The 250,761-nt window shown below is 38.9% G+C and overlaps 12 protein-coding genes across 15 annotated transcripts; 5 read left to right on the forward strand and 7 right to left on the reverse strand.

Moving 5' to 3' along the window:
* Nucleotides 1-19,075: 19,075 nt before the first annotated feature.
* Nucleotides 19,076-203,193, forward strand: GV1. The gene is made up of 5 exons (XM_065228461.1): nucleotides 19,076-19,310; nucleotides 45,939-46,172; nucleotides 101,175-101,365; nucleotides 113,565-114,012; nucleotides 200,919-203,193. Exons 2-5 carry the CDS (start codon nucleotides 46,146-46,148, stop codon nucleotides 201,012-201,014), a joined length of 762 nt encoding a protein of 253 aa, XP_065084533.1. The 5' UTR covers nucleotides 19,076-19,310; nucleotides 45,939-46,145; the 3' UTR covers nucleotides 201,015-203,193.
* On the reverse strand, nucleotides 99,837-100,351 carry LOC135706814 (adult-specific cuticular protein ACP-20-like). The gene is made up of 2 exons (XM_065228482.1): nucleotides 100,343-100,351; nucleotides 99,837-100,277 (listed from the first exon to the last, which is right to left on the reverse strand). Exons 1-2 carry the CDS (start codon nucleotides 100,349-100,351, stop codon nucleotides 99,843-99,845), a joined length of 444 nt encoding a protein of 147 aa, XP_065084554.1. The 3' UTR covers nucleotides 99,837-99,842.
* On the reverse strand, nucleotides 135,766-136,251 carry LOC135706807 (cuticle protein 19-like). Its single transcript, XM_065228475.1, has 2 exons — nucleotides 136,190-136,251; nucleotides 135,766-136,119 (listed from the first exon to the last, which is right to left on the reverse strand). The coding sequence occupies exons 1-2, from the start codon at nucleotides 136,196-136,198 to the stop codon at nucleotides 135,784-135,786; spliced, it is 345 nt and encodes a 114-aa protein (XP_065084547.1). The 5' UTR covers nucleotides 136,199-136,251; the 3' UTR covers nucleotides 135,766-135,783.
* Nucleotides 148,392-148,970, reverse strand: LOC135706803 (cuticle protein 19-like). The gene is made up of 2 exons (XM_065228468.1): nucleotides 148,800-148,970; nucleotides 148,392-148,730 (listed from the first exon to the last, which is right to left on the reverse strand). The coding sequence occupies exons 1-2, from the start codon at nucleotides 148,806-148,808 to the stop codon at nucleotides 148,392-148,394; spliced, it is 348 nt and encodes a 115-aa protein (XP_065084540.1). The 5' UTR covers nucleotides 148,809-148,970.
* Nucleotides 149,350-192,062, forward strand: LOC135706805 (cuticle protein 19-like). Of its 4 annotated transcripts, none has more exons than XM_065228471.1 (2): nucleotides 149,350-149,412; nucleotides 191,727-192,062. In XM_065228471.1, exons 1-2 carry the CDS (start codon nucleotides 149,404-149,406, stop codon nucleotides 192,060-192,062), a joined length of 345 nt encoding a protein of 114 aa, XP_065084543.1. In that variant the 5' UTR covers nucleotides 149,350-149,403. The 4 variants fall into 4 exon arrangements, with proteins under 4 accessions (XP_065084543.1, XP_065084545.1, XP_065084544.1 ...); XM_065228473.1 differs by lacking the exons at nucleotides 149,350-149,412; nucleotides 191,727-192,062 and adding exons at nucleotides 181,340-181,490; nucleotides 181,553-181,894; XM_065228472.1 differs by lacking the exon at nucleotides 149,350-149,412 and adding an exon at nucleotides 181,343-181,490.
* LOC135706806 (cuticle protein 19-like) lies at nucleotides 162,189-162,560 on the reverse strand. The gene has a single exon (XM_065228474.1). The coding sequence runs from the start codon at nucleotides 162,531-162,533 to the stop codon at nucleotides 162,189-162,191; it is 345 nt and encodes a 114-aa protein (XP_065084546.1). The 5' UTR covers nucleotides 162,534-162,560.
* LOC135706811 (cuticle protein 19-like) lies at nucleotides 163,203-163,574 on the forward strand. The gene is made up of 2 exons (XM_065228480.1): nucleotides 163,203-163,211; nucleotides 163,269-163,574. Exons 1-2 carry the CDS (start codon nucleotides 163,203-163,205, stop codon nucleotides 163,572-163,574), a joined length of 315 nt encoding a protein of 104 aa, XP_065084552.1.
* On the reverse strand, nucleotides 171,596-172,010 carry LOC135706810 (cuticle protein 19-like). The gene is made up of 2 exons (XM_065228479.1): nucleotides 172,002-172,010; nucleotides 171,596-171,931 (listed from the first exon to the last, which is right to left on the reverse strand). Exons 1-2 carry the CDS (start codon nucleotides 172,008-172,010, stop codon nucleotides 171,596-171,598), a joined length of 345 nt encoding a protein of 114 aa, XP_065084551.1.
* LOC135706804 (cuticle protein 19-like) lies at nucleotides 176,941-177,408 on the forward strand. The gene is made up of 2 exons (XM_065228469.1): nucleotides 176,941-176,995; nucleotides 177,066-177,408. Exons 1-2 carry the CDS (start codon nucleotides 176,987-176,989, stop codon nucleotides 177,399-177,401), a joined length of 345 nt encoding a protein of 114 aa, XP_065084541.1. The 5' UTR covers nucleotides 176,941-176,986; the 3' UTR covers nucleotides 177,402-177,408.
* Nucleotides 180,115-180,529, reverse strand: LOC135706809 (cuticle protein 19-like). Its single transcript, XM_065228478.1, has 2 exons — nucleotides 180,521-180,529; nucleotides 180,115-180,450 (listed from the first exon to the last, which is right to left on the reverse strand). Exons 1-2 carry the CDS (start codon nucleotides 180,527-180,529, stop codon nucleotides 180,115-180,117), a joined length of 345 nt encoding a protein of 114 aa, XP_065084550.1.
* LOC135706808 (cuticle protein 19-like) lies at nucleotides 188,771-199,780 on the reverse strand. The gene is made up of 2 exons (XM_065228477.1): nucleotides 199,747-199,780; nucleotides 188,771-189,106 (listed from the first exon to the last, which is right to left on the reverse strand). The coding sequence occupies exons 1-2, from the start codon at nucleotides 199,753-199,755 to the stop codon at nucleotides 188,771-188,773; spliced, it is 345 nt and encodes a 114-aa protein (XP_065084549.1). The 5' UTR covers nucleotides 199,756-199,780.
* Nucleotides 203,194-218,331: 15,138 nt separating the features above from the next.
* On the forward strand, nucleotides 218,332-218,762 carry LOC135706802 (cuticle protein 19-like). The gene is made up of 2 exons (XM_065228466.1): nucleotides 218,332-218,357; nucleotides 218,420-218,762. The coding sequence occupies exons 1-2, from the start codon at nucleotides 218,349-218,351 to the stop codon at nucleotides 218,759-218,761; spliced, it is 351 nt and encodes a 116-aa protein (XP_065084538.1). The 5' UTR covers nucleotides 218,332-218,348; the 3' UTR covers nucleotide 218,762.
* The last annotated feature ends 31,999 nt before the right edge of the window (nucleotides 218,763-250,761 follow it).

Here is a 250,761-nt window from a genome sequence, read left to right on the forward strand (position 1 = left end):
AATAAACAAAGTAATCGATTGGTAAATAATCGATTAGTTGTGAAAATCGGACATCACTAGTAACGTTTAATCCAACCCGAAGGCAACATGACAAGTTCAATACATTTCCAGTGTACCCCAAAAATTTGGTGCTGGTGGTTCTGTCAAACTCACAAAATTCAGAAGTGTTATCTGAATAAGGCGAATGCGGAAATGATGTTCAGTAAATAAAATGAAATTTTAAAGTTAATCTTATTGCATATACAGAATCACTTTAGTTTGAGCAGAACAAAACCAAAACCTTAAACATATGATTTGTAAAACAAAAATATGTGATTGTCATCGAGTGAATCGAAACAAATGAGAATTGAGCGAGGATACTTTCGATGTTTTCGACACTATTGCTATAGTCGTCGATGATGAACAAAGAAAGAATGATTTTGCAGCCAGTAAGAGCGTACTAATTATATGCAGCTTGTACTGCAAAATATACAATTTGAGGTAATAGTCTAAAGAGTACAACGTTAGTACAATGGTACAATGGTGTACTTTGTATGTCTGTCGAAGGCCTTAAATGCATTTAAGCTAAATATGTGATATATTATTAATGTTGACTAAATTTTCAATTTCTTGCGACAACGGATCAACGATCATTAAACATGCAAAAATGTCAGAACTTAAATTAAGATGATATTATCGAAAATTGTGATTAACAACCAACCAACTTTTTATTATCACTATATTTTAAAGAGTTATTCGTGTTATTTGAGTTGAAATTGTCACAGTACCCAAAACTGTGCAACTAAATAACTGAACATAAAAAACTGATAGACTCATCTGTTTCTTGAAGCTTGAAGTTGGGTGATGACGTAATGATACGGCCGGGTAATCAAAAGACAATCACTAAAATTTATTCTTTTTAGAAGCTCATTATGAATATCGTTTTTTTGTGAGACGCTTATTTTAATTTATTTTAATTACATATTTCTTCGTTTTCAAATGGATATACGAAATTTTAGTGTTCACACAGCAAACCTTTTACTCACCGCGAATAAGAATCAATTTTGCATTTTTTTTTTACCCCGCAATAGAAAGATGATATTGATACGGATTTTTATTGCAAGTCTTCATCGCACAACTATGCTCAGAAACATTATTCTCAAGGCTGATAATATTCAAGAGCAAAATATAATAGAAGTAATTAAAGTATTTTTATTTCCATTCGATTATATAAGAAAGACCTCCATCAATCTGTTTCCATTTGATTGGATTTATTTCATTTCACCACGAAAATCATAAATTCGCTCTTTTCATATGGCATTCTTGTTTGATGTTTGACATCCACACATGGTGATACAAAAAGTTGGTTTCCCATAGAGAAATACCGTTGCGGCGGTGAAGGGCAGTCCCTTTGTTTACGTTCTGTGGCGACATTTACTATTTGCAAGTGGGTACGTGAAACTAAGGTTATCTGTCACCTTGCCGGGGACTTGATTTAATCACACAAATCACCGTTGATTGCACGATTCCAAGTTGCGTTCCGGTGTCGCGATGAGAGAGTGTAGGTTTTTCCAGGTACTTTCGTTTTATCAATTCGCGAAGGTGCTTTTCGGGTGACGCCATTTTTTACAACTTTCGAAAAACTGACAGCGATAAAAATACAGTGTAAACAATATACTCTCAACTACTTTTATCCAAATTTTCAAGAGGAAATACCCAATGGGTAAATTTCTACAGCGTTTTTTTCCGTGATGATATTTGATGTGGGACACCCTTTACTAGGATTTAAAAAGAAACCTCTAGGCTTATGTGGAAATATTATAATTTGAGTTTTGAGCAACCCTGAGGAAAATCAAGTAGGGCCGAACCGAAAACGTTGTACAATATAGACCCAAGAATGCTACACTGAGAAACTCTTGCTCTAATAGGTAGTAGATCAGATTTGAAATTTTGGTAATTTACCTGAAGAGTTCTGTCAGTTAAATAATTTTGATCTAATTTCATGATACAGAATGGAAAATTAAACTTTTTCAATTTGGCAACATGGCCGCCATGGAAAAATCGAGTTCGTATTGATGTAAGGCATGATTATATTCCGGCTCGAAGAACCATTTTATGTTGTCGTCTGTTGTAACTGACCGCTGGCATACTTCGACTGCTATCTGGTGCAACCTTCAGCGAAAACGTTCGGTCACGATAAGCTGTTTTCAGTTTCCCGGCAGGCAATGAATGAGGTGTGAGAGGATGTAGTAGTGCTTCCGTATGGTGTCATCTGATTACAGAGACCAGATAACTGCTGAAGCTATCAGTGAAAATGATCAGATACGAACGGGTGTACCACACAACAATACGTTCCTGCGCTGAGGTAGCTGAGCAACCTTGCGGTAGCTGGGAGTCACCCACTTGGTGATTATTTTATTTACAGTTATTTTTACCGAGTTTTTGAATTGCGGCACTCTTCGGTAAAATTTAAAGGGTCTGTGAAAAATTCAAAATTGAGAAAATGTGTAACAAAAATTTTACAGACTTACTTATGTTAACCCCGTGTAAGGATGAAAAATAAAATTTGTCGATTTTATTCAATCTTTACGACAAACGGTCATTTGAATTTTAACCAAATTTTTCAGTAATTCAAATACCCATTAAAAAATACTGACTCCTGTAAAAAATGAAGTGTGTAGCTGGACGCATAAGTTGGATTTTTAGCCGGATTCGAAATTGATACCACATTTGCAGTTTTCCATTTATCAGGAAAGTATACCAAATGGAAACATCTGTTATATAGTTTTGCCAAGAAAGACAAGCTACTCTCTGAGAGTTTTTTGATGAGGCTAATTATAAAATTCCATCACCACCTGGAGCTGTCATATTTTGAAACTCTTGCGTTATAGATCTTACTTCGTCTAAATCCTCAGGAATGATCAAACATATTTTCTCGAGATAAAATATTCAGATAATCCCGAGCAACCTGATTCTTAATAGGAATAGTACGACGCAAACTGAAATAAAGGGAATTCTCGAATTGCTTAGCAAGCTTCCCAGCATTTTCCGAATCTGTTATCAACATTATTCCACCTTCTTTAAGCGGACTTAATAGGTTTTGTCAACATTTTTGTGAGTTTACATAATGGTTTGGATTTCGGGTCAAATTTCGACACATTATTTAAAAAAAGTAGTTCCTCGTGGAAGAAAATTTGCTTTTTAATTTTGAAAATCCTGTCATACTTTCATACCAGGCTCATTTTTCAGATGGATAAGGAGCTCCATTATAATTTAATCGAACCTCGCATGTTGGTACTGCTGAGGCAGCTCTTGCTTCAACTATTTTTTTCCCTTGATTTGTTTTCCGTCGATCTTGTTTTCCGTGCTGAGCACCAATGCTACCGACGCCAGGGAGGTAGCTCCCACACCTGGACTGGACCTGGACCTATCGACCCATCAACTCGTGAACCGGGGACCGAAGGAAGGCGTGTTCAGAGATGTTATGCCTCAGAACCGGAGGCGTCAACTGGGATTGAACCCAGGCCTTCTGGGGTGAGAGGCAATCACGCTTACCACTACACCACCGGCGCCGCTCGGTTCAACTATAGAAGTAGTCAGAGGTTCAAGAGCATTAACATCACCTTTGGATGCAAAGAAACATCTTAATTGAAGTTGTATTACATAAATGTTCGATATTGCTCCCAATCAGCTCTATGGTAATTGAGAGTACAGCTATTGGGATTAGAAATTATTTCTTGGGATATTTCAAAAGTTACTGGAAGGTGATCAGAACCAAAGTCATCAAATCAATAGATGAGGGATTTCTTGCGGAAGAAATGCATGTTGGGCTGTTTGAATATTGAATAGAGTAGTAACCTGCAGATCAATCATCAAACAGAACATAGGAATTGAAAATATTTTAAACATTATTCCAAGAGCAGTGTTTTGCATTAAAATCACCAACAATGAAGAATTTAGATCTATGACAGGTAAGTTTCTGAAGGTCACCCTTGAGAAAATTATTCTGCATGCCTACGCATTGGAAAGGCAAATAAGGAGCTACAACGTAAGTTGTCCTTATTTTGTTTCGAAATGAAGAAAGAATTTGATGTTTGATATGTCTTGAACAATGATGGCAACGCCACCATCAGCCCCATCAAGACGATAATTTTGAGAAATGTAATAGGGGAAATCGCTCTAATGTTGGCCAATGGATCTAACATTGGGCCCATCGCTAAAAATTTGCTATTGATCAATTTTATCTAGATGAACGCGTCATTGGGACGGTACTAATGGATATTTTTGGTTGCTATTGAAAATTTAGTCGATTGCTGAATTTATGAATGGGCCCAAATTAGGGAAGCTTAGGCTGACATTACATACATTTCCCCTAATTTGCGTCCCTTTTAACCTTATGGTCAGGTTTAATGAACGTTTCAGTTATAACGACGATATGCACTTTATGAACTCTCAAAAATTTAAATAACTTGCCTCCATTATCTTCAAGAGATCAAGCAGTCCAATAAAAAAAAAATTAAAATCCATTACTGAATTTCTTATTAATGACGATTTTGTTCGCAAAATTACTTCAAATACATGGAGTTAGTTTTTAGCATATCAGTAATCATGTCGATTATTGATTTCTGCAATAATTCAATTTTAGGAGCAATTTTGCTAAGTAAGACAAAAACATCAAAATTTACGTTCCGACATTTCGAAAATGTCGTACCGCACGATCGTAGCATCCTTCTATTGAATCGGATTGGTACAGCTTCTTCGTCGAAAATCAACTTCCATTATCATCACTGAATCAACCCACACCCAAGATCAGCTAAACTTGAATACGCAGTAACTTTGTTAAAACGCGAAAATTTACTTATATATGCAGCTTCAGCTTGCTCTTTGACCAGCACACTCGGCATACCTGTGGCACACTTGCGGCACACTGACAAAAAAGATGACCCAAGATTGGTGTGCGGAGTGACGTGACCCTTGAGTGGAATTGTAAGTAAATTGCGTTGCAGTGAACACATGAAGTCTCACTCCTTTCAGCTGCTGGAAAATTGTAGAGTTTCGGAAGACAGCAGTTTGTTCCAGCCAGCGCTGATGCACAGTTAAGTTTTATTATCAAAAATAAACAAACAATTAATTGATGCTCATTAAATACGCTTGAATCAAGAATTTAGTTCTGCTTGATTGAAAGTTTAAATACATTATCAGTGGTTTATTAACATGGGAGAGGCTTATCAAAAATAGCTTCGTAATACTTGCAGTCACAAGACATGATTGCAGGGAGATTTTTTATCCAGACAGTGGAAGTAAGATTGTAAGTACATGCACACATATACATACAGTAATTGTTGTCGTCGTTGCAACCACAACTGATATTGAATTAAAGTAACATTATTTCAATCACAAGTCGAGCTTAATAGGTATGTATTTATAATATGGGACATTCAAGCTCAAGTGGGTACACCACCTGTGGTCGATATTACCTATTTGAGCCAAACTTCTGAAATATTATATACCTGCTAATCTATCTGATTTCATCGTTCCGTAAAACGGGGTAAAATTTAAGGTTTTTTTTTAAAGTATATTCTAAATATTTTTACAATTAATTTTTTTTTTTAATTTTTTAGACAAGTACTGATGATCCTTGAGTCAATTCCTTTGTAAAATGCTTGATGGAAATTAAATAATTCGTACTATTTTTTAAGCCTTGTGACTGAACATTAGTATTTTGATAATGTTCGTTGAATGTAGAAGAAAATGCGTGAAACTCAAATAATTTAGTTCTTGAATTATGCAACTTTCAATGACGTATCAGAAAGCATCATAAGTAATAAGAATAAAATATTTAATTTGTGATGACTATATTGGAAATACATTTCATAAGTAATGGTTTTAGTGCTTTTTCAAACAGGCTATAAACAAGAAAATTGAATTTTAATATATTTGTAAAATATGTAACGCATACAATATAAAAACTATATACCATATCAACGGAAATGCCCTAATCTACAAAATGGAACCAATGTTTTAAATTCGGAAAAAGGCGCAGAGAGTAAATTTAATCATTGTATTCTACTATCAAAGCTACCCGCATTATCAAAGATATCCCGTTTTACGGTACTTCTAAAGCACAACGTTTTGGCTGTATCCCATAGGAACGAATTTTTGACTTTTAAAACCACAATTAAATTAACAGAAGTAAATAAATGAGCTAGTTATGATTTCACATAATGAGAAACCAGCCCAGAACATGTAAAAAATAACATAAAAATATTATTGTGCCATCGGCGTGAAGGAATTCAACACAAAATAAAAAAAAATACTAAATAACATTGATTTTCTACCAGAAATGCTCAAAACTCCAACTCACTCATCTGGTCATATCTCGAAAACTATTTGTCCAAATCATTTGACCTTTGAAACACATCTAGTAGAAGAGTTTTCCAAAGTGTGGTGAAAATTTGAACCCAAAATATTGAGAAATAAAAAATCCCGCCCATGGTGGAAATAGGCCTTTTTTGTCAATTTGAATAACTGGCAGTAATCAGCCTGTTTACTGTGGGTACATCTATACGAATCTACATTTAAAAAAAAACCCCTTCAAATTGACGCTTATTTGGTTGTCTTCAAAACCCAGGGTTGTAGCCCAGAAGGATCTAGGCGTTTTAGAGCAAAATCTAAAAAGGCATTTGTTAAGAATGTCAAAATAAGCGTTTTGATAAGTTTGGCTCAAATCGGTGACATCGACCACATTTTTTTTTTTTTAATTCTGTACCCACTTGAGCTGGAATGACCCTTATGGAGCTCGGTGGTCCAGTGCTAACAATTTTGCTTGCATTGCAGAAGATCATGGGTTCAATTCCCAGCACCTTCGTTCTGCAGAGTTGCTAGGCTCGCAATGCAATCAAACGACCGTATTACATACCATGGTGAATCTGCGACTTTACCACTTGCATTACTCTCTTTCCCATGAATGATGTGAAGATGCAAAAGTGACCTCAGTCTTCAGCAGCAACGTCTGACATACTAACAATCCTTCATTTCCCATATGACCATGTTGCTTGCTTCAACAAATTCGTTTAAAAGGTTGACATAAGGCGATTGACTGGCTGTTAAGTATAAAACTTTCGTACTGGGCGTCGCTAGTACCGAAATATCCTTCATATCTTCATAAAGCTTCGCTAAAAATACAAACTGTTTCTATAAGGCCACATGATTAATGAAAGCATGATCGAACAGAGATCATATATTGCCCATTTCTGAACAATCAAGCATGTTGTGGTGGATCATAAACTTCTGACATAGGGGAATTTACGTATTCTCGTCAATCTAAGCAGCTGCTGCACTTCTACTAGCATTTTCTCAGCGTCACGCACATATATGATGTGTCTGTTTGTTTACATTCATCTGCTGCTTGCTTCTCTATCCATTCCAATCGACAGAATTTTTCAAAACGTTTTGAAAGCGTTTTTACAACGCTCCAAACTTCTCAGGTGAGTGTGACTATTGTCGGCAGCCTCTTTTTCTTCGGCAACCTTCCCATTAGAACTGCGTGTTAACCAGCTGTTCTATTATCGGCAACTCGAAATCAACCCCATTTTGTAGTGCGTATGCTTTATTTGAAGAAAAATGTAGCATTACTGGATTGCTCGATCGTTCAAATATAATCAGATTGAAGCTGAAAGGCTAAACAATCGTTTGAACACATTCAGGGAAGTGCGTTGATGGGAAAACATAGTGTAATTAACGTTTAAATTTAGGTTGCCGAAAACAGTCAATGGGTGCCGAAGCCAACATTTACCCTACCTACCTACTTCTAATTGTATTTTTACTAAGCTTAACAGCCATTCATCACCCTCTGAAGATGCATCTGCCCGGTGCTATTGCTTGTTGACGGACGGCGTTCTTCATGTCTTGTTTCACAAGCCGCAACAAATCTGTCCGGAGATGTCTTTTTACAAGCTTCTACCCAAAGTGCACTTCACTGAAGCACAACACAGCTGATTCTACACAACCGTGCAACAACAATCATCGTGGGACAAGTGGATATAGGAACGTGTGTGTTGCCCGTCGATATTATCACACGGTTGAGTGGGTTTTGCAAATTTGAATCGGCTCGTAAGCTTTTTAAGCGCAGGGATGATTTTTTCGCCACATTTGCCTTTCTCGTGGCTCCTTCAATGGCCTTTTGGAGTTTTGCTTTTTCGTACGTTTCATGAGCTTAAGCTTCCCAGTACGTATACTATGTACCGCCTTAATTGCAATGTATCAGAACCACAAGATCGGTTTCAAGCACGTTACTTTAAAAAAAATCGAAAAGACTTTCGAAGTGGATTAGCTTGAACGAAGAAGCCATAGCGCAATGATGAAGTCATAGGATGCAGCTATTGTAAACCGGTTCCTTTTACCGAGCCGGCAACCAGCACCACCGGGTATGAATGTAATAAAATATAGGTTTAGATTCACTCGTCTGCCATAATATGATTCGCTAGAAGTTCTTCTCACTTTCAAAATATGTAGGCATAACTACATTAAAGTGGCGCTGGCAGTGTCGGAGGAGGTGAATCCACGTCGCACTCGCTCTGTAATAAAGCTATCGGTAGATTAATCTTCTTTCTATTTCTATACCGTCACCAGGTAACGATGCTGCCAGGTGAGAAGGCCACGTGCCACTTTGCAAGGGGTTCTCTCTATGCCAATTGTCCCTCGGGTGTCACCTCTCATAAATTAGATTGATCGGCGTCGTCGGTCGTCGGTGTCTAATGTAGTTACTCTTCAATTTAACCTGGCTGTATGGTATTAGTTCTTGCCGCTGGCCGGTCGGATTGCTCAAAATAAGCCAAAACGGAGGAAATAGCCTGCTGATGAGTGACAATGTTGTGCTCTAGATTTGTACTTGAGCCTTCAGATTCGTTCAGCTCAGTGCCACTGCCAGGTATGTGAGTGTGAGCGGTTTTAATAAAGATTGTTATTAATTGCTGAGCCTCCGGATTGTAATGCGGTTGGAATGATCTTGATATGCAAAATCGCATTAGCACACTCGTCGTCACCAAGTGGACGTTTGCTGGTCATTAAGTATGGTACGGTGTTTGTTTGCTAACTTAGTAGAGCATTGAAAAAGGATCTTTGTCTGGTGTCAGGTTTATTTCAAATACTCGAAGGAGTTTGCAAAGAATCGCTTAGAATGTTTGGAGAAAAGTGTATCTTCTACATTGTTGTCATATGACCTGTTTGTTCTACAAAAATGACGATGATTTTGCCGTAACCTGCTTTTCAAACTAGAAATAAACTCCATAAATATCCTTAGTCAGAACATTTCTCTCCAGCCCATGCGGGTTTGAGAGTTCTTAGATAACTTCAAAGAGCTATCTACTTTAAAAGATTTCAATGAAATCAGGACGTCACCACCAATTTCAGGACATGATCCGAAGGTTCCATAGCACAATTGCAAAATCTGGTGGTGTATCAACTGACAAAACCCCAAGGCTGCAAGCAGCGCGTCGATGCATGGTTTACATGGCTGGTTATTGGCAATGCGATGATCAATTGTTATGATTCAGCTACTATTTAAAAGGTATGGCTATCTACTTTCATTTGAAACAGGTAGAATCCCCATGGTAATCCAGAACGGAAAAACCCGGAAAAGTCCCGAGCGAAATGCGTGTCGATCCATGTTGACATGACTAGTTCTTGGCAATTTGGTTACCAATTGTTAAGAAACAGCCGCTATATGAAAGGTATGACTGTCTACTTTCGAACGAAATAGACAGGGAACCGATTGGACTGGTGGTTGGACAATATGCTTACAATCATGCGCATAAAGGACCACTGCCACCGCCATAAGGATTCTGCTACTGGTATTATGCCTTTTTACAAGTATGCAGGCTCGCGGCATAATCGAGGAATGGATACGGTGTCCTCATCTGTTTATCCCAGAGGGCAGAAGAGGATCGCAGAACCTTGGGGAATTTCTTTTCCTTTTAGCGGTGTCCAAACCTGTGTATCCCAAGTTGGGCAGGAGAGGATCGCAATCCAAAGTGATTCTTTGATCGAAAGTATCTGTCTTTATTAATCAACTGTTATACGGAGTTATTGCCATAATACATTTTACAATTTGTTGCATTGGCAAGGTGTGATTTATATTTAATTACTGTAGGCAAAGTGAGATGTCTATAATGGTGTGACAATTCTATGTTTGTTTCATTGGAATCAATGTGCTTGCTAGGCTATTAGCGTATTGAAAGATGTAACATGATCCGCCCATTCGGGTTTGCTGTTCTGGGTGTAGGAAAGGTAAATGAATAATTCTGTTTGGCAAGGCTATGGTAGAAGTGAACGCTACTGACCAGGGATGGAACATCATTAACATTCATTTCGTGCATTCATTTACATTCATTTGCCTTTAACTTTTTTCATCAACAGAATTCCATAAAATAGTGTCTGAAGGTTTTGTAGGTTTTGATATAAGCTTCATGTTTTGGAAACAACTTAAATCTGTATCTCTTATGCATGATGAATCAGAGTGATAAGAACCCACCTTTGTTTTTCAGTAAATGTAAATTGCATTCACTAAAAATAAATAACATGTTCTACCAGCTCTATTTCGTCATGCATAAGAGATACAGATTTTAGTTATTAACAAAAGTTGTAGTTCATATCAAAAGCTTTAAAAGCTTCATGCAACATTTTACGGTATTATGTTTATAAAAAAAAGTTAGAGTCAAATGAATGTAACTGAATGCACGAAATGAATGTAATTTTTTTTTTAACTCTTTATTTGTTCCAAATTCAAAATAAATTACATTTCATTTTAACCTAGGTGCTCCAGTTACTGCAGTAACGTACCAGCCTTAATTGTTATGATATATAGCTAAGTGTTTTTACATTGTTCCTGTCTTGGCAATTCAGTATTTTAACAGGTTTTTATAAACCTGCATGTCAGTATAACAATTGATATCTTAAAACTAAAAACTAAAACTAAATCTTATCTAAGTATAAAGGGAATTAATCGTTGCAATTGAGGATTGCAACGATTTTTGCCTGAAATTATTAATTATTTTTTTGGACATTTGTTCTAAAGTCTCAATATTCGAAATTCTATGTACCTCGGTAGTACTGTACCAGGGAGGCAACTTCAAAATCATTTTCAGAATTTTGTTCTGAATCCTTTGAAGTGCTTTTTTCCTGGTAGTGCAGCAACTAGACCATATTGGCACAGCGTAAAGCATGGCCGGTCTAAAAACTTGTTTAAATATTAGAAGTTTATTCGTCAGGCAAAGTTTGGATTTCCTGTTTATAAGAGGATACAAACATTTAATATATTTGTTACATTTGGCTTGAATGCCCTCAATGTGATCTTTAAAAGTTAATTTTTGGTCAAGTATTAATCCAAGATATTTCACTTGGTTTGACCAGGAAATTGGAACTCCGTTCATAGTGACTATGTGACTACTACTAGGTTTCAAAAACGACGCTTTAGGCTTATGTGGAAATATTATAAGTTGGGTTTTGGAAGCGGAGAGAGAAATCTCCCATTTTTGTAAATAAGAAGAGAAAATGTCTAAACTTTTCTGCAGTCTGCTGCAAATAACACGAAGACTTCTTCCTTTAGCGGAAATGCCTGTGTCATCAGCGAACAAAGATTTGTGGCAACCCTGAGGCAAATCAGGGAGGTCCGAAGTGAAAATGTTATACAATACAGGCCCAAGAATGCTACCCTGAGGAACTCCTGCTCTAACAGGTAGTCCATTGGATTTGGAATTTTGGTAATTTACCTGCAGAGTTCTGTCAGTTAAATAATTTTGAACTAATTTCATAATGTAAAGTGGAAAATTAAACTTTTTCAATTTAGCAATCAAACCTTCATGCCAAACACTGTCGAATGCTTTTTCTATGTCTAGAAGAGCAACTCCAGTTGAGTGGCCTTGAGATTTGTTTGAACGAATTAAATTGGTAACTCTTAAGAGTTGATGAGTAGTTGAATGCCCATGGCGAAATCCAAACTGCTCATCTGCAAAAATTGAGTTCGTATTTATGAGAAGCATCATTCTTTTTAAAATTATCTTTTCAAAAAATTTACTTATTGAAGACAGCAAACTTATTGGGCAGTAGCTAGAAGCTTCAGCTGGATTTTTATCCGGCTTCAAAATTGGAACAACTTTTGCATTTTTCCATTTATCAGGAAAGTATGCCAAATGGAAACATCTGTTAAATAATTTTACCAAGAAAGACAAGGTACTCTCTGGGAGTTTTTTGATGAGGATATAGAAAATTCCATCATCACCTGGAGCTTTCATATTTTGAAACTTTTTAGTTATAGACCTTACTTCGTCCAAATCAGTCCCCCAGGAATCATCAAAAATATTTTCCAGAGAGAAAATATTCAGAAAATCCCGAGTAACCTGATTCTCAATAGGACTAGTAAGACCCAAACTGAAATTATGGGAACTCTCAAATTGCTTAGCAAGTTTCTGAGCTTTTTTCCAAATTTGTGATCAAAATTTTACCACCTTCTTTAAGCGCTGGAATTGGCTGTTGAGGTTTTTTCAAAATTTTTGTGAGTTTCCAAAAGGGTTTGGAACTCGGGTCTAATTTAGAAACATTATTTTCAAAAGTGTTGTTCCTCAGGGCAGAGAATCGCTTTTTAATTTGTTTTTGCAAATCCCGCCAGATAACTTTCATGGCAGGATCGCGTGTTTTTTGATATTGTCTCCTACGGACATTTTTAAGACGGATCAAGAGCTGAAGATCGTCGTCTATTATAATTGAATCGAATTTAACCTTGCATTTTGGTACTGAGGCAGCTCTTGCTTCAACTATAGAAGTAGTCAGAGATTCAAGAGCATAATTAATTTCATCTTTGGTTTGCAAAGGAATGTTTAGATCGAAGCTATATTCCATAAATGTTCGATATTGCTCCCAATCAGCTCTATGGTAATTGAAAATAGAACTGTTGGGATTACAAATTATTTCTTGGGATATTTCAAAAGTTACTGGAAGGTAATCAGAACCGAAGTCAGCATGGGTAACCAATTGGCTACAAAGATGACATGAATCAGTTAAGACCAAACCAATAGTTGAGGGATTTCTTGCAGATGAAAAGCATGTTGGGCTGTTTGGATATTGAATAGTGTAATAACCTGCAGAACAATCATCAAACAGAATATTACCATTGGAATTTCTTTGAGCATTATTCCATGAGCGGTGTTTTGCATTGAAATCACCAATAATGAAGAATTTAGACCTATGACGGGTAAGTTTCTGAAGGTCACTCTTAAGAAAATTCTTTTGCTGGTCTACGCATTGAAATGGCAAATAGGCAGCTATAAACGTAAGTTGTCCAAATTTTGTTTCAACAGAAACTCCCAAAGTTTCAAAAACTTTGGTTTCAAATGAAGAAAGAATTTTATGTCTGATTTGTCTATGAACAATGATGGCAACGCCACCACAGGGTCCATCAAGACGATCATGTCTATGATTTTTTAAATTTCAATGAAAATTGAATAAAATTTTTTAAATTTCAATATGCACGTTATGAACTCTCAAAAAGTTAAATAGCTCGTCTTCATTATCTTTAAGAGATCGAGCATTCCAATTTAAAATATTTAATGCTTTAAAAACCAATACTGAATTTTAAACTCATGACAATATTATTTGCAAATTTTACCCCAGTTTGAATAGCATCAAACATGAAGTTAGATTTAAGCAAATCAGAAATCATGTCAATTAATGATTTCTGTAAAAATTCCATTTTAGGGGCAGTAATGCTTCCTAAGTCAAAATTGTCAAAATTTCCGTTAGAATTACGTTGGTTAGTATTTTGATTTCTACCCGCTGCAATAGTAGCATAGGTAGCACCATTAACTCGCTGAACATTGTTAGCAGCGAGGGGAGTAGATATAGATACAGATGAAAAATTTGAAGCAGGGGTGATATTTGTACCTAAGGGTATGAATGTAGAATTTGTTCCTCCTGACCGTTGTTAACAGCAGAGGAATTTGTATCCGGTCGGAAACGTGGAGCGTTTCCTACCTGTCGGTTAGAACGAAATTGTAGGATCGCTTTGCGAGTCTTACATTCCCAAAAATTGGATTTGTGGTTTTCACCACAATTTGAACATTTAAATTTCTTAGGATCTTTCTTCAAATGACAGTCGTCCTTTGCGTGAGAGGAATCACCACAATTCATGCATTTAGCTGGCATGTAGCAATTTATAGATCCGTGACCCCATCCCTGGCACTTACGGCACTGAGTGAGGTTTTGGAAATTTCCTCCAGTCTTCCTGAAGTGTTCCCACTTCACTCGGACATGGAGCATAAGGCTAGCTTTTTCTAAGGCCTTAAGGTTGTTTAGTTCACTAGACTTGAAGTGAACTAAATAAAAATTATTAGAAATCCCGTTGTGTGAATCGCCAGGACGGGATTTCATTTTCATTTTGATTACTTGGAGTGGCACAACTCCAAGTAATTTTGCCAGTTCATCTTTGATCTGATCCAGGGATTCACCACTGGGAAGTCCTTTCATGACAACCTTGAACGCACGTTCAGTTTTAGTATCGTAAGTAAACAATTTATGCTGCTTCTCAGTAAGATATTTGAGAAGACATTTAAATCCGTCCAAGTTTTCAGCCCGACGTCCAATTTGCAGTGAAAACTTAACTTTCACGAAATTCAAAAGTTCCATGCGAAGAGCATGGAAATCGGAAGTGGTTATCACAATAGGGGGAATCTTTTCCTTCTTAGCATTAAGCCGGGAAAGTTTACTAGAATTTTTCTTGGATGATGGATCATTCTCATCATCTGTGAGCAAATCAAATTGATTACTCAAATTAATTTCATCAGAAGGGGGGTCAAGAGTTTGCCCCTTTCTTTTGCGTTTAGGTGCCATGGCGGCAGTAAATTTTAATCCAAATTGACTTCCAAGCAGATTACTATAAGAATCTGAAGGATCGAAGAGGAATTTTCCAAATCGATATCCAAGAAGGATTACCTCGGGTAGGGTTCAAACAAGGATCGAAGAGGAATAATAGTTGAACAAGGTAGATTTTTTTTTTACAGATTGAGCACTGAAAAGTGCTGTTTAAATTTGTTGTAGCTTTAGGTAGTAGTAACACTTCCTTCAGCAAAAAGCAAATAGATCCGTACGGCAAGAGAGCACGATGCGGACTGATTGAACAATACATGATAAGAATCATAACACGATCTCTCCTGTTCCGGGACCTTCCGACTTCTCAACTCCCATCTCCGGACTAGACCCAGTATGCTGATTCAAAATTGGATGCCGCGTTGTGAATTGGAACGCTGTAAACCAGAACGCACTGCCTAAGCACAGGGCTGTGCTGTGTGCACTGTCGCGCTAACTGTTTCCCGCCATAAAAGTCTTTCTATTTCCGTTGATCGTTCTGGACCTGCGGTCGAGTTCGGTGGTGGGGTCTCCCAACCATCGTTTTCAGGCAAGTATGCATACATTAGTTACAGTAATTTCCTTGATCAGCTTCCTTGTTCCAGTGCAATGACTTAAGCATCTGCCGGCTATTTCCAGTTAAGAAGCACTTCTGATACTGCTCATTCACAACATCCGCTTTACTGTTCGAACAATCCTAATTCATCTCCGGGACGCACAATAGACTGCTCTTTGGAAGCTTCTGGTTCCTCCAGCCCAGTCGTGCCGATTCCTGCCAGCGTTCAGCATAGTCGTCCTGGACCTGTGGCTGGATATTAATCAGGAGTCTTTCACCTTGCCTCTACAGGCAAGTACAATCAATATATTGACTATTAACTGCCTGATGCCGATCAAATTTTCAGCAATTCGAACTGTGTTAGTCATTGTGATGATGCCTCTAAAACTCTCAATCCTGGGAACCCGGAACGCGCCGTAGAAAGCCCCATGGAAGCCCCCAATCCCTCCGTCTCAGTCCTGCCATTAGCAGCCTTCGTTCATCATAGTCGTTCCGGACCTGTTGTCGGATGTGGAAAGGGGGTCTTCCAACGTACTCACTATGGCGAGTATCCAATGAGACTTGATGATGGTCAGTTATTGCCTGATGGATCTGTGATTTCCAGGGAAAGCAGTCGTTCGATTCTTTGCCGCAAGCAGGACGTCGTGATCTTCTACCAAAAGGCCGGGGGAATGAATTCTAATGATGAAGAGTACCGCCTAGCTGAATCGGATTGTTTCTATAATGTAATTGTCCTGTGCGAAACACGGCTCGATTATCGACCGCTTTCCAGTCAAGTCTTCGGTCCTGACTACGAGGTCTTTCGTTGCGATCGGAATCCTAACAACAGCCGTAAATCTACAGGTGGAGGTGTCCTTGTAGCTGTCCGTGGCGGGTTGGAGGCAAAGGCCATCGAGAACGACTCATGAAACTATGTGGAGCAGGTTTGGACAGCCATCAATCTGGGTGATCGCACACTATTTCTATGCGCTCTGTACATTCCACCTGATCGACTCCGGGATTCGATGAGTTCATTATCGATACTCACTGTCGGTCAGTTTTCACAGTTATAGAAAGTGCCACTCCAGTTGATGAGATATTCATTTTTTGTGACTTCAATCTGCCAGGCGTTTCGTGGAGTCCATCTCATAGCCGATTCCTCTACCCAGATTCTGATAGCTCTACATTTCACGCAGGAGCTATAAGCCTTCTCGACAACTACAGCGCTGCGACGTTTTCTCAAATTAACCATGTAGTTAACGAAAATGATCGTAGTTTGGACCTCTGCTTCGTGAGCACACAGGACAGGGCTCCATTAATTTCCTCGGCTCCTTGTGCACTAACTAAGCTAGTTCCACATCACCCTCCTCTAATTGTCTTTGTTGAGGACAAACTCCGTGATTTCGACAATTATCCTGCTACGGTTTCTTATGATTTCTTTAAAACTGACCACCGTAGCATCATAGATGTACTGTCTAGCATGGTATGGGAGAACATCCTTGATTCAGATGACGTCGAGGCTGCAGCGCAAACCTTTTCACATGTCCCGAAAAGAACTCACCACAAAGTGTCTCACCCTCCCTGGCAGACGAGAGAGCTACGTAGGCTGAAGTCAATCAAGAGAGCAGCATTGAGAAGATTTACGAAGTTTCGCACGTTTCCTCTGAACTACATTATGTGAGGCTGAATTACATGTACCAGTGAGTCAGTCGTGAATGCTTTTCAAGTTTCCAACAAGGCATCTAAAATGTTACTTGGGATATAACCGAAAGCATGTCGGATCGGGTTCAAACGGACGTTATTTATTCAGACCTATCCGCAGCATTCGACAAGTTGAACCATGCTATTGCAATTGCTAAACTCGGCAAGCTCGGTGTATGCGGTAATCTTCTGAGTTGGTTTCGATCATATCTTACCGATCGGCAACTAAAGGTTGCCATATGAGATTGCAGATCAGCTAGCTTCTTCGCCACATCAGGCATACCTCAGGGAAGCCACATGGGACCGTTAATTTTTATACTGTACTTCAACGACGTGCATCTGGTCATCGAAGCTCCTCGGTTATCATATGCAGATGACCTCAAAATCTGCACTTTCTTCAACGTCAGCTGAATGTTTTCGCTAGTTGGTGCAGGTTAAACAGAATGGTAGTGAACCCAGCCAAATTCTCCGCTATTACGTTCTCACGAAAACAACAACCGATAATATTTAGTTATGACCTGCTTGGCTTGCCAATCGAACGCGTGCATCAGGTGAAAGGCTTGGGTGTGATCTTAGATTCGCATATTTCACTCAAGCAACACATTGCACATGTTACAAATTTCACTGATATCTACTGTCTAAAATCTCTCTATTGTTTGCTTGTTCAAACGACGCTTGAGTATTGTTCAGCGGTTTGGAACCCAAACTACACCAACGGTGCCGAGAGAATTGAATCTGTTCAACATCGCTTTCTTCGTTTTGCGTTGCGTAGATTTCCTTGGAATGATCTCGATTACCTAGTTATGAAAGCCATTATCACTTCTTGGGACTAGAAGAGACGCAAGCAGAGTCCTAACCGTGGCCGATATCCTGCAAGGAAGGACAGATTGAGAGGCTATCCTGAGGCAAATTGACCTGAATGTTCAACCCCGGCCGCTTTGTAATAACCTTATACTAAGACTGCCTCTACGTCGCACAAAATATGGAGCATACGGTGCGATTTGCGGACTACAGAGTTGCATATGTTTTCGACTTTCATCTCTCCCGTGATGCGCTTCGTCGAAAGTTTTCTTCTGTTTTTCGCCGGCAGGAGTAACTGACTTTAAAATATATGTTTTTTAATGTTGTGACCATACTTGAATGTATTTTTTTTTTACTATAGTTGATAAAGTTAACATCATTGGGGCTTCATCCAGCCTGTTGATGTAAAACAACAATGAAACACGTTGATTCGGAGACGCATAGTAATTAAAACTTGCATACAAGTTAACCAACTGATCGTACCCCTCAACGGTCACTCAACAAGCAACGATCAACCGTGTGTGGCTCTGTAAGCTCAGGTTTCTCAGAGAGATCAAATTGCGTACATATCACCGACCCATCGTCATATGTGCTCTCTTCCAGTTCCTCGGCGTCAACATAATATTGCCGCGATATTACGTTTCCAGCAAAGGCGAACACCCGGTAGATACCAATAAAGTGACATAATATCACCGAGCACTCTCGCTCTCGTCGACGTCCATGCTCGCACATGGTCAACGATCTGTCCACGCGCTTCTCTGAAATACGCATTACGTGCAAACACGCGCTCCTGATTGAGAGTGAGTGACCGGTTGTGCTCGCTGGTCATCCACACTGAGCCGGTCCACCGTCAGCACGGCACCCACTCTGATATCAGCCAAAATCCAGCCAAACACGAGAGCTCCCCTAATTTTAAAAGAGAAAGAAGCGAACACGGCAAGCTCTCTATCTCCATCAAGGGGACCTTCTCCCGGCTGGCCGGGGACCTCCGACCCCATGTCTCTCTGTGATGATGGCTCTCGCTCTCGCGCGGTCGATCCCGAGGCTCCCCGCTGCAAGTGATCCGCCGCAGCGAGAAAAGCGAAGCTGCAAAATCACAACAAACTTTAATACGTTTCCTCTGTTTTGAAACTTTTAGTACGATTTTTGTCGTCACCGGGTTTATCACGCGCGCACATTTCGAGTGGCTCACGACGCCGTGTGGATTTTTGACTTAGGAGTTTTTTGGAGAAGAACGATAACGTCGGATTGGCTTGTCAACACTTGCTTGCATGCAGTCAGTGGTTCTCTCAGCTTAGTAAAGTGAATGCCAGTGAATTGAATAGTGGCAGTTTGCAGTTGATATATTAAAACAGAGAAAAAGTGAATCTTCGGAAGTTGCAGAAAATTATCAATTCTCGTAAGTTGCTGGAAGTGGCGAAGAATGTCATGGTTTGTTGAAGCTTTGATTGATAGCATCCCACCAGGGTCACAGTGAGTGTTAGCCAAAACCTGGTGCCGCCTGTCTACGCTTAAACATGTCAATTGTTTCGAGTAGTGTGTTATTGAAAATGGAAAAACTTCGCAATGGCGACAGCCAGCGGCTCAACGGTTTGATTATGCCGCCGCCGTCGCCGTGAGGTCATGTGTTCAGAAAAGTGCATAATCATTGAAAATCGCCGTTTGTCGCTTCGTCGTGCGCGCTTGTGTTTTGATGAGAATTCGCGCTTTGTTTGGCAGCTTGTTTCTTGGCAAACAATTAGCATTGACACTGTGCTGTCCGGGACCGTGTTACATCTGAGAAACATCATCACCACCGCGGGGCCAGCTGGTCATCTGGTTGGATGGTTGTGCGAATGAATGCCACACGTCGTCGGTGCCTGTCAATGATGCTGCCTGCATACAGAGAGTACCCACTTTTGAACAGCTGAGTAGCTGCTGATTGCGCGAATTGATGTATTGATGCAACACACTCGATGGGCCTTCGATTCTGTTGCAATCAAGGAATCTGCTGTGCTTAGAATAGCCTGAACGGTTGGGGAGCGCTTTATGTAATCATTAATTTACGGGCTTGACTTTTTTATCCATAGGCGTGCAAAGAGTGTCTCTAGCGATGCATGATGAAAAGTTTTACCAGTTGGGTTTTTGTCTTTCTTGTTCAAAATTTGTATTATTTTATAATGTGTTTTTGATTGTTTACCCGAATGTTCATAATAAAATTTGCTAAGAGTTGGTTGCTTCGACATGCAGTTCCCAACATTTCAATATCGAAACAAGTGAATTGCAGGTCGGGCTTTAATATCCGGAGCCTTATTATTTTACTGTAGTATTGGATTTGAGTAAGTTATAAACAAGAAGCATAGAGTAAATGCAATAACCAATGATGCATTTTAAACATTTTGAGCCAATTTGTGCTTGGTGGAGATAAACAAAGTGATATAGAAAGGTAAGATGACGAAGGCATCCTAAGGTAGGCTGTGAATAACCATACCAAGTGACTCATTGCTTAGTAGATTTGAATTCTGGCATAGTTGCAAATTTTCAGTACAAAATTGATCAACCAGAAGCCTAGAAAACATATATCTCTGATCTCACCTGATGGTCTTTGAAATATTTTCGGAGCCACCTAGCATCATGAGAGAATATCCGAGAAAATTGATTTGAATGGATGAATAGTTTGAGATCTTCAGAACAATAGTACCTGATCAACTATTAAGATGTCAAAAAAAATTCAGACGACTTAATGCAGATCTTAAAACACATGATGAGCTTTGGAATAATTTCTAAACTGCCGTGTTCTATATGGGAGAAAATTTGATAGATGCGATATGGATTATGGAATATTTGGATATCTTTAGAATGATACCTGATCAAGCTGAAATATTGAAAAAAAAAAACATTTTGAGGCTTTCAAAACCATATGAAAAAATCATTTAAATTTTGATATATAGCACACACATCATAAACGTTAGACTTGCGGCAATTTTACACGACTTTCATGTAAATTTAACCAAAATATCGCATAAATCGGTAATGTTTCTTTTATAATCTACTAGCTGATTGTGCCCGGCCTTGCTCGCGATTCAATATTAGCATGACTTTATGCGCCGATTTAAAAAAAGCATACAATATTGTACGTAGCCCCCCCCCCCCTCTTTTCTAAGGGGCTATCCCCTATTACCATCTCCTTATACCTCCACATACCAAATTTGGTTCCATTTGCTTGATCAATTATCTAGTTATGCAGAAATTTCTGTTTCATTTGTATGTGAGCCCCCCCCCCCCCCCCTACAGAAGGAGGAAAGGTCTCAAACCATCATAAGAACCTTTCCCGGCCCCAAAAACCCCTGCATACAAATGTTCACATCGATCGGTTAAGTAGTTTCCTAGTTTATAAGGGTCAGACAGACAGACAGAAATTCATTTTTATATATGTATATATAGATTTATTTGTCAAGGCTCAAATGTGGTAGCTTTGCGGAGCCAAATTACTTTACATGTTATTTTTGATAATATTTTTATACCACTAAAGTTAGTATAATTGGGGCCGAATACTCGCGGTTTACTCGAGATTAATAATTGCATTTATTTAGAGGATTGTAAGGGGATACCTGGATATTTTTCGAATAATTTCTGAGCAATCAGGTATATGAGAAAATAACTGGGAGATATGATTTTAATTTTTGGGCAGTTTGTGATCTTCAGAATGATCAAGTTGAAGTCTTATATAAATATCTTGAGGATATTTTGGAGATCTATGAATTTTGGAGGTCTTTTGAATAATTTCTGACCAACCTGGTATGATGAGAGAATAACTGGGAGATGCGATATAAATTGTTGAACAGTAAAAGATTTACAGAAATCATGAACAAATATTTGAGAACTTAGGAAGATGTCTGACCACCTGGAAGTCTTCTGAGAAATTGATGAGCAACCTGCCATTTGAAATGTTCGGCAGAAAAAGATCTTCAAAATCATACATGATCACTATGAAAATTTTAACAAACATCCTGAGAAATTTTATAAAATTTGCAATCACTTAAAGGTCTTCGAAATAATTTTCCAGAACCCTGGAATTTGAGAGAATATCTGGGAAATGTTTTTTTTTTTGAAAAAATATGATACGGTGATATGATTTGAATTGATGAGCAGTTGAAAATGTTCATAATGATACGTGATCAACCTGAAGTTCAAACCAAACATCTTGGGGATTTTTTGAGAACGATAATCAACTGGAAGAGAAACCCAAGTAACAATTTTGGTTTTATGAGGGTTCTGTAGACCATGATTTATACTTGTCGCATGCTTTAAAACCTCGATAAAACTTGCAATGTTACTTGGGAAACCTGCTATTTGAGAGAATATCGAAAAGAAGTGATTTGAAATGTTGGGCAGATGAAGATTATGATGTCTGATCAAGCTGAACTCTTATACAAATATTGTACGGACTTTTTGGAGATCTTTGATCAACTGAAGAATTTTTGATAATTAATAAAGGTATATGAGAAAATAACTAGGAGATGTGATTTGAATTGATTGGCGGTTGAAGATCTTTAGAATGATACCTGATCAAGCTGAAGTCTTAAGCAAATATCTTCAGAATTCAAAGTGTTTTTATGTTACTTCATACGCGAAGTTTTGCAATTTTCAGAGTTGGTTGGAAATGCTATCTAACATGAAGGTTTGGGGAGTTAATTTATTAGATAGATAATGATCTTAGAAGAGGGTAGGTGAATAGTTCCGTTAGAGTACGGCAGTATGAAAATTGAAAAGAAGTTGAAAATGACCGATGGGCCATTAATGCAACAGCACAAAGTCAAACGCACACCTTTTGCCTAACTCGTACGATGTACGCGGAGATTTGAATTATGCCTTCAAATCCACAGGCAAAAAGTGTGCGCCCACCTTTGGACTAGTTCTAGCGTCGTTTCATAACTACCTTTTCAACTTCTATTCAATTTTCATACTGCCGTACTCTAACGGAACTATCCACATACCCTCTTCTAAGATCATTGTCTAGCTAATAAATTATCACACTAAAGCTTCATGTTAGATAGCATTTTAACGGCGCCGGTGGTGTAGTGGTAAGCGTGATTACCTCTCACCCCAGCAGGCCTGGGTTCAATACCAGTCGGCGCCGCCGGGATGTTCTGAGGCATAACATCTCTGATCACGCCTTCCTTCGGATGGGAAGTAAAGCCGTTGGTCCCCGGTTCATGAGTCGATGGGTCGATAGGTAGGGTCCAGGTGTGGGAGCTGCCTTCCTGGCACGTCGGTAGCATTGGTGCTCAGCACGGAAAACAAGATCGACGGAAAAAACAAACCAAAGAAAAAAAAAAAAAAAAAGACAGCATTTCCAACCAACTCTGATCTTCAGAATATTTTGGAGATCTATGATCACTTGCAGGTCTTTTGAATAATTTCTGAGCAACCTAGTATCTTGAAAAATGCATGGGAGACATGATTTGAATTGTTGGGCAGTGGAATTTTGGATATCTTCGATCATCTGGAGGTCTTTGCAGTAATTTTTGACCAACCTGGTATGAGGAGAGAATAAGTGAGAGATGCGATTTGAATTGTTGGACAGATGAAGATTTTCAGAATGATACCTGATCAAGCTGAACTCATGAACAAATATTTGAGGACTTTTAGAGATATCTGATAATCTGTGGGTCTTCTGAATAAATTCTAAGCAACCTGATAATTGAGAGAATATGAGTTTTGAAATGAGAATTTCATCTCTTGATATGTTGGCCAGATGAAGATCTTCAAAATCATGTGATGTGAATTGCATTGATGAGGGGTGATGTGAATTGCATTGATGAGCAGTTGAAAATGTTCAGAATGATACTTGATCAGGCTAGAGTCTAAAACAAAACATCATGGGTAAATTTTGCAGATTTACGATAACCTGAAGGTCTATTGAGTAATTTGTGAGCAACCTGGTATCTTGAGAAATACCAGGTGTGTAGTAAACGGTCTTTATAATGGTGCCTGATCAAATTGAAATCTTGAACAAATAGCTATAAAATCCTCTTGATATTGCTGTTTTCAAGGCTTCAAGTGTATTGGGTATTATTCTGAAGATCTCCAACCATACAACAATTGAAATCTCGATGACCACATATTTTTACTTGTTACCAGACTTCTCATAATCTTTTCCAGGAAATCAATGATCTTCATAATGTTCTTTGGATTTTGGTTTTGCTTTTTTTCCTTGATTTGTTTTCTGTCGATCTTGTTTTCCGTGCTGAAAACCAATGCTACCGATGCTAGGGAGGCAGCTCCCACACCTGGAGCCTACCTATCGACCCATCAACTCATGAACTGGGGACCACCCGAGCAAAGCTAAAGATCAAATTGAAATCAAAATTTGCTGTTATGATGGAACTTATTTTGAATACTCCAGTTGATCTCATTTTGGTTGACTTAACGGTTAACACAGCAAAAATGAGAGCAAATTTTACACTGTTGAAGCAAACGGAAAACTAATACTGCTTTCAATGAAATCAATTTGGTTACTGATTTTGCATTCATAATGTTTAACTGAATACGGGCCTGGAGTAAATGGTTACCATTCATGTTTCTCAAGCTGAAAGACTTGGGCTCCAATCTCACCCCGGGAAAGTCACGAATGACCTAAAATGTGTCAAACAAATCAAATAAACAATCATCATTAGTTCAACGACAGATGAATTTCAATTAAATTTAAAACAAGACGTAAACAGCAGAACTTCAAGTTAAGTTGCTTTCATTTAAAAAGTCTTGACTGCATAATGAAAGCACAATATGATATCCGACTTATGTCGCAACATTTGAAATCAAAATGAGTTTTCATTATGATAAGGAACTGCACACTTTAATATCGATTTGCTTTCATTTTGTTAACCGACTTTGCTCGGGCAACGGCTTTACTTCCCTTCCGTGATCAGAGATGTTATGTCTCAGAACATCCGGCGGTGCCGACTGGGCCTGCTGAGGTGAGAGGCAATCATGGTTATCACCGGCGCCACTACATAATGTCCTTTGGATTTTGTTTTTACTATATAAGACTTCTGGTCCATCAGGATTTATTCTGAAGATAATAAATTCAACATCTCCATACAATCCTCTGGATGTACAATGATCTCTCCTTTACTCGATTTCTTCCTCGATTGTATCCCTAGCTCAATGAAAATTCAGGCTACTTGGACCACTTCTTCTTCTTATTCGCATCTCAAGCTTATTACGCAGCGCATATTAGCTTATTGCGTGCTATATGCCCAGGAAAGTCGAGAAAATTTCCAACCCGAAAGATTCCCTCGACCGGTACCGGGAATCGAACCCTCCACCTCCGGCTTGGTAATACCGTGCATTTACTGACTAGGATATGAGGCCCCCCTACTTGGAATACTTGGACCACTCTCCCCATAAACATTTCCCAAATAAACCCCCCTAATTCAATATCCTCCCTAACGCTAGCGTCCCTTCAATATCGAATTAGAAAGAAGTGACTATATAATCATTTGAATAAGATTTCCATTAAGCGCTCAAGATATTCGTTCAACACTTCTGAATTACCAGGCGTTTTTATTAAGATCGCGTTGTGTTCAGGAATCCGATTTCTGGCAGGTATTTTTTCAAGAAATAATTGCAGACTAATTATGCATTATTATGAAGTTCTTGAATTCAAATAATATGTTTTAAATATTCACCCTTAAAGTCATCTTCATTCCTTTATTTAACGTCGGTCTCTGTTCCGCAATCTAATGCCAATCACCGACGGACATCGATTGCCATCCATTGACGGCAACCGAATGTGCAGGAAGGCAACTTCCACACAGGATATCGCACCCATTCAAACACAAATGGGCCGGGACCAGCGGCTTTACTTCCCTTCCGAAGGAAGACGTGACCAGAGATTTTTATGCCTCAGAAAAATCCCACCGACCTCGGCTGGGATTGAACCCAGACCTATTGGGGTGTTAGAAAGCAGTCACGCTTACCACTACACCACCGACGCCGGCTCAGAAACCCTTAAAGTCATGTTGATCAGTGATATTCAAAATATTTTCAGGTGATAAAACATCTCCGTGAAGCCCTCTGGTTGTTAATTCGTGACTTCGGCAATACCTTAACCTATTATCGTCAGGGGGTAAACAACGTCCTTGAGAGCTCAATTTTGACATGTGGATACATTGGGTTTCAGAGCATCTATTGGCCAAATTTGAGTGCTCTAGGGCTTTGTTCACTCCCCTGACGATAATAGGTTAAGGTATTGCCGAGGCCGAAATTTGCCGTACTCATCTAAATGCTAATCCAACGCTAATCTTATTTAACATATCGCCATCTCTTCCCAGATCTTGGAAATGAGCTTCTTAAATTGGTCCATAGTGCTCACTTGATGTTCGCTGTGCTTAGCCAGCATGTACGACCATACAAAAAATTACAAGGGACAGGGGTTGTACGCAATGGTGATGTAGAACTACGTGGTCTTATATCTAGATAGAGCTGGAATTAGGGCGTAACAGCTTTTGTAAACAATGATATCTCTCGCATTTGGGCGGGGTTCTCTCTGTTTATACTCTTTAGTAAGACGGGCTTGGCATAGTTGGCCCACAGCAACTCACGAAGAACTACTGATTCCGATCAATAGCGGTGCGGCTTCTTCTTCTTTATTTGGATGCTCATGTGGGCTGCAGCTCGTATTTTCCAGACAGCCCTTCGTTGTATACTGGAGAACGCCACCACTCACCATGCTGTGATGGAATAAACACCGGATGGAATTCAACTTTGAAATCTGTGTCAGGGAAATCGCTTTTCACAGGCAATCGGTGCTCAAAACAACAGTTGCACATTCGTGAAATTTTCAATAGTGGCATTTTGAAAAATGATAACGTCTTAAATTTGACAAATGCGTAGAAATATATCTGATCGATTGGTGATAAAATTATTGAAATTGGTCCAGGGGCAGTTGAGTTATTAGCGTTCAAAACCTTTCATAATTTTGTTACATGTTCCATTTTCGGTTTTCACAAGATGTACCCCCATATAGAAATCACAAACGTAGTCCTACGTCAAAAGTCCAAGGGATTAAGGTTCGGGAGCTGGGAGGCCACAAAGTCTTATCGAGAAAATCAGTCAAATTCTCCCGAAACCACGCTTGGACGATATTCGCCGTGTAGGCCAGTGCTCCGTCCTGTTGAAAGACGTAATGATCCTTCCCGTAGAGGTCCCAAAGTGCCGGGGCCACAAACTTCTCTAGAACCTCGGTCTTATAGTACGCAGCATTGATTTTCACGTTTTTCTCGATAAACACCAGTGGGAGCTTCCCACGCCAAGATACGCCAACCCAAACCATCACCGACGCGGCGCTTTGGAATCGCGGGATGTTTATTTGTGATGGGGGGATGCTGGCCAATGTCGGCATCCACAGCCGATCATTTTGGACATTGTGCGAGACAAGTAGTTTCTCATCAGAAAGCACGAACTCCTGACATGCATGCCGCGAGAGTATCAGTTTGGCTCTGTTCAGCCTCCTCTTCGTTGTAGTCTTGTAGTTGTATCCCAGGTTCTTTGTCATGATGGTGTGGGCAGTCCCGATCGACACATCCAGGTCAGCAGCGGTCTTCCGAATCGAGCGGTTCATTTTTTCGACGAACCCGCTCGGACGGCTAATAAACAACAAATGACAGCAAGTTGACACTGTGCGCGTCGGTTAGCCTATATATAAGGCAAAAGTTAACACCAATACCAATACATAGACTGCACATTAGACTGGCCCACAAAATAAAAGTTCTAATTTTCCATGGGCCAACCCCTAAATTTGTGCCATTAGGTGAGACAACCACTCTCTGAAAATTTCAGCTCATTCGGATTTAACACGAACTGGCGCTTTTAGTTTGAATTTTGTATGGGGAATTTGGATAAAATACATGACAAAATGACTCTCCTACTGTCCTAGTCTACTGCACATGATGCGTACCTACACAACGATGAAAAGTTGTATTCGAACTTATTGAACACCCTGTAAAGCAAGCATAGTTATGTAACAACATCATTTGGGTCTATTTTGGATTTGAAAACGGGTTTCACTTAAGTGCGTATTATTCCTTATGTTTTAAGAAAAAATCCGAAACGAATTATTCGTTGCGGTTTCCCACTGCCGTTTTGATGACTGTACCTTTTACTTTCAGTTTCCTCTTCATAATTGACCACTTTGTCAAGCAGTTTTGGTGTGACTTTCTACCAGCGATTTTACAAAACTGGACCAACTAATTTCTATTTTTCTATGAAACGCACAAATATTGGCTACTTATCTCGAGGTCCTAGAAGAAAAAATCTCAAAATAATGTTTTATTTCAAAGTTCGAGTGGTAGTAAACGTCATTTTAAGTGCTCGAATGAAGTGGTTAATTACCCAGTAGTTTTCAATAGGGCCTGAACTGGGGACAATTGGGCGGTTTGCGGGTTTTCGAAACAAACTGGACTCCGTTGTCATTGTACCATTATTGTACTTCCCGGCTGTAGTGACAACTCGCAAGATCCGGCCAAAATGTCACCATGTGACTGGATGAAGGGCAGAATTTGCTTCTGAAGACATTCGGGTTTGTAAACATCCGAGTTCATCATTTTCTCAGTGACGAACACCTTTGTCTTGTAGCCGCAGCTGCAAATTACCTTTTGGATTATATATTTGCGTGCGAATTTATCCTCTAAAACACATTTGACAGAGACCCTCCTCGAGCCTTTGCCTTATAAAATTTCGGTCCTAGAAGCTGTCCAAAGGTTTCATCAGCCATATGTATGCACCCACCGGACTTGGTCAGCAGATTTTCATACAGTTTTTGCGCAGGGGTTCTAGCTACGGTATTCTATTTGAGTGATTGATTTGGTTGACTACTGGCGCGGTATGCCAGTAAGCCTTCGCGTGATTTTGCGTTGCTTCGGCCCGAATTTGTTCTTTTTGTCTGGCTGTCAATTTTGAATGTCCCGTAGTAGGTACCTTGAAACCATATTCCTTCGGAATTGTTTTAGATAATTCCAAACAACCTTTGCTAATACGTTGATCTTCCGAGCAATCTCACGATTAGATCGACCAGAATCCGAGAGAACCCAGATTTGACCCTTTTCGACATCGTCCAATCGTTTAGCCCTTCCCATGTCTGGAAAAATCAAAATCAATTACATGTACTACAAAAATAACAAAGCGGAGACTTACTTCAACGCAGATGAACTACAAACTTTTGCGAAATATGAAGTACTTTAAGTAAAATGATGATAAGCATCTACTGCGTTTAAACGTTTGCAACGCACCGAAAGCGGAAAATATGTCAACATGGAATCTACCACCTACTGACAACGGTAGAAGCTGTCGCAAACCATTTGTAAACATTGTTGAGCATATCACTACCACATGCATACGTTTTAAATTTTTCATGCACTGAAAAAAAAAAGCGGACGGCTATATTTTTGAAGAGCGGCTAAACGAATGCATCTCACTGTATTAAACCTGAATAATTCGTAGAAATTCAATGGGAACGTTTTGCCCAGAGCCCCAGCGAATTTAATACCTTCCTACCCTACTGATTTGGCTGAATACTTGGATTTACCATTTTCCAGGCTTATACTTCTGAAACTTGAATTTGAGAAAGCTTCAAAGGCTTTTATTTTTGTTATTTCAGACTTAGAAAATTTTAAGCAGTTGACCATGTAACATAAATTTGCAGGAGGAATTAAACCCCCTTTGCACGTACGATGAATATGCCCCCCTGTTGACACACAGCTCGATATGAATTATAGCTAAATTATTCATTCACAGTCAGCTGCAATCCCATTCCGCGCCAATCAATGGCAGTAAAACTGGTTCGTTTCACTCAGAAGGTGAAAGACGATTATAAATTATTCTGAAAGATTACCCACTTCCTCCGAGCGAGACCGAGCGAGTGGGACCGCGCAGTGTGTGTGTAAAATGCAATCCCTACCAGACGAGGATTACTCCTCTCCACTTTGGTGCAACCTTGACGATGGACGGACAAAGAATCGCAGCAAAACTGGATCACCCGCCAAAGGCCGCAGGTAGTCGTCCGATCGGCCTAGAACGCGGAAGACTGTCAGATCGCGGACAACTGCTGGCATCACGGCGAAGGGGGATGATGATGAAGCCAACTTGCAAAATAGGCAACTCGGCTCTGATTACAGTCATTTGCAAAGCAGCCCCTTCGACTTCGACGACGTATCTATCTGGGAGCTTGCGGAGGCAAAGCGTCATAACGGGGCTCGTATATTCTAAACGCTCGGAGCAAACTCATTAGTAGTAGTCGACAACGATCGACGATCGGCATCGAGGGACCCATTTTCTAAATTCTACTGCTCGTTGCCGGATCGTATTGTTTGTTGCATGATGCTGCGGGCAATGGCTAACCAACGACAACAACGGGAGGAATCTCGAATGGCGCGGTACATGCAAATGAAAGTAATTTGGTGATCGAGTGATGCATGATTATGCTTCAAGTGAATTGTTATTACCAGCGAATTGTATGCAGCGGGTAATGTTTAGGGTGATTGGTATTATTAATTTAAATGGGATATTTGAGCAAGCTGTGCTTGAGCGGGTTTATGCAAGAAGGTTCGAAACATTATGGGCAGAGGATTACTTGAAGGCAATGTAGAAATAGATGGTAGAATCATTACTTTAAAGAATGCATTATCAACTGTCGCCGGCAATTCATAAGTTAATTTAAAAGCTTCTATTCTCATTCAGTTATCACATAGTAGCTACGTGACTTATAATTCTTTCTACTTTTTTTAATTCTATCTTGAAACTATGAAAATCTATAAAACATGGATACCAACATTAATTAAGTGGAATTAAATGGAAGATAACCTTTTTTTGCTGTTTTATTAAAGCATTCCGCTAACAACCCAATTTCATTACTTCATTATGATGGCTACCAAGCCTTTGGGATTTTCCTTATTAGAGAGTTGAATAGATTTTTCTCCTTTAGCTTACTTAAATCTTTGGTTTTAATTAGTTAGGTAGGTTCCGATTCAACACATTGTAGTTTCATTTATATACCTGTGATCTTGACTTTTATACCTAGGGGATGAGTACTTAAGGGGGTTAGATTTTGATAAGTTCTTTAGTGGGAATGACACTGATGAAGACTGCACATTGTAGTCGAAATACGTATCTGTCATGGATACCAACATTAATTAAGTGGAATTAAATGGAAGATAACCTTTTTTTGCTGTTTTATTAAAGCATTCCGCTAACAACCCAATTTCATTACTTCATTATGAAAATCTAATTTTTTAAATATTATCTAGGTCCCAATGTGAGATTTTTTTTCAAATACTGTACTGATTTATTTATTTGAAAATTTCCATAATTTCAGACACTTATAAAAATAGCCAGTTTTTATTTGGCAAGTTAATTTGTCTAATGCTTCATGATTAGGTGTGCTCTCTTGGAATATGTAATACTAGATGAAATCTGCTCTTGATAACTTAAAAACATATCTCTTGCATAAATGTTCTTGAAAAACTTACGTTGTTTGTATAGCCGTATATCAGCAAAGTTTCAATGGATTTCTAAAGTATGAAATGTTTTGCAAAGTAACTAAAGTGCATTTCAGGTTAAAACTTTAACAATAAAATTGAGATATTGTATTCTTGAACGCTATGCTGAGCTACTGCGATTTGCATGAAATTTAGCATCATTATTTTGCTATGGGCAATGATTCACATTTTTTGGTAAAATTTTGCCATTTTAGATCTACTTAAATTTTCTAAATGGCGTCTTTGTAATTTATAAAAAATGGTTTATCCAAATATTCGAAAAAAATATTTAGTAATTTAAAGTCCTAAGTTTGAGCGAAACATGCTCTTACACGATTTTATCTTTCATCACGAACAACTTAAAAAAAACTTAAAAAATCGGGTAAAAACATTTGAAGACATTTGGGATTTTAACGTTCTTTGAAAAATTGCATTCAAATAAAAAAATTAAAAAAACATTTCTTTTCGATTCCTCCCTGCAACTTTTTTTCGAACGTCATTTCGATAAGAAATGCCGTTTCCATGGTTCAATTTATTTCAATATTCAGAAACTCCATTTATAAAATTTAACAACCTCCAAGATGGTCAAAGTTTAGCAAAAATGTGAATCATTGTCCAAAGCAAACAATAACTCAATGTTTAATACAAATATTTTGCACGAAAGTGCTCAAAAATCAAGTTTAAATTTCATGCCGGTTTGTCGGTGATAAAATCCTACATGGTGAAAATCTCGTGGTACATCTCTTACATCAATATATCCCATTTCATGAGTACACTTTCACGATTACCACATCCCACGAGAGACCTACATCCTATTTAAAAAGAAAAATAATGTCATGATAGATCTGTGATCGGACCGCTGAAGCACATTTGAATCGGATGTTATAGATTTACCAGCCAAAGAGCAGTTCCACGTCAAATGACGAATCGGAAAAATCTCGACCTAAAGCGATTTGCATGAAACTTAGCATCATTGTTTTGTTATGGGCAATGATTCACATTTTTGATAAGATTTGGCCATTTTGGATCTACTTAAATTTCAAAATTGAGTCTGAGTAATTTTTCAAAAAATGGTTTGTACAAATACACAAAAACATATTTAGTAATTTCAAGTCCTAAGTTTGAGCCTAACATGCTCTTGCACGATTTTTAAACTTCTTCATGAGAAAAAAATATTTTCAACTAGGGTTGGTGTTCCAGTAATAGTGGTGTACCTATAGTTGCAATATGAAGGTTGTGCCGGAATAGTGAGGAGGACCCGGATAAGATTATTTTTCATCGGTAGCTGTCCTAAAATAAAGCATATTTGCATATTTCAAACTTAAAATTAGCCCATAAATTACTGAAAATCATTGATTTTCCTTAAGATTTTCACTCCTTTGCACCTATAGTTGCGGTAGTGTTCCTATAATAGTGGAACCCATAAGAAACCAACGCATTCCACTATTATAGGAACCAAAGTAAGCTACTACCACAACTACTGGAACAGTGTTCCTATTAATGGAGGACGATCTTTCTAAAATTGTATGCAATTTTATTACAGTGTAATATTTTTCGATCAAAATAGAGTTTGAAACCTATATATTGACGTATAACAATTGTGTGTACATCGTAGAACAACAACGAAAAAAATATCAAAAATCGGGTAAACACATTTTACGATATTTGGGTTTTAAATATTGTTTGAAACATTTACTTCAAATAAATAAAAAGAGTAGAAGGATCTGTGCCTAGGGGCACGAAACAAATATGTTGAGCATTTAGTTCTTTGAATTGATCGATCATCTATTATCTTAACTCTTTCTGTTTTTGACTCAAGACCGATGGTTAGAGAAATAGGTGATGAATACTTTACATCTAAGATCTGGAATATAAAGCGCAAAGTCCGTGAGTGGTCGGAACAAACGTGTTTGCTCTTAGTTCTTTTAATTATTCGAAAATCTATTATCTTAGCTCCTTCTGTATTTGAATTGGTGGCCCTGAAAAGGCAAATCCACTAGCCCGGACCTGGTACAAAGATGACATTGCTTCACGACGCCGATGATGGTGACACTGTAACGCACAACACACTTACTGATGGTGGCCCACAGCGATTGATCTCATGACAAATCTTTGGCCGATCGGAAGTGATGCAACGTTTTTACTACGGGCTGGAGCGTTCCTGATTGCAAGTATATGGTAGCATTCACTCCAGACCAAGACGTGCTCCAACCAGCATTGAATTGGATTGTTGTGAAAGAACAACTAGCGCTGCTTGACTCTTTCAGTAGTGCAAGCCCGAGCATGGAGGTATGGATGAGCCTGACATAAGAGGTAAAATACCAAAAAATAATATCACAAAAATGTTCCAACAATACCATTACAATACCAAATTATGATAATGTAATACCTAAGCACTACTACGCAAGTATTCTTTTGGTATCCACATATCAGTTTTTCAAATTTTATCAATTATTTTGCATGTAATTTTTTGGTTTATTCTTTGGTATTTTACGAGGGGGGTGACTTTATCTCCGATGCAGAAAAGATTGTGTTTTGCTGTGGCTAGCTGCACCCACGCTGAGTAGATAGAAGGAAGATTTATGTCGATTTTGAAGATTTCCTGTAAAAAGATGAAGCGCGATGCAAGTAGATGCGAGAAATGAAAGATGATTTTTCAAAGGTTGATTCTCTAGTGTGAGATTTTTCGAGCATCTAGAATTGAGATTTAGATGTGTCGCCCCTCTCGGTATTTTACCTCTTATGTCATGCTGGTCAATACCATATTTTGGTATCAGGTCAGAATGGATCATTGAAGATGCTGAGGTTTTGACAGCACCGTACTGTGGCTACCACAGTATTTTACATTGGTTCGTCCGTATACAGTAGCGCCAAATGAAAACTGTGGTGGGTTCAAAACTCAGCCATCTAAAATGATCCATTAAGTATTCATTAGTTATTTTCTCCTGCTTGGGAGTCGATTCCGACCGGATGATGGTGGCCCAGCCATGATGCCTATTGCGGAAAACCTTTCCTCCGGTGGATGTGGGTGCATTCGTCGTCGCCTTAGTATTAGTGCGATACGTGCTGTTTCACTCATACGTCGTGTCCAACGCTTACTCTTCCGTTGCTCGAAAGTAAATGACGAAGAGAACGATTTTGCTTTTCTCCTCCCTTCCTTTGATTGGTGAAATGGTGAGCGGTCAACCGAGCATTGAGCTCGCTCATGTGAGCATGAGCAATGTGTCGTGTGTTCAATTTGCGCTCTATCGTTACGTCCGTGTTTGGGATTTTTCGTTACATGTCTGAATTTGGTTTTTTTTTTAATGTGACCCATATATATTTAAAGCCGGCGCCGGTGGTGTAGTGGTAAGCGTGATTGCTTTCTAACACCTCGATGGGTCTGGGTTCAATCCCAGCGGGATTTTTCTGAGGCATAAAAATTCCTGGTCACGTCTTCCTTCGGAAGGGAAGTAAAGCCGTTGGTCCCGGCCCATGTGTGTTGAATGGGTGCGATATCCTACGCAGGTGTGGAAGTTGCCTTCCTGCACATTCGATTGTCGTCAATGGATGGCAATCGATGTCCGTCGGTGATTGGCACTAGATTGCGGAACGGAGACCGACGTTAAATAAAGGAAAGAAAAAATGTATATATATATTTAATGTGACCCAGAATATAAATTAAAGACGTAGCCCTACGCCAAACTTTTTTTATTTATTCCTCATTGCAACTTTGTTTCACACGTCATTTTGATAAGAAATGCCATTTCCGTGGTTCAATGTATTAAAATATTCAAAAACGCCAACATCTAAGATGGTAGAATTATAGCAAAAATGTGAATCATTGTCCATAGCAAACAATTACTCAATACTTCATATAAATTGGGAAAGGCTTATAACAAAAAAATACTACTTTTTTGCATGATACTGCTCAAAGTTAAGTATATATTTGTCGGTGATAAAATCCTACATGGTGAGAATCTCGTGGTATATCTCTTACATCAATATATCCCATTTCATGAATACATTTTTACGATGACCGCTCCCCACGAGAGATGCACCTTTCATTTTTACTTAAAGTACGCTAAATTAAATTTTTAAAACATTTGATATTTCAAAAATCAGATTTTCAAAATCGCTGATTAAAGGCTGAATAAGCAATTTTTAAGCTGAAGAAGCATATGTTTGCCTGAATAAGCTCTTATTCTACTTCCAATGTTTGTTGGGTACCATCCTATTATTCTCCAAATTGTTTTGGAGTAAAGATCTTGATACTCAAGAGGCTCGTCAAACTTTTGTTCGATATCAAGACCCATTTTTTGTAAGCCTTACCACTTCGTGAAACATCATAAAGACTGTACTCGAAAAAAAAATGCGACAGACAAAAATGGTCACCAAAAATTAGTTTTTGAAACTCTCAGGGAATAAATAATCACATATAAGCTATGTAATTGCAAAGTTTGTTTACTCAACCTCCTCTCCTAGACTAAATTACACACGTTCATCCAATCTTTCTTCAATTCCTTGTCGTTTTTGAAGACCTTCTTTGTTTTTCGGAGCTTGCCCTTTATAATGCCAAACAGCTCTTTAAACCACTGTAATTGAGCCACCGTCGAACAGTATGTCGACTAACATTGAGATCCATCGATTCCACAGTATCCCTCGTTGAAGACTTCAGATTTTGCTTAGCCATTCGAATAATCCTGACGTCGTCATCACGATGGCTCGTCACACGATGACGTCCCTGTCCGGATAAATTTCTCACTATTCCTCGCATTTCGTTTTGGAAAACGAAAACCATATGTGCTGTACAGTTTCAATCGAAATCGTGTACTTTTCGGCAATTTTACGGGAAGGAAATCCCTTTTCACGATCGCGAATCAGCAAATTTCTTACATCGAGCAAAATCTGTTTTTACGACATTTTGGACTTTTCAAATAACGCAAACAAAAAACAATGGTAAGATGCGCAAGCTTCTCGATGTAAGAACTGTCAATGGTGATGCAGTGATGCCAGATTTCCAGAGGTGGTCTCATTGGCATTGTCATAAAATGGGATATTTGACGTCTATGATTTGTTTTTTCTATGCATCAACATCAACTGGCGTACATTTTATTTTCTAGCAGAAATATCACACAATTTCCATCCTTATCCTTAATTAGCTGGATAAATTAAGGAAAACATTTGAATTTTTCCAAATGTACCAGTCCAGTTATTTGAAAAATAACGAAAATATCATCATAAATGCATTTTTGGTGTAAGCGTAAGATTTATTTTGTCCAGTACTGTAAATGACACGATAACTTTACGATTAATTTCGTCAATTTTGCATGGATCCTTTCATAAATATGACTGTATCATATGAAATCTCGTTTTGAAGTAGCTGCTTTGGTGAAAAATCAGTCATTCACAAAACTGAAAAAATATTGCCTTAAATAGTCAGTGCTTCTTAATTTTAATTTATTCTACAGGAAATAATTGTTTCTTTTAAAACTTGTTATGCGAAAATTGTTCATTGTTATTCCTTAATGGAGCCTCAAGAGAACAGAATATTCTTACCGTTTGTTTACAAGGTCGCTCATCCCGAGCAGGAACGAATATCTCGATACCTCAAATGGGTGAGGATGAGCATGACATAAGAGGTAAAATACTAAACAATAATACCAAAAAAAATGTTCCCACAATACCATTCTAATACCAAATTATGATAATGGAATACCAAAACAATACCACGCAGGTATTCTTTTGGTATCCAGATATCAATTTTTGTAATTTACAAAGTATTTTGCATGCAATTTTTTGGTATTATTCTTTGGTATTTTACCTCTTATGTCACGCTGGTCAATACCAAATGTTGGTATCAGATCAGGATTAGGTATTCATTAGTTATTTTCTCCTGCTCAGAATACCACCCCAACAGGGTGGTACAGGGGTTACAAAACAAACATTTTTAAATCATAAGATTCAAAAGTTTACTTTTAATATTCAATTTGTTTTCATGATGTAAATAGAGCTTCAAACTATCCATTTAGTTAAACATCATTAAAATGTTACCTTGAATTTTGTATGCTTCGTGATGATTTTCTTAAGGAGGACTGTTTCCACTTTTCACTAAAGTGAGTTGACTCGAATCTATCTTCTCTCACTTATGAAAAATGAACGACAATTGAATTTTTTATATAGTGTTTAAAAAAAATGGTCTCTCAATTGCACCATGAGCCAAAAAAAAAAAAAAAGCTGCGAGATGACTAACTTAACTTCCTAGTCTCACTTAATTTTTCAGAATGGTCGGAGGTCGGTCCTTTTATTCGACTCTGGCCAAAAATGCGACCGACTCCGACTCCACGACTCCAACTCCGACTCGTCAGCCCTACTCAGACGGCTTATAGCAAACCTCTTCCGTTTATCTAACCGAGTATTGCTAGCTGAAAATTGAAGCAATCTCCACAACAATGCATAAACACCTCATTGTTCCCATTGTCCCAGCAGATCCAATGAAGCGCGCATTTCGCGTACCTACCGATCAAAATCATGAATCATTTTAATTCATGCCCGGCAAATATTGAATAAATAAAGCTGTAATCACAATTTGGCCGTTTTATAGTCGCAAGAAAGAAAGAAAAAAACTGTTTACGGCCTACTCTGTCCGTCTCTCCTAGCTCTTTGAACGAAAACCATTCACGAGTCATTCCGATCAAAGATGATGGTGCGACGACGATTGTCCCGAATTTACTCTGCTCTCTTCGGTGGGGCAGGTCGTGGCGTGGTCGCAATAAATTATGCATGAATAGCACTATCCAAAGCGAACAAACAACGAAAGAAAAGAGAAGAGTGAGAAAAACGGTGCATAGCAAGAATTGAACTGACGAGTGTGTGCGTTTAGTAGGCTCGATTTCAATGCTTTCTTTTGAACCAGTTCTTTGGTTTCACGCCCGGCATCGCATTCTCCTCTCCAGCAACTCTCTTTCTGCTCGTTGTTGAACGCCCAAGACAGCCGCAGCCGGGGTAGGTAATTGAAAATTATAGCTGTTGAAAGTGAATCTGTCTGGTGCCTTCAGCGTTATTGAACACTCACGATGGTTATGCTTACCCCCTCCTCCACATCTCCCTTATCAGCCCGGATCGGACCAGATGCCAGCACGGGGCTGGTCTGCACCGGCCGAGAAGTATTATGCAATTATTTATGTACTTTTCTTCACTTTTGTTTTCATTCATACAAATTTATACAGCCGGAGAAATGTGAGCCTGCACGTATGAATGCAATTGAGCACTGCCAGTGCAGTTGAAGTCCATTGATCTGTTCGTTTTTTCTTCGGTACGGGGTGCAGCTCAAGCTCAGGTATTGATTTAATTTAATTGAGTAAACGACGCAATATGTGATTGGAGCGTAAATTCGATAGCTTAGATTAATTTTACCGAGTGTCGCGTTCGGATCGTCTTGAAGTTTCCTTGTTTGTTATATTGTTAGACTATTATTTCGATTTGCATTCATACTGTTATTCTTCTTCTTATTCGCGGCTTTGACGTTCATATAGGGGCTATTCATAAACTACGTAGACTGAATTTGAGACGTATACAACCGTTCATACAAATTTATGGATCCGTAGTGTCTAAGTAGTTTATAAACTGCCCCATACGCGCTAACCTGCTCTCAACTTAGTGTCCTTAAAAAATGTGAGGTTGTGTACAAGACACGACCGAACGGTTGACGTAGACTACGTTAAGCTGTTTAGTGAACTTCTCATGCATTTTTCTTGATATTCAAGCATATTCTTGTTTTCGTTCGAACCGTATTTTTCAAACAACATTATCGCAAATCAACCCTTTTGATTTCTAATAAGCAGGTGCTTAGAATTCAACATATTGCTGTATGAAGGGCCAAAAAGGATTGGGCGGGCCTGTATCTGCTTACGGGCCCGCCCAATCCTTTTTGGCCCTTCATACAGCAATATGTTGAATTCAGAATGATGACAAAATTTGATCAGTTATTTCATTTTCAAAATCAGTGCAAAAGCTCATATTAAGGTTCTCCACTGTTAAATGTGTTGATAGTAAGCATCATAGTCCGATGCAAAAATGAGCGAAGCCGCGACCGCAGCGCTCTTATATAACTTTACAAGTTCAAGCAGATCGATGAGCAACCAAGTGCTACTTGATTATGACATCTGAGCTAGGGAAATCGTTTATTGTATGAAGACAATGGCAAAATAATCACATTTTTTAAAACAGTTTTCAAAAGTTTATGTATGGAAAACTTGAAAAATTATTTCCTATAGATTGGTGTATTTGGATTTTAATTTTATCTATAAATGACAAAGTTATAAGCGTTCAAACCCTAACACCTTTTCGTTACGGTTGAAGTTTAGGATTTTTGATTAACACCCTGTACCTTTCCAAAAGACGTAGTCCACGTCAAAAACCATTCGAATAATCTGAAACTGGATCATAAACATGACATCAAATCAAACTGGAAGTGATGCCTTCTAGTCACTCTTGTAAGCTTTCGAAAGTAGCAGTGGCGAACTTATCGCAGGTCCCACCAAAATATAAATGTATACTGAATTTACGACTCTCATACTCCATGAATGCTTGACCAGACCACGTACCGCCTCTTTGGCGCACTTCCAATACTGACCGGTTGATGTACCACTCACTGTGAAAAGAACAGTGAAACCTTTATAAGCCGAAGTTGTACATATGAATCGAAAAATCATCCATCGCAATGCGGTTCCGCAAACATAGCCAGTTATGTTTATCAATGATCTCCGCTGAATTCGCTTGATAATGGTTTGACTGTAAAAACAGACGTATGCAAATTTTTGAACGCGCACTCTCGCACGCGTACGTAAAAAATTACATCACTCGCGCGTTCGCGATTTATCATCTCTAATGTGCTCCATGTCGTCGTCGTCGTCGCCGTCGTCATCATCGTCATGAAAGCGCACGTTGCACCCATTTTTCGCACACTTATGCTGGTATGCCCGCAGCACCGTGTCTATACCAATAGATCTTTCCTCTCTGGGGGCCCTAGCAGGAGAGTTTAATGACTTTGGCCTACTGCCGATTGATAAAGTGTCGGTTTAAAGTGCCGAGCGATACGAGGGACGGAAAATGCTTCATGCGTAGAATTGAGCCTCCCTTCGGACCCGGAGAGACTGGTAACACTGGTAGCGATGGTGGTGCTGGCGATGATTGCGACGATAACACGTCTCTAATGATGATGAGTCCCCGAGGCCATGCGTTCAAACATGGGACCCTCTATTCGGAAACCACGAGAGGGATGGAGGAACCGATAGCTGTCGGGTTGAGTACCTGTACGTGCTTAATCAACCATCATGCGTCTGTCTGATTTGGGTCGATGCAACCATGCTCCATTGGATGTACGACATGTTGCTAATTGAAGGCAATTACAGAGATTGCTCCAATTACTTATAAGTTTAAAATGCGCAAAATTTACACAGCGGATATGCTTGCCTCTAGCGGAGGTATTACATTATGAAACTTATGCTTTGGAATGTTTACATTAGACAAAGTACGGGTCGATCATGATTGACCGTTGGTGTTACGCCATATAGGCTTCAGATAGGAGTGGCCAAGAGTTGATAGCTGTAATAAATTTTGAACAAACATTATTCGAGGTGCCTTTGCATTACGGGAATTCCTATTGGGTGATTTCAATACTACAAAAAAAATTATTTTTTAAACATTTGTTAAGGAATGATTTTTAACTACAAAACACACATGACAGATTAGTTTTGTTGAATACGTCCCTCGTTGATTCTGAATCCAAAGCGTTAAGAATTAAAGACTCCTGATGAATTATATTTTATTTAGTAATTCAAATTTGTAATCCTATGATTAAAGATTATGACTGATTAATGAAACCATTATTTCTATGATTCATGATCATGATTATTGGGCTTAGGGACACAAAATCGAAAGAACAAGAGGTCAAATGAACAAAAGGTCGAAAGGACAACAGTACAGACTAATCCAGGCAACGGAGGCGGTAATTTTTCAAGTACGGAGTTGATCGGTAAAACATTAGAATTTTCAAACATAAATTTTCTTTATTCCGAACTAATGATAAAAATAAAATGTTCGGTTTTATTGAATTTTTCCGAGTAGCGGTCATTTGAAAATGACCGAATTTTCAGCTGTTCAAAAACTCAGTAAAATGTTACCAGTAATCAGTGTCATCTGATCACTCAATGTGCGCAATGTACTGGTTTTCTGAAATAAACAAAGTGAGAATCAAGCAAACACAAAGTTTGCTTGTCTTTCATCCTGCGCAAGTGTGAAGCGCAGCGGAGAAGAGAAGACAGACACACACCCAGAAATAACGAAAGCTTAATCTGTAGCCATCGCTCCGACGGCTCCGACACAAAGAGCGCCACTCATTGTACGGTTGCAAATGGGAAACCCAGCAAAATCACAAAGTTCTTCTTGGTTATGCTCTTCTTCATCTCCTATGCATACAGTCGTGGTAGGCAAAATCTGCAAAGATTCAGAGAAGACATTAGCACTTATTGTATTACTATATATTTGCTCCCTGCGCCGCACGGAGTACACCGCTCATTGTGTGGATCGCTTTCTCACATATTAGTTGGAAAAGAGTGTGCCAAGTAAATGGGAGAACCACAAACTCTTTGCGAGTGTTGAGAGATGCGTACATAAAGTTGCTTTGCTAACGCTCTGAGGTGCTTTCTAGTCCTGATGATCTGAATTATGCGTCGAATCTGATCCGGTCGAAAAGCCAAAAGCTGATGTATATATAAATAATAGGATGCCAATGAAAATGATCACCTTGAGTTTTTGAAACGGCACATCTAAAAAATGCTTATTACCACGAAAAAAGACCCTGTGCAAAATTTGGGCTCAATCGGACGAAAATCGATTTTCGTGAGTCTTTCGATTCTCGGCTTCCGTTCTCTAAAACGGTTGAAGTTAGTGTTTTGGTGCTTTCTGACCACCTAGTCAGGTCCTAAACGAAAATTTTGGGATTTACTTTAAAAATAATTTATTGTGTAGTTTATGACGGTCAAAGATAGCGCCTTGATTCTTTCCTACCGCCAAACCAGATTCCAAACGAACGTTTTGACATGTATTTCTGGAGAATCCTTTGTGTCCTCAGTGAGATCAATCTAGAAGAAATCCGATGACCGGAGCAACAATAATTACACACCAAATAGTCGTTTTCATCGTCTAACGGGCAGGCTTGACCCAATATATTTTTTTTTTCACAAGCTAGAACCATGGCTACCATGAATACTGGCGGTGGAGTGAATACGACGTAAACTTTTCATACAGTCAGCAATCATAGACGTTGAAAAGTTTGTTGAATGTAATGCATGCTTGCAGACGTTCTCCTACAGGTTACTATGGCTCACTGCAATAATGCTGCGAGTTAGCGATCAGAAAGGTCGAACTACGAATCTCAAAATCTGACTTTTGTTCACTTTTTATTATAGTCTATTAGGTCTTATATGACTACAGCTTCATCAAATACCCGCGGGTAGCTAAAATAGTTGCATAAAAGCCCTGAACTATGTCACAAGGCCAGAATATTACTGAGTATTCAGAGGGACTACGTGACCAAGTATGAACACCAAGAAACTTTCGGGATACAATTAATATATTACCCTTTTCTGTGGCTCAGTAGTGTGTGTTATATCATTTTAAGAGTGTAGGCGAGAATTGGGAAGCACTACAGGATTTCCTAAGGCGTTGGTCCACGCTACTATTCCATGTGACCGGAAATATGCGGTTCGGAATGTTTCATTGTTGTTGATTTTGGTTTTGTAGGTGATGCCGGGTGTTATTTATCAACCCCATAGACGCTCCAGCAAACGCTGGTTCAATTGGCTAACAGGCGTCCACAATCTTTGATTAAATTGGCAGGAGTGGCACCGGTTGTGTTATCGCGAACGCTCATATTATAATATCAAATTTAGTTTTCATTTTGTTTTCATTCTCAGCTCGGGTAGGATCTCCAGGTGTGGTATGGTAGCTGCCTTCCTGGCATGTAGCATTGGTGCTCAGCACGGAAACAAGATCGACGGAAAACAAATCAAGGAAAAAAAAACTAAGAACAATGCCAAAATAAAAAGTAATGATTATTTGCCCGAAAACCTCATCGCTAATTTTTGCTCACTTGAATTTCAAAACACAAAATTCGTAGGTGAATAAACTCATGCATGAAATTTGAATTTTGAGCTTCATGAATATCTCCGAAGTTCCGTGAAGTTTTCCGAGCTCATGTGAACTTCTTTTAAAATCCCTGAAGTTCTCCTAATTTCCGTGAACTTCTTTAAAGTTCCGTAAAATTCTACGACGTTCCATAAAGTTTTCCGCAGTTCAATTGACTCTCCAATATCCGTGAAATTTTTTGAAGTATCATGATATTCTCACATTCTCAAATGAGAATGATCCATGCGTCAAATGACTAAGCAACTAATATCACCCATTCGGAGGAGGTATCCTTTAATAGCGAATAGCTACTTTTCTCATTTTCATCAAAAATGTTTAAATGATTTTGAGAATTTACAGCACTGCTATAGACCACTGCACGCGAAAGCTAACGTCACTTTTGCTTGTATTTTTATTCGTCATTCTACACGTGCGTGAAAGAGATGTGCAGTAACGAACAAGAGCAAAACAAACCCAGCAGAAATGTCAAAGTTTGTGGTGAAGAGTGGGTGCAGGGAAATGTGGGTTTGGTCCAATGAGGTACAGAGAGAGGTGAAGCAGACCGTGAAATATTGTTGTATTAGTAAACCAAAAAATTAATGTAAACGCAAGTAGTGACTTCACTAAAATCTTGTATCGTACAGGGGTTTTACTCACACAACTTAACCGATTGCTTCACCTCGGTAATCCAGCTCATTGGGTTTGGTCTCATGCAGTGGTTTATTGGAACTGTTCTTTTACGGTTATCATTCTTCGATTGCTACGGCAGCTCCTTCATCTATCTGAATGTACAAAGCTGTGTAGGAATAACCTTCCTACGTCTGAGCAGTTCATGGCGATCAGTATCCTCTTACAAAGCTGCTTTTCTTGTGGTCGCCGTAGAAAATATGTGTCCTTTCGCGGTCACATTTGCAGACAATGTCAATAAGTATTGTCTTTATAAACAGGTGGTTCCTTGTTTCGAAATTCTGAATAATCGATCATATTTTGAGAAAAATCGTGTTACTCGGTTCATTGAACCAACTCTGAGTAGTTCTGTCCTATCAACCTATCTCCTGAAGATAAATTGGTGGCCCTGAAAAGGGTTGTTTGTGTAAATTCAATCAGCGATTCAGCCGGTTCAGGTGTGGCACGCTGAAGGTAACAAACAGTTTGTTTTTTATTTTTTATTATTATAGTCACTTTAACGCTCTTGGTTCATTCGTGACTTGTCCGGGGGTGAGATTTGAACTCGTGACTTTGGCGTGAGTGGTATGGATGCTAACCACTACGCCGGGGTCGCCCCCACAAACAGTTTGTTACCAAGTACCCGTATTCGATTCAACAAATAATACGGTACTTGACATCGAACGAAACGCTAGATGCTATCGACACCACCAAATGGGAGGAGCTTCGGTCAGCTACTGTATGGCTAGTTTCAGTCAGCTACAACCTCGGATAGTTTCATCAACATGATAAACCACTTGTATTAAAATGGATTTTCATCCCAATCAACAAATGATTAAGGTGATACCCTAAGGAAGCCTCAGCGTGAACCTTCAAAGGCACAAATGTCAGCTTCCACAAAACATACAAATTTGAAATTGCTACTCTCTGTTTATAGTAGCACAGCACACAAGAAGTAGGAATTTCAAATTTGTATGTTTTATGGAAGCTGACATTTCCGGAGTGATTTGAGATTTGGGCGTAATTGCTTTTATAAACAAACACGTCAATTACTGATTTCTCTTGAATAAAAGCTCAATCTCACAAACAAACTATAAAATGATAGAGGAATAATTCCTCTACCTCATAGTGTTATTACGTGTCGAGATTAAGCTTTTATTCGCGAGAAATCGGTGCTTGACGTGTTTGTTTACAAATGCAATTACGCCCAAATCTCAAATCACTCTGGATTTGTGCCTTTAAAGTTTCACGCTAAGGCTTCCTAAGAGTATCACCTTAATTTGTTCAAAATATCTCTATGAATTCCGAATCCAAAATATAAAACAGATTCACTTGTGTTATAAAAACTACTTATTTATGAAACTAATTAGTTATTTTTATTTATTACTATTATACACAGTATCGAACTCGTGATTTTTGTATTATTAGACCATTTTCCGTCCATCTGAGCCATCAAGAATGCATACCGATAGTGTGCTCCAATACATTCAAGAGTTATTCATTGCAAATCGGACGTTCCAGAAGAGCTAAGAAGCAGAAGGAGTAAAATTTATGTAATAAAAATTGAGCTTAGCTGCTCCAAACTGAGAAAAGTTGTTCAAAGCTTCAACAAACCATGCTTTGCCAATTTATGGCAACACACTCATTGATTTGTTTTTTTTTTTGTATTCTTGCAGGTTGTGAATTGTGTAAATAATTTATGTGAAAAAATATTGAAATTAAAAAAAAATCAGAATAGCTTCATCCATCTATAGAAGAAGAAAAAAATAGTGTCAGTGATTTGATTCTCCATTGCTCCGCAAAGTGCCACAGTTGTTAGGAACAGAAGCTGCGATCAACCATTATCGACAACGCTCACGCACTCACACACCCGGTGATCGACCATGGCAAAAGTGATACATAACGTTGTGGTAAGTAGGCAAATCAACCGTTTCTACTTCGGACCCATTTCCATTTTGATAGATTGATTTCAATTCAAATCGATTTATTTGTACATGCAGTCCGCCTACGAAAGAAAAAAAAAATGATTGAATTAATTGTTAACGCACCGTCGTCAATGAATTACACAACACGAAACGGTGTCCAATTGTGCTTTAGTAACAACATCTTCAAACGTATCATAATTTGATGTTTCGTTTTTTAATGCGTTGAATTGGATGATACAAAATTAATTACTACTAAAAGCATTTCATTCAATTTTTTACCCTCGACGGATGGAATTATTCGGTTCAATTCAAGTGGGAAGAAACCATCTCGGTCTGACTTCGACAGCTACGCCAATCAACTTAAGCTACTATTTCCATAATCACAGTGCCGTAACATTTTAAGTGAATGTCAACCGCCCAGTAATTATTCCCTATCAACATCACATCACTCAAAATTGGTTGATACTATCAAGTCATTTTCCAGATTGTGGCAGTCTAGTGGCATACTAATTAGCATGACATTAACATTTGGTCACACCTTTTAATAACCGTCATGGTTAATATATACTTACATGTCATTACCAGCTGGCTTCAAACGGCTAGTGGATTAATTTTTTACTACCGAAACTAGTAGGTAATTAATGCAGCAGAACACGCGAGCAACTTTATTAAGCCCTAGGTTAAATTGATAACATGAGACGTTGGGCCTGCCCACAAGTGGCACTCCTTAAGCAGAACAAGTTTTCGAATAGCAAATGCTATGGCTATTAGATTAAATTTTAATCTTTTTTATGAACTTGTTAGCTACCTGTTTTAAGTGGATAATTGAAGCTACTTTGTCGTTGGATGCTGAACATAATTGGAAGTGCACACGCTGCCCAGTAAGACTGTGCCTAGAATTGGTTCTTCCATTGGTCATGCTGACAAATGTTTAAAACAAATCAGAATGCTTGAAATTATAATTAGAAAATTAAATGTACACTGACCCCATAATTATGGATCACTTCCATTTAATTACACTGAATGTAATAGAGGGAATTTTCCAACATTTATCAATGTAATAAGACAAGAGGTTCTCGGTTTTACGATCTGCGGTGACCTTTTGACAGATAAAATTGTAAATCATTGTCGGACCACAAGCACATCAGATAAGATTATAAAACCGGATTAAAAATATCAGAAGACTAGAGAAACCCACGAAAATCTATTGACCCGCATGCTAATACCATTTTTTTTTTCGTTCCATTGATAAGTCTATTAACGAATTTGAACACGTTCAAATCAAAGCTAGGCCCTACTGAATCATTCACAAAAAGGCTTATTAATTTATAAAATTAATTTGTAAACTATTTTCATGTAACTTTCAAAACTTTTCGAATAAAGGGTGTCCCACATCAAATTGCATAACGGAAAAAACGCTGAAGAAAATCAGGCGTAACATTTGAAAACGGCTTAAAACCCAAAACAACATAAATGAGTTTATGCTAACATTGTATTGATAATTTATTGAACTATTTACCGTATTAATCTTAAAATACGCCCTTTGCTTCAGCAAAAGTCGCAAAAGCATTCTGTGTCATGTTTGACACATGATGGTTTATACGCCCTCAGCCGTTTGAGATGATTGTTATTTGTAAAAAGAGTTCGAAGAATTCTACACAGTCGTCGAAGTGACACAGCAACAAAACAAATCATTTGAAAAATTTCCCGTACCACGCAAACATGGATCTTTCTGGCATTGAATTGTTGTTAAGTGAGTGTTTTTTTTTACATTTATGTGCGCTGCCTAGATATTGGTGGTCATTCTGACGTTCTTTTATAGTGTCTCCTTCTTGTCCGTTTCCTGGTGAATCCATAATATTATCACGGATTCACTCAACACAATTTGACTTAGTCTTTTTTTTTTGATAGTCGTGTCATTACAAAGTGTTCGATTATAGTTTTATAAAATTATTGTATTCCTATGGAACATGCTCCTCGGTGGAGGCTTGGCATTTGAACAACAGAATGCACAGAAAATCACATCGCAGCTTATGCCAAATGGCAATGATTTTCAATTTTAAAACAACATTTATCTACTTACAGGAGTGTCAGAACTGACGGCATTCAGCTCTGTATCCAGAGTACCATCTGTAGCTGCATATGTTATTGTGAAAACAGACGAAACGCAGATGCTAGATTATAATAATGTATCATTCCGCTGCCCTACTTCGACCTCCAACACAAGCCGGAAAAGAAGTTTCGAAAATGAACCACTGGATTTAACCAACTCTGGTCCGTTGGATCTTTCATCCACGGTAAGCATACAATCGGAGCATACATTACCGGAACCGTCCCCCATGATTGAGCTGATCATCGACCAACCTGTCGATTTAACAGTGCCTCGACGGGAGGAGAAGAACGTGCCGATTGATTTAGCAATGAAGCGACAAAATTCAACCTTCAATCCTGTCAGTTCATGGAACTGCACGCAGGTAGCTCAGAAACCTGGTTTCATTGAATCCGCTAAGGATGCCAAAGAATCACTCGTCAGATGTTCGTCAGCGGACGAAACCAACGTTGGATGTGGAATCCAATACCGGAAGAATCCATTACGAGATGCTCCAATAAGAAAATTTACCGCTTCGTTAAACGAGAATCTAGCACAGGGTATTCAAAATTCTGTAGACCCAATGATTGCCTTAATTAATGAGGAAACCGAGGATGCTTCGAAAGTTCAAGAACCGCCCACCGGATGTTCGACAGCTGACGAATCCAACGTTGGATGCATAATACAATGAAATGCGGACAGTCATATTATTCTCGTCAACTGTATACACTTAACTTTAAACAAGTGATGGTTTGAATCAGGCAACTTCTGGAATGAAAGCAAGGCCCGTAGGGGCTCTCAGGAGATAGCATCATGCCTTCTTAAAGATCTGCGAAGTACTAAGAAAGAAGTAACACGATTGCAATATTACTCAGACAGATGTGGCGGTCAAAACCTTAACATAACGGTGTGCATGATGTTCACATTCTTCATTGACGAATGTGTCAATGCAAATCGAGAGCTCACAATAACGCATAATTTCATGTGCACTGGACATGATTCACATGGAAGTCGACTGTGTCCATGCAAGTATCGAAAAGGCGAAAAAAGTAGCTGCTATTTATATAGAAACGCCTCACAATTGGGCGGTATTAATCGCTGGCATACGCCGAAAAGTGCCGTTCAGTGTTATCGAAATGGAGCTATCGGATTTCTTGGGGCTCAAGGACCTCGAAATGCTTAACACTAAACATTCAAATTCAATAATGAGCTTCCAATACCGCACATCATCGCCGAGAACTGTTTTCTATAAATATGACGTCCATCCGTATCCATCCTTCGTGTTTCAATCAAAAACGACAGGGGTACCACCACTTCCGGGACCGATTACACTGTCTCGATTACCTTTACCACAAGCCAAACTAGAAGATCTCCGGAAGCTGCTGAAGTATGTGAAAAATAAAGCTTACTACGAGCTTTTCTTGAAGCAGCTGGTCCCGAAGCAGCGTGGAAGGAAGGCAAAAGCAGAGGCAGTCGACCATTTTGAGGCAGATTTATATTACGACGAAGAATTGGAGAACATAAACTGCGTGAACAATGAATCCTTTTCTTTGGATCCTCTCGCGTAAATAAAGAGGGCTTTCATTAATGATATTGGACATTTGACATACATTAACGAGGTTAATTTTCCTAATGTAAGGGAAATACAGCATTCATATTATTTTATTCTTATCTCAAAACTTGACCGTATTCTTCATTAACTTCCCAGTGATTTTCTCTGCTGAGTCAAATTTATCGTTAGCTTGTTGGTGGTTTGAAACGGCATGCTGGAATCCTCGAACCAATGCAAACTGCTCACTAGTAAACTGCACTTAGTTGTGCAAATATACAATTTGAGGCTGGACTAATCTGATGACGGCTGTTGTTGTCGGAGACATGAGCTCGTTCGCTTTGAACGGTAAACGGACTACTTCTTTACTCCCAAATCGATCTCGCTCAGAACCAGCTTGAGGTTGTAAAAAGATTTCCTGTATATTTGATGGTTGTGGCTGTTAATTTGGCACAAAGTTTTTGCAAACGTTGCTCTGCTAAATCCCATGTCAGATTAGTTGACAAATTTGATCGATAGGTAATCCCAGGCCAAAATAATGCATCACAGGACAGTTTCATAGTGGCCTCGAGTCCAGAGATTGATCCACTATATTTTACTAACTCTTCTTTCTTTGAAACCATAAGTACTTTGAATTCATTTCAGATCATGCTTTAGCAGCCTTTTTCAGCAGTGGAAGCTCAAGGCGATGTTTATCTGTATGGTGCATTATTTTGCAAAATAATTTAAATTCAATACTTATTCACATCAATATTGCAATGAAATGCATACATACCCATTTTTGTTACCGTGAATATTATTGTTCAGCAAAACCCTATTCTTTTATTAACTAAGTTGTATACTGCTCCGTATTGAAATCAATTCAAACTGATTATAAAATACATAAAATTGTTCAGTCTACAGCTAATCAAGCAAAAATATCAAAGGACTTGTAAACTATTTACACTTAGCAAAGGGCATCAAATCACGGGCCTATAAACAAACTACCAACACAAAACAAAAAGTAATAGACGTAAATTCAAGGGCGTATGTCAAAACATTTATAGGTAGGGGCATAGAAACCAAAACTCAACATTCGAGCTAGGAAAAGAAAACCTTTATGATATCTCATATACAATTGTTAAAAATAAGTTTGTTTTGTAGTTTATTGCGTTATTTTTATTTTTGTTGAGCTGTCTAAATTTAATTAGAGATTTAAATAAAAATTTCCAAATTTCAATCGCAATTTTCTCGAGTACGCGGTATTGGCTTTTGTGCCGTTTTCAAATGTTATGCCCGAAATTATCCATTGGGTATTTTCTCTTGAAACTTTGGGTGGAAGTAGCTTAGAGTGTATTGTTAACACTGTATTTTTATCGCTGTCAGTTTTTTGAAAGTTGGAAAAAATGGCGTCACCCGAAAAGCAACGTTGCGAATTAATTTTGCGCAAGCACCTGGAAAATACACAACTCTCTCATCGGGACATCGGAAAACAACTCGGAATCGTGCAGTCAACGATGAGTCGTGTGATTAAACGTTACTACAAAACTCTGAGCATCGAACGGAAGAAGAAATGCGGTCAGAATGGATGTGATCAGGATCACAAGCGTGTCGTGAAAGTGTTTAAGCAGAATCCCAATGCTTCGGTCAGGGATGCTTGCAAAAAGTTGAATCTGTCCAAGTCTTTCGTTCAGAGAGCCAAGGATCGGGAGGGACTTCATACGTACAAAGTGCAGATGGCTCCAAATCGTGACGAACAGAAAAATACGGTGGGAAAGTCATGGGCCCGGAAACTGTACACCCAGATGCTGACGAAGCCTCATTGTCTCATCATGGATGATGAGACTTGCGTCAAGGCGGACTTCTGGCAGCTTCTGGGGCTACTGTTCTTCACCAGCCAGCACAAGTTCCGGAGGAAGTAAGGAAGCAGAAACTTTCAAAGTTTGCTAAGAAATACAGGCTTTGACAAGCGATCTGCTCATTTTGCAAACGGAGTGAGCTGTTTGTGACTACTGGGACTGTAAACGGGGAGATCTACCTCAAGGAGTGTCTACAGAAGCGTCTGCTTCCTCTGTTGAAGCAACACGAGGGCCCTACAATGTTCTGGCCGTTATCTAGCTTCATGCCACTATTCAAATGTTGTCCTGGAGTGGTACGAAGCCAACTGGATCACTTTCCTACCGAAGGACATGAATCCCCCCCCCCCCCCCCCAACGCACCGGAACTAAAGCCTATCGAAAAATACTGGACTATTACGAAGCAGGCACTGCGGAAGCATCCCAACGAGGTCAAATCTGAGGAAGACATGAAGAAAAAGTTCTTTTCCGTACAGAAGAAGCTGTAGCCAGATATTTTACAGAACCTAATAAGTGGAGTTAAGCTTAAGGTACGAGCGTACGATAATGGTTTCGAAGTTTAATAAAATAAATTTGTCAAAATCTTATTAATGGGCTATAGTTTATTGTCTGAAAGATTGAAAAGGATCGGTAAACTAGGCAATTCTTTACAGCGTTTTTTTTTTCAGTGATGCAATTTGATGTGGGACACCCTTTAGTTTGGATGCTGTGTACTGAGATACAGTTTTTTGTTATTGTGAACAATATACATGCCTTAAAAAATTAAATTTCATTATAAATGAATTTAATAGTGGCGGAAAAATTAACAATTCATATTCTGGTTTGCTACATTGCTACAAACCCTTTTCTAATTTTGACTATATATGTTTTTAGTATTACTTCTACGTGAAGTCAACGATTTACATGGTTGAAGATGCTAATTTCAAATAACAGACTGTAGTGGTAATTTTTATACGATAGATGTAGTAGATGAAAGCATAGAGTTGATAGTTCCGTTAGAGTACGGCAGTGTGAAGATTGTATATAGATATTAGACAAGCGAGCTAGGACAACTTTCAAGGAAGGTACAAATTGGTTTTTTCATCTCTCTTTACCAAACTCCCCTTTGGAGAGGGATGGTGAGGGGTGTCCCCCCCCGCCACCAAACAATAGTTGCAATTTCCAAACCTACGACTGGATGCCTTCCTTCAAATAACAACTGAAGTGCGGTAAAAAATCGGTAGAACTGTTTCAAACACACAGTTGGTACTTGAGCGGGTCGGTTTTCATCTCTTTTTGCCAGTGGTGGCGGGGAGGGACCATACTACCATACTACCATACCATACTACCTTGCACCGAAAAAATACAAATAAAAAGAAGTTAAGAAAACTGCAAAGATTTACTTGTACATCAATGACAGGGGCAATGAAATGTACACAATCTGTTGCCCTTCTCAATATGCTGCCGTCAATTTGTTAAATTACAGGCAGCAAATAGTGCCCTACAGTTCAAACGTCAAAATAAATTTTTAGATGGCAATCTGGTAGGACATTTAAGTATCCTTAAGAATTTCAACTTAAATTCAGCTGTTAATACAGTGGGCGATTTGATGGTTTTCAAGACAAACTATGATGTTCCCTTCAAAGTGGTTGAATCAAGCCGCCATATATGGGACTCTGGTGGGCCACATCTACGTCCAGGATATGTTGTATTTTACACCGACGCACAGTGGTCTAAAAGTGTCAAAACGTGCGTTTTTTAGTTTATGCTAAAACCGTACATTTAAGCCATATAGTGTCTCGGGAGAAATTTGTGCACTTAAAAACCACTTCTTATGGGCTTAGCCATTTTATGATTAATCTATCTAGCAGGGAGATAAAAAAATTACTTTTTTGTATGTCGAGATAAAATGGTGCCTTGAACAAAGCTTTAGACAATATTAAATCAAACATTTTTGCTGAAGACGTCAACCCACTATCTCTTGCGTTTACAGAGATATGTAATGTTTTTGGTAAGAGCCTTCATAAAATCAATATTATGCAAATAAGTTTTCAGGAAGCAATTTTTTAACGTTTATATTTTCGACACAACTGTTTCTTTTAAATACGCCATTTTGTCTTCGGAAGCAAGTCCCCATCTTTAATATTTCTTAAGATATTCAAGATTTTTTATAAAAAAAAGAGATTTCGCGTTTTGAGACAATAATATTGTATTCTAGTACAATAAACTCCGGTGAAAACAATACCTACAAAAGATTAAAAGTTTTCCTCTCCTTGTTAATCTGCTTAATGCTATTGGTCTGCTTGCGTTTTCTTACTTTTTCTTAACTTCAACAAGACAATATAGGAAGATTTATTCTACAACTTTAAAGCTTAGTTACCTCCCTAAGCGGCCCCCGGCTCCTAATTCTTTTGTTTATCTACTTTATGTTATTATATTCAGTTTTCAGTTTCTTATTTAAGTTAATTTGATGATTATGATATCTCATTAGTCTAATTTAATAAATAATTGACTGGAAGTAAGCAAGCAACAGAGTTCTATTCGTCGTGTGCGGCTTTTCCACTCGAAACTCATTGTCCGAAAGTAGCCCCGACGGTCTCCTGGCGAGGAAGCAATTTGGCCCACCGCGGTGACCTGGTCGGTCACTCTGATGGGTGAATTTCTCTGTGTTGACTGACTGTGCGTATCTTGTGTGCAAAAGAATTATAAATTACCCGAATTTATCCACCTATGGTGTGATCAGACCCTTCTTACTTATTTAAGTTTATTTATTTTATTGTCATTATCAGTGACCAAGCCCCCAACCCTCGTGTCATCCAGTGACGCTACGCCACTGCCTGGGGGTACCCGGAATATATCCGGGTGTAGTCTATTTGGTGAGGCTACCAATCACCTTATCATCGTATTTTAATATGATTTAATGGGTTTTAATTCAATTCATATTCAAGCAACTTCCCCGGGGTACCCGGAACATGTCCAAGTGTGTCCAATGTGGTCTGGAACACTTAACACGACTTGCATTGATCTTATTTTTGAATTATGTAGTAATTTGATGTGTCGCATGATGGTTTTGATACGATTTCCGTTAAATCCGAGCGTGAGCGCATTCATTCCGTTAGATACACACACACATACACACATACACACATACACACGTACACACACACATACAGACATCTTCCGATCTCGTCGAGCTGAGTCGAATGGTATATGATGGTTTTGATACGTTTTCCGTTAAATCCAGCGTGAAGGCCCATATTCACCGGATCTTATTCCGGCCATATCTCCGGAACCGGTTCACCGATTCCAAAACCGTTCAAAAGCGTTCAATAAGACCCCAAGACCTATCATTTGGCGCCGAGTTTGTCCAAATCGGTTGAGCGGTTGCTGAGAAACGTGAGCGCATTCATTTCGTTACATACACACACACATACACACATACACACATACACACACACACACAGACATGTTCCGATCTCGTCGAGCTGAGTCGAATGGTATATGACACTCGGCCCTCCGGGCTTCGGATCGATAAATAGTCGGTTTTTCAAGTGATATCTCTACCCTTCTTTGTAAGAAAGGTAAAAAAAGAGAGAGAAGTCCATACACCAAGGCCTCTACCATAGCATAGGGGAAACTTGATGGGGACTTCTCTCGCTCTGACCTCGCTATTTGACCAAAGTTGACGCACAGTTGGGTTGCATACTTTTAACCGCCAGAAGATTTAATGAAACTATATTAAAGAACCTTCAAATTGACGTTCTAAGATCACGAATAGCTTATTTGGTTGTGGAGTAATCTCTTCTGAAAGTTGAAATTTTAAAAAATATCTCAAATCCAGTGTTGTAACCCAGAAGGATCTTGGCACTTTAGAGCAAAATCGAAAAAGATATTTGTTCAGAATGCCAAAATAAGCGTTTTGGCCAAGTTTGGCTCAAATCGGTGACATCGACCACATTTTTTTTTAACTCTGTACCCACTGGAATGACCCATACATAAAATTACAATAGTTCAAGACGTTGTATTTGTGATATACTTATTCACTAGAGTCTGTGTATCAAAGTCACGTCAAGAGAAAAACTGTGGAACTCGCATCATGGTTTTTTGAAAGATTCTCTTCCATTTCATATGACAACAGCGGACTTCGAAGAGCTTACAAAGAATCGTAACGTTTGTTTACTTTGCTCGATAGATAGCCGGTTTGACAGTTAAATAGGTTTACTTGGTAAGTTTTAACGTGGTTACTGTGGTTTAGATTTAAGCTGAGGAACGAGCTTTTATTTTTTTCCTTGTTGCAGATGTTTTCGTCTAAGAAAAAGTGGCTTCGGATTCCCAACGGTGGTGTGTTCCGTATTGCCACCCTAATGAAATTGGTATGGTTATTTTGCTTAACGACGAAATCGATTAACGACCCCATTCTAGTCGAAATTCTAGTACTGTTCGTTTTGATCCGCTATGAAAGTTTGACCGATATAATGAGGGGTTCGAGAATTTTACTATGTTTCGAGGGGCACATCGATTAGTTTGGGACCGAAGATAGTACCAAAGCTGAGCCAAAAAGTTGAGCACGTTTCTTCGGGATCTTCTGGTCTTAGGGTTACCTCTATGGTAGTAGCATAGAGGTAACTCTAAAACCAGAAAGTCCCGAAGAAACGTGCTCAATTTTTTGGCTCAGTTCTGGTACTATCTTCGGTCCCAAGCTAATCGATGCACCCCTTGAAACATAGGAAAATTCACGAACCCCCTTATTTTGTCGGTCAAACTTTCATTGAGAAACAAAACAAACATAGTGTAGTACTAGAATTTCGACTAGAATGGGGTACGTTAATCGATTTGCTTGGGACCAATAGACTAGTCAAGTAGTGAGCCAATTTAAAATCATTAGTTTTCACCGGTTGGTAAAATTGCTGTGACCAATTCATCTGATATAAATCAGTAAGCCAAAAAATATCTGACTCGGCTATTTAAACCGTTAGCATTCGGAATTTACGTATTCAATCAGATTCTCCCTCGGTAGAGAAAATTGTTCGGCTGCCGTTCAGTTTACGCTTCTTTCCTTCTACTGCTGTCAGTTCTGAGTCGACCTGGTTGGTCACTTGGTTGGAAGAATTTACACTTGTTCGGCAATCTGCTTGTAGGCGTGGATGGCTATTTTGATTCTGTTTTTTTTTTTTTTTAAAACTCTTTATTTGTTCCAAATTTAATATAAATTACATTTCATTTTTAACCTAGGTGCTCCAGTTACCACAGTAACTTACCAGCCTTAATTGTTATGATATATATAAGTGTTTTTTTACATTTTTCCTGTCTTGGCAATTCAGTATTTTAAACAGGTTTTTTTTTAAAACCTGCATGTCAGTATAACAATTGATATCTTAAAACTAAAAACTAAAACTAAATCTTATCTAAGTATAAAGAAGATTAATCGTTGCAGGCAACTTCAAAATCATCTTCAGAACTTTGTTCTGAATCCTTTGAAGTGCTTTTTTTTTTCTGGTAGTGCAACAACAAGACCATATTGGCACAGCGTAAAGCATGGCCGGTCTAAAAACTTGTTTAAATATTAGAAGTTTATTCGTCAGGCAAAGTTTGGATTTCCTGTTTATAAGAGGATACAAACATTTTATATATTTGTTACATTTGGCTTGAATGCCCTCAATGTGATCTTTAAAAATTAATTTTTGGTCAAGTATTAATCCAAGATATTTCACTTGCTTTGACCAGGAAATTGGAACTCCGTTCATAGTGACTATGTGACTACTACTAGGTTTCAAAAACAAACTTCAAGGCTTATGTGGAAATATTATAAGTTGAGTTTTGGAAGCGTTGGGAGAAATCTTCCATTTTTGTAAATAAGAAGAGAAAATATCTAAACTTTTCTGCAGTCTGCTGCAAATAACACGAAGACTTCTTCCTTTAGCGGAAATGCCTGTGTCATCAGCGAACAAAGATTTGTGGCAACCCTGAGGCAAATCAGGGAGGTCCGAAGTGAAAATGTTATACAATATAGGCCCAAGAATGCTACCCTGAGGAACTCCTGCTCTTACAGGTAGTCGATTAGATTTGGAATTTTGATTCTGTGATGCTCGCTTACACACATCCAACATTTCGTTACAATTATGTGGGATTCATCATCGCAGAATGTTAGTTGAGACCGCATGAACGGAGGATGTAATAAACCAAGCTGCGGTCCAATACAAGAAAATTGGAGATGGAAAATATGGAGTGTAGGAGAGTAGAGGTAACTATTAATTTATAATATTTGGAAAAGGGCTATTAGAACCCTTTGAAATTTGGCTAAGCAATCCCAACAGGGTATTAGACTTTATAAAAGGAGTTGAGCCTACACAACAAAAAATTAATTTAGATATCACATCAAAGTGGATGCACTTCAATCGTGTCAAAAGTATGGTTTAATATTACTATTAAGAAAGGACAAAATGTTCATGCATACCGTGCATGAACTGACATTACGCTGCTTTTACTGCATTTGTTTATTTTTGTGGCCATAAAAATTTCATGAGATTTCCGACATGATTGAAGTGCATCCTCTTGGATGTAATATGAAAATTTATTTTTTACTGTGTAGGTGGGGCTGCATGCTATGTCAAGCAATGTATATCACACCTTAATTGTATGTAGATATTTTCAAACACTTCACTGCAGTTGACATGTTTTGAAAGAATTTACTTCAAAATAGACTGAGCACGTAAAAAAATAACGTGAACAGCAGCAAACAGGAATCAATCATAATAAAGTCATAATAAATGAAATAAACATTTACAATTCCATCCTTCGCATATGTGAAAACTCTAAAACTAAATGTCTACAGAGTTTTGCATCCGGAATCTGATACCTACATCCAATCATCGCTATTTAATTCATCATCATTAAAAACTTGTCTGTTGCCCCGCTGACATCGCTGAGCATCCGCCTGATCATCCGCCTGATCATAGTCTCTGCAGCCGTTACGCGCAGTCAATTGTTTCAAGTTCATCATTATTATGCGACGCTTCTCACGGTCTCCGTAACGGTGCACAATCTATCATCAACACCTTAGAATTAGATGCGCGCCATACGATCAAGCCCCTCATCAGCACGAATGACTCGTGAGCAAACACAACATCACCTAGCTGTGATCCACATAGTGCTTCAAATCGAACTGACAACCCGCACATTAGTCGGAATATCAATTGGTTTGTCAGTCTGCATGTTGAAATCGATCTCCGGTGGCTGTTGGACGGGTGACCTTGCGTAAATCTTCTGCCGTTTCATTTCCTCGTACTGTTTTTTTTTTTTTGAACATTTGCACATTTCCGAGACCCTAGCCGTGAATCTCCATCCGCCGTTAGTCGTATTTTATTTGATCGCTTTTTGCTTCTTCACTCCAATGCCTACATAAACATCATGTCGCCGCGCTCCATGCCATCGACCGGCACACAGACAGCAACCACGACAGAGGTAAAAATTAACGTTTCGGAACTAAGTGACCGTTAATGAGCGCGCGGTTTGCCTGGCTTGGAAGTGCGACCTTGATCTTGTACTGAAACGAACTTAAATGTTGAAGTCACGAGCAGAGTAATCACTGCGGAACATCATAAAGGGATCCTGCTAAGATGAATCGTGATTGGGGAATGAGTGTGATTGCTGCTCTCGGAATGAGTCAGGTGTTATTTATGGTCCTTAATGTAAATGACTTATAGCAGATTAAATCGATCGACATTTCCACACACTTTTATGGGCGAATTTATATGAGGAATTACGTATATAATTAATATGCCCATTAGGGTACTTCGAAGCAAAAAACATATCTGCGATCCCGAAATAGGAGTCTGTGAAAAAAATTATTTAAATTTCTGAAGATTTAAATGGGCGCGCAAAATGTTTGAACTTTGTATGGAGATTACATGGAAGCAGTTAAAATTTCTCAAATATCGCTCTCACTTTGGTTCGAATCATCAAAACGCTGTAAGCGCCGCCGGTGGTGTAGTAGTAAGCGTGACTGCCTCTCACCCCAAAAGGCCTGGGTTTAATCCCAGTTGGCACCGTCAGTATTTTCTGAGGCATAAAATCTCTAATCATGTCTTCCTTCGGAAAGGAAGTAAAGCCATTGGTCGTCGGTCCATGAGTTGATGGGTTGATAGGTAGGGTCCAGGTGTGGGAGCTGCCACCCTGGCGTCGGTAAGATTAGTACCCAGTACGGAAAACAAGTTTTTTTTCCTTGATAATGTTTTCCGTCGATCTTGTTTCATAGTAGTATTTCTAACTGAAAACCATCATCTTAGATTTCAAGATGACATCGGACGTCGGACATCGATTTAAGGTCTCTAGACGTCACCTTGATTACGAAAATATAAATATTGAAGGGTATTTGACAGTATTTCCGACTTTTTCCGAAACCAGAAGCCACCATATTGGATTTCAAAATGGCGTAGGACTGTGATATCTGGTCTGATTCCAAAAATTGAAAGGATAGTTAGAAAAGTTTGTCAGTTGGATTTTTCAATAAATTTTACCATATTTGAGATAATTGGGTTCAAACACCAGTTTTCCAATGAACCAACAAAAATTGCGGACGCGTGACCTCAGACCTTAAGAGGTTTACTAAAAAAATCGATATTCCAGTCTAAACTCCTAATTTATTCTAATGAGCCGTCTATGAGTTATTTCGAAAAAAAAAATAAAATCATTCACCTCGAACCGACCCGTGTCTGATTCGGAAGTTTTCCAGTTGGTTTCGGGGCCAACCTCCCCAGTAAAACATCCACAAAAGAAAAGTTAAAACGGAAAACCGGGTGACATGAAAATTCCCCAACTAGATTCACTTTCTACTCATCGGGCTACAAAATGGTGAGTTGACAACCTGGAAGGAGCGGAATACCTAGCCCTGGTCCTCACAAGTTCCTACTTCACGCCTCCTCGAGTCATATGATAACAAAAGACTACCAGCTGAAACATGGACACAGCTGGGTGGCGTAGTCCCAGTGCGGCAATTGCAAAGTGAAGTGGTGCGACGCGAACACTGGCGCGGTAACCATAGTACGGTGATAGAGGAAATGCTTAACCAAACCTGAGCGCTTGTTCACCATGGAGGTGCGCCTCAAAACGGCGTCTGTTCTCCATGTTAGGAGCGGCTGATCACCGTCCTAGTGCCAGCGTGGGACTCTAAACAGAGCTGTGCACGATGGTCCCCCGGCGAGACAGGGGGTTGGGGCAGGCCCAACAAGCCGCCCTGGAAAAAAAAACAAAGTTGCAAATACCGAAGAAAGAAATACGGATCGGAACAATCGGCACAGACCTACGCGACGAAATAAGGACTACGATTGGAAACTCGGAACATGGAACTGCAAATCGCTCGGCTTCCCGGGTTGCGATAGGTTAATCTATGACGAACTTCAACCACGCAACTTCGAAGTCGTAGCACTGCAGGAACTTTGCTGGACGGGACAAAAGGTATGGAAAAGCGGGCATCGAGCGGCTACTTTCTACCAGAGCTGTGGCACCACCAACGAGCTGGGAACCGGCTTTGTAGTGCTGGGTAAGATGCGCCAACGCGTGATTGGTTGGCAGCCGATCAACGCGAGGATGTGCAAGTTGAGGATTAAGGGCCGTTTCTTCAGCTACAGTATCATCAACGTGCACTGCTTACACGAAGGGAGACCCGACGACGAGAAAGAAGCGTTCTATGCGCAGCTGGAGCAGGTGTACGACGGCTGTTCGCAACGGGACGTCAAAATCGTCATCGGCGACATGAACGCTCAGGTAGGACGGGAGGCAATGTATAGACCGGCAATCGGGCCAAACAGCCTGCATGCCGTATCGAACGACAACGGCCAACGATGCGTGAACTTTGCAGCCTCCCGGGGTATGGTAGTTCAAAGTACCTTTTTCCCCCGCAAGGATATCCACAAAGCCACCTGGAGATCACCTGACCAACACACAGAAAACCAAATCGATCACGTTCTAATCGACGGGAAATTCTTCTCCGACATTATCAACGTCCGCACGTACCGCAGTGCGAACATAGATTCGGACCACTACCTAGTTGCAGTATGCATGCGCTCAAAACTCTCGACGGTGCATAACACACGTCGAAGTCGAACGCCACGACCCAACATTGAGCAACTACGGGACACCGGAGTTGCCCAGGACTACGCGCAGCAGCTGGAAGTTGCACTACCCACGGAAGAGCAGCTTGGCGCAGCTTCTCTTGAAGATGGCTGGAGGGACATCCGTTCAGCCATAGGTAGTACTGCTGTAGCGGCACTAGGTACTGCAATCCCGGACCGAAGAAATGACTGGTTTGACGGCGAATGCAAACTGTTAGTAGAGGAGAAGAATGCAGCACGGGCGAGAATGCTGCAACACCGCACGAGATTGAATGTGGAGCGATACAGACAAGCGCGGAACAGACAAAACTCGGTTTTCCGAAGGAAGAAGCGTCAGCAGGAAGATCGAGATCGCGAGGCGATGGAAAATCTGTACCGCGTAAACGACACACGGAAGTTCTACGAGAAGCTAAATAGTTCGTGCAAAGGCTACGTGCCGCAAGCCGATATGTGCAAGAACTTGGACGGTAACCTTCTCACGAACGAGTGTGAGGTGATTGAGAGGTGGAAGCAGTACTATGACGAGCACCTCAACGGTGAAGCAGCAGAAAACGAAGGTGGCACGGCAACAGACCTTGGAGCACGCGCAGAAGACGACAGGCTACCGGCCCCTGATCTTCAAGAAGTTGAGGAGGAGATCGGTCGGCTGAAGAACAACAAAGCAACTGGTGTAGATCAACTACCAAGTGAGCTATTGAAATACGGTGGTGAAGCACTGGCTAGAGCGCTGCACTGGGTAATTGCCAAGATTTGGGAGGAGGAGATATTACCGGAGGAGTGGATGGAAGGTGTCGTATGCCCAATCTACAAAAAGGGCGACAAGTTGGATTGCTGCAACTACCGCGCGATCACACTGCTGAGCGCCGCCTACAAGGTACTCTCCCAAATTCTATGCCGCCGTCTGTCACCATATGCAAGAGAGTTCGTGGGGCAATACCAGGCGGGATTCATGGGTGCCCGCGCTACCACGGACCAAATTTTCGCGATTCGGCAGGTTCTGCAGAAATGCCGCGAATACAACGTGCCCACACATCATTTGTTCATCGATTTCAAATCCGCATACGACACAATCGATCGAGATCAGCTATGGCAGATTATGCACGAGTACGGATTTCCGGATAAACTGACGCGATTGGTCAAGGCGACGATGGATCGAGTGACGTGCGTTGTTCGAGTATCGGGGACACTCTCGAGTCCCTTTGAATCTCGAAGGGGGTTACGGCAGGGTGATGGACTTTCGTGTCTGATGTTCAACATCGCGTTAGAAGGTGTGATCAGAAGAGCTGGGATAGACACGAGTGGCACGATATTCAGGAAGTCCATCCAGCTCCTTGGTTTCGCCGATGACATTGACATTATGGCACGGAACTTTGAGATGATGGCGGAAACGTACATCAGACTGAAGGCTGAAGCTAGGCGGATTGGACTTGCCATCAACGCATCAAAGACAAAATATATGAAAGCAAGAGGTTCTAGGGAAGACAATGTTAGCCTCCCACCCCGAGTTCAGATTGACGGTGACGAAATCGAGGTGGTCGATGAGTTCGTGTATTTGGGCTCACTGGTGACCACCGAAAATGATACCAGCAGAGAAATTCAAAGACGCATTATGGCAGGGAATCGTGCCTACTTTGGACTCCGGAGGACGCTCCGGTCGAATAAAATTCGCCGCCGCACGAAGTTGACTGTCTACAAGACGCTGATTAGACCGGTGGTCCTTTACGGCCACGAGACCTGGACTATGCTCGTGGAGGACCAACGCGCCCTTGGTGTTTTCGAACGGAAGGTGTTGCGTACCATCTACGGTGGAGTGCAGATGGATGACGGAACGTGGAGGAGGCGAATGAACCACGAATTGCACCAGCTGCTGGGAGAACCATCCATCGTCCACATTGCAAAAATTGGGCGACTACGGTGGGCTGGGCACGTCGTAAGAATGCCGCACGACGACCCAGTGAAAATGGTTCTAGAAAGCGACCCAACAGGAACAAGAAGAAGAGGCGCGCAGCGGGCAAGGTGGATCGACCAAGTAGAAGGTGACCTGCGGACCCTTCGCAGACTACGAGGCTGGCGAACTGTGGCCATGGATCGAGTAGAGTGGAGACGACTTCTTCGGACAGCAGAGGACAACAAGGCCTTAGCCTGATTGGTCTGAGTATGTATCCTGCAATATGGTACACTTGGTTACGTTCGGAATTATCGAACACACGGTCATTAAAAATTTCATCCGAATACTCGAACTCCACATGATCCAACTGCAACACCAGGAAATTTAGTTTTTAAGATTTTTAATTATGAAATATTATTTGATAAATTTACCAGATTATTATCTTCCGGTTTTGAGTTTGAGTCCGCTTGACTAGTGGTTGATTTCATTTTACGGATATCTTCAGTCAAGTTAACTAGCCATTTTCTGTCGTCTAGTTCATATGAAGATGATGGAATTTCAGTCATGAATTGAGACACTGAAAGCAACTTAAGATTATCCTTAAATTGTAAAGCTGTGGGACGTTTCTGCTTAAACCGTAGCAACGAAAAAATGTTCTCCACGCAAACCTTGCTGTGCAGAGATAGGAATAATGCTCGATTACTAAGAAATAATGTTGCAAGCGTAGAATTGAGTTTGTGCACAGAATGGTAGATGCTTGCCAAGGTTTACATCTCTTGCTTTCACCAACCTTACAACCATATATAAAAATACTGTATGACTTTAGAAAACCTATTGCTTGGTTGTAAGCGTCAGTATTAGACAAGCTGAGGAATAGCTCACATCTTGAAGTCATCAACTTGAACCATTTCCACACAAACTCGATGAAAAACGCTGAAGTCAGAAGTTCCGACCTGTTCAATCCCGCGCTCATGAAGCGTAGGGCAGCTGATACATCATGGTTTACTAATTTGTAAGAATTACACACCTTCATTGCGTCTAGTTTGTTTCCGTTCATGAAATCAACTTCTCTGAACGTCAGTCGAGACGCCATTTTCAAACTTTTGCCTTTTTCAAACTCTACCAACTCCTTCAAATGAAAAATGTTGGCGACGTTATAGGTTAAACCGTTTTCGGTAACAATCTCATCAGGAAAGTAAATAAAACGGTTTTTAACCCATCCTTGCACGCAGCTTTTAAAAACATGGGTCGCGTCTGGCAAAATTTCGATTTTATCGGCACTTCGAAGAGGATGCACAAGGGGTTTGCTGTCCAACACATGATCCTTGGAATGATTGAGTCCGAAATTGTTCCACATGCGGATGTTGTTGGGTCCACAATCTGTGGTGACAAAGTGCACCTTGAGTCCTAAGGTTTCTGCGCTCTGAATAACGTCGATGACCAGCGTTTTCAAAAAATTCTCAGGAATGGTGTTTCCAGTGAAGTGATACGCCACGACTTGTTTCCATCTACTGTGAACTCCTACTAGCATCAGGATGAGGCCATGAGTCGCTTTCCTGGTTTTCCCAGGGATTGTCGTGTTACCAAACATTTTTTTATTATTATTACAGTGTGAAAGACTTTGGTCAATAGCCATTTCATCTAAGACCAGACCACAGTCACGATCTGCTGGAGACATACACTGAACTTTTCTTTTCAACAGCTCAAACACTTCGTGGAGGATGCTAGTATCGAAATGCACATCCTGAAAGTACCTCTGCTGGGTACGAATCGATGGAATAGGGTAGTGTTTCTTGTTTCGAAGAAAATTGTACCCTTTTGCCCCGCAAGCAAATCGTGTTTCAAAACTGTCTATAATTGCCTCATCAGGCCATCGCTGCTACTGCCCATGTTTGCATAGTTGACGTAAGAGCCACAATGACCAAAATCCACTTTTTTGTTTCTACGCATTCTTAACCATATAATACACAAACTCCACATGCAAACTCATTTTTTTGTTGTTCAGAAACATGTGAGTAATATTGAGAAAACGATTTGGCGTAAGTGCCGTTTCAATGCAAAAATGACGTCCCTCCATACAGGTTGCAATATTTCAAATATAAAAATCCTGCTATTTGTCACATGTACACTTGAACCCATATCATTCAAGCTGCTTTTACACGCTTTTGCATTCTAAATATTCAGCATACACACTAGCTTTGTACGTGGTTCGTCAAACACGCCATCAAGCCGTTTAACGTACTGAACCTTTTCTTATAGCGTTCGAGGCGCTTTCACTCTTCAAATATGATAATTTTTATATTGACCTGTTTTGAAGTATTGAACGATTTGCAAATTATTTTCTTTGAAAATTTTTCTTCATATTTATGAAATCACAACAACGTTATATTCAGTTCAACATATGATATATTTAAGTCCAAGTTTACATCGATTAAATCAACACCGCCATTCTAAACATCTTCACCTGATTCAGTCTCTGGCAAATTTATCGAATAGTCACGTTTCTCCTCCGGCATCAAGGGCAAAAGCTTTTTAATAATAATATCCTTCTGAGATTTTTGGATTCCACTTGCTTCTGTTTGACGTTGAAGCTGATCAACCAAATTGAATGACGGTTTGGAAACCTCCTTCAGCTGTTTTTTCGTCAGTATCTGTAGTGTTTTCATTTCGTCGTTGTAGTTATAGGAATATTGTGTGTTAAAAAAACCTCTGGTAAAGATGACATGTTTGATGTTTGCCATCTTTGGTCGGTCTTTGAGCTTAGTTAGTACAGACTGTTTGAACTGGAATAAACATTCAAAGAAATCCTCCGGTTCCATCACAAAAAACTTGTGGCTTAATGTCACTTCCAGATTTTTCCACGCAGTCAACGAAATCAGGGAAACTGTAAACTTCTCCTCGAGGGACACGCTTCATCGTGCGCTCAATCGATGCATGAAATGAATCCGCTGACATATAAGTATGCCCGGGCTCCAGATACTTCAAATTAATTTGATGGGTTTCAATGGCCGGAGAGTTGATAAGCAAGGCCAGCAAGACCATCAAATTCCAGTTCTTATTTTGCGCCGAGCAGTTATCAAGCCACAAAGTGATAACGAACTTGGACCCAAGAGAAGAGAAAAATTTGTAAAAAACACTGGCAATGTGATAAGCTTTTCGTCCTGCAATCACATCGTTCCACAAAAAAGCATAAACGGGACCGTTCCGAGAGCCACCCAGTGGAGCAAACGTTTCATTGTAAGCAACGATCCTTTTGCAAAAAATGACCTCCTTAAAGGATTCCATTCTTGGAAGCTGAACCACCTGCATTAATATGATGAGTAAGAAATTGGACTCGTAAATTCATATTTATAAGTTACCTTTTGAAGATCGACCGAGAAAACCGATCCGTTCATCGTCACGTTCGACCGATCGCTGTCGTACTTCTCCCGCCCCGAAATTGCCCGTGCGATATGATCCTTCCAATTCAAACACATCTCGCATGCGGTCCGGTTTGTAGAAGATCCTTCTTCTAGCTCGTTGTTGTCTGTTTTAGAAGAGTGTCCAGTTTGATTTTCGTGGATGTGATGGGCATGGCACCGTTCACATTCTTCGTGTTCAAGCTGTTTGAATTTTATGTTCAATGCCTTCAACATTTTGCAATAAAACCCATAACTGCAACTTTCTTCCTTTTCATCCAACTGGCGCTCGTTAAATAGACCGTACATTTTCTGGGCCGAAAGGTCAGACGGCAGATAAAGCGCGTGTGGTACGTGCTCTCGGCGATAATGCGAGTTTGTCGGTGAGTAACGGAAAATGTCTTGTTTGACGGTATCTTTAAGAGTTCTAGGCCGGGTGTATCTTCCACGTTTCTTTGCTGGTGCTCCATCCTTATGCGCTTGGTCGTGGTATCGATAGATCATGTTGCTAAAGTTAGCATGATTAAAGATTACCTTAATTAGATATTTATTGTTACTAAGAAAATACGAACCTGCTTTTGATATCGTAGCCCAACGTATTCAGGAAGAATGCGCAGCATACATCATGTGGTACTCCTCTTTCGTCTTCAAGTTGGTAATCGTAGGAAAATTGTCTCCGAAAGTTCTGGGTAGTAGGATTCACCTGGCCACGCCGTCGTTTTACAGGGCTACGCTTGCTGAACTGCAAAACGAACGACTTTTGTTCCGTTCCCGACAATCCCCAGAACCATGAATTGATGTCAGATCTTCTGTCACGTCCAATTTTGCCGCAACACACTGCTCTGCATCCACAATCTTTCAAAATGGGCCTCCGGTCAGATAACCTTTTTTCCCGGCGCTCTGTTTTTTCCGAGGTTCGCTTTGTTGGTGGCCTTGGCCTCGGTGCGGCTGCTACGGCTGGCTGTGGTTGTATATCGTCTGTAATCGCAGTCGGCAGATCCGGATCAATCTCATCTTCCGAGTCGGAACTACCATAGGTCAGCAGTAAATCCAGGACACCTCTTCCGGACATTTTAATTCTTCCACATTGAATTCCTTTTCACTATCACTGAATCTAACGAGCTTTGGAGAAAATCTGTCAACGTGACCGTGAATGTTGATACTACTTCAAACACAGTAACCTGGTTTTTACGCCAAGCTATGCGAATAAACCTTCAGCAGAACGTATGTTTGTTCGCATAACCTGGCGTATGCGTTTTTGAGATGAAATAATTAAGCAATAAATCATAAAAGCCCAGCGGCCCACTTCTGACCGTTAATCTTTACCAAATGGACAGATCATTTGAATGAAATTGTTACAAAATATTGCTTTTCGGCTGCATACAACAGAAACGCGTTTTCCCACCAGTGATGCTGTTGGTGGTTACGTCGACTATAAGAATAGGGGCAGTGCACTCGTTTCAGATCACCTCGTAAAAGCCTGACCTGTTCTGGGTTAAACAGTTTTGATTCTGCCCCAGCAGGCTTTGAGTTTGTCCGCCTGAGTTTTTGTCGAAGCTGTTTTATAGTTTTGATGTGACAGTGTTTTTGCTGACGTAGACTACGAATAGTTCGGATGAGACTAAGAAATCAGAAAATATTCAACTGTTTTACTTAATATCCATGACAGTGTCATAGCAAATTTTGTTATTTACATAGATTTCGAAGATCTGGATAGCTTTTCATCTCGGGTTGATGACTCTGTGTTTCCATTAGACGCAGTTATCGTTGATCCGATAGTTTCCTGTGAACTGCAAGAGAGCGCAAATTGTTTTTTTTTCTGTCGACTGTTTTCGATGAACCACATACTTCCGTTAGATTGCCATTACAATCCTAAAAAATAGTTACAACTAAACAAGATGCATCTTAGGAAAATAACTTATACGTACGGTGACATCTCCACCGTCACACAAAGAAGAACTTAAATCTGGAACGTTTATAAACTTTGGAACAACTCCTGGCAAAGTTAGTAATCTACCTCCATCAGAATTTATGTATAGGTCGGTTTCATAATTGAAATGCAACTAAAAAAAATGATAAGCTGAGTGTTGAAGAATATCAACGCGATTTTATTATATAAATCATTACTTACACTGCAAATTCGACAATTTTCTGTGATTAGAAAATCAGGAGGCAGGCGGCAAAAGGATATCCACTCAGCTTTTTGCTGCGGGTCGCTAGGAAACCGGAATAAGCTCAGGTTTTGTATTTGACGATTTTTTGCTTGTCAATTATTGCAAAATACGGCAACGCACTTCATTTTCCACACTTTACACACGACTGAAACCGGAAGCACATGAAAAAATCTTCTACTTTCTGGATTCCACGAAGCAATATATTGATTTTTCACTCTGAGGTTCAACAGTGAAACTTTCCGATAAGCTGCTCATGAAGAAGTCATTCAAAGTAAACACAAGAACACAGGTTGCCAGACATAAATATGTAATTATCATTTTGTAACCGGGTTGCTAGTTTCACTGTTTTCCTCTTGGCGTGACTCATTATACACCGACTCTAGTACACGCTAATGCGACGATCGAGCAACCTACCGCCATGCTTGGCATGCACAGTTGTACACACCAACTGCTCATTTGGCAATAACTTTTCACTCAGATGTTGAAATTTATTTTTCTTTAAAGTAATTGATAGATTAGGCTCATAGTTTACTATAGATATGCGAAGATTAGGTAAAGCTTAACATTTGAATCAACACTAATCAATTTAACACATAAATTCCGAGATGTGTAGTGAGCATTTCTCAGCTCATTTTTACACCGCAAAAACAAATACAGTTTACTACTAGCATTACAATTTACTTTTTTTTACATATCTATAAAAAGCTTACACTCTATTCTATCTACTGCTTCAAAAAGAACTCTGTTCCGTCAACTGTGTGCAAAGTTATTAGCAAATGAGCAGTTCGTGACCAAAGCTGTGTATGCCAAGCATGCGGCTACCACCTATTTGCAGCAAAACGGGGATGAATACCACCCAGGCACTCACTACTGAACTAGACTCATTTATTGTTTATTATGCCAAGTGGTAGGCTACTAATTCACTCTTGCATTGCATGGTAATGGAATTCACGCGCCTGTTCAATAATTATTTATAAGGTTTATTTGAAAAATGTGACAAATGAAAATATTGTTAAAAATGCAATTAAAAATATGGTACTCGCTCAAAGTTTCATGAGTTGACCACTTTTTTCGAATGTTCCGCATCTTCTGGAGGTCTATTATATGGTATCTAGGGGCTGTTTTCCGATCACAACTCCGAATTCAGAGTGATAAGACGTGATAAGAAATAAGTGAAGCTCTCTGTTCCGTTTCATGAATTGACACCTTTTACGGATGTTCCAGATCTACCACAGTACCAGACTTGTGACCAAAAGGAAACTGAATATTCCCAAAAGGTGGCCACCCAAGCACCAATTATAGTTTTATTGAAGTTTTGAAGCAGGTGATATAACCAAATTATAAAACCTGTGGTCGTCATTTGTGCAGGTAGCCCAAAAAATAAAATGGGAAAGTGGTATGGATTTTGTTCCCATGTTACGTACGGATCAAATCGAAACAACGAACTTCGCTAAAAAGTAGAATTTAATCAAGGCAAATGCGCTTTTTCATATCTAGGTTTAAAAGATTATCGGCCGTATAGGGTTATTCTTGTGTAAAGGGCACCGCCGTCGAGTTTGAGTTTGAATACATCCCAGGTCCTATCATACAAAAGAGGCTTATAGTAAAATTGCTTGATTATCGTGTGTTTTGTGAAACTTATCATTGTTATCAACGTCACCGTACGGGGCAGATTTTGAATGGTTGCAATAACAACGCGATCGTAGCTTGTATGATGTGATATGAGGGGCTTGGTGGCCTTAGAGTTACCATTTTTTCTTACTGAGTAGAACATCATGAGTTTAATCTCAAGCCCTCCACATTCAACATTCACATTTTTGTTAATGTGAATACATTGAAATAACAACAAATCGATCAGTGTTATGCTGTAATAAAATGAGCTCGTTTGCCTAGTGGCGAATGTTTTTGCTTATTGAGCTGAATATCATGGGTTCAATCCAAAGTTCCTTCGCGTTATATGATCGTTAGGACATCACTCCAGCTTATCGTTTATCAAAACGAAACCTGCTGCAATCCCAACCCTCTTACCCAATATCCCAGTGATTCCTCGTGGAAGTGCAGAGGTGGTCTCGGCTTCCATCAAAGCGAGTGTCACGTCAACACATTCCTACCCATTCCTTTCTTGACCTGTGTTCGGGCGAGGCCAGCGCTGGTGTTGCCTAGATTTAGGTCATCAGTTTTTACACATTGAGGATGATTGCTAGTACCAAGCATCGTCTATTGGTTCTCTGTGTAATTACAGCTGATCTGGCAATAACAGAGTAGCAACCGTGGGCGGTCAATCATGCTCATGCTCATTTTTATACGAAAATATATGGGGTTTTTAAGCCTTTTCTAGGCTTTTCCCCATCAGGCTTCATTTAGACACGTTAAGTCTGATGAAGAAAAACAAATTAAATATTTTAAATTAAAATAAATAGGAGCGTAAACTCGGTGCACCATATGAATATTAAAGTATAGGAATATGATTAATTTGCCTATACAAGCACCATAAATTAAAGAATCATTAAAAGATTATCTATTTAGTTCAAAACTGTTAGTACTGTTAAACAATAACCAGTCACATATTATTTAATTATACAGAGATGTATGTAAAAGTTTTATCGCCTATCAATACAAGCGTTATTATTCATATTGTGTGAAATTTTCTCATAAGGCGACATTTGTTTCATTATAACTGGCTGCTCCTAAAAATACCTCAATATAACAAATTCTCCTAGATTGGAATTCTAAAGCATAACATTAACCTAATGTACATTAACTATATGTTTTGTATTACTTCTGCGTGAAGAAACGATTTACATAGTTGAAGATGCTAATTTCAAATAACAGACTAAAGTTGTAATTTTTATACGATAAATGAGGAGATGAAAGTATAGAGATATAGAGAGTAGAAAGTGGTGACGGGGGGATATCTCTCACCACCCCTCTCCAACGGGGGAGTTTGGTAAAGAGAGATGATCAAACCGATTTTTATCTTCCTAAAAAGTTGTCCTTGCTCGCTTGCTACTCTCTATACACAATTTTCAGACTGCCGTACTCTAACGGAACTATCAACTCTATACTTTAATCTCCTCATCTATCGTATAAAAACTATCACTTTAGTCTGTTATTTGAAATTAGCATCTTCAACTATGTAAATCGTTTCTTCACGCAAAAGTAATACAAAACGTATAGTTTATGTACATTAGGTTAATGTTATGCTATCGTATCACTTTAGTCTGTTATTTGAAATTAGCATCTTCAACTATCAACCTAATGGTTGTATGTTAGCATTTCCTAGTCTAGTGACATCTTTTGTTCTCTTAAGTTGTTAGGTCTCCATCGGTGTACCCCCATGTTTGTCTTTTTCTCCAGTATGTCGCTTAGTTCTAGATCAAGAGCACATTACTCTAAAAAACCTTGTGTTCTTAATCCCTTCTCTGCCACCTGTTTGTTACAATTTGTTACCCCTATCTTCGAGATAGCCGCGAGTAATCGACCCCGCTTTACTAATGTCAGTTTTAAGTTTATTGTTTATCAGTCAACAGGTAAAATGTTTACCCCAATGACACCTGTTCTACAACTAAATACAAAACTAACGAATAACATAAATTAACATAAAACTTGTTTAAAACTACGCTTGTTTGTTTCTCGTGACACGTTGAAATCGTACACATAATAACACCGGTTGAATACACGGGACATGCTTCGCAAAGGTTCGTGAAAGCCATAATTAGTTCTTGCCGGAGGGATGGTGATAAACGAGTGCGACCGAAGATTGCGACGACGTGTGTTGATGTCCAAGAAACTAAGAAGCGTAGGACTGTCAATGTTGCCTTGCAGAAGATCCCCAACAAAGCACGCTTTTGCCACGTTGCGTCTTGCTTCAAGTAATTCCAGATTTATAAGTAGACAACGGCTTTCATAGCTGGGCAGGTTGAATGGATCTCTCCACCTAAGATGACGTAGAGCGAACCGGACGAATTTTCGCTGAACAGCTTCGATGCGTTGAGTTTCATTCTGGTAATAAGGAGACCAGACGATAGACGAATACTCCAAGATAGGGCGCACAATTGAGCAATATAAAGCTTTTAGGCAGTAAACGTCCTTGAACTTTTTTGCAAAGCGAAATAAAAATCCTAGTTGCGATGAGGCTTTAGACACAACGTACGCGACGTGATCCTTGAAGGTTAATTTTGTATCAACCAGAGTCCCCAGGTCCTTGACTGTCGAATCACGTTGTAGATTCACGCCTCCCAAAGCATAGCTAAAATGGAAGAGTGATTGCTTGCGGCCAAATGAAATAACCGAACATTTGGACACGTTCAGCGACATTCGATTAATATGACACCATTCAGCGAAGGCTTCCAGTTGTTGTTGCAGAAAAAACGCATCTTGTGGTTGCTTAATCGTGTAGTAAAGCTTCAGGTCATCAGCATACGAGAGTTTTAGGCATTTCAAGATGAAATTGACATCGTTCATATGCAGCAAGAATAGAAACGGCCCCAAGTGACTTCCTTGGGGAACACCGGACCAAACCGGAAAGGAGGGCGAAACGTGGTCTCCAATTTTGACGGACATACTTCGACCGGTTAAGTAGGATCAAAGCCAGGAAAGCAAGTTACTGTTCATTCCCAGCTTGTCGAATTTAGCAACTGCGATTTGATGATTCATTTTATCAAACGCCGCGGATAAGTCTGTGTAAATAGCGTCTACTTGTAGACCATTTTCTATTTGGCGGATCACGAACGAAGTGAAACAAGTCAAATTAGTTGTCGTCGAACGGTTAGGCATAATCCGTGCTGATCAATCGAAATGTAGTGTACGTAGTTCTGAACCAGCTTATGCAGAACGATCACCTCAAACAGCTTAGAAGTGGCGCTCAACGCAGCTATGCCCCGATAGTTCGAAACAATCCGCTTGCAGCCTTTCTTGAAAACTGGGAAAACATACGACTGCTTCCAGCAGTTTGGGAATACACCAGTAGCCAAAGATAGGTTGAATACTCTTGCTAGTGGTGTTGCAAGTGTATCCGCGCAGCATTTGAGGACAAGCGATGGAATCCCATCCGGACCACATCCCGTGGAGGATTTTAAATACATATCGTTCGTGATCACGAACTGTAGCCCAGAGGCCGAAAGTTGAGGAACATTTCTGGTGGCGACGGCTACATCCTGCGGGTCGATGTGTTCATTAGTGAAAACATTGCTGAATTGAGAACGGAACAGGTCGACGATGTCAGTGGTGGAATCAGCTTCGAACAATCCGTTGGTCATCGTAGAGGGCAGTCCGGATTCCATCCGTTAGTCATGGACGTAACGCCAAAAACTTCTGGGATTTGTCTTGAAGCGCCTTTGCAAATGGTCCTGATATGCGTTGTACAAACGATTATTAAGTTGGTTGAATTCAGTGCTCGCCGCCATATATCTCATTCTCGTGGAGTCCGTGCGATACTTGCAATGTCGTCTGAGAGCTGCCCGCTTCACAGTCCTAAGATGCTTGAGGTCAGCATTTGACCAGGCTGGCTTAGCCGGTTCGTGTCTAGACTTCACGGGAACGAACTGATCGATGGCATACCACAGGATACCAGATATGGTCGACGCAGCGAGGTTGGCATCACAATTTTGAAGCACCTCGTCCCAATCGACATGTTCGAGGAACTCGTTCATGCTGTTGAAGTCAGCCTTTCTGAAATCATAGGCGATGCTTTCAGAGGTATCTTGGAAGCGTTGCTGTGGACTTATCTTGAATTCCATCAGTACAGGAGGATGATGCCTGCAGATTTTAACGAGCGGTGATGGAGCTTGCATAACTGTGCTGTGCTCGCAAAGTTCCTCACTGACGAAGCATAGATCAAGCGTACGATTGTTTTCATTTGCAATTCCACTCATTTGTCTGAGTCCAGCGGTGCTATACGCATCAAGCAGCTTCCGTGATGCCAAGCTAATCGAGGATCGTGATGTAATTGGGTACAGGGAACCATGTGGACTACGCTGCCAAGAGATCGAGCTCAAGTTGAAATCGCCTAGGATGATAACGTTGTCTCTTGGTCCTAACTGCGAAACCACCCAGTTAAGCGAATCGATATACTTTTCGATCAAAGATTCATCGTTTACTCGATCAGGGGGAATATACACAACGCATAGGTAGAGTGTTGCATCGACAGTGGCAATTGCGATCCATATTTGCTCAACCGCCGAGCCATCAGGAGGGTCGAGCGTACGGGATTTAAAACTCGAGCGAACAGCCAGCAAAACACCACCTCCAGTGGTTTTGTTGCTATTCGAAGGCGACCGGTCTTGTCGATAAACGGAATATGATTCGCCAAACAACTGATTCGTTGAGGTATGTCCATTGAGCCAAGTTTCGGAAAGTGCGTAAACATCATAGGAACCGTCGCTGAAGGCCAATTGGTACTCGGCGAGAGAGCTGTTGATCCCACCAACATTTTGGTAGTACATCAGGACATTCGAAGAAGCAGGTGCAGCATTACTTGCTAGAGGCGCAATCCTAGGGATTGAATATTCTTCAGAGCGGGGATTGCCATTACTAATAGGATACTTGCCATGATAGGCAGCTTGGAAGACCCCATCGCCAGCGCTAGACTCAGGGCCAGGACGACTTGGATGGCAGGAACGAGAGAAGTGCGTAAGGTTTTCGATGATGGCTGGAGGCGCGACTGAGCTAGACGGGTCAGGGGCTTCCGTACTGCTTTGTGTCAGGCGTCCCGGGTTCGATGGCGGTGATATTGGTTGCGTTGGAGAATGGTGTGAAGAGGAAGCGTAGAAAAGTCGTGGAGGACTAAGTGTCGGTGTATTGTAGCCAATAGTGTCCTCGACGAGACACACGCTGGAAACGGAATGTCGATCAGGTAGTGAAAGCATATGATATTGAACGTACTTGCCTGGAAGAGCAGGCTGGAGGACCTCAACTGCAGACTCGACAACAGGACCGCGACGACTAAGATGATCGCTGGCAGCAAGAGAGTAATTTTGTAACCCAAACGATGACTATCGGCTCCACAAAGCTACGGCAAATGATCCTAGAAAAATAAGCGCATTAAAAAAAATAGCATTTCCCAGTCCAACTTGAGAGCGTTAAGTTATAGGTTAGCTCTATAGCTATAAGAGAAGAAGGGCTCGTAGATCTTTCGGAAGTGTATCGGAAAGCCGCTTGTTCAATATTTTAAGAGTTCCTTCCTTATGGTAAATGAGGGAGCCCATAACTCTAGATGCTCGAAGAGTTTCATATTCGCGATCGTCTCATCTTCATCGTGTTCAAAGAACTGGAGGCACTCGATTTATAAAATTTCCACTCACTCATTTTCGATGTTTTTTAATATTTATATATTCTTCAGTTATAGGTAGAGATACAGAACCACCTTACAGCTACCGTTAAAACTATGAACTCTGAGTTTTAATTTATTGACCATAAGACAGTTTTAAGGACGACTTGACGATTTGATTTTATGACAACCACACACAACTGTATTACAACCACAGGCTGCAAGGGATGCTATCACAAAACAATGATAAAATAAGAATAAATCTTCCAAGCAATAAGATAGTTACTTTGGCATTTATCTGCGTAACATCTTCTTCAAAGACATTAGGAAGTTATTTCTTCAAACTGCCTTAAAATCAGTGTTTGGTTTCAATTAGCTTAAATCCCATATGGTACGTATCCCATTTCGAAAGTATTATAAAAATCCAGTGGCAACCATGCTATGCATACACTGAGGCAAATAGACTTGAGAATTTCATAAGGCTCGACTTATGGACGACACTTATGAATTTCAGAAGCGCGACTTATGAAAGATTTTCGTCAACACGTAGGCAACAAAACGAAAGAATTCTATAAGAAACATTTATTAATTTTAGCCATAAGAAATGAGTATGAATTTCATTGATTTGCCTTATGAAAAATAATGTTAACAAAAAAATAATAAATCGGAGTAGACTTGACGTTGAGGTAAGGGGGCCCGTCTGTTGACCACTCGTATTAAAACGCTTGAGAAATAAATGGTTAAAGACGTATAAAAGCTACCTCATGTTACCCGAAAATCATTTATAAGTCACGCTTACGAAATTCATATATGTTGTTCAAAATTCGAGCCTTATGAAATTCTTAGGTGTATTTGCCTCAGTGTAACATAAGGAAGCTCTTATACGCCTTTAGCCTTTGCATTTGCTCAAGCGTTGACACACGAGTGGTCCAGACACAGGACATGTCGGATCTAGTTCACTCAGCTTAGTTATTTTTTTGTCGACATTTTTTTTCATAAGGCAAATCTTTGAAATTCATATTAATTTCTTGGGGCTGAAATTCATAAGTGATTCTTATGGAATTCTTACGTTCTTTTGTCTCGGTGTAGAAATCTGGTAAGAACTAATCCATACTATATGAATCTTGATTATTCTTGAATTATCCTGGTCGGCATTGTAGGAAATCCCTTCGGATTGAAATATTATATTAACCGCTTTTCCATCAATTACCGGACACGCGGCGGACAGGCGTGCAAAACCTCCTGGTGGCCCGCAACAACAAAAAACCGTTGAAATCATGCCGATATTTTAATGTCTTTCCTAATCACGATCTCCGTGGACCACTGGAGCAAAACAAAAATCACAACATGAACAAAAAAAACGGTCCCAGGAGACTCCCCACACAGCATCAGCCGTGAAATAATGTTGTTTGGTGGTAATTTGAATGTTTTACATAATATGTATCTCGCTCTGGCGTCTCAGCCTTCTGAACCGTTCATCTGATATAGCTGACTGGTAATTGAGCGTGGCAAAACCCGTCAAAACATGAATAGACTTCACTTTTTGTTCATTTGGAAAGGGTTTGGTCCAGGTGTGGCGGTGTGTTGTCCGATTCGGGGTGGGCGAACGGCACATCTTTTCTATAGTTTTCTTCTTCTTCTGTTGCTTGCTGAGCGCATGACTTCTGCTGACATCACGACCTACCACGCCACACGACAACGAACCCATTGGATGGTAGCAATCAGCACAACAGGGTCACCGTTTCGTTTAGAGGTGGTAATTTGACGGATTGTGTGAGATCTCGAGCTTTCTTCGTGGTCTTTTGCTGGGGGAGCTACTTTGTATCAACATCAACTCGGAATGCTTGTGAAATTTTAAGTAGCCTTCTTCTGGCTGGTACGTGGTAGTCTAAAAAAGGAAACAACTCAATTTAATGTTCACTGACTCTGTTGGGTGCCAATCATAAACAAATCAAGATGGATGTTTTGTAACTGAAATTGATGTAATTTCGGTAGTTATAGATATTCGATACAGATCGTGAGAGCATAGGATCGTGGGATCCAGAATGGGAGGGGCCAACATTTACCAATATTAAATTTTGAACAGACCACACATAATCTTAACTCATGGTGCGTTTCAAAGGATGGGACAAAATTTGCGACAGTAGCTCAAAGAACATTTCTCAGCGGCTGCATTAAATTACCCCCCGCAATCAAACAAATCCTCCTGTTTCAGTTAAGACGATTACACATTTGGCACCCTGAAGGCGTGATTAGGCCATCGAGGTGCTGCTACCTTAAAGTGGTGCACCGATTGGCATCTCTTTTGTTCGGAATCATTTTGCACGGTCAGTTTGGAAACACTGGTGGTGATGGTGGTGCAGTCAATGTGGAGATCCGCCGGCAGGCAATTTTGGTCACGATACCGAAGCGAATGGGAGAGTCCGTAACCATCATCTAGGGCTGCAGGAAAAGTGAAAGAGATCGCCATCCAATCCGGGGCCCATCAACCGCGATATGATGCAAGATCTAGCACCTTCTCATTTCGTTGGGTTTAAGTGATAGCGTATGAAACTGATTGCTTTCGATAGGGGTTTGGAAACGAATGAGCCGCAAGATCGAGGGAGTTCAACAATAGATTAACCCCATTCCGTGTCCTATCACGAGTTTCACGCTTAACTGATTCAATTTCGATATTCGTGAACAATTAACTTATTATGGAGAGCACCGCTTATGTGAGCACATTTGCCTGGAAAGGGATCGTATGCCAATCTATCACAATCAGGACGGATCGGCTGTGTCATAAATCTGGGTTGCCCTATACAACAACGTCAAGATGTGTTAGCGAGTCGGCTATTTAAAATTTGGCATTTTCATCATCGAACAAAACTGTTAAGAGAACATCAAGTCAACAACAACAACTTCGTTCTCAACCAGTTACAGATAAGTTAATTGAAATAACTTTTGAACTAATTATCTGTTGACTTTCAAAGTGCCCTTTTCGCCAAATTACTTCATCCATCATTCTTGGCCTTAATCCTGCAACCCCCTCGAAGCCGATCGTTACCGTTTTTACACATGTTTGCCCCGGGACTGTGATTATCTAATTTCAGATCATAAATCTTGCGAGCAGAGCCCAAAGCTCTCGCTTTCCGGCGCGATGTCGTCAACTTTTGCGACAAAGTGCCACCAAGCCGAGAGCGGTAGACTTGTTTATTTCAATGATTCTAGACTTTTTTTTTCCTTCCACTTGAGTCACTTGAACTGTTGCCACTGCCAGGTCTGACGGGGTGCAGACAAGAAATGTGTTGTATTTGCCCTGGGACCTCAGAGCTGCACGTTGATAATACCTACATGTGTGTAATTGAACACCCCTCGAGAAGACCGATGACTTTGACCCTATCCGTTCCGTTTTCGAACTTGTGAGCTTGTAAAATAATGGCGTGAGGTGTGATTGTCGCAGACCACAATGTGTTCTTTGGTTGCTTTCGCATTATACTTTGTAGCTTATGAAAGGTGTTGAAGCCGTCGATGGTATAGTTAAGGGTGATGATTGCAATTGCAGTTAATGCATACCATGGTAGATCTAATTCATGTTTTGTGATCTTTGTCCCGTATTGTTAAAGTGGAACACATAATTGAATTGGGCCTTACAAAAGCTAGTAAGTAATAGCAAGGTATTACCAAGTCAGAGGTGGTGGGGTCAATTCCCGTTCCGGTCGAGAAAATCTGTCAGCTAGAGTAAAGCGAAAGGGAACGATGTAAAATGGAACGCAGAATCAAAACAAAATAGCAAATAACCCAAGGAACATTGCAAGTTTTATCGCGGTTTTACAGCATTCTACCAGTCTACATCATGGTATACAGAACCCTCATAAAACCTAAATTGTTACTTGGGAAGGCTACCAGAAACTAAAATTTCTGATGGTCATAGGACGACTAGAAGTTTATATTAAAAATGAACCCCGTTAATTTTATGCATGTAGTGTCGTTCAGATTAACGAGGATCCACGGTATTCTTGGATATTTAGATAGCACAAAAATCTTCCTTTGATGCCGGCACATTTCTAAATATCAGAAACATGCGATTAAAACCATTTACGCGAATCTGGGTAGATTCTAATCATCATAACAAAACTGGTTTACCCAGATTTTGACAACTCCTTACTGCACATAAGAATGGGTACCATCTGCCCAATCCATGCGTAGAATCAGAATACCGTGTAGAAAAAGTGCATCCCATTAAATTTAGAGTTGTTTTCATGGACCGTGTACCAGCGTTGCCAGATATACCGATTTATTGGTATTTATACCGATTTTCAAACTTGATATGTACCGATATACCGATAAAGTTTCTCAGAACACCGATTTTTGAGTTTTAAAACCGATGTATACCGATTTTTTTAATAATCAAATTGATCACTGCCTGCCCGCGCTGAACTTTCCGAGGAAACTATTGTATCTCACTTTTATCTTTTAGTACATTCAAATTTTTAAGCCGGCTTTAAAAAGTTTTTTTTTTTAAATGTCTCATGCTTGATACTCTTTTAACTAATGCTTCCATTTTCTCACCGTTTTTGGCTACCAAGGAGCCAAGGAGTCGAGAAACAGCTGATGGCTCATCCCAGTAATTCCTGGAAATCGAGAAATACTTTTATTCAGTGAACAAATAGGTCCCTCAAAATGTTAATTTTTTCACTTCCTGAAATTTCTTGAATCTTCCCTTTGAACTTTCTTCTAACTTTCCCTAGGAATTTGCGTTCACCTTACCCTGTTAGTTATTTTCCGATTCTTTCCGGAAAGCTATTTTTACATCCCTTGGAATTTTCTTCTGGCTTCGCACGAAGGGTTCTTCCGTCTTCTTCCGTCAGTTTTATTTTTCAACTTCCCTGGAACTGCAGGAATGCGTCCAGACTTTTATTGCGGTTCCATTAGCTTCAGGAAAACTGTAGGAACATTTCAGAAGTTCTGAAACTTCAGAATAGTTCTGACTTTTGGGTTACTGTAAGGATCCACCCTGACAGTTCTGAGAACCCGGGAATTTCAGGAAAGTCCAGTGAACTTAAGGAAACATCTGCTATATTGTGGAAACTCCACAAGCCCAAAGATCTTCATGGAAATTTAATGGTTTTCAGGTGAATTGAGATAACTTTAGGGAAGCTCTAAAGAACATCAGGACACATCAATTCATGAAAATTTCTGAATCTTTTAAAGTAGTTCAGAGAAACACAGGGTATTCCGAAAACTTCAGCAAAGTTCCGAGAAGTTTATGAAAACTGTGTAAACTTCAAAACAGCCCCATTAACTTCAGGAAAATTGTAAGAACTTTCAAGGAGTTCCGAGGAATTGAGGGATATTCCGGAGTGCATTTCAAGAATTTTCCGCAAACATCAGGGTTTTTAGGGATGTTTTATGAATATCAGGAATATTGCTGGATCATTTGAGCATGAAAGGAACTTCAGGGATGTTGTGCTAACATCCCCCAGAAATATAATTCTTCCAGATTCTTTCCCAACTTCTCCTTAAAGTATCTTGCAACTGTTCCGTAAACCCTCTGGCTTCCACATTTTTACCAGAAGTTTCTTCCAATCTACCTTAGAAAGTTTCTTTCAGCGTCTCCAGGAAGTTCAATTAAAGTTCTACCGGATGTATGTGTCGAGTTCTCCCAGAAGTTTCTTTAGTCCTCTGGAAGTTTCTCCATAAGTCCTTCTGCGTAGGTTCTTTCGATTTCTATTGGAAGGTTTTTCCGGGCTTCTTCTGACTTCCCCTGGAATTTGGATTTTTTAAACTGCTCTGGTTTCCTCTGGGTGTGTTGTCCAATTTTTATAGAAAGTTTCAAAAGTTTTCGCCAGAAGTTTTTCAACATTTGTTTTGGAAGATCCCCATCGGATGTTTTTCTGACATTTCTCCACAAAATCTTCTTCATTTTTTCTCTGGAAGTTTTTTTTCGGTATCATTAAGAGACTAATTCAAATATTCCCAGGAAATTCCTGTGAACTTACCTGGAAAGCACAATTTTCGTTCTTAATTCAAATTTCATTAGTTAAAATTAATTAAAATAATGAATACCGATAAATACCGATTTTTAAAACATTTGATACCGATAAGCTAGAAAAAATCTGGCAACACTGCCGAAGAACATCTAAACTATCTGGATCGTTTTATTTACTGATTAATGATTTCTGGATGTTCCAGCTCCAAAGAAGGCCCTTTCAGTATTTCTTTCTTCCGAATTAATGCTACAAACAGATACCTAAATAGTTTACAAAATATTGTAAATTTCAACTTAGCCATACCAAAGTTTACTAAATTTTAGGGAAGTGAATGTCTATGTTCCAAATGTAAACAATGGGTTTGAACGTTAATTTCTCGCAAAAATGGGAAACATAGACTCATTCTGACACCAGCATCTGAGGAATAATTTTCTCTATCAGACGATATGGTTAGTTTGAGTGGGCGTGTTTTAATTCGTGAACAACCGACGTTTAAATCTCGCGTCACTTTTCAAATAGACCAATCTACATTGATCGATTCTCTTCATTGACTCTGTACGAGACTAACACTTCGTAAAGCGATCCAAGTCAGCAACGTCTTTAGGAAAAACAACGAGCAAACAACGTAGTTAGGTTAGCTAGTAGCAATGTCGTTAGTAAAACTAAATAAATAAATTAATAAATAAATAAATAAATAAATAAATGTCGTTAGTAAAAGGCTTGTTTCGCATGTTCTCCAAGGAAGCCAAACTTGGTTTAAATATGAGAACCCTAAACTGAGGATGTTCAGAATAAAATTGGATGTCAACCAGTGAAAAACAAAGAATTAAATAATAGAATAAAAAATAAATAGTTATTAGCAGCAGTACGTGAATTGTTTGGATTATCTGTGCCTACTCTGCCCTGGAGTTGGTACCCGGTAGTGAACCTTGTGCTTTCCGTATCTCCCAGTACATCGTTCCGCCTATATCGTCGTTGTGTTCACGGTCGAATACAAAACATTGGTCCTTCGAGCCGGAGTCTGGACTGCTGCTAGGTGAGATAAGCGTTTTGCGTGGTTTGACAGTGCGTGTTGATATTCCTCGTCGCGACGTCCGTGAGTGTTTTTCGCCCTTCCGTCACGGCTACCATAGAAACGTTATCCAAGTGTCGTGAATGTGTGTTCCACCGCTACGATTGTAGTCCGAACGTAAACCGTGCCAAGAAAACCTGCGAAGTGCGACGAATCTGTATTTCAATTGCCTGATGAAGGGCCACCGTAGTGCAGTGTGTCCAAGCAATAAATGCTGCGGAAAGTGTTCCAAAAAGCACTACACTCTAGTTTATGTCGAGCAACGGGAGAAACCTGAAGTAAGAACGAGTGAGCCGCCTAAGCCAGCCGATATAGATCCAGTACCAGCAGTGGCGAAGCAGCCTGTGAATGCGTCCTGTTCCAGCGTGTTTCGTTCACCAAGCAAGCAGGTGTTCTTAATGACAGCGATGGTCATTCTTCGTTCTAAAGGAGGCCACACTTACCAGGTTCGAGCACTGCTGGATTCGGGATCACAGATCAATTTGATGTCGGAGTCTGTGGTGAAGAAATTCAACGAAATTCCCATTTAATGTTGCTGTAGTCAGCGTAGGAGGTACGCGTTCCCAGATACAGCAACTTCACTGCTAATGTTGATTGTCTCGTTACACCGAAGGTGACTGGCACCATTCCATCCGCAAATGTTAGAGTGGATTCCTGGCATATTTCATCCGGTGTTATGTTGGCCGATGCTTCATTCAACCGTCCACGAGAAGTGGAAATGCTGATTGTTGCCGAACATTTCTTCAACATTCTGAAGCAAGGCCAAATCAAACTTGCCGACCACCTATCTACCTTGTACGAAACGCAGTTCGGATGGGTCCTGGCTGGCTCGTACGAGGAAACGCAAGAGGATTATCCAGTATGTGCCAACCTTGCTGTGACCGATGGATTGGAAGCGTGCTTGCAGCGGTTTTTCGACCAAGAGGAAATCGCTGAACCAGTAATGATGACGAGTGAAGAAGAACGTTTCGAAGAACACTTTCAACAGACTTATCGTCGTAATGAAGATGGACGATTCGTGGTCCAGTTGTCAGTGGACCAGTTGAAAAGTTCCAGATCCCTGGCGATTCCTGTTATTGGAGAAAAGATTGGCGCGAAATCCTGACCTGAAAGCTCAGTATTAGGAGTTCATCGACGAATACCAATCGTTGGGTCACTGCCGTGAAGTGAGGAAGGAAGAAAATCCTCCTGGTCAACAGTGGTACTATTTGCCGCATCACTGTGTCTTCAAGCCATCCAGTAGCAGCACAAATTTTCGTGTTGTCTTTGACGCAACAGCCAAAGCGAGTGAACTGTCCCTGAATGACGTACTAATAACTAAAACCAGCAGCCAAAGTGACCTGTTCAGCATTGTACTAAGCATCCATAATGTACCGATAAATTCTCCTCGATCCCTCCCAGACTTGGTACCAGAGAATCTTCTGATGAGGACACCTGTTGGAAGCGCTGAAGGTCTTGGAGTTATTGACCGTTACCTACGGTATATCAGCGGCGTCGTTTCTCGCTGTGAAATTGCTTATCCAGCTAGCCCGTGACGAGAGTGAGGATTATCCGGAAGTGGCCGAAGTTATCCTGAATGATTCTTATATGGACGACATTCTGTCTGGTTCGGATTCAATTGAGTCAACCAAGAACTTACGCCGTAGATTGGAGAAGTTGATGCTGAAAGGTGGATTTCCAATTCAAAAGTGGTGTTCCAACTCAGAAGATGTGCTTGAAGGAATTCCTGAAGGAAATCGAGAGACCCTAGTACCCATCCAGGACTCCAGCGCAAATGAAGTAATCAATGTTTTGGGACTTCTGTAGGATCTGAACCAACGGATAACGAAGACAAACTAACGAAGCGTCGTGTCCTGTCCCGAATAGTGAAGTTATTTGATCCATTGGGATTAGTGTCACCAGTGATCGTCGAAGCAAAGATGATCATGCAGTGCCTGTGGGCTACGAACCTTGGATGGGATGACCCTATGGAAGGTAAATTACTCCAGCGATGGACAGAGTTCCAGACATCATTGAGCCACCTCAACAATGTCATGATTTAAAGATGCGTTGTGGTTCCTGATACGGAAACAATGGAGATTCATGGTTTCGCTGATGCCTCCAAATATGCGTATGGCGCATGTGTTTACCTTCGCTGCATTCGTAAATACGGGTCAGCAGTGTCTCATCTTTTGTGCAGCAAATCCCCTTCGTGAGTTGACCAAGCTGGTGGGTAAGGTGATCCCGACGTTAAAACTGGAGATTCGCGAAATAAGATTGTGGCCCGATAGTCAAATAGCCTTGGCTTGGATGAAGAAACCTTTGGATCGGCTGCATGTCTTCATTAGCAACAGAGTGGCCGAAATCAACAAACTGACCGAACACTGCCGTTGGAGCTACGTAAAACACGGATGAAAACCCGGCGGACATCGTATCCCGAGGAATGAAACCAACCCTGTTAAGCAAATGTCAGCTGTGGTGGAACGGTCCTGGACCAAACTGGAGAGAGATTCCCAACGACCTGATTCCTGAGCTAAAAACTCTGGTCATCGCAAACCCGATTGTGAAGAAACTCGATACTAGCTTTGAACGGTTTGATTCATTCTACAGGCTGCAGGGTGTTTACGCTCACATAGCACGCCTCGTTCGCCGTGTGCGAACTCCTAAGGATAAGTGAGATTCCTGTGGACGATTGACCGTGCAGGACATGCGTAAGGCGACAAGTTACATCATCCGTGATCTTCAACAAAACGAACTACATGAGGAGATCCAGTGTGTCCAACGTAATGAAATTCCAAGGCGTCTGGCCGCATTGCAACCATTCGTAGACGATGACGGTTGCCTACGAGTCGGCGGACGTCTACAAAATTCTAAATTGTCCTTTGACGCCAAACATCAACTGATGCTTCCACCAAAACACCGAGTAACGGAGTTGCTTATAAAGAAAATTCACGAAGAACGACTCCACGAAGGCCAGGCCGGAGTATTGCAGCAATTCGTTAGAAATTTTGGCTCATCAACGCCCGTCCAACCATGCGCAAGGTAATCCATAATTGCGTGAGATGTTTCCGTATGAAGCCAAGGATGATCCAACCACTAATGGGGAATCTTCCTGAATCCCGAGTGAATATCGACGCACCATTCAAACTGACTGGCGTCGACTACGCTGCGGCCAGTTTTCGTGAAGGAAGGTAAACGTAAGACAAAGATCGTGAAGGCATACATTGCTTTATTTGTGTGCTTAGTAGTAAGGCGGTTCACCTTGAACTTGTATCAGACCTAACATCGGAGGCATTCCTGGCCGGACTAGACTGATTTGTGAATTGACGGGGTATGGTACGGAAGATATACTCGGACAACGGAACAAATTTCGTTGGTGCATTCAAGGAGTTACGCCAGCTACGTGCCTTGTTCAATGATGAGCTCGAAAAGGACAAAATCAACAATTTCCTGCTACGTCAAGAAGTGGAATGGGAATTTATCCCACCGAGATCACCGAACTTCGGAGGATTGTGGGAGGCTGGAGTAAAGGTTGTAAAATTACATCTGGCCAAAACTTTGGGAAACGCCACTTTGACCTTCGAAGAATTGTATACAGTACTGACTAGCATTGAATCGATTGTAAACTCCCGGCCATTGTATGCTTCGTCAGATGACCCAAACGATCCACAACCGATATCTCCGGCTCATCTCATGCTAGGAAGACCGCTGGAACCGATACTCAAACCATCATACGAAGACGTTTCTATCAATCGTCTGACAAGATGGCAGTATCTGAATCAGCTGCGGGACCATTTTTGGAAAAGGTGTTCTCGAAAGTACCTGTCAACACTCCAATGAAGAGCAAAGTGGACCAAGAAACAACCCAATATCGACGTCGACACAGTTGTTCTACTGGCAGAGGACAACCAACCAGTGCAAACATGGGAACTAGGCAGAATCATCGCAGTTCACCCAGGGAAGGACGGTATCGTGCGAGTTGCTGATTTACAGACAACAACTGGAGTGTATCCATAACCACCAGAATCTTCAGTTAGAATTGGAATTGCATTCCAACGGGGGCAGAATGTACGAGACTAACACTTCCTAAAGCGATCCAAGTCAGCAACGTCTTTAGGAACAACAACGAGCAAACAACGTTTTTAGGTTAGCAACAGTAACAATATCGTTAGTAACAGGCTTGTTTCGGATGTTCTCGAAGGAAGCCAAACTTGGTATAAATATGAGAACCCTAAACTGAGGATGTTCAGAATAAAATTGGAAGTCAACCAGTGAAAAACAAATGCCTACTCTGCCCTGGAGTTGGTACCCGGTGGTGAACCTTGTGCTGTCCGATCTCCCAGTCTACCGTTCCGCCTATATCGTCGTTGTGTTCACGGCCCAATACAAAACAGACTCTCTCTACGGATTGAATTATTTGAAATATTTTATCAACGATTAATATTGAAACCTTCTGAAACGAATCAACCAGTCAAAATCTCTACACGCTAACCTAAAAGAATTCATTTATGATTTAAAAAAGACCCATTTGTAGAAAGGTGGTAAATTTGTTTACCCATTAATGAGCATCTGTTACCCATTAATGAGTAACAGTTACTCATTAATGGGTAACAGATATTCATTAGTGGGTAAAACATTTACGCATTTAATAAGTTAAGCAACTTTTCTTCAAAATGGGTATTTTTAACCATTAATGGGTACTTTCAAGTTAGCGTGTATACGATAAATACGAATTACATCATACTACACCGATTTTGATGCAGTTAGTAGGCACTGATTCAACTAAGGATAAATACTACCTCCCCGTCAAGACAAGCTAATCAAGTCTCTATTGATACCTATCCGTTCTATTCTTACATAATCCAACCACCCGACCCAACCCACAGTGCCTGAACTTTGTCACTACAAATGTCAAGCACATCAATCATCAATCGATCAATAGCCGAGTCGCACTTTCTCAATCGGCGGCCACTGACTGACCGATGCATTAGAACGCGATTTATTACATTGCCTTTTCTGCAGCAGTTGGAGGAAGGTCATCGGAGGTGTGTCAAATTGCTCTATTCGCTAGCCTCGGTGGACCTTGTTGGGTCGCACCTGTTGCTATGGTCGAACATGGTAGTAACGGTGATCAATTTGCGATTAATTAAGGAGTGCAATAATTAGCTGACGGCCACCGTACCATACGATGGATGCCTACGCGACATGGGGATGTAACAACAAGGCGAGTGCAGTATCAGCTAAGCTTCGCCATCGTCTTCATCGACCGGTGAGTTCTATTTGCATCCATCCGCCGAGTCGCGAAGCGTGAGGTGTTGCTGATGTCATTTCTTTCGGTTTGTTAATACGAAGATTTCCTTTAAAAAAAAATAATCGCTCATTCACAAATTCAGTTGTTCAAACGATTTCAAATTTTGACCACGGTCAAAAAAATTGCTCTACAAATTGGAGCTTATTTTCAATGTCCATGTCATATTTGTCTTCTATTTCGATCAACGCTGAGTAAGTACACACTTCAATGCTTATCAAAACACGTAAGCTTGCGGATTGCTCGACACCATCAATCGCAATTCAATTTCAAGTAATTAACGTAATTGATCAAATAGGATAATAGTGTTTTTCTCGGAACGGCATCACACCAACGGTTTGTGGGCAGCTTGACATTGAGACGGTTCTCTTTTGAATAATATCGGCAATTTCTTCTTATTTAAACGTTTTTCAATAGCTGTTCACATTAACATAAGAAAAAGCTTAAGTTTTGCTCCGATTTTTGAAAATAAATCGTTATTATACTAAATAGCAGTTTTGTAGCAAAAGCGATGTGGAATCGGTCACAAAAAAACACTAGCCATGAAGCGATAATGGTGTAGAGCGATAAAGATCTTTGCTTTTGTACACTCTCCTATCTTGTCGGTCTATAATAGGGGGTTGTGGTCCATATTACAATTTTCTTGCATTTAATTACCTTAATCGGTGAGGTGATTTGACTCTTATTTCTTTATCTTCTGCTATTAACAAGCAACTGGATTTTTACGGTTTCTTGAGCACTTTAACAGTTTCTAATTGAGAGCATTCCAAACCTCTATTTTTTGGCGTTCATATAGTTCATCAATTTTCAACCTGCGCTCACGAACACCCACTGTTCGAAAAGCACATAAAAAGAAGCGATTTAGAGCGAGCTTGAACGCACGGTGAATCAACGGTGAGAATCGATGCCCCAACCGTGCGATAAAGCTCACTGTACATCTTGTTATGTGCTTTCAGTAGAGGTTCGCAAACCCCAGGTTGAAAATTGATGATGTGTCTTCTTTCCTTTATTTATCGTCGGTCTCTGTTCCGCAAGTGCTAGTGCCAACCACCGATGGACATCGATTGCCATCCATTGATGGCAACCGAATGTGCAGGAAGGCAGCTTCCTCACCTGCGTAGGATATCGCACCCATTCAACACACATATGGATCAGTACCAACGGCTTTACTTCCCTTCCCACCGAACTCGGCTGGGATTGAAACCAGACCCATTGGAGTGAGCAAGCAGACACGCTTACCATTTCACCACCGCAATGCTACTAGTCTTGAGCAGTGCTGAGTTGCATCACGGTACTGACAGCCTTTAGATTGACAAAAGAGATTCCTACGGTTAACAATCAAAACAACTGAGAACCATCTCTCCGAAAAACTTCTCATCAGTATGATACAGAAATACATAACAACCTATATCACGTAATATAGGTTGTCTTGCAATGAGCACTCATACATAGGATTTCCAGTGAAAACTAGATGTATAAGTGCTCATTGCAAGACAGCGTATATCACGTGATACACGCTGTAATGTGAACAGGGTATAAGGGAACGCAATGCATTTCAATAAATCTTCGCTAAAATTAATAGCGAATTCGTTTATTATTCAGTTCCAACCTGGATCGGGTATCAAGATTGGATCTTTTGTTTTTCTCCCTTTTTATGGCACAGACCTGTTGGTCCATATTAAAGATTGGATCTGCTTGTTTTCGGACAAACGTCACTGACAAATGTCAGTTTGCTTTTAAAACCCAGCTCAGGTTGAGGTTTGCACTGACAAAAAGTTCGGTTTCGCACTGATTTGTCGAAGTTCCACCTGTTGGTTCTTTGATGGTCCTTGCAATTTTTCGGAGCAATTCAGAAATTTAAGATTTTTCGCTGCACTTTTCGTACGAAAGGTAATAACGTTGAAAAGATATTTGTCTTGACAGTAAAATTCTCGTGAGCTTGTCAATTGTGAGTTGTGCCAGTTTTTAGATTTATTAAGCATCGTAAACAATGACTCGTACGTAAAAGAGAATTCAGTGCCAACATTTCAAAGGGGCGTAATTGCATTTGTAAACAATGGCTTTAGCCGACGAAATCTCGCGAATAAAAGCTCACTTATGAAAAATAATGACACCAATAGGTAGAGGAATATTTCCTCTACCATCTAGCATTGTTATTTTGAAGGAGTGAGCTTTATACCCCGTTCACATTACAGCGTATATCACGTGATATACGCTGTCTTGCAATGAGCACTCATACATCTAGTTTTCACTGGAAATCCTATGTATGAGTGCTCATTGCAAGACAGCCTATATTACGTGATATAGGCTGTAATGTGAACGGGGTATTAAGATGCGAGAAATCTACAGCTAAAGCCATAGTTTACAAAAGCAGTTACGCCCCTTTGAAATGTTGGCACTGAATTGATATTGCCGATGGATCACAGAAAAAGTGAAAGTGTCTTTAATTCGCATATTAAGAAATGGAATTTTTGAAGATAAACGGATATTTTTCGACATTGTAACGTAATAGCACCCACATATTTATTTGTTACAAGGAAAATGAAAATCCAACGTTTTCTTCAAAATGTTTCGTATGTTCTGAACTCAACAACTTTTAGCAAGAACAGGAAAATGAGGGAGCATTTTTCTCACTTCCCACTTATAAATGCCCAACAAAGATGATCAGTGAGATAATGATTTTACTACTCTCTCCTTGTCATTTAATCTAACTGTCATGGATGGCTTTTATGAAGACGGTCTAGTGAGGTAGAGGTGTTTCCAAGTGATATGCTAGTTGACCGTCATTTCTGAGATGTGATGGTTATGCGAGGATGACCGTCAAGGTACAATAACCGTTATGATAATGCACAGCACTGGTCTTGAGTCAGTATATCAGCGTCATACAGATCATTTTTAACTAAATAAATGATATTATAACATTTCTCTTGAAATTCCTGCCAGGATCTCTAAGCTGCCCTTGTAAAAATTTTCTAAAAATTGTGGAAAGAAATTTCATTGAAAGTTAAAAAAACTCAAAGATCATATGAAATTATGCACAGCGTTTCCTTTAAAATGAATTCTTTGCATAATGCCTTTGGAATAATGCCGATTGATTAAGTATAAATGAACTGCCTGTTGCAGAAAAGTTGTTGGGCATACATTTTTGGAATGCACCTCTGTGCCTTGTCGCCACCCCTTCAGTATTTCCTTGGCAATAAGTGATAACAGGGATGGAAAATCATTAACATTCATTCCGTGCATTCATTTACATTCATTTGCCTCTAACTTGTTCCATCAACAGAATTCCATAAAATAGCGTTTAAAGGTTTTGTAGGTTTTGATATTAGCTACATCTTTTGTAAACAATTCAAATCTTTATCTCTTATGCATGATGAATCAGAGCGATAAGAACCCACCATTGTTTTTCAGTGAATGTAAATTGCATTCACTGAAAAACAATAACATGTTCTGCCAGCTCTATTTCATCATGCATAAGAGATACAAATTATAGTTATCAACAAAAGTTGTAGTTCATATCAAAAACTACAAAAGCTTCATACATAATTTTACGCTATTCTGTTGATGTAAAAAGTTAGAGGCAAATGAATGTAAATGAATGCACGAAATGAATGTAAATGATTTTCCATCCCTGAGTGATAATAATGATCAATATTCAACATGCTCCTAGAAAACAATAATTCGTTTTAATCAACGACGAACTTAATAATCATAGGTTGACAGACGCATCCCTGGTTTTTTTTTAACTAGTTCGTTTATTTACTAGGCTCAGTTGTGTGTGACACTTTGCGGAGCCAAAATCAGAAATGTTTGAATTTACATTTTAAATAGCAGTAGTTCTAGGTTAATATTGGGGATCAATTACTCATGGCGGGTTCGAGGTTAATGGGTTACAATTTCGATTCGAAGGAGCTAGGTAGGAAACTGGATTGCTTTCTAGAACCATTTTCACTGGGTCGTCGTGCGGCATTCTTACGACGTGCCCAGCCCACCGTAGTCAGCCAATTTTTGCAATGTGGATGATGGATGGTTCTCCCAGCAGCTGGTGCAATTCGTGGTTCATTTGCCTCCTCCACGTTCCATCATCCATCTGCACTCCACCGTAGATGGTACGCAACACCTTCCGTTCGAAAACACCAAGGGCGCGTTGGTCCTCCACTAGCATAGTCCAGGTCTCGTGGCTGTAGAGGACCACCGGTCTTCAGCGTCTTGTAGACAGTCACTGATTTCGATCGATTGTGTCGTATGCGGATTTGAAATCGATGAACACATGATGTGTGGGCACGTTGTATTCGCGCATTTCTGCAGAACCTGCCCAATTGCGAAAGTTTGGTCCGTGGTAGCGCGGGCACCCATGAATCCAGCCTGGTATTTCCCCACGAACACTCTTGCAAATGGTGACAGGCGGTGGCATAGAATTTGGGAGAGTACCTTGTAGGCGGCGCTCAGCAGTGTGATCGCGCGGTAGTTGCAGCTATCCAACTTGTCGCCCTTTTTGTAGATTGGGCATACGACAACTTTCATCCACTCCTCCGGTAATATCTCCTCCTCCCAAATCTTGGCAATTACCCAGTGCAGCGCTCTAGCCAGTGCTTCCCCTTCGTATTTTGTCTGTTCCGCGCTTGTCTGTATCGCTCAACATTTAATCTCATGCGGTGTTGCAGCATTCTCGCCCGTGCTGCATTCTTCTCCTCTACTAACAGTTTCCATTCGCCGTCAAACCAGTCATTTCTTCGGTCCGGGATTGCAGTACCTAGTGCCGCTGCAACAGTACTATCTATGGCGGAACGGTTGTCCCTCCAGCCATCTTCAAGAGAAGCTGCGCCAATCTGCTCTTCCGTGGGTAGTGTAACATCCAGCTGCTGCGCGTAGTCCTGGGCAACTCCAGCGTCCCATAGTTGCTCAATGTTGGGTCGCGGCGTTCGACTTCGACGTGTGTTATGCACCGTCGAGAGTTTTGAGCGCATGCATACTGCAACTAGGTAGTGGTCCGAATCTATGTTCGCACCGCGGTACGTGCGGACGTTGATAATGTCGGAGAAGAATTTCCCGTCGATTAGAACATGATCGATTTGGTTTTCTGTGTGTTGGTCACAAGCTTGCAAATGCTCATAACAGCCAAAATGCTATTTTTCGGATTTATGAAGCTATAAGATGTTTTAATGATAATTCTTATTAACAAGATACAAGAAGAGAAGGTAAAGTGTGTTTATGACACTTAAAATTTGTCAATTTACCTTTCAGAGGGTCACAATAGCGATTAGCTGTAACGATGAGCAACGTGATGAGCGAGCAATTAGCGATCATATAATCGCTTATTGTGATCTTCTGAAAGCAAAATTGACAAATTTTATACGTCATGCACACATTTTCCCACCTCTTCTTGCTTCTTACTAATAAATATTATCATTATAGTATCTCATTGTTTCATAATTACGAAAACTAGCATTTTAGCTGTAATGAGAAATTGCATGTCTGGTTGGTCAGGTGATCTCCAGGTGGCTTTGTGGATATCCTTGCGGAGGAAAAAGGTACTTCGAACTACCATACCCCAAGAGGCTGCAAAGTTCACGCATCGTTGGCCGTTGTCGTTCGATACGACATGCAGGCTGTTTGGCCCGATTACCGGTCTATACATTGTCTCCCGTCCTACCTGTGCGTTCATGTCGCCGATGACGATTTTGAGCTGCGCATAGAACGCTTCTTTCTCGTCGTCGGGGCAGGTCTCCCCCCGGCCCTTAATCCTCAACTTGCACACCCTCGCGTTGATCGGCTGCCAACCAATCACGCGTTGGCGCATCTTACCCAGCACTACAAAGCCGGTTCCCAGCTCGTTGGTGGTGCCACAGTTCTGGTAGAAAGTAGCCGCTCGATGCCCGCTTTTCCATACCTTTTGTCCCGTCCTGCAAAGTTCCTACAGTGCTACGATCTTGAAGTTCGTCATAGATTAACCTATCGCAGCCCGGGAAGCCGAGCGATTTGCAGTTCCATGTTCCTAGTTTCCAATCGTAGTCCTTATTTCGTCGCGTAGGTCTGTGCCGATTGTTCCGATCCGTATTTCTTTCTTCGGTATTTGCAACTTTGTTTTTTTTTCAGGGCGGCTTGTTGGGCCTGCCCCAGCCTCCTGTCTCGCCGGAGGACTATCGTGCACAGCTCTGTTTAGAGTCCCACGCTGGCACTAGGACGGTGATCAGCCGCTCCTAACATGGATAATAGACGCCGTTTTGAGCCGCACCTCCATGGTGAACAGACGCTCGGGTTTGGTGAAGCATTTCTTCTATCACCGTATCAAGAATTACGTGGACTTCTGCTCCTACAAGATTATCCAATCGAGAGTCTTCTGTATAAAAGACAATTGATCCTGGATGAATGTATGGTCCCCCATTGTCCCCCAAATCGCGATTCGCATCTGCTACATTGTAAAGACGATCGAAGTGATATTTTTTCTTCATCCAATCTTCATTTTGTATCACAAGAGAATCAATATAGAACATTTTTAGGATGCTCATATGTCCTCTAAGATTACCTTCAAGGAAGTTCTGTGACCGTCGGATCCTTGATGCACTTCTTTCGGCATATAATTGAATAAATTGATGCAACGGAAGCAGATAAAGTAGAGCACCTAGTGCTTTTTTTTTTTTTTTCCTTTATTTAACGTCGGTCTCTGTTCCGCAATCTAGTGCCAATCACCGACGGACATCGATTGCCATCCATTGACGACAACCGAATGTGCAGGAAGGCAGCTTCCACACCTGCGTAGGATATCGCACCCATTCACAACAACACACATGGGCCGGGACCAACGGCTTTACTTCCCTTCCGAAGGAAGACGTGACCAGAGATTTTTATGCCTCAGAAAAATCCCACCGACCTCGGCTGGGATTGAACCCAGACCCATTGGGGTGAGAAAGCAGTCACGCTTACCACTACACCACCGGCGCCGGCAGCATCTAGTGCTATACTTGGTGTGCTTCTCATTGCACCATTTATTGAGAGAGTGGCTAGTCTTTGCAGCCTCCCCAGCTTCTTCTGAGCTGATTTTTCATTGGTTTTAGACCACCAAACCAACGATGCAAAGGTTATTCTGGGTCTTAAGATTGTCAAATAAAACCAGTGGATCATTTTAGGTTTTAGTCCCCATTTCCTACAAAAAGTTTTTTTTTTACTTATCGAAAGAGCATTTGTTCCATTGTTTCCTGAACATACGTCCTGGTTTTTCCAGAGACAGTTTTTGCTGCATATATATTATGGTCTTCATTTATGTTAGAAGTTGAACATGGAAGTGTATTTTCATCATTATCTCTAACGTTTCCTCCAGTAAACGTGCCATCCTCTTTCATTTGAATGATCTTTTGAAAGAACTTTCTACAATCTAGCAGCAATTGGAGTATTTTCAATGTTTTCAATGTATGCCTCCAATCCTTTCTTTTTGATCTTCTAATTTCCCGATTAAAAGCTGTAAGGGTTTCTCTATATTGATCCCATTGCTTTATTATTTTTGCCCGTTGTAATAGTTTTCGGGCTTTCTTTCGAAGTTTCTGTAAGGTTTTATTCCACCAAGGTACATCTCTATTGGTAGAACGTTCCTTTGCAGGACAGCTATCGTAATAAACCTGTTGCATTAAGCCAGAGAGCTGTTGATAATTGTTCTCAAGTTCAATGTATGTTTTTAGCGGCGCTGGTGGTTTAGTGGTTAGCGTGATTACCTCTCACCCCAGCAGGCCTGGGTTCAATCCCAGTCGGTGCCGTCGGGATGTTCTTAGGCATAACATCTCTTATCACGCCTTCCTACGGTAGGGAAGTAAAGCCGTTGGTCCCCGATTCATGAGTTGATGAGTCGATAGATAGGGTCCTGGTGTGGGAGCCTCCCTGGCGTCAGTAGCATTGGTGCTCAGCACGGAAAACAAGATCGACGGAAATCAAATCAAGGAAAAAAAAATGTATTTTTTAGAACATCCTCTCAAGCTGTTTACTCCAACTATAAGTTTTGATATAGACTGCTCCCAGTCAATTTTCCTGGGATCTCTTATGTTTTCAATGAGCTGTTTTTTTTTTCCTTTGGTTTGTTTTTTTCGTCGATCTTGTTTTCCGTGCTGAGCACCAATGCTACCGACGTGCCAGGAAGGCAGCTCCCACACCTGGACCCTACCTATCGACCCATCAACTCATGAACCGGGGACCAACGGCTTTACTTCCCATCCGAAGAAAGGCGTGATCAGAGATGTTATTCCTCAGAACATCCCGGCGGCGCTGACTGGGATTGAACCCAGGCCTGCTGGGGTGAGAGGTAATCACGCTTACCACTACACCACCGGCACCGTTATCAATCAGCTGTTGATTTACGTCATAATCAAATACGATTTTGGTTGTGATCAGACAAAGATTCTTCGCCCGATACATGCCAATTCTTAATTTTATCAGAAATAGAAAGACTGCATTTATAAAAGTTGGATCAACCCCCTTATTACATAATTCTATTTCATGCTTTGAGATAAAGTATAAAAGGTACTCACCTCTGTTTTTGATGTCTGTACTAGCCCACAACGTATGGCGATGGAGATACCCTTAGCATAGCCGGTACTGGTGCAGCTACAAAATTTTTCTTAATTCAGGAATCTAACGAGCAGCATGTGAATTAATACGGCTGCATACAATCGTTCAGCATTCTGAATGGTAGGTAAGTGATGAACAATCACTGTGGACCATTTTACTCTATGGGTGCATTTTTTACTGTTCTTAGGACAGGAGATTCGTTTTAAAGACTTCAAAACGACTATAATTTCAAAACTAACTTCCCAAGAGCCTGTGGCCGGTTTGGATGAGACCAACATCTAGATTAGATTGGTTATACTAAAGACTGGATATTCTGTCGAGTTATATAAGGTGACTATAGATACTTATTCTGATCACATAGGTGACGTAACTATTTCAGAATCATATAAAATATTATGACACTTTGCTTCTTTTTCATGGATTTTCAACGCTTTAACTTATAGTAATGCGACCGTTTAGTATGGTCATCCTAAGAAACCAAATGTTCTCATAAAAGGCTATTTGTGGCGTAAGCAGCTTGGTTGAAGGTTGGCTATAGTATTCTAAGCAGCCTCATTTATAAATCGTTATAAGAACTTGAAAGTTCCGCTACCATAATTGAAGAGCATTCTAAGCAGCTTCTGGTGGAACTTGAACGGCAATTAGAAAATATGTTAATAAAGGTTTTGTCCTTTACATCAATTTTATATTTAGCTCGCACTTTTATGAAAGTTAATTCTGAAGTCAGGTCTTTTGGAAATTATTTCTAAAGCCAGGTATGGACTTGTATTGATTTATCAGCACGAACAAGCTTACGCCATCTGAGATATATTAAAGTGAGCTGTTGTCCCGCCTACTGTTGGAGTTTTCAGTTCAAACTTTAAATTGGTGTTTGCCCGCATAGAATTCTAGCAAACTTGTAGCAGAGTGGTTGGCGATCGTATATTGCATGCCAAATTCACGGGTTATAATCCAATTTTTTTATGTCTAGATGGAATATTGATGTACTGTATAAATATAAAAATTATGATTTATTTGATCCACTGATCATTTCATATTTACTTACATAAGTTTTTGTTCCTAAAAAAAGAGTTGTTTGGATTGCTTCATGTGGGCTATGACGAACCTTTATAGAAACTTTCAATTTGCTAAGAAGTTCCGCAGGGAACTTTTAAGATTTTTTAAAGTTGCTAAGAAGTTCCGATGGGAACTTGTTCGGAGCTTTCTTGTGTCCATGTTTTCAGCCTTGCCTGAAGTTTCTAAGAAGTGCTTAGGGATGCTATTTGGAACTTTTTTTTTAACTTCAATTTGCAAGGAGTACGCATTGGAACTTTTCGGACCTGTAGCCTCTAGCTTCTAAAGCAGACAGAAAGTTGTATTGGAACTTTAAATGCACTTTATAGAATTTGGAAAAGGGTTTTATCGTTGAATGCGGAACTTTTTGTTGCTAGGGAAGAAAGTTCTGTTACTGTTACTTGAAAGTTCTTTCGAAAGTTTAATTGAACTTTATGGAACTTGGAAGGGAGTTTTATCGTTCAATGCGGAACTTTTGGCTACTTGGGATGGTCAATCATTACACAAATTCATGCATTGGTTGTCATGAAAAACTCTTAAATAATAACTGAAATTTTTTGCCAAGAAGGGGTGCTGACGTGACCGCCTCTCACACCAAAAGGCCTGGATTCAATCCCAGTCGGTGCCATCGGAATTTTAGGAGGCATAAAATCTCTGATTATGCCTTGTTTCGGAAAGGAAGTAAAGCCGTTGGTCCCCGGTCAATGAATCGATAGGTAGGATCCAGGTGTGGGAGCTGCCTCCCTGGCGTCAAAAGCATTGGCTCTCAGAACAGAAAACAAGATCGACGGAAAAGAAATCTAAAAAAAAAGTGCTTCCAGGAACACTAAGTTGAGAGCATGCATAAGCATCCAAATTCAGAGAGCAGTAATTTTTGAAATTGGATTTCTCCAAGGGTGCTTTTAAACAATCTAACGTGCAAAGTAGGTGCTGCTAATTACCATACAGCATTGATGAAACGGAACTCTTCATGACTCGGAGTCAGAAATTATGATTTTTAGAATAATAGGCATGCTTAAGCTTCAACATTACCAAGCTGTTGCGTGGATGACTAGACGGCAAGTAAGTTGTTTCGTTACACTCTTACAGTTTTTTTTTGCGAATTCTACAGTTTTTTTTTTAATTTCAACAGCTTCCGTAAGAGTTTTGAATTGGTTTGAATCTCTGCGCAGCTGTCGCAATCCCAAGGGCAGTTCAAACACACCAATGGCTTTTCAAATCACATTTTATTGAGGGGTTTTAAAAACTAAAAAACAGTTGACAGCTGAAACAGATAGGTAGATGCTGATTTTTCTGCGCACCAGTAGCGCGCAGATCGTTTTAGGCACATATTATCGTAAAGAGTATTCGTTTTGGTTTCAGTCTCGAATAGTTCGAACATGTAAGTTCATATGGCTGCTTTCAGGATTCAACCATACCCATCACCGTGCTTACAGATGATGATGCTGTTGGTTGTTGTAGCTGAAGGCATGATCGTGCTCGTAATCACCGATGCTTCCGTGGCTTTCCTCGTGATGTTCCCCGTACAGCTGCGGATGCTGTCCGTGACCGACCCGCTTGACGTGAGCTTCGAATCCAGAGTGCTTGTCCGATTTGTATTCGACCACACGTTCCGTACCGTCGGCTTCATGGAGGGAGTACTGACCCTTCACAACATCACCGTCACGAATTTCCCAGTGGCTCTTGTGGTCACCGGTTTTGTGATCATTCACGCCGTATTCGAACTTGTACTTTGGATAGGCGTAGTAATCCTGGTGTTCCTCACCCCCACCGTGGCCACCTTCCTCTCCCAATCCACCAGATTCTTCACCACCAAAGTACTGCGCCGAGACGGCCACCACGACCAAGCAAGCGATTAGAACAATCTGCAAACAGAAAATCACCAAATTCTTAAGAACCTTCCTAGAATCCCTTCAAGAAACACACTCACTTTCAGCATTTTCGGACGACTTTCACTGACTGCACCAGAATCGAAACAATTGCAAACTGATAGTGCCTGTCGGTAGCAAGCTAGTTTTTATACGTCAGCTGTTTGGTACAGCGTAAACAGCAGAAGCAATTCGGTTTGCCTAACCATGAGAGCATACCCAGGCCGATATAATACGGAGCATAATAACACAAAACACACACCTAATCTACCACGCGTAGCAGCAGTAGCAGCTACTAAAAAAAAAAACATTATGGAACCCCATTGATTTTCTGAAGCCGGTTGCGAATTCTTCTGCCCTGCATTGTAATAAAAAAAATAAAACCATTCGACTAATGTCTTCAGCGAAGGGGCGTGTGCGTGAGCATAAGTTCGCACAGAATGTTGGCCAATTTGGACAGGTTTAATGGGAGTCCATGCGGTAGGGTTAGTACATATGTTTATTGTTTTGATTTTTTTTTGGCTCTCGTCTGTTGGTTCGTAAAATAATTTAATTAGTGCTTGAATTGAGAAATGTTGATTAGTTCAAGTAGGTGGAACAATGGTTTCATTAGTACGATTTATCATTAACAGTTTCGCTTTATTGACATATTCCAAAATGCTGCTAATCGTGAACGTCCAAACCTGCTGCTTCGTAATATGACAGCTCAGTTAACACCCATACGGATTGATTGTTTTATGCATCATTAATCATTTTCAACCTTTCGCAAGCATCAATGGAGATCTTCGACGATGGCGGCAGCCGCCGCGATGAAGTCATTAACCAAAGTTCAAACTAATATTATGCAATTATCGCTAATCTCCTAAACCTCTTATTCTCTACCTCTGCCAACAGGGTCTGATAGGGTTACTGATAGCCTTCTCAGCGACACAGACCGGTGCCATACGGGTGTACTGGAATACGAATACCGGTCCCATAGTGCCGCCCACCACAACACCTGTACCAGTGCCCCAGCCACCTTTCCGGGATCCGGCACCGGTGTGGGAGGATCAGTCGGATGACGTTCCGAATCCCAATCCTTACGTGTAAGTTGTTTCATAATATGTTTGGTAAATAACTGATTTCATAATGACCATTTAATTTTAAGACTAACTCCGAACAATTTTCAAAACGTAAATGTCCTCTAGAACTACAATATTTGTACCGTAATGCACCGGATACTAGATTATTCACTTACATTTAGGAACGTTTGATTTTACATACTGCTTCGTTGGACAGACATTTTTTTTTTTTCATTAAATATTATTTTATATTAAATATTTCTACTTTGGTCGGCGTTAAGGTGATACGGCACTTCATGCAACAATCACACTGGGTCAGGAACCGAAATTTGCTAGACAAACCTTTAGCGCATTGGGTTTGCATTATATTAAAATGGTGTCTTTGGTAAAGTTTCTCGGATTAACATGCGCCTTCATCTGGTAACGGAAATTAGTTCCAATTGTATCCGCATAGATGGTGCTGCGATACTAACTTACTTATTATTATACTTATTATTATTACTCGCATGATAGAGGTTTGTGGCTTGGGCAAAGTTGTAGAACATTAAATAATATAAAAAATGCCATAGAACTCAAAGTTCTAAGTCTTCAAATAACAAAGATGTAGTGAATATTGTAAAATTTAACTGAAATTACCTTTTTTTTGTACTATTTTCCATACAAATGGCAAATCCTTAATTTAAAACGTAGGAGTAATTAAGGATAATTTGTAAGTTTTAAGGAAGAGCTTCCAATGTTTTGGGGCGATACAAGCGAAATATTAGCCAAAATAGTGAAAATTACCATGATTTTCATAATCCGGTTTCTCGAAAAGTAGCAAGCATTAGAAAAAAAGTCATTTACTTTCTTAAATGTACCAATCATCATCAATCAAAGGTGAAAGTTTGTCAGACATATAATTTTATATATTTGAGATGTATGAATTCATAGACTACAATGTTTATTCAAGCAGCGTTCGCCAACGGCACGGCTTGCTGGCTGCATGCGATGGAAACGATTGAATGTGTCTCTTATACTTCGCCAGCTGCACGTTGGCGAACGCTATACTAATGTAGGAACAAAGCTTCTTCATAGCGGCGCCGGTGGTGTAGTGGTAAGCGTGATTGCCTCTCACCCCAGCAGGCCTGGGTTCAATCCCAGTCAGCGCCGCCGGGATGTTCTGAGGCATAACATCTCTGATCACGCCTTCCTTCGGATGGGAAGTAAAGCCGTTGGTCCCCGGTTCATGAGTTGATGGGTCGATAGGTAGGGTCCAGGTGTGGGAGCTGCCTCTCTGGCGTCGGATTGGTGCTCAGCACGGAAAACAAGATCGACGGAAAAACAAATCAAGGAAAAAAAAAAAAAAGCTTCTTCATGTACCTATATTCTCGAACATACTTGTGTTTCAGGAAGAGTGTTGGATTAAAACTACGCAAATCCAGGATTTAATTTTTGGAAAATTAATTTGAAAGGGGGATTTTGCAGTTGTTTTCTATAGTTGTGATGCGTAAATCGGTTTTATTTTCGGCTTTATTATCCTTAATACGATGAAATCTAGTCATACATTGTCCCTGATGAAGCAATAAATCACAAACTCCTAGATCCACCATGCTGAGTTTAGCATCTACCGGTTGACCGACTTGGAACGAAATTGTGTTTTTCAAGTGATATCAAGCCTTTCGGTACAACTCTGTGTACGAGAAAGGCAAAAAGGTTGGTAACAGCCAAGGTTGCAAAGACTCATTTCAGCTAAAACAATGTTTTTCTAAATTATGAAATAATTAGATGCCATGATCAAATTTTGAATTGGTAAGATACAATAAGGGGTTGCAAAGAATGTGTTTGACATATTAAACCTGTTTATTTCACTTCATGAGAGTCACAATCAGCGATTTTTCACAAACTCACTCACTCACTCAGCGATCAGCAAATCGCTGATTGTGACTCATAGAAAGCAAAATTTACAGGTTTTATGTTTCCAACGCATACTTTGTAACCTCTTCTTGTAAGTTACAAGTAAAACATGCCATCATACCATCTTTTGGTTTTATTATTCCGAAAAACATTATTTTAGCTGAAATGAGTCTTTGCAACCTTGGTAACAGCAAACTGTGTTGTATTTAGCCAAGTTTTTCTCCCCCAGCTGTGTAATTTAATTGTGTAATATTTTGCAAAATGTAATGGATATGTTGCTTGATATATCTTATTTTAAAACTGTATTTGTAAAACCGTTACAACAGTGTTAGTGTTTAGCGCCGATGCATCGTACTTGGCTTCGTTGTACAGTACTCTCCATTGCTCGATGATCTTTTTTTCGATACTCCTTCCTATCTGAATCGTTTCAGCAAACCGAAAATGATTGAGCACGAAGTGTTTAGAATCTTATTAATAAGCTTATAAATTGCTCTTATGATTGTCGATTTCTCCATATTTAGATGGTGGAAAGTTGAATCTCTCACTAAGATGTGCTCGTTCCCTCGCTGATGGCATGCAAAAGAACCAGTACTAAGTATCTGATGGATTTCCAGACTACATGGCATATAAGATCGACTCAAATTAAAGTTTAAATTACTCAAACTCTAGAAAACTTAGTTTACTTGAAGACTGAGTAAAATTTACTCATTCTACTGACTTATAACGAATATACGTTGTATACGAGTACCCCGAATACGAGGCATGACCACGAATACAACGTATAGCATTTGCAATGTAAAATTAGACGAACTATACGTTGTATTCGGAGTACACCGTATTCAGCAACGCCAGTGGTGTAGTGGTAAGCGTGATTACCTCTCACCCCACCCCACCCTGAGTTCAATCTCAGTCGCTGCAGTGGTGCCAAGGTCATTTTTTAAGCAATTGAAAGTACAAGAAAATTCAATAAAATTGTGAAGAAACCAGATCTTCTTCACCATCTCCTGGAATCCTGCGATCCGTTAATTTCCAACATGAGAGATCTACCGAAAAATATTGAGGTGTGCTCCGGGGATGCTCGCAACTTTTGGCAACATCTTTGCAGAACATGCCAAACATGTAGAAATGTTGTAGAAAAAGTTACAGATACAAAACTGATTTTAACGATGTCTCCACAAAAAAAAACCTTTATGTCTCAGCAGTTATAAAAGATTGAAAGTTAAAGTCTTCAGCAAAGTTGTTCACAGTAATATTTTCTACAGCTTTGCTGAACACAATTATGTTGTATCTCATCATATTAAAAAAAATGCATCTCACTTTTAGGTGGATTAATCTTTAATTTTCTTGTACCATAAGAAGGAGTGTCGTGACCCGAGAAACTTCGCAGAAGACTTTTAGTAACTTTAATCAACCATTTCAGCGTAAATAAAAAAGCGCGTGTTTTGATACCCTTAGCACCACTGTACGCCGGGATGTTCTGAGGCATAACATCTCTGATCACGCCTTCCTTCGGAAGGGAAGTAAACCTGTTGGTCCCCGGTTCATGAGATGAGGGCCCAGATGTGAGAGCTGCCTCCCTGGCGTCAGTTGCATTGATGCTCAGAACGGAAAAGACATCAAGGAAAAAACAAAAAAACGTATATTCGTTAGGTAACACAGTAGAAGTATACTATACACGCAAAGAATTATTCACATATACAATGGAAAATATTCATAAGAATTTCACATAACATTCATGTGCTTTCATGATTGGAACTGAACCACTAAAACACATTAACTTTATATGTTAAATAAAATTGAAATGATTTTTTTTACATGATTTGCTTTGCGTCGATGATTTATTATAAAGAACTAATGTCACATGAATGTTATGTGAAATTCATATAATATAGCATTGGTTTTGTTAATGGAAAAATATGGTGTGCATTCCCAATAGAAACTACATGAAAGCTTTTTTCCGTGTACTTATTCCGTATGTACATCGAGATGATGCTCATATTAGAAAACAAATTCCTGTAAAAGCTCGGAAAGTTTAACTCAGCCCATGAGTTAACTACGTTTTCAAGAATGTGAGTGAACTAATCTAAACTTTGAGGTGACCTCATTTGTCGTGTAATCGTAATTTATCTTTTTTATTAAATGCTTTTAACGTATACGGCGTAAATGGATGCATTTTCAACTCCAATTAGGTTCAATTCGAAAAAAGCAGGTGATTTTTGCACGAACATTACTTTTCAGACCTTTCAAATTTCGCATCGATTTTTTTGAAATTCACAGACATTTTTCACAGATCACAGACATTTTTCACAAATCTGGCATCTCTGCGTCCAAGTGGCTTGCAAGCGAATACAGAAAGTTGAAAATCAACCAACTTCCCAGTCGTTTATTTCGCACGAGAGTTGAACGCCGAATTTAATAGTCTAAGCCGGGCTTAAGTATGAAGACTTCCTGTGCAAGCCAAAGCAAGCGAATGACAATGACAAAGACGACCTGCTTCTTAATCTTTAGGCAAACGTTCTCTTCTTCACCTACGTGGGCTGCCGGCTTGCGCATATGTATTGATGTGTGCTTTCTTTATAGGGGAAGTGGATGTAATGTCGGCCTAAATGCCCCTAATTTGGGCCCATACATAAATTCAGCAAACGACTACATTTTCAATAGCAACCAAAAACATCCATTAGTATCGTTCCAATGCCGCGTTCATCTAGATAAAATTGATAAATAGCAGATTTTTAGCTATGGGCCCAATCTTAGATCCATAGGCCAACATTAGAGCCATTTCCCGTACATAGCATGATTTACTGCCCAAGTAACAATTTAACAGTCGTTTGGCTTTCACTGTGATTTTTTGTGGTTTTATAACAGCAATAAGCAATCTTTTTAGTTTAAATACAGCATTAAACAGTGCAAAGCATTCTTGATTAGTTGTTCAGCTTTATGCTGTTTTAAAAACCTTTTAAAGTCTGACGAGAAAATCAGAAAGTATCTGGTTTTAAAAATGATTTTAATGCAGCACTCTATCTCTTTTAAAAACTGTTCAGTAAATCAATTGGTATTTTTTTTATTGATGCCACGACAAAATTCTCCATGAAGGTGTTTTATCATTATTAAAGCAAATATGAAACCGTTTGGTTTCAAACGGGATCAAAAAGCATATATTGATGCGTTTTGGTGTAAATGAAGTGTATCACAAAACCTTCCACTGTTTACAAATAAAACTAAAAAGATGGATCCGCCTAGGGACAGAGAAAAACATAATCGAGTGGAGCATTCAAACGTAGAGTCACAAGGAAATGCCAAAGGATAATCGAGTAATAATTGTAGCAATTCTGTCGACGGAAGAGAAAAGGAATCCAATTCCAGAATTTTCTGGGAGGGCAGCACTGGAAGCCGTCAAATTAGACGCTTAACATTGCTGGGCATACACAGCATATTGGCAATGGCAGCCTTCTCCAGAAATAACGTTGCGATGATGATAGCTGTACCTAACTGGGACTGCGGAAAACTGTTGACAGGAAACTCATCCGAAAGAAGGAAAACATTTCGGGAACGATTGACCTATTGACGATTGACGTAACCTGTTCCAAGTTACGTAAACTCACTTCCTGAGTAACTGCTTCCAATAGGTGAATTACCCTTATCAAGGATGTCACGCAACTTGTTGATCCAACGCTAGACTAGAACATCGTTGCAAATTTTGACGTTGATCTTTTTCCAGGCAGCTTTGTCACCATTAATGCCGTCATAAAACAAAACGGAATAAGATCAAGCAAAATGGCTTCAGATAAAAACAATTCAGTCTGCAAATTATCTTCATGAAAGCAGCATTAAAATGTTTCGCATTTGTTAGCGATTTCATGAAAGCAAAACAGCCTTTTCACAAATGGCTTATGGAAAATTAATATTTATGCAATCGCCATATTGTTATTATTTCATTTGCTTTTTTACAATCTTCGTTTTTCAAGATGTTTTTCCTTTAAAATAACTTTATTCTCATCATTTCATCAATGAGTAGTAATATAAAATACGAAAATCATCAAATTTTCATGGCTGGAAGCAATGATTCACATAACATATAACTATATTTTGTTTCCTAAATTAAAAATAATTAGTCAAATCAACGTTTTCCGAAGGCGAACTTTTTTTTTCGATTTTCCGAAGCACATTTCACATTAGATTTAATCTGTCACCTAAAAATAGACCACAGTATGAGTTTCAATAATTTTAGTAATTCTTTCACTTTAATGATGAGGAAATTAATGAGGATTTTTGACCGATTCATTTTTGAACAATGAATTTGGCAAGATCGGACGATATTTATGTATCCCTTTTCATCTTGATTGATGCTTTATTTTTAGTGCGCTTGGCAAGCGTCAAAGGCAAATGGCAAAAGTATTGGTGCTAATAGCTTTTATTGTTCTTTTAATAAGGATTTCAAATGGTTCTCAATGCATGCGTCATATAACCTTTTTGCAGCAAGTCATTCTTGAAATGTCTCGATAATGCAATCTTTAGAACCTTCTTCAGGGTGGGCCAACTAGAAAGATTCTAGTCTTAATGAGGTTTTGGTTGATGTAATAAAGGCAAAGCTATCTTGACCAGGGTTTTATTAATGTTGTTTTATAGAATCCTTGTAGTACTTCATAAAACGTTAAATGTTACTTGGGTGTATTGATAATCAATTGGTTTATTGGACCTTTTCATTTCTTCGCAAATCAAGCTTATTGCATGCTCTCAACTAAGTGTTTTAGATGTACTTCCTCAGTTATTAATTGAGATCTTTCGATCTTCTTCTTCTTATTTGCATTTCAAGCTTATTGCTTAGCGCATATTAGCTTATTGCGTGCTCTCAACTAAGTGTTCTAAATGCACTTCCACAGTTTTTAATTGAGAGCTTTCGATGCCAATACCAATGCATGAATTTGTATATTGTGTGGCAAGCACAACGATACTCTATGCCCAGGGAAGTCGAGAAAATTTCCAACCCGAAAGATTCCCTCGACCGGACCGGGAATCGAACCCGCCACCTCCGGCTTGGTAATACCGTGCCTTTACTGACTAGGCTATGAGACCCCTCTTTCGATGCCTGTACCATTTTTGCATTAGTATAATTGTGTGGCAAGTACAATCATACTCTATGCCCAAGGAAATCGAGATATTGTCCAATCCAAAAAATGCATAGACTGGATCGGGAGTCGAACCCAACCAGCATGGTCTTACTTTGTAGATACGCCTTTACCGACTGGGCTAGAAGCGGAGGCCCGCAAGATGTTATTTGGGTAGTCTTTTGCTCATTTTCAATAGTTTATTGCATCCCGTAGCTCAGTCGATATTATATTTACTATTTCGTCGCATTTCGTATTTACTATTAAGCCGGGACAAATCACAAGTCTTTTTTTTTGTCACTCGTTGCTTGCACCAGTCGAGACCTCCACCCCCCCGCGAAATAAAAAATAAACCAAAAAATAAATAAAGCTTTAAAAATTCATTTTACTTCACATCAAAACCGTATATTTCAAACGATTACATTACTTTTTAGCCTTCGCGTTGGCCTTATACTTCTTTGAAGCCATGATTTTTGACACTAATGCATAACGGGAGCCACACATTTTGACTTTATTATGTGTAACACTCAGGTTATCAACAAGACATTTTGCACATAAGTTTGTGTATCCTTTTAAGGTAATAACGTAGATGAATAGGCCCAAGTAACAATCTAAATGCTTGGAAGATTTATTCTTATTTTATCATTGTTTTATCATAGCATCCCTTCCAGCCTGTGGTTGTATTACGGTTTTGTGTGCTTGTCATAAAATCAGGCCGTCAAGTCGTCTATAAAACTGTTTTATGACTACTAAATTAAAACTCAGACTTCATAGTTTTAACGGTAGCTGTAAGGTGGTTCTGCATCACTACTTATAACTGAAGAATAAAACCAAAACAAAACATACAATTATGTTTTATGGTACACTTTTTATGACCGATATAAAATTTGAAGCAGTCTTAGACCTTCATTAAAGCTTCATTACAACTATCATCTTTATCAGAGGCCTAAGATTCACAGATAAGAAATATACTGCTACAACAAAAAATACTCTGAAATTTTTTGTCATTATAAAAAACAAATCTATTCAGATATATGAAATGAAAACCCCTTCAGTGCTTCTGAACACGATGAAGATGAGACGATCGACAATATGAAACTCCTGGAGGAACTACGATCCCTACATAAGGAAGGTGAAGGAGCTCTTGAAAATATTGAACAAGCGGCTTTCCGATACACTTCCGAAAGATCCACGAACCCTTCTTAAAGCAACGCCGACAGTTTCACTAAATCCGTTTGGAGATGGCCAGTATTGACATCACGGCTTTAAACCTTGTATTGAAAAAGCTTTTAGTGGATCCAATAAGCATTTCTTACATCTTGATTACAAGCGAAAATTGGAGGATCGCTTGGAATGTTGACTTTTTGACAGGTGGTCATGGTTTTTGTTTTGTTTTGATTCGCTGTACCGAATAAAACCAGCAAGCTAGTTATATAGCTTAAATATAACTTAACGCTCTCAATTTGGACTACGAAATGCTAAGATACAACCATTAGGTTTATGTTATGCTATAGAATTCCAATCTAGGAGAATATGTTATATTGAGGTATTTTTAAGGAGTAGCAAGTTATAACGAAAAAAAAATGTCGCCTTATGAACAAATTTCACACAGTATGAATAATTACGCTTTAATTGATAGGCAATAAAACACTTTCATACATCTATGTATAATTAAATAATATGTGACTGGTTATTGCTCAACAGTAGTAACAGTTTTGTACTAAATAGATAATCTTTGAATGACTCTTTAATGCATGGTGCTAATGCAGGCAAATTAAAAATATCCCTATCTTTTAGTATTCATATGGCGCACTAAATTTATGCTCCTATTTGGTATAATAATCACCATAAATATTGCACGGCATGCTGTGAAGCATATACAGATTGGTTTAAAATTATAATAAAGTCGTCTTATTTTCAATGTACAATAATATCAGCCATTATAACCAACTGACAAGGATCATGATTTCACATCAAACATCGAAAGAATAAAACCACAATAAAATATTTCTCAATATTAACTATCATCCAAAAACCCCAACTTAAAACCTTCAAAGTTGTCAAAATGTTTTGCGTATCATGTTTTATCAACTTCTTCAGGAGCGATTTATGCGGTTGTAATATAGTTTTATGGTAGTCATTAGAAGGCTGTTTAAACTTTCTGACCTGGAGGAGGTTTTATGTTTTCATTTTTAACAATCACGTCTAGAGTGTGATAAAACTGACATAAATCCTATGCTCCTAAAGTAGTTCGCATATCAAGTTTTAATGACTGCATTAAAACTGGGCCAATTGGCCATAACATGGCTGAATTGCGGTTCTCAGGAGATTGTTAAAGCAATGTGGTCGTCAGTGAAGGTTTTATAATTTGGTTATATCAACTGCTATAAAACTTAAATAAAACAAAAATTGTTGCTTGGGGGGTCAAAGAAAACTGATTTTTTGGGTTTTGATAAATTCATGAAGCAAAATACCACAAACGTTCTGTTTTCGATAGTTCCTCATTATTCAATTATTACATGGCAGGACAAGAAACCCAAACTGATATGAAATACCTACTTTGTGAAATTAAACCCAGTTTTCTCAAAACTTGTGCGTGCTTCAAAAAATCTAACTAGACGTATGGATTCAGGTAAGTCTATTCAACAAACTCCAAGCATAATATTCAAAGGAAGGAGCCGAAATCCATCTTGACTGAACATTAAAATCAAATTTTAACAAAAATACGTACTTTTGTCAATTCAAAGCACGCTTTTTGTTTGTTTACAAAAAAACATCATCACGTTTGAATTCAGCAAGGTCTATTCTATAAAATACAAGACTGTTTAAAAAAAAAGTTGAAATTCCATTCGGCAGAACAGAAAAATCAAATTTCTATGAAAATACGTTTGGATCACGCAGTTCTTTAAAATCCACGCCTATTTTTCAAAAGAAGGAACCGATATTCAACTTGGCTGAACATACATACTTTTGAAAATTCAAAGTTTTTAAAAAAAATGTGCCTGCTTCTAAAAGTTTAAATTGCAAATTTTAACCAGGTTAGTCCTTCACGTATGAATTCAGCAAGTTCAATTCTATAAAATCCAAGCACACATTTCAAACGATAGATCCTTAATCCTATCTGGATTAAAAAAAAATATACCATCACGTATCCGCTCTCAAAGGTCTATTCTATAAAATCCAGGCCTGTTTTTCAAAGGACGGAGCCAATATCCATCTTGGCCGATCAAAAAACCCAAAACTTCTATAAAAATACGTACTTTTATGGAAGTTAAGCCAGTTTTTTCAGCAATTGTCCTTACTTAAAAAATTCTACCATCAGGTTTGAACACATGAAGGTTAATTCTTTAAAATCTCAGCCTAATTTTCAAAAGATGTGAATGTCACAAGAACGAGGAAAGGGTTAAGGAGATTGGAATCTGCACACTTAGAAATAACTACTTTTACATTAGACGTTATCTATGTTGGACGTAAATCATGGAACATAAACAAACATTTCATGTTAAATTAAGTGTTCTCAAACCCAAACATAAGCAAGTCGACGAAGAGAACGTTTGATTGAATTGATTATCTCGTTTCATTCAACTGATTCTTATGTCAAAAAGGGTGAGCGTGTGTGTGTGTGTCGGTCTAAGGGAACCGAAATTCACATGACATTTTCGTAGTGTGTACGTTAAAAGTTCGTTAAATCACTTCAGGAAAGCTCAGACTAACATTAAATATAATTCAATCACTGAACAGAAAAGTTTGCACTTCCCAAGGAAGGTATGAACCACTTCAGAAAAAATTGGACTCCGTTTGAAAAAATTAAGATCAAAAAAGTGTCGGTTCATTAGGAAAACTTTCTACACTTTTAGGAAAGGTAGAGATGACCTAAACAAGATTGTGTCTTTGCCAAATGCCAAAGCAGGTAGCAAAAATCTGGGGCTCACTTAGGAAAATGTCAAACCCGCTCAGAAAAGTTTGGATTCAGTTCGGAAATAGTTTAATCAATGCAGGAATCCTTGGATTAATTTAGGAAAGGGATTAAATCAGCTAATGTGGCCTCACTCCAGAAAATTCTAAACCAATTATTTAATGCTTGGGTTCAGGATATTTTGGACCACTTCTGGAAAGCTTTGACAACTTTTAAAAGGATTGAATAACATAACAGAAAAGTTAAGACTCAGTTAAAACATGATAACGACTTATTCGAAAGTTTGAACTCACTTCAAAAAAGTTCAGACACAGTTTTGAATCTGCTTTGACCTCAATTAGGAATTTCCTGATTCGTTTCTGATTTGGTCTCCATTCTTAACATATATTAGCCTGATTAGACGTATTTTATTTATTACTATTATTATTTCCCTACAGCAAATATTTGAGTCAGAGGCCAAGGATCTCCTTTAAAAATATAACAATTATCTTCAAAAAATCAATTATTCAATTTCCTAGCCATATCCCAGGGAATATTTTTTTTTTGAAATCTCAATCTTTTCTTTAATACTTTATCAACCCAAATTTGTTGTAGTACATGTTAATTGTGTATTTTTCGAATCGGGATCAGAATCGAGGAGTCTGAGTCAGTTATTTTGAAATCATAGAAGAATGAGTAGCTGTCGGAGTCGGTCGATTTATATCCGAATTCACAGCCCTGAAAACTCGTCCAATACAAAAAGAAAAGTTGAAAATGAAGCGTTTTTCAAAAATTTCTCAAACTTCATATCGGCTCTGCCAATAAATAAAATAAACTACACAGTAAAAAAAAAAATATTATCACATCAAGGTGGATATACTTCAATCGTTTCAAAAATATGGTGTAATATTACTTGTTAAAAAGGAAAAAATATATCATTAAAATAGTGCATGAACTGATATTACGCTGCTTTTACTGCATTTGTTTATTTTTGTATCCATAAAAATTACATGAGATTTTCGATATGATTTGAGTGTATCCTCTTGGATGTAATATTAGAATTAATTTTTGCTGTGTATATTGATAAATTAATAAAAAGTTGTTGAACTCCCAGTACTTGATAGTGCTAAATATTTGTAAACGCAATAATTCTACTGTTCTCGAACACCATTGCAAATTGAATATACCATTGATGTAACCCTAGGCCGTCAACATGACCATTGAAGGCCACGGTTTAAAAGTTCACTTGTAATTAGTCTTATGACAAATAACCGCATCCTTTTTCCAACCGTTAAATCAATCGTATCCTCCTTTACCTTCTTAATTGCAGATACATTCTCCCACCACCGTCCCGACCAAAATACAACGACATACCCGTGCGACGGCAAGTCAGTCACCAGACACAGGCTGCCCAGTCAACCACAACGGCACCTGCTACCAGCTCAACTGTTGTCCCAACCGGAAAGATAATCGAAAAACCAGAGCAAAACATACAGACTCCTGTCGCGAACATCAGCCAAAATCAGCCCGCGTCGGTAGCAGCACAGCAGCAGCATATTGTTCCTAGCCTAGCCGTCCAGTATGTGCCCAACCAGGGCTTCAAGTACTACGCCGTTGTGCCGGTCCACAGCGAGAACCCCAGCAAGAGTGCTTATCTGAAAACGAATGACGTTCAGCTGGGCAAGTACGACCAGTACGACAAACCGAACGGAAGGTACAACGCCAAGCTGAAGAAGTACAAAGCCTTCGAGAAGGTGAAATACGTGCCGTACTACATGGTAAGTGGATTCATGTTTCCCTGATATGTACTCTGTTGTGATCTAACGAGCAGGTTCCAGTCCCTTTAAATATGCAAATTTGGAACACGCTGATTACCGGGTTCGTCGTTCAACTCAGCGTTGCAGTCTCGCTGGTTATGCCAAAAAAGACTTCGCAAGTGGCGTGAAAGTGTCTTGTGCTGCACTTTCGATCGAATGGCAGTGATAATGTTCAACCTGCGCACGCTTATGTGAAATTTTCCAGCACCGCTGATCCGATTCCCCGTTCCGCGCGTGATCCGCACCCGTAATCAAAATGCAATGCTGTAAAAGACCAATAGGTCGGTCGGTCGGTCGGTCAATCTATCCCTTATTATGCAAAATAGGTGTAATGCGTTCGAGAGTTCGGCGGGGCATTATATCATCGATGCTACTTTTACTTTTTTTTTCCTTTCCCGTGGTATAGGAGAGTGTTTCAGAGTCTACTACCGGCCGCCCGCCCCGCCGATGGTGGATGTAAAGGAACGGCAAAGGTATCTATTTATGAAAATGCGGTATGCAAGAATGTAACGAATTCAAAACTGAGCGCTGCTGCGATAAATGCCAGTAGCGAATAGCTCCACACGTGCGAGTCAACCGGCACCAGGCGTTAGGTACAACATAGATATCGCAAAGTATGATCGCTAAAGTGAAATGAAAATAATCTGTTGTTTCCTTTTTCGGCTAGACGTTTACTTCCATGTTTGTCGCTCGGCTGTGTTGTAATTTTTCTGGTCTATTGTTGTCGGTTTGTGTATATTTTTTAAACTGGTGTCATTTAGTTTTTGACCAAATGTAAATGATGAAATCCAGTGAAATATTTTGGCTAGACGTGATCTGGAGTTTATGAAACTCATATATGTTTACTTTAAGAATACTAACCTTAGATTGTAAGTTTGATTAACCTTGTGTTTAGTTTGTGTATTGTGCGTGTAGTTTTTTTTTATGTTTGTCTTCAAGATGAATAGAAATAAGTTCATGTTTTAGGATTAATTAAATATTTGTATAATAAATCATATCTCAAACCTCCTTCTCCCTTTCCCCATCCAAAAAATTGTAAATCTCCACTAACCTCGAGACGACCGCGAGTAATCGGTTCAATTCCTTTAACTCTAGATTTAAGACATGAATCATGTATAATGCAAATGATAACTCGGCTCTGTAAAGTTTATTCGATTGAGCCTGTACAAATAAATTAATAAAAAAAAAAAAAAAAAATCCAGTGAGAGCCAATCCTTTGACTACTTTTTCAGATTATTAATTGATTAAAAGCATTTACTTTGTATGCAGTGTAAAGACAATGAACTTAATGCTTTTCAATATCATTCTGTCGATCAATCTTGGCCAGTGGGTACGATTGGAGAAATGTTTAATCGATCCAAGAGTAAATGGAACAGATATTCAATGAGGGAAATTTTTATGAACGATCAACATCAACTTCTTGGGTTTGGCCCTGTCCCTGTGAGGATGTTGAACTATTGAGGAGAAGTAAGGCTAAAGCACGGACCATTTAGAACTGAAACAACACACTTTGCGTGTATTTCGGATTTGGGTTGATATGTTACAGAGCTGTTTTCACTCAAATATTGGATTTTATGTTTATTTCAAAGCAAATATACAGAAAAATTTTCATCGAGATTTCGAAGACATTTGAGTACTTTTCATGGCTCCCGGCTCATCTTTCTTCGTCCATTTGGTAGTTGTAATACACAGTTCATCTGACTGGGCTTTTTTCCCCTTGATTTGTTTTCTGACTACCTTGTTTTCCGTACTGAGTACCAATGCTACCGACGCCAGGGACATTTGGAGTGAGAAGCAGTAACGCTTACCACTACACCACCGGAGCCGCTTCATCTGACTGGTGTTTTTGATCACTTTAATCATTATTGGGAGCTCATTGCACACTAGATTAGAGTGAGAGGGACAGGTAGCATCAGCTTTGAATTTCCACCGTCCCTACTCATTACCTTCAGCATCTCCATTTACCAAAAATTTCACAATCAGCCTAAACTTGGAGGAATTGGGTAGGTTGAGGTCTTTGGGAGTTAATTGGATTTATTTACCCGTGATAAATCGTTGCATATCCTTCTAGAATAATAGGTCACAACTTGTGGTTTGAACTTGAGGAGGACCTCAGGGGATGGCAAAAATTGGACGCATTCAGTTCTCAGTCAAATCGTGTATTGTCGTGCACATTTTTTGGCAAATACAAATTAGCATAAGCCAGAAACACGTGCCCGAACCATGGCTTAGCAGAACTTTTGTCTTAAAAGTGGTCTGGAGCCGGCATTCGCGTTGCATGAGCATGAGCATGAGAATTATTGACCGCCCGAAGATGCAACCGTTATTACTAGATCAGCTGTAATTACACAGAGAACCTACTAGCAATCATCCTCAATGAATATATACTGGTGATCTCAAGGTTTTTGAGTGTGTTGATTTATTTCCTCTTAATTCCGTTATAATTGCTTATCTTTTGACGGATACGCTTATTTCGTCTGCTGCTTCCAGACTTCATCAGTGCCAAGTATTAGGATTTATGTTGGTAAACGATATGTTAATATGATGTCCTAAAGATTCAATGTCGCGAAGGAGCTTGGTTTTGAAACCGCGGACTTCTGCTCAGTAGAAAAAATGGTCGCCACTAGGCCACCGAGCTCTTTATTTCACAAAGCAATTAGGATCAAGTTACCGTTCAACTTGTTGTTACTTGCCGTAGTTGGTGTTGTGGTACGCGTGACTGCTTTTTCACCCCAATGGGTTCAATCCCAGCCGAGGTCGGTGGGATTTTTCTGAGGCATAAAAATCTCTGGTCACGTCTTCCTTCGGAAGGGATGTAAAGCCGTTGGTCCCGGCCCATGTGTGCTGAATGGGTGCGATATCCTACGCAGGTGTGGAAGCTGCCTTCCTGCACATTAGATTGCCGTCGATAGATGGCAATCGATGTCCGTCGGTGATTGGCACTAGATTGCGGAACAGAGACCGACGTTAAATAAAGAAATGAAGAAGTTGTTGTTACTAGGTCTCGATCCCGGCTGCGACCTATCCGATAACGACAACATCTACTCTTGAGAAGGATTTAATATGGATTGACGATCAACACGTCTTTTCGAAAACTCGAATAATACTTCTTTAACGTACCCGTCCTTTCAATCGAATTTCATTACATTTTATATAGAATTACTAAAGCAAGCCGATTAAAGTATACTCTATAATATGAAAGAGCTTGGGATTGAACCGATGATTTTCTGCTAAGTAAGCTACATCGGTCGGCACAAGGCCACCGAGTTCCTCATTTCACAAAACAATTACGACCAAGTTCCTGTTCAACTTGCTGTTACTAGATTTTGATCCCGGTTGTGACCTCACCGACGATGATAACAACTACACTTGAGAAGGATTTGTTATAAATTTCCGATCAACAAATTTCTTATTTCCTTAAACTCGAAAATTATTTCATTTAAGTACTCGTTCGTCCAACCAAATATCGCTTTATCTCATATTAAGAAACTAATCCGATTAGGCGTTAATGTTAACGTCAGCATTGTTACGGTATACTTCGTAGATCGGATACTAGTGACACTCACTTCTCTTTCGAATTTCTCAGTCAGACTGTTTTCAGGAATAATGCTGGGGAGTAAACATTGAGTCCTATTTAAACAAGGATACCAAAAGCATGACTGTCGCTTTTCCCAGACACGCCCATCTTTACCATAACTAGGAATAGGGAAGGAAATGTTGATGTAGTACTTGCTCAACGAGAGACCACCAACTTAGCGACACCCCCATAAGTGCTAAGAAGCTAGACATTTCGGTATGGTATCAGGTCGGGATTAGCCTCAAGCTGGTGATACGACCAAATGCATATGTTGATTTTGTGTTGCTCATTTAATCACTCGACAGCCAACTATCGAAACAGTAGGGTCAACTACCCCATTCCCGGCCTATTAAGCACAACTTGCACTTAGTTTTTCTTAATCTAGCGTAGTTTGACACCAAACGGAATGTTATCATTACAGATGGCTTCTAAATTTATTTTCCATACGTAACGTTAGTTCTGATAAGGGGTCACGAAATATTAATTTATTGTTGAAAATGTAACACTGCTTCTGGCGGCTCAACTTGGCAATCGGGTTTTTTGGCCTATTAGGCATTGAAACACCATTGGGATTCTCTTTGGCCTATCGAACGGAAAGAAAAGTAAATTCACGTGCGCCTTTTGTACACTTTTGTTTTCGAGATCTTATTTTGCGTTCTTCAATGCTTCGTATTGTAGCTATTGAAAAGAAGCATCGTACCAATTGTTTGTTTGACAACTTCACGCCGCAATAATAGATATATTTGATGTTTTGTGCTCGATAGACCGGGAATGGGCGATTAGGCCGAAGTAGATGTTTCCCCTATATTCATTATATTTAGTGTGTTTGCTTTTTAGGGTTCATGCTTACCGAGAAGTAAGGAATAGTTCCAATGCAATAATGATTTAAACATTTCGACTTATGGTTATTACAGCGCTTTATACTCTCGAAACCCGGCGATGGTGATTTATTATATTTTGGAAGAGCTTTTGATTAAACCCATGATGTTCTGCTCAGTAAGCAAAAATGATGCCTTCAGGGTCATCGACCATGTTAAAACTACAACGCTCTACAACAGAGATACGCGATAATTCATATAGTTTCTACGGTTGAGGGTTAGTTTTAAACATACGAATGGTACTGCCAACGACGATGATGACGACGATGATGATGATGACGATTTCTACGTAAATTTAACATTTCTTGCAAATTCACAAAGTATTTAACATGAGATTATCATGTTTAATACTTTGTGTACAAAATAAATAAAGTGTTAAGATACGTTTGATGTGATGTAATGGAAAGCCACCGTCAGTGCAAGAATCTCCGTGACTCGTGGTTCCTCCTGATAGATCAATATGTGATTTCGTCAATTCACTCCTGCATGAAGGTCCACAACGGAGGAGTGCAAATCTTACTTGGAACTCTCGGGAACAGAGAATCTCTTGCCAATAGAGACACCTCAAATAATTACACAACAGATCGCATTATTAGGACCTCCGACGATTATCATTACAATTATATAAGGAAAATAATTAAAATACTAAATTGGAACGGACTCACCAAATCGATCCATGATCGATTTCTCGTTATTCACATCTCAAGGCTTTAGTAACTCCGCACAGTGTGCCAGAAACAAGCTTGGTCACACCTGGGCACACTCATTGGCACTATTTGGCACCCATGGCTACACTTTTTCTGATCATTAAACTCACTGGCAACGCTGAACATTTTCTGCGCCTGTGCAGTGTGCATGTGTCAAAAATTGTTATTGATGTTGCCACTATCCAATTTGTACAAACCACAATCGTGAATCTTCACCAAGTCCCACCTTGGATTCTTCTAAATCGGATTGGATTCCTCAAAACAGTTAGCGCACATCCTAATGCCTGTCTGAAGCAGTACACGGAAACAAATCCGATTCCATTTTCATGAATAAAAATCATGAAATGAAAAAACTTGCCATCCCATGAAATCGTAACAATGATTCATGATTTCGGGATGGAAATTCATGATTTCATAATGCAGAGGAATCAAGACCGCTAAAAGCGTTACACGTACTTGGCAAACCGTGTTCATAAACCGCACTACATAGGTATCTCTTATTCGCCTTTTGCCTTCCATCTTATACAAGTACTGATAGTCTAGTGGTCAAAGTATGGGTTTAGTGATCTCAAGGTTTCTTGGTTCAAATCCAGTCTGATGCTTTATTTTATTCTTTTTACATTTTTTGTAGTTTAAGATGCTAATTTCAAATAACAGACGGTAGTGGTAATTTTTATACGATAGATGGAGTAGATGCAAGCATAGAGTTGATAGTTCCGTTACAGTACGGCAGTGTGAAGATTGCTTATAGATATTAGAATAGCGAGCTAGGACAATTTTTAAGGAAGGTACAAATCGGTTTTTTTCATTTTTTCATCTGGGATTGATCCCAGGCCTGCTGGGGTGAGAGGTAATCATGTTTACCACTACACCACCGGCGCCGCTGAATCACCACCAAGTCCCCCTATGGATTCTCCAAAATCGGATTGGATTGGAGTCAGCGCACATCTTAATGTTAGCTGGCGCCGGTGGTGTAATGGTAATCGTGACTGCTTTCTCACCCCAATGGGTCTGGGTTCAATCCCAGCCTAAGTTGGTGGGATTTTCTGAGGCATACACATTTCTGGTCACGTCTTCCTTCGGAAGGGAAGTAAAGCCGTTGGTCCCGACTCATGTTTGTTGAATAAGTGCGATATCCTAAGCAGATGTGGAAGCTGCCTTACTTTCACATTCGATTACCGTCAATTGATGGCAATCGAATGTGCAGGAAGGCAGCTTCCACACCTGCGTAGGATATCGCACCCATTCAACAACACACATGGGCCGGGACCAACGGCTTTACTTCCCTTCCGAAGGAAGACGTGACCAGAGATTTTTATGCCTCAGAAAAATCCCACCGACCTCGACTGGGATTGAACCCAGACCCATTGGGGAGTTAGAAAGCAGTCACGCTTACCTCTACACCACCGGCGCCGGCTCTTTAAGCGATTGATATTCTTGTTTGTTTGTGGTAGTTTTTTTTTGTTTTAGGCAAAAATGATGTACAAAGGGGCAAAACTGCGGTAGAAATTCCGAATAAAATTAATTTTTAAAATAGAAGAATCATTCTGCAATCCTGGCATCATTGGTCAACTCCGTCAAACACCATGAACTAATTTTCGACGCGCATTCATCAAAAACATTAAAAAGAGTGAGAAGCTGGATTGTCAAGTCCCGTCCCGGGGTTTGTCTATTCTTTTACGATTACGTCAATCAATGATCAATACAAGTGAACCAACAATTCTGTGTGGCCATTCAGATGACCAGATCGGTCAGCAGAAAAGGTGAACAAACATGACTTGTGGTTGAATGGATTCGACCCATTCGTAAGAAACACAAAGAGCCGGAAAGAACAACCAACAAGGCCGGCTGTTGGTGTTAGGTCCCAAGAGGCCGACCGAACGTATCGATCGTGATGATTGGCGGTTGAAGAGGTCCAATAAAGACCTGGTTGAAGGAACACTAATTAAAACATAAAAAAACACGAGCAGCAACGGGGCAAGAAATTGACAGCTGTAATTTTTCAATGTGTCTCTTCGAGCACAGAACACTACGATCTATCGGAATTCACGTTTGATTCATATAGGAGAAATGGCTCTAATATTGGCCTACGGATCTTAGATTGGGCCAATAGCTAAAAATCTGCTATTTATCAATTTTATCTAGATTGGAACGAATAGATATTTTTGGTAGCTATTGGAAATTTAGTCGATTACTGAATTTATGTATAGGCCCAAATAAGGGGCATTTAGACCGACATTACATCAATTTCCCCTACTTACTAGAAGTTGCTATGCTTTTCACGCAAAGTAGAAAAAACTGATCAAAGTTCTGCACACATAGGTCTGTGATAGCATCTCACAGATCAAGCTCACCAACACATTAGGGAAAAAATTGTTAAACAGAGAGTGCTACACTATGACAAGTTGTGTCCAGCGTCGGAAAAGCATCGCACAGGTGCTCACGGAAAGGGAAGCTCATCGCTCAAGGCCTTTGGTGCTAGTGTCCGAGAAATATTGCAGGAATTCATCCAGGAACCCATGAACTCTACCGGCTCAATCATTAGGAAAGTCCAATGTACGGTAGAAGACCTTCAACGGTAACTTGGAGAATTCAGGGTAAATCCATGCTCTCGGAAGGAATCTTGTTTTGATGACCAAACAGCTAGATTAGCCGCTTGAGGATACTCACGGATTATCTTATCATAACTGTGATTTAAACGATGAAATCGTTGATATTACCAACTCAACACGGTTGGAGAAATCAGCTGTCGATAATGACGCCATTGTCTCCCATATAGAATCTAGCATCAGTGAATGTCCGACCGAAGTAATCAGGAGATTTGAAGCGGTGCTCATGAGATCCAAATATGCTCTCGGTCAAAATCGAAGAACTCTCACCTTGTATCACCAATTTTGGTTTGGTTTACAAACTTGAATATGAAGCAGGCTTTCGTGAAACGGGCTAGATATAAACAGCTGTACAACAACCAACTTGGAGTAAACAACAACCGGAAAATTCACCTTACCAACTTTCAGGAATTGGATAAAGCCACTCGAATATTTGCTGAGAAGAACGGTTATCGGTTTTGGTATAATCGTGCGAGTTTTTTCTCTAAGGATCGAAAAAGTATGCCCCATTGGAAATTGTTCAACATAGGGGAAATGGCTCTAATGTTGGCCTATGGATCTAAGATTGGGCCCATCGCTAAAAATCTGCTAATTATCAATTTATATAGATGACGCGTTGGATATTTTTTGTCGCTATTGAAAATTTAGTCAATTGCTGAATTTATGTATGGGCCCAAATTAGGGGCATTTAGGTCGACATTGTATCCATTTACGCTACCAGTACAAAGCTAATACTCATCAAAAATTGTAATTACCAAACACTTACACCTCTCCCAAAATACGACATCTACTTCCACTGCCATTGCTTAGTTATTCCTTATACATCCTATTAATCCACTCAACCGTCGATTTGCTATTCATTTTACTGCTGCTGCTTCTTGTTGTTATTTTGGTCGTCCCTGTTGCTACTGTTGTTTGCTGTGGCTGCACCTCATTTACTTCTTCTGCATAATTAACTCAAATCAACGACTTCTAACGAGGTAAACATGATGCCCAAACATTTCGTGATGCACTCTCTGGATTGTTGTACAATTTCTCAAAACAATTTCAATATTTTGTATATGAACATAGGAAGTTGCCGAAACAAAATTTACCTTATAGAAACAAACCTTTGTGGATAACCAATCATTTCATTGCACTCGAGAGAGTAATAAAGGTGGAGGAGTCCCTATCTTTGTTATGGGCAACATTAGTGCGCATAGTGTTTTTAGTGCTGCTGTAGATATTTTGTGTAGTTGAACTGCCTGAACAGTCCCCGTGCCACCGGGATATTCTGAGGCATAACATCTCTGATCACGCTTTCCTTCGGAAGGGAAGTAAAGCCGTTGGTCCTCGGTCCATGAGTTAATGGGTCGATAGGTAGGGTCCAGGTGTGTGAGCTGCCTCTCTGTCTGCCTTAAGGGGGAAATACAAGTAACACGTCAAAAACGCGACGATTTTCGGAATTTTTTTGTGAGCAAATGAAACAACGCAAACGTTTGGGGTTTTTGCATTAAATTGCTTAAATCTTCTTCTACATTTGAAATTTTTCATTGGTGTTGACCTCTGTGGCTCCTTGGGGTCACATCGGAAGGAGGTCGCCTCCGGTGGGGATTGGTAATTGACGGGCCTTCTAGAGACCTGAAAAAATGGACAAAACTATCTCTTATTAATTGGATCTTATTCAGAAAAGATTTTTGTTCTATGTGAACCTCTAAAACCCAAAAAAAAAACGATTTATAAAGTTAGAAAAAAATATCTGAAAAAAGTTGATTTTTCGCTGTTTTTTTTTCTACTTTAGGCAGACCTGAAAATTATTTATTTTTAATTTTTTCATGATATCAGTGGTTCACATAGAGTGAAAATTTATTTCCTTTAAGATGCGCCAGGTTTCAAAACATTTTGATGAGAAATTTTTGAATTGCCTTTCCCGCCAATTTGGAAAACACTGTTTTGGATTGTGTAAAAACATGATTTCTGGAACTTACGGTTAATCGGCGATACCAGGGCCATAGATCACTCCTTCCTCGTGCTCGTAGCATTAAAAAAAATTAAATAAAATATAAAAAAATCGATAAAGGCAAGAACTTCCAAGAGATTCTGAGAATATCAAGGATCTCTAAGGAATTTAAAGAAGGTTCAGACTACGTCATAGAAGTCCTGAGAACTTGAGGAACATTATGGAAACATAAAACAAAGGTTTTAATAGCTTCATGAAGCTTACAAACCGTTAAAGCAGTTCCATTTACTCTAGGAAAGTTTAGAGAACTTAAAGAAGTCTTGACTTTTGGGGTTGTTTTAATACATGTAAGGATGAGTTGGGAATTTAGAATCAGGGATTTAACAGAAGACCAGCTAACTAAAGGGAATATTTTTAATACAGCTTCATTAGGGGGCATACAAATCTCAGGATAGTTCCATTGACTTCATGAAAATTTCAGAAGCTTTAAGATATTCCGAGAACTCAAATTTTCGAAAAAAATCTGTAGAGTTCCGAGAGCAACAGGAAAATAGCGGAACATCAAAAGAGTGCGGGAACACTTAAAGGAAAGTTCCGTAAACTTCAGAGCTATTTTGAAAACTTTTAGCGCGCAAAACGCGGCTAACGGTTTTCCGTGTTCTGAATCGTTCCCAGACTCGATAAACGGACGGCTTAAGCGCCACCTCCAAGGAGGACCGTCCGTCGAGTCTTGTTTGCCCGGCTAGAAACCCGACCTCAGGGCGGGTTTGTTCAATCAGAACCAAAAATTTAATTTCAAAACAAAACAGAAGACTCGAACGGTACGATGGATCGAAATTCTCCACACAAAGAGGTTGCCTCAATCGCAACGAGAGAATAGTTGATGCTACCGGTCGTTCTACCTATTCACGAAAAACAACACTCACCAGTATCATCACCGGAGGAACTCACTTATTCAAGAATCCCCGCCGATCTAGACACGTGAGTGGAGAGACTGATTTCCCAGGCAGTCTAACCTGGCGTACAAAAACATAAACACAAAAAAGTAGAACGACGCGAAATGTGAGAAATCTTGAAACCAAAAAAATAAGTTACATGGGAAACTTTAACATTTAGTGGAAAAAAACATTTATTGGGGTAAACTACTATCCGTAACGTGGGTAGATCACCTTTTCGTGGTACGGTACGGGATGTAAGATCTACCACCGATTCCTAGTCTTGACTACTTCAAACTAGGGGAACAGGATTTTACAGTAATCAAAGGAACACATCTTAGTCCTTGTTACTTTTTATGCCTTGTTGATAGTGATAAGTCCTCGGGTTGCGTGGACCGAGGATGATCTTGAAACAAGGAAAAAATGAGTTAGTTAGTCTTCACCTATGTGATTCCTAATCTTCTATTCGTTGTTTCCTAGTTTGAAGTGGTTAAGACTAGGGTTCTGATGCATGGTCATTATCGGTATCATGTCTTGTTTTTTTTTGCTAAGGAATCCAATTTTGAGTGACAAAGGGGCGCGCCTTTGGAGGGTGTTTCAACACTCCGAAGGGTATAAATAGCGGGACCTTTCAATTAGAATCGATTCCTTGCGATAAAGGCAAGAATGACAACTGTATCAAAACCGAATACTTCATCATTTCTCAATAGTGATGGAGTAATACGACATGCACTAAACTAAGGACACGGGATATACTACAATAGATCAAATTACTGGTCGCAGTGGTTTTATGTCCCGAACAGAGGAAAAAAAAAAAAACTACTATCAAACATTTCAGTAAGTTTATTTAATCGCATTACCTAGGTTTTCATTATTCGTGTTTCTTCCTCTCTAGTTTCCCTACTGTGTGTGGATTTATTCTAGTGTTCGCTAACTATTTTTACTCATCGAGCTCTTATTTCGTGGAGTGTGTGTGTGGTGAACGCATGCGCATGGTTAGTTTAATTGTTTGATTTACTCACGGTACCGAAATAGCTGCCTGATGAATTGGTCGGCAAAGCAGATACCGGCTGGTTTGTGGCGGTATTGTGGCTATCGCCCGAAATGCGACGATTGGCGATGCTGATGCGCAAATTTCCAGTCGATGGATGGTCTCGAAGCTGGTACTGAACTCGCGCCGAAATAGATTGGCGCTGTAGACGACGTTGGGGACGTCGGTATTTTTTACGTGTTTACCGCGTGTGGCGGAAGTGGCGAATTGGCCGCTCTGTCGAAACGGTTTATTTCCTTCCGGCTTTCCCTTCAAACCGGGACTTTTGACGCAGAAGCGTGGGGTCGAGAGTTGCACTTTTTCTCGAGATGCGGTGTGCCGAGCTTTGGCCGTGTTCGTTATCGCTAGAAGCCTATCCTAGATAAAAAGCCGTCGAACAAACACAAACACAAAAATTGCCCGCACGTCAACTTTGACCAAACTGCTGAACTTTTAGGCTACACGAAGGAAACAAAAAGTAACATCAAATTCGATCACTAGACTTCTCACATTTTTTACTAATTACCAATCAAAACACACCGCGACACAAGAAAACTATTTCACGCACTCTTGCCTCTTCCACGGTCCAGGTCAAAATGGAGTGAACGTTCCGAAAACCCTCAGATCAAATCGTGATCATAGTCTTCGTGGCCGGAAATACGTCAATTACCGAAGTAACATCGCTCATACCGTTTGATTAAACTGTGTCGCTTCAATCTATTTCTGGTTCGTTTGTTTTTTTTTACGAGAGAGAATGTTTGGATTCGAACCCTGGACTTTACTACGAGTCTCACAAACCAGTGACAATTTCCAGTGGCGGATAAAATGAATTTTGGAAGGCAGCTTGTATGCAAGCATTTCGTTTTTATGCGGATTCACAATACGTTTCATTTGTAATGAGGATTTCAATTTAATTTAATTGAGCGTATAATTATTCCACAAATGAATAAATATAAATAATAAAGAAATAACGTGAACGATAATTATTAATGGAATTCATAAATAGATAGCAAAACAAAATATAAATTCAAATAAATACGTGGCAATCCTTAAATTATAATAACATAAAAGTGACCATGCTACAAACTTAAGGAAAAAAAAATGCAAGACTAAGTCTTCAGCAAAGATCAAAGAACTTTAAGGCAGTTTCATTAGTTTCAGTACTGGATTGTTATCCAGATCTGCCAGACCACCAAACGATTGTGCCTTGGAATTTATCTTGTAAAAGGTGTCTAACCCAGTTGAGGACATCTGATGCAGGAATGAAATTTTTTTATTCGAAGGGCGATCGGCATCTTCGTTTCCAGTAATTCCGGAATGCACTGATATATTGGCAGACCAACGTATTAACGTAGAAAGTCATAACTAAACTTTATGATTAGACGTTAAATGACAATTATTTTCTTTAGAAAAAAAAATATGATAAGTTACATACAAACATACAACAAATATTTACTCATCCTCCTTGTCCTCGGGGTCTCCCTCAAATCTGGCCCTGCCTGCTGTGCTCTAACAAGTAGTTGGTCAACACCAGCTGCTATGTTGTCTATCGTCTACTGCTAACAGATTTGTTACCGTGGTCATCGCTCAGTGGTCCAAACAGCGAAAAACGTGATCGTGTGGAATTACACCAGCACCTTTCATTTTAGGTATAAAGTATCTTCGAAGCAGAAAGGAAAGGTGTTGGCGATGGATATGACGTCCCTGGATGCAGAGAAGAACAGAGGCTCCTCTGTTTTCAAGAACAACAATGACGAGTATCACTACTAAAAATTCGAGATTGTGGACTACATCGAGAAGGAACGGATAAAGGACGCAGAATCGCTTAGTGGATAAAGGCGCTGTGGCAGGAAAATGAATTGGAAGAAGCAAGGGAGTTGAGGGTAATATGTTTTAATAAAAAGAAAGTTGTTTGATTATAGGTGTCATCTTCTTCTTTGAAACTTAACAAAGAAAAACAAACAAACAAAATCTCTAAGGGAATGGTATCATGTTAGGCATAGTTCCTCTTATGAGGTTCCGATAAGTGCCTTTTCGAGTTATTTGAAAGCATTGCCACAGTTTATTTTTCACTATTTCCAGATTTAGAACCCTTAATATAATATAATTAATCCGGAATTCAATAGGTTGTAGCTGTAAGTTGAATTGGGTCACTCTCGGAGCAAATCAAAATGTATCATTTTCCATTTTCAGCAAATATGTCGTTCATCATTTTTGTCAAATTAGGTCAACACAATTGAAAATTGTTGTGTTTTCTACATAGAAATTTATTACGGATACTAAATGTACTAAGATCATGAAACAACTTATAAAAGTATTATCAGTGCTGCGTGCTGTCAACAATGTCAATCGATGTAATATATTGGACTAGCACTGACTTTCACTTCTGACACTGATATTCGTAGTAAACATGATTACATGTGGAACGGCTATTCATTCAAATATCACTACGGATAAGTTAAAAATCTAAGTTTATCTCAGTAAATCAATGTTTTTGTATAACAGTTGCATTGTTTTAATATTACTGATGAATTTGCGAAAGATCGCTCCTCGATTGGTTGGCGTATATAAGAAAAAATTGTGGCAGAACATAGAATATCAGTGGTACCTTTACGATGTCAATGTCATTTGCGCACTGATATTGAGGCGATTGCATTGATATTCTAACTGTATGAACTGAAACATCTTCTTCTTCTTCCTCGCATTTCAAGCTTATTGTATTTCGCATATTAGCTTATTGCGTGATTTAAACTTTTTATTCTATATGTACTTCCACAGTAATTAATTGAGAGCTTTCGATGCCTGTACCATTTTCGCATTAGTATAATCATAGAGGTAACTCTAAGACTAGAAGGTCCCGAATAAACGTGCTCAACTTTTTGGCTCAGCTCTGGTATTTTCTTCGGTTCCAAGCTAATCGATGCACCTCTCGAAACATAGGAAAATCCACGGACCCCTCATTTAATCTGTCAAACTTTCATAGCGAATCAAATAAACATAGTGTAGTGCTAGAATTTCGACTAGAATTGGGTACGTTAATCGATATGCTTGGGACCAATAGGCTAGTCAAGTAGTGAGCCAATTTAAAATCTTTAGTTTCCACCGGTTGCTTTCACTGACTGCTGACTTGCTTTTCTATTTACATACTGTAATAAGCCACACCACCCGGTGCCTGGTGGGAGGTTGACAGTTCAAGAGCCAGGGTTGAAGCTGGACGTTGATCTGAAGCAAGGGTCAAGTAGCGCAAGGTGCGTCGCATCTCGTAAGGTAGTGACACATGTGATAAACACATAGAAAAACTAATGGTCAAAAACAGATTTTGAGGGATCGTCAGTAAATAACGCTTCTAAGCTCCATTGTGTTAATAGATAGAGGGTTGATGTGGTAGAGTTTGAAGTACTGTCAATTGAAACAACTTTACCAAAGATAACAACCCGCATCTCAACTTTAAAAAATAATAAAATTGTTAAGTATTTTAATTAATTCTACGATTCTCACGTTTTTAACAGTTTGTATCACTGTCCATCGGAACTGCCTCTATGTGTGACATCTCACAGAAGATTATTGCAACTTACACTAGAACTTCAACAATAATTTTGACAACGGCTTCCTCGGAAAGATTCTTCTAATTTCTCCAATAAGTTTCTTCCAACATCCCCCGGAAGATTTTTTCACCTTGTTTTTCAAATTGGATATTTCGTTTTTCCTATTTCCGCTTAAAGTTCCATCTGGCTTTCTCCCGAAGACTCTTTCTATCAACTCTTAGGTGGCAGCCAGGGTAGACGCAACCCGGGGGCAACTTGACAACTCCAGTATATTTCCAGTGTACCCCGAAAATTTGGTGCTGGTGTTTCTGTCAAACTCACAAGTTTCAGAAGGGTTATCTGAATAGGGCGAATGCGGAAATGATGTACAGTAAATTAAATCCACGCTTAAAGTTCATCTCATTGTCGTGTGCCCACAAAATCGGAACGCGCGTCCGACGTCAAAATTAACATTAGTGACATAGGAAGTCCAGTGATTTCAGCGAGAAACCCGCATTAATGTGAACCTTTACAGCGATCAACTTTATGTGGAATATATCGCGAATTGGTTGTCTGTAAATTAAAGATTACCAATTCGCGATATATTCCACGTAAAGTTGACCGATAATACAAAAGCATCCATGGGCCTTACTGACTACCATAACCATTGCCATTAAAGAGCTCAAACCATAAGTAAAAAGGTTCTTATATAGTCCTCTTTCCGAAAATGTATGGAGAAACAACAATTTTGAATGGTAATGTAATTGTCATTATTTGTAAGGTTATAATAAACAATTTTTAACCATTTTCGGTAAGTTCAAGTTGTGGATCGCGTTTATGCGGGAATGTCGTTTTGATTTTCAGTCGTATGCACAATTCATAATCAGCTTATGAAACTTTTTTTTTTGTAGTCTTGTGTGTCTTTGAACATAACAGAACCAGATGTTTAAACATATGATTTGTAAAACGAAAATATGTGATTGTCATCGAATTAATCGAAACAAATGAGAATTGAGCGAGGATACTATCGGTGATTTCAACGCTATTGCTATTATCGTCGATGATGAACAAAAAATGAATGTTTTTTGCAGCGAGTAAGAGCGTACTTATTACAGCTAATCCAAAAAATTTGATAACCTGATTGTCAAGTCCATACAAATCAATGATACCAATGTAAAAAAAAGCTCCATAAGAGACCGTGATGTCGGATTAAGGAGAGCCGGAGTGGGGAGATACTGTATACGCAGCTAGTACTGCAAAATGTACAATTTGAGGAACTAGCTAAAATGATTACAGTGGTGAACTTTGTATGGCTTCCTTTGTATGGCCTTAAATGCATTTAAGCTAAATATGTAATATATCATGCAATTTGACTAATTTTCAATTTCAGTATATTACGTACCTCGTAAGAGAAGCACGGGAAAGTAATTTTTCAAGGGCCCACGACAAGCCTTCATTGCACAACTATGCTGACTGCAATAATCTGAAGGATAATCAAATTCAAGAACAAAAATTAACCGAAGAAACCAAAGTTTTCGATGATATAAGAAGATAAAACTCGGTTCAATTTGTATGGATTTATTTCACTTCACCACGAAAATCATAAATTAGCTCTTTTCATATGACATTCTTGTCTGTTGTTAGGCATCCACGCATGGTGAAACAAAAAGTTGGTTTTCCATAGAGAAATACCGTTGCGGCGGTGAGGGACAATCCCTTTGTTTACGTCATGTAGCGACATCTACTATTTGCAAGTGGGTACGTGAAACTAAGGTTATCTGTCACCTTGCCGGGGACTTGGGTAGACGCGACGTGACGCGTGACGCGACCAATTCAAAAGAATCTTATTATTAGTTATTATTTCTTACGTGAGTCGCATCGCGTCGCGTCGCATGTTGCGCCTACCCTGGTTGCCACCTTAGTACTAAGATCGGGTTCCCAATAATTTTGATTTAAGAGCACTTTAAAGCTGCTAGATTTTTCCTAAAACTCAACTGCACCTCTACTGAGCTATGCAATCATTTGAGATGATTATCAATTCAAACCTAGTTCAAACGCAAGTCAATTATGATAATCTACGTTTGAATACCACGCTCCTGCCTTGAAGAGAATAAAGACTGTATTCGAGAAAAGTGAGACACATTGATTAGGTTGTAACTTTTTAGCATGTTGGTAAATATTGATGAAATTTCAACTGAAACTAGCTAAGAGTGTAATGTTTATGATGGTAGAATATCATAACAATCTGTCAAGTGGTTATCAAGTTGGCATCGGAGCAACAGTAGAACCACCGTCGTGGAAAATCTGACTGCGTCCCACAGATGGATCGGGAAACACTTAGGAATTCATCATTCTAAGATTTCCGGAGTGATTTGAGATTTGGGCGTAATTGCATTTGTAAACAAACACGTCAATCACCGATTTCTCGTGAATAAAAGCTAAATCTCGAAAACTAATAACGCTTTGAGAAAGATGAATGATTCCTCTATCATTTGGTATAGTTGGTTTATGAGATTGAGCTTTAATTCAAGAGAAATCGGCAAATGACGTCTTTGTTTAAAAAAAGAATTACGCCCAAATCTCAAATCACTCCGGATTTCCCGGCAACTGAAGGCATTCAAGGAGACCCACACGACCCAGCGATGGGCAGACTGCGGCTGAAAACCTAAGACAGCTGATCCGGTGAAGGCCAGAAAGGTGGCAGAATCTTTCGAACGACATGGCTATTTGTGACGAAACCATTGAGTGTAGCATTTTGATGTGTTTTAGAATGTTTCTTAATTTTTTGAGTACTGTGTGAGTAGTTAACATTTTTGATTAAGGGGGGTATACACTAAGATAAAAAACACTTTTGTATGTCTTGTTGAAATTGATGAACATCTATGGAAACATTGTAGATGAAGTCAATTTTCGGAGAGTCGGAGACGTCAATTTTCTATCTCTTAATTGGACGAAGTTATAGGGTGAAAATTGAGTACAAACGCTAGTACTCCCTTTAAAGCCGATTTTTTACCACAAATTTTTAGTTTGAACTTGATTTTTTTTTCTCCAATGTTCTACAAAGTTGTAAGTGCTCTAAAAATGCACATTTTTGCTCAACGAAGCACATCGTTATTTCTTCATGTAAAAGATTTACATCCGTATTTATAATTTTTCAACAATAACTTAAAAGGGGTGTATTTTTCAGGTTAGCAGGTATAAGCAGCTAAACTCAACGTAATTTTGTTCAGAAACTTAAACCCTACTGTTACATACACAATTCATATGGGGATCCAAGGGGATGCATAATGAATTTCTAATAAAGTACCTCCACATTTTGTTACGTTTTGCTGTTTTCATGACCATTTTTCCAAGCATGTACATTAGAGTGGGATGCAGCTTCGACAAAGTTGTTTGGTATTGTATTCTCAATCTAATTCCGAGTTTTGATGAAATTTGAGCAATATTTGGATTTTTGGTAAGCAAATGAATAGCATCGTTCCGTTACCTATAAAAAAAATAAAATTCTCCCGCATATCAAGAATAAAACCAAATTCGTTCAAATGTTGCCCAGTTGTTGGGAACCAGAATAAGCATTTAAAGAGCAGTGGGGAACAAAGTCTAATGTAAACATTTGGAAAAATGGTCTTGAAAACAGCAAAACGTAACGAAACATTGAGCTACCTTTTAAGAAAATTTATTAGGCATCCCCTTGGATCCCCTATGCATTGTATATATAACAGTGGAGTACAAGCTGCTGAACAAAATAACGTTGAGATTAGCTGCTAATACATTATTACCTGCAAGATACACCCCCTTACAGATAGTGGTAAAAATATAGAAGGAGACTTAAATACATAAAACAAAGGATTGAAAGAGATAGCGATTTGTTTTTTGCAGCAAAACATTGAAAAAATTGTAAAATTCAAACTACAAAGTTATGGTAAAACGGTTTTAAGGGGTACTACCGTTTGCACTCCATTTTCTACACATAACTTCGTCCACTTGAGCGATGGAAAATTGACGTCTTCGACAAAGTTTCTTAAAATGACTTCATCTACAATGTTTCCGTAGATGATCATCAATTTCAACAAGACACAAAAAAAGTTATTTATCTTAGAATCTTAGTGTATACCCCCTTAAACAAAAAAAAATCACCACTACAATAAAGTATTTATGAATTTAAGAAACATTTTAGAGGACATCAAAATACTACACTCAATATTTCCGTCGCAAATGGCCATGTCCCTCTATCCTTGATTTCGTCCCACTGTGATGCGGCGAAGTAGGCGGATGTTTCCATCTGGTTTGTCCAAAATACAATGAAACGTGCCGGCATCCACGTCAACAAGGAAGGCACTGAACCGTAACGAAAATCGAAACACGGTGGTCAAAACCCACGCCAGAAAGCTGCACCGGGAGTGGCTGACGAAACCGAGGTGCGTCGTGATGGACAACTAGACTTACATCAATGCGGACACAAAGCAGTTTCCGGGACAGGAGTTTTACGTTGCCACATCGCGGTTGGCCGTTTCTGAGGAGGTAAGGAAGAAGAAGTTGGATAAATTCGCCAAAAAGTTCTTGGTTTGCAGGCTATCTGCACAGCAAAAAATAAATTTTGATATTACATCCAAAAGGATGCATTGAATTGCATGTCGAAAATCTCATGTAATTTTATGGACACAAAAATAAACAAATGCAGTAAAAACAGCGTAGTATCAGTTCATGCACTGTTTTAATGGTAATTTTGTCCTTTTTAGCAAGTAATAATGCACCATATTTTCGATACGATTAAAATGCATCCACGTTAATGTGATATTAAAATTAATATTTTGCTGAGCCAGCCGTACATTACGACGTGTACCATCAACTGGCAAATCTATCAGGACGAGTGCCTCCAGAATCGCCTCCTAACCTTCCTGCGATCTCATGAAGGCAAGACGCTGTTTTGGCCGGATTTGGCATCCTGCCACTCCGCACGGCTGGTTTTAGACTGGTACAGAGACAACAACACACATAACACGCGACGCGAGACAAGACACAACACTTATCGTTCTTACAACATTTAAAACGGATTAAAAATTACCTTTCTGTCGACCGGTTTCGGGCGCGATGCTGCCCATCTACGTAAGAACGATAAGTGTTGTGTCTTGTCTCGCGTCGCGTGTTATGTGTGTCGTGGAGTTCTTACGTTAGCACAAAAACAACATAAAAAGTGAGAGACAACAATGTTGTTTTTGTACCAAAAGACGTCAACCCACCGAACTCGCAGGAACTTCACCCGATTGAAAAGTTTTGGACCATCATGAAGGTCACACTTCGTAAAACACCTAAGGTGTTGGAGAACGAACTGGCTTTGACGAAACAGGGAGTAAAAGTATCAAAAAATGTCGGCACCACCAATACCCAAAACCATATGAGTGGTGTCAAGGACAAGGTGCGGGCATTCGGCTATGGAGTGAAGATCCAATAAAGCAATGAAGAAACCGTAATGTTGTAGTTTACTCCGTGAAAGCTTGAAGAAAATCCGACATTAAATGAATTGTTGGCGATTATTTTTGTGTGTTTCACTTTTTTCGAGTACAGTCTTTAGACTCTGGCAAATTCTCTTCTTGAAGATTGGCTCTTATGTCAAATATTAACATATTCTATTTATGTTCCTCATTTGGTCAAAATTGACGGAAGTGTAGTTTCTTGATTATTCATTAGTTCGATAGTTAAGCCAACGCACAAGAACAGCGGATACAGTTCTAAGGAAAAAAAGCAGAAGATTTTTATCAATCAGTCCCATCCAACTAAACGACGAAGTTCTTTTGCATAGGATCCAAATCAGAATGAAATAGTTTCACTTTCCACACATTGCTGCCAAATCAAAATCATCTGAAAATTCAAAGATAATTATTCTCACCATTTTTGTTATTGCTTTCCAATCATATCTCACCCATATGTTAATTTTATCTGATCAATCTCCATCCCATATGGTCAAATCCCCTTTGCATTCTTCAATAGTGCACTTGTTCTGAAGCTTCCGACCCTTGTAAACCAGATAGCTGCATCCAAAAGAGGTTAACCTTACAGCACACCTACCTACTGCCTACGCTGAAATTAAACGCAATCGTCATATGTTTAAACCCAGACAACTGAATGCAGATTGCAAAATGACGCTCTCGACAGTGACACACGCGAAGGTTAGCCAGCCGGATGAGACAGGTTTTCCGAGGAACTTAAGCATAATGTCTTCCTCATTGTTCTTTCCCTCGTCTTCGCCTTCGAAGTCAGTCCGACTGTCTACCGAAGCCGAGCAACCGCTAATTGACCATAATTATTCCGTTGTATGCACCGACAGAAGAATCGTTAAGTTTACACACTCGGATAGACATGCTTCAGCTGAACGCTTGCTATTTGTCAAGAACGCCAAGGTACCACGCTTAAGAGTTAAATTAAATTAGCTATAAATGGAGCTGCTTCCGAATGTAGCTAATCAAAACAGAAAAGTTAGACGGAAAGGAAACTTAGTTTATTGGTGGGAGGAACAGGGTTTTCATCAAACATGTTTAGTAGTGCTGATCGATGTTGGCGTAACTTTCTCCATGTGGGTGGTGGGCGTGTCCAACGCGCTGCACATGAGGCTGGAAACCTCCCTTGTGGTCCGAGCTGTAGTCAACGACGCGGTGGGTGCCATCGGCCTCATCCAGAGTGTACTGTCCCTTGACGTGGTCGCCATCGCGGTGTTCCCAAGCACTCTTGTGATCGTGGGTGTGTCCATCCTTGACACCATACTCGAACTTGTACTTGGGATGGGTGTGATGGTGATCCTCATGATGACCGTGATCTCCTCCGTAGTACTGGGCAGAGGCAACAACGGCCAAGCAGGCAACCAATGCGATGATCTAAACACAAACAAAGCAGACGACGGTCAATGTCGGAGCGTAAAACTAAATTGGTTTTGACGTGGCTTACCTTGAACATCTTGGATCTCCTGTTTGCTAGAGGTGTGCTATCGGGTGTTGCTATTGGAACGATGTCGGTGGACTGATGCCGGATTGAATTGGTCACAGATTTTTTATACCATTCATTGGCGGTAAACCTTTTTCGGTTTTCAGTTTCCATTTCCATTCGGATTTCCATGTGGCGTGTGAGAAAAGCCGCAACAGCCGAACAAAGTGAACACACACCGAAGTGTCTCACCTTGGCGATATTGGTCAATGAACCGTTTTTCAAATTACTCGCCAACACACCGTGCAGGTTCTTGAGAAAGCAAGCTGCTTATGTTCGAATTTCAAATGACCGAAATCATAATAAGCCGCATGGGCTTTCTAAAGTGCTGAGATAGATTGATTGCAGTAATGCTGCGAGAGAGATCTGCTCTCGAACTAATAGCATTGAACCGCTCATGTGTGGCTAGGCTTTGAAGGTCTTTTGGGTTATCTTAAGTTATCTTATGTGTCGACTACAGAGACCTTAAGCGTTGAGCTCGAAGCCCTGATGGGTTAAATCTGTTGTGACACAGCGAGTTTTATCAGCCAAATTTAATGATTCTGAGATCTTATTGATCAGCTTCAGATATTTTCTGGGTGGAATAGGTTAACTTAAGCAATCTAAAATGTCAAATCTGTGGGTCCCATGGGTTGAATTCGAAGGCCTTTCAAGTCAACTCCAGGGTCATTACTGCCTTAGTTTAAAGATCAACTCCAAAGTTTGTTAATCTCATGTCTTAACACTCCGAACTCGATGCCTCCGGTAAAACATGTGACTGCAAATATGCAATGTTTAAAAATGATTGCTCAGGAATTAATCAATTGATTTTAAATCTGTTGATAGCGAATAAATTTCTAAAGTTTGTTTTTTAAATGGCACCAATAGATTTGAAATTTTTCAATAAATGCCTGAGCCATGATTTTTTAAACATTGCAATATTGCCGCTACACATTTGACATTTCGTGTTCGGAGTGTGAATGTCTTAAAAGTTTAGTTCAGAGTCAAATTTGGAATCCTTCGGATAAGCTTCAGAGAGCTTCTGGGTTAACTTCAGTATCCTGACTATGGTCTTCGAAAGCCTTGAGGGAAAACTACAAAGAGATTAAGACCAAATCAGCCAAAAGAGCTAATTGAGTTCAAATCGACGTCATTCGATAGAAAATTCAATCAATTCAATCAATCAATTGCCAGAGGCCTCAATTACTCAATTCAAATCCACAGTTGGTCAACTGAATATGTCTTTAAGTTTTTCTTCATAGATCTCATGTTTTACCTTCAGACGTGTTACGGACTTTGGCTAAGAGTCGTATTTGTAAACTTTTGAGGGCTTATGGATCAGGTAACGATTCAAATAAAAGGCTTATTATTCAACTTTGAAAATGGCTTTTACCTCCCGACAAATTCTAAATAGATTTTTTGTAAAAATAACAGAATTTCAATTTAAGCGAAACTGAAAAATCGTAATGGAAATTTAGAGCTGGTTACTCTCTGATTTTTCATATGTGCATCCCTGTCTACTTCAAATCCATGTGCCCCTATCAGAAGCGCCCATAATTGTAAAGAATATACAACTGTTCCGCTATTTTCCAGAAATTAATGGAACTGCGATGATCTTCCCAAACAGCACACTTCCATCGAAATGCTGCAACTTGATTTTGACTAGAATAAGTTGCACACATGTTACCTCAATTTTTCAGTGACGAGTGTAGTGCTACCCGAGCAGGAACGAATATCTCGATACCTTGAATTGGTATGGATGAGCCTGACATAAGAGGTAAAATACCAGAAAATAATACAAAAAAAAAATTCCCACAATACCATTCCAATTCCAAATTATGCAAATGCAATACCAACTCAATACCACACAGATATTCTTTTGTTATTCAAATATCAATTTTTGTTATCTACAATGTAATAAATTTTTTTGGTATTATTCTTTGGTATTTAACCTCTTGTGTAATGCTGATCAACACCAAATTTTTGTATCAGATCAGAATAAGATATTCATAAACTATTTTCTCCTACTCGGGTAGGGTTTCCTTCAGTTCCCCCAAATCTAGAATCGTCCCAGAAGCTGACGAAACTTCGCTAAAATGGAACTGCATTTTCTTTATGTTTATGAAAATTTTCTGAAGTCATCGGAGTTTCCCTGAAGTTTTCAGATCTACCACCCAGTTTTCTAGAGTTTTATGAACTTCCCAAAGTTTTTTGGATTTATGTAAACTTTTCGAAACCACTTTAATATTTTTATAATTTCCGAAATTTTATTGTAACTGCTATAATATTTTTTATCTTTCCTTAAGTTCTCAGAACAACTCTATTTTCCGTGCAGTGCTCTTGAAGCTTTTGATACTACCCGGAACATTAAACAATTGTCACAAGCCTATCTGAACTTCTATAAGGTTCTGAACAAATTTTTGAACTTTTCTAAAAATCTCTAAAGTTCTCTAGAATTCTTGTAAATGTGGGAGTCAATAAAATGTGCCACTATTTTATTGAATCTAATGGAACTACAATGATGTTCCCTCCAGTTCACCCAAATCTTGAAACTTTCCCGAAGCTGACGACACTTCATTTTAAATGCTACTGCAGTTTACTTATGTTTATCAAATGTAACTATCGGAAATTTCCTGGAGTTTTTGGATTTGATCCTAAGGTTTCCAGACTTCTGCAAAGTTCTTAAAGTTTTCTAGGCTTCTATTAAGTTTTAGACATTCTTCTAAAATTTCCATGAGTTCTTTGGTCGTCCATGAAATTTTCAAATTTTCTCAAAGGTTCCCGCTGTTTTTTTTTCTGAAATTAAATCTAAATAAATAATTTAGTTCTTAGATTTGTTCTCGATGAAGTTTTCGAAATATGCCGTTGAATTAAAAAAACGAATTCTACAACATCACAAATTTGTCCAAATCATTCTAGATATCAATAATGTTTCACGTGCTTTGTTGATGTTATAGGAACTGCCCGATAGATCTCTGAACTACATAAAATTGTCTGAGTTTCCCTGAAATTTTTATTAATTTTCAAAACTTCCGCAATGTCACTGAAATTAATTGAAAGTACGTGAACTTCAAGGAAGAAGTGGAAACTTCAACTTTGATCTTTCATGCATTTTCCGTAATTTTCCTTAAGATTTGTAAACTAATTTGAAGTTCGTGGAACTTCATTTATTTTTCCTAAGCTTCTCTTGACCTACCGGATGTTTTTTTTTCTGATTACTCGAAGTTTCCTATGTTTTCTTATGTTCTGGCAACTTTCCTGATATTAATAAAACTTCCTTGAAGACTTTTCAATACTCCACAATGATCCTTAAGTTCTCAGAATTTTCCTTGTTTCACCGGAAGTCCTTGAAAGTTTCTGCAATTTTCCTGAAGCTAATGAGACATCTAGGAAGTTCTCTGCACTCCAAACTTCCTTGAACATAATGAAAGTACCTTAAAATCCCTAACCATCTGTGAAGTTCTCTGGACTTACATGAAGAATTCAAAACTGCTTAAAAGATCTCGCAATACTATTGATATTAATGGTACTGCCTTGAAGCTTTTTTTTTTTGTTTTCCTTGATTTATTTTCCGTACTGAGTACCAATGCTACCGGCGCCAAGGAGGCAGCTTCTTCACCTGAACCCTACTTATCGACCCATCAACTCATGGCCCGGGGACCAACGGCTTTACTTCCCTTTCGACGATGCCAACTGGGATTGAACTCAGGCCCTTTTGGGTGAGAGGCAATTAGCACCAGCCCCCCTGGATAGCCATTCTTAAAATGCAATCAATATGTTTTGTAAGCTATCGATAAAAGAGACGTAAAATACTTTGGGCCTGTTCATAAACTACGTAGACAGTTTTTTGGGATTCTTGACCCCCCCCCTCCCCCTGCGTAGACAATCGGCCATACAAAAAAATTAAAATTTGTATGAACCGTGGATAATTGTCAACCCCCCCCCCCCTCCCTAAACTGTCTACGTAGTTTATGGACAGCCCCTTTCGATAACTAGAGTTGACTAGACTATGATAAGCCAAACTCCTTAGCATTGTTCTATCCCACTACGTTCGTTTCACTGTCTTAGTACATACAAAAACCACAGACAAACAGACGTAACTCTTCATTGTGTATCTTCGTACATACATTTAACGGTTGATTTGAATATTATCAGTTCCGCGAACTACTCGCCGCAGCGCTGGCATCGGATCACTTTGACGTTTCTATATATTCTATAGAACTTTTATGCAATATTGTTTACGAGTTAGCGAGCAAGCTTGTTTTCCGCGAGAAGCCAGATAGATGTCGCTACTGAGGTAATATGTTTTGAGATACTATGTTTTCAAGAATAAGTTTTTCAAAGAGTTACGTCTGTTTGTCTGTGCAAAAACGGTAAGAGACGGGGAGATGCATCCGGGGAAACAGCTTGATTTTTCTTCAACCAAAATTTTTACGTGGCACATCTGATCACACGGAAATTTATAAATAAAATGGTTGATGGGCATTCCTGAGCACAAAGGGCCCGAGAGAAATTCTAGGAAATAATAAGAGTAATTCCTAAATTTCTCGAAATTTCCTGGAAATGCTAGAAATTTCAAAAGTTGCCGCAATTTACCAGTTGATCATAAAGCATCCCTTATGATCCTTAAGATTTCTTAAAGTTCTCTGAACTGCCCTGAAAATTGCTTAGCTTTCATGAATATCACGAAACTTTTATAAATTTATCTAGAGTTCTTTTGGTATATTCAAGTCTTCTTAACTTTCCAGGAATTCTTTGGACTTCCCTGAAGTCTTCAATATTTCTTGAAACTTTCACAATTTTCCTTACGATAATGGAACTGCCATGATGTTCTTTGATCGTACCGGAGGAGTTTCTTGTTTTGCAGCAATGGGCAAATGGCCAACAGTATTCCAAGCAGAGATATTAGGGATTCTAAAATGTTTCCTTTGGTTTGTATTTTCCGTCGATCTTGTTTTCCGTGCTGAGCACCAATGCTACCGACGTGCCAGGAAGGCAGCTCCCACACCTGGACCCTACCTATCGACTCATCAACTCATGAACCGGGGACCAACGGCTTTACTTCCCATCCGAAGGAAGGCGTGATCAGAGATGTTATGCCTCAGAACATCCCGGCGGCACCGACTGGGATTGAACCCAGGCCTGCTGGGGTGAGAGGGTATCATGCTTACCACTACACCACCGACCCCGTTGATTCTAAAATGTGTAGAAATATGTTTAAATAAAAATTATAGAAATGCAAACATTTGCGTTTTTTTCGGACAGTCAAGCAGCATTGAATGCATTGATTTGCAATCTGCACTTCATATTTAGTGTGGGAATGCTGTAATAAACTTCAGAAATTGTCTTGTCGTAACAAGGTAAATCTATATTGGGTTCCTGGTCATTACTTACTTACTTGGTCATTGCGGCAATCTAAACGATTCATTAAGTCCAACGTTTTGAGTACGCAAAGGTTACTCAATCTTTCCAAAAAACGATTTAAGCACCTACACTGGATTAATAACAGGACATTGTTCTAGTAAATATCATTTTAAAAAAAAATGGAAAGCTTAGCGACGATGGATGTGGATTTTGTAATTTGGAGAGCAAAAACTCTGAACATTTATTGTGTGATTGCGCTGCACTATTTAATAAACGATGCAGATTTATTGATAAATGACTCACCGTACCTGGATAAATTTGGACCAGTATACCCAATAAAGCTGTAAACTTCATTCGAAGTGCAATTATTGGGATAATGCCAATGATCATTGATGAAGATCACTCTACATAGTTTTTTTTTTCCTTTATTAGAGAGATTTTTAGCCTAAGGCTAGTTCATCTCTTACTCTACATAGTGGTTAACCATCAAAACACACGGCAAATAGTAAAAAGAGGATACACCACAATACATCAAAACACTGGTCACAGTGGTAAATGTCCACGACACGGGGAAAAAACTTCCCTTCCTTATGTATTCAGAAATTTCCTCAAGCTCTCAAAACTACTGCAAAATATCTGCACATCTTTAAAGCTATTTTTAGCTTTACTTACAAGGTTTTCAGCCAGGGGCTGGTCCACCTCAGAATTCCCTGAAGTTAATAAAATAGCTATGAGGTTCTATGATCATTCCTGATGCTCTTGAAACTTCTCTGTAGTTCTTTCGATTCTCCTGAACTTTTTGGTGCTCTAAAGTCTTCTGTATTTCTGTGAAATTCTTGAAATTTTTCAGATTTTTGTAAACTTCTCTGATGTTTTTTTGACTTTTTTGATAAACTTGGAACTTCTCAAAGGTTCTTTAAATTTTTCTGGCATTATTCAAAATATTCAACGATTTTTTCTGAAGTCCTCGCAATACTTGAAACTTCTCTGAAGTTGATGAAACTTCCATTAAAATGTTTTTGCATTATCCTGGTGATCATTGAACATCTTTGGAATTTTTACAATTTGTATGAAGTTCTTGGAACTTTCCTAAAGTTCTTGAACTTTTCCTGGAACGTTCAAAACATCACAGGTGTTCTATAAACATCTAGAAGTTTTCCTACCAATTTTAAAATTTCATAGGAGTTCTATGCTTAGCTTAAATTCCCGGATCTTCTTTAAGGTTTCCAGAAATTTATCAAAGCTGCAAGGAATCAATTAATGCAGTTTTTAGATTACCACTAAAGGCCTCGCTTTTTTTTTAAGTTCATGAATCTTTACTTCACACAAAATTTATCAGGACTATTTCCACCGACAAACCTACATGAAAGATCATACAAAATATCATCAAATTTCTGATCAAAGCACAAAACTGACATCTGCCGCCGTGTTCGCAAAAAATGTGTATCCTAGCCACGAACACACATACTAAATGTATGAGTTGGTTCGTGTCTAATCTATTCCGGGCAAATTATTTTTATCTAGATAATCAATTTCTATGGTTTTGACAGATGGGATCGCTGCACATTTGAATTCGCTGTTATGGATTCTTGATCAAGAGTTAAGTTTTAGTTTCATGTCGGTTTGTCGGTGCTATTTCTACAAGACCTTAAAACTCCCTCGAAAGTATATTTTTTTTTTGATGTTTTCGATGCATCTTTGAAGTTATTGAAACTGGAACTTTTCAGAATGTTTTTGATGCATTCCTGAAGTTATGGAACTGGCCTAAAGTTTGTCTTTTTCTAAATTTCTTGAAGCGTTAAATGAACTGCCTTGATATTCTTTGCTCTCCTTTTGACCTCCCAATTTTTTTTCTGATGTTTCCGAAAATTTCTTGAAGCTCACGGAACATCTCTCAAAATCTGATGACTAAACATCATTGCAAAAAATTGAGCAGGCTAAATGCTGAATAAGACTTATGCATAAGGCTGATCTGTAGTTAAACTGTTTGTTAGGGTCTAAGACCTTTCTCCGAAGATTTTTTTTACTGAAGTCTTCCTGCAAAGAAATTCACTTTTTTTCTGACATTATTAGAACATCTTCGATGCCAGTTCGCTTTCAGCTGTGGACGGAGACAGCAGCATTTGTTCTCGGTGTCGATAGTGCTATCGGCAGTCTGTTTTTCGACCAAGCTATTGTGTGTTGCGCACATTGTTTATCCGCAGCTAGCTAGCCGTGTGTGGAATCCTGTGGATAGAATCAACAATGAATGGAGTTGAAGTTAAAAACACCGTCAAATTTAGCTTTGGCGATGGAGCTAGAAAACCGTCGATGGGCGAAATTATTAATTTCGCGAAGACTGTGGATGCGGATCCTATGCAGATGGAAGCTATATACAGGGTAGCAGAGGAGAAATCCTTGTTTATTAAATTCAAGGTCGAAGAGGCAATGTGTCACACATTGATGAATAACAGTGAACAATTAACTTTCCGTTATGACGATGGAAAGACAGTAGAGGTACACATGTTGAATGCGGATGAATACGTGTACGATCTGCTTCCTGAAGTGCCTGACAAAAACCTAGCATTGGTGCTGGGGAAATACGGCAAGGTAAAACGTGTGGCTAGGGAGAAATTTCCTCCCAAGCTAGGTTTTGATATATACACTGGCATCCGCGGTGTATATATGGATGAAGGAAATTCCTACATCACTGCATTTCCTCAACCGTAAAGGAAACGTGTTCTATCCCGGGAACAAGAATGTGTGCTTTGTTTGCAAGATTGAGGGGCACCAGATGAATTCTTGCCCAAAGCGGAAACCTCGCAGGAAGCTCGAAAAACAACAAACGACGGATACGGACGAAGCCCAAAGTGTTAGCAGCGTGGATACCTGTACATCATATGCGAGTGTTTTAGCCGGCGATGCTTCAGCGGATGCTATTGAGGTGTTCGATGAAGAAGTTATGGCAATCGATGAGACGACCCCGGACATGGAAGAAGAACAAGAAGCAGCAAGAGGAAGTCAGCTCGAGACCGAAAGCCATCCATTGTTCTTGATCGCGAAGAAATTGAAAACTGCTATTGGAACACAGAAAACGGAAGAAAGAAGAAAACTGCGGCCACGAGAGAAAGTTAACACCAAACAACCGGCTTCTAAGAAAAAATGAACTAATTTTATAAACTCTTTTATTTCAAATTAATGAAAGAATCGGCTCCGTAAAGCTTACGCGTTTGAGCCTTACAAATAAATTAATGAATAAAAAATAAAAAATAAATCTTCGATGCCGTGATTCCCTGCTGATCCCCAAGAGGGATTCTTGGGTAAAATAAGTGGAATTCCTAAAAATTCCTAGAGTTTCTAGATATCCAAAAAGTTTCAAAAGTTGTAGCAATTTTCCAGTTGATTAAAGCAGCCCTTAATTTATGTGTTTTTAAAACGGATAGATCTGAGAATTTATTAGTTAATGTCATCTTGTGTTCTCCCAAGTTGTTAGCTGACCATCGGTGTACCCCCATGTTTGTCTTTTTCATCAGAGTGTCGCCTAGTTCTAGATCAAGAGCACACTGCTCTCCAAACCTTGTGTTCACAATCCCTACCCTGCCATCCATTTGTTACAATTTGTTACCCCTAACCTCGAGATAGCCGCGAGTAATCGGCCCCGCTTTACTAACGTTAGTTTTTAGTAATTTTGTAATCTAAACAATAAATATCGGCTCCGCAAAGCTACAGCAAATGAGCCTGGACAAATAAACGCATTATAAAAAAGGACTTAAGGGCTTATAGTGTTGTTAAAGTTCTTTGAACTATCCTGAACAGACATGGAAAATCATTTGCATTCTTTACGTGCATTCTACATTCATTTGCCTCTAACTTTTTTATACAACAGCATTCCACAAAAAAATGCAAAGAACTTTTTTAGGTTATATTATTAACTACAACTTTTGTTTACAAGTTAAATCCGTATCTCTTATGCATGACGAAGCAGAGCGAACAAAATCCACTACTGTTTTTCAGTGAATGTATTTTACATTCACTGAAAAACAGTAACAAGTTCTGCCCGCTCTAGTTCGTGATGCATAAGAGACACAGATTTGAGTTATGAGCAAAACTTGTAGCTTATAACAAAACCTACAAATGTTCTATACATCATTTTGCGGAATGCTGTTGATGAAAAAAGTTAAAGGCAAATGAATGTAAATGAATGTATGATATGAATGCAAATGATTTTCCATGCCTGGTCCTGAAGTTTGCGAACCTATCATAATGATCACTAAACTTTTATAAATTAATCTAAAGTTCTTGTCTTTAATATCTTAAAAACTTTCCTAAAATGTGTTGACCTTTCCTGAATTCTTCAATATATCATAAAAGTTTCATAATTATCCTAAAGCTAATGGAGCTGCCATGATGTTCTTTGATCTTCCCGGTGGCGCCCGAAGTTTTTCTGAAGCTTTCTAAAATTTGATTTGAAACTCCCATAAACATCCCTGAAGTTTTGGAAATTTCTTTAAAGTTCCTGAAATTTTCCTTAAGCAAGAAAAAGCTGCCTTGATGGTCTCTAGTGAAGATTAAAATGAAGTTATAGAATTTTTCCTGAAATAGGTGATCTCTCTGAATTCCTCTGGATGTCTGTGGAATTTACCAAATATTACTCATGTTTTTTTTAAAGTTCTATGGAGCTTTCTAAGCATTTGTATAATTCTTGAAGCTTAAGAGTTTTCAAATTGTTGTAGAAGCTAATGGATCTATCTCGAATTTATCAAAACTTTTCCTTACAGATCTGAACTTTCCTGAAGTTCGTGGATATTCCCTGAAATCAGTAGAATAACACTTAAGTTGCCAAAAAGTCAGACCTAGATTTTCCCAAATTTTTGGAACTTCTTTAAAGTTTCAACAATTTTTCTCAGGTTCGCTCTACTTATCTTCTTGACTTCCCTACTTGTCTTCTTGACTTCCCTTAAATTCTCAGGATATCCCTGAAGTTCTTAAGTTAAAAGTTCCTACAGTGGTCCTGAAGCTAATGGAACTACGTTGAAGTTTATGAAGCTTCCCTGAAGTTTCCAAAATGTTCCGAACGTTTACGGAACTCCACTTAAGTTTCCCCAGCTTGTTCGTGAATCATCCCTAAGATTCTAAACAGTCAATTTCATTCCCCAGAACTCCATGAAAATTCCTGCTAATTTTAATATTTCTATAGTACCCTGAATATCTCTAGTACTTCCTGAAGATCACGCAGTTTTCCAGAAGTTCTAGCTATTCTCCTGATAATGGTTCCTGCAACTGCCCTAGAATTAATGGAACTGTCCTAATGATCTCTTTACTTCTGTGGACTTCCATGAATTTCTTAGATCCTCTGTGATGTTTCCAAATTTTTTTTTAACTTCCCTAAATTTTCCTGAAGTTATTTGTACTATCCTTAAGTCTTTGGAGTCCCGTAAGGTGGGTAAATCACCTTTTCGTGGTACGTTACGGGATGTAAGATCTACCACCGATATCTTGTCCTGACTTCTTCAAACTAAGGGAACAGTAATCAGTAATCAAAGGAACACATCTTAGTCCTTATTACTTTTTATGCCTTGCTGATAGTGGCAAGACTCAGCTTTGTCCACCGAGGATGATCTTGAAACATGGAAAACATGAGTTAGTTAACCTTCATCCATATGATATCTAATCTTCTATTCGTTGTTCGTTGGTTATTATCGGCGTAATTGCTTAATTTTGTTGCTGCTAAATCGATTCCTTGCGATGAATGAAAACTGTATCAAATCCGAATACTTCATCACTTCTCAATAGTGATGGAGTAATACGACATGCACTAAACTAAGGACTCAGTATATACTAAAATTGATCAAATTTAAGGTCGCAGTGGTGTTATGTTCCGAACAGAGGGAAAAAAAAGTTCACTAGAGTCCCTAACGATGTCTAGACCTAGCTTTTCCCAAGTACTTGGAACTTCTTTAAAGTTTCAACAATTTTCCTCGTTTTGTAGTTTTTTTTGACTTCCCTAAAATTTTCTGGATGTATCTAAAGTTATTAAAAGTTCCTTCAGTTTTTTTTTGAAGCTAATGGAACTGCCTTGAAGTTTATGAAGCTTCCTTGAACTTTCCAAATTGTTCCAAATGTTTCCGGATCTTCCCTCAAGCTCCCGCAGTTTTTTTTATGAAACATCACTGAAGTCCTAAGCATTTAATTTCATTTCCCATAACTCCATTAAAGTTTCTACAATTTAAATAATAAAAATAAGCTGTCGTAAAGTTCTTAGAATAAGGCTCCCGCAAATGTATTGATATTGATCAAACCACCCTGAAGTTTTGACAACAGCCCCGAAGTTCACAGAAAAGATCCCTGAAGTTAATGGAACTGCCCTGAAGTTCGTTGGTCTTCACTGAAGTGAGTAGTCCTGAAATCTTTTGGGTCTGTCCTGTAGCTATCGGAACTTGCTTTTAAAAGTTAGTTCGAAAATATTCGAATAGATATCATAGAAGGTGTGATTGTTTTATGACAGTCTATAGTTAGTTTGATGCACCCTACTTCAATGAAACCACCAGACGAAAATCCTAATGTATATTATATGCTCTATATACCGCGTAGTAAGAACGTTCTGTAGGAAGAATTTTCTCTTCCCCTGCCGTGGATTTCGCATAAGTGTCTTTGCTTATGGGCCCACACCTCTGTTTTTGGCCCTCCATAGTAACAATTATATGGGTTCATTGTTTGATCTTGCCATTAGGCCGAACCGGTTCTGGATTCTCATTGCATACAACACTAAAAAACACACAGTTTCAGGAGAGCTAGGGAAGAGCCTATGTATTTACAGTATCACAATGGTTTTGGTTCAAATGTATTAGTAGTGCTGTTCAATATTGGCATAGCTTTCACCGTGATGTGGGTGGTGAGCATGTCCCTTGCGCTGCACATGTGGCTGGAATCCTCCCTTGTGGTCCGAGCTGTAGTCAACGACGCGGTGGGTGCCATCGGCTTCATCCAGTGTGTACTGTCCCTTAACATGGTCTCCATCGCGGTGTTCCCAAGCACTCTTGTGATCGTGGGTGTGTCCATCCTTAACACCATATTCGAACTTGTACTTGGGGTGGGAATGATGGTGATCCTCATGATGACCGTGATCTCCTCCGTAGTACTGCGCAGAGGCAACAACGGCCAGACAGGCAACCAATGCGATGATCTGAAATATAAAAGATGCTATAAGTTAAACAGCTGCCTAAGACCCACACAAATCTCGTCAACAAACTACCTTGAACATCTTGGATCTCCTGTGCTAGGGCTAGGGTTTGGAGTGTTTCTATTGGTGTGCTGTTCGCTAACTGTTGTCGAGCTTAATTGGTAGCAGATATTTTATACTCGTTCGCTTAGCAACTTTTTTCCGTTTTCATTTTTCGACATGCATAGATATATACCTCCAGATACATATAGTTGGTCTGGGTCTGAAGCAAAGCGAACGCAATTTTCTACTTCGCTGGTTTTCACCAATAAAAGTCAAACAGAGGCAACGGATATTAATTCTATTAACAATATATCTCGGTCGGTTTGGGCATGCAATTTGTGTCATTGAGAAAATTATTAATTCGGAGGGTGTCAATATATCCGATGAATTTCAATTCGATTAAAGCTGTTTTGACTGGCCGACAGCAGGGTGTTGCATAACTTATTTTCCGATTTGGCACATGAAAATCCATCTGATTGGTATTTATTATGTCCACTCGAACGAGACAAACAGTAGCATGTGAAACGAACGTTGATAGGTATAAAAGCTCTAATGGAAACTCAGGTTAGCAACAGTCGTCCGGTAGCAAGCATTCATTTAGCAGCATAACTAACAACATTACAGGAGATCCAAGATGTTCAAGGTGAGTAGATATTTGTATTTTTCTTTTTGAAAATATTATCTCAAATTTGTCAACTCGTGGCAGATCATCGCTCAGTACTACGGAGGAGATCACGGTCATCATGAGGATCACCATCATTCTCACCCCAAGTACAAGTTCGAATATGGTGTTAAGGATGGACACACCCACGATCACAAGAGTGCTTGGGAACACCGCGATGGAGACCATGTTAAGGGACAGTACACACTGGATGAAGCCGATGGCACCCACCGCATCGTTGACTACAGCTCGGACCACAAGGGAGGATTCCAGCCTCATGTTCAGCGCAAGGGCCACGCTCACCACCCACATCACGGCGAAAGCTATGCCAACATTGATCAGCATTATTGAGATTGTGTTTTAGAGGAATTGAATTGTTAATAAATTGCGTGATGTGATCAGATGAATGTTATTGTATCATGAAATTTAATCCCAGACAACCAGAAGTCGTAAACCAGCGTACAAATAGAATCGTAAATTGTTACTGATAAAGTCATCATCGCATACAAGAATGAGATGCATCGTATAATGTTTTGGTTAGGTCGCAAAGAATGCAAATTTTCACCCTATTGGCGATGATTCATTTTTGTATCGTACCGTATCACAAATAAGCTCGAATGAAGTTGTAAGGTTTTTGAAACTGAAATTGTTATTACAGATTAGATCGTAAATTTTTTTTTTTTTTAATCTTTATTTTAGAGATTTTTAGCCTGAGGCTAGTTCATCTCTTAGATCGTAAATGATGCTTAATCAAATTCATGAAAATTAAGTGTCAATTAACTCGCATAACGCCTCCCCAGATAATCAAAGTTAGCATAAGAATGTGCTCTAGTGTTTGCTTCAAGATAAGACCAATAAGACTATAAGAGCATTCCATCTTGTTGTAATTCAAGTTGAAATTATCGCAAAATTTCGATCAAAATGCAATTTTCTCAACTGCTCTTTGAAAGATCGTAAATGGTTACACATCTCTATTGCGTGTCATCAAAATATGGGGCTATTTGTATAGTAATAGATATGATTGTCATATAATGTGCAGGAAGGTGCCGCGGAATCTAAACCAACTCAAGATCCAATCTTTAACATAATCTTATGCTTTTCATCAACATCAAAATCTTTCCAAGTCCAAGTAGGCTTTTGAAGCGTAGAATTTATCATTAATATAATCCTCTGTACTTATATGGTGCAGTGGATTCAGTTCTGGTTATTGGTTACAAAGATAGAGGTATGGAGACTAGCTGCAGGAATAGCTTTTTTTATTGTTTTATTTATATGATGATCGTATTTCTGTTATATTGAAGTCGGCAAAATCGTTATTGGAAAGCCAGTATGTATGTATATGACCTCCATTTTGGAACGTTTAATAGTAAATCTGCGCATCTTATATATACGATTTGTATGGTTAGTATATCACTGTGTATATCCGGAACTATACGGACCAATGTCGGCTGGGATGTTTTTCAATTTATTACCAGTGTCAATCAGTAATGTCAGATTGATCAACTTCTACAAATTTTAAAAGAAGCACGTTCTTTTAACATATTTAAATAGAATTTCTGCAGATCTGTTTATGAAAATCCCCCAACCTTTAACGAAGTATTGAACTCACACACATCTTTTCTCGAAATATTCGTTGAATACTCGAATTAAAACTACAATAATTGCTTCATGTTGCGGGACGGGCCTGACGTTGGTTACCCGAGTAGCACACTTTCATCACAATAAGTTACAGCAACTTGTTTATGACTAAAATAAGTCGTATATAAGTCTCTACAATTGATTTGTAACAAGCGTGCTACTAGGGTAGTAACCATGCCTATCATGCTAAAGGTAAAACGTTCAAATATCATCCCTGGACAAGTCACGAAATACCTAAAATATGTGAAAACGGTGAAGAGCCATTAGGCCTAATGCCATTATGCTAAAAGCCATTATTTCAAATGGGTCATTAGGCTGTATCTTTAAAAGTGAAATATCTGAAATAATAACGATTTTCTTTGGAACAATTTTCTTTGGAACAATGATCTATACATTTTTTCAGGAACTCTGTCATTGAAGGTTAATCGAAGACATGACAAATGTACTGAATAAAGGAAATTTCAAAAATAAATCAGAATATTTGACGAAAACAAAATTTCAAGATCAGGCAGTAACAAAAAACTTAAAATGTTGGAACTTAGAAAAATGCTCATCATACTGTCTTTAAAAAAAAATTCTTTACTCTTCGTATAAAAAATCCAGAATGGCTGATTTAGCCGAGTTTCAAAAAAAAAAACACACGGAACGTGTTACCCCGTAGGTAACCAATTTTCGATCTTGAAAGATCCTAGGCTACTTTTTTCGATTTGTTTATTTGGTTAGGCTCAACTGTTTTAATGCAACTTCACAGAGCCGAGTTCAAGTATCATAAGAAGTGTATGGACAAGTTCCACCCAGTAGACAGTGCTTACTCGGTTGCTAACAGAAACAAGCTACTATCGATGTGTGTCACGCGATCGTCTGTTCACTCGGCAGCAACTATTGTTTGGTCCTCCTCATTCCTTTGGTTTGTTTTTTCCGTCGATCTTGTTGTCCGTGCTGAGCACCAATGCTACCGACGTGCCAGGAAGGCAGCTTCCACACCTGGACCCTACCTATCGACCCATCAACTCATGAACCGGGGACCAACGGCTTTACTTCCCATCCGAAGGAAGGCGTGATCAGAGATGTTATGCCTCAGAACATCTCGGCGGCGCCGACTGGGATTGAACCCAGGCCTGCTGGGGTGAGAGGTAATCACGCTTACCACAACACCACCGGTGCCGTTGGTCCTCCTCATTGTTCTTCATCAGCAGTTCTTAAGGTCGATGCGTCGTCGACTTTTGAAAGCTACCGTTTCGTGATGAGTGTGTGAGTGCTAACCACGTTTTGCGTCCATTGCTGCAATGGAAGCGCTCTGACCCCCGTTGGCGATACTTCCATACAATGAAACCACTAGAAGCGGTTCCCGTCTTGATAGAAGAGGTTTTTTGGATAGCGGAAGATAAGGTATTTATTGTGTTGTCACTTTTGACTATAGTTTTAAGATGTTTAGTGAACAAGAACCCTCGGCTCTATAGAGATAATTCGATTGAGCCTTATCAAATAGATTAATAATAAAAAATTGCTTATTCAGCCATTTTTCAAAAAACCGCAGCCGCACAGTGGGGCCGTTCTGAAAAAGACAGTCAAAAGTCTTTTCTCACCTTTATCTAAGTTTTAGTGCCTAGGTGTCTCCAGAGAGGTTTTTTTTTTAAATTTCGTTTCGCATCTTTTGAAATATATACCTCAATTTTTATTAAGGGGGTTTTACACTTAGAAAATATAACTTTTTGTAGTTATGAGATAATGGGTTTATGTCTTGGGCAAAGTTGTAGAAATTCAAATTTTAAGAAACTCAAACGACATCAAATCTCTACATCTTAAATTCGGAAAGATATAGGTAGTTTTCTCTCAGGACTACATTGAAAAAACATGTTTGTATGTATATTAGTTTTTCCAATACTTAAGTACATTCTATCAATCCAAATTGTTCTAAAAAGTTTAAGATAACGTTAAAATACGCAATTTCTCTCAAGACACCAGCTACTTTTGTTGACATCAGTGTGATATACAGCTAATTTAGTGTACAAATATACCAATTTTCAAAACTTTTTTTTTTTCAAAAATGTGAATGTTTGCGAACCAGTTCTCAACGTCATTAAGTTTGCCATAGTTAAAAGTATGAGCAAGCAACATATCACAATCAGGACACTTCGCGCATATCATGTTTGATGTTATTTTATACATCACCATTTAAGCGATATTCTACATGTTTTTCAAAGAATGCTTCATTATACCGAGTTTATATTTCTTAGCTTTTATATTAATTAATTTAATTTTTTTTTAAATTAAAAAAATAGTACTAACTTACATATAACATCACATAAGTATGGGGTGGTATCGAAAATAAGTGATTAGGTTCTCTTAAACGGGTAAACAACAGATCCGTTCACAAACACTACCTATTTTGAACCTCGATACATTGCGGTCATCGAGGCTTAAACTAAGACGTGCTGTTAAAGTGGCAACGTCGGTGATCATTGTGTTGTGTTTATTACAACTGTTTGCGTTTTCTTTTCGGGAAAAATGAGTGCTTATCAACCGGCTAGCAATGAATTGTTCGGAGTATGGAAGGAGAAATTGACCCCTTCCGATTTGGACCAAATTAGGAGGGAATGTTCATTTAAGTTTTAATTCTAAAAAACCAAAGTTGTATGCTGATCGATCAAGGGGCACATTTTCCATTTTTCATTATTTTTTAGAAACCACTACTTTCTTTTGTTCATATCTCCGGAACAAATAAACATTAGGTATTGTTTTAATAAGGAAATTAGACAAGAAATCTAAATCTGTAACTTTTGTTTCTGTACAGTGTTGCCAAACATTTTTTTATTTCTGTTTGAAAACTTTAAATGCAGTTTTCTTATAAAACGTGTCGTTTAATTTTCATTTTAAGGACACCATCGTGTTCTTCATCCTTTTTTTACATAAGAAACACTTACCGACAAAAAGTAATTTGCGTAGTTCTTGAGATATTGCACTTTGAATGAACGAAAGTCATAAATTATGAGGGTTATTTTTTAACGTTTCCTCGTAATAAGATTCATTCTCATGGCTTCTTCTTCTTCTTATGCGCATTTCAAGCTACTTTCCGACCTTCGATCATTTTTGGCAAAGTTCTTATTGTACTCGTCATGAAACCGTGCAGAAATTGGTTTCAAACTCTTGCGACGAATAACTGTATGCAGATTCAATGGGTTGCAGCACTGTCGTTGCATTGTCACATACAAGTCTCCATATTGCTTTGCATTTTTAGTTTCGTAACACCAGAACGAAGCTTGTAATTGTGTTCCACTGTTCGGGACCTAACACCACTGCGACCAGTTATTTGATCTATTGTAGTATTTCCCGTATCATTAGTTTAGTGCATGTCGTATTTCTCCATCACTATTGAGAAATGATGAAGTACTCGATTTTTTTACAGTTGTCATTCTTGCATTTATCTCAAGGATCCTACTCTAATTGAAAGATCCCGTTATTTATACCCTTCGGAGTGTTGAAACACCCTCCAAAGGCACGCCCCTTTGTCAGTCAAAATTGGATTCCTTAGCAACAAAATTAAGGAATGACACCGATTATGACCATGCATCAGAACCCTAGTCTTAAGCACTTCAAATTAGGGAACAACGAATAGAAGATTAGGAATCACATAGATGAAGACTAATAAACTCATTTTTTCCTTGTTTCAAGATCATCCTCGGTGGACAAAGCCAAGTCTTGTCACTATCAACAAGGCATAAAAAGTAGCAAGGACTAACATGTGTTCCTTTGATTACTGAAAAATCCTGTTCCCCTAGTTTTAAATGGTCAGGACTAGGAATTGATGGTAGATCTTACATCCCTTAACGTACCACGAAAAGGTGATCTACACACGCTACGGGGGTTAATAGTGTTTCTTGTGTGTTTTAGGGTGCCGGAAGGTGTTTATGGGTGTTTCTGCATGTCGACCTAGCTGTCAAAACGTTTATTGAAAATTAATGCTTACTGGCTAGCATTACATCTACTTTTGTTTATAATCAGAATTCTTTTTATTTTTTCTCTCCAAAAATTTACCAATTTAATCATGCACAGTGAAAGCACGGAATTCCAGAAATAATGCACACGTCTATGTAAACAACTTACAGGAATTCAAATTCGCATCCCTGATCGTCATCCGCAACACCTATCTAAATGAATGTGCTGTGTATGTATGTCTGGAGTTCCACTCCGATCTCAAAAAGTACTCCCTCAGCCGTCGCATTCTCATGTCATGATGTTTAAAAACCTGGCTCAAACCAGTAAAGTCCTCTCGAGTCCATCCCAACCGAATTCCAGTCCCAATCAAGCCCAGATAACCAAACCGAGCACACCCCTTTCTAAGCAATCTCTGGATCTAAATTTCGAACCTAGTAGTAAGTGGCAGCTAGTAGGATGGATCTCTCTGATTTGGTATTGTGTGTATGAAATCCACGACGAAAGGGCATTAAACACATTAGAAAGAAATATCTGTCTTCAGCTATCGATCAATAATTGATTTGATAATTATTATCCGCTTCATTCATATACAGTTACAGATATTCTAAGTTGTTAGAGGTTGAAATTGTCTGTTTTTTCAATGTTGAGCTTGATGTTGAATCTTCTTTCCTTATTGTGGGGGTGAGGGCTACTTCGGTGTCCCGATCAGTTTTTTGTGGAATCCTACCGATTTTTGGAAGTCCCTCCTTCAGAAAAAAAAATCAACAAAAACAAAAAAGGGCATCAAATGAATGGCAGTGCTGCCAGAAAAAATTGAAAAATTGGTTCTCATGGCGCTTGAAGGGTGTTTGAGTGTGTCGAAGAATGTTTTTGATGTGTTTAACACAAGGTGGCAAAGTGGCTTACCCCATGAATAGAACACACCATTTTCCACTCGGTATCTGCAAACTTCTAATGAACTAGACAGATGCGCCAGAGATGCTTAAAACATAGACGCCTAATACATAAAAAAAATCAAAAATGTCATATTTTATACGTTAATAGATGACATCTTCAAAGACATCTATTTGATCTCGAAATTCTGGATCGTATGCAAAACATGAGCAAATTACAGTTTAGTCCTATATTTCGCAATTTTGTCTAGTTATTTTGGCGATCTTGTACCAAAAAATATAGATATAGGTCCGTTGTGCACTTACCTTCTGAAAACTTTTAAAATAATAGGTTTGGATATTAATTCCATTGCTTTAGAAAATGCATCAGAAAAATAAAAAAAAACACTTTTCTTTAATTTGTTTTCTCAAAATGTTACATTGCGTTGAACTTTAGATAGTCTATCTTATGTAAAAATGCTGTTGGACACGATGGTGCAATCAAACCAAATATTTAGATGCATCAACTTAAAAAAAATCACGTTCAAAGTTTTTAGTCGCTAAATAATATTTAAATTTGGCAACACTGTTCTTGGTAATGTAATCGATTTTTTTAAATATTATTTCACACAATAAGTCATGAGAATTAAGCCTCTTATTAAGAGGACATGGAAAAAAAATTAAAAAAAAGTTTTACCCTCATAATTTATGACTTTCGTTCGTTCAAAATGCAATATCTCAGAAACTACGCAAATTACTTTTTGTCGTTAAATGTTTCTTATGTAAAAAGGATGAAGAACACGATGGTTTCCTTAAAATGAAAATTAAACGACATGTATTATGAGAAAACTGCATATAAAGTTTTCAAACAAAAATAAAAAAATATTTGGCAACACTGTACAGAAACAAAAGTTACAGATTAAGATTTCTTGTCTAATTTCCTAATTAAAACAAAACCTAATGCAATTCGTAGCTTTATTTGTTCCGGAGATATGAACAAAAGAAGGCAGTGCTTTCCAAAGAATTGTGTTGAACCACTTCAGAAAAGGTTTGACTTCATTTGGAAAAAATTAAGCTCAAAAAACTGTAGGTTCACTTCGAACAACTTTCTACACTTTAAGAAAGACTAGACTAGTTTAGGTCACAGAGCTGCAGATTTTTCCGTCTAGCATAGAACACACCATGACATGGTGAATTTTCACTCCAAGCACATCAGTAGGCAGCAAACTTTGAATTTGCTTATCAAAATACTCCTTTTCTTTCAATGATAGTGCTGCAGTCTCCTTGACAAACTGGATGCGGATTGGTCGACATAACCTTGTTGGCCTCTCATTCATCCCTAGAATTTAGCTAGGATTACTTTGAACTCGTAATTGTAGTGGAACCATGAACGTTATGAAAACAGAGCTGTCGTCGAAATCTTCACATGAAAATGTTTGCTTATAATTCGAATGATCCATCGAATACCAATTTAGAAAGTAGTTCCAGGTCTTCACTGATCTCCGGTAAATCGAGCGATAAAGTTCGTTTGGTAGTGTGGTCCATTAACGACTTAAGTTGAGTTTCAGCTCAGGCTCCATTATATTGTCTGGGAGACATCTTTAGCGAGCTTTGATCACAAGCATTTCCTTTAAAATCATTTCCCTTCACCGAGTGTAGCTCAGAATCCTTCTAACAAAAGTTTGATATTCTCTTTGGGAGTTATTGATTTTTTTTATAACAGTCCAGATATAATCTACACAATTGGAAATTTTTACAGAAATCTATAAAATTTTACCGAAATCTCAACAGCTGAACGTTCGGTAAACAGTTTCGCAGATTTTCAGTAATTTTTCACAAATATCTGTGAATTTTTCACTGACATCTGTAAATAATTACAGGAAAACTGTAAAATTGTTGAGATTTCGGTAAAATTTTCAGAAATCTGTAAAATAATCTTAGTGTGTACAGATCAATAAGCAGTTTTTTTTATATAAATTCAGGGAAGCTTCCTTCCATAACATTATTGAAACTTCGTTGAATTCTTTTTGAAATTCCCAAGCAATCCAGCTCAGAATTGTCTTGAAATTTAGTTCAAGAATATATTGGGGTTCCTCTCTAAATTCTTCTGAAATTTTGCTTGGAAATTTCCTTAATACTCACCAGAAATTCGTTTCGTAAAGCCCATCGTCATAATTCTCTAAAAAAATCTCAGAATTCCTTTGCAATGGCAATGAAGTCTTCTTATGAACAGGAGCAGTTCCGTTTTTTTTTTGTTTTTTTTTTTTTTTTATAGTCATTTTAACACTCAAGTTGTACTGATCTCAGAAATTTTTATATAATCAATATTTTTAATTTATAGGAATACTTCCTTCTTTTAAACATGAGCAGTTCTTTCGAAGTGCTTTACATGGGAATATCTATTATTTAAATGCGTTCCAAATTAATTTTAATTGTATGTTGATTCATGAAAAAAAAATCAATGAAATGACCCATTCGGCGAAATGTTCTTCGGCGAAACGTCCTTCGGTGAAATGTCCTTTGGCAAAATGATACAGCCCCATCTCAGCTACCGTATTGCAGCTGGTAATGTCATCCGCTGTTGGTTGTTTGTTGATTTTTGATAACGATAATCAAATGAGATGAATGCTCATTGGTGAGATTTGATCTTTTGACATCTTCCCAACACTGCTCTTCGCAATCGTTACGGAATTTTTTACATAGCTTCTTAAAACTTAAGCACACAATTGGGTTGTTTAGGCGTATTGAGGTAAATGCATATTCGTAACCTGCATTAAAAAATTGAATTTTGATTGAAAATTTCATATGGTTCGGTACACTGGAATTAATTTAAATAAGTGTGATTACAGTAGCTAAATTCACCATATTAGCACACCTCAGTGGGACTTTGTATGACACTGAGCTGTCAACTAATAAATTTAATGTCAATATATGCTGCTTTGAGTTTTGAGTTTGAATTAAAATCGAGATAGAAGTCTATGGGATCGAAAAAAAAAATACTGATGTGTTCAGAAAACGAAGCTCTTTAAGATGTTGACTTAAACTCCAAGTCAATTGCGATGTTTCATTAGGAAAATATATCGGTTTTTAAAACCGGTATATTTTTTGAGATTAAACAACCCAATTTACTTGGAGTTAAAGTTTAAACACTAGTATGGTAAGTTCAGACCGGTATTACCCTCGGAATAAATCCAGATTAAGATTGTCCGGCTGCTTTGATGTCGACAGGACCCTACGCAAACATTTAGCAGATCATCCAAACAGGGTCGGTATCGAAAGTTAATCCTAGCTAGAGCTAACCGCCCTTTTCAAAACTCCCTTCAATTTTATCAGACATACCTTGATGTTATTTCTGAAATTCAATAAAAAATCTTCTAAAAATTCAATTGACAAGAGTGAATTTTCAAATAGCCATATCCATTTTGTAAACACAAAGATTCAAACATCAATATGTCGAAACTTTGTCTCGCCTACGCAAACTTGTACCACCATGTTAGGGCAGCTTTACCCTACCTGATGGGGGTGTTTGTTTGCATTGACTGGCAAAGAGTTTCAATAAATTGGCGTATGATTTTTTTTTACAAAAGCAGACACTTCTTCTTCCTTTCAACATTTCATGCTTTTTGCTTATCGCACGTGCTCACAACTTAGTGTTATAGATGAAATTCCAAATTGAGAACTTTCGATGCCTGTACCATTTTTGCATAAGGGTAAACGCTCCTATAGTTGCGGTAAGTTAGAAGCGTGTGGTTCCTATACATAGTAGTGTATTGAGTCTCCATGCACAACTGTAGTAGAATTGTGTGGCAAGTACATTCATATTCTATCCCATATTCTATCTATGCCTATATCTTCAAACCCGAAAAATTCCTAGACCGGACCGGAAATCGATCCCAGCCACCTCTAGCATGGTATTTCTTTGTAGCTGCGCCTTTACCGACTGAGCTAAGGGAGGCCCCACACACACAAAGAAGACAGGGCTATTTGAAAATTCACTCTTGAATAGTTCGCCAAAGTGTTTGTATGTGTAAACCCAGTCCTAATTCTAGTCCAGTCCAAGAATATTGATTTTTTTTAATGGTATTATTTAGAGTTGGTTGGAAATGCTAATATGAAGCTTTAGTGTGATGATTTATTAGCTAGAGAATGATCTTTAGAAGAGGGTTAGAGTTCCGTTAGAGTACGGCAGTATGAAAATTGAATAGAAGTTGAAAATGAGCGAAGGGCCATTAATACGACAGTTTTTAAAGATAGACGCACATTTTTGCCTAACCCGTACGATGTACGTGGAGACTTGAAGTATGTCTCCAAGTCTACAGGCAAAAATGTGCGTCCCTTTTTTTGCTCATAAACTGACTGTGGCTGTAGAAATAGTTCTAGCGACGTTTTCATCACTACCTAAAGCCCCACGTTGCGAGAGCATTTCCAGTCGATGGTGTGTTATAAAGGGCGGACACGAAATTATTGCGACACCGAAAATGTCATGCCAATTTTCTTATAATGTTTAGAATCAAACCAAAATTTTAGGGTAGTTTTATACATATATTTACTTCAAAAATCAAAAGAAAAGTTAATCAATGAAGCCTTGAGTGTAAAATTGAACGCATTTTCGCTTGATGCCCTCCATCAAAGTCTTTACAGTGTCATCCGGTACCAGTTTCTCAGTTTTTTTTTTTCATTTTCTTAACATGTCCTTCTCGTCTTTGACTGTCTTCTTGCTCTTCCGAAGTTCCCGCTTCATTATTGCCCAGTATTGCTCCACCGGGCGCAGCTCCGGACAGTTTGGCGGATTCATGTCCTTTGGAACAAAATGGACAGAATTGGCCTCATACCACTCCAGGACACTTTTAGAATAGTGGCATGATGCCAAATCTGGCCAAAATAGCGGAGCTTCGTCGTGCTGCTGCAAGAACGGCAAAAGGTGCTTCTCGAGGCACTCAGATTTGTAGATCTCGCCATTTACTGTGCCCTTTGTCACGAAAGGCTCACTCCTCAGTCCGCAAGAGCAGATGGCCTGCCAAATGAGATATTTGGAGGTGAACTTCGACATTTTCTTCTTCTTAAATTTTTTGTCCACATCGAACTTGCTCTTGCCGGTGAAAAACTCCAACCCCGGAATTCGCTTAAAATCGGCTTTTATATACGTTTCGTCGTCCATCACACAGCAGCCATATTTTGTCAGCATCTTCTCGTAGAGCTTCCGTGGCCGAGTTTTAGCCGTCGATTGTTGCCGCTCATCGCAGTTTGGGAAGTTCTGTACCTTGTATGTATGTAGTCCAGCTCTCTTCTGTGCATTCTGGACGTAGCTCTGCGACATGCCGATCTTTTTAGCCAAACCACGGCTTGAGACGTTGGGATTTGCTTTAATCATCCGCTTCACCTTTCCCTCCGTCTTTTTGTTCTCCGGTCCCGGTTTTCTTTCAGCTCCTTTGCCGTGGTCCAACGTCAACCGCTCCTGGAACCGCTTCAACACTCTGGAGACGGTTGAATGGTGAATGTTCAACATTTTTCTGCCGGTGCGACAGGTCAGGAAATTCCAGGTGTTTGGAAAGAATTTGTTCTCTCAACTCACATTGGTTCACCTCCATTTTCGTTGAATCGAAAAACACGACTTCGAGTTTGACAGCATATACACAATACACATCAATGAGAAAGTGTGCAAAATTTGGTTGATTTTACCCAATGGTATAAAATTTATGCCCTGTTGAATATGTCGCAATAATTTCGTGTTCGCCCTTTAATGCGACTATCCACCTACCCACTTCTAAAAATCATTCTCTAGCTAATAAATCATCACACTAAAGCTTCATGTTAGCATTTCCAACCAACTCTGAAAATCGTTAACTTCGCGTATGAAGTAACATAAAAACACTTTGAAGGTATTATTTAATTTTTTTTTTAACATATGAAGTATTTTTATCCAGATTTGTCATCTAAATTTGCGCTTTTTACCCGGTCACTTAGAATTCGGCTTATTTCCGGTTTTCCCGGTTTCTCCGTTCACTGGTCACCTTTATCTGTGGGATAGATGTCTGATTAATTTTCTTCAGAAAATCCCCGTGCTTGGAATAGGGTCTCGGGGGGCTGAAGCCGTTCTGTGCCGTTCAAATTTAAAGAATATATTTGTTTATAAAAATAAAATCATGCAGAAAATGACAACCATCCTTGTCATCAAGAAATAAGAAGACCGCTTTCTCATCTGAGTAAAACTAATAAATCAACGATTTTCAAATTTGAGAGGAAAATTAGCATTTTATTCATTTTCCATGGCAGCAATGGACTAACTGGAACGCTTCACGGATTTTGACGGTCTTAATAATGCTGATCGATGTTGGCGTAGCTCTCTCCATGTGGGTGGTGGGCATGTCCAACGCGCTGCACATGTGGCTGGAATCCTCCCTTGTGGTCCGAGCTGTAGTCAACGACGCGGTGGGTGCCATCGGCTTCATCCAGAGTGTACTGTCCCTTCACGTGGTCTCCATCGCGGTGTTCCCAAGCGCTCTTGTGATCGTGGGTGTGTCCATCCTTAACACCATATTCGAACTTGTACTTGGGGTGGGAATGATGTTGATCCTCATGATGACCGTGATCTCCTCCGTAATACTGGGCGGAGGCAACAACGGCCAAACAGGCAACCAGAGCGATGATCTTGAACATCTTGGATCTCCTGTGGATAGTACTGACTTGTTCTATTGGAATGCTGTTAAAGAACTGCTGTGCATTCCGTTGGTTAGCCGATTTTTTATACCTCACGTTGATTTTCAATTTTCGTTTCTCAATACGCCCCACGGTTTCGTGTTCCGTACCATGCATAGGCATATGGAAGAACTCAAAACAGAAACCTTCAAGTATGTTCGCTACTATTGGTCATTTGGTGGTTTTGAAACGTTGTTATGTGACACACCACCGCATTGAGTGGGTTTTTGATTGCCTACCAATGTCAGTGAATGATTTCGAGCAACAATCACCCGATACTATTAACTATCGATTGCAATTGAAATCTCAACCGGTAACACGCAAAGACGATCGATAATTGGAAAGTGACAAATTTGATCAACTGAGAAATACAGATTGGTGTGCAGGTACATTATTGTAGCAGTTAGCTGTTTGATTTCACTAATATTTTTTAATTGGGTGATCAAAAGTTGCATTTTTAGAAATTGAAACATAACGAATCAGAACTCAAAAAAGAGAGCGCAGGAATAACACTGGTACCAAATACGGTCGAAATTGAACAATATAAAAACAGTTGGCATCATGAAAGACGGCATCATTAGAGCAACAGCCTTTCTTTAGAACACATCAGCAAAATAAAGGAAATCCAACATGTTCAAGGTACACACATGACAATTTAGAAAGATTGAAATAATTTTAATTAAATACTCCCATCAGCTTATTGCTCTGGTTGTCTGTTTGGCCGTCGCTGCTTCGGCGTACGAAGATTATCACAGCCATCCCAAGTACAAGTTCGAGTACGGAGTCAAGGATGGTCACACCCACGATCACAAGAGCGCTTGGGAGCACCGCGATGGAGATGTCGTGAAGGGACAGTACACTCTGGATGAGGCAGATGGCACCCACCGCGTCGTTGACTACAGCTCGGACCACAAGGGAGGATTCCAGCCACATGTGCAGCGTGTCGGACATGCCCACCACCCGCACGGAGAGAGCTATGCCAACATCGATCAGCACTATTGATGACTGAACATTTCAAATCTATTTGTCGATGGTTTTGATTATCGGTTGTTGTAAATAAATTGTTTACTTTAATCCGCTAAATTTATACAGAATAATTTTGCGCTTATTGCCACCAGCACTTCGAGGCAATGAACATTTGGTATATGGTCAGTTTAAAAAAAATATTTCTTTGGCGCCCTATGATGATCTTAAATAATTCACGTTAGCGCCAAAAGTCTGCTGGGTAGTTGGGAGTAATTATCACTTAAAAAAAGATTGAACGCTTACGTGCGTTTTTGATACGCTGCAACCTCTGTTTACGAAGTATTTTTTTTACGCAGTACTCAGTTTACGTTCCACTTTATACGAAGCAAATGTCAAATAACGAGGGTTTTTTTTCGAAGGTTGCAAAAAGTTAGATAAGTTTATTAACATGTTTAAACCGGTATTTAGAAACAAAAGGCAACATTTATTGCAGATTATATCTGAAACGTGCAAAAAGCGTGATAAAAGTGCATGTTCCGTCATATCTTTTTGGTGTATTCAGATCACTTATTGTTTGCATCATAAGTAATATCAGGAATGCACCGAAGACACTTTGGAGATTAGACGGAAACTCGCACTTTTATCACACTTTTTACTAAATGAAATCGTCCATATTTGTTCAGTTTGTTGTGATAAGCACAATACCATTGTGCCTTTGCCTCCAAAGCATACATAGAGTAACCATAAGTTTGTCGAAATCGAGGCCATTCTAATAGCGCAGTCACCACCCGTTTAGGAGTATTATGTTTGCCTTGGAGCGAGGGTTCAATTCCCACCTAAGTCTTCTGATCTTTTTGTCAAAGACAATTTCTCTACTGGCAGACTGGAATTGCTAGTGGTTGATATATGTATTGTATTGTATATTGTATGTTGATATAGTGTTAAGGTGAAAGTGACCTAGTGAGGTGGGGGAAATCCAAAGTCTATAACCAGATCACGATTTACATGCACGTTAAGGATCCACATATTCGTCGCTATCAGATCTTAATCATGAAGTGGACATTTTTGTGGATGTTCCGGGTCTTCCACCAGCTCATGACCATCTATGGCATGGATCCACAGCATAATCCTAAATGATCACATTTATCTCGAGTCCTATTGTTTTAGGACAAATCGAAACATTTAAAGTTCTACTTCTTGAAGTGGTAACTTCTTGAAGTAACCATTCATCAATTCCCACAGGCATCTGAAACCGTTTTGATAACATAAATAGGCATCTATGTTTTGCTTCATGAAGTGGTCACTTCTACGGATTTTCCGGATCATACGAAAGATCAGGTTGCAATCATCCAAGGTCTAGATACACTAAACATTTCTTATTTCATACTTGCACACTTAAAAATAACTACTTTTACACGAGACGTAATGTATATTGGACGTAAATCATAGAACGTAAACAAACATTTCATGTAAAATTAAGTGTTCTCAAACCGAAACATCAGCTAGTCGACGAAGAGAACGTTTGATTGAATTGATTTTCACGTTTCTTTTAACTGATTCTTATGTCAAAAGGCCCGCTTACATGTGTCGGTCTCAGAGAACCGAAATTTACATGACTTTTTAGTAGTGTGTGTGTCTTATTATTAAAATTGTTTAAAGCAAATCCCAGCGATTATAGTTCTGCGTTTTGATGTGACCTCGTTAGAAGATTCAAGCAAATTTTTAAAGTTCAATTTAACAATGTGCCTATTTTTACGGAAGTTCCAAAAATTTAGGAAACCCACATAATGGTCGTCCTGGGTCCAGATGTTGTATATAATTCGATTTTACGCACATTTCAGAATCGCGTGTAATCGAAGTGTGCTGTGCTCGTGAACGGACGTGATTTTTTTCTCACGTCAATTTTTCATATTTTTTAAATTTCTTTTCCAAAAAGCGTGATGAGAATTTGTCGTTTTTGTTGATGATTCTGGAGTGGACTAGTCATAGTGTGATTTATTGAGATTTCGCAAAAATAGACAATAGGACTCGCGCAGCTGGCCGGGTGGCGGAGCGCTACTAATTGAATGGTGGAAGGTTGGGGTAGACAAAGAGGAAAAATAAAAACATGTCTTTGGTGTGAGGATTTCGTAGAAACAAGTGGGGATAGGGAGAAAGTGGTGAAAACATAAGTATTAGATTTATTAGAAGAACAGTGGATGAAGAGGATAATGGAAATAATACGCTATCGATATTGTTTTGAAGAAGAAGAATGATTCAGCGAAAAATTAACAGTGAATCTTCCGGATATTAGTGCATGGTGGCCGGAAAAAAAATGTTTAAGATAGCTGTGTAGATCACCGCGAGCACTTTGTGGTATTACGGAGGCAGAGTTTGGTGAGATCAATCTGATTATAAATCAATTATAGGGTATACGTCCCTAACCTCGGTCTAATATGCAGCCATAGATTACGTTTTTAATCATAACTCATCAATTAATTTACCTGCAAACGATATTCTACTGCTAAATGGTATGCTTAGATATGCTTATCATGTCGTTTGCTATCAGGAACCGCAAAAAGTTGAAAAACTTACTTTTTTTAAGACAAAAACTCACCAGGGAAATGTATGTAATATCGGTCTATTGTCCCCAAATTGGGTCTATTTATGGATGCAACTTCGTCCTATCCTGTTTGATTCTCAAAAAAAACGCTCTTGGTAACGTTTTCTTATGTATTTTTTTTTATCACTATCACTGTTAACTTAATACTCTTCATTCCTCAAAACATTTCTTAGAGAAAATTTTACGAAAACTACATTAAATCACTCAAGTTAAAAATTAAAAATTAAAAATTTCGCTTATCGTCTTTCGACCGCAGAATATCTAAATCAAAACATTGTGATGTTCATTATACAGATTTGGCAGAAAAAATCTCCCTTCCTGTTCGTTCCTTATCATCCAAATGCAAACCACATTGTTGACGTTACTCTTATTGCTATATGCTGTCAAATGAATTTCATGGGCCAAAGTTAGGAACATAGAAAAGAAATGTGTCCCTAAAGTTGGGTCCATGATTTACTTGTGAAAACGTTGTTAAACAATTAAAATAAACATAAAATATTCAAACAGTAACTGTGAGTTTTACGTCTAGTGTGTATTATCAGGTAATTCCATTCAATAAATGCCATAATCAGGCCATTTGATGATCGTCAGTGCAACCTTCCCATCTTAACCTTAGAAGTCATGGCGGCTAAAAACTCCGAACAGAGTGATATTCTCAACCAGTTTTATTACTTACGAGAGCTGAAAATGTATTGAAATGTTGTGATATAAATTGATTTGTGTGTGGTACACATTTATCAATCATCAGTGATCAATATTTTCCTTATTTTTTGTGTAATATTCCTTAATTAATTATTTATTTGCGTGATAGGCCGAATGAAAGGACTAGACCCACATTACATACCGTAACCCTAAATCCTTTTTCCATATACTACTAAATACATGTCAGATATTTGGAAACTTCACGTTTCAAAATCTGAAATTGTGTTTGCAGTACCATTATCCATATGATAACGGTAGTGTTTACATGCGGGGCTTATTGTAAGTGAAAGTAACCTCGGAATGGGCGTGACTCTCCAGACATTCTGAAATGGGTTGCTGGATCTGCAATAGAACTATCACCTTCTAACTCCCGGACTAAAGCTGTCTACAATGACCATAAATGTGACATTGTAGAGAGAGTTCTTCCATAATAACACTGCCGGCCAGTGGGGGTTAGAGGGAATACACATACACACATATTTCAGAATCGCGTGTAATCTTTATTTTTGTGACTCTGAGAAACTGGAAAATACTGTGAAATACCCCACGATATGGGAGTTTTTGGAATCGGGGTGAAATTGTGAGTTGTTTGACAATATTTACCAGTTTTTCTGTGCCACCTTCTTGGATTTCAACGCCAGTGTGTACCAGTGTGACGCCGAAGCTCGTTCGGTTGCTATCACGTTCGTGCTGCCTATTGCAAAATTTTCATCCGATATTTTTTTATATCTTGAGCAGATCAAACATTCCGACTTCCAGCGAAAAATATAAGCCTACCCGACACCAACCTGACTTCTACCAAACCCCAACCTGATGTTGGCCCAACATCGACCCGACATAAAAACAGAATTGACACGACATCGACCCGACATTTGGCCGACGTCGATCATAAATATACCTTACATTGATCCGACATCAGGCTGACATGTTCGTGATAATTTATCTGGGTTTCTTCCATACTCCACTGCCGTATATCAAATGTATGTAATGTCTCGTGACAGCCTTTTCGTGACAGCCACTTGGGTAAGCTGAGGGATGTAGTCGGTTTGTGAAGGGTGTCATGACGACAGAAATATTGAAAACCTGGTCATAAAGAAATGTATAAATACAGCCCATTCGGTTCACTACTTTCCAAGCACGATGATTTTAGCAAAGCGGGTATATATGCAACTGTTCTAATACAGCTTTCATTCGTTCGTGCGTGCGATGTTGCCAATACAATTCGAATTCAGATATGAACGTACGGTAGTAAGCGGTAGTAAAGCACACAAAGCAACATTAAATGCAAGTGTAAACCAACTGTCGCGAGAAGGCTGTACTATTTGAAAGCCTGTATAGAACAGTCCTTCAGCTATAAAAAGTATCAAAATATTTCATGGCGGTGGGATCTCGTGCTTTAACTCTTGCATCTCGAGTCAAAGTGTAGATTCAAAAGTGATTAATTGTTGTTACGCGGTTGTTTACAAACTTTTATTTGTAACCAAGTCGGGTAAAACAATACGACGGAAAACGTCGTATGACAATATCATGGAACATCACGGACTCCTGGAGCTGCTCCAATTTGGCTTCCCATTGATGCATTCGTCTATAGTACGGATCAGACGATACAAAAAAACAGGATCGTTCCTTTGTTCTCGAGTATCGCTAATTCATTTGGGTATGCATACTCGCTTTGTTAGATTTTATTATGTTGTAGAAGATCACCTTGTTCTTTTACAGAATATTAGACCGGTACGGCATGCCAGTATCTTAAAATTGGATCAGCCGGTTTCAGTTGTTGAAAACGGATTTCATCGAAAATCATTCCTAATCTTGTTTGACAACTCACTAGGTAATAGCCGGTCGAACTCCAGACGAAACTAGAACCGCACTACCATTCATACTGGCGACAACGCTCTGATGAGACAACGAAACCTTACCCCCAAACTCCTCCCCTGATCCTATCCTTCGGAAATGTACCTCTCTAACCTCGAGTAAGCCGCGAGTATTCGGCCCAACTCCTACTAGACATAGAATTAAGTGAATTTTGTTAAAAACAAAGAACAATGAACTATCGGCTCCGTAAAGCTAACGTGATTGAGCCTTCCAAATAAACGAACTAGTTAAAAAAAAACTCACTAGGTAAGCCGCTTTCAATCTGATCGATCTTATTTGTTCGCTGCGCACATCTTCGTCTTGTTCCAGTCGGGTCGCTACCAAGAACCATTTTCATTGGGTCTTTATCAGACAATTTTACGATATGCCCAGCCCACTGTAGTCACCCGATTTTTGTATTTGATCTAAATTTCTTAACTTACAAACCTGCTGCAATGCTACTTGATGATTCAATTATTTTACAGAGCGATTCAACAATCTCCGAGCTGAATTCAATCTTTTCAATATTGGTTTAAAATTTGTATAACTCAGACCAAATCAGAAACGATGCAGGAAATTTATAATTGAGGTGACCCTTTTCAAAGCAGACTCAAAGCTGAGTCTGAACTTTTTAGAAGTGAATTCAATCTTTCGAATAAGTCATCAACATTTTTCTAACTGAGTCTAAACTTTTCTGTTATGTTATTCAATCCTTTTTTAAGTTGTCACAGCTTTCCTGAAGTGATCCAAGATATCCAGAACCCAAGTTTTAAAGAATTGGTTTCGCATTTTCAGGAGTGAGGCCACATTAGCTGATATAATCCCTTTCCTAAATTAATCCAAAGTTTCCTGCATTGATTCAACTTTTTCCGAACTGAATCCAAACAAGTCAGAACGGGTTTGAAATTGTACATAAACGAGTCTCAGATTTTTGTTAACTGGTTTGGCATTTGGCAACGTGACAATATTGTTTAGGTCATCTAGTTTTCCGACACTTTTTTGAGTTTAAATTTTCCAAATGAAGTCAAGCCTTTTCTGAAGTGGTTAAATACCTTCCTTAGGGTGTCCAAACTATTCTGTTGAGTGATTGAATTATATTTAATGTTAGCCTGAGCTTTCCTGAAGTGATTTAACTTACTTTTAACTTAGATTCCGCTTTCTTAGACCCCTTCCTTGTTCTTGTGAGATTCACATTCTTTGAAAATTAAGCTAATATTTTAAAGAATGGACCTTCGTGTTCGTTCATACTTGATGGTAGTTTTTTTTGAAGCAAGCACAATTGTTGATAATAATGGGTTTACATCAACAAAAGTACGTATTTTTTTTTACAGAAAATTGGGTTTCTTGATCAGCCCAGTTGGATTTTGGCTCTGTCCTGTGAAAAACAGGCTTGGATTTTATAGAATATACCTTTGTGAGTTCATACGTGAGAGTAGATTTTTTTGAAGCCATATTGGGTTTCGGTTCTGTCGTTTGAAATTTGTGCTTTGATATTATAGAATAGAAATTGCTGAATCCATACGTAAAGGACAAACCTGGTTAATATTCACCAAAGTATGTATTTTCATAGAAATTTGATTTTTCTGTTTTGCCGAACTGAATTTTGCCTCCTAAATTTGAACAATTGGCTTGTATTTTATAGAATAGAACTTGTTGAATCCATATTTAATGATTGAATTTCTCATTTTTTTAGAAAACCAAGTTCACAAAAGCACGTATTTTCAAAAATAAAACTTTGATTTTCTGTTCTGCTAAGTTGAATTTCGGCTCCGATCTTTGAAAATAGACTTGGATTTTATAGAATGAACCTTGCTGAATCTAAACGTGATGGTACATTTTTTTTGAAGTATGCACAACTTGGTTTAAATTCTCAATAGTAGGTATATTCATAAAAAATTGAATTTCCTGTTCAGCCAAGTTGAATTTAGACTTCTTCATTTGTCGTTTCTTTTGCAATAAGCATAAAATAAATAAGAAATTATCTAAAAATCAGCAAAATTCTACATGACATAAATTTAATTCGCATCCTGTCTGCTTCTTTAAGCGAAATATCAGAAAGACAGTTCAGTTTGGTTTTGTGTATCTTCACTATGGGCATTACGAATAATATCAAATTTTAAGAAAATAAATCCAGCACTAGTGCCACCACTGGGCCTCAGACATAAATTTCTAGTCCCTACATGCGCCCCGATTCCAAAAATACCCATATTGTGCGATATTTAACAATATTTTAAAATCCTTTTTTACGAAGTAAATCACAAAGAAAGAGTTTTGATTTGAACGCACTGATACGAACTATGAACCCTAAGATTGGTTTGTAAAATGAGCTTCCACTGTATCAGTTTATTTCAGATATACTACTTATATAACCTTCAACGTAGCATACTTTAATTCAAATCTCACTCGCTTTACCTTCATTGCCATCCTCAGTTTTTCACGAAAATTAAGTTCCAGCACTTCCGGAGTCCTGTCGATGCCCTGATTTTGAATGAATTTCCCAAGCACGGTTTTTTGTACCTCTATCATGTAGCGAAAAATGAATGTTTCATTCACTCCAAGAGTTTTTAGCTTCTAAAAGATACCACACGAATTTATACAGATTTATAAAATCACGTCCATGGCTGCTTGAACGAAAGAAATTTCTAATCCCACTTTCAATACAAGCTGACATTTGTACATACTTTAAAACAAAAATACTCGAACATATTAATTTTACCTATTGATAGTTGCATACATGTGAAATCCGTTAAAAGTTACTCCAAATCATCCATTAATCAAGGCCTGGAGTTGAAACAAGGTTAACAATTTTCTGATTAACTTGTGGAAGATAATAATTTATTTACAGCCGACCAAAATCAAAGAAGTGCGAATACATTTACAATGTTCAGTCTCCAATCGCTCAATAGTGCTGATCGATGTTGGCATAGCTCTCTCCGTGTGGGTGGTGGGCATGTCCGACGCGCTGCACATGTGGCTGGAATCCTCCCTTGTGGTCCGAGCTGTAGTCAACGACGCGGTGGGTGCCATCGGCCTCATCCAGAGTGTACTGTCCCTTCACGACATCTCCATCGCGGTGCTCCCAAGCGCTCTTGTGATCGTGGGTGTGTCCATCCTTGACTCCGTACTCGAACTTGTACTTGGGATGGGTGTGATGGTGATCCTCATGATGACCGTGATCTCCTCCGTAATATTGGGCGGAGGCAACAACGGCCAGACAGGCAACCAGAGCGATGATCTGTGCGCAAAACACAAATGTCCTTCGTCAGTGGTCAATGTGGATCAATTTCGATTATAATACAACCTACCTTGAACATCTTGGATTTCCTGTATTTTGGAGTACAACTGCTGTTTGTTGGAATGCTTATTGTTGACTGATGCCAGATCCAATTAGTTGAAGAACTTTTATACTGGCAGCTGGTTTGAATCGGTTTTCTATTTTCCATTTTCTGATTTTCCGTTCCATGGCGTGTCCACATGCAAGTTGATGTGGCTGCTGTGTGCATGGTAATTTTTACGATTTCATTCGTCTGTGATACGACGATGTACATATTAATGGAGAATGGATTAGTTTTGATTGCCAAATTCAATTTATCAGATCTACGTACATGCCACCGCATAATTTGGATTGATTGATTTACTTTACTCAATGCTGTTTTAACGTGACTATAATTGTTAAGATTTTGAATGTGCTTTAGATTAAATACTTCAGCTTTTGACTTTTTGACCTTTTGGCCTGTCGACCTTCTTTTTTTTACCTTCTGTCTATCGACCTTCCTTAAACCGTTAAAACACATGTTTTTGCTTAAGACCGTAAGGCACTATAACCAATCCTTGTTGAGTTACAGCATGTTTTAAATTTATTTTTATTTTAGGTATGAAAAAATCCGGACACATTTATAACGCTTCCATTAAGGCATTGTTTGAGTTAAATTTTTCAAAATTTCACTGACTCAAGCTGTGTATAGAATCACAGTAGGCATTGATTGTCAGGATAGGTTCATTAGTTTACATCATAGCTTCACCGGACCAAGCACGTCACGATTCGATCCTGCACGCTTGAAATGAAAATCCCGGGTAGGAATTGTATACTTCAGTTGGCCGGAAGAGTGCCCCGGAAGAATGTAAAATCAACAAGAAGTCGAAATTTCCCAATAAGCTCCTCTTTTGGCAAGGAATCTGCAGTTGTGGACTGAAAAGTGAAACTGTCGTTACTTCGCTGAAAAGTGAAACTTTCGTTACATTTCTTCTTCTTCTTCTCTGCATTTCAAGCTTATTGCATATCGCATATTAGCTTATTGCGTGCTCTCAACTTAGTGTTCTAGATGCACTTCCACAGTTATTAATTGAGAGCTTTCGATGCCTATACCATTTTTGCATTGATATAATTGTGTGGCAAGTCCAATCATACTTTTATGCCCAGGGAGGTCGAGAAATTTTCCAACCCGAAAAATTCCTAGACCGGACTGGGAATTGAACCCAGCCACCTCCAGCATTGTCTTGCTTTGTAGCTGCGCCTTTACCGACTGAGCTAAGGGAGGCCCCACTTTCGCTACATGAACCAGCATATTTTCCAGGAGGCGTGCCTTCGACTACTACTTTTTCTAAAGCAGCATGAGGTGGATTGCTTATTCTGGCCAGACTTGGCCATCTGCCACTACTCAAATTCCACCAAACAGTGGTACAGCGAACATGGTGTCACAGTGGTTCCCAAGGAGAAGAATCCGGCCAATACTTCGGAACTAAGGCTAATTGAGGAATACTGGTCAATTGTGAAGCCCATTGCTGAAGAAAAAGGGTGGAACTGCAATTGACCTGAAATATTTCAATCGGAAATGGAATTTGGTAGCCAAACAAGTGTGATCAGCGCTCGTGCAAAAGATGATGGGCCACGTACGAAGAAAAGTTCCAGCAATGGCCTATGGTAAGAAGGAAGACTGAAACAATGGTATTATAATAAGCAATATAATATAATATATATAACTCATTCTTAAACCTCAACAGGATTTTCTTGTCCGAATTTATTCGAGTTAAAACTTTAAGGTGAATGTGGAAAGTGGGTTATACTGTAAGCTATTGAACATAGAATTATAAAACTGTGCAGGATTTACTTGTATTATATTTTTAAAGTTTTTACGAATTTGTTTTTGCAAAACAAAGAGCTAAAGACACATTCTACAAGGATGTATTCACGCTTTTGCCTGATTTTTTGACAGTGTTTCTCAAGTAACAATCTAAATGCTTGGAAGATTTATTCTTATTTTATCATTGTTTTATCATAGCATCCCTTGCAGCCTGTGGTTGTATTACGGTTTTGTGTGCTTGTCATAAAATCAGGCCGTCAATTCGTCTATAAAACTGTTTTATGACTACTAAATTAAAACTCAGACTTCATAGTTTTAACGGTAGCTGTAAGGTGGTTCTGTATCACTACTTATAACTGCAGAATAAAACCAAAACAAAACATACAATTATGAAACAGCCAAAAAGGTTATCTTCCATTCAATTCCACTTAATTAATTTTAGTATCCATGACAGATACGTATTTCGACTACAATGTGCAGTCTTCATCAGTGTCATTCCCACTAAAGAACTTATCAAAATCTAACCCCCTTAAGTACTCATCCCGTAGGCAAAAAAGTCAAGATCATAGGTATAAAAATGAAACTACAATGTGTTGAATCGGAACCTACCTAACTAATAAAAACCAAAGATTTAAGTAAGCTAAAGGAGAAAAATTTATACAACTCTCTAATAAGGAAAATCCCAAAAGCTTGGTAGCAAATCTATTCAGATACATGATATAAAAACCCCTTCAGTGCTTTTGAACACGATGCAGATGAGACGATCGCCAGTATGAAACTCCTGGAGTATCTACAATTATGGGCTCCCTCATATAACATTAGGCATAGTGCGGTGAAGGAGCGCTTAAAAATATTGAACAAGTGGCTTTCCGATGCACTTCAGAAAGATCCACGAACCCTACTTAAAACTACGCATACAGTTTCACTAAATTCGGTTGGAGATGGCTAGTATTGGCATCACGGCTTTAAACCTTGTATTGAAAAAGCTTTTAGTGGATCGAATAAGCATTTCTTACATCTTGATTACAAGACAAAATAAGAGGATCGCTTAGAATGTTGACTTTTTGACAGGTTGCCATGGTTTTTGTTTTGTTTTGATTCACTGTACCGAATGAAACCAGCAAGCTAGTTATAGAGCTTAAATATAACTTAACGCTCTCAATTTGGACTACGAAATGCTAAGATAATCCATTAGGTTTATGTTATGCTATTGAATTCCAATCTAGGAGAATATGTTATATTGAGGTATATTTAGCAAGTATAACGTAAAAAATGTCGCCATATGAACAAATTTCACACAGTATGTATAATTACGCTTTAAATTATAGGCGATAAAATACTTTCATACATCTATGTATATTAAAATAATATGTGACTGGTTATTGCTCAACAGTAGTAAAAGTTTTGTACTAAAAAGATAATCTTTTAATGACTCTTTAAGGCATGGTGCTCAGTGCTGCACAATTTCGACAATACACGGTGATACTCAAAATTCTGCTTTGGTCACTCGTTTGAGCTAACAGTCATCGCCAAGGCAAACCATGTCAATTGTCAGTGACATTTTTGTCAGTGACGAACATGTGCTCATTTGTTTATTAGCTAAATTTAAAATGAAATAAAATGGCTTGCGAAAAACAATTACATGGAGCCATTAAAGTGACCAAGCATCTACGTCCTGAACAGCTTGGATAACAATAATGTGACTCAGAATGCAAGAAATTACCCTTTCTGTTACCAGGTGAATCTTTGTCATTGATGAAAAAAAGAATGAGATTTTGACAATGATTTTTTTGAGGATCAAGTCTATCATTGACTATGTGAAAACAATTTTGTCAATATCGCGCAAAAGTCTGTCAATGACAATGACAAATCTCAGCACTGATGGTGCTAATGCAGACAAATTAAAAATATCCCTATATTTTAGTATTCGCATGGCGCACTAAATTTATGCTCCTATTTGGTATAATAATCACCATAAATATTGTACGGCATGCTGTGAAGCATATACAGATTGGTTTAAAATTGTAATAAAGTCGTCAAAAGGTTGTTAAAAATTTCTGACCTGGAAGAGGTTTTATATTTTCATTTCTAACAACCACGTGTAGAGTGTGATAAAACTGACATAAAACCTATGCTCCTAAGGTAGTTTGCATATCAAGTTTTAATGATTAAAAAACTGGGCGAATTGGCCATGAAATGGCTGAATAGCAGTTCTCAGGAGGTTTTTAAAGCAATGTGGTCGTCAGTGAAGGCTTTATAATGAGGTTATAAAACTGCTCTAAAACTTCAATAAATTAAAAATTGTTGCTTGGGTTAATACCGTTCCGATTCAAATTTCGGACGATTCAAATTTCGGACACTTTCATTTTTAATTAAATATTACATCCAGTTAGAAACAAAGTAATAATGTTAGATGATCGTGGAGGGCACTAGTCAAAAAAAAATTAAAATTTACAAGACATGTGGATCATATTCGACCGAGATAATCAACTTTTAAAAGTGTCCGAAATTCGAGTTTAAGCGTCCGAAATTTGAATCGGCACGGTATATTAATTTAAAATGACCCTCAAATATTATTAAATATTTGAAAAGTGTGATAAAGTGCCAATAAGAATTGATCAATAGTTTATAATTTGAGTATTTCAAAATGATTTGGTGAGTGAGGATATTTCGTGACATTTCAACGATTTGCACTTCTCAACTACTCTACTCAAGAACTACTAACCAAATCGTTTTGAGCTGCTCCAATCAAAAATTCTTTATCAATTATTACTAAAAATGTTATGCACTTACCAAATTGGCAATAATATTAATTGGTAACTTATATATATTTTTCAGTTACTGTACAAAAACTTGTTGTAACGGTAACGTAGAATGTTCCTATAAAGGAAATTTCTGACTTGATCTCACCATTCTGATGATATTCTGAATGCGGTCCTCCCACATGATAAACCACAAAAGTTAATGTCTTACAGTTATCAAAATAAAAAAGGCATAATTTGACACAGCAGTTTAAGATTGCAGACGAATGTATTTAAAGAAACATTACCTATCCTAATATAGTCAAAGCAGAAAATGAAAAATAACAAACAAACCCATAAGCCACCAACCAGTATAAAAGTTCCACTGCTAATTAGATCTGGCATCAGTTCACACAAAGCAGTCTAACACACATCATTTCAAGTCCCACCTTACACAGGAAATCCAAGATGTTCAAGGTAGGTTGTATTATAATCGGAATTGATCCACATTGACCACTGACGAAGGACATTTGTATTTTGCGCACAGATCATCGCTCTGGTTGCCTGTCTGGCCGTTGTTGCCTCTGCCCAGTACTACGGAGGAGATCACGGTCATCATGAGGATCACCATCATTCCCACCCCAAGTACAAGTTCGAGTACGGAGTCAAGGATGGACACACCCACGATCACAAGAGCGCTTGGGAGCACCGCGATGGAGATGTCGTGAAGGGACAGTACACTCTGGATGAGGCCGATGGCACCCACCGCGTCGTTGACTACAGCTCGGACCACAAGGGAGGATTCCAGCCACATGTACAGCGTGTTGGACATGCCCACCACCCACACGGAGAGAGCTACGCCAACATCGATCAGCACTATTGAAGACTGAAAACTGCACATTAATTTGACTGTGAACCGTTGTAAATAAATAACTCAGATATGCTTATAGACTAACTGTCACCTATACTCCTTTGATCTTTTTTTTCCGAAATTCACATATTTTGAAAATCCATATCTCATGAACCAAGTATTGTGGCTTAAAACTTTTTAGTGAAATGATAAGGAAATTATCGCAGCAATCCATAAAAAATATAAGCTGAAAAATTATTTCCATTAATATTTTCATGGAATGCAGAGATAATTGCCTTATCATTTCACTATGCAATGTTCTTTCTGAGATTATTGGTTCATGAGTTATAAATTATAAACAGTACGGAGAAATTCGCAAAATTTCCAAAAAAGCCAACCAACACGTTCTTTTTTAATTATTCTTATTTTTATTCATGTATATACCCAAAAACTCTACCTGTGGGCAACATTTACTAAATTTCTGGGACCCTTCGGCCCAAACCTGACCGATAATTAAAAAAAAAAACTCAAAAATATTGGGATTATTTGGTTGAGTGTGTAATACATTATAGCAATTTTAGAAAAATGCCTCAGTGACGTCGGTGGTGTACTGATAAACGTGATTACCTCTCACCCCAGCAGGCCTGGATTCAATCCCAGTCGGTGCCACCGGGATGATCTGAGGCATAACATCTCTGATCACGCCTTCCTTCCGAAGGGAAGTAAAGCCGTTGGTCCCCGGTTCATGAGTTGATGGGTTGATAAGTAGGTGTGGGAGCTGCCTCCTTGGCGTCAGTAGCATTGGTGCTCTACACGGAAAACAAGATCGACGGAAAACAAATCAAGGGAAAAATATGATTCCAATTTAAACTGTTGAATTCACGACATGATAAATGTTTTTTCGACTGGAAGGCTCCTTCACTTCCCTAAGAAATAAAAGATCATCATGCTGCAACCATGGCGCAATAATGCAATAAGCATTATTACGGTTTCAAAGCTTAATAAGCCTGTTTAGCTGCATTAGACTACGTTTGCTTCTATATGCTAAATTCCAGACTTGGGAAGTGAACCGAGGCTGGATCGGATTGATTTTATCGCGGTTCATTTAAATTTGAGTAATAAATGGTCAATAGACTGATGCAAAATTTTAAATTTTCACTTCACAGTGCTTAAACGGCTCCAAATTGGGTCCTGCTTAGCCTCCCAAAATTTGAACTACTTTAGTAAGAAACTGACTTGGCATAAACCATTTCAAGATTATATGTTTTTGTTCATATCTGTCTAACAATGCACCACATCACTATGCTTTTGAAAATAATAGCAGTGATTGTAGCAAATTTTCTCAGCTACAGCTTTGTTCAGAACCACTGTTCAATCAAATGTAAGAAACAAAATTTATTAAAGATTCAAGTCACTGATGTCTTATGATTATGCTCATTCAACTGTTCAGCAGGCAACATTGGTGTTTCTGGGGCGAAGAATAGAGCACAAATATCATGGCTACTATGTCACACTGCAGAATGCAGTGTTGCCCACAGAACAGCTGCTTGATCATGCCATAAAAGTATCAATCTCTTAAACAATTAATATCATTTAAATTTGAGATATTCCGCAAAGTTGTAGCTTAGAGAATTTCCCGTTAAAATAGCTATAGTAATTTCTGAAAAATCAATATGAAAAATGGGTAGAAGACAATGAACAAAAAGTTTGGTTTTCCCATAGTAATTTCCATATAAACTTCGAATAGTTTGTGCCAAATCAATTTCTTACCAAATGAGTTTAAATATTGGGAGGCTAATCAGGACCTGATTTGAAACCGTTTGAGTACAGTGGAGCGAAAATTTAAAATTTTGCATCAGTTTAATGGTCAAGAACCAGCGTGACGAAGAAATTAGAACATTTAACCTAAACCGTTTTTAGAAGAACCTCGGTGAACCACGCAGTTTCGCATACCGCAGTTTTCGGGAACTGATGTCTTTCAACACGGTTTGTTGGCTCATGGTGCAAATAGTTCTAATTTATCGGCCAGGTTAGTTCTTGAACATTTATCAGTTGAATATACATCGGTTTTATGAAAACAATATTAACTTCAGTGAACCATGACGAAATGTATAGAGTATCGGTTCACAACCCCAGCCTGCAGAGCAAACGTTGATTCATGGGTTGTCAATAAATAAGCAGAATTCATCAATATTCACACAACGGTGCCGGTGGTGTAGTGGTAAGCGTGATTACCTCTCACCCCAGCAGGCCTGGGTTCAATCCCAGTCGGCGCCGCCGGTATGTTCTGAGGCATAACATATCTGATCACGTCTTCCTTCGGAAGGGAAGTAAAGCCGTTGGTCCCCGGTTCATGAGTTGATGGGTCGATAGGTAGGGTCCAGGTGTGGAAGCTGCCTTCCTGGCACGTCGGTAGCATTGGTGCTCAGCACGGAAAACAAGATCGATGGAAAACAAACCAAGAAAATAAAACAAAAATCACAGCTACGGACCTACTTAAATAACGCTAACTTGCGATAACATTGGAAAGATTGTAATGTTCAGGTTGTTTTAAAAATTTATGACATATTGACTTCGATTTGGATCCCGGCGTTCCGATATTCTCAATACATATGACTGCTATCAAAGGACAAGTAGCAATGAGTGCAAAATAATTCTGTATCAAATTAGTGGTTGAAAGTAAATAGTTTATTTACAACAATCGATGATCAGAACCATCGACAAACTGATTTGCAACTTTCAGTCTTCAATAGTGCTGATCGATGTTGGCGTAGCTCTCTCCGTGTGGGTGGTGGGCATGTCCGACGCGCTGCACATGTGGCTGGAATCCTCCCTTGTGGTCCGAGCTGTAGTCAACAATACGGTGGGTGCCATCGGCCTCATCCAGAGTGTACTGTCCCTTCACGACATCTCCATCGCGGTGTTCCCAAGCGCTCTTGTGATCGTGGGTGTGTCCATCCTTAACACCGTACTCGAACTTGTACTTTGGGTGGGAATGATGGTGATCCTCATGATGACCGTGATCTCCTCCGTAATATTGGGCGGAGGCAACAACGGCCAGACAGGCAACCAGGGCGATGATCTGTGCGCAAAACACAAATGTCATTCGTCAGTGGTCAATGTGGATCAATTTCGATTATAATACAACCTACCTTGAACATCTTGGATTTCCTGTGTAAGTTGGGGCTTGAAATGATGTGTGTTAGACTGCTTTGTGTGAACTGATGCCAGATCTAATTAGCAGTGGAACTTTTATACTGGTTGGTGGCATATGGGTTTGTTTGCTATTTTTCATTTTCTGCTTTTCTTCTGCATGGCATGTTCAAATGCTGCTTAATGTGACTACCGTGAGGAAGGTGGTCTGTTTTCGAATTCTGTTTTGAGTCTCACTTTTATTAGGATAGGTTAGGTTTATTTCATTAGTTTTGCCAGCTTTCTTAAACTGTTATGTCACATTATGCCTGTTTGATTGAGTTAACTTTAAATGCATTCGATTTGATGTTTGACTTTTGAAGGCACGACTTGAGCTTTGTTTGAAAATACTTATCGAAAATCACAGAAATAATCGTATAAAGTACTGGATACATAATATTGTGCAAAATTTATAAAACATATCTCAAAAATAGGCTGCTTTGGTTTTACAGCAAATTGAATTCGCCATGTTGCTTTATTTCAATAACTCCGAAGACAGTCACACTTAATTACTTGCAATCACAGAAAATGGAAAGAGACTTGATCTAAATATTTCAAGACATTGTAAGTCTAATCATGTAACAAATCGTACGATGCTTGATATTTTTCGTGAATTCCTTAATATTATTACGATACTGACCCAAGATGTGGTTGTAATTCCTTGTAACGCGACATAGATTCTAAAGCATGATCCGATGCAATGCTGGGTGAGAATCTGCAGTCACCGACATTGAAACGCATTCAAGCAAATAGCATGCGAACATGCCGTGAAAAAGGAAAGCAGATAATGGAAATTTGAAAACAAGTCAAACAATCACAAACCACTATAAAAGTTTTACAGCTAATTGGATTTGGCATCAGTTTACAAGAGGCGTTCCAACAATCAGCATTACAAACCCCACCAAACACAGGAAATCCAAGATGTTCAAGGTAAGTTACATTGAAATCGAAATTGGCCCGCATTGGCCACTGACGAACGGCATTATGCACAGATCATCGCTCTGGTTGCCTGTCTGGCCGTTGTTGCCTCCGCCCAGTACTACGAAGGAGATCACGGTCAGCATGAGGATCACTATCATTCCCACCCAAAGTACAAGTTCGAGTACGGCGTCAAGGATGGACACACCCACGATCACAAGAGCGCTTGGGAGCACCGCGATGGAGATGTCGTGAAGGGACAGTACACTCTGGATGAGGCCGATGGCACCCACCGCGTCGTGGACTACAGCTCGGACCACAAGGGAGGATTCCAGCCACATGTGCAGCGCGTCGGACATGCCCACCACCCACATGGAGAGAGCTACGCCAACATCGATCAGCACTATTGAAGATAGAAATTTACACATTTATTTGGCTTTGGACCGTTGTCAATAAATTATTACCATAGGTATGCTCATTCCAATCATTCCGCAAGCACTTGTAGTCCTCTGAAGTCATCTTGTCTTCTTTCCTGACCATCTCTGAACGTCGAAGTTCCAAGAAAATCAATCAATGTTCATACACTCATAACCCGTAACGTGGGTAGATCACCTCATAGTGGTGCGTCACGGTTTTCCACTGAACTATAATCCTGACAACTTCAAACTAAGGTTTTCAGTAGCCAAAGGGACACATCTTAGTCCTTGTTAATTTTTAAGTTTTGTTGATAGTGTTGATATTTTTGGGGCCTCAAATAGCTAAGTCATTAAATGTACGGTACCAAGCTTGAGGCGGCTCCATGGAAGCTTCTATATCAGCCATTCCATAGCAAAGCGATAGAATGGTTCTTAGAATTTCATAAAAATTGGTAGATTTGTTTCTTATCACTAACTATTAGACTCGTTGTTTTTTTTTATTAACAAATATTTTGTTTAGTACAAATATAATGATATAAAAACAAATTAATTTTGTTGTCAAAAACATTGATTGTATTTGTTTTTTTTTTTTATGGTTTGGAGGGTACCACAATTTTTTTGTTAGTATATTTCCTGGAAAATTGAGGGTTTTTTTTACGTAACATATAAAATATCAGTTTTTTTTTTGTATTTTTGAGTTACATTTTTTTTAGGTTAGCAAGTTTCAAGTTTTCGTTCAATACTCCTATGTGACTAGACTTTCATGCGCCTCCATTGACTTAAAGTGACTGTTACATAGTATTGAGCGAAAACCAAAAACTTGATAACTTCAAAGAAATATAATTCAAAAACGAAAAATAAACACACAGCAGATTTTTTATTTATTTTTTTTTAGCCTAAGTTTTTAAGGAAAAATATAACATTATATTCCACTTCCTGTCTACAAACCATGAAAACTAAAAAAAAAAAATAAAACCAATCAATGTCTTCGGTACAAAATCCCAATTTTTTAAAATGTACGTTTCTAATATCTATTGCGATAAGAAATGAAATAACGAATTTTTACGAAATTCTGAGAACAACTATATTGTTTTGCTATGGAATGGCTGATAAAGGTTAAGTAAGCCAGTGTTGGCACTAGCAATGGGTGATCTTGGATCAAAACACAGAAGATCGATTCTTTTGGTTCGATTAATCGATTTTTTCAATCGATCCCAAACATGACAAAAATTGACTAGATCGATCCTTTTCATTCGATTTTTGTTTCGATCCAAAAAGAAAATTTCATTGCATTTGCATTTGCATTTACAATTTAATATTGATTTTTTTTTTGTCTTCAGCTTTGCACATCACTTGCCTTGAACATGGATTCTGCCAAACAACCAGTGTGACAGTTCAATAGGCAAGAACGAGAAAGAGAAAGTTTGGGGCTCCAGAGATGTTTATAGACCTTTTTAACGTTGAGCTGCTGGATACATTTGCTATTGCAACGCTCCTTGATCCCCGTGTCAAGACACTGTAATTGGAGTCTTTAGCTCATGCTCGGGCAGTAAAAATTGTATCGGAGCAGATCTATAGTACCGAAAGAGCATACATCTGTCCCCTCACCAAAACCAACCGGAGGCGAAATGGTAAAGAAAGTTAAAATCTACATATGTTCAAACATTCACTTCTTATGACATATTTCAGGTGCATCAGTCCTCTGCTATGTCAGAACTGGATCGCCATGGGGGCATATCGGCATAATTACAAAATTTCTTACATTAGCCTGTTTTCCCACGTTCTGTCGATTCTTCTCAAAAATGAGAGAAAATCCGTATTGAATATCCCCATGTATACCCCATTGCTCGAAACTATTTATCAATAATGGTAACAAGTGTTCCGTCAGAGAGGCTATTCTCTAAAACTGGTGAAACCACACAGAATCGATATCGGCTCAATTCAAAATGCATGGCTCAATTAGCTTTCTTGGAGTCCTTTTCGAATGAGTTTTGGGATATCTGAATAAAGTACTTTCCGTACTTACCTACTTTTACACTCCGACCATGTAATCGTTTTATTTCATATGTTAATCTTTTGTTTTTTTTTTAATCGTTCATTTAATTCCAATAAACCTTTTAAATCACTCACCAAATCAAGTATCCTGAGCAAAAACTTCCACATGTCAAATGAAATAAAAATAGTCATTTACTATACACTCACAACGTTTACTGCGGTCGTACTACACAATTTACTTCTAAATGATATCAATCATCACACTAAATGACTATTATAAGGGAAATGCCATAACATCTTGTGTAGCTTATGTAACGTAATATAAACTTTATGCTGAACTTGGCGTTAATTTGCACCAACTTTCCTATGATCCGTTATATTTGAAAAATGTGTTTTTTTGAAAAAAAAAATATCGATTCAAAAAGATCGATTCAAAATGATTATTTTCAAAAAAAATTATTGATTCACTAAGATCGATTCTTGCCTCAAGATCGCCCAATGCTAGTTGGCACTAGTTAGTAAGGATTCTTTGTTTTTTACATTTTATAAACCCCCATGTTGGGTCGCATCTGATAACTTAAAAATGAAGTTTAAAGCATTCTGAATAATAAGGTGATGCGAAATCTGTTAATTTTGCATCACGAAACATCTAATAATTGATTTTAAGTCTCTAGCTCCAGCGCAAGTTTTGGCAACGGAAAGGGACATTTACTTAGCAAAACCGAAAAGAGGAAATTCGAATTCTCTATGAACTAAAAACAAAGCTGGTGTTCTATACAAAAGCGGACAAAGGTAATGCAGTAGTGATTTTGGACAAAGAGGACTATGACAATCGGATGGCGTAAAAAATTACTTATGGCCCATACAGGCAGTTGAGGATTGACCCCCTCTCATTTGTGTGGATAAAACGTTGAAGGCGTTTATTGGCAACACTACGAATCAATTAAAAGTTTCAAACCCTAATCTACCTAGGATCAAAGGTGTACCAAAGATTCACAAACCAGGAAACGAAATGAGAGAGAGAGATTATCTCGGTTGAAGGATCCCCCACTCATAAGCCGGCCAAATGGCTAGTAAAGGAATTTCAAAATATGCCTAAACCCTTTACCACTGAGGATCGCAGTAGGCCGTGCTTGAAAGCTGACGTGTTTTTCTTTTGCTGCGTATTTTTCGTCAGCGAATTAAGCATGTTTTGCTTTCAAGTTTCAAGTGTTCTTTTTTTTGTTTATGTATTTATTTGGTAAGGCTCAACCGAATTAACTTTACAGAGCCGAGGATTCTTGGTCACTATACAATACATCTTAAAAATATAGTCAAAAGATACAACACAATAAACACTTTATCTTCCACTATCCAAAAAGCCTCCTCCATCAGAACTGGAGCCGCTTCCAGTAGTTTCATTGTATGGCATATTGTTGTACGCCAACGAGGGTCAGAGCGCGTCCATTGCAGCAATGGACGCAAAACGTGGTTAGCACTCACACACTCATCACGAAACGGTTGCTTTCCAAAGTCGACGACGCATCGACCGAAAGAACTGCTGATGAAGAACAATGAGGAGGACCACACAATGGTTGCTGCCGAGAAAACAGACGATCGCGTAGCACACATCGAGAGTGGTCTGCTTTTGTCGACAGCCGAGTGAACACTGTCAAGTGTTCTTAAAGTTATCATTTAGTGATATATCGTGTTTTGCCTGTGTTTGCCTTGAGTGACTCGGTTGACCTTGAAACTATCTTCTTAAAATCTACGACGCAGCTTCAGTTTCATTGTTCGGTGTCGAAAATTGCCTCTCGGGAGCTCGGTTCTCCGAGTTTGGATCAGCAAGTTTTCCGCTATGTTGGTGTCGTAGATTGTGAGCAATATGAAAGATGCCTCGTTAGATACGCCCAAGACTGGACGGGTATCTGGTGGCCACGAAAGGTTCCTGTGGAAAGCACTAGACGCGAACCTTCTCCCATGGCAATGCAAGACAATTTGTGTTCGTTGAAGGAAGTATTACGACAAAGATGAATCACGAAATGAGATGCAAAGCGTAGAGAAAAACATGGATTTGCAGGATAAGTTCAAATACTTTTTACAATTAAAAAAAAAAAAACCTAAACTAAATACGTGCCAGGATTCAAAAGGACATTTTGAAACTGAAAGTGTGGGTGTGTGTAATACTAATATCCAATTGGTAGAGGTAATAATACATACATGCGGGGCTTATTGTAAGTGAAAGTAACATCGGAATAGGCGTGAATCTCCAGACATTCTGGAATGAGTTGCATTTGATGTCACAGCACTTTTTCCGAGTGTACCAGTAATGGAAGCCATCAGCCTTTTAGAGGACTGGCTTCTGAAGCAACGTGAGGATTCTACTTGGAAAAACAAAGTTCGGTAATATCTCAAGCTTACTCGTCTTTGTATGGAGGAAAATTATGCCATTTCCAGAGGAAATTTTTATAAACAAACTAAAGGTGCTCCTATGGGCAATCCACTTTCTCCATTTTTATGTGAATTGCTCATGGCTAACCTAGAAAATATTCTGGCGGATGGGAATTTGTGGCTCAAGTGTTGGTATAGGTACATGGATGGCATTTTAGCATTGTAAAACGGAAAGATTTATCAAAAATCCATAAGCAACGTTCACAAGGACATCAAATTTACTCACGAAGAAGAGAGAGACGGCAAACTCCTCTTCTTAGAGCTTCTCATCATCAGCGAAACGTATTCGTTCAATTTCGAAATCTATAGGAAACCAACAAATTCAAAGAGAATAATACCAAGCACTTCAAACCATTTCCATCGACACAAAATGGCCGCTTTCCACCACATGGTTCACAGGATGCAAACGCTTCTATTTTAACTCAAAGGATGTTGCTCTGCTAAACGACAGTCGCTCAGTGCCCAATATGTGCACGATTGTTATTAGCTACAAGTGACACGTGGGCCAAAACTGGAAAAGGGGATGCGACCCGAATCGTACCTTCCTCAACATTGTCCTTTCTATATACAATTTTCACACTGCCGTACTGTAATGGAACTATCAACTCTATACCTCCAAACTCCACTTTAAGTCTAATATTTGACTTTAAGCATCTCCAACTATGGAAATCGTTCATGAATTAAATAATGACACATGAATAGTCAAAGAATGTACAACCATCCAGCATTTTAAATATTTCTGTAAATTATGAATTTCGAATTTTATCTGTACCGGTGATTCTGAAAATTTGTCTATTAGCTTTGAACCATTCACAGATTTTTTTTTGGATTTCTTTTATGAACTTCCGTACAAACATCTATGAATTTCCTATATGTAGTCCATATGGAGGCTATCGATCACTCTCATAGATTTCACAATAATGTAAGATTTCTCTACAGGTGACTCTTAAAATCCACCGAAAATTATTTTCAAATTTCTAACCAATATTGTAACTAATTCCGGAATGCTCGCGAACATTTTCTACTGTATTCTTATTTGAGTTGCCTTAAATATTTTGCTGGAAGTTTCTTAGGAATGCTTCACGAATTTTTGTTTTGAAACTATCCTACGAACCCTCCTTGGAATTAATATTATCGAATACTGCTCAAAATTGCCCAAGAATTTTAATAAGCACAATCTTGAAATTCACACTGGACTTGACTGCAGTTCTCCCTTCTATTTCTTTAGAATTATAATTTCCATTATTATTAAGAAATTCTAAGCGGCGGTGGTGTAGTGGTAAGCTTTATAACCTCTCACCCTAGCAGGCCTGGGTCCAATCCCAGTCGGTGACACCGGGATGTTCTGAGGCATAACATCTCTGATCACGCCTTCCTTCGGTCCCCGGTTCATGAGTTGATGGGTCGATAGGTAGGGTCCAGGTGTGGGAGATACCTCCCTGGCGTCGGTAGGATTGGTGCTCAGCACGGAAAACAAAATCGACGAAAAACAAAAATCAAGGAAAAAATAAATTTATGGAATTCTAGTCAGAATAACTACTTTTGTCAGGGAAATGACTCCACTACTTCTCCATACCATTCAACTGATTCATCTCACAATTATGTTTTCCTAATTATTCTTCTTAAATTCTCATGACATCATGCTTCAAATTTTCTTGGAATTTCTCCTAAAAATAGACCACTTGCTGAAGTCACCCCTTGATATGACCACCATCATTCGATTCTCAATTTTTTTTTTCGTGAAAGATGAGCTATTTTTCAGGACTCCTAGCCTGCGCTGTATTATTAAGTGGGATTTTCAGCCCAATTTTCCCGTTGTGCAGTGGGGTGAATGACTATAAAGTACAGGCTATAAACAGTATTTTCGAATTTTTCTTTATCTGATTTGGTCAGGGAAACTAAGGCTAATATATTGAGTTATTCTGTTTATGTCGCTTCGAAACGGATTGGTATCCAAAATGCACTTCGACAGTTATTAACTGAAAGCTTTCTGTGTCAATACGAATGCATGAATTTGTTTATCTATTGAGTGGCTGACACAATGATACTTTATACAAAGAGTAGTCCAAAAAATGTCCAACCCCCTGAACCCGACCGGAAATCGAACCCGCTGCCTCCAGCTTGGATATACCGTGCCTTTACTGACTAGGCTATCAACAAGGCTTATACATTAACAAGGACTAAGAGATGTCCCTTTGATTACTGAAAAGGAAATTCTGTCATCTTAGTTTGAAGTTGTATGGAAGTTGGAGGAAAACCTTAACGCACCACTAAGAGTTGATTAAAAATGATTGTTTTTCTTGTAACCTCGACATTCACAGATTGTCAGGAAAGAAGATAAGATGACTTCAGAGGACTACAACTGCTTGTGGAATGATTAAAATGAGCATATCTTTGGTAATAATTTATTTACAACGGTCCAAAGTCAAATTGATGTGCAATTTTCAGTCTTCAATAGTGCTGATCGATGTTGGCATAGCTCTCTCCGTGTGGGTGGTGGGCATGTCCGACGCGCTGCACATGTGGCTGGAATCCTCCCTTGTGGTCCGAGCTGTAGTCAACGACGCGGTGGGTACCATCGGCCTCATCCAGAGTGTACTGTCCCTTCACGACATCTCCATCGCGGTGCTCCCAAGCGCTCTTGTGATCGTGGGTGTGTCCATCCTTGACTCCGTACTCGAACTTGTACTTGGGGTGGGTGTGATGATGATCCTCATGATGACTGTGATCTCCTCCGTAGTACTGGGCGGAGGCAACAACGGCCAGACAGGCAACCAGGGCGATGATCTGTGCGCAAAATACAAATGTCCTTCGTCAGTGGTCAATGTGGATTAATTCCGATTATAATACAACCTACCTTGAACATCTTGGATTTCCTGTGTAAGGTGGGACTTGAAATGATGTGTGTTAGACTGCTTTGTGTGAACTGATGCCAGATCTAATTAGCAGTGGAACTTTTATACTGGTTGGTGGCATATGGGTTTGTTTGCTATTTTTCTGTTTTTCTGCTTTTCTTCTGCATGGCATGTTCAAATGCTGCTTAATGTGGCTACCGTGATGAAGGTTGTCTGTTTTCGAATTCTGTTGTGAGTCTCTCTTTTATTAGGATAGGTTAGGTTTATTTCATTAATTTTGCCAGCTTTCTTAAACTGTTCTGCCAAATTATGCCCGTTTGATTGAGTTAACTTTTAATGCAGTCATCGTGATATTTGACAAATTTCGAATACTATCTTCAGGTGTACATAGGATGGTGCAACATTTTCATTTTCTTTTTAGCGCCATCTAGTGAGACAATTATGTCATATACTACCTATAGCATTGAATACCATGTATTCTTGAATAACATTGCAGCAAAAAGCAACATCCTATTTGTGGGTTACAATTTTCGCTTTCTAAAATGAACATTTGAATTTTCAAAAATCCATTCAACCAAAGTCCAATTGACCCCAAAGTTACAGAACAGGCAACGTTAGTTTATTCTGGCACAGACGAAGGGTTTAAAATGGAACCCAAATCAATTATTTCATCAATTTGGGTGCACTGAAACTATTTTAAAGAAGTGCGATTACATTGGCAAAAAATCCCGCCTTAGTGCACCTCGGCGTTAGTTTCTATGTGACGAGCTGTCATTTTGTTAGTCGTATGTCATTATTTTGATTCAATTCTCGGTTTAAATACTGAGATGAAAAGCTATGGGATCGAAAAGAAAATATCATTGTGCTAAGACATTGGACTTTTTTAGATTATGTATAAAAACCGATTCATTTTTCAAAATGGATGAACACAATTGAGTTGTTTAGGGGAATTGAGGTTAATACTTATTCGTAACCTGCATTAAAAATGGAATCGAAATTCAAAATTTCATCAATTTTGGTGCACTGGAACTATTTTGAATAAGTACGATTACATTAGTGAAAATGACCAGCAAAGCGACCAAGTGGGGTAGGACTTTGTATGGGAGTAGGCTACAGATTTAGTGTTAAAAATTTAAAATTTAAAGCTTAATTTAAAAATCGAGATGAGTAACAATTTAAATGCCTTTTGGCTTTCACTATGGTTTTCTTGTATATGCTTATTTTTAGTTTAAATATAGCATTTAATAGTGCAAATCATTCATGATTAATAATTCAGCTTAATGCTGTATTAAAAATATTTTCAAGTCTAATGATAAAGTCAGAAAATTTGTCTGATTTTCAAAATGAATTTAAAGAAGTATTTTATCCCTTTATACAACTGCTCAGTAAATAAATACTCGACAAAGGTGTTTTATCATTTTAAAAGCAATCTTTAAACCGTTCGGTTTCACATGGGTTCAAACAACATATCTTGTTCCTTTTTGGTGTCAATAAAGTGTATCACAAAACCACTCACTGTTTTCAAATTAAACTAAAAAGATGAATCTGCCTAGAGACAGAGAAAACATATATCGAGTAGGGCTTTCAAACACAGAATCGCAAGGAAATGCCGAAGGATAGTCGAGCAATAATTCCAGCGATATGAGAAGAAATAACTCCAGTATAGCTGGAAAGGAAAAGGAATCCAATTCCAGCCCTTCCTGGGAGGCCCAGCAGCTCCGACAAAACCGGTAAACAACACATCAATCGACTTAGCAGAGTGAAGTGAATGCGAAACACTTGTAACATGTGATGTCTATGCGATCCATACATATATCGTAGTGCTCAAAAAAGAAGCTCTTTTCAGATGATGTTTAAAAACCGGTATGTTTATCGAAATGAAACAACCCAATTAAGGTAATTTTTTGAAGACCAGAATATGAAGAAAGTGTAGGTTTGAAATTTATTTAAGTAACACGTCAATTATGCGAAGCCCACTAGGTCAAACAGATTGATTGAGCATAGAAATTCATATAAATATTAATTAACTTTCGGACTGAGGCATTTTTTTTTGTAAGGATTACATGAGATAACAATCAATGTGTCACAGGAAAAGAAAAGACACTTGATCTATTTCAAGACCTTGTATGTCCAAACATATAACAAATCGTACGATGCTTGATGTTTTTCGTGATTTCCTTAACATTATTACGATAATGAACCAAGATGTGGTTGTAATTCCTTTTAAAACGACATAGATTCTAAAGCATAAACCGATGCAATGCTGGGTGGGAATCTGCAGTCACCGACATTGAAACGCATTCAAGCAAATAGCATGCGAACATGCCGTGAAAAAGGAAAGCCGATAATGGAAATTTGAAAACAAGCCAAACAATCACAAACCACTATAAAAGTTTTACAGCTAATTGGATTTGGCATCAGTTTACAAGAGGCGTTCCAACAATCAACATTACAAACCCCACCAAACACAGGAAATCCAAGATGTTCAAGGCAAGTTACATTGAAATCAATATTGATCCATATTGACCACTGACGAACGGCATTATGCGCAGATCATCGCTCTGGTTGCCTGTTTGGCCGTTGTTGCCTCCGCCCAATATTACGGAGGAGATCACGGTCATCATGAGGATCACCATCATTCCCACCCCAAGTACAAGTTCGAGTACGGAGTCAAGGATGGACACACCCACGATCACAAGAGCGCTTGGGAGCACCGCGATGGAGATGTCGTGAAGGGACAGTACACTCTGGATGAGGCCGATGGCACCCACCGCGTCGTTGACTACAGCTCGGACCACAAGGGAGGATTCCAGCCACATGTGCAGCGCGTCGGACATGCCCACCACCCACACGGAGAGAGCTATGCCAACATCGATCAGCACTATTGAAGACTGAAAATTGCACATTAATTTGACCTTGGACCGTTGTAAATAAATTATTACCATAGATATGCTCATTTTAATCATTCCGCAATCAGAAGTAGTCCTCTGAAGTCATCTTATCTTCTTTCCTGACAATCTCTGAGCGTCAAGGTTCCAAGAAGAACAATCAATGTTCATTCACTCATAACCCGTAGATCACCTGCGTTACGGTTTTGCTCCAACTTCCTGACAACTTCAAGCTAAGGTGACAGATTTTCCTTTTCAGTATTCAAAGGAACCAGTCTTGTAAGTGGTCACGGTAGTCGACACATTTTCTGTGATAATTGACTGCCTTTGCCTCCGACACTTGCAAAACAAGCAATCATAGTACAGTACCAAACTAAAATGTCGTATGACAGGCTCTGTCATACGACACCGTCGCCGAAGACCGTCACGAATGTATATATTTTAGTTTTTCTCATAATAAGAGCTGCTGATGGTGTGCTTGTGTGAATTCTGAAAATAGCAAGCAATGATGTCCTAGTAATAATATTTCTGATCAGAAATGGTTTGATTTACACCAAATTGAAGAATTACAACGAAATCACACATTTCATATGATAGCTATTTTGATAATTTTCTTTTAGCTCGAATGTTATTCTACCGCTCGTGTTGTGTGAGAGAGACGACGGTAGAGCATGAGTGTTCGAATACAAACAGAATGTCGCGCACGACAACGAAGCGAGTGTAGTAAAAAACGTCAACTGTGTCAACCCCTGAAAGGGACACATCTTAGTCCTTGTTAATTTATAAGCCTTGTTGATAGCCATATAATAATAAAATAAGTATTATAAAACCAAGTATAACCAAGCTGAACGCGGCGGGTTCGATTTCCGGTCAGGTTCCGCGGGTTTGAATTTTTTTCGATTACCCTGGGAATAGAGTATCATTGTCCTAGCCACTCAACAGATGTACAAATTCATGCATAAGTGTTTACACAGAAAGCTTTCAGTGAATTACTTTGGAAGTGTATCTAGAACACGAATCCGTTTCAAAGTGACAGAAACAGAATAACTCAATATATTAGCCTTAGCTTCTATGACCAAATCAGACAAAACAATTCAAAAAGAGCGTTTTTTGAAAGTGCTTTACAGTAATTCACGAGGCACTGTTGACCACTTTTTTTTTATAATGCGTTTCTTTTTCCAGGCTTATGTGCTGTAGCTTTGCGGAGCCAATATTCATTGATTAGATTACAAAATTACTAAAAACTAACGTTAGTAAAGCGGGGGCCGATTACTCGCGGCTATCTCGAGGTTAGGGGTAAAAAATTGTAACAAATGGATGGCAGGGTAGAACACCAGGTTTGGAGAGCAATGTGCTATTGATCTTGAACTAAACGACACTCTGATGAATAAGACAAACATGGGGGTACACTGATTAGCAGCAAACAACTTGCGAGAACACAACTAACTACTAAATCCTCAGATCTATCCGTTTTAAAAACACATAAATTAAATTCAAATAGTTGAGATCTCGGCTCGCCAAGACATCTCTAACGGGTATCGTGGGTTATTTTCCTTGGACCCTGAGGGATGTTAATAACTCAGATCTGGCAACTGTTGGCTACTTCACAGTGGAGAAAAATTTACCCAAAATCTCACTTAATAAGGCGCAGGCTAGGAGTCTTGAAAAACAGATTATATTTTATAAAAAAAAATAGAGAATCAAATGGTCTTCTTCTTCTTATAATTTCAAGCTTATTGCATATCGCATATTAGCTTATTGCGTGCTCTCAACTTAGTGTTCTAGACGCACTTCCACAGTTATTTATTGAGAGCTTTCGATGCCTGTACCATTTTTGCATTGGTATAATTGTGTGGCAAGTTCTATGCCCAGGGAAGTCGAGAAATTTTCCAACCCGAAAAATTCCTAGACGGGACCGGAAATTGAACCCAGCCACCTCCAGCATGGTCTTGCTTTGTAGCTGCGCCTTTACCGACTGAGCTAAAGGAGGCCCCAGATTCAAATGGTGGTGGGCCAATTTAGGGCTGACTTCAAGAAATGGTCTATTTTGAGAAGAAATTCAACGAGAGTTTGAAGCATGGAATTTCAGAAGAATAAATAGGAAACATTAATTGGGAGAAGAATTACAGCTGAACGTAACGGTGAAGTAGTGAAGTAAATTTTCTAAATAAAAAGGGGCTATTCTTACTAGTATTCCATACTATAGACTGACCCAGAAGGTATAATTAACAGGTTATTATTGGAATAAAACAACGAAAATGAACTCAAATTTGTATTTCATATATATGGCCTCTATAGTATTATCTTTCAATGGGATGATAATAATCTGCAGTTCCTTTAATCGTATACCCATGAGCTTCAGCACAGATTCCTTGCTAATAATTTTGGCCGCTTTTGAACAGTATTTTTTCAAATTCTTCGATTGAATTCGCTGCCTTTTTACACATATTGTACCTTGTTTGATTTGTACCAAGTTACCGTGTCTTTCGAGTAGTGCATTGACACCAAATCGGCCCAATATTGTACTGGGCCATCATGTTGACGTCCATTCAATGGAATGGTAGGAAGGAAGTATTACTCCTACCAAAGCTACAACAAATTTAAACAGCACTTTTCAGTGCTCAATATATGTACCTGTAAATTTTCTACCTTTTTCGACTTTAATTTCTCTTCGATCCTTGTTTGGACCCTACCCTAGGTAATCTTGCTTCGATAATGATTTGGAAAAATCCTATTCGATCCTTCAGATTCTTATAGCACTCTGCTTGGAAGTCGATTTGAATAAAAGTTGTACCACAGACAAACAGACGTAACTCTTTGAAAAACTTATTCTTGAAAACATAGTATCTCAAAACATATAACCTCAGTAACGACATCTATCTGGCTTCTCGCGGAAAACAAGCTTGCTCGCTAACTCGTAAACAATATTGCATACAATTTCTATAGAATATATAGAAACGTCAAAGTGATCCGATGCCAGCGCTACGGCGAGTAGTTCGCGGAACTGATAATATTCAAATCAACCGTTAAATGCATGAACGAAGATACACAATGAAGAGTTACGTCTGTTTGTCTGTGGTTGTACTGCCGTCATGGCGCATAAGCGCAAAAGAAAAGGGCAATCTCTTGATCCTCCTTCTGATGAAATTAATTTGAGCAATCAATTTGATATGCCTACGGATGATGAGAATGATCCATCATATAGGAAAAATTCCATAAAACTTTTCCGGCTTAATGCCAAGAAAGAAAAGATTCCCCTTTTGTGATAACCACTTACGATTTCCATGCACTTCGCACGGAACTTTTGAACTTCGTGAAATTGAACCTTGGACGGAATCGAACATCTTCCAAAATCTTACTGAGACGCATCTCACCAATGTTTTACTTACGACAACAAAACTGAACGTGTGTTCAAGGTTGTCTTGAAAGGCCTGCCCAGTGGTGAAGCCCTGGATCAGATCAAAGATGAACTTGCACAATTATTTGGAGTTGAGCCACTCCAAGTGATCAAAATGAAAATGAAATCCTGTCCTGGCAATGTGTGCAATGGGATTTTTAATGATTTTTATTTAGTTCACTTCTAGTCTAGCGAAGTAAACAACCTTAAGACCTTCGAAAAAAAACTAGCCTTATGCTCCATGTCTGAGTGAAGTGGGAACACTTCAGGAAGACTGGAGACAATTTCCAAAACTTCACCCAGTGCCGTAACTGCCAGGGATAGGGTCACGGAACAAAAAATTGCTACATCCAGCTAAATGCATGAATTGTGGAGATTCCTATCCTGCAAAGGAAGAACCCAAGAAATTTAAATATTCAAATTTTGGTGTATACCACAAATTCAATTTTTGGGAATGTAAGACTCGCAAAGCGATCCTACAGTCTCGTCCTAAGCGACAGGTAGGAAACGATACTGTTAACAACGGTCAGCGAGGAACAAATTCTACATTCGTACCCATAGGTACAAATATCACCACTGCTTCAAATTCTTCATCTGTGACTGCTACCCGTGCTGCTAACAATGTTCAGCGAGTGAATGGAGCTACCTATGCTGCTATTGCAGCGGGTGGAAATCAAAATACTAGCCAACATAATTCTAACGGAAATTATTAAAATTTTGACTTAGGAAGCATTACTGCTCCTGAAATGGAATTTTTACAGAAATATTTAATGGACATTATTATTGAGATGCTCAAAACTATCTCCATGTTTGATACTATTCAAACTGGAGTATAATTTGCGAACAATATCGTCAAGACTTTGAAATTGGGTAATGGATTTTAAATCATTGAATATTATGAATTGGAATGCTCGATCTCTTAAAGATAATGAGGACGAGCTATTAAACTTTTTGAGAGTTCATAGCGTGCACATAGCCGTAATAACTGAAACGTTCCGTAATTCTGATCATATGGTTAAAGGGGACTCAAATTATTTAATTTATCGTAATTATTATCTCAATGAAGCCTATGTTGGACTTGCCATCATTGTTGATACACGTAGCAAAAATCAAATTATTTCTTCATTTGAATCCAAAGCTATTGAAACTTTGGGAAATTCTGTTGAAACTAATTAACGTGTATAGCTGCCTATTTGCCATTCCAATACGAAGGCCAGCAAAAGAATTTTCTCAAGGGTGACCTTCAGAAACGCACCCATCATAGGTCCAAATTCTTCATTTTTGGGTATTTTAATGCAAAACACCGCTCATGGAATAATGCTGAAAGCAATTCCAATGGTAATATTCTGTTTGATGAATGTTCTTCAGGTTATTAGAGCTGCCTCAGTACCAAAATGCGAGGTTAAATTCGATTCAATTATAATAGACGATGATCTTCAGCTCTTGATCCGTCTGAAAAATGTCTGTAGAAGGCAATATGATACGCGATTCTGCCATGAAAATTATTGTTATAGTTATCAGGATTTTCAAAAACAAATTATAAAGCAATCCTCTGTCCTGTGGAACTAAACTTTTGAAAATAATGTTTCGAAATTAGACCCGAATTCCAAACCCTGTTGGAAGCTCACAAACATTAAAAAAAAACTCAAAAGCCTATTCCAGTGCTTAAAGAAAGTGGTAATATTTTGATCACAAATTTGGAAAAAGCTCAGAAACTTGCTAAGCAATTCGAGAGTTCCCATAATTTCAGTTTGGGTCTTACTAGTCCTATTGAGAATCAGGTTGCTCGGGATTTTCTGAATATTTTCTCTCGGGAAAATATTTTTGATGATTCCTGGGGGACTGATTTAGACGAAAAAAGATCTATTTCTGACAATTTTCAGAATATGTAATATGTTTTTTTTTTTTTGGTAAAAATATTTAATAGATGTTTTCATACTATTCTAATAAATGGGAAAATGCAAAAGTTTTTCCAATTTTGAAGCTGGATAAAATCCAGCTGAAGCTTCTAGCTACTGTCCAAAAAGTTTGCTTTCTGCAATAAGCAAATTTTTTTGAAAAAAAAAATAATTCTAAATAGAATAATGCTTCACATCAACATGGACTCAATTTTTGCAAATAAGCAGTTTAGATTTCGCCATGGGCATTCAACTACTCATCAACCATTAAGAGTTACAAATTTAATTCCTTCAAACAAATCTGAAGGCTGCTTAACTGGAGTTGCTCTTCTGGACATAGAAAAGCATTCGACAGTTTTTGGCATGAAGGTTTGATTGCTAAATTGAAAAAGTTTAATTTTCCACTTTATATTATGAAATTAGTTCAAAATTATTTAACTGACAGAACTCTGCAGGTAAATTATCAAAATTCCAAATCTAATCGACTACCTGTTAGAGCAGGAGTTCCTCAGGGTAGCATTCTTGGGCCTATATTGTATAACATTTTCACTTTGGACCTCCCTGATTTGCCTCAGGATTGCCACAAATCTTTGTTCGCTGATGACACAGGCATTTCCGCTAAAGGAAGAAGTCTTCGTGTTATTTGCAGCAGACTGCAGAAAAGTTTAGATATTTTCTCTTCTTATTTACAAAAATGGAAGATTTCTCCCAACGCTTCCAAAACTCAACTTATAATATTTCCACATAAGCCTAGAGCTTCCTTTTTGAAACCTAGTAGTAGTCACATAGTCACTTTGAACGGAGTTCCAATTTCCTGGGCAAACCAATGAATTAATTTCCAATATACACACTAAAAAAATCTGAATTTTCCTGGTGATGTAAACATCCATGCATGCAAACATTCATGCATGTAAACTTCCTTTTCACGTCAAATAGCAGCTTGCCAGAAATGTTGCAAACAAAGGTGGAAAGTTGCATACAATATATGGAATATTGCATGACATGTCTCATAAATTTACACGATTTATAATGTAAATTTGTATGATTTATGACGCTCCATTTATGTGCATCATAGTAACGGAAATTTACATTTTTTTTTAGCTGTGTAATATTTCTAAAATCTCATTCATAAGGCTCTCCTGAGAGAATAATCAAATTCATATAAAAAATCTGGCTTGAGATTCTCTAGCACCTTCACGCACTCACAAACATCTCCAAAAAATCATTCATAGTTAATACTCCTAAATACCACTCAAGCGTCAAATTATAACATGCACATAAATGTTTTGTTAATTTTCTATCAAAAAAAGCAAAAATATACAATAAAATGCTCAAATGTAATGCAATACATTTTTGAATCAAGAATTTCAAAGAATACAAAGAGTGATTTTCAATTGTTTTAAGCAAGAAATTCCCAATGTGTTCTGTACAGAATTCTGATTTTCCTGGCTACTATTTCTAGGGAATACTGGACAAAATCATAAGATTATTGAGAAAAATCCTCTGAGTAAAATTATTTTTGAAGTGTCCTAGTGACCTGGACCCTACCTATCGACCCATCAACTCATGAACCGGGGACCAACGGCTTTATTTCCCATCCGAAGGAAGGCGTGATCAGAGATGTTATGCCTCAGAACATCCCGGCGGCGCCGACTGGGATTGAACCCAGGCCTGCTGGGGTGAGAGGTAATCACGCTTACCACTACACCACCGGCGTCATTGATCTCAATTCCAATTAAATTATTGGATATTTTACAATCTTTCCCAGTTGTTTCTGTTTGATTGCATCGGCTCATCGGAAATGAGAAAATGATGAGAAGGAATTGCCACATTGGTGTCTATTAAATACTTACTTAGTTGTTTCCGAACAAATTGCTTTTGGCAACTGGCAACCCACATGTTGAAAGAATACCAATCTGCTTCAAATGAATCAACAACAAGGAACATTTATTATCCGAAGCTATCAGTAGTCAAAGCATGATTGAATAGGACTTAATGGTGCTGATCAATATTGGCGTAGCTCTCTCCATGCGGGTGGTGGCCGTGTCCCTTGCGCTGAACATGAGCCTGGAATCCATGGTGGTGGTCCGAGCTGTAGTCAACGACGCGGTGGGTGCCATCGGCCTCATCCAGAGTGTACTGTCCCTTCACGACATCGCCATCGCGATGCTCCCAAGCGCTCTTGTGATCGTGGGTGTGTCCATCCTTGACTCCGTACTCGAACTTGTACTTGGGGTGGGTGTGATGGTGATCCTCATGATGACCGTGATCTCCTCCGTAATGCTGGGCAGAGGCAATAACGGCCAGACAGGCAATCAGAGCAATGACCTGAGGAAATTATAAAATGTGACTTTTTCAGATTAAGATCGAACGTGTGCGAGTGACTTACTTTGAACATTTTGGATTTGATTTGTGTTTGTCTGTTGAACAACGCTTTGAACACTGATGCTTCCTACATCTAACCGTAGAACTTTTATACCCCCAGCTGGGTGATTTCCATTTCTGAATTTCCACCGTATTGGTTTACCTATGCTTAGTTTAACACCCCCCAAAAGCCGAAAAAAGCAAAATCCTCTGGTATGAAACTAATTGGAAAATTCTCACAACTGTACCGTTCGCGTTCACCGACAAAGTCCGTTTCCACCACTTGCTTCGGGCGTATTAGCGGGCGACCTTGGACGCCACTCAATACCAAATGTCCGAAATTGCCTGTCCATATGACCCCACCCTGCAGTGTATGTTTGACTTCGGTTGTTTTAGTTTTCATCTCGCCGTTCGTTACATTATAGTGAAACCACTTGGCCTGGCTAAATTACATTGAATAATGTGCTCATTACGGTAAATGACCGGCGTTTAATACGCGATACGCGGTTTGCAACGCTTTCAAGCCGGTCAATTAAATAGCTAGCCAGCAGTTTAATAAATGACATAATTTTAAATCAATTGCCCCAAAAGTTCGCAAAAACGTACATCAAAATCCGCGTTAAATTTCACCTTCTGACACACGGGAGGGCAAATTGCTTTTAATGACAACCACGACTAGGCACTTGTGCCTCCTGCAATATGGGGCATTTCGTAACCTCCCATCATTGCCTTCGAAAATTGACCCGAAAAAAAGAAATGTAGCGTCACGTTGATTGAAGGGCCAATTTTCCAACCGAACTGAAAAACGAAGAGACAGCCAAACTGTCTCCAAAAGTACACCGTCGTGGCAGTGAGATGACCAATTAACCTGTTATCACATCACATTTTCGTCGTTGGCGTCTGGCTTGCATCGTCCGGTGTGGATCAGGTGTGTAAGACGCATTCGAGTCTCAATCTGTCTATGCTACAATTCGACGGCGTGGGAACAATTTATGACATAATCGGACATGTCCATATTTTTGCCGGTGCAACCGTAATGCGTCACTGCAAAAATGATTCCGAGCAATCTGAACGAGACGAAAAGCGACGAACCTGGGGTCAGAGTGTTTCTTCCTTTTTGTGCTTTATTACCCGAACAAAAAATGCATAACTCAATTTTTACAGACTATTAATTATCTCTTTCGTCTTTCTTTGCAGTACTTTGATGTGCCAAAACAGCAGTACGTATTGTCGAGTGCTCCTCCAAAGGCTGTGCATAATGTTAACAATAATGGTAGCCCCAATCATCTGTAGAGCAGACGGCACAGCAGAAAGCAGCATAATGAAAGCTGAAGGGTAGCATTTACGAGGAAGCGAGAGTAAATTTTCCGACTTAAACAAAACACAAAACAATTTGACACTTACTACTAAGTAGACGCACCACATAACGCACCACAGACGAGCGAACCCGTTCAACGTTCGACTGATGAAGCAGAACGAGCGCATTTCAGCTGCACAGTTTATTTTTATGTAGAAAGGAATAATTTTGATAAAGACTTAAAATAACTAATTGCTAATTTGCATAGAGGTTACCATCTTCACTGAATTCTAACCAGAGGATAAAGACACTTGTTTCAATAGTTGGTAGGTTAACATGACTTTAGAAAACAAAAATTAACTCATCAAGACCCTTGCTTGGAATTTCGGCTATTTAGAAAAAACTGGCATATAAACAAAGCAGAATACTAAGCTTTTTAATTTTTATTTGAGATATTTTTAGCCGAAGGCTAGATCATTTCTAAAAGAATACTAAGCAGAAACAGGCAGAAGAAAAACATTATACTTCAGTATCCTCTTTCACGGATCATTTCATCCAATGAATACCTCCGTAGACAAGTTGTTTTAGTAGTTATGCTGCTCCCTTGGTAGAGTTGACGTTTAGCGCTTTTTAAATCACACTTAAAATCAGAGATGTCCCATTTTTTTAACTACTCGATTAACAACTAATTGATTATTTTTATGTTCACTGTGCTGTCATTTCTCCACCAATGAGAGTGCAGAACATTCCTGCAGCGATGGACGATGATCCCCTGGAGAAGTAAATGCTTACTTGGCATGATGTAACCGATTGAAAATATTTTACATTTCGGTTCGTTAATCGATTAGGCTAACTTGTCAATTGTTGCACACCACCCAATTGTTGCACACCTCACATTGTTTACTGTACAGTATTTATCCCTGACTATAAAGTTTTCCGATCATGATGACTTGCTAACCAGTGGTCAGTTGTTGAATTATAAAAGATGAGCTTATGATACTCAGTATTAGGAATATTGTGATGAAACATGTTTAAAATATTTGTTACATTGTTCATGGGCCATTCCAGCTCAAGTGGGTACATAATTTAAAAAAGTTGTGGTCGATGTCACCGATTTGAGCCAAAATTAGCCAAAACTCTTATTTTGGCATTCTTAACAAACGCCTTTCTTTGATTTTACTCTGGAGTGCCTAGATCCTTCTGGGCTAAAAACCCTGGATTTTAGAGATTTTCAAAAATTTCATCTTTCAGAAGAGATTTCTGCACAACCAAATAAGCAAATAAACAGTGATCTTAGTACGTCAATTTGAAGGATTTTTAATGTTAATTCTTATAGGTGTACTCACATTTTGTTTTTGTAGTAACTACAGTAAACAGACTAATTACCGGTAGATATCCAAATTGTCAAAAAATGGCCTATTTTCACCATGGGCGGGATTTTTTATTCCCTCATATTTTGGGCTCAAATTTTCACCACACTTTGGAAATCTCTTCTACTTAATGTGGTCCAAGGGCAAATGGTTTGGACAAATGGTTTTTGAGATATTACCAGATGAGTAAAATGTGAGCTTTTCTGGTTGAAAATCAATGGTATTCATTTTTTTTCATAAATTCCTTCACACCGATGACACAATAATATTGTTACGTTATTTTCACATGTTCTGGGCAGAATTCTCATTACATTAAATAGTAACTAGCTCATTTATTTACTTATGTCCATAATTTAATTGTGGTCCTAAAAGTGAAAAATACTTTCCTATGGGATACAGCCAAAACGTTGTGCTTTAGAAGTACAATGAAATCAGATAGATTAGCAGGGGAAGGAGGGGCATAGTGAGCTTGCTGTGCTTTAGCTTTGGATTTCTTAAGGTTCGAAACAAATTAATTGGTCATTGATCATTACAATGGTGATATTGAACCAATTTATTTGTTTCAAACAATAAGTGGTGTGGGACTAGATTAAGGGATGCTCATTATGCCCCACCTACTCAGTATGCCCCTCTTACCCCTACATAAAGAAAATTTCAGTTGTGGACGACAACTACCACTTGAATAATACCCTTTAATTTATTTTTTTAGAAACAATCTCACGAACAGGAATACTTTTTTATAGTTGAGGGGATTAGAAGGAAAGGGGTGTAAGTGACATTGATCGATTCTCTTCATCGACTTTCTTTTTCGTTAATAATTCAGCTGTAAACACATTCTTTGATTATGTGCCATTCTGGAGGCTAGATGAGAACCTCCTTTATCAAACTTTGTGGCTGAAATAGCAAAATCTGTTTATAAAGCTGTGGCTATCAAAAGAGAAAGTCTAAAAAAAATAATTAACTACTCAAATAAGGGTATTATTCAAATAGAAGCTGTCATCGACAACAAAAATTATAAAAAACCTGCTAATCTATCTGATCTCATCGTACTTCTAAAGCACAACGTTTTAGCTTTATTCCATATATACCGGATTTTTCACTTTTAGGACCATTATGTACAGAAGTAAATAAATGAGCTAATTATTATTTCATATAATGAGAATTCTGCCCAGAACATGTGAAAATAACGTGACAATATTATTGTGTCATCAGCGTGAAGGAATTCATGAAAAATAATTAAAAAAATTGGATACCATTGATTTTTAACCAGAAAAGCTCAAAACTACCACTTACACATCTGGTGATATCTCATAAACTATTTGTTCAAATCATTTGCCCTTGGAAACACATCTAGTGTAAGAGTTTTTTTTTCCAAGTGTACTGGAAATTTCAGCTCAAATAATAAAAAATAATAAAAAATCCCGCACATGGTGAAAATATGGCATTTTTTTACAATTTTGATACCTGCTGGTAATCAGCCTGTTACTGTAGTTACTATTACAAAAACTAAATGTTGGTACACCAATAAGAATTTACATTAAAAAACCTTCAAATTGACGTTCTAAGATCACGAATAGCTTATTTTGTTGTAGAGTAATCTCTTCTAAAAGATGAAATTTTTAATGATTTCAGGCGATTTATTAATTTTTCTGGTATTAATCTTCAGTTGTAAATTAAGCTATTTCAAGCTAAAAAAAAATGAATTTAGTAATCTTTAAAGGAAAATTTTGGTAAGTGTTTTATCTAACGATCAATTGCAATATGTCTATTATGGTTCAATTTACTTGGATGCTTTTTGGAAAATTTCAAAAGCAGTTTTTTTCCGACGCATTATTTCAGATTGTAAAAAGCTCGCAATATTCGATTCATTCATGCGTCGAAAAAAAAACTGTTTTTGAATTTTTAAAAAATGCATCAAAGTAAATTGAACATTAACGTTATAAATTTTTCAGAAAAAATAATAATAATAATTGGTCACATTTGGACTCTTGGTCCTGGATTATTGTATATGGCGATAACTCTTGAAGGTTTGCAACGTGTTATATAAACATACAGAAAACATACGTTTAATCATCTAAAAGAATCACTCAATCATTATGTTTGCTAAAAAATAATTATACCAAGATACATTTAGCCATGTCAATCATAGAATTTTAAAGCAAATGATACGGGAAACCATTGTACTCTGAGGGACAATAAAGTGTTTTACTATACAGCATGATTTTACCAATATAAATTACTGATGAGCCCTGTAAATGCATCATGCAAAATTACCAAAAGTACGTGCTTCCCAACTAAGAATTTTCACAATGTAAACGCTTTTCTCATTTCATTTATATAGCATTAAGCTGTATTATAATGCTATACGATGTGAGGTAACCTTTACTCAACCTCTAAAAGAGCAAATCTGGCGAACTTAGTCAGCTATTTATGGCTGTTGGGACGGTTGGGACAAGCTCTTATGCATATCCATTTACGTTTCTATACAGCTGTTATCCTGCAGTTTAGTTGTGTGCAGGGCTGGAAAGCACCTCAGAGCGTTAGGAAAGCAACTTGGTGTATGCATCTCACAACAATCAAAAAAGAGTGTGTGGTTCTCCCATTTACTTCGCTCACTCTTTTCCAACTAATCTGTGAGAAAGCGATCCACACAATGAGCGGTACACTCCGTGCGGTCGCAGGGAGCGAATATAGTACAGCAAGCGCTAATGTCTCCTTTGAATTCTTTGCAGACTTTGCATGCATAGAAGATGAATAAGAGCATAACAAAGAAGATTTTTGTCTTGTTGCTGGGTTTCCCATTTGTAACCCTACACTGAGTGGCGCTCTTTGCGTCGGAGCCGTGGGAGCGATGGCTACACATTGAGCTTTCGTTATTTCTGGGTGTGTGTCTGTCTTCTCTTCTCAGCTGCTTTAGTTTTGCGCAGGGTGAAAGACAAGCAAACTTTGTGTTTGCTTGATTCCCACTTTGTTTACTTCAGAAAATCAGTACATTGCGCACATTGAGAGATCAGATGACAGTCCTGGTTGTGTGTTAACTTGAAAGCCGCTTATTCAACCTTTTCCTGGTTATCCAATTATCACTTCACAGCTTTCTTTTGATGCCGGGTGAAATATTTTTTACGCTTTTTTGTTGGAAGAATTTTTAAGTTTATTTTACTGTGAATAAAATTAATCGAAATTCGTTATAAGCACACCATCAAATTATTCACCCTGTACCGGAAACCTGGAATCAAACTCGAGACGACCGCATTGGCAAACCTTGATACTACCAACTTAGCTACATCAACACAAAGAATGCCATGTAAACAAATCTGAATGCCCTTCTACAACAAGATCGCTGAGTAGAGGTTTTATAATAGTGCATATGAATCACATTTCTCGACTAGTTAGGTCAGCTTTGCATAGGAGTGGATTGAAAGCTGTTAAACTGTACAAAACTAATAATAAACCTAGTTAACTTCAAAAATGCTTCCAAAGAAGCGCAAACACAGTTTATTAGCTGAGTACAGATTGTTTAGTTGTCGAAAAAGCACTTTTGATGTTTATGTTATTCAGCCAGAGTGGTTGGTTCTGTAAAGGCTGACTAAAAGTAAATTGGTACGCACAAAAGACCTGTAATTCGTTATTCAATAAGTTCAAAAAGTCCATTAATGGTTGCTTTAAAGTACTTTTATTAAACTTCAAAGGTTGCATTTGGTTACATTTCTCCAGTTCGAAGAAAAATCTCGAACCTTCCATCAGCACCCGCATGGTCGACCCGCATTTCTTCCATTTTGCCCGCATTTTCTGGATGTCCTTGACTGCCCTGCCGCTTTGTCGAAGTCGCTGCTTTGAAATTGCCCAGCATTTTTCGATTGTTCGAAATTCCGGCCAATTCGGAGGATTCATTAGCTTGGGGACAACATCGATCTTGTTGGCAGCATACCACTCCAGAACCACCTTGGAGTAGTGGCAGCTGGCCAAATCGGGCCAAAAGATCACTTGGCCCCAATGCTTGTGGATGATCGGAAATCACGCTTTTTCAGGCATTCTTCGAAGTAAACTTGGGATGTCATCGTCGAGGATGTGACGAATGGTTCCATTTTCAGGCCACAACTGCAAATCACTTGCCAAATCATGGCCTTCTTCACGAACTTGTCGGCAAACATGAACTCTAATCTTCCAGGCACATCCTCACGTCCAGTCGTCATGTAAAACTTTTGACCGGGAAGGTGCTTAAAATCGAGTTTGACGTATGTTTCGTCATCGATCTAAGAGCAGCCCTTGTATTTCATCAAATCACGGTCGTACAAGAGCCTTGCACGCTTTTTGGCCACGGGATTCGGCTTCATGTGCCGGTTCGGATGTTTACTGGCTTTGTACGACTTGTATCTTTCCCTGGCAAGGATTTTCCGCACCGTTTGAAAGTTGACGTTGTACCTTCTGGCCACATATCGGATCGAAAGACAGGGTTGGCTTTAACGCACCTCAGCACCTTGCACACTGAGGGTTTTCTGGTAGGTTTTGAGCACTAGACAAATTGTTGTTTTCGGCATCTTCAGCACTTTAGCCCACTTGGAACCGGACCACTCCGGATTTTCCAGGTGTTTGTGCACAATGTTTTTCTTCTTTCGAGTTCCATTTGATGTTATTTCTGAACGTGATCGACTACTTTGATCAAACTTGCACCAGTTGTTCTCTTTAGAAGTGTAAACAAACTAAAGGGTGATACGGTCAAAATTTGGTCAAGGGAAAACGCGTGTAAATCGGTGAAATCGTTTATTTAAAAAATCAAATTAAATTTCTTTTTCAAGTTCAATTAGTATAAAATTCAGGAAAAATATTCAGTTAGGCTTCCGCTTTTCCAAATCCGAATTGCCGGGCCTTACGCTTGACCCCTGCCATCAGATTTTGTACAGCCACCTTGTCCACCTTCTTCGCCGCAGAAAGCCAGTTTGCCTTGAACTGCTGCTCGCCCTTAGCAGTTTTTTTGGTCTTCTTTAGGTTCCGCTTGACAATAGCCCAGTATTTCTCAATTGGGCGGAGCTCTGGCGTGTTGGGAGGGTTCTTGTCCTTGGGAACCACCTGCACGTTGTTGGCGGCGTACCACTCCATGGCCTTTTTACCGTAATGGCAAGATGCCAAATCCGGCCAAAACAGTACGGAACAACCGTGTTTCTTCAGGAAAGGCAGCAGACGTTTATTCAAACACTTTTTCACGTAAATTTCTTGGTTGACAGTCCCGGAAGCTATGAAAATGCTGCTTTTCAAGCCACAGGTACAGATGGCTTGCCAAACCAGATATTTCTTTGCGAACTTTGACAGTTTCATGTGCTTGAAAACATCTGCTACCTTTCCCCTTCCTTTTGCCGTATAAAACTCCTGTCCCGGAAGCTGCTTGTAGTCGGCTTTGACGTAGGTTTCGTCGTCCATTACCACGCAGTCAAACTTCGTCAGCATCGTCGTGTACAGCCTCCGGGATCGAGCTTTGGCGATCGTATTTTGTTTATCATCGCGATTTGGAGTCACTACCTTCTTGTAAGTCGATAGTCCGGCTCGTTTTTTGGCTCGATGCACGGTTGTGGACGATACACCCAGCTTATTTGCGGCATCTCGGAGAGAGAGGTTAGGGTTTCGCTTGAAACTACCGGCAACTCTCTTTGTCGTCTCAGCGGCTTCCGGTTTTCGATTTCCCCCCGATCCAGACTTCCTGGCTGTCGACAAACGTTCCCCAAACACTTTAATTACATTTGTAACGGTTGATTTGGCAACTTTTAGCGATTTTGCCAACTTTGCGTGCGAGTAGCTCGGATTTTCGCGATGCGCGAGCAAAATTTTGATACGCTGCTCTTCTTGCTTGAACGGCATTTTGACAACTGAAGAGTGAATTCCAAAATCAAAATAGGAGCAACATTCTACACACACACACCTTCAAAATGAGGGGTGTTCAGGTTTTTTAAATGCAAAATTGAAAGAAATACGTCAAGTTGATATTGACCAAATTTTGACCGTATCACCCTTTACAATCAAAGATTTTCGATTGCCAACACTAGAGTCGTGCTAGCGGCGCGCGAGGGGCGTACCAATTTACTTTTGGTCAGCAGCGACAAGTTGACAAATGGACAACAGTAACCTGTTGTCCATTTGTCAAGTTTTCAAGCACAACTTAGTTTACTTATTTTTGAGTATCTCACTTTTGACCGATATGAGTGTATCCTACGAAAATTGGGATAGTTTTGTAATAGCGTGTAATCCATATTGCAGGGATCATCGACTTACATACATACCAAGCTTTAGAGCAGCAAAGTGATGGGCAGTCACTTATCGCATCATACCCGGACTATTCATCTTCTCATACTGAACTTTATCTCGGTCGGACATTTGGATCCGAAGATGTGACTGACCCAGTGAACTATATTCCTACCGTTTCTAAATACACTTGGGACCTCCGACGTAACCATTGGAATCTTTAAGCTGCCTTCAGCAGAGCAACGGCTATACCACAGACAAACAGACATAACACTCGCAAGTTGTTCATCGAACAAGCATTTAACGGACTATTTAAAAGTATCGTAGTTGGTAGTACCGCCACCTGTGGCGCGCATAGTCAATTCACTTGCGTTTGACGTTTACACACTACCGCCATCTGTTCAGCGGTGTGCCCACCACAGTGTACTCAACAGATGGCGATAATGTTTTAACGACGATGTTTTACAGTGAGAAATATTCAATGTGTTATGTCTGTTTGTCTGTGGCTATACCAGAGACGAGGTTTTATAAGAGATGTGCTATGAGAATAAAAGTAAATCTGGTTGCACGGCCAACAACGTTATTTTGTCTGTAATGTTTGGCAACCCGCAATTTTGTGTTTACTTCGAGTGACTTTTAATTTGAGCTACTGTTGTCTGCTTAGCGTCGACGGTAAAACGAATACTTTTTTAACCGCATTATTGCCGTGTTTGGCATATTATAGGATGTCCCAGAAAGAATTATCAGAGTTTTTTTTATTGGAATAAAAAAATATTATATTAATTACCACAAATTTTTATTTCATAAGGTATCTTCTATAGTATTCTCTTTCGATGGGATGAAAATAATCAGCAGTTCCTTTAGTCGTACGCCAAGGAGCGAACTCATGAGCTCATGAGCTTCAGCACAGATTCCGTGACGATAATTTTGGCCACTTTTGTCCAGTATTTTTCAAATTCTTCGATTGATTTCGCTGCCTTAAAGTGTTTCCGTCTTGGTTTCTGTAGATATCCCTTGGAAAGGGTCCAATTCGAAGGACTCATATCTTCTGACACGTTTTGCACATTGTTTGCTCTGTACCAAGTTACAGTGTCTTTCGAGTAGGGCATTGAAATCAAATTGGTCCAAGATAGTACTGGGCTATCATATTGACGGATTGTGGGCCGCAGACGCAGAATCAATCCCTCCCGAACGTTATTGTCAGTTCTCATCGTCTCTTTTTTTCACAAATAGCTTTGACAACGTGCTTCACTCACATATTGCCTACCAAAACATGGCCTTCTTACTAAATTTTTTCGATAAAAATTAACCTATCGGTATCGTCAACTTCCTGAATATCACGGACTATGTACACCAGACCTGTTATTTTAGACAGAAATGTTCGGGATGCACCGGGTCAACCGTGATTATTGTTCGTCATGTTAATTTGAAATTCTGCGCAAATTTTCAGCAAAATCGGTGATGATTTAGAGGTGCTTTAAGTTAATTTTGTATCTTTAAGGTAATTTACGGCTTACAATATTTTTATCTCGAGGCTGAAACAAAGAAAACTGCTGTAACAACTTTCATATCAAAGCTTAATGTGTTATCTACCAACTTTGTGACCAAATTCAAAGTGATTTTATTGAAGTTTGACTTAATTTCATGCTCGAAGATATCTTAAAAATAGAAGAACTTTAAAATATTTGTTCTACGAACTTTCCACCCATATGTTATAAAAATGTGTAGCTTACGGCATAATGTTCTTTATACTGTTTTGGAAATTTAGTTTAAACATAGATTCGGTGTAGACTCCATAGATTGAGAGATAAACATCAGAAAAGAGGCCGTTATAGTTGAAATTCACAAGACAACAGAGCCAATAAAAGTTTCAATTAGATTGACAGAACAAAGTTGCATTGCTTTTCAATGACGCCCGATGACTGTTTCATTGATAGATGATTTTTTAAGAAATGTGAATCCTCAGTAGACGTGTTTTTTTATCAAAGACAAGTGTCACTCGAGCCATCCAAAATCTTCATTATTTTATAAATTGCTGTTATGGCTCGAGTGACACTTGCCTTTGATAAAAAAAAAACACGTCTACTGAGGATTCACATTTCTAAAAAAAAAATCATCTATCAATGGAACAGTCATCGGTCGTCATTGAAAAGCAATGCAACTATGTTTTGTCAATCTAATTAAAACATTGTACACTTATAAATTTTAATAATTTTTTGCAATGTGATCAACAAATGATATCTATGTGCCAGACACATACTTAATATGTGTACACATAAAAGCCATGTGTGACCACACATACTATTCATTTGAATTTCATGTGTACTTCTGAGTGGATTCTGTTTATGTGTGGTCGCATGAAAATCATGTGGAGCTTCTCATGTAAACTCGTCAATACAAATGTGTGGAATTTTGTAAGTGTCGTATTGGTCTCTCGGAAGCACTTTTGTAGCCAAATTTTACGTATGTTTCGTCGTCCATAACACACGGCCATTTTCCATATAGCAAGCTATCGCATAGCTTCCCAGCCCTCGGTTTGACGGATGCGGCTTGTTTCGACTCCGTTTAGGCTTCTCCTGCTTTTTGAACGTTTTCAGCCCGTTTCTTGCCTTGACACGTTGGACGTTACTCTTCGATGTTCTTTTTTTTTTTGACCAAATCACGAACAGAGGCACTTTTCTTATTGACAAAAGCTTGTTGATCTTCTGGTCCACTTTTCGGTCCACCGGTTCCGGTTTACGGCCGGATTTCGATGTGTCCTCGAATTTAAGTTCTTCACGGAATTTCCGGATGATGGTTTGGAATGCTCCTATACTTACTTCCTCACTGATGGTTTGGGAATAGTGCACAATTGGTACAAGATCAGTTGCGCTTTTCCAGGGAAATGCCCCACTTTTTGGTGATTTTTTAAAACAAAAAGCACTTTGTGCACACAAACTTATTGAGCAATAAGTAAACAAACATACACATTTATGAACAGCTTATAAACTGCATCGGGGCAAAAATTGCGGCGAGCTGAAAGTGTGCTTATACTTTCCAGGACACCCTATAGATGCTAGATAATAGCTTCTTTTATCGAACTATGCGTTGAAAACAGCTGGAAATGACCATACATGGGGATGCAAAGAGAAAATCGAAGAGAATCTATCAATGTTACTTAGAATATTCAGCTTGATTTGCAAAATTCCATTGAAATGCACGGCATCCTTCTGTAAAAATACACAGAATAAACGTGACAAAATGTCAGTTTCTTCTGGTGTCCCAAAGACGGCGTTAGAGAAAAGTGGTTTAAATTCTATCGGTTTCCTCCCGGCAAAGCAAACCGGTAAACCCTCGGTAATGTAGCGTAATTATTCTACCATATTGATAATTTAATTTGCAGTTACATGAAAATCAATTTGAAACTGATTTATTATATTTCAGCCACAATTTAATTACGATTCAGATTTATACGTGGCATTGGGTAGCAGGAAACTATTAGCAGCTTTAGATGCAGTTCCTGTTTTTGAAATTGTTGTAGATTTGAACGAGGGAATAGAAAATGAAATTGTATAATGATGTAAAAGATTATATCAAGCCTGACTGGATTGATTATTTATACTTTTCATTCGCAAAACTTATTTATAATTGTTTAACCTAGACATATTTGCCATATTTTGGAACCTGGGCGCATTTGTGAGATTTTAGGCAAGGAAAAATAATTATGGTATTTTGAGTTTGCTAAACTTTTTATAAGATTCCACACTTGATTAAATTTGCAACATTCATACAAGATGATTTAGTTTTGATCAGTTTTGATGATTTTAGACTTCAATGTTTTCTCAGTTCTCAGGCTAAAACAATCATGACTAAAGTATATTCAACAATTTCACGAATTTTTTAATTTTTAGATTCTAGCACCTGGAAAAATTTAATGTTAAGGTACTTCAATTTCATACTCTGGAAATTAACGAATAATTCGAAAAAAATAATTATTATATATATATCAGACAAAACAAAAATATAAAGATTGTCAAATTCATTAGGTACCATGGGTGAGAAATTACAGTGTTGAGATTCTGGAGCTTAAAAATAAAGATAAGTAAAATTTGTACTATAGTGAGACTTTGAAATATTTAGAAGACACACGAAGAAAGATTTAAGATTTAAATGAGAAGAGATTGCAAAATCTCAGGGTATGAACAGGTTTAAAGATTTTGCGAAATCAAATTTAACGATATTGCATTTCGATAAAGAAAACATATTAAACTCAGAAATAATTCCAGTATCTAGCAAATGATTATCAAGATTTTGGAAATTGGCAAGTTAATTGAGATCAGAGTCTATGAAGAAAATCCATAATCCCAGACTAAGAAGACTAGGAGACTAAGAATTTTTTTATGATCAAAAAAAAATTACTTAGGACTTTTAAGCAACGTTGGAAACGTAATAAAATTGCAGAAATTCTTTGAACACCAGGTCCACAACTTTCACGATAAAATGGAACAGAATAAAATGTCAATTGGGGGCATAAAAAAAGCCAAAACCAAAAATGTATGTCTGCTGTTTGAAATTAGCACCACGAAGAACTATAAAAAGCTTTTCGGAACACAAATGGTCCACTAAGCACAGTCTGCAAGCTACTGCCCTAAAAAGAGTAGATTGGGAATTCTCTTTGATTATTAAATTAAAAGCAATTCTTATCAAAAGAAGACGTTTGGAATTAATTTCACAATTATGCTGATATTCGTTTAATTCTCTAAAATAATCAAATAAGTATGACTTCATAATTTTAAATTGTGGTAAACTCTTCAGAATTACCATGGAACCAATTTATTAGGTTGTTTGACTGGTGTGTGGGGAAATTTATTGTGTTTGGCTTTCCAAGTCCAAGGTAATCCAAACGGTCAGTTATTGATTGCCCTTTTTTACGTTTCAGCCGTTCAAAGGTAAACTAGAAAAGTAAAACAATTTATAGAGACATAACATGAACATTGAACTGATGCAAAGTGTGAAGCTTTCGCTCCACGGTGCTCAATTGTTGTCAAAATATAAACTCAATTGGTAAGAAACTGACTTTCGAAGCCTAAGTTATGAATATTTTACTGTCGTTTGGATGCTTCTTCTTATGAAGAGCTTTGAGTGGGTTGGTTTATTTCCTTTAAATTTCGTTATAATTGCTTATCTTTTGACAGATACGCGTATTTCGTCTACTACTTGCAGACTTCATCAGTGCCAAATACTTCTTCTTATTTTTAGGCTTTTTAAGATTTCGTAGTGAGCGTTTTGCCGGCTGTCAACGTAGTTCTAGATGCTCTTTATTAATTGAGAGCTTTCTATGCCAACCAATGCATGATTTTGGGTGACGAGTCATCAGGTCGAACGCCAATAGGGTCAAGCGCCATTAGACCGAATTCCAATAGGCCGAATGGGTCATTTGGCTGAAATTTAATTTTTTTTCCTATTTCATTATCTGGCATTCTGAATTGAATTGTTAATGAGCAATAAAACGTAGACAAATTTGTTGGATTTATGTTCATCCAATATTTCAAAAAATATTACTTCAATGTACCTTGAAAGAACCGCTCAATGTCTTCTGACGACGACGATGATGATGATGATTATGATGATGATGATAGATGATGATAGTGGTCTACCACTCATTGTAGCACGGAAACTAGTCCTCACTTTTTAACTTGATCAAGCTTAATAACTTCTGATTGTCATCAGCAAGTAGTATGAAGGGCCAAACACAAATGGATGGATTAATAGGCAATTATCCTATTCATTTCCTTGAGTCAGTTAAGAATCTCATTCCAAAAACTTGATCAGCCAATTGGTCAGAAAACGAGCCATCCAACAGGAAGATGCCCCAATAAATGGGGACATGGTGGACTCTATCCACGAAATAATTACAACAGTGAGTTGACATATTCACTCTCCCTATCCAAATCGCTCCAATTGGGTGCCCGGATGGTCCCTTCTCATCCCGATTTTTTTATGTATTGTAATAGGTTGTTGTCGTTGTTGTTGTTTATTACCGACACTTTACGTCTGCTGATGCATTCGTGACTCAATTGGATGTAATTTAGGCCTAACTGCCCCTAATTTGGGCCCATAAATAAAACAGCATTCGACTGAATGTTCAAAAGCGATCAAAAATATCCTTTAGTACCGTCCCAATGATGCGTTCATCTGATAAAAAGCAGATTTTTAGCGATGGGCCCAATCTTCAATCGATAGGCTAACATTAAAGCCATTTTCCCTATGTAAAAAATAATAGTCAGATAATCAGAAGCAAGTAAAAATATGCAAGTCGTTTGAAATCTACCGAAAATAAATGAGGACTAATTTAATTCTTAACAAAGAAGCGTGAAGGATAAGAGCAAGGAGAGTCAAAAGTTTTAACATGCATAATAAGAAGTCGTCGAGATTGAATGCGAATGTTTAAAAATCTAGCTAGCTATCTTATAAATCTGCATTTAATCTAGTTATGATTGTTGTCAATATTACTTACATTTTGATGAAGATGGTGTTATGTACTTATTTTATCACAAAAGCCATTTTTGAATCGTAAACCAGGTTCATTAACACTACACTCATTTCGAGAAGGGGCTTTATGGCACCACTCATACTGTACAGTAATCTTCTTCTTCTTCAGGTTCGTCCACCACCTGGAATGAACACTCGGTGCATCATAGATTTGTGAACTTCTCATGATTAAATGAAGGAGAACTGAGCTATGAAAAATCACAGGCTAAAAATTCCCCAGCTTTAATTGTTTCTAAATGAAGGCTCCAATTTGTAAACCCGTGTTTGGAGAATTACAACATTAATTTGCCAAGGTTACATGCTTAGAAATAACTGATTTTACACGTAAAGAAATTCATCTTTGACATAGAGGATGATACGTAAGCAAACATTTCATGTAATATAAAGTGCTTTGAGACTGAAAAGTTCGTTACTCGGTGAAAAGTACGTTTGAATTAGCTGAATCACATTTTGTTATGACTCAAATTGATCTCCAATAGACGCTCATATGTGCCAGTCTCAGAGCAGCTAAATTTAAATGATTTGTTCGAAATGTGTTTCTTATAATATAATGATGATAATTGAAAATCTCGGAAATGCTCCAAAGCTCAAGATTCTTAAGGTCTTTGGAACAGAAATCTGAAAAAAATCTAACAGATTCTTCCATTGCCTTCTTCGTGGTATTGAAGAAGTCAATAAAAGAATCTGTTAGACCGGATAATACTCTAACATATTTCTCCCAGAGTCTTTTGACAATTCTTTCAAAGAACAGGTCTGAGTTTAATCTATTACATTTAAATGTTTGGCCTGACGACCGATTCGGCCTATAGACTTTTGACCTCATTACGCATCCGGCGTTATAGCTTATTTAATTCGGCCTAATGGCATTTGGCCTGATCGTTTTATCCCTTGAATTTGTATATTGCTTGGCAAGCACAATGATACTCCAGGGAAGTCGAAAAAACTTCCAACCCGAAAGATTTCCTCGACCCGGCCGGAAATCGAACCCGCTGCCTCTGGCTTGGTTATACCGTACCGTTTTGTGCATGGCTAAATTATTTATTTTTAACTCGGATCTTTAATGAGAGCCAGAAGTTTAAGGAGTGGTTAATCTGAAAAATCTTCTAAACCATTCTCGAGTAAATAACGGTAGGACCCAATTTATTACGTTGTGAATTGATAATTAAAACAGATGATGATTAACGCTGTCCTGCCATGGTGGAGGCAGCTAATACTGTGTGAGTTTATTTTTTGTTAATGACTTGGTATCAATAACTTTACAATGTGTACAAATGACAGTAACATACACAATTGAAAGATGACATCTTTTGGTAAGAATATTAACTATTCCTTAATTCAGGGCAAAGGCAGTAAATGTCGCTTGCATGAACAGAGGGGTTTCAGTAGAATTCCAGAATATTCCATTTCAATCACATTAAAGCCACTTTTTTGCCAGCATCCATCGTATAGTAATAGTACAAGGTGCCAAGAAAAAGATTCGATTAATGATTTAAACTTGGTTACTCGAGATAGTTCTAAGCTCCACAATAAATTTCAAAAACATTCTAAGTTATAAAAACAGCAGTCAGAATTAGGGTGTATGTTGGAAATATTACCAATCTTCATGAGTGAAATATTACTAAGCTCTTTACTGAAGAATCATTGTCCTTGATCCTTGAGATAGTTCTGCATACTTTCTTTGGAAAGGCCATAAAGTCAATATAAAAAATTCTAGAAATTATCTTGATTCTAGATAAGTGTAAGCAAACTCCATTGTTTTCAATTAAATTTGGTCAGCTGAAACTAAACCTGTAGAGCAAATTTTGGTCAAAATTTAAAAAAAAAACTCTGATCAGTTTAATATTCAGTACGATGAAATATCTATTTGAAACTAAGAGCCTTTTGTTCAATTTTACAAAAAAATAGCAGAACTCATTTTTCAACATAACTTGTTTTAATTATTTTGAAACAAATTTATTCCTAACATTTATGCAAATGGTACTTAAATAATAGCAGTGTATTTGTTGAAAAATTGTTGGCAGGGCAGTTGTTTAAAAATTCTTTTATTTTATTTCAGCACTTTGAATCTACCTTGCCAAAAGACGGACTTTGGCAGTAGGGGGTTAAATGCTAGTTAAATTTTATGTAATTCCCAACATCCCCAATACCAACCAACCTGCGAAGATACTTAACTCTAATTGAGATCCATTAAAAATTAGACAATTCGACAATTTTTGTTGAAATAACTAAATTCTTAATTTTCACCATGAAAACGGTGGTGTCGTGAAGATTAATCTTAAGCTCCTGAGATATGAGCGAATGATCATTAATATAATATAAAAATAGTATTGGACAACGAGGAACTGCTAACGGTTCATATTACAGCAGTTTTTGTGTAAAACTGCTCAACAAACAACAGAGACGCTTGGGTTTTAATAACGGTGGCATTTCAGCCGGTTCTTTTATTCTGACACACCCAGTAAGACGATTAGCTAAAAATACAATGAAGAACAAAAAGATTCAGCACTGTCCAAAATGTTGGCCACGATTACAATTATCTTAAAGACACACACTTAATTAGAAACAGACATGCTTCAAGCGCTTAGTTTGTCCTCGTGACTGTTTGCTACTTATGATATCATATGATACACAATTAGACTTCCTTAAATTGGCCAGCAGCTATTTGAACATAGACAAATGACCTTAAAGTGAAACTGTATAAATGTAAATTTATCGAAACTGTAAATAAAATCTAACCGTAATATACAGTGCAGTATTTTACTCAACCCATCCGAAATTCCTATGACACAAAATGTAAATAATCACCACCGGTTTCCAAAACTTCAATCCGAAAGCTAAACTGATGCAAGCGACAACCATTTCGATTAAAAACATTGCTCAAACGCTTCGAGCATTCAATTGCATTAATACTGTTAAGAAAACCAAAACCAGATGGGTGTCATACATGCGATTAACCATATTAATTAAATCAGTTTAATTCCAAATCTGTGCACCCCGCAGCAGGCAGCATTGCAAGATTTTGTTTTCAATTTTCCAAACAGAAGCTAGCTAATATAACTTATATTGTTTATGACTCGCTCGAACGAGCCAAACGATAGCATGTATAAAAACTACACGGAAAACTCATGCTAGCAACAGTCGTTCGGTAGCAAGCGTTCATTAAGCAAGCACGTCTAAAACACTTACAGGAGATCCAAGATGTTCAAGGTAAGTGCCAGCATTGGAAATGTAACAAATCAAATCCCACATTCATCACAAATCCCTCACAGATCATCGTTTTGGTTGCCTGTTTGGCCGTTGTTGCCTCTGCCCAGTACTACGGAGGAGATTATGCTGGTCACCATGAAGATCACCATAATGCCCACCCAAAGTACAAGTTCGAATATGGTGTCAAGGATGGACACACCCACGATCACAAGAGTGCGTGGGAGCACCGCGATGGAGACCACGTCAAGGGACAGTACACTCTGGATGAAGCCGATGGCACTCACCGGGTCGTTGACTACAGCTCGGATCACAAGGGAGGATTCCAGCCACATGTTCAGCGCAAGGGACATGCCCACCATCCCCATCACGGTGAAAGTTATGCCAACATTGAACAGCACTACTGAGTTGGTGGATCAGCGTAGATGTAAATAAATGATGTATCCCATTTGGAAAGAGAATCCGATTCAATCAGGTTGCCAATATTCGAGTTATGGGTCTAACTCACTGATTTTAAAAGATGCCCGAAGTCTAAAGTAGCCTTGCACATCCGCGGGAACTCATCACGAACACGATCCCAGTTCCCAATCGGAAATACCATCCTTCATTCCCAAGTGTGATCCGTGCTGAATTTTCGTGTTGGAGTCCACTTTGTCACCGATTGTCACCGATTCTCCCTGTCTTACATTAACGGATCATGCACAGCCAGCGAATCCAAACACATAAAGCAACCAACGATACAGACAAAACGGTTGCTACAACTACCATGACAAACTCGCTCTTTAACATAGCTCGATCCGAGTGGTAGAAGGATAATAATATATTGCTTGCCTGCTTTGTTGCAATCAGCGTTGCCAGGTCGTATTCATAAAAATCTGGACCAGTTTAAATATAAAATCTGGAAAAATCTGAAAGGCTCCAAAAAATCCTGTTTTTAACATTATGGTCAGTATGATCATCTGGAATTGATTCAAAGTACCAGAATGTTTATGAATTACATGTTTAAATAAATTAAATAAAACAAATAGCTTGTTAGCATTGCTTAAATCGCCCAAAAATTAGGAAAAGTATTGACACAATGTGCCCAAAAAGTTTGAATATCCATTACGGTGCATTTCAAAAATTGAGTTAGGTGGGGGCGACCCCGGCGTAGTGGTTAGCATCCAAACCTCTCACGCCAAAGTCACGAGTTCAAATCTCACCCCGGACAAGTCACGAATGACCCAAGAGCGTTAAAGTGACTATAGTGAAAAAAAAAATTAATTGAGTTAAATCGCTGGCAAAATACTGCAGAAAATATTTTTCAGAATTGCTTTAAAACTGCTACTGTAAAAAAAAAATTAAAAGCAAAAATCAAGCAACTTTGATGGGATGGATTTTTTGAACTAAAAGTCAATGTAATTCTTGACATCATAGCAGGCAGTAAGCAATTTTATTGTAAAGTAAAATTCACCAGGCTGAAGTGGGAATCAAAGCCTAACATCGTGGTATTCACACGCAGTTTATCTAAACTACAGGTAACTCAACTGTTTGCATTACCACTACGAATAATTTTATTATATAACTAAAATGAAAGTCTGAAAGCGGAATTTATATATTTCCTGGGTCCCAGATCATGAAATTTTTTGTTAGTCTGAATTTACATGGACCTCTTTACAGGATATCTTCGTCCTTTTTTTTAGAGTTCCATTTGAATCATCCTAGAATTCCATCATACTTCATTTCTGAATTGCTCTAAAATAATCTTGATAATATCCAAACGTTTTCAGTAACATTTTAAGAGTTCTCTTGTTATCTCTTATAAATCAATCTTTGATCCCACAACTCCCTCAAACTAGCAATAATTTCCAAGAATTGGCATAATTTTGTTTTCATCTTTCAGACTTAAAAATAATCTTGATAATATCCAAACGTTTTCAGTAACATTTTAAGAGTTCTCTTGTTATCTCTTATAAATCAATCTTTGATCCCACAACTCCCTCAAACTAGCAATAATTTCCAAGAATTGGCATAATTTTGTTTTCATCTTTCAGACTTATCCGATAATTCCCTTTGAGCTGCTTTATAGGTAAGGTCAGAATTGTTTTTGAAATCCTTTTCAGTATTTGCTAAGAACTTGATACTTTGCCAAAATGGCGTTGAAAGTCTCCCAGAAATTGCCAGATGTTCTTTTGGCATGATTCCGATTAAATTTCTTAAAATTTTATAAAAATGAATCTCCGTAGAAACAATGAACAGAATTCAATTAAAATTATTCTCACGATTCGTATCAGGAAACTCCTTCAGTTTCATCATAATTTCTTTGATTTCTCTTTCGAATTCTATTTCCATTTTTCACAAAATATCTATGCAATTGTCATAAGAGTTTTTAAAAGACAACTGACACTGTATTCAACCAGACCACACACCACACCCAGTAGACCAGTAGGGAAATTTTCAGGTTGCGAAAAGTTCCACTGGCTGGAGCGGGAATCGAGCCCTCATTTCGTGGCACTCACAATACACCTGAAGGACAGGTGACACCGCACGACAAGATAAGATATACAGATTTGAGTTATGACCAAAACTTGTAGCTAATAAAAAAACCTACAAAAGCTCTATAGATCATTTTGCGGAATGCTGTTGATGAAAAAAGTTAGAGGCAAATGAATGTAAATGAATGTATGAAATGAATGCAAATGATTTTCCATGCCTGGCCTTTACAAAGATGGATGGAACTCTACTCAGAATTAACCTGAAATTCTCCTTTGGTTTAACAAAGAATTTGCCTCACACTTCACTGTAAACTATTTTCAACATTACGTTAAAATAATGAAATTTTAGAGCAATTCAGAATTCTAAAAAAATCCAGACTACTGTGGCTCAATATTCACAGGTACTTAAATGCTAAAAATTATAAGATGCCTTCAAATTTTCCTTATGAATTATCCTCAAAAATCTCACAAACATACTTCAAAGTCCTGGTGGTTGTCTAGATTCAAAATCCTTGCTAATTTTCCAAGGCTAAATTTATTGTTTTCAATCCTGAACAGTTTTCGATTTCTCTAAATTAAAAAAATTTGAAGATTCCTCCATATTGGAATTTTAATTTTTTTAATAAAAGTAAATAGAAATTCCAATTAAACAAACATTCAGGCCCACTATTTTTAAAAGTTTGCAAGTTTGTATCTGGCCGGATGACCGAAAATCTGGAAAATCCAGATAAATCTGGAATACTGGCAACGCTGGTTGCAATATACACGGATGAGGACATAGCTTGACATGTATCGAAAAAAGACATAACAAAAAAATTCCCATTAACACACGTGTATCATCTTCGGCTTTACTTCGTGAAGCAGCTTGCTAACAATTTGCTCGTTTCCTTCTACCGCCCCCTAGTGAGATGTGTCGCATGGGCTGCTTGTCATGAAAAAGAAGGAAGAATATAATATCATTATTGCTTTGCACTTCTGACCAGGGCTGGCAAAAGTCATTTTCAATGAAAGATCTCTCGCGATATTTACAGAGATACTTCTGTCACTATCATTGGATGAGAAAACGATGATAGAGATTTTCTTCAAAATCTCAACGATTTTTTTGTCATGACAGAATTTAATGCTATTAAAGTTACATGTACCGAGGAAATCCTAATAATATATTCACTCTACCGATTACATATGGTTGTTTGCTTAAATTCATCTAAATCAGTTAGAAATGCTGATGTCAAAACCGCATAAGAATTATTCTCATGAGTGCTTGATCATTGAAAAATGACAAGAATGATAATAATCGGTCGCTTCGTCTCGTTATAGTGAGAGGACCTGTTTTCTCATCGTCACATGACGGCCGTGCTATTTACTAGCTCTGTTCTGACATAGCGTTACTATTCGGTTCGTTGATCGCTGGTTACTTTGTCATTTGGAGATATTTTTGATTCCTTGTGCACAGCTGTTTCTTTGTCATCTTTTCATTTTCCTTAATTTATCCACCTATGGTGAGATATAGAACCAACTTATTACAATTTCGTCAAAATGAAAAAAAAAAGTACGCATTCAGGGAAGAGAAGTACACTAAATTATGTATTATGTGATTTTCATTTCTTCGATTTCGTCCTGATTTAGGATGAGTACAGAAATTTTAATATCATCATATTTTTTTCTGATTTTTGAAACAAATTGCTCCAAATTTGGTTGCAATTTGGGATCACACGATCAAAAGTATGAACGAAAAAAAAATTCCGTAGAAAGCAGGATTGAGTGTAACATAATTTCTGAAAACCAAGGCTCTGTTCAGTACATAAATCCACTGCGAACAATAATTTGATCCTGGGAAACACAGATTTAGCACACACGAAATTAATTTCGTGGTTTGTCCTTCTTGTCAAGATGGTTTTTGTTTTTTAAAGAGACTTTTAGCTTTTGACGGGTTCACCTCCAAAAGAATTTAAATCAAAATACGTGCTGAAAAGTTGGTTGTTTTTCTTTGAGCGTGTAGAGATTGTTTGATGTTGTTCAGTGTGCAGAGAGAAAATGTATCTTTCTTATTTGCATTTTATTGGATCCATCTTATAACATAGCAATGTGAGAAGGTTTATTTATTCTATGTAATGATTGATAGATTCCATTGGATTATCAGTTAAAAACTGCCACTGCGATAAAGAATGATTTCTATCGTAATTTCATATGCTTATCACATTGCATTCTTTTGCTTTGAAAATGGTTAGCTATGGGTAAGATGTATACTAATATTGACCAATATATTCTACAGCGAATAACTGCTGATATTTCATGGGTGGAAACATACATCTAGAAACACACTAAATATAAATTTGCACTACAATAAAATCCAGCAAAAATACCTGTGCTCGTGATGAATTTCGCTCACTAAAAGATGTATCATATATGACAATCATGTCTATTCTATTGGAGTAGCTTTTAACGATTTTTGACGTTTGTTGATATGTCTAGCGTGTAAACAGACATGTAGAAACTATTGGACAGCCATTTAAGTAGTTGAAGATGCTTAACGACGAATATCAGCTTTTAAAGTGTATTTATGTTACTTCATCTTACCTCATCTATTGTATTAAATGACCTCTTTAAGCCTGATATTTGTCGAGAGTTGTTTGAAAATGCTATCAAAGTTTGCGATTTTCAGAATTGGTTGGAAATGCTATCGAACATGAAGCTTTAGTATGATAATTTATTAGCTAGAAATTGATCTTTGAAGAGGGTAGGTAGATAGTTCCGTTAGAGTAGGCAGTATGAAAATATAATAGAAGTTGAAAATGAGCGAAGGGCTATTAATGCGACAGTACAAAGTGAAACGAACACTTCTTTGCCCTTACGATGTAGATAGCATTTCCAACTCAAGGCGGGAGGAGCCGGCAACAATGCTGATGATTGTACAGCACGCAATTACCACCCTACTGCTTTCTCTCTTAGATGACTAAGTTGGTCATGACGAGAGGAGGAACACAATAGTTGGGTAGAGAAGAATTGCATCGACTAGAAATGCTTTCGGCAACGTGAGGCCTTAGGTAGTGATTAAAGGTGTATTCATATCTGAGCGTACATTAGCGGAGCGGAGCAAAATTTGCGTTGAAATGAGAGAGACAACTAGTACTTTTCTCCCTCTCGTACCTTCGCAAAATATCGCTTCGCGCGTGAAATATCGCTTAGATCTGAATACACCTTAAACGTTGCTAGAACTATTCCACAGCCGCAGACAGTATATGAGCAAAGTTAAACGCAAACTTTTTTGCATGTAAATTTGAAGACATACTTCAAATCTTCACGTATGGGTTAGGCGAAGAAGTGTGCGTTTGACTTTGTACTGTCGCAATTATCGCCCTTTGCTCATTTTAAACTTCTATTCAATTTTCATACTGCCGTCGGAACTATCTACCTACCCTCTTCTAAAGTCATTCTCTAGCTAATAAATTATCACACTAAAGCTTCATGTGAGATTGCATTTCCCACCAACTATCGACAAATAGATCAGGCCTAAAGCGTTCATTTTATACGATAGATGAGGAGATCAAAGTATGGTGTTGATAGTTCCGTTAGAGTACAGCAGTGTAAAGGTAAAAAGACCTTTGCTCGCTTTCTACTCTAAGGCATATCCAGATTCCATCACTATATAATACTGAATCTTCATGATGCGTTCATTTTATACGATAGATGAGGAGATCAAAGTATGGTGTTGATAGTTCCGTTAGAGTACAGCAGTGTAAAGGTAAAAAGACCTTTGCTCGCTTTCTACTCTAAGGCATATCCAGATTCCATCACTATATAATACTGAATCTTCATGATGCAGTTCCATGAATTCATATTATGTGGAGGTTGTTTTATTGTACAAATGGGCATTAAGAATAATTTGAACACCCGACATCTGAAGCGGAAAATAAATTTGTCAGTGCTATTTTTCTTCAATCTAGCAGAACGAGCATAACGTTGCACTACATTCCATGTCGGGAGCGTGATTACCTCTCACCCCAGCAGGCCTGGGTTCAATCCCAGTTGGCGCCACCGGAATGTTCTGAGGCATACCATCTCTGATCACGTCTTCCTTCGGAAGGGAAGTAAAGCCGTTGGTCCCCGGTTCATGAGTTGATGGATCGATAGGTAGGGTCCAGGTGTGGGAGCTGCCTTCCTGGCATCGGTAGTATTGGTGCTCAGCACGGAAAACAAGATCGACGGAAAACAAACCAAGGAAAGAAAAAAGCTTATGCTTAGGAGTTTCAAATCAATTTCAGTTGATTCTTATAATTTGACCAATTTGCATTTATCGTATGACGATAAACTTATTATCACTGTAAATGTATCAGATATTCATTTAGCATTTAGCATCGATCACCATCAGGAGCATTTAGCACCGGACACATTTTCAATCAAAGCGTTTTCATTGGATTTTCTTATAGCGCAAATTTATCAGACTTCTACATAACAGGAATATGTCATATCGGTTCAATGTACTTACGGAAAAGGGGAAAAGCAAGCCATATTGGGCAAGACGGCCACCCTGGTCTATAGGCATCAATCTGCTTTGCAAAAATATTCCTAGTTCATAGAAGATTACTAACAATACAGAACACTTACAACCCTAAAAACACCTAGAAACACATGAAAAAACCATAAAAAAAAAAACACCTCAGGAATACATAAAATGCCACCTTTCCAAAAATGGCCATCTTGCAAAAACCCGCATCCAGGGAAGGGAAGTGCTGCATTCAATTCAAATTTACGTGATCTTTTTTTATCGATTTCGGCCTCCTTTAGGATGAATATAGACATTTAAATTCAGGATACTTCATATAGGCTCAGGAAACTTCGGATAAGTTCAATTGATTCGGAAGAAGTTCAGGGAGCTTTGGTTGAATTCATGGAACTGAGTTACTTCGTAGAATCAACCGGTGGAAACTAACGATTTTAAATTGTCTCTCTACTTGACCAGCCTATTGGTCCTAAGAACATCTATAAGCGTACCCCATTCTAGTCAAAATTCTAATACTACACTATGTACAGGGGTTACTCAAAATAACTAGGATAGGCAAATGTTTGGTCAACTTTGGAGTGTTCTAACTTCGTCAAATATGATCCGATTTTAAATCTTCTAAGAGCATTTGACTGGAAAACTAATATTGTTCTATGGTGTAGCCACGAAAATAATCCTGGTCACCGCATACCGGAGATATTCCGGGTTTCCAGAGGGCTTGTCTAACTTGCTAAATTTTTGGTGAAATTTTATATATGATGCAGGTTAAATATATATATTTTTAGTAAATACAACGAAAGAAGAACTATTTCTAAAGCGAATCATATGCCAAGAACTTAAATCGGCCTATAATCAACCGAGATATGGCCATTTCCCTGGAATCGGGCAGATCATTTAATCACTCAAAACATGCCGTGTGACAGCTCTTTCGTCATGGTTTCTCGTCAATAGACTTTCGATAAACTTTAAATGCATCATTGACCACATTGGCCACTCTCGGAACATCCAGTATGCCCCCGGGGGAACCTGGAGCAGAGGACAATTGCTCATTCTTCATGGTTTTTCATGAATAGGCATTAATTAAACTTCAAATGGATCAGTGACCACATTGCCCGCTCTCAGAACCACTGGGATGCCCCGATAGAACCTGTAGCAGGCGACAATTTCGTTTTAACTCAAAAATGTGCCGTACAACAGCTCTTTCTTCATGGATTTTCATGAATATGCTTTCTATAGAATTTAAGTGGATCATTGACCACATTGACCTTTCCTGGGATGACCACATTGACTGGAATGCCCTGGGGGAAACTGTAGTGCGGAACACGACGAGGACTTTACACACCTGCCATGGCCAGCACAGTCGCCAGATTTAAATATAATTGAGCTACTTTGGTCGACGTTGTAAGCTCGTATTCGTATTTTTCCTCCTCCATCGTCGTTGAAAACGCTTGAACATCTTCTGATCCAAGAATGGTACAACATTCCACTAGAAGCCATCCAAAAACTTTATGAATCAATTCCCAGACGAATCCAAGCTGTTATTGAAGCAAATGGTGGTCTTACATCATATTAGACGGTTCCATTATAACATTTTCCTACAATTTTAAATAGCATTCTTAATTTATAAATAATAATTCACTAAAAATACATAGCTTTTCAAATAGCAAATAGCTTTGGAACCCAGATTAAAAGCGCAACATTTCAAATAAGAATGGTTTATTTGCACTGTCACTATTGTTTATTTGAAATGCAGGAAATGGCACTAACTGATGATCACTAGCGAGCACAAAAGTGCAGGCGAACATCTTCATAGCTGACGTCGACAGTCATTTTGTTCATTAAAGAGTTGTTGTTGTGCTCTTGCTACACCTTACATTAATACAAGAGAGAGATTTTTATTGATCTACAATCAGAGTTTAAAGACCTAATATCCCTATCCACTGCTAGTAGTCAATGGTCCATTTCAAGACTTCAGATAGTTCGAGCTGTCGAACGGCATTGTGAAGTGAAGATACAATTTTCTTCTTACATGTTATCCTGGGGCATCTGCTGGTTCCAGTATGAGCTCCCCAATGGCATTGTTTTGTGTAAAAATGTGATTGCATCCTACTACAGGTTCCCCCCAGGGCATTTCAGTGACTCTGGAATGGTCAATGTGCCCAATGATCCAGTTCAATTCTATAGAAAGCATATTCATGAAAATCCATGAAGAAAGAGCTGAAGCACGGCATGTTTTTGAGTAAAATAGCAACTGCCCCCTACTACAGGTTCCCCCCGGGGGTATACCGTGATTCCGAGAGCTGCCAATGTGGTCACTGATCCATTTGAAGTTTAATGAATGCCTATTCATGAAAATCCATGAAGAATGAGCTGTCGCACGGCATGTTTTGGTGTAAAAATGCAATTGTCCTCTGCTCCAGGTTCCCCCGGGGCTATACCGGAGGTCCCGAGAGCGGCCAATGTGGTAAATGATTCACTTTAAGTCTATAGAAAGAATATGCATTTAAAAAGGTTGCAGAAAAAGCTGTCGCACGGCATGTATTGGTGTAAAAACGCAATTGACCCCTGCTACAGGATCCCTTGGGGGTATCCCGTAATTCCAAGAGCGACCAATGTGATCAATGATTCATTTGAAGTTTATGGAAAGCCTATTCTTAAAAAATCATGAAGAATGAGCTGTCGCACGGCATGTTTTGGTGTGAAAATGCAATTGTCCCCTGTCCAGGTTCCCCCGGGGGCATACTGGATGTTCCGAGAGTGGCCAATGTGGTCAATGATGCATTTAAAGTTTATCGAAAGTCTATTGACGAGAAACCATGACGAAAGAGCTGTCACACGGCATGTTTTGAGTGATTAAATGATCTGCCCGCATTCAGAACCCTTCACCAGAACCGATTCCAGGGAAATGGCCATATCTCGGTTGATTATAGGCCGATTTAAGTTCTTGGCATATGATTCGCTTAAGAAATAGTTCTTCTTTTGTTGAATTTACTAAAAATATATATATATTTAACCTGCATCATATATAAAATTTCACTAAAAATTTAGCAAGTTAGACAAGCCCTCCGAAAACCCGGAATATCTCCGGTATGCGGTGACCAGGATTATTTTCGTGGCTACACCGTAAAACAATATTAGTTTTCCAGTCAAATGCTCTTAGAAGATTTAAAATCGGATCATATTTGACGAAGTTAGAACACTCCAAAGTTGACCAAACATTTGCCTATCCTAGTTATTTTGAGTAACCCCTGTATGTTTTGATTTACTATGAAGGTTTGACCGATAAAATGAGGAGTTCGTGGATTTCGAGGAGTGCATCGATTAGCTTGGGACCGATGATAGTACCAGTGCTGAGCCAAAAAGTTGAGCACGTTTCTTCGGGACTTTCTGGTCTAAGAGTTACATCTATGGTAGAATTGTAGAGAACATTGTTGATTTGCACTAATTTTCAATAGGATATACCTTAGGCCCTTTGAATGACTTTAGAATTCTTGAAAATTGAAATGGCAGAAGATTTGATGTTTATCAGACATTGATTCACGATCAGAAAGTATTTGAAAAATCCCCAGCTAATCGATGATTTCAATAATGTTCTTTGGATAATATTTTCAGCTCTTCAAACATTTGAGTTACGTCTCCAGATATTCTTCGTGGTTGATTAGATACATATAATGATGGGAAGTTTTTGAAATATCGCAGCTGATCATACATTTTAATATGGTCATATGGATAATTTTTCAAGGCTGCAGGTTTTGAAGTTCTTAAACATTTAAAAAGTTCACATTGTATACTCTGATATTCACCCAGGACGGCAGGTTGATCAAGAAGTATCTCCAACTAATCCAGGATTTAAATTTCTCATCGTAAGTTTTCTGAACTTCATGCTGGAATTTCTCAGAACTTCTTCTCGGAATTTCTCGGAATTCTTGTTGAAAGTTTCCTAATTTTCTCATTTAAAATTCTCTGAAGTTGTCCTTAGAATTCCTTTGCGCTTCTCGTCAGATGTTCTCTGAACTTCTCTAAATTTATTATCGGAAGTTCTCTGAGCTTCTCCTCTTCCGAGAATTCACTGATTTTCCGACAAGTTTACGAAACTTCCGACAAGAACACTAAACTGTCAACAAGTTTACAAAAAATCAAAGCAGTTCATGGGATTGCAGGGACGTTTCCAAAATTTCAAAGAAATTAAAGGAACTTTAAAGACGCTCACGGTTCTTCAGAGACGTTAACGAAATTTCAGTGAAGCTCAGGTATTTTCAGAGAAGTTTACGGAACTTCAGAGATGCTCAGGTATTTTCTGAAAAGTTCACAGAATGTCAGAGAAGTTCACGGAACTTTCGAGAAGCTAACGAAACATTCAAGAATCTGACGGATCCGTTGAAAAGCTCACAAGCTTCCGGGTAGTGCATGGAACTTTGAAGAAATTTTATTCTAGAGAACCCTAAAACATTTTTAAGAAGTTTCAAGTGAACTTCTGCGAAGTTGGAAAGGAACTTGCGGGCAGTCTCAAAGAAACTTCTTTGAAGTTCCTCGTGAATTGCTGGGAAATTCTCTGTTTCCCTCAGAAACTTTCAGCAGTTCCTTTGGGACATTTCTGAAGCTCGATCGAAACTTCGCTGAAGTTTTTCTCGAAATACCTCTGAATTCCTTGTGGATGTCTGTTAATTTCCGTTAGAATTTTTTGAAAGCTGTCAGAGAAAGTACTTCCGGAACATATTTTAAGTCCTTCCGGAGCTTTCTCAAGTTTTTCTCACAACTTTCCTGAAGTTCATCTAGAACTGCTAAGAAGTTCACCCAAAATTTCCCTCTGAACTTCTCTCACATTTTTATTAATGTTGAAGCTATGATACTGACCTTACAATTATGGATCACCTGCATTTGATTAATGCGCTACATCCATAATTGTTTTTAGGTGATCATTCATAATTATGGGGTCAATGTAGTTAAAGTTCCTTTACGTTTGCAATGTTATAGCCTCATTGAAATTGTTCATAATCAAAAAACCCCTCCCCCTACATCGCTGGAGCTGGAATTGTCTATGGACATCACCTAAAGGTCGTCCTGCGAGGCCTACTTGAACGCCCGTGAAACAAAATCTGCACCTCGTGTAGTTCCCCGGACTGTCTGACACTCCACTTCCAGTCCCCACACCACCACCGCCGGTCGGAATCGTGTTCTAGTGCATCTCGTTCCGACTGTTCTGGTTCTGCAGGTTGTAGCCATTGATGTTCCGATCTGACTTGCCGAAGTCGATGCATTGATCCGGTGTGCAAACTTGATCAACTTATCTGCCGAAACCAGCCGCTTAATGGTTTTGTTAATATTATTAAATAGGTACTGGTCAGCTTTTGTCACACCCAGAAGATCGAAGTTGCCTTTTGCAGCCACCTTGGAGCTTAGTGAAATCGATGATAATTCTAGATTAGTGTATTACCTTCGATGGAGCTTACCACGATAAAAGAGGAACCACCCCCCTTTCCAAATACAAGAAACGAATATTAATTATTTTATTCATGTGTTTCACTTCTACATTTTTGCCAAAACATCAGCATTATACATTCCATAACACAAACATAGGTCCTATAAGAAAGCATAAACGGTATGTGTGACCATTTATACATTTCATTTGACACATGATCTTCATTAAATGTTTTGCAAGGCGTCAGCTTAGGCGTATTCAAGGCGTTGACTTATACAATTTATGAATAATCAGCAATAGAAATTTGACAAAATGTATAAGGGAATTTCTATCCGTGTACTCCCATGGATCAGTCCGAGCTGTACCTAGAAGATGGTGTTATTTTTCATTAAAATATGATAGATCTGCTTCTATAACCTTGAAATTGGTTTACTGAAGCTTGGAACCCACAACAACTGGCATGTCCGAAGACATGATCAACAGCTCTCTGTCATCACAACTTGCACATTCCTGTTGCAAGAAGCAGCAGCGAAAGGATAAGCAATTCATCATCAGCCATCAGCCATGACGACAACCCATAAAAGCTCCCCTTTATAGGAAACCCATTCGTGACGACGCCGTCGCCTCCACCGCCGTTGCACTTATTGTAAGCAGCCGTAGAATCAATAACTGGCAGCACGTTTAAAACAAACTAATTAGCAGCCATTCTAAACCCATTACACGAAGGTAATGTCCTCGATGCTAAAAGAGAGCGAGAACGATTGATGCAAAAAAAAAGTGAAACAGAAATGAAACGTCGTTTCGCTGGTGACTGTCTCACCGATCATCATTTATAATTATGATTCGATACAGTTATGGAACGTTGAAGATCGCTCACTCCATTCTCCGGATAGAAGTACCAAATATCATTGAAATAGGGTTACTTTTGATTTCTGCTGGTTGAGGTATGTGAAGGAGGAGTTGTGAAAAAAAACCTCTATAAATTAGAATGTATAATTACGTGACAGACATTCCTATCGCCTGCATTCGGAAACCGTGACACCATCTCATTTGTCATTCAGATTTGATGTATGGTTGTGTCACAAATAGAGTCTGTCATGTCTGTCTGCAGGCTAATTGAATCGAAGGTTTTGTGAACATTGAAGAAGCATCATTTTCTGTTGAAACAAAAAAAAAATAGCAATTTATGAGTTTGCAATATTATTGGTGAGCATGCGGGTTTAGATGGACAATTTGAATACTAACTGGTATCACTTGAGTAACAATTCAACCCAGCCGTCTGTTGATTACAAAACAGCATTTTTCATACTTGTTAAGTACCATTACGGTTATCAATTATGATTACACCGACCCCATTCGCAACCTGCTGAAATCTCACAAGCCACCACCCCATTCAGCATAGTAACGGCCAAGCGACAGTGATCGTAATGCTTCCTAAATGTCAACTTATCTTAATTGGACCCTTTTCAAGCACAATCAACCTGCCACCAGTCGGGTTCTCCTTCTCGCAAGTAATTCGAAAATCTGACATTTCCAGTTGGGCTCATCCATTGCCATTTCTCGAACCCATGTTGACCTTGGAGCAGCGTGGTCTCTTGGCGGAATCTTCGCGCTAAGATGAACTTTAAATCGTACTGGTTCGCGGTAGAACGAATATATAGATCACTGGAACATCCAGTAGTGTTCCGTTGTTGGTTGGATGGCTGCGCGATGCATAGGACGGCTTAGCAAGTACACACGTACCTACTCATCACATCGCCATCCCGTGCCGTAGGTTCTGCGGTGGCGAGCCTCTCGATGAGGTAACCGTACAGCATCGTACCTACGCCATGAATTAATGATAGCAGAAGGAAAAGAAGAAATAAAAACCACTTTTCTGGTGGATGTGGAGCTGTCTGTCGGTGCGTTTATTCACTTTTAAATGTCATCTTCAAGGTGCGCAAGTTCGAACAACACATATGTACCAATTAAAGAACCAGATAAAGGCAGGCACCGCACGGCAGGGCACATCCCATCAAGCGGCATGCCAGATCCTTCAAGATTGGGTTGACGGCAATGAAGATGATTTCTGAAACGATTATCGCCATTTCAGTAGGCTTGCCGATTTCGAGTTTCCTTCCAGGGGCACCCATATCATGGAGGCCCGAATAATCAAATGTTTTGGATGTTTAAAATTTGTATTTTTGCTTTCATGGTATCAACATGAATGTAGGACAATTTTAAATACGAAGAATTTCGACAGCACTTCAAGCGGGTGTTGATGGACGTACTTTTAAGAATCCAAAATTTTTAGTTTTGGTCGTCACACATTGCAATTTTGATAGCAAACGTTAAAATTATTCTGACACACAGCATTTCACGAAGGCTCGCGAATCGATTCTGAACGATCATTTTCAATTTAGCTGACATTTTGCGCAGTTATTCCTTTTTAGTAAAAAGGTCATTTCATGTTTCCGGGTTTTATCCTTCAAATTACCAGGTTGCCAAATAAGACATTTTTTGACAATAGTGTGTAGAGTGACCACCCCTTGTGTGATATCCATAATCAAGGGTTGGTTGACAGAGCACGATAATAGGTTTGTCTATTATTTTCTTAGTGTCGGTGATTATGTCCAATGATCAATGCAAGCGAACTAAAAATTCTGTGTGACCAATCAGATGATTGGCCAGATAAGCCAGCAGAAAAGGTGAACAAAGATGACTTGTGGTTGAATGGGTTTGATCCATTCGTAAGAAACACAAAGAGCCGGAAAGAACAACCAACAAGGCTGACTGTTGGTGCTAGGTCCCAAGAGGCCGACCGAACCGATTGATTGGCGGGTTGAAGAGGTCCTAAAAGGCCAATAAAGCAAACGAAACCTGTTTGAAACTTCACAAAACACGAGCAGGAACGCACTATGGATCCGCTCCATACAAAAGCTGAACAAAAATGCTAGAATGGTTGAAATGTGCTGTAAATATCATCTAAGGGTAAATTTGGGGTGCATCATTTTTTGCATCATAAACACTCTAACCTATGGAGATATCGAAGTAGGCCGCGTTGCGAAAATGACGTGTTTTTGTTTTGCTGCGTCGTTTGAGTTCTAGTGAAAATGTTATTAATTTACAGTTTCAGTGATGTTGAAAAGTGCATTTAATGAAATTTTTCAAATTCCTATCCCTTGCATGTGGTTCCGACTGTTCTTACCAACGCTCAGCTAAGTTTATTTACCTTTTCGTTCCTCTGTCCTCGATAGGAAATATCCATCTAATTCAAGACGATCATTTCAAAACTTACTAAATAAGCGTCAATAAAGTATTGCACTACTGCTTGATTGAAAGTTTCAGTACATTATCAATGGTGTATATTTGCATCGATAATGTATTGGAGCGGGGCTTATCATGTGTGAAAATAGCTTCGGAATGCCAGACATAGGTTTTCGGTCCCTATACGTCACCCCTATTCCAACAATACCCATATTTTGAGTAATTTAGCAGTATATCCCAGTTTTTCTGTACCTGGATACCACCATATTGAATTTCAAAATGGCTTCAGACATTGATTTCCGGTCCCTACACGTCACTTAGATTCCAAAAATACCCATATTGCGGAATGCTTTCGTTCTTGAAATGGGCTATTGTAGCTGCGGTAGAGCTGTCACCTTCTAACTCCCGGGTTCAAGCTTCTTGCATTCATGAGAAATGATTGCAGCCAGATTTTATCCATAATGCCACTGCCAGACAGTGCTAGTAAGTCCAAGGGCGAATTTTTATTATAATCTACGATTCCACATACCATTAATAACCTTTTACACATTAGAACTTCCTATCGATCAGAATAAATTGTGCGTATGTTTAGAATCAACAAACATTTTCAGGCGTCAAGAAGCAACAGGATCGAGTTGATAACGTTTCTTAATTCCAAAATCTGAAAACTGTTTTGAATAATATGTTTAGGTAATGGGCAGCAACAACGGACAGATAAACTACTTACAACTTCTATTTATTAAATGCTTGATATTACGATTGCCAGCAACGCCGGCTGGGCGTATCCTATGGCTTACCCTCCCTACTAACAAAAATCCACCCTTCCCGTGACACTAATGAGGGGTCGTAGAGTTCTCTGCACCTCTCTTAAGTAAGTGTTGGACTAACATTCCTCCCCTTTCCCCACCAGATACAAGGACGTGGCCAGGACAGCTCTGGTCTGTTAGAGGGAGACACATCCTTTATCTAAGAGGTAGTAATTGATCACAAATTACTATCTAACAGCAACGAATGATGGTGGGTCTCCTTCTTAACAACTGCTTAGAGCTCGTACCACCTACGACATTGTGCAACCTGGTGTATGCTATGCTATGCTATGCTATGCTATGCAGAAACACCCTAACTTATGGATACAACTGACTGGGGTTGTTCCAAAAATTATTATTTGTGAAAAAATGCTGCTTTTACGGTTTTATTATTATTTATTTCTAATATTTTTTCAAATCAAAAAATGCTTTAAACAAATTATTTAAGGTACCAAGATGATACGTTTATTTAACTTTATACGTAGAGAAATTCCTCCTTATTTAAATGAGTAAATGTACAGATTATATATCAATAATGAATAATGAAAAAGTTCTCTTTTGACTTTGACGGTTATTTAATAGTTTTCTGAGGATTGTAAAAACATGATGAAGTAAGAGTTTTTTACGAATCAAGCGGGTATTTAAATTAAACTGGATACCCAGGGTGGCTTTCGAATATAATATATTTCTTTACACTTTGATAAAAAGACTAAAATCTATTTTCGTTCATTTTATTCTTTAATCACTGTCGTCATCTTCCATGGTGAAGGCATACGAACTATATAATTTATTTATTGTAGTTCATCATTCAGGCCTTTTCTATTCAGGCCTTATTGGAAAAGTAGTCGAAATTTCGTTATTAAAAAGATATGAAAATTCTCTCTGAAGAATATTTAACTTCAACCGAAAATTTCGAACCGTATCAGTGACCTTAACGATAATAAGTCCAATGCTCAAGACTGTAGTTGTGCACACCAAAAACATCTCTCTGTACCTAATGTAGAAATTGTGCATCTCAATCTTCTACTTAAAAGAGTTTCAAACGTGAAAATTGGCAGTTGGTCACAAAGATTGCTTACTACCCCATACATCTTGAATGTTAAAACGATTTTAAAGGAAAAAAGTGTAAGGCTATTTGGTAGAAAAGTAAGCATTCATTGTGACCGTTCATCTACTAACATCAAAGTCGAAGGTCGCTCCTCTAAAGGTACAGTCCTTGCCACGCTTGGAGTTGTGTGGCACACTCTTAGCAGCACAGCTTTGGAAGAAGGTATTAGGTGCCACGAAGACGGAAGCTGAAGTACACTTCTGGACGGACTCAACATGCGTGCTGCAATGGATCAAATCACCTCCAGCCACATGGACTACTTTCGTGGCAAATAGGGTTTCCAAAATCCAAACTTTGACGGAAGGCTGTAACTGGGGTCACGTATCGGGGAATATTAACCCTGCAGATTTAATCTCTCGTGGCATTCTTCCAAACGAAATACTAAACAACGAATTCTGGTGGAGTGGGCCAAGCTGGTTGATAAAACCAAAAGTGCAATGGATATCGGACCCAATCGTAGCACAATATCCCCTATAAATGCGGAAGACAACTGTTCCAAGTTCGTCAAGAAGACTCGTTGGACGACTTCCTCATTCGTATTCTCTACCTTGCGCATGTGGCAAAGATCCGAATACTCCGTCATAAAGCCGCAATACTGTTTTTGAAGATCCGGGTTCCTTGACAATCTTCGCTCTACGCTTCGAAATCGTTTCAGAGAAATTTCCTTTGATTATCCTAGTTGTACCAAGATTCGTTCGTCCTTTGGAAGAGTTACGGTGTAGTGACCATCTACTTCGTCTTCGTCTGAAATGTTCATCACAGCGCATTTTTTTCTGGAGAGTAGTTGTTGGCGGCTCCTACATCTTCGCAGGACCAAACCGAGACAATAGTTCCTCCAGGTTGTCCGAGATTGCAATGCCGCACAAAAATCTTGTAGTTTCCACCGGCGCGTAGATCTCACCAGTTACAATCCATCCAAAAACCGACTCCGTAGGTGTAGGAAGGTCATAACCCATAGACACTTCCTTTCCAGACTGGAAGAAACTGAAGAACGCCTGGATTCCCAAAATTATGTCTTCCTTCCTATAGCGGAAGAATAGATGGATTCCATCGGGTATGTCCCATCTGTCAATCTGCACTGTAGCAGTACACATTTAGAAATTATCGCCGACTTCGGTAATTTTTACCAAAATGAACAGCTGAACTTTTCGGTAAAATTTATGCAATTCAATTCAACCGCTTTTCAGCTATTTTGAAACTAAATCTCCACTAAAATGACATGATAAGATCATTTAAAGAAGGTTGAACATGTTTTGATATTATTTTCAAATTCAATAGCCTTTAAAATGAAGGTCAAAGTTTTACCGATCGTTCAGCTGTTCTGGTTTCGGTAAAATTTACCGAACACGGAAACAAAATCATAGTGTGTAGGCAAACAGGCAGTATCATTCGGAAGAATTAAAAACTTCATGGCTCTTGAAAAGTTTGATATCCTTGACGTAATTCTAGCTACAATCTTGCGTGTAACTCCCGTCGTTGTTTGTCCAACACCTTGAATCAAGATGTCGACTCTATGACTTGAATCCTTCAACAACTTACTCAGCCCTTCCGAGATAAAGTTGCACTGATCTGAAATCGCTGAAATTAGCTTAGCGCCTTCTTTGTTTGCTCCAGGTTCGGATGAACTATGGTTAAAACTGAAGCACATAACGCTGTGGTGTCTACCCTTGCATTTCCGGCAACTGAATTTTGAAGAGCATTCCCTAGCGATGTGGCCACGTTAAAGAAAATTGCGGCAAAGAGAGTTGCTACGCAGAAATGACTCCCTGGAAGACATCAACATCTTCAAGAAGACAGGACAGATGTGTAATCCGTGGATGTCTGAGCAGGAAACACATTTTACACCATTGGATTGAACAGCATTGTGACTTGCTCTTTGAACGAATGATTTTCGTTTTTCCTGTAGCGTAGAATCCAGCCATGTATCTCCTTTAACTGGTAGTGATTCAAGTAGCTGGATTCGCCGGTGAAGAAAATCCATCAAATCCTTGACGGTGTCCTTGTCTTTAGCAGACGTGAATTCCTCCCAACCGCGCCGAGTTGTAGGATCTAAACGGGAACTGAGCAGCTCAACTAACACCAAGTCCTTGTATTCCGCAGGATCTACTACTTGATCGAGGTTCTGAATAGCCCTATCGAATCCCTCTACCAGTCGTTGTAGATCATTAACTGATTCCTTGACAAGATGTGGTAGTTTTAACATCGCCTGAACTTGCCTTTTTCTCCGAAGTTTGCTGTTATTATAACGTTTCACCAACGTATCCCACGCAATTGAATAGTTGGCAGCAGTAATCTTCAGAGGATCAACGAGTGCCTTTGCCTCTCCTCCTAGGCATCCTTTGAGGTAGTGAAATGTCTCAACAGGTGGCAATTCAGTTTTGTGGTGAATCAGAGAAGTGTATATGTCCCTGAAGCTCAACCACTCATCTATATTCCCATCGAAATGCTGTAGTTGGATTTGTGGCAGACGAACATGCTCTACAACATCATGTAAGGAAGCATCACCTCCTCGAACAGATTGATTTGAAATATCTTGCAACTCGTTCAGCTTGTCCAACAGGAAGGATTTGACATCGAAAAAACGGTATTCGAATTCAGCCTGATCCTTCTGAGGGGCTGTCCATGAACTACGTAGACAGTTGGGGAGGGGGGGGGGTGGTCCGAAAATATCCGCGGCCCATACAAATTAAAAAAAATGTATGGACAATTGTCTACGCAGGGGCAGGGGGGTCAAGAATAACAAAAAACTGTCTACGTAGTTAATGAACAGCCCCTGAATGGTTTCACTCTCTTCGAAATCTTCATGACTTTCTATCTCCCAAACAGTCTCATTGATAGACTCCCAGAGTTCTTCGAGACGCACAATACGAACTGATGGGGCTTACCCGTTCCTTTTCGAAGAATGTTCCACCGTCGTGAAATATCGACAGCCCATAAGATTGTTGTGCTGAAAACACCAACGTAGATGGGGTCGATGTATGTCGAATCAGTGTTTCCACAAGTCGTGCCTTATGCACTTGTATTGCACTATCCCACGCACGCGGGGGATATGGTTATTGCAAGCTGTGCTTAAACACAGTTGCACTTCAATCGCGCAGTTTCGGATCACCCAGGAAATCGTTAAGTAATTGCACTTTTGCACTTCCTTGCTTTTTCTTCCACGACCGGACAACACGACAGAAAAACGGGATGTGTATCGCCTCCGACGGTATAGTTTGTACTATCTATTTACAATTGTTTTCTATCCTATCTCTATGTACAATGGGCAATGGCCACCACTACTAGTGGACAACGATATGGGTTGCGCATTTTAGAATGATAACGGTTTAGTTTTAGATTGGTTTCGTATAATTATTAGGTTTAGGTATTTAACTTTAAGTATTAGCTATAGGAGTATTAGGAGTTAGTTAGTTCATTTAGGTTAAGTTGATTTAAGTCCATTTGGGATAAATTTAGATTAAGTTTAGTTCAACATCAATCACGAACATTGATTTCATTAGCTGTCGTACCCTCCTTGAAATCACTTGAGAATTTTCTAATATTGTTGAATGTAGTACGAAGCCCTCTGAGTTTTGCCGTAAGAGCCTTTAGTGGTTTCAGACCCTTGGTCGCCATGGTTGAATTTCGTTGACGCCGTTGAAATGCGGAAAGTGGAAGAGACGTGGATGTAGTTTCGAGAAATTTGTCTGCTTCGGCTGAACATATACTGTTCACCTCACCTATGAGAGAGAGCAGCGGTACTCCAGAAGCCGATCAGATCCAAAAACGGAACACCATAGAGTAACTCCTCGTGTATGTCTGATTCAATGACGTCAGACTCCAAATAAATCCAGTGAGTAACGAAAGGGCGGAAATGGTACATGAATTATGCAAAAACCTCAACTTCGGCTGTACATATACCGTAAAGCTCACTTAGAGAAATACAGTTTACACCAACAGCCTGATTCATCAGTTCACATTCGCATTCGTTGTACAACAGCAAGCAGTAAATCGTCTCGAAATAAGTTATCCAGCGCAAGAGAGGAGAAAACACAGCAATGTAGTATCGAATGAAGCCTGCTTCGGCAGGACAAATATTCTTAGTCTCAACTGGAGAACTAAAGATGGTGCAAAATGTAACTCAAAGCCTCGTCCAATGATACATTTGAGTATAGGGATTGCCCCCGTAAGAAAGGTAGCCAATTTTCATCGAAAGGGGTAAATTTCATTGTTGTGTAGAATCAACAGGATACCAGATTCGGCTGGGCATATATCTATATATAAATTTACCTGACAGACAGGATTGCTCTGCGTTGCCCAAGCTCAAATAGTGCTGTCGATATCATGTGGATCACCGTCAATTGGTTTAGCCAACTGCCAACCACCAATCAGTCCTTGTAGTCGTCGAGGACGTTTACTGCCAGCTCGCTCAAGTACCGGTTAGTTACCGGCCGTTGATTTGAATTTAGAGAGAACAGATAACAATCAAAATGGAGGTGTTAGAAGAATGCAGATTCTCTTCGGCCAGACATATACTCGTTCTAACCTACCTAACTGGTGGTAGAACAGCACTAAGGCCGTCTACGTTGTAGAAGTCGGCGCCGCCGGGATGTTCTGAGGCATAACATCCCAACAAACAATTTTAGCTGCAGCTTAGCTTATACAGGCAAAAATTAGCTACATAAGGCAAATTTTGGCTGTATAAGCTAATCTGCAGCTAAAATTGTTTGTTGGGATGCCAGTTAACAATTTTGGTTTGATGAGGGTTCTGTAGACCATGATTTAGACTTGTAGCATGCTTTAAAACCTCGATAAAACTTGCAATGTTACTTGGGATCTCTGATCACGCCTTTCTTCGGAAGGGAAGTAAAGCCGTTGGTCCCCGGTTCATGAGTTGCTGGGTCGATAGGTAGGGTCCAGGTGTGGGAGCTACCTCCCTGGCGTCGGTAGCATTGGTGCTCAGCACGGAAAACAAAATCGACGGAAAACAAACCAAGGAAAAAAAAACTTGCGATAGCGAAGCGATCCAAGCTAGTCATGATGGCGGTCTATTCAAATGTCCTTCCGATAATGGCGATCCTTTATGTAGGATAAGGACATTATACGATGGCAATGATCCTTTCAGGAGGTGACAATAGGACTTATCTATGGCGCGAACTTCCTCAATAGTACAATAGGCCAAAGTGATGGCGGATCAGGTTCTAAGCTTATCCCAACCAACGACTCACAAGTTGGTAGGATCCGGCTAGAAGGACCAACGTTTGTTGGGATACCTTCAAATTTCGTTGTTGTCCTTGGGTAACCTTAAGGAGTGCTGCTCACACCGGAGTTATATCGGTGGTAATCTTCGACGACTCGGGTGACTTGGGCCACTATCTCCGTCTAGAGTCTTTTCGGAAACACAAATTATCACATAATACACTTCTTTATTTAAACTACACTTTATCCACAGAAACTACAAGACATATTTACTTAAACAATATTTTACATTTATTAAACTACGTGCTGATGTTCGCCTTCCAGCTTCCGAACGCGAGCAGTGGCAGTAGTGAACTCACTTTAATTTTGATCTTCGTATCAACTCCTTCCTTCGTATATGGTCATCGGTTACGGTCATCGGTTACGGCGAAGACACTCCGCAGTGAGTGATCGAGTGACCGATCCAATGTTCACCGTGTCCGACAGATTCACTCAGCTGGTTGCGCACATGTAGGGTAAGTGTATAGTTCGTCAACATTCATTATAATTGTATTTGAATGAAATCATTTTTCAGCATTGTCATTTTTTTAAATCTTGAAAACAACAAGAGTAAACGAGTATACATAATCAGGCGCATTCGGCCGTTCGAGGAAGTTAAGTGCTCGAAAGGAGTTAAGTACTGAGGAGTCTTTCGTATAGTACCATCCAGAAATTTAAATCCATAGGATGTTCAAAAGCATTAGAATTTGCATTTACTAATCCTTACACAGTTAGAAAAAAATAGTGTAAATTTCTGTTATATACGATGCACATAAATGGAGCGTCACATATCATATAAGTTTACATTATAAGTCGTGTAATGTTCTGAGACATTTCATGAAATGATGCAATTATTGTATACAAATGCCCATCTTTGTAAACAACATTGATTACAAGTTGCTCATTTGCGAGAAATGAAAAACAAATTTACGTGAATGTATCTTTACATTATAATTAAGATTCAGAAGTTTTTGCTGTGTAGAGAGCAATAAATAGCACGCAAGCAAATTGGATCATTGTAGTCTTACGCGATTTTTAAAATAAATCCTAGTTTACGGTTGGCTGAATAATGCACCTTAAACGTGAACAGCAAAAAAATAATTTTGATATCACGTCAAAGTGGATGCACTACAATCATGTCGAAAATATGGTGTAATATTACTTGCTAAAAAGGACAAAATTATCATTAATACAATGCATGAACTGACATTAAGCTGCTTTTACTGCATTTGTTTATTTATGTGGTCATAAAAATAACATGAAATTTTCGACATGATTGTAGTGCATCCACTTTGATGTGATATCAAAATTATTTTTTTGCTGTGTGAGTTGGCGATCCAGCAACACTCCAAGATCCTTCACTTTATCAACGTGCTCAAGATTCACTCCGGGAGATGAACCAGCCTGTGGCTGAAAATCTTGCAAATAAAGACATACAAGAAAAAGTTTCTGTCCATCGATCGTGTAGTTGTACGGAATAGGCTTTTTACACCGCCGATACGAGATCATGCAACGCTTAGATACACTAACTTTGAGGAAGCTGGGATGCACCAATGAGCGAATCGATCCAGTAGCTCTTGAAGTTCCCTGCATTTGCTAAAAGGATCGTCACGTAAATGAAAAATAATACGAATAACAATGGACCAAGGTTGCTACCTTGAGGCACAGCAGACAATGTTGATCCAATTTGAACAAAGAGTTGCCTCTTTTGCTTAAGTAAGTACGAACAATGCCAATTACATACTCTGCTGGAAACGCCTAGTCGAAGTAGCTTGGCAAGAAGAATATCGTGGTTCACGGTGTCAAAAGCAGCTTTTATGTCGGTGTATATAGCATCAACCTGAGCTCCATCGTCCATTGTGCCAATTTAAAAAGACTTAAATTTACACAGATTGCTGTCCACGGATCGTTGGGGTAGAATCCGTGTTGAGAGGCAACTTTGTCAAAGTCGTTACCAAAAGTGAACTACACTTTTTGAATACACACGAAGGAATGTCATCCGGGCCAGGTTGATAAGACTGCTTGAGTTTCTGTAGAGCTAATTCAACCGACACTGTGTTGATGTTGAATACATCAAGATCCATAGCGTCTCTTAGTACCAGATCAACAGCCTCTCTCTTTCACAGTTGGCATACGATTCTCAAACACGCTAGCAAATTGCTTAGAGAAAAGCTTGCGACAGCAGTTCATTAAAGTTATCCTAATCCCCTCGACCAAAGTTATGCTAAGAAAGGTCAACATCTTCATGAAATGATACAGGAGACACACAAACCACAGAGAAAGAGAAATCTGGATGATAGCGATCGATTGGCACAACTACTTCAGCTGCTAATGTTACGGTACCGTTAGTCACAATTGAACCGTTAGAAAATATGAGATCTAGTACTCGGTCAGAACAGTTTCAAATTAAATTACGCTGCCTCAATCCAAGAAATGCCATACTTAACTGGCCATTTAGGTCTGTGACAGTATCGGATCAGCGAAGGCGTATCAGAACAGCCGAGGTTGATTGAAATCACCGAACAAAATGAGCTCACCCATATCGATATGCAGTATGTTTGCTTCAAAGATGGAATATACATGAAGCCGCACAAAATTCTGGTTCTGACTTTTATCTGGCACCAGTGCACCAACAAACAGAGGCAGTGTTTCGACAGCGACTTTCACCCACAGCTGCTCAATGTTGCTTGTAAGCTGGACAACTGAAGACGCGTACTTTCGCTTCACGGCTATTAGTACACCTCCGCCACGTCGACGCAAGCTGTTGGAGGCACAAAGGTCAACGCGATAGACGCAGTAGTCATTGTTGAATAGCTGGCAAGATTGGATATGACCGTCCAGCCAAGTCTCTGTGAACACGTACATGCAAGAAAAGCTTGATCCATTTTGGCCCTGATGCCACGGACATTTTGGTAGTACAGGTGTAGCTCTGATCGTACAGGACGATTTGCGATCGATCGTTATGCATTCCCGAACCCACGTAGTCGTCTTAATTGTGGACGCCGAAAAATGTATCTTCATCTTCATCGACGAATATGCAATGCATACCTTAGCATCTTCTGGCGATTATCTCCGGACCAACCACTACAAACGTTCGTTCTCAAGACCGTCACGTATGGGACTGCATCGGCTCCTTATTTGGCGGCACGTCTAACGCTGTCCTACATTGCCCAACTCCAATGCGATCCATTTGAGGCTTGTCGGTCCAGTCGTCAATACGGCCAAGGCGTTAATGCAAACTCTCTGGAATTTCCGAACGGTTTGGGAATGGGATCGAGATCAATGGATCAACTACCACTCCAATCTTCCTTCGCTAGACGAATTCGTTCTTCTCCCGAACTCGGTAGAGACTGAACTTCACCTATTCTCGGATGCTTCCGATCGATATTGGATATGGCACCTGCGCCTACTTGAGGTCTATTGATAACTGTGGATAAATCAAAATTGTCTGGCCTGTTCTTGAACCGCACTGCGGATCTACTGATCATAGCAACACGGAACGAAGGAAGATTGCGACAGTTTATGCTACTGCAACCACCACACCCTCATTCATCGACGATTATGTAGTGAAATTCTCCAACTACACGAAGATGGTACGATCGACTGCTTACTGGCGTCGCTTCTTCTCGTTCCTGCGAGCTCCAAAGAAAGATCGTCGATTTACCTTCCTCACGACCGATGCAGTCATAACTACCGAACATGCGCTCATCCGACTACTGCAGCAGCAATGATTTCCACACGAATGGAAACGGTTGGAGAACGGACAGCAAGTTTCGAAAAGCTCTCGAAAACTTCATGCACCCAATCCTGTTGCCAGTTTCTCACTCTATGTCGATGTTGGTATTGCTAAGTTCTCGCAAGTTTTGTGGCGCGTCGTGGTCTATACTTTGACGTCTACACGGACAATGGAAAGTGCTTTGTGAGCGCAGCTAGCGATCTGAAGCGGCTTTTGAGAAGTAGAGAGTATAAATACCAGGTTCAAGTCCGCATCGTGCTCTCTTGGCGTACGGATCTATTTGATTTTTACTGAAGGAAGCCTTACTGCTACCTAAAGCTATAACAAATTTAAACAGTACTTCTCAATGCTCAACTTGTAAAATTTCTACATTGTTACTCTTATCCCTCTTTGATCCTTGTTTGGACCCTACCCAAGGTAATCCTACTTGGTCATCGACTTGGAAAATTCTTCATCGATTCTTTGGATTCTTGCAGTAATCTGCTTGGAAATCGATTTGGAGAAACTTGTTCATAGACGTATCAAACATCAAATTCTTGAATGCAAAGATTTTGAAACTTCCCAAGTAACAATTCAAGCTGAATTGTAAGAACAGAAGTTGATTATTGGTTGATTTAAGGTGTACGAAGCTGATTAACACCAAGCTGAATATACAATTGATTAGTAGTGCATGAAGCAAGTTGTATCCCCATAATTCAACCTCAGTAAGCTAGCTGATATAAGGACTGAACAAGACTTATTTAATCTTAATACTACTCCACAAACCAGCAATGCGCTACAAATATTCTGATAGCCTAATAGAATAATCTGAATTTATTACACAATATTTTTAAATGTCGTCAGTTGCATTTCCGACATTTTAGTTATTCTAAATTCACTGCCTACCTTTCTAATCCCAAGCAGCACCAGCAGTAGAGACAATTGACAAGGAAGAGGAGCTTTTTAAGAATAGCTCCACCCACGACTGCGACGACGTCGGAAGTATTAACATTAGTATTCCTGTGTTTTGCTTGTTTACCACTTTATATTGCACTTAATTTTCATACCGCATTTCAAACATAGAATTCAATAATAGCACTAAAATAGCATCGAAATACATCGCGCACTTGTGTCCACATTGTGTTTACTGCACTTGATATGAGAGGAATGTTTTACTGTCACAATTTATTGCTTATAATTCGGCATTGCTATATAATACTCTTCCGGTTGCTATTATTCAACTTAATTTTGACGTGCTTCTTGATAATGATCATACCTTCTGCTTCAAATATGCTTATGTGGTCGAGTGGGTATAGTTGACGCCTGTGAATCAGCGACTGCCGGTTCGAATCTCGAAATGTAAAGGTAATTTTCTAGACATATAATAACAATATAAATATGTAAATCCAATTAGTCAGCAACATTCTAAAGCAGTCTCATAAAAATATAAGATATGAAGCGGTCTTCCAATATATTTTTTTTAATAAAAAATTAAGGCTGAACAAGGGTTGGAAAAGACTGTTGGTTAATGCATTGAAAAGCTTATAATTTAGATTGTTGTTAAGCTTTGGGCTGATTAAAATCACCAGATTTAGATGTTTAAAAGCTGAACAAAGGTTAAAGTGGTCTATGTACAACAATTATTAAAACTAAGCCTGAATTAAAATCGTTGAAAGAACACTTGTTAAGCATCAATTTGGTACCTGGGTTACGTTTATAGCTGCCTATTTGCCATTTCAATACTTAGGCCAGCAAAAGAATTTTCTCAAGACCTTCACAAACTTACCTGTCATAGGTCAAAATTCTTCTTTATTGGTGATTTTAATTCAAAACACTGCTCATGGAATAATGCTCAAAGCAATTCCAATAGTAATATTCTGTTTGATGATTGTTCTGTAGGTTATTACACTATTCAATATCCTAACAGCCCAACATGCTTTTTTTTAGCAAGAAATCCCTCAACTATTGATTTGGTCTTAACTGATTCATGTTAACTTTGTAGCCAATTGGTTACCCATGCTGACTTCGTTTCTGATCACCTTCCAGTAACTTACCAGACAACCAGAATGCACGTATATTCAAAGCTGTTTTCTTGATATACAAACATATATACAGACAAACAATTCGTAAAGAATGCAAAGAAATGGCTTATACGTACAAAAGTGGAGGCCATATACGTGCATATTTTAATTTAATTGTAAACGAGTTTATTTAACATCCTATGCGATTTAATCTGTAATAACAAATTCATTTTGAAAAGTCTTACGATGTTATCCGATTTAATTTGTGATACAGTACGACGGAAAAATGAGTCTTCGCATATAAGTCGGAAATTTGCATTCTATACGATTTAGCTTAAACATAATGCGAGTTATGCTGTTCTTATATGCGATTTTGACTTAAGCTGTAGCAATTTATGATACTGTCTGTACATTGTTATACGACTTCTGGTTGTCTGGGTTGAAATATCCCAAGAAAGAATTTATAATCCAAACAGCGAACATTTATGGAATATAACTTAAATTCAAACATTCCTTGGAAACCAAAGGTGATGTTATATTAGCTAATGAATTTCTAACTATTTCTATAGTTGAGACAAGAGCTGCCTCAGTACCAAAATTCGAGGATTAATTCGATTTAATTATAATAGATGACGATCCTCATCTCTTGGTTCGTCTGACAATGACAATGAAAATTATCAGAACTGCTCCCAACTGCTCCGCTGTTCAGAGTAAGCGTTGGGGATCCTCGATCCTTGACTATTGGAGTAAAATGGTCATACGTGGTTTCGCAATGCTTTTTTGTTCTTCAGGGTAGCATTTTATTTTCAGAAATGGTAGTTGAACTGAAAAGTTTGAACGGTAAAGCGCTGAAAAACGGTGCGGTGCCATTTTATCCCATGAGGCGTATACTACATACCATTAAACTGATGTTCACCTGCAAACTTTACGAGACTTCCATCGGGTGAACTTCCAAGAGTGTGTCGACAGAAACATCCACTACCATCGTCAAATTAAACGAATAGAGTTTTGGATTCCAATTTGGATCCGCGGGTTTAAGCGTGTTGGCTCTCATGTTTTTCTGATAGACATTCTCAGATTCGACAAAATGTGTATTCTCGAGCAAATGCACTTGGAAATGTTAAACTTTTAGTCAGCTTGTTGGTTGAAAACCCTGCTCATGGGAGTGTTCTGAAGCTGTTTTCATGATTTCCAAACTGTGATCAACCAAATCCTTAAAAGCAATTACACTCTTAGAACAAGACCGTATCCTTCAACTGCATTTACTTTCACGAACGCTCAGCAGTTATCCGTCAAATCCGATAAAAATCACCAGCCTGGAAAAATAAAGGCACCACACAGCCACAGCAGGTTCCAGCTCACACCCATGGATCATAACCGTAAAGCACCGTCGCCGTCGTTTTAGCTCGTTTTACGGCTGTCCGATCGGAAAGTGGTTTATCAAAGATCCGATCGAAGGGTAGCAAATCATTGAAACATTGTTGCTCCCGTTCTGCGGCGGCAGTTGACCAGCATAGCAAATGACCGCACCATTTGTCCATAATAAGCTTCAATCGCACAATCGCGATAGAACGGGGTGTCATATCTTGACACTTGCCAAGCAGAGAAATACATCTGCACCGGGAGAGACTATCCCACGTATCTGTTTTAGCTGTTTTAGTCTTTATCGAACAATATCATCGAACAAACCTTCGAGGCATGATGGACAAAAGTAACTTTTTGCGATTTTAATCACTCCATTTGCTATGGTTTTTGCCGTTAAACTTTAACATGCAGTGTATCAATCAATTGGCAATTCAATACTTTGAACATCAACATGCGATTGGACAAGTGCGATATTTCAAACAACTTTGTTTGCTTTACTACTAATGACGACCAATTGCTTATTAATTGAATAATTATGAGGATGGTTTTCTTCATTTTCTCATGGAAATCATATTGCCAAACCTTCAGGTAGCCTCAATCATAGCTCATCCTCCCAGTTACCGACCGAGGAGTATCACTCATCTGCCATTCTCCTTCGGATCCGAAATGGTAACGTGTTGATCATGATAATTTCGCTCTTATTTTTGTAAAAGGATATAGCTACTTACCGCAGGCCATAAAAGCGTAAATACGACGACACCAGTAATGCTGCGACGTCCGCCATCTGCGGTTGCCGGTTTAGTGCTCGAAGCAGCTGCTGCCGATCTTGACCTTTACCGAATGCGGAATGTCTCTTGCTTGATGCGACAACGGCAACAACCTACGATGTGGCGCTGCGGTACCGTTTCCTCTCCATATCGCCATCCTGCTTACCCGGCCGGATGGATGCTGGAGATTGACGATAAAGGGAACTGGGTAAAGTGGATCACGGTCCAGAGCTGTGGTTTCAGTTATTGATGACACAGTGTTTTTTGTTTTGATTTCAGTTGCTTTTGGATGCAATCCTTTCCGACTTGTTTTTCGGGATGGCATTTAAAGTTTAAGGTTTACAGGTCTATTTGTGAGACAATGGTTTTCCTTGAAGTTTTGGATTCGAGGTTTTCTTAAGTCATGCGAGATAACTAGCAAATGGATATTGTCACTACCCGATTTTGTCAGCACCCTCGTGCATCAGATTTTTTTTTTAAATAATTTCTCATAACCGTTATGTCTAATTTTCTTAATTCGTATTCAAGATGGATGTTGAAGGTTTAGTTTGATGCAATGAGAATTTTCAGTAGTCACACGGGTTTTGTACAACATCAAAAAATATTTTCAAAAAAGGGGCTGACTAAATCGGATCACGACTGTAGTATTTTTTGTGTTAAGGTGCTATTGATGGACGGACGTACATACATTAATCCAGAACTTGTATTACTTAAAATGTTGTTCCAATGCTAATGCAGATGTAGTTGGTCGGCATGGGTACGCTAAAGTTATCTATATCGATGTTGAGCGTTAAAACGATTAGTAGGGGAAATGGCTCTTATGTTGGCCTATGGATCTAAGATTGGGCTCATCTCTAAAAATCTGCTATTTATCAATTTTATCTAGATGAACATTGGGACAGAACTAATGGATATTTTTGGTCGCTATCGAAAATTTAGTTGATTATTGAATTTATGTACGGGCCAAAATTGGGGGCATTAGGTCGTGGTTAGCCACCAACTGGGTGGCACACTTTCCGCTCCTTCCGAATGTTCACGAAATGGTCGGCCACCTTTGTAAAGTATGCGCACAATATCGATGAAACGTTCCATTATATAGCAATTTTGTAGCCGCTTTGCCTCACTAGCAGCAATCATAGCTGTTTTTTGGTTGTCCAGTTCATCGTCGATACCCTTCCTGGTTTTGAAATCCTTCCACGCTTCCATACTACCAACATGGGTATCACTACGTAAGTTACTACGATTGTGTTTGTCCAGCAACTCGGTCACTTTCTTCCAATTTCTGAACCCTGTAGGAATCGTTGTAATAATGTTTTGCGTCATGCCCTATTTAACAGGTTCAAAAAATAAATCATAGAAAATACATTCTTCAAGGTACTGGTATCATCTTTTGTTCAGCTACCTTTCTGAAATGTTGTGCAGTACGTTTTTGTATATTTTGAAGGCATCTGTTCAGTTTATTTTAGACTATTTCAAGGTTTTGTAAGCCCTTATATGCTGTTGTTGTTACACTTTACTATTACCGTTGCGAGTACGTTGAACTTGTCATTTTCAGCGAGGTTCTTTTCAAAATTATTAGAACTCTATGTGCTCTTTTGAAATTCTTCTCAGAAGTCTTCTGGAATTATGTTTAGAACTCTTCTTGACTTTTGCTCAAAACACCTTGGAACTAAAATTCCCTTAGAGTGTAAGAAGAATTTCCTCAGTATTATTTAGAAATTGTTCCCGCAATGAGCTAGAATTTATCGGTACTTCCTAGAAATTTTCC

This window comes from Ochlerotatus camptorhynchus, unplaced genomic scaffold (genome assembly GCF_037179485.1).
Source record: "Ochlerotatus camptorhynchus isolate MF236.1 unplaced genomic scaffold, CSIRO-AGI_Acam_v1.1 ptg000291l, whole genome shotgun sequence".
Taxonomy (NCBI): domain Eukaryota; kingdom Metazoa; phylum Arthropoda; class Insecta; order Diptera; family Culicidae; genus Ochlerotatus; species Ochlerotatus camptorhynchus.

What these genes read in the sequence shown, in the direction of transcription:
- GV1 (XM_065228461.1), top strand. Translation starts at nt 46,146, where the DNA reads ATGGCAAAAGTGATACATAACGTTGTG. An exon ending in CCGAATCCCAATCCTTACGT is followed by an intron (nt 101,366 to 113,564) that starts GTAAGTTGTTTC and finishes TCTTAATTGCAG; the next exon opens with ATACATTCTCCCACCACCGT. An exon ending in AATACGTGCCGTACTACATG is followed by an intron (nt 114,013 to 200,918) that starts GTAAGTGGATTC and finishes CTTTCTTTGCAG; the next exon opens with TACTTTGATGTGCCAAAACA.
- LOC135706806 (XM_065228474.1), bottom strand. Translation starts at nt 162,533, where the DNA reads ATGTTCAAGATCATCGCTCTGGTTGCCTGTTTGGCCGTTGTTGCCTCC.